The following is a 288,358-nucleotide window of genomic DNA, read 5'->3' as shown; positions in this document are numbered from 1 at the left end:
TAAATAACGTTTATTCTGAAGTAGCATATTCTCAAAGAAGAAACTTAGGAATAACTTCATTCTATTTGTAACCACAGATGAAAGGCGTTAATTTTCAGTACATTTCTATTTATCTCTCCTGATGCACTTGTTCTGTGGCAACGCAAAGGCTAGCCTTGGTGTACTTTCCAATATATTCGATGCCACGAAATTCTCACCGCACTTTTTATTTATTTATTTATTTGCACAATACTGCAGACCCTGATTTGGGTCCAGGCAGGGAGGGCAGAAAAATACATTCACTCAATACAAGAGCAGATGCATCGCAAAACAACACACCCAGCATGCATGCAAGGACAAGTCAAGAAAAAAATGTTCGATGTTGAGTTTACTATTTTTCAGGCCATGCCAGGTGCTCTTTTCGAAGCAAAGCAGCACTAAAAGGCGCAAAGGCCCCAAGACCACATGTTTAATTTCCATTCTAAGATGAAATACCGACTAGCTGCAGTCCTTGCCCTTTTGACTCTCCCTTTTTTTATCTAGGTTTTTTGCTTCTGGATTGTGTGGTAAGAAAGGCACAAAAGTAGAAAAAGTACGCAAGGTAGCTGGCTTCCCAACAAAACTCAGTACTGCAGAACGGCTCAAGTTTTAGCTATTGGCACGCTAAATGTAAAAATGAACTTCCTGGATGTAACCCTTAACTACTCATGCAAAATAATTAAAATGCTGATGAATCTATTACTTGCAGTCACACAGAATTTCCTTATGTAGATGGAACTATCAAGTTCCTTTGCTCCACATATGAGAGCAGGAACACCAAGTGCCACAACTATATGTCTGCAGGAGACCTCCTGCACGCTCCGCCGCATTCAAATCCTCACTTTCCCCAAACTTCATCATCTCGACTGGCTCCATGCGAACTTCGATCTGAATGAATTCTCATGAGGCGGTGGTATCCCTACAGTTCCGCACAGGACATGGACATGCACCAAGAAACCGCAACACTTAAATCCGCACCTAAACCTACGCCTCCAACTGCTGCAAGGCAGCAGTTGGAGGCGTAGGTTTAGGTGCGGATTTAAGTGTTGCGGTTTCTTGGTACAGCCACACCTAAACCTGCAGCAGTTGGAGGCGTATGTGACTAGCCCTGCACGGCACACCTAGACGTGGCTCCTACCCTGGGCTTCGACTGACCCCCTAGACCACTGCTTCCTGGACTGAGGACTGAATCCACCCAGCTCCTATCACCCCGTCGATTCAGAAATAAATGTTGACTCACTCAGGCCTAATCGGCGTCGCTGACCTAGGTACAGCCTATATAAAACTACGACATTTAGCCAAATGAATATTGCTTGAGTGATCCATGGAATAGGTAATCACAGAACAATACCCATGACTTTACATATTAAAGGTGGTCTTGTCTCAAGTGGGTTCTAGAGCGCTCATTCTCATGGAGTTCGAGATGACGATATTCACAGCCACCTTATTACAACTAAAGAGGCTGTAATGCAGGGAACTACCGTACCTGCCCAGTAAAGCTGCCGATGTATCTTGTGCGAGAGGAAAATCTCCAGGAACTCTCCGTGTGGTACTCTGTTCATTGTTACTTTGTTTTCAAGAGTTATATCTTTTCGTTATTAATTTACGCACACCTGGGCAGTGGCACTTGGGACATAGAGGGGTGAAAATGAGGATACCAGGAGACAAACTTCTTCAAACAAAGGGACGTCTTTACCGCTTGAACAGCCTTTCCTTTGCTTCTTCTTTTGAGTTAAAAGTGGTAGTAAACTTTACAGAATTGCTAAAAAAAATCAGCCATCCCTCAGGCAGGGTCTGGAACTCACAGTTGCATAAAAACAGTTATATCTATCTTGTCCATATTTTGCGAACGCTAGCAGATAAGTCTAATTCACTACTCAGAAGAGGCAAGTACTGTGCACAACGAGAGAAAAAGATTGCTAATTTATCGCGCTTTAGACATGATATTTACATAGATTTCCGGGTGACCCTGAATAGAATGATTTGTATTTAGAGCCAATATTTCCCACTTTGAGCCGTCTTGCAGCTTTAGATTCGTGTAGGTTTTATTCAACCGCACGGGTGGTATGGCTTATGTGATTTTAAAGAGCCGTATGTTGTGTTCTTGCCTGCTTTGCAGCTCTTTTGTGCTTCTGCTGGATAGATGCTATGGAAATCACTGTCTGCCTAATGTTGGAGAGAAATACAGTGTGTTGAGATCACAGTGCTTCAAAAATGTTTGATTCTACTGAACGTTCCTCGCCTAACCGCAGGGTGCGTTTTGCCGATGTACGAAATAGCCTGCTATATTTACTGTTACCGCGCGAAAGAAAATATGCAAATGAGAAAAGATAAAATAAATTCACTGGATGACATGTCCCTGAAAGAAGGCGCACGTAAATAATCGCTAAGGTAAAAAACACTGCAGACAGTGTCAGATGCTTAAAATGGTACATATTAAGTGCAAGGAGTCGGCATCATGCTGCGTAGCTTGTTTGAAAGAGACTCCAATGTTTTGTCCCGGCGGCACTGCCAACTTTCTGTCATTTAGAAGTAGCGAACGCAAGGCGAGCGCCTTTCGTCTAACGTCGCTAATGAGCCGCCGACGCAGCAGCCCCCCCTCTCTTTACCTCTTCGCTTTCCGCTCTCCCGTCATCTCCTATCTTCGCCCTTGCAGCGGCTACAGTAATCGGCAGCACGGCGTCCACTTCCCTTGCAGACAGGGTGCACGCTTACCCCGGTGTTTGTGTCTGCATGTAGTAGTACTACGCCGAGTTCCGTCGAAGCCAAGCCGCACGCAGTCGGCGCCCAAATGGAAGCCAGCGGAGTTCGCCGCCTTGAAATGCGTAAATGACGATGCGGCGGAGCGTCGTTACCCTTTGCAGGCGCGCCTTCCCTCCGCTCGCTGCCCGAGCGAATTTTAGGCGTTCGTTAGCGGCGCAATCTGCTTTGCGCTGTTTGGCCACGGAACAGCGGATGCGACCCTGGGCGTTCCGGCCCCGGAGGGAGTTTGGAAAGGGGACGCCGAATAGAGCGCCATCTGCTACACAGAGCGCAGCGTTTATGCCACATTAGTTTCGCATGCGCGACCGGCGTAAGCCGCGTATGCAACAAAAGTGGCTTGTGACGTTCCGCTTTTTGGAGAGCGGAGACGGAAGCCTGCAAGCGGAAGTTAGCGTTCTTGGGTGCGCGCTCATCCGTGGGCCGTGTGATGCCTGTCAGAAAAAACCTGACTGCAAGAGACATGGTGTGAGTGGAAAGTGACTTCAAACTTGTAGGTTTCCAGATAGGTACTTTGTTTTGCAAGGGCAGCAGTTACGTAATCATTCGTTATCTCCCAGCTTTCAGAAATCAGATAAATGATGTATCAGACTCCATTCCTCCACACATAGATATGACTATTTACAGCCGAAGGCGAATTCATGGTACCAATTAAGAAGTTCGCTGAGTGATTTCGCTGTGCCTTATACGGAAAAATGATGTGAATGTGTTTGCGTCAAGACGATTTTTACTGCGAATGCCAAATACTAATTTTTTTTAATGTCAAAGTTTTTATTTTAGCCACGTTAGAGACCCCTATTTAGAATACCAGCTACATTCGTTATCATAATTCGCGTTCTAAGTGGCTTGTGAGTCTCCTAATTAGCAACGCACTCAGAGTCCCAAACACGACTCCAGCAGCATCGTGCAATTTTTGGGCAGTTTTCAGCCCACTGCTTTCCTTTGTTTGGTCAACAATGCCAGAGATATGGTAAAAACTCCGAATGCCACGTCAGCGTAATGTATGTAGGCATTTTCACAAATAGTATAATTAAATACCTTAGGGACGGTCCTTTCTATAACGCTTGATAGACACGTGCCCATTATATTGTTTGATATTTAGCAATAGGCCCTAGGTTAAAAGCAATATTCATATGTTGCAGTTGCGTTCTATCCTATAACCGAAAATATTCCCAATTATACCGAGGAATCTCTATCTATGGCACTTTTTTCTTGGTTTAGAACATCCAGCAATAAAATGAGGACGATAAGGCTTCCGCTCGGTAAATGTCCTGAAAACTCTGAATCCCTTAGAAGTACTTGTATTTGGGCGTGTTGGTTCATAACTTTTCAGGAGGACACAGGGGCGCAATAAAAGACACGGACATAGAAGTAGACACGGACGAGCGCTCGTCCCTGTCGGAATCCCTTTTTGTAATCCTATTTTTTTCTGAAGCCCTTTTCGCCAAATTTCACTGCTAAAGTTTCCGCAAAAAGAGAATTTCTTTGAATGGAACATTACTGGTAGCGACTTAGAGTGCGGTAATTTTAGGCGTCAGGCAGTTCCTAGTAGTGCCATTTCAGTGCTGGCTTAGCGAAATCCAGGAAAATCTTCAAGTTCGTCCTTTGCAACATGCATTGAAAGAGCGCTCCTTACAATACCAAAGCTTCAGAATGGCTGAGTTCCTTGCACGACTTCACAAAGTGTGCTCTCCTGTGCAGAATGCTTTGAATGGAGAACACAGGGAATAAAAGGCTTGTTCTAGGCAGTCTGCGAGATTTTAATTCCAGACCAGGCGTCCTTTTGTTTACTTAAAAAAGGGATCCTCTAATGGGAGACGCTATAAGTGACTTGAAGGAAGGAGAGCTTTTAAAGGCGATAAAAAAGTTTACACCAATATTTCTAACAAGCAGTAATGACTCGCCAGATTTTGCCTGCGCCGTAAATCATAGGAGACAAAAGTTGGCGCGGACGAACGCCGGGATTGCCGATATCATAAAAGTAGAAAAAAGGAGCAGAAACTTTACATGCGACTCCTAACGCGCTTAATTCTAAAGATTTACACATATCCGCTTATTCGCTTAGTTAAAGCGTTTGGATTTCAAAGCATGCTATATCCTGCTTGTCTTGCTTATGCTTGGCTCCTCTTTTAGTTAACATTGCTGGTTTCTCTTTATAATGCTTTAAAACACTAAGGGCACATTCCTTTCCAGGAATAATCTAGCAGCAGACGCAGCTTAAATGCGACAAATGCTCAGCGTGCTCATGCATAGCTCATTAAACGGGATTCTGTCGTTAATCTCTACTTCATCTACCTCTCCATGCTGCCACCTTTGCACCTTACAATCTTTGTTTCGTGGCGCTGTTTTTATTTATTTATTTATTTATTTATTTATTTATTTATTTATTTATTTATTTATTTATTTATTTACCTACTTATGATCAGCCCAGTAGCGTCGGTTATTTCATCAGGGTCGGTGGGAAAGAACACGGTGCTTCGACCGAGGTTTTTTTTCCCCATGGAAGAGCACGCTGGAATAGTCAGGAAGGACATATCAGACTCGGCGAGTGCAGAAGGACGAAACTCGCAATGTAGTCGTCCAGAGTTCAGTTCTGTGTTCGAAGTTTTGATGGGTGATGCGGGTTAGTGGGGGAAACTTTTTATTCACTGAGAGTTTGCAGGCAAATATGGCCCTTTACATAAGTGGACTGCTTAGTTCAGGACCCCGCTGGACGAGGCCGCGGCTCGCGCCCGCTGGTCTAGAGCCCGTTGAGACTCCAACCCTGAGCAGTTGAGAAGGGCTGCCTCCCAAGCCTCTCGGGAAGCGGAAGGGTTTGGGGCAAGGGAAGGATTCTCCTGACAGGTCCAAAGCATGTGGAAGTTATCGGACGCTTCCCCACAATGGGGCAGCGCCCATCAATTTTGGGGTCAAAATGTTTTGCTATTGCAGGACACAACAAAGTGTAGGTCTGCAGGGGTCTCAGAGTTCGCTCATCGGCTTTACTCATGTCGAGAGGCGAGTGTGATGAGCATAATGACTTTGAATGTTGCAGTTTTCAGAACAACCAAAGTCAGAGTAGATTGATTGAAAGCGCACACAAGACGAGGACACAGATAAGAAGCGACAAGACACGAGCGCTCGTGCCTTGTCGCTTCTTTTCTGTGTCCTCGTCCTGAGTGCGCGGTTCGATCCTGCCATGCACCAACTAGCTCAACTCTCCGTACTTTGTCAGAGTAGCTCTCGCGGGAAGTCCCTCCCCTGAGTTCAGTACTTCATCGCCGCAACTGAATACGCTGAATACAGCACGTAAGTTGTCTTAAGTGCCCTCGGTAACTTTGTTCTTTTCAGTTCACCCAAAAATATTAATGGCAGCCACCATTCATTCCACAACTTTTGTCCTTTGGGCAGGTTTATGCAGATTTAACTTTTCCTCCGCACATATTCTTCCGATCTTTGTAACCTGCGATCTACAGAAAGGCAACCTTATCGGTTTCAGACACTCGACAGCGAGTTTGTCCAGGAGACTCTCACCGAAATTAGACACCGCAGCCGCCGCCTGAAGTGCTTGTGAAACCTGCCTAACACTCCAGCCACCTCTCAAAAGTGCACGCCGGTCGTTTTATGTCCTTGTCTGCCGTTCCAGCGTCAACTTGGGGCTCTCTCGTGCAACGTTGCTCACAACGCTTCACCTCCCAAGCGCATCCGTTTGAAGCGGCACTACACGCTCTCCTGCTAGAATGACGCAACTGCTCCGCTTATTATAACATTTCTGTTTATTTTTGTTGGCAATGGAGGTGTCACACTTTTTTTTCTTTCTACAAGCATAGAATCGGACGGATCAAGGCTCCTTCAGCGTCACTGTCGCGAGTGTCGCGAGCGCAGCCTTTGCTTCACGAAGAGGGGCTCGTGGGCGGCAAACGACCCGGGAGGTAGGGAGGCGAGCGGAAGACGTATCCGCTTTCTCCAGGCTGGCTCAGTCTGGGTGGGCCTCTTATTGTGATATGCGCCTGCCTTGCGCAGCCTAGCGGCGACGCGACGGTTTCTCCATCGCTCGCTCTTCCCTTTCTTTTTCTCCCCTCTCCTTGCTGCTAGTTTCTTCCCTTCGCGAAGCGTGGGCAACCAGGCGCGCCACTGCACGAGCGTCTCCCCAGTTCCGGCGAATAGAAAATGCGCCGCCCAAAAGCGAACGTGGAGTGTTTGATATCTCTATTTTCTATCCTAGACGGCTTCAAATAAGCCCTCAGGATTCGGTGGCTGTGAGGAGGTCGAAATAAACGTTGGCAATACAGAGAGACGCCACGCGCGGCTGTGGTGCGTGGGAGGCGAAAGAGCTGTTGCCGCTGGTGGGGAAGTAGCGGCAAAAGGAAGCGGCGTGTCGTCGGCGTGGACGTCGACGTCGCCTGGCGCTGCTGCTGCTGTGCTGGCGCAACGCCACAACGGTGGCGGCGGCGGCGGCCAAAGGGCACTCGTGTGCGCGCTGGTGGCTGCTGTCGGTGACAGGCCGCCGTCGTGCTCAAATTGGATCGTGAGGAGCCTCTGCCGCGACTCCACTGCGAGAGGGAGGAGGTGGAAAGTCAGCGACACGCGCCGGAAGATGTCATCCTCGGCGCCCGACGCCGTCGCGCCGTATCGCTTCAGTTGCCTGCCAGCCACGCGACGTTGGCGTTGGCAGCGCTGGCGAGCTCCCTTTCACTTCAGTGTGCGCAACGCGTCAACATCGCCTGTCTCTGTCTTCTTTCGGCACTTCTGTGCTGTTGTGTCGTGTTTTCTTGTAGCTGGAACAATGTGAAGCAAGGCTGACTGGCTGGGACACTGGTTATATGAGCTGAATCTCTTATTACTATAATTAGCTACGTCATACTCTCTTTAGTGATATAACGCAAGCTGCCTGATTAGAAATGTAAATAAATTGACGCGAGGCGCAATTATCTCTCTGAAAATAGGAAATGCAACCTCAACAAGTGCGTATAGAAATTGCCACATTACACTGCAGTCGCCATGCATAACGAGATGAGAAAACTACCTGCCTTGTCGCCTCATCATTAAGAAACCATGTCCTGGGGTGAAGTGTGGCTTCCTACAAGAGACGTACCACAAGAAGGAATATGGGAGGGAACACGGGAGCGCGTGGCCGTAGACTACTGTTGGAGAGAGGCGGCGACAATCGGCGGCAGTGTCGCATGCCCAGTAAGCATGGCGGGCTGTTCTTTCTTGCCACGTCCTTGGTGCCTCACATTCCCTTCAGCTGCCGGCGCAGCCATTTGAGAAAGGGCAGAAGCCAAATGCTCCCGTGTTTCCTCTCGTATTGCGTCTACCTGTACTTACGAAAGAAGAACCTTAGTCTTTCTCGTTAACGAGGACAACGCAGATCAAATTACTCAGACTCAAGAGCAAGCCGATCACAGGCTCCGGCCGCGCATGTTTTCCCGAGAACAAGCCTCATATTAATGTGTCTCTGTGAGGCTTTTACGGCTCTAAAGCTTCGTAAGAGGGAAAAGTTTATAATGTTACTTCTAGTTCATTGTCTTAATAGGGCCTCACCAGGCAAAGCGCCACTAACGTGAGTGAAGCGGTGAATGAGGCGACGACCACATTTGGCTCATACGGTATCGAAGTCGCTCACGGCTGCGCCTTGTTATTTTTGTTATCTTCACGAACCTGAGTCACGCGATGAGGCAGACGTCCGAAATACTTTGTATTTGACCACCTGGACAACGCTGAAATCAGATACAAATCCAGAGGGCCTGTAATAGAAGTTCATGCCTACGTCGGCTCATTAGTGCTCCCAGAAAACTGTGAACAGCGCATAATAGAATGCATGAGCTCCAGGATATACATGATTATGATAAAACCATTATTGAACAGATGAAGACATCGTATAAAGAACATCGTAGAAAGGAAAGATAAAAGACAATGGATGGCCTTACGCACCAGGCCAGAGAATATTAACGTACTCATTGAAATATCAGGAAATATGGTTGGATAGCAGAATGTCTTAGAACATCCACTGCTAGTATGTGTGAACAAGTTATAGTAGAAAAGACTGTATTAAATATAATGTCGCAGTTTTGTGCATTATAAAATTTCGCGGACTGATTGTTTATCAATTAGAGAGTAGTTCTGTGGTCTACGCTATGTGCTGTTCTCTAGTTGAGGTGCAATTTTCTTAGCAAAGTTGATGGCATTGTCAAAATCATTCTCCCCTCCGTTGCTTACGACATTCGTTCAGATAAAACTGTAAGGTTACTGTCGCTATTAGACATGCCTAACATTTGTCTAGTCTTTACTGAAACCGTTGTAATAAAATGCCACTCCTTGACACTCTTTCCCGACCCTTATTATCACGAAAACAGTTTTTATAGGCAAAAGTTTGGACTGGACGTATTGAACATGCCTGTGTCTATAAATCCTACCGTTTCCAAAGATGGAAACTAAATGTTTTCAGTTCTTTCGAGTGCTGTTACTCCCGACTTCATATTGTATCATAATATGTGTGGCTGTCCTACGATTATTTATTGTTTATTTCTTGCTGTTATAGGCTCGGCGTTGCATTGCTAATTTATTTTATTTATTTTTTATTAATACTCTCAGCGCTTAATGAGGCTTTTAGAGGAGTAGAAACGATAGGAAAAGTGTAAAAAGAAGTAATAAATCCTAAAGCACGTTTTAAAAAAACGAGAAACAGCACTTGCTGTCAGCAAGGCTTCGAGTGAAATGCAAAAACTGTGAGTACACAGTGAATCATAAGAAAAAGTGGTAGCGATTCACAGTAGTTAAATCGAGTAGACGGCGCAACCAGGTGTTCATTCTTCAATTGGAGAGGGAACTTAAACTCCGCCTTAAGGCTATGACGCGATAGCTTTAGTGGGTTAATGTCCATATGTGCAGAATTCGTCATTCTCTACAATCATAGATACAGCGACTCCTCATACCACTTACAGCGCAGTGGCGCAGAGGCGAAGCGATGTGGCACTCTACTTGTAGGTGGCTGTTCCTATCACAGCCACCGGTAGGGATTGTGCCACCAATGTTGCTCTTGCCGAGCAACCTCTCGCGACAAATCATTAATTTAAATGCCACCTGCCAGGGTTGGTTGTGATGACGCCATTAGCTTACGTCACCTATGTGGCGCGACACTTTCATCCTACTGGCTGCAGCTAGCACGACGCACCTGAAAACTTATCCAAGCTTACCTGCGTAACTCGGGTAATTGGGGTAAGCTCCGGTTAGTTCAAAGCACGAGACCAGATGACAAAATTTTTGCCCGGGGTTGGTCAGTCTGGAATAGTGCTGTACTGTACACACTGTACACAACATAAAGCACTGTACACAACAGGTGTACAGTGCTTTATGCACTAAATAATAGAACGAACACATTGTCAGGGTAGAACAAGAACGGTGCTTTTTATGAAGGCTTCGAACGAAGTGCACTGCAAAGAACCATTAGGTACAGAATTGCACTCATTAATTGCTCCTGGAAAAACTAATACTTCAAACAATCATTGCGATTTAAACCAACTGGAGTAAATATAACGTGACGATGCCGTTAGGTCTCGTTATACTAGGTTTCAAAGAAGTGAAATTTTTATATATTAAACTAATTACGCATAAATAATTATTGTATACTGTATAATTATATATGATTATTATTATTAGAATTATTATGTATATTAGTTATTGGGGCAGAAACGTCGTGGCTAACAAAAAGGGTTCAACTTAAGTTAACGACAACGCAGCGAGCTATGGAAACAGAAATGATAGGTGTAGCTTTATGAGATCGGAAGTGGGTGGAGTGGGTGAAGGAACAAACGCGAGTTGTCATCCTAGTCGAAATCAAGAGGAAAAAATGGGCTTGGGCGGGGCATGTAATGCGAAGGCAAGATAAGCGCTGGTCCTTAGGGGTAACGGAGTGGGTTCCAAGAGAAGGCAAGCGTAGCACGGGGCGGCAGAAAGTTAGGTGGGCGGATGAGATTAAGAAGTTTGCGGGGATACGGTGGCCGCAACTGGCGAAGGGCAGGGTTAGTTGGAGAGACATGGGAGAGGCCTTTGCCCTGCAGTGGGCATAGTCAGGCTGAAGATAACGATGAGGAGGTATAATTAGGTACAGATCTAATGTCAGAACACCACCTTGTGAACACAGACCTGAGGATGGAGGATGAGGAGGAAAAACTTATTGAAAAGAAATTGAGTTGTTCGAGCTTATAGGTGATGTCCTTCTTCCAGGTCTCCACTGGCTTGAGCTGTCCTGCGGGCCTAGTGGAGCAGTTTCCATTGGTCTTCCAGGATATCGTTGGTCAGTAGCGCCTCACACCACTCAAAAGACGTGTTTTCGGTCTGCATACTGTTCGGTTTGGTCCCACATCTTCCCAGCAAGAGCCAAGTTATACAGATCGGAAGGTGACGCATAATGTAGGAAGTATAAACCTGGAAGCAAATTGGTGCACCTTTTTCATTTCTGAACAAATATTTTTCATGTGCAGGTCCAAGATAAGCTTCGCGTATTCTGTCATTGGTCCAATCAATTTTTTTACGAAAGGTATTTTATTTCATGGGTTGCATGATATACGTACCGCCTAAGGCTCCATAGTGCCGTCCGAGCTTTTGAGCCCACAAAATCTACGCCACTTTTCAGACGAACATCGCGTGTAAATAAAATGCCCTATTAGTTATATTGTATCGCCTTTTCGATTACTAGATTATCTATTACAGAAAAAAATCAGTTATTTTTTCTTTGTTATTCACAAAAGGACCGCATTCATCGGGTTTAGGACCATTTGCCTTTCATCACACCATTCATCGCAGCCACCCCTAAACAACTCATCTAACCTGATGAAGTGTTTAGCGCACCCCCAAGGTCGAGAAGATTGGTGATAAGGCCGTGGTTGTGTGGCTGCAAATAAGTGTTTACTCCCTTATTACCATTCTCGCTTGCACGCTTACGTATCTCAGCCTCTCACTCGCCATTTATAATTTTATCGAACTTAATGTTTTCAGCGCCTAAATTTTACATCTGCACCTCAAGGAAGCTAATTTGTAAGTCTGAGTGGAATGAACGCATGCACACGCACGCACTCGCACGCACGCCCCCCACACACAAACACACACACACACACGCACACGCACGCACGCACGCACACACACACACACACACACGCGCGCGCGCGCGCACGCACGCACGCACGCACACACACATACACACGCACACGCACGCACGCACGCACACACGCACACACGCGCGCACACACATACACACACACACACGCTGTCGGCTTCCCTCGTAATGGGTGTAATAATTATTTCACATCAAAAAATCTCTGAAACGTGTAGCACAATTTGAGGAAAACCAGCGAATTCGAAATTTACAGTTTCCGTAAACTGCCTTAAAGCGTGAACGAAAACCTTTGAATGAACGCCCACGGCTAGTGCGCCTTAGGTGAGAAAGCAGTCTTCCTGTTAAGCACGGTAATAAAAACGTAAAAAAGCAGAAGAAAGAATTGTGATTTTTCTTCTACTTCTAGATTTTCTGGTTTCAAACAGCAAATTTTATTACTTACATCTAATAACATTTTCATTTGCTCTTTTGCCGCTTTGCTCCCTCTAATGCGAATGGTTAGGCCAAGACCAAAAGCACATCTTGTGATCCGACACACTACGAAAAGCCAACTAATGTCGCCGGACTACCAGAAGTAGACTCAAAAGGCTATAGCCAGTCGGCTCAGGTGTGAATAAACGTGGAGGGGTTGTCACGCTAAAGAAAGGGTACTTATGACGGGCGCATAACCGTTCTCTTTCTTGGCGCTGGCACCAGTGCACGTCGAGAAATATCACACTGATCGTGTCCTGTAGTAGTCTGATTGCTAAATGCAGCTAATTGCATTTGTTTAATGTACCATAATGGTTGTTTATTTTTATCACTTCGCCTTCCATTATGGCGAAAGCAGTGAGTTGGTTTGCGGTTTTCCGAATGTTTCACTTTATTTTCTAATCTAATTGATATGAATTAACTCGAGGTCTACAGCCTCCATTCAGCCATTTTAAGTGCACGCACTGTCTTCATGTCACCTAAGTACTTGTGAGTGCAGCGCAACTGCTCGTAAACTAACTGCTGCTCTCGGGGTGTGAAATCAGGTAGATGCTGCGCATGATTTGATAAGCTGGGCGAAATCAACGCCCGGCGTTTGAATGGTCAAAAAGCAGCCCGAAAGCCGCACATCACCCCATCCCTTCCCACACACACAACCACACTCAAAGCAGGGCACCTCTCGAGTAGTCAAAAAACGAAAGAAAAGTGGCCAGAGTAATGCGTCCCAGAAAAGGCAAGACGACAAAGTAGGTAGCTGTACGGTACGGACATCTTAGGTACTGCCGCCTACCAAAAGAGCACATATATGATCGCATCACACATGCCGTCCCGTTCTTCGACTTGCCAACGGATAACAATGTAACTGGTCCAATATAGTGATTTCTACTACAATGGATAAGGCTGCTTGAAATAAAATTGCTATTGTATGAAAAATATGAAAAGAAAATACGAATAGTGCTCTCAGTGTGAAAACACAGTGCATTTCGTAAAAATCTTTAGCTAGAAAAATTCCGCACTTGTCTTCGACCCGCATGGCCACGATGCTCCTGCCTCATTCGATTCATTAGGGAGCGCATGTAGATTCAGGCCTGCAGAATAGGAAGGCTCTAAAACGGACTAAATTTCGGGTCTCTTTACGTTGCACAGAAAAAAAAAATATTGGGACGTTTTCTAACCAATTCGGAGTGAGTCACCTAACGTACACGCAGCGGGGCGAGCTGCCTTATCCGAAGGCCTGCTTCTTTGCTAGGAGCCCTCCGAATGGAGTTCTTGCGTGCCCGACATCCCGACTGGTAACAGGTGAAAAATCTGCAGAAAGCACGCTATGATTTTCAGGCGGATAACTTATGCCTGCGCTCCCGCGGCTTTCGTTTTAATATAGCTTTGTTCAGTTTTGTTGGCTTGGGTCCACAAGAGCTCCTCAGACATGAAATCTCAGACAGGAGGAATGTTTGGAAACGAGCTTGAGGCAAATGAGATGGCAAGCGCATAACATCAAATATCAGGGCAGGAGGCAATGGAAGCTAGGAATCACTGCAGAGGTAACACAGATATAAGCAGACCTGCAGGAGCAAGCAGCAAATGGTTCGCGTTTTTGCCTGTGACCGAAAAATAATCAGAATGGAGAACATTTCAGGACTGAAAGAGTATCTCTCGGCGTTTCAGGGTGGTTGTTTCTGTGAGACACGAAAGCAGAGAGGAATGTCAACTGAATGCGAAGAGAACTGGGCTGACGTTGACCGGAATGAGTTACAAAGGGACCTCATCCCATACCAGTAGAGCTGACAGACTTCTAATGAAGCTTGCTAAAACATGCTCTTTGTCGAGTGTTGGAGCAATGTATCTTCCTTCGATGATACTTGATTCATAATTTCTCTAACCGAAGACATACCGATTATAATCACAACGGACCGCAATGAATTCGTGCCCTTTATCACTAAGCAAGAGCCAAAATGAGAGATTGCAGGTGACGCGAGCCTCATACGATATCAACCTCTCTACGCGACCCACTCTCTGCTGAGCGCACAAAACAGGTCAGGTTGTGGGTTTGGCTGATAACATTTGTAACAGTAATAAGCAGTGCTGGTCGAAAGAGATAACTTGCTGAATAAAACAGGCAGCCAGCTCCTCGGAACAAGAAACTGATAACCATGAACAAAACCATGCTAAAAACCTTCGCATGAAAAATGAAAACAATCATGGAAAACGCAAATAATTACTTTGACTAGTCGCCTTTACGGTTTAGAACAGGGAAAGAGCAGGTTTTTCTCCAGAGAAACAGAAGAAGAACAAAAACGCCCAATCATTATACTTTTCGTCCCGAGTTCCTTAACTTCAGTGCATGTAGCTTGAAGTATTCGCCACCATATTCTAAACCATGCAGTCACAAAAGAGATTTTGAGAAGTGCATTTATCATGCCCAGTACCGCGGATCACAATTAGAAATCCACGGTTATCTAGTCTGTGCAATATTTAGTTGTGAAAGTGTGTGCTTTCGAGCGCATCAAATGTTTTCTCTCTAATCGCTCACATTTTTCTTCTAAAATCAATAGAAATCATCATTTGCTGAAGCACCTGCACTTGTCTTGCAGTACGTAGATCTCAAACCATAATTGTTCCTAGCTTTTTTCTATGCCGCGTGTAACGCTGACTGATTTCCAATAGATTCTTTTTGTTTAGTGACAATTGTGATAACGCGATTAACACACTGAAAAGTCTTCTCAGTGCTACACTTAATTACGTTAACAAATGGCGGTTAGAATGAAACTTTAATATCTCTAAGTTGAAATGCTAACCTCATAACGCTATGCTTGGTCACGTACACTGCCTGAATGAAGTTGCACTCCAAGACATCGATTCATGGAAATACCTCTGTAGCAAAATCACAAACATTTAATTTCAACGCTTTTTACGGATACCACAGGGTGCTCCACGTAAATTAAGCTGGAATTTAAAAAAAAAGAATAAACCGCAACTAGATAAAATCACAACGAGATCTGCACAAAATCACGGCGCAGCTCGACGAAATAAATGGTATTCAGTTGGATTGGTTGCAAAATATTGCAAATAAAAATATCGAAGGACACCTTGAACTGCTCGTCATGTACACATTCCCTTCTTTTTTTTCTTCTGTCTTTATCATGGGTCAACCAAAGCTCCGTCTGAAATGGCTTTCAGTGGCGTGCCTGTCACTTATCGCAGATCCCAGTCCGGGCTTTCGAAGTTACGGACGAAGGTCCGGACTCACTTTGAAGACTATGCTTACAGCAGCGTCAGCTACGCATTCAGAAACTGTCTGTGCACCCGCTTCGTTCATTCAGAAGGAGTTTGGCAGCGCTACTCTTTTGTAGCGTAAGCGCAAAGTCAGGTGTTTTTGTTTTTCTTTTTTTTTTCAGAATTTGCGAGTTTTGTTTAAAGGCTTGAAAAAATGATCAGGTAGGAGAGACTTTGCCGCAAAAAATGAGTGCGTTGTGTTTTAACCTCCTCTACACCTTGGAGAAACTCACTGCGGCAAAAGGCAAATATTAAAAATTTCGATTAAGTAACTTTCGCAAAAGAATCAATCCAGCGCCATTAAAAAAAGAACTCTGAGGTGCACTACACGACAGGAACCAACATGTCGTTCGTTTCACCTAGCTAGAATACTCCGTTTTTGTTTAATCCTTGGCTCAAGATACGTGGAACACACCGTATTTTTGTCAAAGCTAACCGACTGTTAACTTTCAGCGCTGTTAATCTTGCGTCTTTGTCACTGCGCTGATACTGGAAAAACAATGTTATTTTTTTCCGTGAATTTCACAACACATTATAAAAACGTTAATGTAAGGAAGATGAAAGTTTTTGTGACGCCGCTCTGAATTGTAGCCTGCCAGAAATAGCGGAAGTAGATTTGGAGGAATGGCTTTGTAAAAATAACTAACTTTGCGTTACTTCCCTCTCTACTTCCTTCGTAGCAAGCTGGCTGAAATCAAGCTCCTACTACAGGGCACTTGCGATGTGTAGTCTCGCGCTGGCACGATAATAATATCGAGTTCTTTTCACAGTAAAATTAAACTGAAGCTTCCTTTCAATTAGTTTGAAAGACAGGAACAATTTTATGCGCTAATTCAGGTTATTCAAAATCTCAGGCCACCAAAAAGAAAACGCAGTCTACGTGAATATGATTGCCGAGGCCCATGTCGGCCTAATGCATTGCACAAGCTTCTCTTACCTAGGTTCACGTTCTTCCAAAAACAATAAAGTTTCAAGCATTTTTTTTCCTTCACGACGAACCGATAAGAATAGTTGCATCGTATCGCCCGCCTCCTTTGCAGCCATGGGCTCCTGGTCCACGAGCTTAACGCCTTTGCATCTGGAGTCCTGGTCGGCGCATTTCCAGTCGATCAAGCTCACGTGGGTGTCACTCTACTCGGCCAACTGGGGACACGTGTGTTTTGAATCAACACACATTCTACAGATTCCTCAAGCTGTGCAGTTTACGTTATAGAAAATCTTGTAGAATACTGTCCCCATAAAATTTAAATTAAAGGTAAAAGTATATGTTCTCTTTAAGCAGCGGCAAAAGTTTGCCTCGTCTGGGACTGAAACATCAACAAAGCGGGTGGCGCTCGTAGTGTTATATGAATGTTTTGCAATGAACAACGAAAGGAAGGATCCCTCCTGCAAAGCAGGGTTTTTTCCCTACTGAAAGCATGGCACACGTCCACCGACCATGTTCTTCTTCGCATGGAACATGCACGCTCTCATGTACCAGCGAGTCAAATGCTGATGCACATGCTTATGCAAAAAAAAGCGCTTTATTACCAATTATGACGACACTGCAGAAAGGGCTTCACGACCTCTACGCATCAAGCGTGCGTAACACTCGTATTCCACAAATCCATAGCGCACTGAAATGAAACCTAAAGTTTCCTTTTATACAGTATTTCATTGTAAGATGAAAAATGCTAAGAAAGTTGGAAAATTTCGATAGTGATGAAGGAGTTGATGTGATGAAGGAGATGAAGGAGTGCGGCGCACTGTATCTACCTACTCTAAAGACGCGCAAGAACGAAAATAAAGCATCATTGCATACGAATGGAGGTAAACGTCGCTATGAGGAAAGAAAAGTTGGATCAAAAGCGGTGTCTCAGGCGTCGTGCATTTCAGGGGATACATTGAAATACAAGCGAAGCGAAAGGAAGTAGGAAGAAAATAAATATATTGCCAAGCTTCAGACAGGATGATTTGGAAAAGCCCGCGAAGGTGTGATCGAGTTCGAACGCATCGATCAGTAGCAACCTAGGATACTGACCGCACCAGATGTGGCGACGGCAGAGGGTACGCAGGTCGCATGAGTTCGGTAGGCGCCGGCATGTAATCTACTGAACCGTATTGTCACCGATGGCGCAGTGGCAACCTGTTATTTGGCCGGCACGGAAAAGCAGCAGGGGCACATTTACGGTCGAGCGAAGAGGCGCTATGGGTAGACTCCGTTCCAAAGTACACGCTTGGATGGCACTGCTCCCTTACTTCTTTCTTTTTGCAGCAGATATGTCCTCGGTCGCCGGCAACGGCCGTAGGCTACGCCCTCATTGTGCCTATATGAATAGCGGCAATGACAAACGACGTGGCCTGCTCGTGTCGTTCAGTTTGACTTACAGCAATACCGGCAATGGTGGCGCGTGCGGTACTTCAAGCGTCCGTCACTGTCGAAGGGAACTACACGAAGCAGCTGTAGTTTTCTGCGGCCAAATGCTGGCTGTACAACTCCCCCCAATTTTCTGCCCCCTTTTCTTGCGCCTTTTTATGTTAGGCGCCGAAGTTTCGACTTCTGTTACTTTATTTTTGTCAGCTTTGGTTTGTTTTATTTGTGGGCCTTTTTCTTTTGTTGACGACACTCCTTGCGCTTGCTGGAATAGAAATTCGTTGAATAAATTGCGCGCTCATGCTCCCTTAAACGAAAACAGTACGTGTTAAGTCGGTTTTGTTTGGTTTAAGAGGGTTTAACGCCCCAAAGCGACTCAGGCTATCAGGGACGCCGTAGTGAAGGGCTCCGGAAATTTCGACCACCTGGAGCTCTTTAACGTGCACTGACATCGCACAGTACACGGGCCTCTAGAATTTCACCTCCATCGAAATTCGGCCACAGCGGCCGGGATCGAACCCGCGTCATTCGGGCCAGCAGCCGAGCGCCGTAACCACTGAGCCACCGCGGCAGGGGTTCGTGTTAAGTATTTCAGGGCTTCTTTAGACTTGCACCACAGGAAGCGGCAAGAAACGAAAGGCTTAGTGGGAGCCAACTGCTGAGAATGCGACTACCTCACAATCTTCTTCCACGTTGTTTTATCCTTCATATTAGCATTTTAAAACGTATATATCAAAAGCTCATGGATTATTGATAAATAACAAATAAAAGGGAGGTAACAAACTTTACTGATAGAGAGTTTGGGTTGTCTTCCCATCTCCTTGGTTATGACACTTTGTGCAGGGAGCATGAGCTTTTGCGATCCCGCTAACCCTTTGGACCAACCATTCGAGGTGGACAGTGAAGCCTCGCAGGAAGGGTGCCTCTCACACTTCCTTAATAACTTTGTACTTTGGATCCAACAGACATCACGCACTGCTACGTCTGCAATTTTGTTGTCTATTTAGCGCTTCTTTGTTTGCATTCCTGTGGTCTTACACTTAACATGCCCTCACTGCATAACCTTTTCCTTCAGTTCCAGCTTATAATGCATTCACTTCTGTAATACGATTTTGCGAAAGGCTTTCAGTAAGTTGTACCTACAGGACTTGCAAGTTTGTGAAAATTCGAAGAATTCGAAGCCCTTTTATTGTAATAAGTATCGTTTTGTTAATATTATTTTCACTGAAAGGCATCATTTTTTGATCCAGTTCCCATAAGCGTTGGAAACCAAGGCCACTTCCCCTTTCTTCCACTTAATGCTTTCCTCCTGTTGCTTTCCAACTCATCTAAACTTTCGATTCAAGCTGATTATGTGAAAAGCAAACAATTCCATAAACATGATAACCAGAACGTCCTTGTATGACATATCAACTGTGAAAGAAAAATGGCGTCACGCGGGAAAGCTCCAACGAGAATTATGATTGGCTGCATGCATTCTAGAGCACCTCGAAACCTATGAGCGTGCAATTAGTAAAAACTGAACTACAATGGCGGTACCATGCAAATGAGAGGAAACAGAGGCTAATTTAGAGGAGGACCGTGTCTTACATTTATGCTTCAAGTTCTTACCTGTTTTACAGCTTTGGCGATGTCTTTGATATTCTTAATTACTTCTAGGAGAGGAGCGTACTGGCACGCTTATTTTTCTAGTCTTGTTTCTAGACGGGTGGTAATTGTTTCCACTTTTTAGGAAACTGTCATCTACGACTCTTCTGACACAACAAGAGGGAAGATGAGTGACTAGTACATTTAGAAATAACTCCGGCGGCTTTTTTTCTGCTTTGGCTTGCACTTTCTGCCCTTGATCTGCCTGCACTCTCTTTCTCATCCGTCTAGTTCGTCGTCGCCTTCCTTTTTGTTCAGCAAACTGCTACTGCACACAAAGTGAGATTCCTGTCATACCTCGCGGGAGCCGTGAAATGACGGCAATGCTGGCTCTAAAGTGAAATGTACACAGGCTTTTAAAGGAGTATTCAGAATACAACAAAAAACAACATAGTCAGTTCAGATAACATCAGATAAAATAGAATGCTTTGCGACAGCATAAATAAAAAAGAAAATGGCGTACGAGCAGAATTTGAATTCCAAGCTCAGCGTGACGATGGGCAGAAAACCGCGACTACGCAGCGGTTGCTACTCCCACCATTGCCCTCTTTTGTATGTTCTTTTTTCGCATAACTATGTGCAATATAGCCATCTTTCACACAGTTATCGCAGATTTCCATTTCACAAGGGCGGCAATCCGCCAGGCAGTAACAAAGCCTGCAACTGCGCTGTCACCCTCGCACTCCCCCTGCTGGCAGAACTTTCTGTTTAAGGCGGATAGATGATATTTGCGGTTGCCTCCAGCTTTGTATCACTTCGCTGGAACTGAGCGCTTTGAATTAAAAGGCTATCGTGTACTCATACGTTGTATGTTCTTAAGAAATTACACAATGTTTAAGCTACGTTGCGTAAATCGCGGTACTCAGTGGCAGCGGTGCGGCAGTTGCAGCCTTTCTTTCAGGCTATCCCTTGCGTCCTCATTGCCACCCGCCACACACGTACCGTGAACGTCACGTAAAATGCTGACCGAATAATCCGAACGCGAATAAAAGAGAAATGTTAGATGGTGCAAAAAAAAAGAAAGATATCATCAGACTCAAAGAAAATGTTTACGCAGCAGACTACGCGCAATGGAAGTCGAAATCAGGTGCAATAATATGTAGTCCTCGTGAAATAAAATCATCGCATTCTCTCGTTGCCATTTAAATTGTTCTGCTTGGCTTTTATTTTACGCTGCGCAAGTACGTATGTTACCGCCGGGAATGTTCCTGCTGCCCAGTTCTTGGCGTTATATCAGTGCAAGTCCTTCACGTGACCACAAGAATCGAACAACCATAGGCCAAACTGCACGACAAACTAAGGGCCGTTTCACATGCATGCGATTCTCGCCTGCCACGCTGCGAATTCTGTCGGTCTGCGACTGGGGAGGGCCGCCGGTCTAGCCGCAGACGGCCGGCGACCAAGTTCCGTCCGGTTGGAATTCAGTCGCAGCGTCGGTGTGTTCGCTGTGCGACTGACGAACGGGCAGCGCCGAGACGTCACGTGACGTGACGTCACGTGGGATCTGTTGCCACGGCCACGGCCGGTCTCCAGGCGCGCGAGCGAGAGCGCACGCGCGTCGAGACAGGCCGCGGCAACAGCTCGCACGTGACGTCTCGGCGAGGGGTCACGTGGGAGCTGTTCCCGCGGTGTAAGCAAAACTGTTTATTCTAATCAAAACATACGAAATATTGCCTTGCATCTAAAAACACGCTGGTCATAACATCATCAACACATTCCGTGCAGCGTTTCTGTCGCGTTTAATCGTGGGTTGCCTATGCGAACATCGAGCAACCTTGCGTGTCCCTCCGACCGAACTCGCTGGGTACGCGTTGCATGTGAAAGCACTGTGCGAAAATGGCACTGCGGCATCACCAACTAGGCCGACTATTTTCGTTCCAGTCGCAGCATGTGAAACGGCCCTAACGCAGCAAACTATAGCCTCCTTTCGTAGTTTCCAAAACGTCATACCTTCTCTCACCTAGAAACTGCCACTGTCAGCTCCTCCTCCGTGCGAGACTGAGTGTAGAGGAAGCAGTTACGCCACCCGTGCGGGGACACACTCCGACCCCAGCTTTACTAACGTCATTTCCGGGCCACGCTGCAGAAGCGTATTCCGAGCAGCGCACCCACCACAGAAGCGGAAAATTGTTTACAGGGTTCGCGTGTGCTCCCAGCGGATGCCCTCCTAGAATTAGCTTCCTCTGAAAATAAGTTGCTGTTCGGTTGCCAAGGCGCCCAATAGGAAGCAAGTTAGTGTCCTCCGTTCATAATGATGCCATAATTTGTACTTTGGTGTTTACGCTTTGTTGTTAACTTTCTCACCAGAGCAGAAATCAGCAGGAATTCGAAATTACTTGCATTTTTTTGTTGTACTGGTTTTTATACTTTCGACCTTGTAGAGTACCGGCTGGATGAAGGATTTAGTCAGTCACATTTGTGGGAGGAGCAGAATAAGCATTGCCGTAACATGAGCATACGGACCACCTCTGATGCAATAAAATCCCGAATAACCGCTAACTTAGTCTGCCTTCTTGTGACTCCACAAGTTGGAAAAGTTGTCGCTTAGTTACGTAATAAACTAGAGCTCGATGATGTTTCCATTGCCATATGAACCCTACATAATGTGATGGTATCACCTTCCACCAATTCTCAGCTGTTTATTCACCGTATTTTTTTGCTACTAAAAAATTCTGCTTGGAGTCTCTTTCCGGCTTGCTTTGTAAGTATCGTCATGAAAATCTTAATTTCATCCCTAAACAGGGTTCACATTATAACAGCTAAATTATACAAAACATTTTGATGAACTGTTTTGTCAGGCCGCTTGGTTGTGGCCGCAAAGTGGTATTGTTTAACATTTTGATAAATTGTTTTGTCAGGCCGCTTGGTCGTGACCGCAAAGCGATATTGTTTCTTCCCATCTTTAATTCTTGCTAGGTAAGCATAGCGTCGCTTAAGCTAGGGTATAAAACACAGTTGATATCCTTCACAGGGCATTCTCAAAAAGGTTGCTGTCCTTCTAGCTCGCCCCTAAAGCGCGGGTTCTGGTGCCAGAAACCCACTTTCTCTCCAGGCGTGTTGCAGAGAAGCCTAGCCTAATAACGCGTCGGTCGGTTCGACAGCAGAGGTCTATTCATCTTCGCTTGGCTCACAGGCCTCTTGCCAAGACAGACAGGCGCGAAGGACGTTCAGCCTGTAATAACTATTGCCACGCTGCCAAAACCAAAAAGCTATGAGCTATGGTATTAATAATTCATGAGTCGAACTTATGAGTCTGGGATGCGTTTTCTTGCTTTTTTTGTTGGTTACTGGTATTTAGGGCAAAACATTCATTTTATTGTTTGCTTTTTCTGGCGCACAAGGTTCGCGGATGCGTTCACAACTTCGCAGCTCAAGATTTTTTGTTAAACTTTGACCTATTCACTCTGCGTTCACTGTATATTTCTCTAAAGATTACAATAATATGCCTCCCAGCTAACGTTTTTCGGTGAGCTGTTTTCTTGTCATTTTTATGATTGCGCAATTTCGAGAGAACACAAGAAAAGTGTTCATTACTCGCTGAGTTCAACAAAACAGGCAAAATGAAAATTTCATTGCCGCCCGAAACCTGACTGCTTTGTATAGCTTTCCTGTCAGTCTCGAGATATTTGGGATCACAGAAACGAAGACAATCATGATGAAAGTTCTTCTTTTATTTCATTAAGAGCGGCGAGCCATCATCGGAGGCATAATATTATGCCCGTGGAACTCACAGGAATTACACCGTGCCGGGTAGCAGTTGCCTAAAAATGAGAGCAATGTCTGCATCACTGTCCTATAGAGCTTTGCTTGATCTCTCTCTACACAACGAAGCATCGTAGTAACAGCTCAAGAAGAATAAACAAGCATTGACGCTAGTTCTTATTCATAAAATAACTTATTCGCTTGTTCATAAAATAACATAAAAGGGGAGCCTCGAAAACGCATATAATTTATTTCCATGAAAATTATAAGCAGCGGCTCCATTCGTGTTTTATTTCGGTGTTCTGCTTAACATATTGGATTTTAACTTTACTGCACGATGTAACAGCGCCGATGTGGATGTAGCGTCAAAGGTATGGCAACTCCGCATCTGCATTGCGTTTGGTTCCTATCGTACCCATCACGATCCAAGGCGCATGTGGGTCCGTGGTATTATGCAAGGGTGTCTCTGAGTGAACAGTGTAGCTGGGCTCGTTGTTCCATTTTTATTCTTTATTTAATTCTAGGGAATAAAAATTCTGTCGCTACTATGTGGAAGTACGTTAAGCACTTTATGAAACGACATAGCAGAATACAGCGCGCGGCCTGTCTGCTTGTGTCATCGCTTGTTCTCCTGTTATACGTGCAACCTTCGCCAAATACGGAATTCGATTTGGGAAAGAATTGACGCATTACGGAAGATATATTGATCATTCCATGTTGAGACTGGCGTGAAATCTTTCGTGAAATTAAATGTTCTTCCGACTTTAATGAGACGGCTACAGCTTCAAAACAGGATGTCGGGAAGTTCAGAAACACGAAGGAGACTGTTGTCATTTCGTTGACTCTTTTCACGACAAATTCAATGAAAATAAAGATTAGGTTGCGTGTTTTTTTTTCTCATGAATTAAAGAGTGCAGATTCTCGGTGCGCTCCATTAATACGCTAACATTACTAGCCCAATACATATTAGTAAGTCATGTGAAAGGAATGAAGCCATATCATATCAAAGAAGTTGTTCTAAGCTAACTCTGAGTACAGTTTCCAGAAAACTGGCCAATTTTCTGCTCCTCGTTCCCCGGCTATTCCTTGCAGTGTCACGAAAAAAGGCTTAAAAAGCCGCTTCTTCATGCAGGCGGAAACCCTCTCCATCCCCAGATTCCAAGCAAAATGGCCGGTGGTAGTGATTACCGTGTAATTGTGCGTTTTTTCATCAATATCTTCTTTTGAATATTAACGATCTACCAAAATCAAAATATCTCTAACGAATCTTAACTACATTAGTAGAGGGCCAAAATTAACTCCCGAAGGCATAAGGATTAAAACAGGTCCCACTCTAAGTAACAGATGAGGAAGAGAATTGGAATGCTGGAAAAAAAATCAAGTCGTTCCGAAAGCGTTGCTGCAGATGAAGTTATCCTCTTACGAAGACAAAAAGAGAAACTATTCGAGTCGGAGCGAAAGCTGACTTGCAAGAATTCCGATAACAGCGTACACTAAGCGGTCCTTCCGCAGAAAAATATCAGAAAATCAAACTGAGTGGACGGCTGCTGTCGATGCGAATTAGGAGCCGGGCTATGGCATTCAATGGCTGTTACTGCGGTTGCGAAAGTTTCATTTCTGATCTGCGCGGTACCAGATAAAGATTTCCGGATTCCTGCTTTCGTAAGCGTATTCCACTCTTTCCTCGCAAACAATAGACAATGATGGCGCTGTCAGGCGTCGAAAAAAAAATGCTTGTCATTAGTGGCGGAGGGTTCTGAATCGCGCAGGTACGTGTAATGAAGCGGCAAAGCACCTTTTACGCAGTAGTTCAAATCAACGAGCATGCGGTATGCTGTCTGAATTTTTGTGTGCTCTTGACATCGGTGGGCTCCTCGAAAGGGGCAGCATTCATGCGAGCGGGGCGTAATCTTTGCGAATAAGAACTAGAGGATCATTCTTCGTGAAAAATTGGCTAAAGATTCCTTAAGTGCGGAACTTAGCTCTTGCGTCTTCAGTAACCGGCTGAATATTCTCCTTACTCAGCTTTACTTCCATCATCGAATAGCGTTGTCCTTTTAACAGCTTAGCAAAACAGAATAGGGGCACAAGAATTTGTTTCAAGTAACTAGCGCGCATTTAGTGTAGACTTTTTGGCAGCATAGAAAGCTTTCGAATTACGAAGGCTTTTTCAAGTAGGTAAGTGAACTACAATGCAACGAAAAACAGCTGCTTGCATAGCATAACCTCCTAGGTTATGGTGCATATAAGGAGATAAAAAATGGGTGTTTTGAATCACTATTTTCACATCATTTTACTTTTGCGATTAGTACTGGTTTAATGCCATGCTATACGTTTGCTTACTTGTACAGTATTGAAGTTAATATAAGAGTATGAAAACGTCCAGCGTTAAGCTGCCTCCCTAAATTAAGAATAGGTGAAAAGGGCCGGAATAACTTACGACGGTCAAGTTGCACTTGGCATTAGTTGGCAAGAGTGAAAAACGATGCTACAGACATGGATATGTGGCTCACATTGCCATGTTTATTTGCCAGAAAAATTGTTTAGGCTTGAGTATATCGCACTCAAACTATAAAAATGTTACCCGATGGACGCCACAGCATTTTTTTAATTATTAATAAACATTATTAAGGGAGTATTTACTCAGCACCATCCGCACAACCGCAGCCGTAAGGCTACGCAGGAAAACCATATATCTTTAGGGATTATTCATAAAAACTGTCAACCAGCACTGTATCCAATTCGAGGTTTGATCAATTCGCTCTCTGCCTACCATATGCTAGCTGTCTCGGTTACCTCAGTTGGTAAAGCACCTGGTCGGATGAGGCAGTTCACGGGTTCGATCCTGGCACAAGAAAGAAGTTTCTTTAGCTAGAAATTTTATGCGTAAACTGCATAACTTTCTTTTGTAGCCGTATGGCTGCGTTTGGGTACATGCTAAAGGTAACTGCTTCCTTGATAGAAATGTATTTCACCCTGGGTGAATCCCATAAAACTATGACCAGGCACCTATGCCATTTAGAGTTGTTGATCATTTCGCTCTCGCCCAACATTACGCCAGTCGTTCCGTTTAGTTGAGTCGGATATTCACTGCTCCTGAAAGGCAATGGTCTCGGGTTCGAACCGTGGACCAGGACAAAAGATTCTTTAACAATAAAGTTTCCGAGGAAGCTGTGTAGCTCTGCTCTGTAATCGTGCAAGAATGCACGGTTATGAAGCAAGAATTAAAATAAAGAGGAACACATGTGCAGACTTGGAGGCGGCAATAATCAGACAGCACCTCAGACAGCACACAGCGTGCATAGGCTTTGCCTCAAAACGGGCATTATTATTATCCAGCGTTCCCACCAGGTGTATCTTCATCTCGATAAAAAATCTGAAGTTTCTAGCATGATGAGCGACTTACCAGTATTTATATTATTTCTGCGGAAACCTACTGCTAGCAGGGGAAATTCTCAATGCCTATAACTCCGCAACACCGAAGTTAAATCGGGCTGCTTTCGCAGTTAATTACGGCTTGCGTGAAGCGTTCATCAGAAGTAGGGCCTGCGTATCTGCCGGGAGCAGCAGAATGAGCTTATTTTTATACTACCTTAAGGTTTTGTAGTGCAACAGTGCAACAGCACGAGGCTACAGGAAGAGACCACACGTCCATTTTGGTTTGCACTGAACATGGTTGCTTACGTGTCGTCACCGTACAGTAGAGCAGTTTTATCACTAGTCATCTCTTAGTATTTTCAGTATTTTCAACCATGTTCAGTCGTCCCCAAACAGCAACAATTCGACAGAAAAAAGGCTTGCCCTAGCTAATTGTTGGGAATATCTTCTTTGAAAAGTAGTGTAATGATACTCTGTTCTTATATGCAAACAGTTCTTCTTCTCCTTAATTTCTAATTTCTCTAACTTTCCGACCCTAGCTTCCTAGATATTACCAAGTGAAGAAAAATTACCAAACAAAAGCTTTATAATCCGTGATTCCTAAGCTACGCCAAAGGCGTTTGCTAACTTTTTTGTGTCTTTTTACAACACTGCAGATCAAATTATTATAATAATCTGAGCACATGCCATTGCTCTTCGCATCACAGGGCGCCATTATTATGCCTTAAAGTGATAGCTGGTCGAAATTGTATTAAAAAATAAAGTTCTCGGAAGCTTGGCCTAATAAAACCTGACGATCGTTAGAAAAAGAAGCAATAATAATTTGAACTTTTCTTATCAGCAGTGGCTATAATAAGCGCATAAAAAGTGCCTCTTCATGCTATCTGCATCAGAAGCAATCTTGCACGTAATATGCCCTCGAGATGAGACAAGAGCCCCCAAGGAGCCTGAAAAAAGAACAAGTGGAAATTCCATACGCTTATTAGCAGCAGTTGCTAAGCTCTGTTTACGAGGCAGAAAAGTTGCGCACGCAGAGTGGAATGCAGAAAGAAGAGATGAGTAGCTGCTCAGGAAAAGGACACAGACATGCGCAAAGGTTCTTGAGCCAGTTTCACCTCGACCGGAAAACTTTCTTGGTTGCTAAGACAACCTGTAATCATTGTTCAAAAGCCTCTTCGAAACAGGTCGCGAAATGATAGGAAACGCTTGAATATATTTTTTTCATTTCCTTTTGTTCTTGTTGTTTGATTTGAAGAGGGCGCGTTCCAGGCATCACGTTGAGGAAACCCTCTTTGCTGGTCACTTATCGGGAGAAGTTCTGTGCCAAAGACGCCTGCGTAATGTGTCAGCACCACGGCCTGATTTTCAAATAAAGCCCAATACAATTGCGGAGCGATTGAGGAAAACAAAAAATACAATCGGAGAGACCAAGACAGGCGTTGAAGTTTTCAGACAACAGCAAATACTTCTGCGCTCAGAGCACCAAAGTACATCATGTTAAAACAAAATTGAAGCTAGGCGAGAAGCAACGCTGCGGCGACGCTGATTAATTTCGTTTAATTAACGAAGGTCGGAGCGCCGGCGGGAAAAGCGATCGCGTGAACCGCTTTCCTCGGTCTTTCCTGAGATCGCGAAAACAGCAGCGTCAGAGAAAATAAAACGTTGGTTGGAGAAAATATAGCGAGGCAAGAGAAGAGCTTCTGGGAAAGATCGTTCTCGGGTGAGGTGGGGGAGAGTGTGGGGTGGGGGGGGGGGGGGGGGGGGGGGTGCGAAGGCGAAAGGTTAAAAGAGACCGCAGCGCAGACCCAGGGAAATAGAAATAAGAAACGATCCAGGCTCAGCAGTGCCCGCCACAGCGACCGAGCTCAAGCGCAGCGCGGAGAAGTGGCCGGCCGGAAATCCAATGTGCAGAGGGGAAACACAAGAACGCATTAGCGACCCAGGCGTACGGTTATCGATTTCCCAATGGCGCTGGCCGGCAATAATTTCAACTGGACGGCGAGGCCCGAAACTGCTGAGGCGAAGACCGGCTCGCAGATCGCCGTCCACTGGTGTAAGCGGAATCGCAATGCATCGGTAACAAGTTTCATCCGCGCGGCCGGTCATCAAGGATCAAGAAACTAGAAAACTTTTCCCCTTGTTCTTCTTGTTTTGCCCTTTGAACCAGTGCAATTACGAATAGCGTGTCTCTGAGAGCAAATTACGGCCCCGCACAGGCGGAGCATAAATAGTACGCCGAAATCCAGCAAGAATAAAGAAAAGCGTTCCGCGCAAATGAGGTAAACCTCGTTTATTCCGGCGCTCACACGCTCCGCTGCCGCAATGCCCATTATTGTAACGCTAATCTCTGGTTCAGGCATGCGGATACGCGCAATAAAATTACACAAACAGCGGACAAATAACTGCACGTTGCCCACTGTTTGCCGTGATGACCGTCAGTTGAAACTATACCCGTATTCGTCTGGTACTTCCGCAGCATGTTGACATGATCGGTTGGAAAAGAGCAATTAATGTCTGGGTGCATTTGAACGCCACTTCGGCCTGCGCCTAAACGTTTGCTGCTGCTGCATTGTAACAGAAAAATGGTAATGGGGTTTAATTTCCCGAAGTTTAGGAGGGCTCAGCCTAAGTTTCGAATAGGTTGAGTTCTTCACCGGGCGCTGACATTGTGCAGCTCACTCACTTCTTGCATTTCGCCTGCATCGCAATTTGGCCACCGAAATCAGTATCAAAGTAGCGATGTTAAGATCAGCAGCCGAACGCAAAAGTCATTGAGCCACTCCGGAGAGTAAGCGCCTTCGGCCATTAGGTTTCTCTATTTGGCCGAGAGTTTTTCAGTTATGTGTTTTCTCATGTGTCCTTCACATCAGAGTGTAGCCTGCCGAAACTGAGCATATATTATGACCATATTAGATTGCAAGATGGTTGATCAGTCCGTAGCTCAGTCATTTCAGCGCACGCAAACCTGAAGACGAACTACGCTGCTGCTTGCGGTGACCTTTTTAGGTTTTTTTACAACCTTGATAAGCTTCTCAGTAGTTTGACAGAATTTAGTCTGAGTCTGCAAACCAAACAAAGAACAGTTGGAAGGACAATTTGGCTCCACCTCAGGGTCTAAAAATATAGCGTTAATGCCCATACATGGCTGTTTGATCGTGGTCTACTTTAGATTCATAGGTTCCTCGCAGTCTTTAGGCAGTGGTGCAGCCTTTATGCGATGCGACACTGCCCTGCGATGGCAGGTGCTGCTGTCGGCGGGGCTTGAAAGACCCAGGTTGCTATTCTCGACCAAACTCTCGCAACCTATCATTGATTTAACGGCCACCTCCCACGGTGGACAGTTTGCTCAAAATCCTGCGGCCAGGTTGCGATTGAGCCACAAGGTCACATGACCTGCGTGGGCCACCTAGATTGCTTCTCTGGGGATTTTTCGTGGATTTTTCTCTCGCGGTCAACAACGCTCAGACCGACGTTGACGAAGGCACGAACTTTCCTGCGGAACGTGTTTCCTAACAATATCGCGTTAATAAAAGCGAGGATCACGAAGAAAAAGTAATTAATGGCCGAGGTCTTGTAGCTAACCCAAAAGAAGGACATTTTTGAGGCTTTTGAAAAACAATTCTTCAGATTAAGCTTTGAAGAAAAGGTATCCAAGATTCGAAATAGGCTTCCGGCTCGGCTCAGCCAGTAGATAAAACAGTTCTTTGCTGGGGAGCTTCGCAGAAATAGGAAAACACGCAAAAAACATTTGTTTAACTTATTAAGCCAAGCAAACAGAACATAGACGCAATAGGATAGGCAGCGCCTTTAGCGATGCAGCCTTTTTATTATTGCGAATACTTTGCAATATAATCAAGCGAACTCAAAGCAAAACATTCATCCTGCACTTTTCATACCCAAGAACTATGGACAAAAGCATTTTTTTACAGGAAAAAAAATTGTGAACGCAATGTTCTCATATAGTCCAAGATTTCATAATAGCAATTTGTGTCTCCTCTTTTCTCTCAGTGTTCCATTGGGTTTTCGTTTGCCTTGTATCCGGCCTTTGTGATCTCTCTTCTTATAGCTGCTTAAATCCCACCCACCAATGTATATGATTTTTATAATGAATGCCTCCCAGTGCACACTACTTTATCATGTATTTCTTAATCTTTTCTTCGATACTGACTCTGCGATCATGTAGAATGCGTTACTGTCATTTGCTGCTGTCCTCCCCATCAGGTCTCCTAATGTGCCAGGGGCTAACACGAATTTATATGTGCTCCGCCCACAAGTATTGGATGCTTCCGCGCGTTTAGGTAATACCTGTACATCACTGTGAATAAAATTGTGTTGCTTTTTATTGTATGATATTGTGCTGCAGTAAGTAATTTGAGAGAATGTAGTAGATTTTATTATTTTCACCTCCATTTTTGAACATGAAGATGTACCGAATTGCGTAACTGCTATACTGAGCATGGTAAGCATGTGCGTTTATTTTAGGCGCAACTACTTACTGCAAGAAATTAATTTCACGCAAGAAGGACAAAATACGACAAGGTCCGCTTCTCTCACGTCTTTTACTCTTTCGTGCACATTCTCTTTCCTGCGCTATGAATTTCTTGGGAGTGTAGTAGTTCCAGAGCAATTCGGTTATTTTTCCCTGCTATTCTTCCTCTCAAGAACTCCAGGACGTCGCTTTTTGATTGGCGAAATAATAAAAAGAACTTTGTCTACACACCCCCAAACATCCTATCATCGCTAAAAGATGAAACAAGATTCGCATCTTTCTACGGTCTCAGCAATGTTCTGCGAAGCAGCTGGTTCACCCCTGCTTTTATAATAAAAAACTTTTGGTCTAAAAAAAAATCTGAGCAGAAAAAAAAACGGTTCTAATCCAACAAAATGTAAAATGGCACTGAATGGCGGCGCTGGTAGCTCGCGCCACAAAACTTCCCGAAGGAAGTACAAATATTTTCCAAAAAAACAGACACGCGTGAAGAGCCACCGGCTTCGATAATCACCGTCGAAGAAGACCACGCTCCAATTCCTCCTAGTCAGCTGCGCACGAGAACGGCGGAAGCTCGCGTATCGAATCGATCGCTGCTGCGCTGGTGTTGACAAGAAAAAAAAAGAGCAGCTCGAGTTACCGCATGGCATCATCCTTTGCTCGGAGGCCAGATGGGTTGAACAGGAGGAAGCGTCTTTTAATATCCCCGGGAGAAAATTTCCTGCCGTCGTCTGTTCTGCTGCAGCTATGCGTGCTTGGGAAGGAGAGCGGGGCACAGGAGCATTGAGGGTGACAACAAGAAAGAAATCAGACTGCAAAGACGTGTAAATCCCTTAGCAAAAGAAGACATGAAGACGACGCCGCCTGTTTGCCAACAACTACAGGCAGAAGAAGAAGGTGAAGCAAAGAACTGCGTTATATCACCTGTCTGGAAGAATGCGGAGATCTAGTTGCATAGAATGCCTGGTTGCTCGTTTCCAAACACAATCTCTTATGGAATGCCCGCTTCATTTATTGCCATATATGGTAAAATCACAGAACAGATTTCAGCGTGCCAGAGTAGTGCATGGGCCACCGCCACAATGGGCAATTCAGAAGCAAACTGGATTGTTCGTTCATCAGGCATTGGAAGACAGACTTTTGTTGTCAAAACTGATTCGTGAGCTACTCTCCAGCCAAGGCTACACTACTCACGACTCGTTGGGGCTCTCGCTGCTTGGTCTTGAGTGTGGTGCAGTGTTGGTAAGGGGTGTCTTTGAAGATGGTGGCTTGTTACCTACCTTTGCGCTCGATGTCCGGCTCGCTAGAACCTTCATCCGCGATACGGTGCTCGATAGCTGTAGACACGAACCACTCGCCTCCACAGAAAGGCACGGCGATCGCATATTGATTTCGCTATGGTGCTATGCGCTTATTTTTGCTAGCGCCTCCTTTACGCGTAGCAATTGCTATTTCTTTTTTCTTTTATACTCTACCGTCGAAGACCATGTCGCGGGGTACCAGAGAGTTTGCCTGATGGAGCAACAGAGTACCAGAGAGCTCGCCTGAGGGAGCACGCTAATCTTAACCACAGGAAGTTTGAAGGAATGGGTTTGGAGAAAAATTGTCTCCGAAACAACGTCTGATTGACACTCCTAAGTGAAACATTTTAATTCAACAGGATTAGATATCCGTTAACGAGAAAAGCTGGCGTCCGTCTGTCTGCGTCGTCAAAAAGCGAGTGGCCCGACTGCAACGGCGCAAAAGTCAAAACCTTCCCACCGGCTCGTGAAGAACCTGCCACCATGGCAGGCGGAATTCAAATTAATTAAAATACATTCAATGCAATTGCCACGTGCCCCCCAAGCCACTGCGCATCAGCTTGATCGATACATTGAGCCTTGCGGGAGCTCAGGTGAAGCAGCTTTGGTCTCAGAAGCCCCACCGATCACTGTGTTTCAAACAGCCATGTTCCGGGGCAGTGGCGGATTGCTTACCGACTGCTCCACCACGGCAATAATGGGATGAGGACTACCCATGATCTATGAACCTACGAATGTAACCAGGTGCTTGGGATGGAGACATCTTTAGTGCCATGGTATGGTGCTTTTAAATGTAGGCTTAGTTTTATTCTAGTTTGTCTTATTCACAAACCACTGATTTCAAGTTAAATGCTAGTTTGAAACTATCAACTTAGGTTGTCATCACACAGTCCGTCGGTTTCTCCGCAATAAAATTCTCTAATTGGTTCATAGAGTTCACCACAAGTTGTCCTGGCGAGACATGTTGATTAGTCGCGAGAGGTCACGTGAGTTTATGACATTATCACAACCTGCCCACTACGGCAGGTGCCAACCTCACCACCTAACCTGCCAACTGTTATGGCGGTCGGCTCCCAAAACTTGAAACTTGGCCCACACCCAAAAACGTCCAAAGACCCAAACATTTTAGTATTCCCACCTCAGAAAGTGAATTAGGACGGATTACGGGGTCTCATTAGCATAATCCCATTTGACAATCCTATGGAAGATAATGTAGCATTATAGAGGGTGATGACCCATGCATACCACATAAGGGCATTAAAACGGACCCCAGCCGAGGTTTTCGCGGGAAAATCACAATAAGAACGTTAGGCAATCTTTGCTGCCATCATAGCAGGCAAGTGAATTGCTATCGCTCTTTCTTATTTACGAGCGTAGTTGCGAAGGCCTTCTTGAATGCGTTCCTGTCGGCTAACAATAAGCCATTTGTCATCTCTAAGACATCCATCAAGTGACTCGGTCACCGCGGTTGCCGAACTCCATGTAAGCGGCAATGTAAATGTCTCAGGGGAACACACCTTTTCTCTTAAAACCATCAATTTAGCTAATTTATCTGTCGGTTTCTTTCCGAGTGCTTCTCCAGGCATCATGCACCACTCTGGGTTACTCTATCTGGAAGCCGCTTCTTCCTCGAGGTCCAGAGTACGTTTGTGTGTCGTGCATGGCGTATGGTCGATGGCTGCGCTCGCACAAAAGCATATACCAGAAGTTTTCAGTAAACAATGGCGAAACATTTGAACATCCAGAAAACATGGTGCAAGCGGAAGCCTGCGGAGCTACGCTTTCTTTCTCTTCGTTTCTACGTCGAACACCGATGCTCCGGTAACAAGCATTCGCCGGCAACGCAGCGCATCAGGTCCTGCTTAATACGGAGGGACCTGTAACACCTGCAGCAACCGCAACCCCACTGGCTTCGGACCTTGAATCCACCTATGCCTGCCCTTTTCCCTCTTGACTTGTGCTCTTTCTAGCTTGTTTCCTTGATACTTTCTCTACATCAGCCCATATTACTTCGACACTACAATAGCACGGAAGCTGTCTAAATTTTCGAAAGGCTTCTAAATGCAGGCTATGATCTGCAGCCAAAGTATCATAATAATAGCCGTAATATTCACAAGTGTTCGTGACAACAACGGAAAAAATATCCTATGATGGCCATGAGAATTTCAAGATCATGCTAACAGCTTGCAGTAAGAGACGTACATTGTGGCCAGACGATAAAATGCGTGGGGAGTTACCAGGGAAATAATTGTGTAGCCAGTACCTCAAATACAGAAATGAGGCACCATGACTATTATCGCTCAACGCTAATTTCCAGTTCACCTGCTCACTAGCTCCTTGGCTCCATTCCTTTCTCCAGAGTACGGCTTACAACTGCAAAACTACGTCGTCGAAAAGAAAGACAAGGACACATTTTCAGGCCAAGCTTATTTTTACTCCGGAAATATAGCTATAGAAACCCTAATTCCGACACGATATAAAAAACACCATGTATACTGCGAAACATGGAGTGCAAAGCACGGCCGAGGTACTGGCAGTGCATTACGTTCACCGCAACCGCTGTAGATTTCGTAGACTGTGAAACAGTTCATTGCTTTTTCTGAGTTTTTTTTTAACCATGTCGTGCCACTTTCTGGAATCGCGTTTCATATATCGGGCGGGGGAAATGGTGCACAGGCCGATCTTGCTCTACTCAAGCGGCAGCTATCACGCCGGAGCACTTCGACCACGGAGTCGCTTCCAGGAAAAGGAAAAAGGGGAAGAGGAGGGTCGCGGTCCCCAGCAGCCCTATCCCCAAGGGCTCGTTACTTGCAGAGCCAGTAAGGCGATCAGGGAGTCACTCTTGGGTTGCTCTTGCTTCAGTGCTTTTTTTTTCCGCTTTCTTGCTCTCCGCCAAGGGTTTCAAAGGGCTCCCTGCTTGCTCTTCCCGATTGTCGAGCAAGCTGGACAAAAAAAAAGCGAAAAAACTGGAAACATAAATTACTCTTCCTACACTGTTCCTCTGAAATTGATAACACACAGTGGACCGACCGGGACATGAAGTGGTGTGCTTGATTCCGGCAGCTCTAGCACAGCCAGCGGTGCGCTTAAATAGCGGCCATGTACTATCGTTGAGCAGTGCAGTAGTTGGAGAGAAAGAAAGGAAACGAGCTAGGACGTGTGCTTCTCCTGTGATTTTGAGTCGCAATCTTATTCCTTGCTATTTGGGCGGCTTTTAATATTTGTTGGTGAAGCTGGTGACGACAGGGCTGATAATGTGCTGGCCCAAAGATTTCCGCCCGAAAAGCGATGCCTAGGCAGGCGAAGTATCGTAGCAGGGTCATCAGTCACCCATTTTTAAAACTATGATTGGTGCTTTCTTTAGAAACCTCAAATAGGGTCAAAATGCAGCCCGGGAACTTAAAATTCATACCTGATTTTTTTTTTGTTATTAGTCTCCAATTTAGTTTCATACGTTTGTTCAGGCCCATAGCTGAAGCATTTTAGCAGCTTTCTCACTAGCCGCATCACACTCATCGTTGTGGCCATGGGTTTACTGGTGTTGCCTTAATTTAATTTGCTCTTTAGACATGTAAACTGTGTGGTCAGATTTCGCGATTTCTATCCAACAGTCAACGAGAAATAGCACTAAATCTAAAGGAAATATTTATTTTGAAATTAGAAGACTAAATGTGCATTTTGCTGAATATAACGCAAACAGTGCATACGTCCCGCTGCTTTCAAGAGCGTCTCCCTGATTACTCAAACAATAAAAACAATGTGGTGGCGATAAATGCCATTTTCGTGAGGGTAGCCTCGCGAAATTGTGGTATAGATCAAGACGTTCCATTCTACTCGATGTAGGGTTAGAGACATAATTTTCACGTAATACGACAGAGCCGAGGGCCAGGCCAGGCGAAATATTGTGCCCATTGTTAACAGGTGGGTAATCGGTGATACAGGGGGTTTGAATAAAAGCAAAACCATTTATGCATATGCTAAGTTGGTTCAGCATCAGTGTGGGAATAGCTGGAGTACAATCTAAAAAGGTTTCGAAAATAAACTATGCAAGTTGCTTTCACGAATTCTTATATTTCGTTTGATAAAAAGGAAAGTGGCAAATCAGCACTAACAAAAACGCATTGCTGTGACTTTGTTATACGGAAACTTCAGTACCTTAAAGGTGTTGTGAGCATTATTAGGGCGCAAAGAATTGCATTTGTTGCAGAACGGATTCAAGTAAGGTACCACTCAAATATAGACTGATGTAACGCCTTTCTTGTGATGAATTTAGTAGTTCGGGGCTGCATATTTCAATGCCATAGAGCGCGAAACAAGGGCTTTCCAAGCAGGTTCTTCTGCCACTGGTGAAAGCGATAGAAAATCATAAGTAGAATTCTCGAAGTCCTTCATTCGTTACTATAATTCATTGCAGGTTCTGGTACTTCAAAGAACAAATTTTGAAGCCACCAGTGCCAAGATTTATTTACTTCCCTATAACAACTCTGATATTGCACCGGCCACTGCAGATTCCACTACAGTGGCAACTAACAGGAAGAATAATAGCAAGTAGGCGTTTCACATGCCACTCCTCGGCACTGGAATTCACGGTCAAAAGGGGACCTGCGGTCTTATAGAAAGTGAAATGATATCAGGATATGAACGTACATTTCTTTAATACAATCTGTTGTCTCATACCTTGCGAACGACAGCTCACCGTTTCTAATTTATCATCTTTTTTGAGAGGCTATCGAATTTTGTTTAAGTATCCTCTTTCAAGAAAATGCGCACAGGCACACGAGTCTGCGATGAAGGCGGCTTTCATATAGCCTCTTCAACGTGCGGACAAAAAAAAAGAGGCAAGAAAAATATCTTTAGTTTCGGCGAACTTATACAAACCGCAGCGAGAAGGAAAATAAAGCGGGTAAAAGTGAGAAAAAATTACTTCCTCATAATGTAGACAACGTTTCCACAGGGTGGAGAGGCGCGGTCGATTTTCGATTTCGTGGTGATGGCAATGGAGGAGGCGATTACGGGAGATTATGAGCTGTCCTGGCTGCAGGTGGGCGCGTTTTAAGCGCAAAACAATGAGCACGGTGGCAAGAAAGCGCCCTGGAACGTACAGCAACAAAAACCAATTACTCCAGGATCGGAGCTACGGTGTTGCTTCTTAGACCGGAAAACGTGTTTTTCTTTCGTTCGTCTCCTTAGTTTGCGAGTCGGCGGGTAAGAAGGAGTGCGAATCAATACCAGACCAATAACTCGTGTGGACAAAGCTTTAGGAAGGAGCCTATTCGCTTGCACCTTGCACAGGGCTTCTTTCAAGAGGGTGAAATAATCTCGGCAAGAAAGAAATTCTCGTCTTTATTGCGATCTTTCGGTTATTGTCAAAATTACCGGCTTTGAAGAACTTGGGAAAGGATTTGGTCGTGATTATGACAGCAATGGTATCAGCGTGTAGTTAGTGTTGAGCCTGGAACCAAAGGAAGGGAATAATGACAGCGATTTTTATTGGCGGTGTGTTCCTACATACTTAAATCTTTGCCATGTGCCTACGCAAAGGCGGAGTTCACGTTTTACTTATTTAAACGAGCAATGCCAGAGCAAGAAAGTGTTCTATGAAAAGTGCTCTACACAATGAGAGGGATGCTAACCTAAATATCAATGAAATAATGCGCAGTTTATTCCTAAATTTTCGAAAACACATGAAGAGAGTAGAATGGAATCTTGCTTCCTTTCAACTCATTGATTTTATAAAATATTTATAAATGATTTTTAAAACATTTTATAACTGCCCAGACCAGTGGAACATTTTGTGCTGCTTTAAAAACGAAAATTTCTATGTGCTACCAGTATTTGTTCATATTTTAGCAATGCTCGACATCATAACAATTTTTTATGCCCAATGTACTTTTTACAACATTCGGGCATTTCATCATCGGTCGATTAACCTAACAGCAAAGTATTAGTGGATGGGGGGTGAGTACTGTTTGCTTCCTGCAATTCTTTAGTTTCTGCGACTACGATAATTAAAGAGACCGAAACTAGCTTATCCCCTAGCTCTATAAAAATGTATAAGAACAACATTGAAAACAGTATCATTTATACAGATTCCCTCACCGTAATTACATCACTACGTCGCCAAAAATGCAGCAAAGCCTTTAATAGGAGGCATAGTCCACGACGTAGTAGTGGCCAAAACACAAGGGCTTAAAATTAAATTCTGCTTGGTTGAAAGTCGCGTACTAATTGCGGTTGCCAGAGGGGTGGCGTAGGCGCCGCCGCCGCCTGTAATGCTAAAATACACAAAGTGAAAATGGCGCGTAACGATACTCTAAAGTTTGTACAAAGAAAACTAAGAGAAAATGCCAGGGAGCATGGGATAATGAACTAAATAACAAGTTACACCTAGTAAAGCCGGTTATAGAAGAATGGAATACATGCGGTCATTAAGAGGGCTTTATTGAAGTAATTTCATGTCGCCTTTAACACATGACTTCATTCTTGCAAAGAAAGACAAACCTGCATGCACACACTGCGGAGAGATGGTCACGCCAAACCACATAATGATATTCTGTGCAAAACTAAATCAATTTAGCAGAAAGCATTCATCACACTTTTATAAAGAACAGATCCTATTACACCCTTGTTTACTCCTGGAAGAAAATTCACTATTCAGAAGCTCTTCTCTGCTTCGTTCCGAAAAGATGGAAACGTCCTAAACCGGCTGTAGTGTTACAAAATAATCTTTCAACTTCGTCACAACAAACAGGTACATTAAAACTTGGGTTTGGCACATGATGGCCTTAACTGCCTATGTACCATAAACCGCAACGCAATATAACGCAGAAACTGGCTTATTCATGTAAAAAACTTGTTTTTCGGGAGTCGCAGAGAGTACCTTTCAACACTGACAAGTCCCCAAGAGAATATCTTTTGAGCCACTTCATCCGTACACGCTAAAAAATATGATGTCAGCCGCTGCAGTCCGCTGCATCCGCATAAAACATCTTCCGTGAGTCACTTCATTGAAAAGGTTTTGAAAAGGGGTTGAAAGACAATAAATATTTACACCGGTCCAGACGAGACGCTTTCGCTTAATTGAAAACTCAGCAAAGTTTATTGGAGGCTTGTATTTCCGGCAACCTGCAAGACAAAAGGAGAGAGAACATGTTCACCAATTGCCCTCGCTGCGCTTTTAAATTATTCATCGATTCCTCCTATCTAAGCGGAGCAACATCAAATACTTCAGAACACAGGCAGGTCAACTTCAATGACGCCTATTTTCAAAAACCTATTACTAAGCAAAATGTTATCCCACATACAGGATAAGTAAAAAAGATAGCAGTTAATGCTATCAAACAAATAAACAGAATCTGCTCTTTTGAAAAAAAAAAAAAGAGAAGAGATAGTAGGGCCTAAAAATAAGAACCCGCTTAGGGAGAGCAGCAGAGCACTTGGTGGAAAGAACAAAAGCATGCGTTGCAGCAACCAGACGAAAGTCACAAAAATAATCCGGGCTCTTTTGTTCAGAAGGCAGGGGCTGATTAATGACTTCAGTGTTTGAACATCGAACCCAAATTAACAGCAAAGAGTCGGCAACGTGGTGGCGTGCGGCACGGGTAGCGTCGGTGGTTTTCGAAGAATCCATGTTAGGGGTATTGGCAGTTGGTGGGGCAAGCTTTCTTTAGATGGTCAAGTCGCGTTATTATCCCTGTGAGGTGGAGGCAGGCGTTACAATTACTCTGTAAGCTCTAAATATTTTTTTCCGCTGTAAACTATTGATGTAAGCAGCACTAGAATACGAGAGGCGGAAAAAGAGGCACCCAGTTTTGGAGAAAGACACGAGAATATGTCATGCAAATTCGTGCTACAATGTAAGCCATTGATATTTATTCTTGAACAGATCAATTCATCCGATAAATAAAACGATAAGTAAAATACTCGCATTTGCCTGCCCAATGTTGCTCTATCGAAACGTAGCTTTTGCTACAGGAACTGAACAATACAGAGAGGCATAAAAGCCCTGCGAACACACCCGCGATCCCAGTTGCGCAAATATCATAGCTCGGCTGAGCAAGTTGTTCACCTTTTTTTTTTTGTTTCAGTGCTCTTGGGACACAGAGTTTACCGCGCTCACTACAGCTTCGGCCTTTGTGCCTGCTGCAGTGAGAGACCCTGCTTTCCATGGGGTACTCTGTGGAGTATGCAACAACTGGTCTCCAGGAACAGACACAAAAAACATGAGTGGAAACGAATAAACATGCCATAGATTCTAGCAGTAACAAAGCGAAAGGTATAACAACACTTTCTTCGTTGAGTGGTTGGAACAATGCGTCGTGCAAAAGTTTCATACCTTTTGTTCTTGAAGCATTTAGTGTCACTTTTGTGCGACGGCCCAATACAGCTTGTCACTATACTTGTACGTGTTGAAAAGACTCGGCCTTTACTATATCTTTCTGGTACGCAGGAAAGAAGGAATGCAAAAAAGGGATCGTGCAACAACACAGCGTTTTCACTTCGAGTTAGCTTCTTTTATCTCAGTTATTTGAGAAACAAGTAATTGAGGTGTGACTCTCAGTCTCATGCGTGGCGAGTGAGTGATTGAATTTGTTCCTTGTTCCGTCAGCGAGCAACATATCATTGAAAAACTGTTAACAGCTTTGCCAGTGTGCTTCGGTCGAGAAATCACTAAGAGATCAAAGAGAAACGTAGTCCCTAACACTTTCAATTACAATATTTTCCGGAGAAAGCACTTGGCTCATCTATCAGCATCATTCCTCTTCTTTGTAGCCAGCCTAGCGAACGAATGATGCAGGTGTATTTAGCGAAAGTGCCTCCCGCTATGAATTCGTTCTCAATGCACATCGAAGGCAAAAAGTTATCGATGATAAAGATTTGGGAATTAGTGCTTGGGGTATTTGGAGGGCTGTGGCATTGTATATCGGCTTTAGAGTCTGGTTCGTTTCGTCCCGTGACACCCTTAAACAAGCTGAAATTAAGGCGAAAGAAAACGCTACTCCACTGGCGATCCCCACTGACGGCAATCTACTCTGCTGTGGGTAGTAGCTGCGCTTAGTGTTATTTTCGCTTCTCATATATATGCAGATAGTTCCCTTCATCTGTCTCAAAATGTTACGACTCTATTGTTGCGAAAGCAACACTATGCGAGTCCTCGAGCCATTTTGTGGAGCTGAGGAAAGGCCATACTGCGCATGCGCGAGGAGCAGCGACGTCACACGGCGCACAGCTGGCGCGCCGTCGCCGTCGCTGCGAGGGTGACTCAGAGGTGCCGCCGCCGTGCTCTCCAGTTGCGCATGCGCAGTAGCGGCGCATAGCTAGCGTGCCGGGGCCGCCGCCATTGCTGCGCGCTCTCCATCGCCTCTCTCTCTCCTCGTTGCTTTCGCAATCCTCCGGGTTTAACCAGAGCTAAACCACTGCCAATTTTTTTGTTTAGGTTTTGTGTGCATTGTATATTATGCGGTGCTGTTTTACTAAATCTTTACCACTACAAAAAGCTCTGAAATTTCTGCTTTCCCTGCTTGTATTCTAGGGTGCAAATTAGATAACAGCACTTAGGTGTAGGATATTGTATAACCCATATCAGTGCGAAAAATGCTCGCTGTGAGTACTCCATTCTGCTACACAATGGCTTATCCATTTTATTATTTTAAGGCTTCTCTTAAATAAGCACAATAAAACAATATATAACGCACCATGAACAAAAACAAAACACCACATAAAGGTTCTTAGGTTGCCAGAACTGCGTTACGAAATCCGGGTCCCACCAGCGCAAGCAGCAATGACACCAAAAACGAATACAAGAGAGGCAAATATTCTGCATCTGCGGCCCTACTAACTTTCTTGAGATTTAGAAAAGGCGTCACGGACAGAAAAAATAAAGAGGGCGCGGTGACGGAGAACAAGAGGCAGTTTGCGGGGCCAAGGACGCAGTCGCTTTATGCAAAAGAGGAGGGTGGCCATGGCTCAAGGGTGAAAATTTGAGCCCCTTTTCATCAGCCGTGCTGCGCTAAGGGCCCGAGGCCATAAACACAGATAGCTCTGCATGTTAGGCAGGCGTGGAATAAACGATGAGAGCAGTGCTCGAGTCTGTGTGTGCTGCAGCAATATCATGTCTATACAAAAAAAAAGGACCGGTACAACGATAATAGAAAGAGAGAAGAGGGTGTAAGGGAAAGAAAACGTCAAGGGTGAGCGAGAGTGGACTACGTAGAGGGTGTGAGCTAAAGGCAGGCGATCAGGGCCAAGGCGGCAGCAATTTGTCTTGGTAAGGAGCCCCTACGCGTCGCCAAGCAGTAGAGTAGTGGGCCTCGCGTTGGCTGCCCGCTGGCGCCTTCTGATGGCCTGACGGAGACGGCGACGTCTTCATGAGGAGCTGGATTATCGGTGCTGGGTTGTTATTACCATCGTTTAACGCTGCGCATTAAACAGCGTCGTGCGGAGGGCGTTACGGTGCCCGGGCGAGAATAGAGGGGACACTTATGAGGGAACGACACTTAAGAGTGGCGCGCTAGGCCAGGGTAGCGTGCTCGCCACTTCTTTAGTTTTGGTATGGTTCTTTGTTTTGTTTTTGTTTTTTTAGAGATTAGTCTTTAAAAAGACAAAAATAAACAGCAGCTACTGCCACGCTTCTCATACGCTAGTTCCTAGGCTGTGCAGTACGGCACAAGAGCACAGAGTAAAAGGATCTCTGACCAACCTTAGATGACAGCAATAACATCCTTCCCTTCATATCTTAGTCGCGGGAGGTAATTGCACTTGTGCAATGGCTAGCGCTAGCAACGCAGCCCCACCGGAACGCAGCTTTGTCTTTCGCAAGTGACGATAAGGACTTTGCACCAGCCGAGTTAACGTAAAAAGCATTTAATGGGAGGATTTTTTTTTTTGCTGCATCTGTAGCATCCGCACGCACCGCAAGGTGTTTTGCGAATTCTTAATGTGCACTCATTCTTTTCGAGCCATCATTGGAGGTCGGCAAATTAGCCGAAAGCATCTGACAGCCCTCACGCCGACTGATTATTCTGCAATTGTGCTGCTTTCCCTCGCTGTGCCAAATGGGTTTTGGATCGCGCTGTTGAACTAAGCTTCTTGCGAAATATACTCATTAACAAAGAATAACTGTTTTCATGGTCATAACGGTGTAAATATAACATTTTCTGGGTAGCTTGAAAGCATATCTTTTTATTTTATGGCATTTGATGCGCCCCAATAACGTAGTCAAGCTTGAATTTCACGAATCCATTTTTTTAGGGCTGTTTATGCCCCCTGATTCTTCAGTTTTCTTCAGCTGAAGACAAGTTTTTTTTGTGTATATAATGCAGTTCTCTAATTTCTAAATGTTTAATAATAAAGAACTCACGTTCACCAGAGAAACAGTTTTTCTAAACTACTTAATGAACGCATCTTGCCGGTTTCGGAGATGTCTTTTCCGCAATAAATGCCGTCACACTCGTCTTATTCGTGTCCAATCTATTGCTTTCTCTACGGAGTAAATAAAGCCTGCTCCGTTTAACTCTAATACTAAAGAAGTGTGTCTGCCGGCGCTAATGACTAAGCAATCGGTGCAAAACAAACCCTGCCAGCCTGACCTTCCGTTTGCGCGCACTTTTAATGCAAACGAGCTATCCGTGTGACCGGAAACACAACGCTGCCCTCTGCACGGCGCTGGAAACGTGTATTTAGGCATGTGTGACCGGAAACACAACGCTGTCATCTGCACGGCGCTGGAAACGTGTATTTAGGCATTGTGAAGAAAAGCGCTGAAGAACCGAGGTCAGGTGTGCACCCTCTCGCACTCAATCCCCATGACTCCCGAGCACTTATTCCGGTGGTTGTTCTGACAGAACTGCGCCTTCCTTTTTGCTGATATACATTGTTGTCATTTGTCATAATTTCATCTGTGGACGTGCACCTACCGTAGCACAGCTGTCTCACTCTATGTGTGTTCTGCGTGCGGCAGTCGTTTCTTAATGATCATATGTTAATGACCTTTTTGTCGTTGAGTGGCGTCCGTTGTCTAGCCGGGACCGATCGCAAGACCATATCGTTAGCGTGGATCGGCCTGATCCTGATCGGCTAACGCTTCTACCAACCACACCACCGCTCGTAAACCTAATACAGGATCAGGTGACCACCAAGTGAACGCAGCCCGTGCGTCGCGCATAGTACGATCTTCGTTGTTATCCTCTGAAGCACGTGGTCGTAGGAAACCGCCAAACGCTTTGACAATCTGTGTGCGCAACTTTGTCGGAGTTGCGAGGGTCGTACAATATCGATTTTGAATTTTTAACCTCTCGCTGCGTATGATCCGCAGTATTGTTGGTTGCGCCAGCCATATGTAGTGAAGACTATATTCACCACCATACAGCAGATCAAGTCCGAGCATCCAATTTGAGGATTTCAGCGCACAATTGACCTGTGCATCTCATTAACCGAGGGAATAGCATGAATAGTATTAGGCAAGGGCAGTGCTTGACGACATGGTTCTCGTGGAAGGAGGCTGTGCGCTCTCTAAAGATTCATCACTTATTTGTGGAATTGGACAGTAAGGACGCAGCATTCCGAAGAACCGTCTCGACTGAGTAGTAGGCTTTAAAGCAGGCCGCATGTCAACTATGAAAGGGACCAGCCGTGGCAGGCCGCCGACTGTGATACCGGCTGCCAACATCGTGCGGGTGGAAGCCAGCGCTGCCAGTCTTCCATCCAGTATTACACGGTTCTTCGCGATGCTGCCTGCTCGCAATACACTGCTGCAAGTCGCTGTTGAACCTCCTGAGAGCTCACAACTTCCTTTCACAAGCATCATATTGTCCACCACTGCTCTTGGAGGTCACTATCGATGCTACCCGCTCGGATACGGATATGTGCAGAAAGATAGTGAGCTGACGACCAAAATATGGATGCCTCCGAGTCGTGCTGTCATCTGCCGGTGACTTACAGTCTTCACTTCTTAAAACAGACGCAATGACCTATACGGTGGAACTTGTGGCTTATAAGATACAAAAGTGCAAATCGATGTAATGGCTCTTGTAAAGCAGTTCTAAGCGAAGGTGTAGCAGCAGCGATTCAGAAGAAGGGAACTTGAACCCTCAATCAAGGTACAGTGAAAGAAAGAATTAAGGAAAGGGTGAAAAGGACACGATTATGACAATAAGTAAAGCATCAATAAAGCACTGCCGTTTTAAACTCACAGGATGAATACGATAAACGGCAAACGCCATCCGATACCGACGCACCCCGCCGAAGCCCAACGCCGGCGCCGCCAAGATCCATCGATCTTTGCCGAAATTGCCGAAGGTGAAGCGCAGTGCCGACGTCGACAAGATTCAGGTGTGAAAGCCGCTTCAATGCGTCTTTGCATAAAACGCATGCAAAAATCAAACTTCTACATTCTAACGTCCAAATCAGCCGCTACAGCTCCGCTTAAAGAACGCATTGTCGAAAACCGCAATCATGCTTCGAAATTTGATAAGGAGATTAAATGCGAGAACATGAAAATAATGCTATTTTGGGCACAATAAAATAACACCAGTGGTCAAAAATGATTCGGATACACCCCGTGTGCCTGTCCACTGTGTCTGCGTTGGTGCTTATGATACTTGTTACTTCTATTTTAACTATGCGGAGGAGGCCTGCACTGTGGTGAAGGCCTGCAATACATGCACAGAAATCAGAAATGCAATATTGGTTTGCGAAACATTTTCCGCTAACTCAGAGGCCAGTCTTAAATTACTTTTTGTTAATAAAGGTGTGATCTGGGAAGTTCACGAATGTGGGTATAATATTTTGGTATATCTTCTACAATTTCCGAAGATTGAAAGCTGAAAAGCATTTTGCCCCTCATCAAACGTGTCGCCGCTTTTTCACTTGTTATTCCTTCATACAAAATGCACTAATACAAATATTTTTAGGCCGTTAACATGTTAAAAAAATTCACTTACACCACTCCGCAGTACTGTCGAAAACAACTATTCCAAAAATAATGGAGGTCTCCGGACTCCCACCACTGGCTCTCTCAAGTACCCTGGAGAGGACTTTGTCTTCATCTCTGCAATTTTTTTCAGGTTCCTTTTTGGCAAAAAGCCCTTGTTCAAATCCCAACTACCTCATTCTTCTCTATTTAAAAAAAAATTAATTATTGAAGGCTTTTCTTTCTGTCTTCATCAGCGCGATCGGATTCTGTTCTTACGCTGAAGCAGTGTCTAACCTTAAATTCCACCCCTCAAGAAGAGCACTTCGACAAAATTTACGAAAAACAATAAAAATAGGAACAGGAAGTAAAGGCAAGAGAACACTTTGCTCTAACATAAGTCGAAAACAAAAAAAAAATTGTTCCTCGCATGTCGCACGTGCACACATTGCAGCAAGAGCGAAAGCGCTTCCATTACTGCAGACAGCGCCGACAATAGATAGCGTCAGGACTGGAGGCGGTTTCAATCGAGTAATTTCTTCTCGCCATTGTGCATCTGTCGCCGAGTTCATTACGTTCGTCTCGGTTCGTTTCACGTGCTCGCCTCTGTGCCAGCGGGCTCCTTTCTGGTTCTTCGGCGCCGCATATGGAGGAGAATTTGCTGAATAGCCACCGTCTCAGCTGTCGCTGCACGCTTCTTCTCCACCTCCTCAGTCCCCTTCCACTCAGCGTGCCCGGCAGCATCCGCGTCCAAAGAGATCTTTTTCTCTGTAGCTGGAGTGGTTCTGTCATCACGTGTATTCGAAGACGCTTCCCGCATAAGAGTGCGGAAGAAAAGAGGGGCTGCGACGACATCAGCAGCGCTTTCGTAAGCGCTGAGAACGCGTCGTTAGGCGTAGTATCGACAAAAAGCGAGAACAGGCCCAAGACAAGCATCATCGTCCATTGTGCGGCTGCTTTCGAACGACAAGGCGTATTCGTGGCGTGGATTCTGCACCCTCCAGCTAACACGAAAAGCGATGTTGAAGGAGTGCATTTTTTTTTTCTTGAATCAGCGTCTGTAGTGTGTATTCTGTCTTGTTTCACGGAGCTCTGCATTCGTTATGCTCATTTCATTATTTCAGTGTTTTCTTTCATTTCCAGTTATCTTTTGCTCATGTTAACTTTGTATATTGTGTCGCGTTCATTTACAGTAAATCTTTACTAGAAACTTACACACGCTATGTACATTTGTAATCTACTTACCATTGGCAAGGGTAGTAATCAATTTGGTTTAGAGATCCTTGTTGAATTACAGAGTTCTTAAATTCTCCGAAACAGGCTGTTACCAACTGCATTTTCCTATTCTCGGTGTTCTTTGGGTCGAAATAAATAATATTTCCTTCGTCAGGAGAGAGTCTCGCGGAAGAACAATTCCTGCTTTTGGCACTGTTTAGAAAGCTTGCTGTAACTTCCGCGGATTTTAGCTAAATAAGGCTGCTTTATAGCTTTGCAATTTCAACATTGATAACGCTTTTAAGGAGGACTACGTACAATAAGCATTTGTCGGCGGTCGAAAAGACCACTGTTTCATGCACGTAAAATAGACAAATCCTCCCTGGCAGCCTTTCAAACAAAGAATAAAAAGAGGATTACGAGTGTACTAGCCTTGTAAGTTAATTTTTATTTTCCCAAATTTAGCTGCGTGGCATGCACCCTTGAGCAGGCACGTCGTAGGTCTGAAGACAAAACCGCAGGTACGCGCAGTAATCGTGCCGCGAAGCAGAACAAATAAAAATGAAATTGCAGTGCGAAGTGGCCCAAGATAGCAAACGCAGTCACGGCACCGAAATTTCGCAGTTACCGGGGACGATATCGTAGTGAAAGGATGTAACGGAAGAGCATCATCGCAAGAGCGGGCGTTCTCGGAACATCGAAGGATACCAAATGCAATATAGGGACGTCAACTGCGCTGAGACCCGAAGCCACTTGCACCGGAGAAGGCAGGCCGGCAATAGTGCGCCGCGGATCCTGCGAATAGCGTTCGCATTTGCGGCGACCAAAGAAACAAGTGCGCGAAGTGGTGTTGGAGTTGTGGCGGCACGAAGTCGACGCGATCGAAGGACTCCGGTTGAGTACAAAGGAGAATGCAATGGCAGTGAAATTGCTGCGCTCCATTTTCATTGGCTAGCGCAGTGCGCAGTGGCGAACCTTTTAAAACTGTGCCGAAATGGCTTTGAAAAGAGGGTCTCGAACGGTGTTCGCACAGTTAATTTAGGAAGGCATATCGTGTATCATGCAGAAGATCGCCATTTTTTGCCCTCCACTGAGTCGTGTTCTTCCAGGTAAAACGTAACTGCTTTGTTAACGAACTGCAGGGCTTCGCCGTCATATTTCTATGTATTTAGTCTCTGTGTTCCCTAAGCGATAGGAAAAGCGCGAATGTTAGCACGCCCCGCAGCCAGCCATGTAGATCGCAAAGAGTAGTTAAGATGAGTCTGTTATACCAGTTTTTTAACTCAGACTTTAAATAAAAATAAAATTACAGGTTATGAGACGAAAGACAGCTTCTTCGTCACACTGGCACGAGCAACGACTGGCGTCAAAAAAAAAAAAAAAAGAGGCAAGTCGTTTCGTCTAATGTCGAATGCAACTCAAGAAAAAAGAGGCTAATTCCCTTCAATGGTTACACTCCAGCCAATGGCGTCGACCGATTCTCATGTTGTCGCTAATCCCCTTGAACCTGCTGCCCCAGCATCGCAAACGGTGGGAAATGAAAGGGGATTAAGCACTGTTTAGACGGATTAACGTCGGTGTCATGCTAATTGGCTCTCTCGACTGGCAGGAAGGCCTCGTTTTGTAGAGAATCTACCGCTTCATTCTTGAGCTGACTTTTCTAATTTAGATCATTAGATTCCAGAACGTGTATTTTAGCCACGGACCTGTCGCTGCCCCAACTATGATCTGTGAAGGAGAGCCCAAAAATCAGAAGGGCTTTATTTTCTTCTATCAGAATTGAAATAATGGCTGCTGTAATTAAAGAAAGCGTTTTTTACACCAAATTTATCTAAGGGTGGTTCATTTCAAACTACCAGATACGAAGACGCACTGCTGAAACAAACATTCATGCAAAACAAGAAAAACAACTTACACTGTCGGCTGTCATAACGCAAAGACACACCTCACCGATAATTGATAAAGCAGTGCGGAATTTAGCTTTTGAATTATTGTTAATGCGCGTGTACTTGCGAAATTTATCGTCCTCAGACTTCAGCAATAATCACAATCTTTTAAATTTATTAATGTATAACAGCCTTCGCTTTTAAAAAAAATTCTGTTTTCTACAATTTCAGCAGGAAAGGATCATTTTGTGCTAACTTCTCGACGTTCGCAACTTTTAACCGAATTTCTCTGTACTATTTGCTACAGACTTAAAGTTAAGCAACAAACTGCAGTCGGAGCTTTGTCGCCTGGAATTTATATTAGATGCATGTGTTTTTTTTTCATTTTGAAAGCTGCATTCTGCTAGCAGAACTGGCGTAATAAATTCTGGTCCCCATGACACGTCATAGCATATTAAATTTCACTCGAAAAGCATGCGTAGCCACATTCATTAGCATACATGATTCTGTTTCATGCACATCATGTCACTATCTATATTGCATCACAAAAATTGATTTTGCCCGCAGCCACTAACCGGATCCTGTTTGTTTCCAAAAAACCGACCATCACGCCTACACACAAGACGTCCGAAATTAAGACTTCCAGAAAGGTTTGAAGCAGGCCTGAAAAATTCGTCTCTTATCAAAAAATGTATGAGGCGTTTGCATTTGCCTTAGGACGCCGTTGCATTCGGCATGGCTTCGAATCTATAGGCAAATAGCGCCGCCGTTTTGTTGAATGGGGCGATTTTGCTCCTCAATCTCCTCAGGTCATTGTTCCCTGATCGAGAATAAAATTGTTAATACATCAGGGTTTATACTTTAGCGCAACGGTCATAACTCAGTAAACTGCTTCAGATCCTGAAGCGCTGCTCTCGAGATCGTCCTCTATCGAACAGTGCGAGCAACCTTTAGGCCCAAGAGACGAGAAAACAGTTAAATAAAAAGCTGCCTCCTCGTCTCTTGTGCTTGTCGACGTTCGCACTGTTCAATACAGGATGCTTGACTAACAAGCCCGCCAAAATGTTCTCACGAGATCAGAAAATCAGTAAATCTGTCATACAAAAACAAGTTCACTTAGCGTGATGTTCAAAAAAGATTCCTGCGCCAGGGCTCGCGGTTCTACAAACCTGCCTCGTTCACTCATCGGAGCTACGTGTTCCCTCGAACTCCTCGAAATATTTTTCACGGACAGCCTCTCTTGACTTCTCGAACCACTGGACTCCTAGCCCGATAAGAAACAAACGCCACGGGACCCGTTCTTTAGTGAACAATCTTTCATGGCTCGTACCATTACCAGCACTTAGCCTCCGCTCCCCGTTCATTCGCCTCCCCATTCTCTCTCTTCTTCGATGGCTTTTGTAATGTGCCAGCTCTTTCTTGCAAACCAAGCTATTTCCACTTCTGGTTGCGCAAGTTTTCACTCCGTTATCGTTGTCCTCCGAGCCTCTTATTTCAAACATTTTCTTTCGTTGTCTGCGTGTGGCGAAGGCGGGTTGAAGCACACATTAAAACCTCTTGGCCTCGTAAAAGCCATTGGCGACTCCAAGGCTTCCGGTGGTTCAGGAAACGGCTAGAGCGATAACGCTCGGTGAGGACCTTGCTCAAGATCTAGCGCCGGGGCTATAGGAAGCGGGCGAGAGAGAGAGTGAAGGCAGGCGGCGAAGGTGAAGAGGGAAGAGCTTGATGAAAGGGTGGAGTCGAGCGGAACAGGATAGGGAGAAGGACGCGAACGAAGGAAAAATAGAAAAAGGAAGAGGCCACATCGTCCGACTGAATCGCAAGGTACTTGGAAGCAAAGAGACTGTTTCGAAGATAGGAATATGTAAGAAAGAAACTGGCAAGACGAGACGGAATCGAGGTGAACAAGAAATCGAGAGTTTGCGGGTTGGAAAGGAGGAAAGAAGATAGAAAAAAGAAGCAACACTAAAAGCAAACACTCAAACCACAAGCGGCCTCCGGAAACTGCTGTCCAGCGGCTACGCTACGAGTGGATTAACGCAGCAGCAAAATGAGATTGACGTCCGAGTGAGTGCCTGTGAGATTGGAAATCGGAAATGAAGGGGGTGTCACGCGGCGTCCCCTTTTCCGAAGGAAGAAAAGGTACAAAAGGAAAAGTAAGAAAGTGTAGCGTAAAAGGGAAGACTGGATAGGCGTTTCACAGCAAGTTGCTGACCTTACAAAGCTTTGGGGAGCAGACGGCATGGGTGGGCTTTCTATGTTTGCACGATGAACGCATGGGAAAGAAAAATACGGCATAAAGGCACGAAAAGCATTGGTAGAGGCTTATCAGGTCAACTATAATAAAATCGACACAGTGTCTAAGAAGATGAGGAAACTGAAAGCCAACATAAAAGGATAATCCAAACTTTTGCATTAGCCCTTCCAAAAATTATCAATATCACCGAGGCTCACGAAAGTTATCAAAAAACACCATGCGAGGAAAATGTTTCTTAGCTTGAGCTGACATAAAAATGGTCGAGACTTTTCTGCTTAGGGTAACACCATATCGTGTAGTTGTTGGCGAGCTGACGAGGACCTGTTTTTTGTCAAACAGGAGCCGCAGACAGCTGGCGAGCTTAAGTTGCGGTTAAGGACATCATGCACTCTTGCACGTGCGACCTTCTCTAAAGCATTTTGTGCCTTCCACTAAAATTAGTTGCGTGGCATGCCGAAATCAGCGCTGGAATATCTAAAACCTTCGTTCGTTTGTGGCACACTAAATACGCGGCCATCTGGGAAATCGCCCTTGGAAATACGAGCCCTGTTGTCATTTATATCCGAGGCGCTAGAGGGTGCTTACGGCGCAGGGCGCCAGTTTGGTCCTTTACGTGTACACAACATTTTGTAACATTTTTTCTGAAGTTAAAGGTTTCTGACGATTGCGAGGTTTGTTTACTCGAAGCATAAAGTGCATGCTCCTAACCGTCAATTTTTTTTTCCTTTGCTATCCTGACACTGTCATATAGATTACAATCGGCAGCACAAAGATGGTCAATCTCACGTGAATAGAAATTGCGCAATGCGCACTCATTTTTTTTTTACACTGCACGCGTATCTGATCGCGTATCGTAAACCCGAGCTATAGCTGCATGGATCCTAAGCGACATCACAAAAAGATACCAGTTTTAAGTTCAGTGATGTAGGCGCAGTCTAAAGGGCGTCTTAATAGTGCACTTTCAAATAGAAGCACGTGTAAGCCTCTTCGCGAGCGCATAACAAGCACTGACTGAGATTTCTGGAATAAAGCATCGGTTAGGAGGGAATAAGCACTGGAATACTAAGTGGTGTGGGCTTGCACCTGCTGTTCTCTGTTTCACTACACTAAAAGTGCATCCAGTGCACATACCGCCAGAAAGCATCGGCTCGGAAAGAATAAGCACGCGCACCTTATGGGGCGTGGGACGACTCACTGAATGATAACAGCAGCATACCGGATCCGGATGTGGTTGGCACCAGTCGGCCGTTGTGTGGATGGCAGAACAGTAATCCATTGTTTAGAGGGCGAGAGGCGCTGTCCTTGGAGATTAAGCAGGTGGATTTCTGTGCTTCACAAGCACAGTCATCGGAAGAAAGCGCACAGCACTAACGTCACACACGTACTCTACACGTTGTGGCTTGCCGCCGCCGTAGACCACCAGAGAGGCACACTCAGCTAATATGATAGAAACTGCGCTTTTCTGGTCGCAAGCACCGAAGGAAGGCAGCAACACAGTAGAGCCATCTTCGTATTCTTGAATTTTAAGTTGCAGGCCGTCTCCGTAGATGGCTGGTGAGAAAAGCATACCTTGTAAGCCGGAGTAGCATTGTGGGCCTATTGCTCCAGCGAAGAATGCTGTTCTTGGAGCACAGAAAGCCCTAGAACCGCATAGTATCTACCGGACATCGTATTTGGCAGCGGTCATCGATCGCATCTAAAACGAAGAAAATCAGAATGTTGAGAGGCGCTAAAATAATAAAGGCGGATATATTTCATGCCTTGATTCTAAACCTCACATAGCAGACAAATACGCGTGGCACTAACTTAACGCACCGACTGGCGAGGCAGGGCACACACCGGAGGCTGAGAGTACGAAAGGGGGGGGGGGGGGGGGGGGGGTTATAGGATAAGCATTTGCTGCAGGAAGCATTTTTCAGACGCGGTGACACTGATGCGGCTGACCCTTGTAAAATTGCAGGGCATCTACCATAAGCATAACGAGTAAAATTACTGTTTATTCCAGTAATTTCCAAGAGCAAACTTCTATGCATCACAGATTAGGCTAGGGCTCAAACATATGCGCCATGTGGATATTGCCTAAACGGATGCGCAGTGAGGCATATGGTCTAATTTTTGCTTCATGCAGGTCCTGGTACACAAATCACCGCAATATTCGTGTAGGCGTCCCTCGTTTCAACGCCGCAGCACCTGAGCGACTAATTCTAAGTGCTGAAAACGCTCATCAAGATTTGCGCTGCAGATTCGGCCATTGTTGAAGCTATCGCACGGCATAGGTATAGGTCTTCTCATTAAGCTGGTAGCACAGTTTGAGCATTTATTTAATAATTAGGCCAGATTGTGCGGACAGGCACGATATTATTTGTTTTGTAGTTTTTCTCTTCGCGTATAATACCCGCAAGTCATTTTCACTTCAGTCAGGAAAAATTTTATATATATGTTTTCTGCAAATTGACACTTCTCTTTAATATTGGATGGACATATGCAATGGCACAATACTAGCTGAGTGAATGGGTGTTGGCTCGTATGAAGATGTCGAAAGAAAAACTACGTGAAAAACTACGTGTAAACGGCTCTAGAACTGCTGCCGCTAGTAAGGATCAATCAAAGAGACGAGACGCGACAGACAGGTCTATTCCTCCAGCCCACGTGGCGCTGACGATTCTTGAGCATGGTAGAACAGCTTGACTAGCAGGAAGCTTTACCAAGTTCAGAGTTTTCTTACGAGGTGTGAGATGGTCTTGACCTCCACTGCCGATGCCACTGCTCTGGACTGGCATGTGTATGGTGCATTGTGAACTGATGTGATTTTGAGGGTTTATATGAACTGCTTTGAGGACCTTCTGTCGAGGAAAACTGCTAGCAACAGATGCGCACTATAACAACCTTTTAGCTTATCTGTGCCAACTTGCCTCGATAAGCTAAGTATTACTTACTACTTACTACTACTACTTACTTACTACTACTTGCTTAAGTATTACTTTTTAAGTAAGTATTACTGAGTTTTATAACGCTAACTGCTTTCGCAGCCATGCGCCGAGAACTCAGCCATCTGCATTAAGATTGTAACGCTGACTTGGCCAAAGTCACTGTCATCGTTAGCTTCTTCTTTTCCCACATGCATGATGATCGATAAATTATGTTTCTTTTTTTCACAATATTACAGAGCTTCAACATAGAATTTTTCTCCACGGATCAAGGCGTCTGTTTCATGTTTGAACAGAATTGTGCGGAGATACGGTGGCGGCAGCTGGCAAACAACCGGTTTAATTGGAGTGACATTAGAGATCAGGCTTATCTTGTGACGGGCGTTTTAGATAGTGTTGCCTCGCATGACCTTCGCTTGAGATTTCCAAACGAGAGAAAGAAGGCACTTCAACCAGGCTGGACGCGCCCATACGTAGTCCAAGATTTTTTTCACATTTTTCTCTGAGATTTTAAAAGTAAAAAAGGTCAGTCAATGATTCTGATCACCTGTGGCGACTGCTTCGGGTCAAAACTAATTGCTTGCAGCAGGCTAAAACGTTTTTATTTTTTTGTGGCAAATTTTCACGGGATTTTCAGGTGACAACTGGGTAAAACTGAGGCAACGCTGTGCGTGCTAGCTAATGCAGTGTGCCAGCTATAATGAAGATACCAAAACGCGCCGCATTTGTGGTTGTAACTTAAGAATCTCTCCTGTAATATTTAGCATCACTTTGCTTCCTGGAATTATGGCGAAACCAAGAGCATTCTCTACAACCACCCAAACATTAAGCAAATAATTGGTTACTAATATAAATATGCGGCATTTTTCCCAGGAAAGACCATTCATATCACTAAATTAGTATGCGTGCTGGTCGGTGGCCCTCAGTTAATACAGGTATCTTTTTAAAAACAGCACTGGCGATTGGCCGTAGAATAATTATATATCCAGCACTCGTCTTCTCGTATGACGACCATGTAAGGCTGGAAAGAAATGTGGAGCAGTTCTCAGGAAACACGAAGGGTATGTGTAGGGTATTTTTGTTTTACTTCGACAAGATAAATTCAGCATCATAAACCAACATATGAGACAAAGTTTTCACGTATGTTACATCTGGACCTGCCCCTGAAAACATAGTCCATTCTAATTATCTGAGATCGTCCGGCAAGCCTTTCTTCAATGGTGTCTACCGTTCGATAACTACACTCAAACACTTTTGGCTGCGGAGTGCGTGTGCCGTTCAACCATTTCCCGGCTATTGAAAACACTCGATCACAACAAACATCTACGAACAGTTTCCTCCGGTTTTTAAATCTTTTGGGCGTCGTTATACAGACAACGACGCACTCGCATCGAACTGTGTCGGATCGTCAAGTTGTGCTGCGCCAGCAACAATTAAGGCCTCCGACAGCCACCTTTCTACGCTAAATGACGTCATCGAATGTTCGTCGTATCACAATAAAGTCTTCTCACGCGGGCCGTCGTAAGCAGTTCGTGACTGAAAGCCCCCCACAAGACTCACACGTTGAAAATGCACAGGAAAACGTGAGCGCACAGGCGACCGGTAGGCGTCTTATGCTTGACAACGTTCCGTCGGCCTTGAGTTTATTTCTCCCATAATGTGGCAGTTGGGCGAGGAATGGCGGAAAAGGAGGTTGTTTCCTTTTTGATTTCAGCACTCGTTACACTTGCTTGATTCAGGACTTCATGCGTCACAAACACATTTGCAACTTCCACGCGCACATACACACACTAGCACACACGCACACATAAGCACATCTTGCTGGTCTTGAAGTCCCAAGTCTTGATGGCGCCTTGGATGCCTTGAAGCAAATCCTTCGTTTTTATGGAGGGCGACACGGAGTAATAACGTGGACTTCACCTCGGCATATCCTTGCGCACATGCACACGGAGTGGTAATTCCACGTTGAATTGGTTACTATTAGCACCGAAACCCCTGAAATCAAAGCGAAATAAATTAGTGACAAGGCAAACACGAGTGGTGGGGCAGGAAAAACAGATGCTGGCACCGTGCGATGCACTAAGACAAAAAAGCAGTGCAGGAACCCGTAGATAAAAAATTGCCTGCATTTTGCAGTAAATAGAGCCGATAACGTGAGGCTAATCGATCAAAAACTTGATGGTAACTACTCTGGAAGAGTACAAATATGCGTACTGAAAGAAAAATATGTAAACTAAAACGAGTAAAAGAGAAGAAACTAACATCTATTGGTATTTTTTTAAGAAATTGTGAATGCTACATGGGGTTACAAAAAGAAAGCTTCAATTGGCTTAAGAATGCTGGATATGAAGCATGTTAATTACAGTGGTGACATATAAGCACCTCATACAAAAGAAATGTTTCCGATCAGCCTTCTCTTCAACTAAGGCATTGTGGCTTTAAATAAACGTTTTCATCATCATCATCGGGAGAGAAGGGCCCTCACAGCATTTTTTTTTAATTATTAGAAAAAAACTAACGCAGAACTAATCGTAAGAAAAAGCTTGCATTGCAATGTGAAAATAGCAAATTTAAAATTATGGTTAAAAAATTAGAAACACGTGCGTAAAAGGAACTACTAACATGACTTGAAAATAAACCTTGAGTGAACGCCTGACAATTACCACCTCTTGCGAAAAAAACAAATTCTAATTTCGACTAATTTTTCTCGCAATCACTATAGAATGCAATTTGAAGCCAATTTAAGCCTGCACATTAGCTGCATGCCACAAAACCTTCGATTTTTGTAATCATTAGCATGATTCGTAGGAGGTGAAATTGATGGAGCAAATAAAAACAAATAAAATCTAGACTGTTGCCTCAGTACTGTGAATGCCGTTATATTGGGCAGGGATCAAAAATCGTATTAGAACTATTTTTGAAAAAGGAATGAAATTAAACGTCAACCTCTGGCACTAAAAAATTAGAACTGGAGACTCAATAGATAATCTTCGAAACCTGCCACATTTGCGGTTGAGGACGCATAGAAGAAGGATCCCGTGCAGAAATTCAGGAAAGCAAAAGTATGTTTCTGAAAAAATTGCTCTTTCCTAATGACATTGGCGCAATTACTACTTCGGTATCATAATTTAGAACAATTTATTTTCCAGAATAATGCAAGGTCCAGTATCAAGCATTCATTTTTAATTTTCTCGGCCTCAGTATCTGAATAAGTACTTTTGATCAGCGAACACTTTAATACTTTAGTTTGTGATTAGTATCCCATACATGAGATTTAAATGACTTTATTAACGCCAGAAATCAGTAACCAAAACTAGCGCCACGGTAAATCGAGGTCTGCAGAAAATGACAACAAATACAACGGTATCTTAGGTTCACAACGCAGCACATAACTTTGAATCTCTCAAGCACTATTCGTGAAAGTTAGGCAAAAAAAGAGGAAGTTCGGTACGAGCAAGAGTGCCATTATTGCGTGGGCTGTGCGTGAAGTGGGTGCTTTGCGTGGGCGTGTAGTGAAGGCATTAATTTTGCTGTTGTCAGACTTGCTGTATACCTTTTTGAGCACTCTGCTGTTTTAGTTATAGTCGAGACTCTTTGTCGAGATTAGGTACGGGTAATGTCTCCAGCCGGATGAAGTGTCGGTGAACGGCGTACTGAAATCCAAACGAAGACTGTGTCAAATGCCAGTACATGTTATGGTGACAAAAAAAAAAGAGGAATTGTTGAGCAACATGTCCAAAAAAAAAAAAAAATTCGCCATCTTCTGCTACCGTTTTAAAGAAAAGGCATACGTCTACAGATATACATACTCTCATGTTGTTAAGCAGTGTATTTCCTTCAGGCACTCGTTGACGCAAAATGATGCCCGTGCGGAACACCCGGACCTAAGTATTCGAATGGTCTTGGCAAGGGATCGCATGCTTTCTATTTCTACGAAACAAACTGAGGGAAAATACGCATCCAGCAGAAGTTCTCACCTGGGCTCCCCAGATTTCCTTGACAAAAGTGCCAGTCTGCAATGATTTTTGAACTTTGCGGAAGAATTTCTTCTAATAACTTATAGGTTTATGCATCCTTAAAAAAAATGCATTCCTTTTCATGTCTTTCAGTTATATGCACAGGAAATGAACGCGCAGAGCAATATATGTGTGAATGGTAGGGGGGGATAAAGGGGCTATGACTACGTGCGTCCGTTTTTTTTTTCATTTTCAGATCAGTTAGATCAGTTAGTAGGTAGTAGGTTAGTGGAAAGATCAGCTTGTAGGTATTTTACAAAAGGAGCGAACCATCCACGTGCAAGCTTATAAAATCATTTAGTGGTGAACATCAAGGCTATGCCATTGTTAGACGAACGTCGATGAGTCAGTCTTTGCACGCATGAATTAAGAATTTAAAAGGGCCGTTCACAGCAATGTATACAGTATTCATGACATTTGCCATTTTCTGTGAGGCAATATAGCTGCATGAAAACTGATCCCAGGTACACCGATGGCTTCTGTTCACCCCTTCTAGCAAATTCTCAAACGTGAACGCAAATTCAGGTCTCTAAGTTAGGGTCTCTTTAAGGCCACAGCCAAGCGCTCACCGGCGGCAAAGGCATGTCGTAGAACTCTTCGACGATTTCAGTTCTGGTGTGGGACCGCCTTCCAAGCGTTCCGTCCGCTGTGTGCTGCCGCAGCCGTCCGGAAGACGTGCCGTAGGGACAGGGAGCGTAGAGTTGCTGTTGTTGCGGATGGGACAGATCCCCGTTTCGAGCAGGGGTCGGCAACGGCTCCTTCTGTTTATCCCAGGTGGCAAGTGCCATCTCCTCGCACTTGGACGCGGGCTTAAGCCTCGGCTCCGCTGGATATGCCAGAAAAAAAAGGGGAAAGCGTTGTTGCACTCTAGATGGCATAGTCATTCAGTGAGCGAAGAACTCTACGATGCTTGGGAGTCTAGTACAGAAGCTGCCGTTGAACACAATGGTTTAGGTTTATTGGGGTTTAATGTCCCGAAGCGACTCAGGTTATGAGGGATGCCGCAGTGAAAGGCTACGGAAATTTCGACCACCTGGGGTTATTTAACGTGCATTGACATGACACAGCACACGGGCCTCTTGAATTTTGCCTCCATCGAAATTCAGCCATCGCAGCCGGTATCAAACCCGTGTCTTGCGAATGAGCAGCCGAGCGCCGTCACTAATGAGCCATCACGGCTTTTTTTTCTTTATTATACTGAGCCAACGCGGCGAGGCGAATACAATGGATGAATCTCTGAACTTGTGTAGAACGCTATGGCCATGCATTTTTTGTTCCGTCAGTAGAGCGCTTTTCCACTTATATTGAGCAGTATACAAAGCAACAAAAACTGTCATTGAACTCTTTGAAACATTTCCATTGCATCCCGTCAGGCCTCCTCACTTTTCCTTATATCACTAGTGAATACCTAATACAATTAATCCAAATATTTATGCCGGCATCCAGTAAGTGGCATGAATAGCAGTGTTTTTTTTGTTACGTACATAATTCACAATTAAGAGAACCATAGCGGTGAAGCAAGATGCGCACCGTAAATTTCGGAGGCCGCCGCCTCGGCGCGTTCCCTCCTTCTCCGGCGTCCCAGCTCAACGCACGCAGCCACGACGATAACGATGAGCACCACCACGGAACACACGATGGAGGTTACCACAGCAAGCTTTCGGTGCATCTCCTGCTGAGACACCGCCCCGGTCGACGTCTCCGACATTCCTGGGATGGTGGGAACAGAAATGTGCTGACAGATGAGTTTTGGGGCAGCGTGTTATGAATGCAGGGTCTGCAATAACATTGCCGACACTTTGTTCTTACAATAATTTTGTCGACAAAAATCGCGGCATGCATTAGCTTTTGACTGCAAAGTGCATACAAATGGCTGTACCATTTTCTGATACACTTCCTGGATTAAAAAAAAAATACGAGGCAGCACCGCTTTGCCCTCAGTTGCCTGTATTTGACCGAATTTTCACCTTACCGGGGATTTGTGACACAGCTTTTCTATTCCCACAATTAAACTCCCCTTCTTTCGAAATTTTTGAACCAGCAAGTATGATCTCCGCTCACAAAAAACAAAAAAACTGGCAGTCGTCAATAAAGCATCAATGTCACACATTCCAGTCAAAATCGAACCTCTATTACTAACTGCAGTTCAAAATCATAGTTGCGAGAAGGCGCCCTACGTGTCGTTTGAATTTTTCTGCTTTCAAAAATCAATTCCTTTCAGCACAGAAATCGCAACAGAAAGTATGAAAATTAACATAAAAATACATGAGTTCTTCACTGCTCGTACAGAATGAAAGCCTCAATGCATCGTCTACAAGTTTCACGAGACAAATATACAAACTTCCAAATCCTTAACACGTATTCGATAACGGAGTTTTGCACTGGCCGCCATGTGGCCTCAAATGTAAGTTTTAATATTGACTCTGTAGAAGTAAGTGCGGTCCACTGAGTGAAAGTAATCAAGCAAGTAACGATATATCGCCGCTGCAAAGCACTCAGTTAAGCGCGAAAAGGTCGATGTGCGGTACCGCTTGCCAACAGCAGAAATGATTTTCTTTCTAAAGACATATGTAAATTCCCTCTTGTTCAGAATATACCTGTGAACACACACCTTTGCTGGCAGCAGGAGCCACATGCACGTCATAGAGGCGTTCGGTGTAGCCGGCCGAGTTCGCGGCGCCCAAGAGAAGCTTGTAGCGTCGCCCCCGCTCAAGATTGTTGAGTGCCACGACGTGACCTTTGGAGCCCTCCTTGGAGACGACGGTCCACTCGGTATCGTCCACGGCCCGGTACTTGACCACGTAGTGTCCTATGGGACACCCTCCGTCACCGAACGCCTCCAGGTCGAGCGGGACGTTCTCGCTATCCACCAACAGCGGCTGCTGGTGTGAAGGGGCCACTGGCACTGCAGCACGCAAGGCACGAGGTACCTTTTAGCAATTCTGCTGGTTTTGCCATCTTCTCGGTAGCCTTTGACCAGGCCCGCAGCAGCTTTTAATCTTTAAGCACTAATTGTACGCTCTACAGCGGCTTTTCATTTCCTTTCCGTGCGTGTTCATGAATTATAGAAGCTGCTGGAGTGTGGAGGTGTCTGGAAAGTGAATGGGGGCTGGAAAGTTGATGCGTTTGGATGGTGGTGAGTGGTGGCCTTCTGGAGGCTACCGACACTGCTTCTACCGAGAATTATAAATTCGCAGCGCTTGGGTGTGTCAATGGTAGGCACTTTCGTATTCAAATGCACCTGAATGTTACGCAAATTGAAATTTACACAATATGAATGCTTCGCAAAACACAAATTATGTGGATATAGAAAAGACACAAAAAGGAACACACACTTTGCTTGGGCTGCATGAAAAATTGTTTGTAAGATGGTGATAAAGGTATAGATTTTGCAGTTCCCATTTGAATTAAATAAAGATGCCAGGTACGACGCAAAAAGGTTATAGTTGCTTCACATTAGAACATCTGCTGCTGGTACATATGTCCTCCCATCTTTATGGAGGCTATCATTATCAATTGTTGTACTCAATATATACAGCACAACCCATTTATAACGGTCGCAGTTATAGCGAACACTGGCTTATTGCGAAAAAAGGCGATGCTACCATCAAGAAAAGTATTAGAGCAATAACGCTGCGTCTCAGTTACAAAGTGCGGCCATGACAGTACAACTCGGTTAGTGCGAACGAGAAGGCTCATTAAGGCACGCCCCGCTGTCGAAAAGCGCGCGCTTGCCACTAGCGTAGAGAGCGAAAAGTGTTTTTTGACTACTGTGACACCACCGACCTCCAACTAATACAACGTAGCAACATCAAAAGAGCAATAAAAAGTCGAAACTGAAAGCGCAGACCAAGCGCGCAAAGACGGGCTGCATTGTCAATTGGTGCCTACAAGTGGGCCGTTCAAAACCTGGGTAAAGAGTAGGCGGCCGGTGGTCAAGCAGCGGCAGCTATCCAAGAACTTTTACTGTCAGTCATATTGTATGCTTTCTGGACTAGACGGTTCTCCAACTTGTGCGTTGTTGCCGGGCGGAAGAAGGGCGCATAGAACAGGCAGTGCAATTGATACCTTTTGCGCGCCCGTGACTAGCACAGCTTCGTCGTTGCATTCGTAAAAATTTGTCGTGAACAGTAGACGGGGAGCCAACCGACCGCTGGTTGCCGTGAACGCTCATATTGCAGTTAGTAATGTTGGGCCCCAAAAGAAGCTCGGCGACAGACGTGACTTCGACGAGGAGCACGTGACCAATCCGGGGTGCTTCGAAAGCGCTGCTATAAGGCCTGTATGACAGACCACATCTGCATAACAGATGTTTTTATGATAGAAACGCCATTTTTGCCTGACTACATTTTTTCGCTGCAGTAGGGTAAGACTACTTACTGCGAGCCTCGGATAAACGAAAATAGCTGCCCGTGACCGTCAGGTTCATTATTATTGAGCCCAACTGAATGTAAAGCCAACAAAATCGCCTCATTTAATTAAAGACGGCCGGAGAAAAATTTAGGGCATCCTTGTTAGAATGAAATGGTTCAAAATAACCTAAGAACAATTAATGGTGAACCATCTGCTCTAAAATAATCATTGTCCAATTCATAGCTTAAGGTATCACTGCTAAGCCCCGCAGGCGTCTGCAAATGACCTGATATGTGAAGACCGCCTTGAGGTTTTGTTTCGTGAAAGCAAAGATCATTCTAGTTGAGCTGGCGAATCAAGCCACGCAAGCTGCCTGCATTCCTTTTCTGCAAGAAATGCGGTTACCAGATTTTTCACAGACCGCAGGAGATTTCGGCATGTCGCTGTACTCAATAAAGGCGCTCATTTTAAAATAACATATTCGAACTCAAACCACAGCTTACCCGACCCTTTGGTGTGAGCACTGATGATAGACGTCATTCTGGGCCTTGTCTCTCCGACTGCTTCGACGTACATTTCATACCGCGTCCCACAGCGCAAGTTGCTGAACGTGTAAGCAGTCGTACTTCCTGGAACTTTGTACGTTTCCCAGTCGCTGATGTTTGGCCGCAGGTAAAGCTTGTAGCCTGCAGGTACACATAAGCTAAAGAGCTGCCGCAGCACTGTGACAACGAATTGGTGCTAATACTACTAAAACAACTTCGTTATTAGAGTTATCAACAACCTGCTCGAATTCATGTAGAAAAAAGAACAGTCCTGCTCACCATGTCGTGACCCGATGACATCATGCCAAACAATGCGTATTTCCGTTGAGGATGTGTAGTTGACGGCCACACGGAAGAGGGAAGCCACATCTGCATCACCCAAACACACGACGTTGTGGAAACAAACCTTAAATGTACAGTTCATATACTCATAGTGGATTGCGGGACGTCAGCGAACACCCTGTGTCTCGGCCTGCTCGTCATTACAGAGTACAATGGGGCTAAAGGAACTACGCTCTTGATACATTGCGCTGAAACTGTTCCTTACCCCTCCAAGCGCAAATGATGAGCGATGAAACTTATTCGCTGTTCATTACGCGCTCCGTAGTTATTAAAATGCCGTAGCCTTGAAGTTTCTCTAAATTCACTTAAAGTGGTGTACAATTGTCTGTTTAAACAAGAAAAAGTGAATATTTGATCGTCCATGTCCTATACTTAAATGAAACTCTCCACAGCATGTTGCGGCGTATCAAGTTTCGTTCCACGGACTCATGTTTATCGCTGTGAATTTCCCTCGGTGCACAGTGATTTTTATACTACGGTATATACTCTGCCCGTAATTTTTATTATTGCTTAGAAAATGTATGTCACGCTCTTAGAAAACACACAAAAAAACGGTGTTAGTATTAAGCAATACATTTATTACGTCTATTCTGAGGCAACAAAACACGCTTTAATTTAAGGATACCACCTCTTCTCCACTTCTGTATAGTCTCATGATAGAGGGGGCGCATAAGAGCAACAATAGGGGCTGGATGTAATGCCAGTAAAGCGAAAATATCCTACAGCAGCCAAGTAAAACACAGGAAGGCTTACCAGATGTGGGCGTCTCTCCTATAGTCTCCTCTGACGTAGGTCCGGGGCCTTTTCCATTATACGCCTGTACGACGACTGTATACTTTGTGCCAGGACGGAGATCCTTTATGTCGCACTCCTGGCTCCTCCCGGTACGAGACTCGACCGTCTTGTACACAAAAGACTCGGAGCGCCCATCTGCCTCGGCCTTATAGCCCACATAATAGCCTGCTATCTTGCTTTCACCTGGTTGCACCTGCGGTTAGGCACCATCGCAGAACCATATGAGTGCTTCTTTTCTGCCGTAGACTTTCACAAACTATCGAAAAAACCGAGATTTGAATTGCTACGTTTTCAAGCATTCTCTTTACAAGAAGAACAAAAAAAAATAACTAACATCGTATCTACTGTCTTTGTTATAAACCAGGTAATCAGATTTGCGGCTGATTAATGTAGCTTGGCTCGCTCAGCTCGCTAAGACATCGAATATCTTGAAGATAATAGGGTCTATCATCATCATTTCTCCGACGCTTAGGACCATACTGTACAGCTTGAAAGCAAATCTCGTGGATCTTATCTTATGGACAGAACTTTACGTACTTATCCTTAATTGCCCGGACTTGAATACAATTTGTGACCAGTGCTTCAACAGTGCAGTCTAGGGCGCAACCCAATGGCGGCCTAATGACTCTAATTTCTGAAGAATGCACTACAATTGTTGCATTTTGCTTCGATGCAGTTGCGATCGCTGGTGTCGAAATTCGATCATCTCTTCAGCGAAATAGCTACTGTGTCACAATGGCGTGCAGGAAGTCTAAAAGTTCATCCTCTCTGTCGGTTTTGTCGACTTTAGTATCTGGACTCCGCAATAATTCGTCCTCATCATAAGTCCTCTGCAAGAACTAGGCTGTATATTCAATTGCGAGCGAGAATTAACGTGCACGTACGGTCATAGTAGACGAAGAAATAAATACGGCAGGCCAAAGTATGGGTATTGGAAAAAAATTGGGCGAAAACGAAATATTTACTACAAACTTTACGCATAATTATGAAAGACACGCACTAACTGAGTAATGTTATGTTTCGGTTTATATTGACAGCGGCGTGGTTGGGGGAAGCACATCAAAATGGGGGCTCACCTTCCATGTGACACGAAGACTGGTGGAGTTGAGAGGAATGACCTTAACGTCGACTGGCTTTGTAGATGGAGCTTGAAAAGGAAAGAAACGAAATAATAATTTTGATACGAATCATTTGCACATGTCTGTTCTTGAAGCAGCTGAAACATTTTAACACGGTAACGCCCACACCATAGCCACACTGATGAAGCTTTAAAGCTTACGTTAACCCTTCAAAAATAAAGTAAGGACAAAAGGAGCTATCTTGGCGCAAAGTATAGAATGGCATCGATTATGCCACGTAAGTTGTTTATGATCTTCACCACCTTTATTACCTTCTATACAATAGGCTGTGTATCGCGGTACTGCTTTGTCTTTTCAAACCATTAGTTTATGTCATTCTTTCTTTAAATATATAGGTTCAGAAAAAAACAACTGTTTGGGTCTTTCTTCTCACCGATATCTAAAATAATGAAAACTACATTTTCAAAGTCCTGAAAACTAAGTGAATGTACTACTGGTGACGGCTGTTCAGCACCTGCGGAGATTTTAGGAATTAAGCATGGAAAGATAAACTACCCTTTTTTGATGATAACGGGCGATTTACAACAACGTTAGTTTGTGAAAAAAACTAGAGAACCGTACCTAAATCGTAGTTGCCAGTTGTTATACCCATATTTCTATCTTAAGCTTTCTTTGACAAATAATTTCTCTTTTATTTATTAGGAAAGTGTTCGGCTCCGTTTGTATCGAGATGATTCAGGTACCCTTAGTTATGGCAAAAAAGAATGCTTCAAACCAAAAAATAGACACCGCCTAAAATAACACCTAGCTTTCTTGCATCTTCCATGGAATTCCCGTTTCGTTCTTTCAGGCTTAGGGAAATCATGCTTCGCCAACTGCCGCCTTACCTTCTGTGTCAGTAGTGAAGAACAGTGGTTCACTGGGACTTCCTGTCCCAATTCCATTTACGGCGACCACTTCAACCTTGTACGCCGAGTTGGGGCTCAAGCTGTCCAGAGTCATTTCCAGCTGGGTCCCCGGAATCGGTATCACACGCGAAGTGCCGTCTTCATCAAGCGAAAGAATAAGCATCAGGAGTGGGTCAAGGAGAGAGGAGAAGAACCTCTTGGAGCAGTATTAACAAATTTCCTAGCATGCAGATCCTTCGATTTTTTTTTTTCTGAGGAATCGTGCACAGCTATTTTACACGGGAGCGTGGGTCATGCGGTGCTGCGTGAACTGGAAAATATGCCAGTAATTATGTGAATTGGTGGTTTATTGCTGCAATACCATTTGAAACCAGCAAGGCGTTTCGATACCTTATCGATGCTTTGTTTATATAACCTGGAATACAATAAAATTGAGGAACGAAAAAATAAATGCGTGTTAGAGAGATTGAAAATCTTAAAACTGATGAGGAAATTGACTAGCAGCGCGCAAGTGTATAACTGATGCCATTTTGTATTCATCGCACTGATCGCTTAAAGGCCGATAATGGAATCGTGTTTAAATACGAACTAATTTTGAGGCAATTTGCAAGCTTTCTTTCAAGATGTTTGACTACCCCCCATTCTTCCGAGAAATTTAGACGCCGGAAAAATTCTCTTCTCTTTCGTTAAAGGGCCTCTCTCTCTCTCTCTCTCTTGATTATGTATTTATGAAAACCACCAACTCGCATCAACAAAGTCACACCACGTCTCCATATCACCTACACTCTCTATATCTAATCGCTACTCTAAACCTCATCACGCCATATCATCTTTGAGCGCCTGTGCGGTACAAGTACGGAAGTGATTCCATAGAAAGATGTCCGTAAGCCATACGTACCTCTTGATGAGTGAATCTTGAGGTCATACTGTGTTATCGGTGAGTTCCCGTCGAAAGGCACACTCCAACGAATTGAAACAGAGCGGCTAGCCAGATGACTCACGTGCACATTGGCCGGTGGAGCGGGTGGCTCTGTAACGTGCATGACAGTGCAGGATATTGAAGAATGGTGGTTTTTGGAATTGCGGGCTTTATGTCTTTATATTTGATTAGAAGGCAGCTAAATTACCTTGCACGAAATTAGGTTTAATAAATGCACCAGATATGAACAATGTTGCTTCCGAAAAGCTTGAAATCAGTAGCAGCCTAGCCTAATCCTATGCGCGAATAGTATTTATAATTTCAGAAAATAACCGGTTCTCTCTGTTCCTTGCTCCAGGGTATGTTTACTTTTTCGCAAGTTAGCAAGCGAGCCTATCACTAAGCTTTTCATTCAAGTTTCCAATTCATATCGACTTACTTAAGAGAAAACAGCGTGCGAAAGATAGGACCGAAAATAGAAGACACGCACATGCTCTGTGTGCGTGCCTACTATTCTCAATCCTGTCTTTTGCGCGTTGTTTTCGCTGATGCCGTGTACCAACTAACCTGGTAACTTTCCGTCATATCAACTTAGTCATCACCAACGCTACGCGACGCAGTTTACCCGATACCGTTTCGGCATATCGCCTTCTTATCTCAAGGCATTCGAATAAATATGGTACGGTACCCTTATTTTGATCAGGGAACGTAAGCAAGAAAGAACACTAGGAAGGAAAGCAAGAAAAATGGAAAGAAGAGAAATGACGAAGGGAAAAAGATAGTACGAAGAAGGAAACAAATAGATAAAGGACGAAAAAAATATAGACAGAGAAAGGCAGAAGAAAAGAAAGAAAGAAACAAAGAAGGGAAGAGAGAGAGGGGAAAAGAAAGAAAGAAAAAAAGGAAGAAAGAGAGGAAGAAGAAAGAATCAAAGAAAGTAGAGGCAGAGATTAAGAAAAAAAGAGAGAAAGAAAGAAGGAAAGAAAGAAAGAAAGAGAGAGAAAGAAAGAATGAAGGAAAGAAAGAACGAAGGGAAGAAAGGAAGGAAGAAAGAAGGAAAGAAAGAAAGAAAGGAAGGAAGAAAGAAGGAAAGAAATAAGGAAAGAAAGAAAGAAAGAAAAGAAAGAAAGGAAGAAAGGAAGAAAGAAAGAAAGAAGGAAGGAAAGAAAGAAAGAAAGAAAGAAGGAGAGAAAGAAAGGAAGAAAGAAAGAATGAAAGAGAGAAAGAAAGAAAGAGAGTAAGAAAGGAAGAAAGAAAGAAAGGGAGAAAGAATTAAAGAAAGAAAGAAAGAAAGAAAGAAAGAGAGAAAGAAGGAATGAAAGAAAGATAGATAGATAGAAAGACAGAAAGACAGAAAGATAGAAGGAAAGGAAGAAGGTAGGAAAGAAGGAAAGAAAGAAAGAAAGAAAGAAGGAAAGAAAGAAAGAAAGAAAGAAAGAAGGAAAGAAAGGAAGAAAGGAAGAAAGAAAGAAAGAAAGAAAGAAGGAAAGAAAGAAGGAAAGAAAGAAAGAAAGAAAGAAAGGAAGAAAGGAAGGAAGGAAGGAAGGAAGAGAGAAAGAAAGAAATGGTTCTCCATTGAGGCAGCCACACGGGCCAGCATGCTTTTGCAGCTAACGACTTGCCTTGGACGGTGAGCTTGATGAACATCTCGTCCTTCCCGTGACTGTTGGCAACCTTGCAAGCGTAGGTTCCCGTGTCGTTCGTCCTGACATCACGAAGCAGCAGCTGAGACGCCATTCCATCTTCTCGCTCGTGCTCGGTGGCCGTATATCTGCGCTTTGTTAAGGTGGATGGACGACAGACTCAGCGCTGACACAGAAACAACAAAAAAGAAGACACAGTTGGCAGCGCTAAACACATCTTGAAAAATTTAGCGCGACACACAAGGACAGAAAGAGTAGACGACACTCTTCCTGTCCTTGTGTGTCGCGCTAAATTTTTCAAGATGTATGTTAACCAACTCGCCCAATCTGCAGTATTGCTAAACACATAACGACATAAATTAAAGGAGAGAAGAAAAACTGGACGCTTAGACATTTCGTTTGGACATCAAGCATGCATTATTGAAGGCATGTATGAGCACCTCAGATCTGGAATACCCGTGGCATGCCCGTAACGCTCCCAGAGCAAAACAGATGATGAAACGTCTGAAGCTTACATAGCGTGTCAACTTTTTTATCATGCCAAACGTGCTGTGTTGTCTAATGCGGCCAAAAGTGTGGTTTTGAAACGTCTCATCGAGAAAGAACTCCGACAATCTAAACCAAAGTGTTTAGGAAAGTTAGTTACCAAAGTAACTGATAGATAACAATGCTAGTGAACCAACTATTTCAATTGCGCAGGTGTCGGAAACAGCCGGAACATTCAAAGTAAGAAGAAAACTTCAGTCGTGGTGGGAGTTTAAGGGGTGAAAGATATTAAAAGGTAATCGCAACACGACCTAAAACAAACTCTTTCCAGGAAGTGCGTTGACCTCCCGTATCAGAAGCATATATCCGGACTGCTCAATGCACGCTAACAAAGCTCGCACTGCAACGGGTGTCATATCTTACGACACGGGCTAACACAACCCCACTGCCGGACATTGGGCGGGCAGAAAGCTATTTGTAGAAAGTTGTGCGTGGGCTCGGACAGAGCGTCATCATCGATTACCGCCGGAGTCCCGCCTTTACAATCAACAGAGGAAACCACCATCATTCGCGTTATGTCCACATTGGTAAATCAATTATTTCCGAAGTGCTTTTATAGTTTCTCGTCTGCTCTGGGACATGTGGTAGAAGCGGTATTGAACATTCAACTCGTCGCTAAATATATCATGGCTGATAGCTTAGCTCTGACTAGGCCCCAAGACTTTAGCGGGATTCCCTTGTGTCTGTACGCGCCAGATAGTTAATCGCAGTGCTTTTCTATGGTCGGATACAACTTCAGAACTAAGCAGCGAATTCCCCTTAAAAAGAGGGCCTTCCAGCCAAATGCGTCCACCGATTTTGATGATGTCGAGGATAATCTTTTGTTAATTCTATGTCACCATACTATGAAAAAGTATTAATCGTGGATTGACCGAGATTGGCAGGAGGTAAAACAGAATCCCTACAGTCATGAAAATCTGTCGATTCCATTGGCTGGAGAGCGCTGTTCTAAAGTATTTGCCCTTCGTTCTTGAGTTGTAGCGAATTTTAGCGCACGCGAAAGAGTTGGATGTGCTATCGCAATGGTAATTCAATGCATTTATTTATTTTTTTAAGGCGCAAGCCTTTAATGGCTCATGCTCGCGGTGTTCGTCCGTGCGCTGGAATCCTACCAACTGTGGCCTCTCCTCCGCGCAGCAGCGCAACCTCCTCCCCGCCTTAGCAACCGGCGCGCCGGTTGGGGGCGCAGCTGTGCATAGCAACCGTGACGTCACACAGTAGCGGTAGAACGAGCGCGCGCGCGTCGGCGGTGGCAGCTGCACCTCCGCTTCTTCGCCGACGTCTCGTTGCAGTCGAGTGAGTGAGACGCATGGCTCCGAAGCGGCCCAGTGATTCCGCGCAAAGCGGCTCGGAGAAGCGACAGTGGGTTGACCACAAGGCTTTCGCCAAGCACTTTAGAATTTCCAAAGTGTCCGGTATTTTTTTTGTTTTTGGCTTTTTTGACTCGCCGCAAACGGTCGGAGGAGTCAAATAACGAGTGTAGTGCCTTTCAGGCACTCTCGTGGCGGCCTTGCTTTCACTTTTATTTTGTTTTCTAGGTTTCCGTGAATAAATAGATCCAGTCAGAGGCTACATAGCCGCAAATTAGGCCCACGGGAAATAAAAATGCGCGTAGTCTGTTGGCTGTTTTCCCATCACTAGGTGTCACTCCAGCGATGGCAGAGCGGCCTGGCTAAAGTTTGGTTGACTCCTCCTACCGTCTGCGGTGAGTTAAAAAAAAAAGGAGGAAGCTGGGACGTTTAATCGAATAAATTATAAATTATAGAAATTAATTTATAAATAAATTATAGAAATTGGATGAACAGGAGATTAATTCGAAATTTCTATGAGTGCTCGGAACGGGCAGATCCAGTTCCCGCGGTAAAAAGAGCGAGTTCAGGTTCCTCTTTAGTGCACCTTCAATGTTCTTGATCATATGAACACAAAACTGTAATGTTCGTAAAACATTTGGACAACCTGTTGAGAACTCAGATTATGAACCAAACACCTCTGCTTGTTGTCACCTAGAACACTGAACCAGATGTTTTCCACAGTTCTCTGTATAATTAGCAAAATAAATACAAAATTTAAAAACCCTTAAAACACGCACGAAGTGGGCTTCCTTTTTGGTGAAAATCTGTGACATTAAAAAAAAACTTTCTTTTCAGCACTACAGCTTTTTAACAGGCGAAAGGAAGGCAGCGAAATCTCTGAGTAATCAATTTTAACCCTTCACGTGCTTACTGTGGCTACGACTGCCAGAATCTAAAGGCGCCATGCCAACGCCTTCACCGCGATACCGTCAGAAACTCTCAGAACATGGGTTCTCGTCTTGAAAGTTCAATTTTATGTTTTATTTAGGAAGGTTTCAGAAGGTTCAGTGCGCAAAAAGCCTTATGAGTAAAGCTAGACCAGCAAACTTTGCGCCATTTGTCATTTCTCTTGACTGCGTACGAGTGTAAGTGTGAATTTTCGCTTATTTTTATACAATAAAGGTCCACTGATCAACTTATGCCGAAAAAAGCTACCGAATTTAAATTCAATGTACTGCGCCTAGCGGCAGGCTATACATATGAGCACTGTTTGTTTAATTCCTCCAACCTCGGACGACTATTTTTCTGATTCTTCTGGCTTACTATAGGGGAGACGCTCTGTATATATGCTGAAACGTATGCGTACTTTTTATTCAAGGAATAAGATAGAGTAACCTGAATTACAAAGTGACAAATTCTGTCAAGTCTCCCTTTGCTAGAATTCTTTTCTTCAATATTTGAGTGCAATCAGGCAAATGGCAGAACAGCTCAAGCTACGGGACACATAAGAGCCCTAATACGAGCAGCTCCTGCGTGATGTACGCACGGCGTGCTCAGCCAACGATGCTAAAACAATGCTAGCATTCCTGATATGTTCAAACACACACGATCCTTGCGTGAATGTTACGAATTTCGCACTCTTTAAAGACAGCGTTTAAAGTTCTGTCACCGTAAAATTACTCTTACTAACCCAAGGGAATGACATGAGAGCGCAAAACGGCAACACAGACGAGTAAGGGAACAAGACGACCGCTGCTCGTCCTGTTCTTTTACTCGTCCGGTGCTTTTACTTCATGATATGTCTTACCAGTGAGCACCCTTTGTTACGGGAGTGTCAGCCAGTGTTGCACCTTGTGATCGTGAACTTGCGCTCGTGCTGTTCCCTTACTCTTCCGTGTTGCCGTTTTGCGCTCTCATGTCTTTCCCGAGTACGCACCAACAAGCCCAGCTTCAAGTACTTCTTAACCCAAGGGAATCACCTCAGACACGGTGCGCCGTAAATTGTCACCCTGAGGCTCTTTACAGCGTCTACACTCCTTACATTTCTCAAAGAGGGCATCTATGTTCCAAGAAAAGTTTAATTACTAGTGTGTTGATTTAAATTAAGAGAAATAAATTATCGCTTTCGTTAATTTCGTGACGAAGGTGCTTTTACTTTATGATATGTCTCACTAGTGAACACCCTTTGTTACGGGAGTGTCAGCCAGTATTGCACCTAGTGATCTTGAACTTGCCTCTTCGATTAAAAAAATGGGAAATCATTTAACCAAATATGGTAATGCACTTAGTTAAAGCATGTAAAAGTTTGTCATCATATTATTGATACATCTGACAACTGCTTCAATTATAATAAGTATATAGGGTCACTGGCATACTCATTTTGCTACTATCTACGACACTTGCTTATGGCTACGCACCACTTCCCACGTGCCTAGAATGTGCACGATAGGTTCTTCAAAATATGAAAAAAAAGCCGTGATACAATTAGAAAATCTAGCCTTCAAGAAAAACCAGCAGAACATGCAGCAAGGCCACAAATCAACAGGCTATGATGTAATGGAAAGTGCGTTTTCAACGTCTCTGAGGCGATTTCATGGACCAAGAAAGAATGATACATAGCCAGGTGTATTAACACCATAAAACAGAAAAGTAACACTTTTAGCATAAATTAACAAAACATGACATTTGTACAAATACATCAACAATTATGAACACCAGAAGAATTAAGGTATAATGTTCAGCCGCACTGCCAATATACGTTACTTCATCATAAACAAATTGTTACCAGGCGTTAACGAAGTGATTATCTGCGCTCTTGAAGACGATGACGCTGAGAGTGAGCGTGCATGAGTGTTCTTTAAGCCTCAGGCAGCGCTATGATGGTATAGTTCGCAAATACAGCGATCAGCATTAGGCTTGAGCTGTCTCCCTTCCAGGCTCTACATTAATAAGCATATTTTAGTGTGGCTAAACAGAGTGTCTTTGAGAGAGCTTGAAACATTGCAGCCCTCCAGCTCCAGAGGAGTGGTTGCTTTGCATACCTAAGTGACTTGGTCTTTCATCACATCACCACTTGGTCATCAGCACATCGTCGAAACCACATTACGAGTGCACATGGGTGCTTCGGCTCTCATAGACGCGTAAGGAAATAGCTTTATTCAGTGGAAGCTGAACGAGCGTTAGCGTGACACAGAGCATACTCCAAACCATAATAATGCAACACAAGACTATCTGATTGCAGAAAAAAAATACTTCGCGAGGGCGCGCTTTTTAAATGCTTTTTTTTTAATTTCTGCAATTGTGTCATACCGAACAATTCTGGACAAAAGCATTTTTGAACAGGAAAAGGTCTGAGGGCAATTTTTTCATATATTGTAAGATTACACTATAGTAACCAATATATTCGTAGACCTCCTGTAGGCAGGCTTCGATTTTTTTTGCTAGTAACAATTTTGCTACATTCAAAAGCTTTCCCCATTAGTTTCTATAGCAGCCTTAGCTTCTCGATGTGAGCAATGGAAACACTACAGAAGATTTTGCTACACAACAGAAGAATGTCCATAACCTTCAATATTTCTTAACCAATACCTTACAATTTTTCAAAATTCAAAATTTTTTTTCACGGATATTGGACATGCGTTTCCCAAATAGCTACCATTTTCTCTTAATCCCGCTCTCGGCAGACGTTGTTTTTTGCGCGAGTGCAGATAACTTTCCGTCTTCTAAAGAAATAAAAGAACCCAGGCAACAGGCATTAAAAATCGCCCTGCGATCCCATGCCATCGCTTTGATCCGCGGTATACTATTCCGCACCAGCAAGGCGTCCATATCTCGCGTTCAGCCGTGCAAGCACACGGAGTGGAGACATCAACTGCTGCGGTTACCTCGGGTGCCTGTCCATGTCGACCAACACGTTGTCCCGATACCAGCTGATGGTCAGCGGTGGGTCACCGATGGAGTCGCACTGCAAGTGCACTTTGTCTCCCTTGCGTGAGGTCACCGACATTGAGCTGGTGATGAAAGTGGCAGGCACTGGCGGGGAGAAAGAAGAAGAGAGAAGCAATAAAAATGGACTCGCGGTTTTATTTGAGGCACACCAACTAAACATGGACCCGCGGTTACTACGCCTGAGCAAGCAAAGATTGAGCGACAGCAATTAGCAGCGCTAAATGCTCCGTTCGCCGCGGAAAAGGTGCTGGTTCATCGAGGCACCCAGAAACCGCGCTAGAGTAGCAAAGTCTGTGCGCATAACTTGAAAGGCGCAAGCCTTAGTTCGTGACGATGGGCACAGAGGAGTCCAAAAATCGATGCGGCGACGAACGCCGCTTCTCTCTGCCGCTTGCTTCTCCTTCGTGTTACGCCAACACCAACGCCACCAGCGCCGCTAAACGAAGAGAAGTGTCCTTGTCAGTTCTCGCTGCAAAACACGAAAAGCAATCTCTGTGCTGCCAGGGTAAATCGCTGAGGCTGTTCAAATTTTTTTTTCCGACGCAAGACACCTACAATCATCACTCCCTTTGGCACGGTGTTTACGACTGCACACAGACTTGTCGGAATTTTTTCGAAGCACCTAGCGTTGTTGTCGTGCAACCAGTGATGACAAAAGCTTTTACAATTCCTGCTGAATAGTACGGCATTCATTTTGTTGGCCTGAGGAAACAATTACTCCTCTAGAACGAGAAATAAGGATGGACGTCGTGAAGTTCGACACTGTACTTCGGATGTGCTGTCTGTTGCTGACATTTCTTCGGTGACATTGTGAAATGTTTTATTAGATGACAGCGTAGCTCAGTTGGCGCTGCTGCAGCAGCCAAGAATGATTAACAAAATATGCCTAATACTGTCTAAATATGTTGAGGCTGCTATGCCGCGAGCTTAGGAAAGTGTCTTGGCATTAATTCGAAATCCTTTCTTGCCTTTGATGTTCTTCTCCTGAAAGAAGCATTCTAAATGTACACAAAAAATATAATTTGAAAGGTTTAGATGCTGAGCCAGGCAGTTTTCTACAAAGCATTAATCTTTCTAACGCTAACACGACAGGACACAGAAAGAAAGACAAACGCATATTTGTCTTTCTATCTTTTTGTGTCCTGTCGTGTTTGAGCTAAAAAGATGAATAGTTCATTACGCACAAAATAGTTCAAACCTTTCTCTATAGTAGGTTATAATACGCGTCTGAAATGGTAAAACTTTGGCAATAGCCAATGTTCGCGATCATCAGTGCACGATAAGGTATGTACTTAAAATTTCGTAAATAAAATGCAAGATGGTTATGTCCAAAGCATAATCAACGCTGAAGCGTTGATTCCAGCGCTGGCTTTCACGCATACGCTTTTCAAGCAGCTTTTGAGCATCCTCTAAGCACTCACCAGAAACAGTTAGCTTCGCCTCGTGTGTCAGCTCAGGCCCAACGCCGTTGGTGGCTTGGCAGAGGTAGACGCCGGCGTCGGAAGCGTCTACGTGCTGGAGCACAAGTGACCCATTCTCCAGTACCTGCAGCTTGGCGTTACTTCGGATGGTGACGAACCCACTGGACACACCGCCTAGATAGGGCAAGAGGAGCAAAAAGGCATTGTTTCCTTAACTTCATTCAGATAAATCAGAATTAAAAAAACACCCTCAGCAATAAGTAAATTCAACGTAACTAAGTACTGACCAAGAGCTCAAGTAATGCTATACAATTTAAGAAGCAAAAACTTTAATCCCCTTCTTGGGTGCCAAATTTATTATCATTTCCTTGCTATCTCAATGTTAACTTCTTGCCTATTGTACCACGTCACTTTGTAAGCACAAAAACTAAGTCATATTTAACAAAATTTGAAACGGAAACAGTTACGAGAGGCAAAGTGAGCATAGAGCACACAAAGTGTCTTTACCTGTGGCCATCTTCCATCGAATCACGGGAGTCGGGAAGCCATCCGCTTGGCAGTCAAATCGCATGGTGCTTCCTTTGAGGGCGTTGGTGCTCGAAGGCGTGTACACCCATTTTGGAGCCACTGGACCATGCCACGAAAAGAAAATAAAGAAATAATAAAAGACAGTTCGCATGAAAGCCGCCAATACTACTGGGCCATCATCGCTTTCTCTGGAAAAAATATAGCGCCTTTTTGAACTAATTTTGTCTGGCTCTTCAGGTTAATACGCATCAATTTTAATTCACGACAGTCGGAATTCAAGTACTAAGCGAGTAGGCGGGAGGGCAGCTTCGGCAGCTCGTAACGGCTGTAAGAACTCCCTTTCCACAGCATGCTAGTATGATGGCGTGTCCAAAAATCATCGAGCAGATTCAGCAAGGATTATGTGAATCACGCTTGCTGGTTCAGTTGTGATTGATCGCTGATGTCAATTTTGAGCATTTTTTGTAAATGTGTGGCCTATCGCAAAGTTTGTCAACTAATAACCACAATTCACAATAGCACCGTAGAAAGAGAGAAAAAAAAACGCCTTCCTTGCTGTGTTTCATCCCTTCATGCCTGCATAGATCACTACAGCACGCACAAAAAAAATCGAAACACACCACATTAGCGTGATAACGAATGACTGACCGTTTCAATTTGCTGATCTTGTTCAGTGACAATAGAGAAGTGCGTGCTTAGTATTACCGCGACGTCAGCGGACCTTAATTGAAAGCGTCGACAATTAAACGGACGAAAATTAGCAGCATTCCCACATAAACGAAGCAGCCTGCCAGCACAATCTTCATTGATGCATTTGAAGGAAGGCCGCTCATACAGTGTAATGGTTGCTTCATTGAACGGCGAACTAAAATGTACTCGCTGTAAAGGAAGAAATTAAAATTAATGCAATGCAGTAAAGTAGCGGGCCTGTCCAGCTTTACGGGCTAGAAGCAACGGCACTTGACCACAGACCACTGACGGGTAACCAGTAGGGAGCACAGTTCTTACAAAAAATTTTCGTGTTTCCTCCGCGCTGCTCTTTCCAGACGAATATATTATTTGGCGTTCTCAATGTTTCTTCATTATGAAAGTGTCGCTACTGATAATTACGTTTTCAAGAAATCACTTGTATAGCTCCAGACAGATTCGCGTCTCGAAATAGGTCATTCTGACGGCAAACGACATTTAGTCATCAATCACATATCGTGCTCTTTATGAGTTTAACGGTGTTATGCCGTTTCTCAGTTACCGCCACTTACTCTTAAGGCATGGTCTATCAGACACGTTGACCAGATAGTCCACTGTACCGCTATCTCTATACGCGCTGCTAAGTACAGAACTTTCATTTTTCATGGTAATTTTTTCATCCTGTGCAGATTTTGTTTCTACATACTCTGAGAGATAGGTCAGTGCAGTCTTTTGGACTAAGTTTTGCAGCAAGGCAGAAGTTATGTGCCTCATGCGGATCAGTATATTTGCGGATCAGTACAATTAACTTAAATACTATTTTTTATTTTTGCCTTTATGATGCAAGAATACATTGCGAAATTTATGGCATTGAACAACTAAGATCAGCATTGTTTCTGAATTTTGTTAATTGACAGTGTGGTTGGAAATGTCGAATATCAAAAATACGCATTTTAAACCTTGATATGTTCGCTTTCTCCAACTACCTAATTAAAAGAATCTTTATCATGGAATACAGTAAGTGGTCATATATTTGATGCATAGTAATTGCGAGAAATGCCATTTTGTAAATATGCAATACGGCAAAGCTAGCACAGTGAGCTTTCAAATGCAGATTTTTGACTTTCGATATTCGAACCACAACGACAATTAAGAACATTTAAAAGCACAGCACACTTTCTATGTTGGTGGCCATTTATTCTGCAATGTAACCTTGCCGCCTAAATTAAAAATAAAAAGTGTTACTTTTTTGAGGTAATTAATTGCTTACTAATTCATTCATATGGGGCACATAACGTCCGCATTGCTGAGCAATCAAGCTCGACAGACCACACCGCTGTATCTCCAGAAGTTGTTGGAATAAAAATCTGCAGAAGTTAAAAAAAAATCTCCCTATTTACCCTTAGCCAATACCTATTACAGAGGGTAGCGACGAAGCAATTATTAGGCAATCATGCTCCGGTTAACTCGATTAGAAAAAAATAATAACGTCCCAAAGAAGTACTTTAAAAAGGGTTCGGTTCGCTACAAGTGTCTCAAGAGCCATCAGGCCATCGGTGCGTCATATTTTCGAGAGCAAAGTAATGAGCTCTCAATTCCTAAATACCCTTCATGGGTTCTTTATTAGGGTATTCTTAAGCGAAGGATAATTCGAGTCGCAAGAGCCATTTCTCACCCTGTACGACCAGCTGCGCTGAGGCGTTTGTGCGCGCGTACGGGTTGCTGGCGACGCAGGTGTAGGTGCCGTTGTGCTCCTCGGCGATGCTCTCGAAGTAGAGCACCGAGAGGAACTCGTTCATCAGCTGCGGCTTCACGTCCAGCAGGCCCGGCTGCAGGGGGTGGCCGTCCTTGAGCCACCAGAGCGACACCGGCCGGTCGCCCGAGGACACGAAGCAGTGGGCGCTGGCACGCTCGCCCTCGCGCACCGATGCCGGGAACGAGAAGGGTGCGATCGTCGGAGGAACTGCAGCGCCACAACGGAAGTAGAAGCGGAAGTTCAAGAGGTTGCCCCAGAATGCACTCTCATAGAAGGGCTTAGCGCGTACAGAAAACAAATAAACCAGTAATGGACTTCACCATTGTGAACACCAAAATAAAGAATGTCAGAACCATCTCTTTATGAGCCTCAGTTGCTTTTGCGCCATTAAAATCAATATAACTAACTAACTAACTAATCTTTTTATGACTTCCCAGTCAAACTCTGGATGCGAATCCGTGCCGATAAGAACTCAGAAAAAGACTAACAAAAAATAAAAACTGTGTGTTTCAACTGAAATGATGATTGGAACAGGACATGGACATTCAATATGAATTCATGCTTGTCCTCTGAAGTTCTCATGGCGCTTGAGAAAACATGAAATAGTTTCCGTGCATTTCAGTGCTGAGGAAACGAAACAGAACGCACAACTGGATGCTCTAATGCCAGTTTTGAGCGCACCATTTGAAACTTTAGAAATGACTGTGGCTTCAGTTTAAAACCTGAAGCATTGCTTTGGAGTCTGAATGTGGTACTATCGTTCCTAAAACATTGCACTACCGCAACTAGATATTAAAAGCTGCCGTCTCACCAGCAACGTGAAGGTTCACTTGAGCCTCTGCTGTACGGCCATCAGGACTCGTCGCAGAGCAGACGACGACACCGTCGTCTGTCTTGCGGTCGACATCGTGGATGGTCAAGCGCCCGTGGCTGTTCATTCGGTAACGCTGGCCGTCCACAAGTGTTCGATTCGCTGAAGAAAAAGGGTAGGCAGTGCTAGGTTCAGTACTTGTCGTCGTACAATCACTTTCATACACAACTCAGGTGCTAGCTGATTGTGTTCAACACATAAGCAATGATTTCTCGACAAATTACATGCACTCACTGCCTCACCTATTAACGGAGGAATTAGCAGCATTATAAATATACGACAAGATAGCAATATATACAGCTATAGGAGCAGGAAGTTAAGGTGGTAGTCCTGCCTTTTCTCACATAGACTACTTTGTATATTTCCTCCGGAAAAAAAAAAAAAACAGGGAACATAACAGCACGCTGTGCGAGCGAGATTATAAGCAAGCTTAATGGCACGCACTTTGGACCTTTGGAAATGACAAGTATGACGACACTCACCGAATGCGCCCTTGTACCAGATGAAGGAAGCGAAGGGGTGTCCCTTGACGGGGCAGGACAGGCTCAACGTCTCACCGGACAGGACGGTCAGGTTGCGCGCCGGCAGCGGCGTGGGCGGCCCCACCACGTTCAGCCACGCCGAGTGGGCAACACGGCCGGCCTCGTTCTCGGCTTGGCACGCGTACTCGCCGCCGTGCGTTACGTTGGCCGCCGTAAGGTTGACGAAGCTGTGCACCACGTGGTCTTCAGTGACGAAGTCGCCGCGAAGCACTCGGCGAGACGAAGGCACGGGGCCGCCGTCGAGTGTCCACGTCACGCGGGGCATTGGGTGGCCTCGGGCGGCACACTTCAGCGACACGAAGCTGCCTGGGTACGTGTTCTGCTCGCTAAAGGTGACCGTCAGCTCGGGCTTGGTGACTGCGTGCACGTAGAAAAAGTTAGAAGTGTATTGAGCCGCCTGAACGTTGGTACTTCTGTCACATGTCACCGCAAGGAATTAATGCATGTTTGGCCCCTAGGCACGTCAGATACAACATCGCTATAAATATCAGTTCATTAAAAATTCTAGCTTTATAGTCAAGCGCGCTCTTTGGGGCCTCAATAATAACGCTGTCATCCCTCAATTTCAAGCAGTAGCTATTCGACAAATTATAAGTTCTTGTTTAAACAAGAGCAAGAGAATCCGGTCAAGGCAGCCTAGCCGTTTGATTTGGCTTATTGGGGTTTAACGTCCCGAAGCGACTTAGGCTATGAGGGACGCCTTAGTGAAGGGCTCCGGAAATTTCGACCATCTGGGGTTCCTTAACAGCACACGGCCCTGTAGAATTTCGCCTCCGTCGAAATTCAACCACCGCGGTCAGGATTCAGCGCGCGTCTTTCGGGTCAGCAGTCGAGCGCCGTAACAACTGAACTACTACGGCTGCCCTAGCCGTTGCTATCTTGTTAACTTGAATGTTTTCGGAAAGTTTTGTTCCAAGGGGAAAATGATTCGTTTCGTTGGATATGAGCCATTCCATAGAAATGAAAGTTACATTCTAAATGTCAGTCTAAGATTACGAGCGGAAGAAATCGTCAACTGTTGGATTCGTGAGGGATATTAAGACTGTCAGCCATTTACGAGTCTTCAACGCCTTCTAATCTGGCAATGAGAATGAAAAAAAGTGAAGTTGGAACAAGCTCCCGGAAGCCATTATGGGTGCGCAAGCAAACTACTCCCAGAAGTTTAGTTCGAATATGAAATCTCCCTTTTTCACCTCTCCTGTATTCGGTAAGAGGTACGGCTTTCGCAACCTTTGACGCTACCTTTGACGCATCCACTTACCCATGAGGAGTACGAAGGCGGCGGCCTGCGCCGACTCCCTGGTGCCGTCCAGCAGGCATTGGTAGACCCCCTCCTGGCCGTCCTTGACCGATCCGAGCTGCAGCACAGAAGGACCTAGCAGTCGCACCCTGTCAGTCGCCGACGGCTGGACGGGCGCTAGGTTGCGGTACCAGCGCAGCTCACGAGCCAGCACGCCGGCGCCACCGCCCGTCGCGTTGCACGTCAGCGTCACGGAGGCGCCCAGGGGCACTCTTTGGAATCGTGGCTGAACGCTCACCAAGGGAGCACCTGCAGCACCGTGGAGCAGCGCGGGGAAGAGCTTATTCTTGATGTTCGGTGAAGAACTTTTGGGAAATTAGAAATCTGTGATTTTTCCTCACCACTCGCTTATTTTTGCTGATTCTGAAGATATTATTTAGATATGTGTAGCGAATCAAGATACAAGCTGAAAGTAAAAGGGCTCTAGTGGCGTCGAATTTTGATGCTAACTAAGTATTTTCAAAATGTCTATGTGGTTATTGTGTGTGGCTTGGCGTAATAACAAGATTCTCAAGAACGATTTGGTGAAGTGGCAACGGTAGTTCCCGTTGAAAAGGAGCGTAATCTCATTTTTATTATTTTCGATGTCCCGTTTAGACACATGCGTGATGCAGCTCAAACAATATTTTGAGCCGAACCTAAAACACTTGAGTGCAGTAGCTAATCCTTTTTTACACGAATGCCACGAAGGGAAATTCCTGAGAGGCTTCATTTGTAGTGCTATGAAAGCCGTCGCTACTGTGCTAAGAAAACTTGTAGAACGAGAATTGCTCTCGAATTTTGGCATTACATATAATATATAATGCGGAATTATACATTATTTAAAAAACAACGCACATTATGGAAGATCAATGGCGTAATTACAGCACTAAAGCAGCAGTGGCAGCACTTTCATGACCGTCAGAAAAGCTAGTAAATGGTACAGAAGTTACAAACTAACTGTAGGCTTTACAGACGTTTGGCTGAAGCTTTAGCCAGTGCATCAGTAGATGTGGATCTATTGTCGAAATGTGCGATTATTTTTGAGAACACCGACTCTTAATGGACTGCGGCAGTGGGCCCAGCTGGGCCTCCATTGTCCGCATTTCAACTGCAGATCCAACATCTGCACTAATGGTTGTGCCAATGCAAGGGAGTTCTTGGAAAACCTAGGCAGCAGGATGTCAAAACATGAGCCGTCACACTAACGAGAGACTGCAAAAACTTTCGCTCACATTCCAGGATAGAGCCTCCACAGCACAAAAAATTATAGAAGCGCAGTATGCCTTGAGCAAAAGATGCCATCTTGAAGTTTACGCTCAGTAGTAATCCGAGAGAGATCAAGAAAAAATTTGTGCGCCATGAAGGACTCGTCCGAGGTTCCATACGCATACTTTATTTCATTCCTTAGCGAATATAATCACAAAGCCGACTGTTTCCATCTCTTCCGACGTTACAGATGATCTTCTCAAGTTTGCAAGCAATCTTTTTATTTTACCGCAACGAAGTCTGAGCACGCCTCAACTGCCACTTCTTGACTGTTTAAGCCAGCAAGCGAAATACGATAACAATTGCGGAAGTAAAACAGAAATAGGAAAAAGACGTCGTGCCTATCTCGAAAGCAGCGCGAAAGCCCTTACTTTACTGGTAGCTTCGAATTCAACGACTTTTGGGCCGAAACAGCGCATCGTTTATCATGAAATGCTAGAGAGACAATGAAGTGACGGCGGACTACCTTTACTTCAAGCTGAGCTCTTCCGTATATCGATTGCTGTCTACAATAACATGTTGCTTTGATCCATAGATTCTAACTAAAACCTTGTCCACTCTCACAGTCTCAAGTTTTTACTGCTTATTGTGAAGAGCTTCAATATTTTTGAAAGCGGCCACTAATAGGGCGTCGCCTTTGCTTTTGAATTGAGGCCGAGAACGGCACCACAGGTCGCCTACTTATTGTAGGCTGCACGCTACAGCGACGTACGGTACTTCCATCTGAAGGCTGACAGCAATAGAATTGACTGCCATTATAACAGACACTTTGTTTGCCGCTCCGAACAAGGGACTTAGCGAGGCGACATGAAGAAAGAAGAAAACAAGAAAAAGAGGATGAAGAAGAAGAAGAAAAATGCCAATGGAAGGAATTTCTTTTTTTGTGTGTGCTTTTCCCTCATACAACGCTTTCAGTTCGGCGAGCAATTAAATTCAATATCAGGCTCTCCCTCCACTTTTTAAAGAGAGAAGTGCTATCAAATATTTGACATTTTGTTTCCCATAAAAAGAAAAAAAGAACACGAATACCGATCTTCTCTAGGCATCGTTCCCTTGAGAGCAACCCTCACGTGGATGCATTACAACCGTTTGCAGGTGGTTGAGGCTGATACCGAGCTTCGTGATTCCACATAATTTATATGTTTAGGAAACTAGAATCTGTATTAGTTGTCTTCGTATTGCGTCACCGTTTCGACAAAGAATCATATGGTACGAAAACACTAACTTTGATTGAACAAACCCACAGTAAGTGGACAAATAGACTGCGGGGAGTAACCACAAATATTCATCATTATTGTTTTGATTAGCATCTCAAAAACCATGCTCTAAAGCCGAGTCTTTTGTTTTGCCATGAGGCTATAGTTAAAGCAAACTGTTTAATGGAAGCTTTTGTATAGATTATGTTCTCATATGCAATGAAGGCCGTTCCTATGCACCTACATATCAGACTAATGTCACGCATCAATGCTCTAAGCATTGGTGGATGGTGTTATCTGGCTGACGTGACGGGGAACAGTGCAATCGGGTTGACAGAGGCAGGGCTTCCATCATAGGCACACGTGCGTCTGATAAGGCTTGCTGGCAGCAGCGCGGAGCGTTGGTCCTAGCGTTATTTCGGTTCGTATATCAGGATGCAAGTCAACAATATATCTCACGGCCTGTCTAATACCGAATGGAGAATGAGCCCACAGAGCGATGATGAAGTTCCGTGGCTGTCTTTCAAGAGTAGTAAAAAGAGCAGAATCTCGGGAACACTTTATAAAGGGGTGAGGCCAGGGCAGTACGGCAATGGTAAATAATAGTAGCACTAAAGATGCTCCCGCATTCTGCTAAAATGCAATGGTTACTAAAGATATTAATAGATTAGAAACCGAAAGCACACCGCACCCCATAAAATAAAGGGTTTTCATAAAGAGAAGCTTCTCGTACTACCTCTACGAGAAATTTGTACACTTTTCCTTGCATACATTTCAAGTTCTGATTTTTTCAGCTACAGCACTTCACAATCCGATCGCCGAACAAACCATGCCACATATCCTTCTCATCTTCGGCGCAAGCGCTCGTGAGTAGCCAGAAGTACGTCGGCCTAACATCAGTAGTGCTCGTTGTGTGTGCTCTTTACTTTTGTACCTTTTTTGATGAACTAACTGATACGATGGTCGCTGCCCTCATACAAATATACGCAAGCAGGGTAAGTCCCAACGGGAAAGCAAGGACAGGTGAGCCTGTAATGCTGCCCCGCGCATGCACACTCCACTGCCTTCAGGGTAGACAACAACGTCCTTAAGCACGTACGTTCACTCACCCCGCACGTTGAGCGTGACATAGACCCGATCCTCGCCATAAGTGTTGTTGACGAGGCACACGTAGCGGCCAGCGTCGTGCGCCCGCACGGGTCCCAGCGTCAGGGTGCCCCGCGAAGAGGAACCCTGAGGATGCATGCCGGAGGCGCCAGTCTGGGTCACGACGGCCAGCACGGGCCGCATATCGGCGCCCGTCTGCCGGAACCAGTGGTAGGCCGGCAGGGGCACGCCGCGCGCTGCGCAGCTCAGCGTCGCCGACTGGCCCTCCTCCACGGTCACCTCCTTCACCCACGATGTGACACGGGGGGCCTCGGACTTGCGCAGTGCTGCTGGGAAAACACGGACCGCACGTGCGGACAGTGGGAAATAAGACGTCGAACATCTTACCGCTATTTTGCTCTGTACACGCCGTCGAAATAAGTTTCTAGGAGCAGCGATGATAGGCAGGGTGTGAAAGGTCCGCTTTAGTGCCATTCGATATCTAGTGTTAAAGAAGGAAAGAGGTGGACTTAATCCAGATGGCTGAGAAATCACGTGACTTCGGTCTGAACAAGAGCCACCTTTCCTCCATGTATACCGGAGGCTCTCTACGCTGCAAAGTATTAATAAACAGCATCTTGAACTTAAAAGTGTACAACAAGCCCAAAACAAAAATAAAAACCAGTGGCGACCAGGGACCTCGTCGCAAGCATTAGAGGGATTTATTATTGCTTTGGCTGTCTTCGTTTGCTTTATAGGAGCGCTGAAAACATAGAAACGATGAGTAATTTAATCAGATTAGAGGGACGTGTCATTGATTTGCGATGTCACACCACGAGAAGCTTATACTTTAGTAGCAGGGCCGTTTCATGCAACTAGAAGAGCCTAAAACGAACGCAAGAGGAAGGTCATTCGCACGCTTCAAAACCAGGCAGGCTAAATGCAGTTCAACGAGACAAAACGCTGACTTGGAAACATGGTGTAGACTACTGTTTACATACTGCTTCCTAGCACTTTCAAGAGTAAAAGGTTGGACTTCTAGGTCGCATCTGCGCCGTATGGGAGGACTTGCTGGTATATATTTCCTGATTCTAGCGGTTTTCTTCATCGAAAAAAAATCGAAGGAAGGTAAGAAAACTGCTCCTCTTCAGGCGCCTGTTCAACAGGTTGAAAAGGAATAAATAAAAAAAAAATGCAGTAAGGCACCTGAGACAATGTAAAAAAAAATTATTTTCTATTGTCGGTCTTCACGCGTTACGAAAACTGAGGCCAGGTTTTCAGTGCAGGAATGTATGTGATCGCGACAGAATCTTTTGGGCAGGCTTCATTTCAGGACGACAGTTAAAAAAAAATCCGTCTTCTCGTCCTCACAGCCTTGTTAGAGAGAAGGGTATGTTCTCAAGTAAATGTTTGAACAGTAACCAAGCTCTGATCAGCATGGATTTCAGCACCTTCCTTTGTGCGCTTTACTTCCCGTAGAACGCATACTAACGCTGTATAATTAAATCGGAAGAAAGCACAGCGATGTTTCACTTCAGTTACTGAATGCTAATTCCAAAACATAGAACTCTGATGTTAATAAGAGCCCCGAAACGATTGCACAAAGAAAATTTCGTTCGCGAACCAACTGCACGTAACCTCTGAGCAGAGATTTTTCATAAACTGTTAAATTTTTTTTGACACTGCACCTGTTTCATGGCAGATTAGGCACTGATCAGTGCATACATAAAAATTAAATTGTTTGGCGGCCGCTCAAATAACTGGGTGTAATAATATTCCGCACGTTCTACAAGGACGCCTAGAGCACTCTAAAAAAACGAAAACAGGTATATTGGTTGAGTAGAAAGGAGATAACGATGGAGGTGATACTGCACCCCTAAAATAAACAGACGACGGAAAGCAGGGGATGTACTTCAGCAAAACATTCAGCTGACCCTTTTTGAGAACACAAGGTATAGAATTTATCGCTGCCACATTTTCAGAAATAGTACAATAACGAGGAACACACAAACGCAACCACAAAAGTCTTGGAACCAGCAGATATATATCTCCATATGTGTGCTCCATATGTGTGCCTACTACGGTTTCTAAACTTCATAAAAATAATTTACTGCATGTCCCAACTACTCATCTTAGGAATTTATTTCAGTCAAACCTAAGAATTGCTCAAGAAATTCAGGCGCCAAAAAAGAAAAAAATTAGCAAGCATCATTTTAAACAGAGCACAGTTGTTTTTCCACAAAAGACAAAACAACGCCGTGGTCTAACCGCCTTCTGTTTCTTTGCAGGGACTAATGACCGTTATCGCTACGCTCTGAATAGCCTCATTACGGCGTACGAACAATGCCTACATGCGTTCTATCTATATATACCTCCTCCCTGACGTCGCGGGTACATCTTTGCTTGCCTCCTGCGCTGCAGCAGCTGCCAGGCACCGGTGTAATTTAATTACGAGGCAGGGGAGGAAGGGGAGCAAAAGGACGAGAGCGGGCAGCGAACCACGCGAAAACCAATTAACGTGCGTGTCAAGCTGACGATGGCTGCGCGAAAAGTGCCAGAACGAGTGTTCTTACGAACGAGAGAACGTGTACCGATTGTCGAAAGCGACGACAGAAAAAAGCGTTGCGAAGCAAATACAAACACACAGAAGAACTGTCGCCCTGCGCAGCATCCGATTCTCACTCACAGCCGGGAGGGGAGAAAAGGAGAAAGAAAGAAGGGTCCAGGGAACGAGATGAGGATGAGGAAGAACGGCGGGGGACTCTTGAAAGAAAGGGGCTGGATAGAATGCGTGGCACTGAGCTCGCCCTCTCATTATGGAGCACTTTTATCGCGTTCGATAATCCGATGACACAAGAGGCGGCTAGCACGCAGATCGGTCCAGCTGGATTTCGACAGATACGACCGGGGCTCCGCTCGTATCTGTGCGTGCAATACCAGCATACGCGAGGAAATTATGGAAGTGGGCTTCGAACCGAACGGGATAAGGGATGGAGCAGCAAATGAATGAAAAAAAAAGAGCGGTGGGTTACTAGGTTAAAAAGAGAGAAAAAAATTGATATGGTCATTGCTAGGTACAGCCGTAGATAAAGCAGCGATTTGAAAATATCTCGCTTCGAGGAGGAAGAGGCAAATAAATGAGGAAGAGAAAATCTTTCCGCACCCGTTCGGCTAGCCAGCGAACCGTACGTAAAGGGAGGATGACCGCGTTACGGTCCATTGCAGTGCGGAAGCGGCTCTATGCGCCAAGGAATAAGGGTGAGGAGTTGAATGAAGAAAGAAGTCACCAGGGGTCATCGCGCGCGCTTTTTTCCGGCACGGAACAGTGAGCCGCAGAACGCTAGAGTTTTCGAAGGCGGCAGGAAAGGGTGTGAGAAAACAAGAGTTGAGGGAAAAGAGGAACACTGAACGCTACGAAGCAGTCACACAAGGAACCGGAAGGGGATGGGTGAATGTCATCTCCGTGTCGTTCGATTCGTTCAGCTTCGACTAGCCTTTTTCACAATGTTTTTGATTTTGCTTTTTGCAGTGTTTCCAGGGCACCGTAGCTGGGTTCAGTGGAAGAAAGGAGGACAGAGTGGCGCGAAAGGGAGAGTTGACAAAGCGCGGCCAACTCGAAACGATTTAGCGGGGACATACATGGGCCTCCGAGCCGGGAGAGTGTGGAGCGGGCGATGCGTGCAGGAGGAGAAGAAGGTGGTTTGAGTCGCGCTCAGAGGGAAGCGCCGATTTCGATCATTTTCACCGACAACAAATAAAGCGCGCGGCCAAACGCGGCTGCAAACACGGCGGAGAGAGAAAGTTGAGAGAGCAGTGATTGCTGAGTCCCCCGAAAACCTTTGCGGCCGAACGAGCACAGCGGGGCTATGGCGCCGATCGACGTTGTTCGAAGCGCGGGACAACGTCTCTAGGCGCGGTCGATGCGACGACGCTCGATCGGTGCGACGTCCCATAGATTTCTGCTCTCTTCTTTCGTTTTGAACGGTTCATAACATTTTTTTGGCGCATTTCTTTCTTTAGCCGGAGAAAGGTGCGCCGGTAGGTCGTTCGTCACTCCGGCCAACATGTCATCATCTACACCGCTCTTCCAATACTCCAGTTGGCAGAGGCTTTTTCAAGCAACGGCTGCCATCGGAGTCGATTCTTCGGCTCCTGTACACTAACTGGCCCTTATCGTCAACGGGGAAAGTTTCTTCCCCATCAGAGGCAACTCAATACGAATAATGTATAAAAATAAAATTCTTGCAATTTTTTCAGCACTGTTCTCAGTATTCATTGGAGCATCGAAGTATGCAGGAGGCAAAAGTCTCGCAATGAAGGTCTAAATATAGTGGCGCTGCAGAACATGACTGAAAATATCATGTAGGTATTATAACTTGTCTATGCTCTCTTTTAGTTTTCTTGCATTAAAGATTCAACTTCAAGAAAACTTCGGGACATTGCACTCTATTGCACTCTCATTTAGAACTAAAGGCGCGTGTTTGGGAAATTTGTAATTTCGGTAAGCCTACTTTAAATTCCAAGTAAGCGCTTCGCCTCTCCTGAGAGAGGGGGTCCCAGTGAGCTGCCTTGCTAACAATCAAGACTGGACATTGCTAAAAGGTTCGTAATCTCTCCTAATACCGAAGGAAACGACAATTTATTGCTCAAAAGTGCGTTAACACGTGCGCCCTTCCAGTACTTTAATCTCATTTGGAAACAATTAAAAATTATTTTTGCGAAGCTGTTTTCCAAATCATAGTGAGGACCTTTTTTTGCGTTAACACAATTTCACTGTGCTTATAGAGCATGTCAATCATTCGCGCTCACAAAAGACGTTAGTGACATAAGAAACAAGACGAAGCACTTACCTTGAAGGATGATCCTGGCAGGGCGAGTGTTTGCCTTGGTGGCGTTGGTGGTATGGTCCAGAACTTGACAGCGGTAAGAACGTTCTGCGTCTCGCTCGTCCACATCGTGGATGTACAGTTCCCCGCTCGGGTACAACGCGTACTTCCCTGCATCATGTGCAAGGAATTTTGGGTGATTTCGGGAAGTAGTGGTCCAAGGGCTTTAACGAAGTTCCTCTTTCTGTAACATTCTGCAGATCACGAAAATATGAGCCGTTCTACTGAGACGCAGCCACAACGATGATTTAGGGTTTAAAATGAAGTTGCTTTCGCCGCTGCTCGCACGAGGAGTGCAGAAATCAATACGTTGTCCACGACAACACCAGATGTCTTGGTCGAGCACTCACTAATGTTCATCGAGGCTCAACTAAGTGATAGGTTCTCCCAGAGTCACAAATAATGGTGATCGTGAAGGGTATGCACTTACGGTCAATATCTTATGCTCGCCGTTATAATGGTACCCTTCTGGTATTTAGCCTTAACGAGTAGATGAGCAAGATGCCGGGAAAGTACTTAGAGTTGCTCAGATGCAAAGGTATTGTTTCGACCATATTCTTGGTTTAATTCAGAGGGAGATTTGTCGAAATATAATAGTTACAAAGATAAGGAACAGGCTTTCTAAAAACTCTAGAGCATAGAGAGTTCGCTTCCTAGCTATGTAGTGCGGCTCCTGTAGCATTCGCGGAAGTTTCACCCAGCAGAGGGTACAGAACTAGCAATCTTCTCAGCATTAGGAGGTATGGAGTACTTGGGATGCATTACTATCAGCAGGCTGCAGCTCGAAATTAAACACTGGGGTCTAAACTTTTGCCAAAGGCCGTACATCTCTGTTGGAGGTGAAAGTGGAAAGCAAACATTATCCCCTCTGATCCCTAACTACTTTCACTTCTTCAGCTTGAGAATCATGTGCATTAGATCCAGTGACCATGGTACTTATATTCGCTTTTCTCCAACATCACGAAGGCTAAAGCATAAATACCGAGTTGTTCACTGCTTCTAGCTTTTAGAAAATTTGTGAACAAGTTTCCGTGTTACGTTCGAATTGAAGCATTTACCCGCCGCAGTGGCTCAGTGGTTACGGCGCTCGGCTGCGGACCAGAAAGACGCGGATTCGATCCCGGCCACGGCGGCCGAATTTCGATGAAGGCTAAATTCTAGAGGCTCGTGTACTGTGCGATGTCAGTGCACGTTAAAGAACCCCAGGCGGTCGAAATCTCCGGAGCCCTTCACTACGGCGTCCCTAATAGCCCGAGTCGCTTTGGGGCGTTAATCCCCCAATAAACCAAACCAAACAAACTGAAGCATTTGATTACTTCCAATCACACTTGAATGCTTAACACTAAAGGTTAACAAAATTAGTGAATTAAGTTTTTGTCTGGAGCAAAGGTCTACCCTCAGCTAAGCTTCTGCAAATTGCAGTAGTTGAAATGGAGCTAATGCCAGCTCTGCTTTTAGTACATCTGCAAAAATTCAAATGTCTTGATAACATCGCGTAGACTCGCCAGTTATTTTGCTGTTTCATCAGATTTTCCAGATCAGAAAGGTTTCTGGTTATGCACCTAAAAAACCGTGCGAGGAATGTTGCCATGCCAATAAGGCCGTTTTTTGGTTCTAAACAAGAGAAAATTGCGCTTTTTCCTACTTTACGTACCTGAGGGACACCTCGACGAAAACAATAATACTGCTACGTGACGGCAAGCCGATGAAGACAGGACTACACGACAAATGGCGATGGAATGATTTAATGGCTGCGTGCGCCTGCGCGAGCGCTCCGTGCCGCGCCACTGCCGGCTTTGTCGTCTTCTAGTACGTGACAGTACCCTGACCCACCCAGCGATTGTCCAGATCTCGCGAACAAGAAGAATGACAGTGAGGATGAAATGTAAGGCGCGATGATGGGCGTGACAGGAGGGATGAACAAAGAAGAGTAGAAGATGTAGGGCTTGCCATAACAATAAATTGAATGAGCAGATGATCGGATGAGCGCTGGCTTTAAGAGCTCCCGGCACAAAGGTCGCCAGGAGTCGACGGCCGAGGACCATGGGCGCACCAAATGGCATGGGCATGGCAGCTGCGTGCTCAGGTATCTCGAATCGGTCCGGTAGCTTAGGGTCTTGTCAGTAGGATCAGTTCATCGTGTCTCGTGGTAGGGGCGGGGAACGGGGCTGGGGTGAACGGCCAGGTGGGTTTCGGTCAGGCGGGGTGGGGCACGGCCACTGTAGACGCAGCACGTCGAAACTCCAGGACCAGCACGACGATGATTACCCTGCACCTCACACCAAATGTCAAGGCGGTGGCATGACACGGAACGCTCGCACTAGGCATGAAATCCTACCATAGGCATCTCTGTCAAGTACTCCTGTCTTCATCGTCTTGCCGTCATGCTGCCACCTAACATTCGGTGGAGGTGCCGGAAATTCATCGGCATCCTCGTCATGGAGCTTGTACATCCTGTGTCAGCCGTAGTCGTCGGCCGTGAGCCCTTGGAGTGTGTCGCCTGGCATGCCCCAGCCTTTCAGTCCCGAATTAACCTCGCCGCTGCTCCCATGCCCCGTCCCTCGTCCTGAATACCCGACGCGACGAACTGGAAGCGACGGCCTTACGGACCCGACCTACCGACCCCATCGACTCGAGACGCCGTTCACATTGGAAGACCCCATCCCCTCCCCTTACCGTTCGGCGGTTCCAAAGGCCTAGGTTGTCGGCTCCTGGCGACCAGCGGTTCGGAAGCTACGTGGACCAGGACTCATTCGCTCATCTCGTTTATCATGGCTGCCAGCTCTACTCCCCCTTGCGATCTCTCTTGTACCGTCATCTCAGGCCCATCACTGTTTCGCGCGTCTCTTTGTCAACGGTAGGGAAGATCACTCGGTGGCGCAGGTAGAGTGACGAAAAATATGAAGCTGGCGGTGGCGCCGGACGAAGTGCTCGCACTATACCAACGGCCATTAAATCATCTCGTGTTCATCGCTCATCCTGCCTCATTCTTCGGCTGGCCGCCACGTAACAACATCTCACAAAATACACACTGCATACTGCAAGAACAGCAGTCTAATAAACAAGGCACACTACTGCTGTTACAACTGGCCAAGAAAAAATAACGTCTTCAATCACACCCCTCTCCCCCCCCCCCCCCCCCAAAAAAAAAAAAAAAAAAACATCCCAGCGTTTAAGAAGTCTTGCTAGCAATTAAGGGCAAGACTGTAATGATCGTATGCACGAGAGCCTTTTTTGCGCGCGTGCCTTGCATAGTCCCTAACAGCAGCTGCGTAGTTCCCGCGCGTAGTTACAACGTCGACTGGCCAGAGTTTTTATTGTAGCCTCTCGCGGCTGCCATATTCCAGCAAGAGCCATTTTGACATCCTTTCAAGCAAAAAAGAATGCACATTGGCGTAGCAACTGTTTCCTGAGTTGCATGCAATTTGTTCTTTCTTTTATGATATACGAACCGATAATGTACCTTTGAAAAACGAGAACTTGCAAAACGTACATCATCACTAAACTCAAAATGTCGTGATATTCAGCAATGAAGGAAGCTTACAAATTTCTCTCGGGTAAGCTTTCCAGAAAAAAAATTACAAATAAAAGGACCTCGCAAAAGGTAACTTTGTCGGATAAACACTACGCGCGTAAAATTTATGCCGTCCCATCATCTATTTCATTTTTCAAGCCCTGTATTTCGCTTCCTTGGTACGAAAACATGGCCGGCCTTCGCGCTGTCTCGCCTTGCGCTTCTTCTCTTGTTAACCCGTCGAGGACACGGGCCTCTTTTTTTTTTCGCTTTTTCCACACGCCTGGCTCAATGCTTCGGCAGCTCATCCTTCAGCACATGGAGCGAGGTGTGAGAAAAGAACGTCCGATGGGAGGCTAATTTGTTTTTTCTTCCAACTTCCTTTGAAATATTTGCAACCCTTCATCGAAAGTCTGCTTTACTGCAGAGTTTTAAACACTTTATGTTTTGCTTCGTCCACTTTAACGCCCTTTCTTTTTAATTTTTCTTGGTTTTCCTGCTTATCTTCAAAGCCATGAGGTAAAAGCCCTGGAAAGAGGGCGCGCTGGCAACTTCAGTCCACACATCTGCAACGGACAGGCTGTTACTAGTAATTTCAATTTTGCAGAGCACAGCAGCAGATATTTTATTTCCTAGCTGAACACTTTCTTATCAGATTCATTCATTCGATGGAAACTTACTTTTAAAGTTGTTTTTTTAGTTTCTAGTTATCTCGGTTCTTGGTCGACGTGCAACACCAAATTATACGGTTTAGAGCGAGTTTGTCCTCACAAGTGACTAGCGCTCGGAATCAATTTGCGCAAAAATGAAGTACCGGGTGGTGAGAGTGAGCGAATGGTGCACCTTCTCGTCTTTGAGTGGCCTAATTGCTTTGTTTAAAAGGTTGCAGTCTTGCGCAATGTACTGCTGTACTTAATCTTTTCATCTTTCTATGTGTCTAGGCCGGAGCTTTCCTTGCTCTATTTATCTGCATTCACCAGAGTTGGACGTCAGCAAGAGAAGTTAACGTGTTCGCACTTTGTGAGGGCTGAAGAATGAGCAGTAAAGAAAAATATGAAAAAAGAAAACAAGAAAAAAGACAAGATACTTCTATATCTTGCGCTGCAAGTAAACTTTTCTGCTCTCTCGAACAACTATAGCTGTTGTAACAAATGAAATATAGCTGATTAATAAAAGAATGGAGCCCTTGGATTGCCATTCCAAGTTTCAACGCTGTAATCATTGCCGTAATGTCGCAGTTTAAGGACTTGAGTGTAATGAGAATGACTTTGTTAGTGAGAGATGAGTGTTTAATTTGAGCGCATTATTCTAGTATTAACCCCCTTGAGGCACAGCATTAAAACTAACTGGAAGAAAAAAAATGTCGCTTATAAGAAGCGCAATTGCGCTGACACCAGGAAAATGTTGCATAAAAAGATATCAATTCAGGCGTGGGAAGTGAACACATGAATCCGGGTAGTTTAAGGCATGGCGCTGCCTGTAATAATAGTTCTTCTTTTTTTATTCGAGCTGTTTGAAATAATAGTTCTGCTAGGTCCGGTCAATGTTAATTTTTCTGTTTTATTTTTTTTTTGAAGAGAAAGAGTGCTTTGAAGTGGCTGAAAAGTATTGATTTCTTTTTATTATCACTTACCGCGACAGGAAAGAGTCCAAAGAAGTATAATTGAGGCCATGAAAACAAAATGGAGTCGTATTACAGATATATGAGGACAAGGCAGAATTTGCATCAATAATCAACGAGGAGGGTTGCATTTTTTCTGTGCAATTATGGCGCTCTCTTAGCAAAACTCTGAAATTCTGAAAATTTTAACCCCGATGGATTTCATTACGTGCCTGCAGTATTTATGTGACGGCCCTTTCCAGAGGCCACAAGAAAAGAATCAATTGTTTCGACAGTTCTTTTTACGCGTAGAAGGTAGAATCAATGTTTTCAAGAAATGCTAAGCAAGGGCAACTTTCCAAATGACTGCTGAACCAAAGCAGCTCAATCTTGCTATTTTTGTGTTCGAATAAATAATGAGTGGAGCGGATGTGTACATGCAAAGGCCTTGACCTATTTCGCTGGCCGCTCTAAATAAGACGGTAGTAATTTTCAGAATCATATGAGCCGTTCTTTACGTATTCTTTTTTTCTTTTCTTGAGGCCAAAGCTCTTTCGCGGGTTTCCTGGCATGCCTTTCCTCAGTTCACGGAAAAAGTAATGCATACAATGAAAACGTTAAAAAGAAGCTAAAATGCAGGAACATGAAAAAAAAAGGTCCGACGATCAGATGTGTACGCATGACGCAGCCCGCTTTAAATTACAACACGCCTGCTGAGATAAACAAAAGGATGCTCGTACATGTGGTAGAAAGTAAAGGTAGCTGGCAATGGGGACTGCCTTCTCCGCTGGTGTGGTGCTGCAGCAATAGCGTAAATTTGTGAAGAACGACAGTTTTACGGACTCTTACCCAGCATTTACACGGTACCAGTAACACCAATCATTCAATGCAATGATGTTTTCTTTCTGCGTAGAAATATTGCGTACATTGACCGTGGACGTGTTCTGTTTCTACTCATCGCGACTGGCATTTCAGACTGGTCACGTCTTAAGTAAAACGGGCTCAAAATTCTTTTCTTTGCCACCGTTCCTAATGTGCTCATTAGGAACAGTGTAGAGTATTATTTGTAGAGTATTAAATTTGTAGAGTATTAAAGCGCGCATTGCGTCTGGTTTCTCTCTGTGCCCTTCCTTTCTTTGATCCCTCTCTCCTCCTATCTCTGTACTCAACAGCACAGGAAATATTTTGGTAGAAGTGCTTCACTAGCGACTATACTTTGTACAACTAACCGCTGTACTAGGGTCGATAAAAGTACAAAGTCCTCTTAATGAATATAGCACTGTATAAAGTGTTCGTCCACTCGCTATATGTCATATACGATGTGTCATATGTTTATCCATATCTGCATTGCTAACCAGAAAACTGTCAACCGGAAAAGGGTAGCTTTTTCTTTGCAACATTCAAGGTACAACCGACCATTGCGCATACGCTTACAAAACTACAATGAAAAAGTTACCGTATTTTATCCGAAACTGTAAAACCTGCCATTATGAATACGTTACGAGTGGGAAACCTTTTTTATATAGCGTTTCTGTTCATGAACTAGGTGAGCTCATCTGAAAACAACATACCTTGTGACTGGCTGTCACCAGTAATGAGGTATTTGTCGTCTCTTAGCCACGACAGCACACTGGTGTAGTCCTTGGCCGCAGGCGGCTGTATCTGGCACGTGAGCACGGCCGTGCTCCCCCTGGTGGCGAAGCCGTCGTGCACGTTCACTTCGTACTCTTGCTGGATAACTACGAAGGTACAAGATACACAAGAATGAACGTTGTGCAGGCCCACATATGTCAGTGCACGTCTGAAATTCCAGAATTCCAGGCTGCCGATATTTTTCTGCTACCGTGTACTACGAAGTCTCCCATAACCCACTTGTTACTTCGGCACGTCAAACATCCTAATAAGAAACCATATGAAAAGTAATCTTCTTGAGCACTTAAACGACTGGACAAGCAGGTGAGATTAAATCAATGGCCCACTTCAGCAACGCACAAACTGTGACGAGAGTACTTGCGAAATATCTAAAGGTTCACCTTAGCCTTCTACTTCACAATTTGCAATAGGAACCAGACAGCAGTGAAGACTAAAATCAACTCGTGCTACCTGTCTGCTTATTCAAATTAAAACAAAGGAGAAATGTATGAGCGCTGCAATTTTTGCCAAAGATGTGTGTTTAACCTCTAACTTTTAATTTCTCCGCCAGTATTTCCCTACACTGAGTTGCAAAACGCCTATAACAGTATAGCAAACACCTAGACTCTTGTACTGAAGTTTCTGGAAGGAAACACAGCATGATATTTTTCCGCTCCCCAATTTAATGCCATTTGGCGACAATGCACCGAGAAATAAACAAAGCTCGGTCGACAACAGAAGCCGCTGTCCGAAGAGAGGCGCTCAAAATCGCAGGGTCCTTGCTAGTTTTATCGCCGAGATTCCAAAAAGCTCTATGAAAGACGACACTTCTGACCTCAGGAAAGCAAGCTCAAGGAAAAGATTTCAAATAACTAAATGCAATAAACTTTAAAGTAGCAGAAATTGCAAACAAATAAAAAAACACTCGGAAAGCAAATATATATATATATATATATATATATATATATATATATATATATATATATATATATATATATATATATATATATATATATATATATATATATATATATATATATATATATATATATATATATATATATATATATATATATATATACATATATATATATGGACGCAGGGAGCTTCGCTGCTTCCTGTCGAGAACGCCAAGTTCGCTTTTATCTGGCTCCTGCATGCCCGTCTTTTGTTTCCTAGAGGCGTGCTCGAAAAGCTGCGAGCAGGGGTGAGCATACACTACAACAAAGTGGCAACTGGCATGCATGCTCTAGTTTTCCATTCGGCATTTCAGTCAGAACAAAGCATTCGCTGCTTTTGTGCGGGAATTGTGCGCATTCTTCTTAGCAAACCGCTCGGCTTCCTCGCGCCTAGGCATGGACCTCGTATAATGTTCCATTTATATTCCACGCCAGAAAATGTACACGCTCGCGCACGACAGCATAACCCACCACGAACATCCCGAGCTGTTGGAAATTCCTTTGTTCAAGCTATCTGGTGTTTTTGCCGCTTTTGGTAAGAGAGAGTTTTGCTTTGTGTTACATGCGGTACTTGGTGCTCTGCGTAAGGCGTCCACTTTGCTGGCGCGTCTTGTCGTGGTAATGCGGCAACAAACACAAGGTATCCCGTTTTAACTTTCTGTGATTGATTGTTGCAAGCTAGGGCAGATTGAACGAAGTCGTCTTTTTCTTAGAATTCCCATAACGATGGCTGGAGGTCGCAGTAAAGTCGTCACCCGGTCGCGTATCATATAACGTTCGCATGCGCAATCATTCATATACGCCAATCAGTGTAAAATATCTGGATGGAGTGCAAGGTATAACGTGAACCTTATATTTTTTTATTAACTTTGAAAGAAAGGCTTAGAAAAAATGAAAGGCTTAGAAAGGATTACGTACCTGCGTACCTTCACCGCTATTATCGCAATGAAACACTACTCAGATGTATATCAGCAGATACTACAGAGAAGTGTAACCGACAACCACTTCCAAAAAAAGGCACTCGTGCTCTCGGCGATGTCAGTCCAGGTTAAAGAAGGCCGGCGACAAAAATTTTTCAGCAGTCGGTCACAACAGCGTCTCTCTATGCCTTCCATCGGTCACGTTTTCGTTTTCCCCACGGCGCACTTCAAGTGTCGGCCAAGAAATCAGATAGCTTCTGCGTCTTGCCTTGCCTTAACCTTTAACTGATTGCTTAGTGATAATTCGTAGGGTTAGTATTTTTTATTGCCACCTTTTTGCATCTCCTCAATATTCTTTCGAAGCATATCTCAGGAAACCGAAAGGACTCTACAACTTCGCAGCCTGCAGATGACAAAAAAGTCTGCATACTTTTTTTCTATTTTCGCGCCTGACTTTTTTAGAGTATCGGGCTCAATCCGCTTTTTAAATCAGCCTCCGTCTGTTTCTTCACAATATTGGTAGGGTATCCACGGTTTAAAGGCAAGGAAAGGTGCTGTGACTGTATTACTTCAAGTGGACACCTGAGCCGAGCTACCAGAAAATGGATAAGCGGCTGTAAACGGGGATAGAGGAACAACAGTTAGTGTATGCCACGCACTGTCGTGATATTTTGAGTGGATGACGCGTACCTGTGCTTACGAATGTGGTGTCCACCTCAGCAGTTGCCTGCGCGCTACCTACGCCCACACTGACTTAATTGATACACAGACACCCTCCGAGTTCAAGCTATTTCTAGCCTCCTCTTGTGTCTTACGACGCACGCTTTCTAGCACCTCTCTACGCATCCTTTCTAAGCACTTGGTCCTCTTGCCTACAAATTCGGTAAACCGCAGGTGTTGTCAGCGGTGTCGCAAGAAAAAAACTGCAATTACGGAATACGAAAGTGGGGACTCATTTTCAGTGTGTTCCCTTGGTCTCACGCGTAATCAATAAAACAGGGCAGCATCTGGGTCTTGCGAGTACGCACATTTTGAGCGCACTCCTTATATCCAACTACAATGCTTACACTTGGTCATGCATGGGGACAGACAAGAAAAAACTCCTTCAAACTGAAGCTCTTATACAACATCCTACAAAAACAAGGCATCGCATATCTGACATCAACCTTCAGAGCGTTCTGTAAAGAAGCAAAGCTTTTCCAATAAAATACTTGAATTTTATGAACGTGTATTAGGTAGGCTAATGTGGAGCAATAAAGCTAGGTGATGCGCAATCGGCACACCTGAAAAGCGGACGTGGTTAGTGTTCTGCAGTGTGCAGATAAATTCAGAGCTCACGTTGACAAGCATTTCTGACTGGCAGAGGGCTCTTGAAGATACGCAGTTTATGGTGTCTAGTTTTAACGAAAAATATGTCAGTAAAATCATGCTACTGAAGCTTGTGGTAGCATTTTTCTTAAAGACTGCACGGCAGCTCTTAGCTACGAGAACATATTTATCAGTCCAAGACTAGACAGATAAAACGAAATTTCATGCGCTTACGCGCCTCGCAGACGCCTGTAACGAGGGGAGGGGAGGGACCGTGATAATTGCTTGCTACTTGGAATGCTGTTAAAACAATAACAGCATAAAACGCCTTCAAATCTGTAGAAACTAAAAGCCATAAGATGATACTTTTCGAATGTAAAACGCGACGACGGTGAAGTGGCCTTCAAGAAGCGGTTTGGTGCGTCGCAGAAAAATAAAACGAAAAAGGGCAAACACTTCAGCTTTTTTGCGCAATTATAACGACCACGACGCGTCGCAGTTTATGCAGCGTTATGGAGTGTCTAAGCTGTCGCCTGCATTAAGGTATCGATCGCGGACTCGGTTTTCGCTCGCGTTTAGCTTCTAAAATTTTGTTTAGATGATCGCAAAAAGAAAGGAAAAGGAAAAGAAAGCAGGAAGAAAAAGATATCATGATGAGAGGCTGACTCCAGAACTTGATGCGATAGCCATTACGCTTTATAGGCACCAAAGCTGGCGGACGAGGGCTGAGCAGAGCGGACGCCCGCGCGGCCTTTGATTATAAGTGTCCGCCTCACCGGAACGCGACGCGTTTGCTGGTGGGCGTACGTCTTCGTTAAGGTCCGCCCCACGCTAGACCGAAGTGCATGGAGCGCGATGGAAGTGGAAATTACGAGTTTGTTAATATTCATAACTTCCGCGCGTGCAAGTGGGGGCGCTGGGTACTTTTCTTTGACGCTCGAGCGAAGTAAGCCAGCTGAAAAATCAGGCCGGGCCCCGCAAATAAGAAGCACAGAATGGAACTAGAGTAAAATTTAAAAAGAATAAGTAGGCCTTCCGTGGTAGATGATACTGACTCGATTTTGTGTGAATACAATGATCAAGACTCCTTGCGAGAGACAGCGCAATCCGACAGTCTGCACGGATAGGTTAGCAGGGGAGTTTTGAAAACAAATTCAGCGCGAAGTTTTCGTTAAAGGGGCGGATGACAAGAAGAATAAACAGCTGATAAACGTGATGAAAGGTCTAATACATCATCAAAAAGGGAACTATGAAGGACATCAAGCGGCAGCACCGCCACATCATTTTTGCGAACATGTTTTTATTACAGGTGTTTTGGGAAGCCCGCTAGAAATTTAAAAAACAACCTTTTTGTAATAGCAATATGCCTTTGGCTGCATATTAATGCCAGTGTTGGCGGACACCAGGAAACGCGTGAATAGCTTCAAATATTAAGACGGGTAAACAAATTCCTAAAGTTAAAATAATTTGGGCGCCTGGTTGGAAGTAGAGGTTTGTAGCAGGCTTTTAATATTAGCCCGATAAGGTTTTAGAACTTCATGCACACGATCTCAGATGTTGATGTAGATGAACAAACAACGACTATTTCTCGCGCAAATCTAAAATCCAGCGGTTTCATTGAGCAGTCGGATACGTTCATCAAATCACGTCACTACATGGCACAGGTGCCACGTGATCTGCTCTACCACGACCGAGCTGCTTCCGCTACACTCGCCAAGGGTTGGCATAAAATTCCACCTGGCAACTGTGCCCCGGAATGGCGAAATTTGATGAACGTACTGAGTGCTTTTCGCGGGAGCGGGATTTTCGGATCGCGCGAGAAATAGTCAAGGCTTGTTCAGCCGGAGCACTGTAGGAAATTGCGTTTATGGAGTCCTAAAAACTGCTATGGCTATTAATATCCACCAGCTAAAAAACTGTAATTACCACCACGCATCCAACTAATTAAAAAGTAGCTATTACATCTTAGTTAACCAACTGACAAATGGATGCGATTATCCGGTCTTTTAGCAACAATGGTAATAAAATGCAGAAAAAAATAATTTTCTTTCGAAGGCCCATTTTTTAAACCAGTGGCGGGCTTCACTAAAACACCTGGTGAAAGTAAATGAACGTGATCAGTACGTTCACATTTCTTCAATAATCTTCTGGGCAAAGAGTTTATTTTTAACGCGAAAGTTCAGGCAGTTGCCATGCACGTTAAGCGTTTATTTATTTATTTATTTATTTATTTATTTATTTATTTATTTATTTATTTATTTATTTATTTATTTATTTATTTATTTATTTATTTATTTATTTATTTATTTATTTATTTATTTATTTATTTATTTATTTATTTATTTATTTCTCCATACTGTTGGCCAGAGGCTGTTACAGGGTGGCTACAAATCAAGATAAACCGGATAGTTGTGGAGCCTCACTCAAAAAGACACCACACACAGAAATGACAAAAGAAAACACACAACTGAAAACAAGAAGCAACAAACAAAAGAGATCAGAGCCTCATTAATTTTGCCACATCCGCTCGATAAAACAGGTGCACTACATCGCGGAACATTAGATTGTGATTAGACAACTTGTCATCTTTGAAGTAGCAGCTACGTATTTCTAGGTAAAATATAAAGTTTAGTTAGCTTGGCTTCAAATTTATTGACAGTCATTAAAATTAGTATTAAATAGCAGTGGGTTCCACTCCACTGTTGCTCTGGAGAAAAAAAAATGGCTGAAGCTTAGCTAAGGTTAAGCCTAGTCAGATGCGAAGCATATTGATGGCTAGGCTTGGTAATACATGGCTTTCCTTGGGTGAATACTTGGTCATTTTAATAGAACCACTAGAAGTGTAGCAAGGATTGACGTGGCAGCTATATACGGGATCATCGGTGAATTCAATGCAGAGTGTACAACCGCTGCCCCAGCACCGGCTGCAACAGCATTCTTGGCACCCGGAGAGCGAGGCAAGCTCAGCTTTATACCGCTGCTGTAGCGTCACGTGGTCAGCTGCAGCGCCTCTGATGTGGAGCCTCCATCGCCGCGGCCGACCACGCGAGCCGGCAGCCCATCTCTCCTCTGCTGTGACGTCATGTTGTCACGTGGTCAGCCGCCGCGCCTCTGATGTGGAGCCTCCACCGCCGCGGCCGACCGCACGAGCCGGCAGCCCATCTCTCCGCTGCTGTGACGTCATGTTGTCACGTGGTGTCACGTGGTCACGCTAAAGGTCAATGGTAGCTCCACCGCCGCGCTCGACGGGCTGTAGTGTAGCTCTAGTAATATGCTTCGAATAAAAACGAGCTAAAACGGGAATGCAAGTACAATATTGCTCTGTGACGTTCGGGAGATGTTCATTATTAACACGCAGACACATACGTATGTACAATGTGTACTATAGAGAAAGCATGGTTTATGTCACAGCTGCTGGGCACACTGCTCCGGCGTGCGAAGCGCCTATTTCAAAACATCAAAGAAAAGTCGTTCATTGATAGCTTTCAGCCCGTTATCAAGTTTAAAGAAACCAGGTCAAGTATAATGCAATGCATTCTCACACATACACACACAAAGCCCCTTTACAGAACGCAAGCTCGTATTGAGATAACGACCGTAAGGTACTATCTCAGTTATTTATAGTACAGAAAGCATGCCAGCTGCTGCCTGGACGGATGCCCGCCCGCGAGCTCCAGCAGATAAAAAAACCAAACGAATCGCAAATGCCTAAATGCAAGTGTCTAAGTCTCGTCTCAGAGCAGTGGGTTTTGCTTGTCTCTACAGCTTAACTGGAGTTCGGGCCTCATTGTAGTTCATCTACGTACCCTAGCAAGAATGCACTAACACTTCCAAGTGAAGCGACAGAGGATTCGATGGGTTTCGATGCGCGGTTTTCTAAATGTTTGATGTTGGATTAGCACGCCTCTGCCTGGCGAATATCTTAGCGCCTAAAGAGAGAAGAAACAGTTGGTCCTTGAGACGGTGAGGATATCTAAGAAGATACAAATGGAACAAGGAAAACTGGGTTGAAAATTAGGAGGAATGGGAAAACCATTGGGAGGAACCCAGAACGAGGCTTTACCTGGCGCCACGATGTCCTAGTACGGCTAATAGATGAAGACACGCATCACTTCTTGTTTGCACTGAGGCGTGCTCCATGTAATAGTAACGAATGCAGGGGCCCAATGGTGGAATCGTGTCGTTCTGCTACTCCCCTGCACGGCATCGAAAACTGGGGCTGTGGCAAATCTACTGAAGAAATACGGGAAGCTATGCCTCGAACATGCGTAAATTTGCTGTGAATCTAGTCCTGTATGCAGTGTGTCCTTTCCAATGCGGACATTTTATTATTTTTTTGCGTTCGGCAATTTCAGACAGCAAATTCAGGAACTGTGCATGCAGGAGGGAAAATAGTTGACTTCTGTGTGTGTATTGTTTTGTACTGTGTTTTGTTCCCGCGCTATAAAATTTGGCAGAATAATCAACAGGGCTGATTGCGTTATCATCCGGCTACTATGCAGTTCGAAAGTCTACAGCATGCTTTTGGAGGCTTGAAGTCTTTCATTTATTTCTAGAGAGAGAGCACGCATGCAAGCGGGTCTCGCGCTAAGGTAGGTGCACTGTGAGGAAGCCGTGCATTAGAGAGCAAAGTTTTGCTACTCATAATTTCAAGCCTGCGTATATGTACGCATCGGGATTTAAAAGCTGAATTCCGGTGACAGCGAACGCAAAGAAGAAATGTCATGCTTATCGAATGGGGACAAGTTGCCATCAGCCTGACAGGAAGGGCCGCGTTGGGGTGAAATATCTGCTCTGTATCGAATTTTCACCGGCATTACCCTAGTGCCTAAGCCTCAGTTGAATACCAAAGGACGTGCAAGATCGTCGCTGGTGACCGGAACCTACGGGCTGCCTTATTCTTACCTATGCGGACAGGGAGAATCCATATTTGGCCTACCGTCTTTCCAACTATGTTTGTCAAAGCCGGTTGTGTCAGGACAAAATCATCTGCCATACCAGGAAAAATGCCGGTTCTCCAGTGTACAGAAAAGTATCATTAAAAAAGATATAATGAAATGCAATTCCGCAGGGTGTGCCTGACTATAGGGAAAAAGTAAATTCGTATTTATTACTGACACCTGCCGCAGGGTTGTGGCCACTGACACCTGAGTTGTTACTGCTCCTTCTAGATATGCATGTGCTTACAGCTGGCAGCCATTTTTCTCTACTTGAAACCTCCTCAAGACTCTTTCACAACGCTAGCTGCACTACCGAAGGTAGGTCGTGCTCACCATGCATGGCGTTCGGATTAACTATCAAATGACAAATTCATGGCATGCCGCGTGTTCTTTGGATCGTAGCACGTGGCTAATGTGCGCCTCATCACTTAGTCAGTAGTTACTGTGGCAGAGAAGGTTGGTCGCCCAAAGCAGCACTCTGGGGATCTTCGCGAACGCCGCTGCAAGCGCGAGCCAAATTTACGTGAAGACCCGAAATTGCAACTTAGAAATTGACGAGCTTATAAAAACTCGTTGTGTGTAAAACTCCCGTCAAACTTCACCATTTTTTTTTCTGTAGTGTTCAAAAAGATTGCGTAATCGCGAAATAAGGACGGCGTTCAGGTTTCTTCGCAGTGCATAGAACGTGGTTGGGGATAAACGTTGGTGTTATTTGCGGGCATGGTGCATTTTCAATCCAAAAACGCTTGCTTCCAAGACACCAACCAACACTAGCACTATTCCCGCCCTCGCTGCACTCTTTAGCAGTGCACTGGGCGAGACACTGAAGGATACGGGCGGAAGCAGGGGAAACGTTTCTTATTCCATGGATGACGTCATCACCTGGCTTCTCCGCATAGCAGATGCCTCTGCGGCCGAGTGTAGACTTTGTGTTAGCTTCCATCTGCGATTACGCCAAAATTTTAAAGCCTGCCGAAAATATAAAGAATTTTGCTCGCTTTTCAAACGCGCCTTGTACATTCCGGCTCTTGAAGCCTACCGAATTTTCAGAAAACAGATTCAGCTTCCCTTTAAGCAGAGAGACGATTCTCCCACGCGAGCTCAGTATATGAAGCAATGGCGCTAGGATAAAAAACTCCGTGCTGGTGAAGTAGAAGCTATAAGACGAAATTCACACTTACCAAAATGATGTCACTCAAGGGTTCGAGCGGTCAATCCTATCGACATAACGAGTTTGGTTTTCGAAAAACTCTGAAGCTGCAACGAATTTCACTGGTTGGCGTATGCCATCCACGGCGTTCAATTTAGAACGCCAGTATGAAGTGCGTGTACCAAACAGCCAGGCCTGAAATTCGCAGCATCTTCAATGGTCGTGCGGGAATTTTCTTTCTCCTCCTTTCAGAGCGCACTGCGTAGTATTGATGACAACCATTTTCAAAGGATTCCAGAGCGAGAACTGAAAGCGGCACCCTTGGCTTTATCTGTTAGAATGAGACCACTCTTGTTGAAGTTTAAGCTCAATTGGCGTAATACAATACATACCAGTCAAATAAGGTTATTATTGGAGGACATGGCACCAGTGCACCTAGATCGTTTTTCGTGTGTTCCGGACACTTTTTATTCATCTAGTGCGATACATCCCAGAAGAATCCGAGTCTGACCGTCTGCTTTCGCTTCGCTTTGATTAGATTGTCTCTTGTCTTCATCTCTGTTCGATATAATTTAAAGTAGTCTGGTATATCTCAAGCATAATTCTGCCAACGTTCTTTGGTAAAAGAAACAGCCTGAACACAAGTTTTTTTATCCAATTATGCTTCCATGTTCGTATCTCCTTGCAGCCAGTCATTCATCATTGTTTGCACGCAAAAAAACAGATGGCTCGAGATGAGAATCAAGTGTCAACAAATTATTTGCGGTCTGCCTGGAAGAATATTTCTGATTTAGTTTTACCTTGAACACTTTTACAAATAGAACCTTAAGATTCCTTGCATACCAGCATGCTAAGGGACTAGCGGAAATTAAATCATTTTCGCGCTATTAATCCACACGAGTTAGGTTCTTTTTTACTTCGAAAAAACCTGAGAGGCTTTTCTGAGCAACAGCAACCAGGCACGACAATAAAAAAAAATCGCTCTGCTTCTCAGTGACCGTCACCCCTCCTTGCAAAACCACTCACACCGGAGTGTCGACAGCCCAGATAATGCCCTAGCTAGCCATGTTTCGTAAGAACGGCTTAAAAACGCTGACGGTCACGTTTTCTAACGATTTCTATATCGATTGACAACGGAAATTGCTCGCGGGTACCTTGTTGCCTCACTTCTGTGACGTGATCGAAGCCCGTGTGGCTTTATGTGTGTGCGTGTTATAATGGCTAGTAACATTTCTGCCAAATGTCCCAATACACCATGGTTGCATGGCCGAGCACTAGACTTTAAAAAATTTGAAGAGCTTAGAGGTCTGATCTAGGACAGACAAATAGAACAGTAGAAAAGAGCAGCCTAAAAATCGCATTATATCGGCATCTCGGCAAAGACATCTTCTGACTCCTATTGATTGCCAAATTTCAGCAAAATATTTGCTTTTCGCGCACATTTCTAGAGAAGGCGTTTTTGTGGCCCGAAGGCGTCGCGGCGCCTAGCAAAGCGCTTTAGGCTAACAATTTATTCCTTCAGAAAAGTGTGGTTTACACTGTCTGATCTTGCTGTGGTAATACTGAAGCGCCGAGTGTAGCAATTGGTACATTGCAAAACAGTCCTTTAAACTTAGAAAGAGCGAACAGTGTCCTTATCCAAGGCACGTAGGCAAAGAAAAAATGTGCCCCTTGTAAACTGTTTCAAAACGTTTTTAGGAAAAATAAAGAAAAAAGAGAGTAAAGATTTTTTCAGTAGGATTGTATGAAGAATGTAAACCTAAGTTTACAAAGAAGATTGAATTAGATATTTCTGAGAGACAAGTACCGGCTGTTGTGCGTCGCCACAATGGTGCATTTGTCAGGTACTATCAGGCCGTAATTAAAGGTGAACAGTGCCTATGAACAAAGCATAAAAATTTGCTTTTGTGCTTTCAGCTCTACTCTTTTACCTGCGTGATCAAAGTTTGTGTGTGATAAAGCCAGTGAGATGTACACACTAAAGCGAGTTGAAAAGAATGTGGTGCTGTAGAAGATAAAATATAGCTAAGGAGTGTTTGCGTTTCAGTTCCGAAAGTTAGTTTGAGTTGGCTACCTAAAAAAGATACCGAGGCACACGATACACCTTCAGAATTTCTTTAACCGACCCGACCAGCATTCGTAATCAGCAGACAGCAATGCAGGGCTTAGAGAAACGCAGCCTTAAGCTGGCTTGAAAGTCAGAGCGCTGAATATCGATTATCTGATTATTCACAAAAAAGACAGGCTAGTCCATGAAATCAGTTAAAAATTCATGATGCACTTTGCCAACTGCATACTCATTTTTTCGGCTAATCTCCAAACTATACTTTAGAGACCATGGTCCATAAATTTCGTGATTCTTTCGCAACCCTTATTGACGAATTTTTAACTCTTTTTTTATTACAACGTTAACTATTCTCGTACACTGTCTAAGTACAAACGTTTTTAAAAATACACTACCCACGTCTCTGGCCGTTAAAGCGGCTGCAGGGCCGCACCACGGCGCTGCTCTCTCCGTCAAGATTTCGCGGGGAGCATGTGCCGAATGACGATAAAGTTCGCTTTCTCTCGCAAGCGAACACGTAAAAGGCTTGGTAAATTCTATGTGTGGCGTTCGTCTGTTTTGCCGTTTAGAACCACTCCATCGTCGTTGACGCTAGCGTTAGCCGCGGTGGACAAATGTTCCGTTCCTTTATTATAAGATTGGGGGTTCTCTAGGGATCCAATTCGGGGACTCTTCTATGAATCTCTTCATCAAATATATTTAAGTACAAAGTTTTCTCACTCTTAGATATCCAAGTATGGTGACCACCTAGAGATATTACACATAATCCCCTCCCTTCCCGACTGCAACTCAACCGAAGAGGATGTGAACTCAGTGCGCAGGTGGTATTTGTCAAATAAGTTGAGATAGAATGAAAAACAGACTTTTATGGCATCGTTTACGTGCAAAACCTAACTTGCCGAGTGTTCTTAATCTCTTAATAATCAGGTCATTACGGGGGAATCTGCTGCTCGCTACTTAAACAGGGGTAGGAAAATGCGTTTATTTTCGATTTCAACTATATCAGCACACCTGAGACTGAAGGACACATGGTTTAAAAAAAATAATGGATCGCGCGCATGCCCGCCGCCCGACAGGCTGCGGCGATGGCCGAAAGTCTGTGGTACTTTGGAAATTAGCCTAAAGTAGCTAATTTATTGGCGTAAAGTAGCTGCTTTGTTATCGCCCATGGTCGTTGGAATCATTCAATATCAGGGGTAAAGTTTTTTTTTTCTGGTTACAGTTGCCGAGAGAACAGTGCAACGATTTAGTTGGTTTTTATCTGACCTTTACGGCGGGAATTTGCGGTGACGTCTCGGTTTGCTCAACACTGCTATATATGGAAGTTTCCTATGGCTAACTTAAGTGTGCACTTACATGCTAAGTTCTGTTTTTGCCTCATAATCTGAAGGAAGGTAAGAGCGGAAGTCTGAGCACGCGTGGCATGGTACGAAGTACTGCGTGCCATGGTGCCTTGTACCAGAGGCTTGTACGGCCGAGGCATGAGTATGCCCCTGTAGAATAAAACTCGATCGACCGCACTTCGCAAACCCTCGAAAGGGCAGAAAGGTTTTTGTGAGAACTACAATGTGTCGCGCGGTCTGCTTGTCTCTTCCCCGAGACGACTGCAGGGCTTCCTTACGTGTTTCAGCGCTGACCTACTTGGAGACTAGACGGCAGTCGTGGGACATTGTCTTCCTCTTCCAGTGTTTGTATAGATGCATTGACTGCATGGATTTAGCATGTTTGATGAAGTTACGGGTTTCTGCATGGCCAGTGCGACAAATCCGTGTGTTTGACGTGTCACTGTTCAAACTAAGTTCAAATGACGTACACGCATAATGCCATGTATCCATGTGCTCATGATATATTTCATCAAATTTTTGCTCTTTTAGGCGAAACTTCCTGTGTGCGCTAGGACTCAGACCTCTGAACTATAACTACTTGTATCATTCATTCTTATCATTAGCATCGTTTCCATTGCTTCTTTATTATTGTTTTTTAGTGTTTATTTCTTTCCACTGCTCTCAGTGCCACATTGTAAAAGGCCTGTGGCTGTTATTGGGCACCTCCTAAAAATATACTGGCAAATAAAGTAGCCTTGTTCCCGAGGACCCCGTTTTTGTGAAACAGGTGGTGATTGCCCCTCACACCAGATAATTGGCGTGCTTGACCTCTGTTCATCTTTTTATAACCTATAATCCTTTTCCCCAGTGCTGAATACCCGACCGGAACCTCTACTTTGTTATGCTAGCCGCCTTCCCTCGTACCACCTCTCTATCTCTCTCTCTCGGTTTAAGGCTGCGGGGATGCTCAGTGTGCCTCGCTCAGACGCGCCGGATGCAGAGACTTCACACAAAGGCTCCAGGGGTCGTGTTTCGGTTACTTCATGCCTGAAAGTAAGTTTTTTCAATCCCTATACAATATCCGCAATATTCATGTAAGGTTGCCCGTCTTCAGTCTAGAAGAGGCAGATATGAGTGGCTGGTTTGATAGGTACAATACTTATTAAAATGAACTGGAAAAACTAAATTTAGTACCGAAAGCTAAAAATTCGCTGTGGCTTAGCTTGGTTAAGCCCGGTAATTGCGAAAGCAATATCCGTACCTACGCCATGGTTCAGCTGGTAGTGTAGCTGGTGGTGGTGCTTGTGGTTAGACTTGTGGCGATGCATCTGTTATACAATCCAATCCAATGTAATCTAATGTAATGTAATCTATTCTAATCAATTCTAATCCAATCCAATGCAATCCAGTCCAGTACAATCCAGTCCAGTCAGGCCGCCGTTCATGTGCACCGCCGTCGCACACGGACGGCGCGAGATCGCGAAGCAATGTTAAGCCGCTGGTGGTTGGCACAGCTACTGCTTTCTAGTGACGTGAGTCGAGCCTAATCTCTTCAGCGCAACGCCACAATCGCGCTCCTAGCGGAGAGCGCAGGAGTTAGGCGCCGGTGGTGGCACCACCGCGGCTTGCGACGGCGCGAGTCGGTCGCCTTTCTCTTCGGCGTGACGTCACAAAGCACCTGTTGCGCTCCTAGCGGAGAGCGCAGGGGTGAGGCGCCGGTGGTGCCACCGCCGCGGCTTGCGACGGCGCGAGTCGGTCGCCCTTCTCTTCGGCGTGATGTCACATATGACGTCACACATAGGTCAACTAAAGGTCAATGGTGGCACCGCCGCGCCACGGCAAAGGCTGAAAGTGCAAGTAGTAAAGCTTTCGCTTTAAAAACGCACTGCTGTCACCATGTCTTACATACAGATAAGTAAAAAACAAATTGTCGACTGCCGCTTGCCGGGTCACTGAAGGGTTGATACCTAGAACAATATTAGATCACTGTACTGTGAAAATTGCTGAATAATTGTGCGCAGGTTAGCTGAGGACGTTGGAGCGGTATGCTTATTCTGGTTTCATGTGCAGAAGTTCTTCCTTGTGTAAATGTGCGAGGAAATGTTTGTCGCATACTTTTTGGATGGCCTTAACTATGCCGTCTTCTAACCTTTACTTTATAGGCCAGGACAAATGCCCCAACTTTTCTTGTTCGTTTGCAGCTCCAGCACTAAAACCACGAATCTCAGATTTCACCGATGTTTTTTTGTCCGAAGCATCTGATATAGCTGGTCATTAAGCCTGAAGCCAGGTTGCCCACAACCTGATGGAAATGTGGCCCACCTGCCACTGAGGGCAGGTGGCAACATTCCCACCAGGTTGTGGGCAACCTGGCTTCAGGCTTAATGGCCAGCTATTCAAAATATTCTATCACCACCAATTAGTTTCGAACCCCTGGTGGCGTGAGCAGATAAGGTTCGCTGGCCACTATGTTAGACCACTACATCATCGGCACTGCCGATCATGCCTCGTGTTTAGCAGCCACTCTTTTGCACTGTGCTTCGGATATCGATGGCTTCGTCAAAATCCATCCGTGCGCCATGGATCCAGAACAACCCGCTATTGCATTGCCCTCTTAATCTGAGCCCTAGACCGAAACCGAAACCTAGTGAAAATTGAAGTGCGATCTTGCGTGATTAGCATTTGGGCTAACAACGCTAAATATTTCGTCATTTTTTGTGCATGCAATGGTTTTAGCTCATTTCTAGAGAACCTCGGTTGAACGTCGTCCTGTAACCGCGGCAATCCGAGGGTAGACATGAGGTAGAACCAGCTGTTAACAGCGAAACGTTTTACGCCCGCAAGCTAACTGGCATGGCGCGAGTGCGGGAGCAGCGTGCGGCTTGAAAGGTTTTTATGGCGGCGAAGCCACCATTTTTCCGGCTACCGCTGCAGCGCGTAACCCAAGTGTTCTGATCGCTAGAAAGATGCGGCGGACACACAACATATGTGTCGAAGGAAGGGTCAGCTTTGGGCTGAATGTCAAACACACATGACGAATCTGTTAAATAATACTTAGCACCGCTATACAGCCAGCGCCTTCGCTTACTGTTGCGTGTTCTATTATGAACGCCATTACATGAATCGCGAATCAACAGAACTGAATCGAATGCGTCGAACACTCGGAATCACATGCGCCACCCTAATCCAATGTCTCGGCAAGGGAGCATTGTTAAAATGCACCAAGTGTTTCCGACAATGCCATTTCATGCTGTCACCCTTTGTCAACAACGACGTTGGCTACAATTTTTTTTTATGTACTGGTCAGGCGACTTTCTTTTTAACGCCACTTCACTTTTCGCGAGCACTCTTTAATTTTAGGAGCAGGACAGTGAAACGACCAATAAAGGGACGCTGAAAGTGAAAGACAGAAAGGAATTTTTTATCGGATTCATTGTTTTTCTGGCTTGTTTATTTCCGGCGCTAGCGAAATGAAAGTCAGCGCACGAAAAACAACGTACCAAGCGGCGGCGAGTTCATTGGAAAAATCCTGCGGCAAAACAGTGAACTTTCTAGATGGTGTAATGGCGCGGTACGCAGTGGTGGCTACTATTCCCAACCATCGATAGCCTCAAGCTGTGACCACATCTATTAGCCACATTCAAGTGCAAGCCCAGTTTAAAAACGCGCTCATAAAAGCAATACTGCGCGACAAGTCACGCAAATGAGAATGCGTAATCGCAGAGAGCGTGAACTGTAACTGTCTCTCGTGGAATTTGTTTGCAGTTTTAAGACGTTTGTGAACTAAAAAAAGTAACCTTGGCATCTATCGAAGGGTACACACTTTGTGGCTCCGATTTGAATCCAATGAAAATGCAAATAATTGAACATTTACGTTTCTGAATTGGGCAAAAGAACGCAGACCATGCGACAGCAGCCCTTGCGATATCACTAACAAAAGATACAGAAAACTCAATAAAAGGAAAAGTTTGAGCCGGAACTCTGAGTTGTGAAGACGAATGGAAGGAGACTAAAATTTTAACTACGGACTTCAAAAAGGCACCGATAAAAATTGATTGTGTATCTCAATAACGTGGTGCGTGTATTTGTTTTTATTCATCCAACTTTTCCAATCGCTTTGATGATGTTGCTGCTTCATTTTTTTGTGCTAGCTTGCGTTTCGCAGCTACATTTAGACGCGACTGCGGTGCTCCTCTTTAAAGAGGACATACGGAGAGGAATTCCATGAAACGACAAGCTGCACACCTGAGATTTTATTTCACCTGTGCGCCTCCAGGCAGCAATAAAAGGGCGCGGCGATGGCACCTCGAAACGGCAAGAGCAACGACTCCGCCCTGCCCTGCCTGGAGGGAAATGGCCCGGGGTGGAGCGCGCGCCGCTTGACGCCGTTTCCACTGTTATGCTTTGAACAAAAACGAGCCCCTCTTGCCGAATTGGGAAAAGCGTTTCCCAGCGCCCCCCGTAGGGTTCCCTCGAGGCCCACCCGGGGAGCCCGCGCGCCGGCCTGGTCATCTGTCTCCATTCTTGCCGCACGCGCCTCCCTTGAATGCTGTCGCTGCTTTTATCCTTGGAGGTTGACGATTCGTGCTGTGTAGGCAGCGTCGCTCCAAGTTTTTTCTTCTTTTTCTGACTTCCTTTGTTTTCAGAAGCCCACTCCGGAAACAATGTGCAAGCGAGTCAGCGACTACATTTCGTGCACGTTAAACATAAACAGGCCATCGCTCGCCGTGCTATAAACCAAGAGATTATCTGATCTTCACCTTCTCCTGCGAGGATTCTTCTTTTTATTACTTTTTTTTACGATGTGACTTATGGCTTACCTGTGGAATATATCATAGCTTGTATAGGATTCACGTGTACTGTACAAGCGCTGTGCATGTCATTTCTTTATGCATCGCACTGTCTTGTGGCTTGCAGTTTGTTCAATGAAAGATGAGAAGTTAACCATTAAAGCAAAATATAGCAGTAACATGGTGTGGACAGCAAGTTTAAAATAAAAAATTGTAGAGCTGCAAGTGTTTCAAAACAGCTGTTCTCAAGGAAAAAAGAGAAGCGCAATGGCTGACAAATTTTTATGACACTACAAGATCTCAGTTTGTGTATAAATGCCTGTAAAAAGACAAGCCTTTGTACTTGTAACGTGAGATTCGCAACGTAGACCATAAAACTAGGTTAGAGTCTTGAAACCTTAAGTACCGGACTGTGAAACACTCAGACTCACCGGGTAACGTATGGTTCTCCTGCTGGTCCTTGTCATCGTAATGACGCTTCTACGACCTCCTATACCTAAGGAACCTCGGTGTTAGGAACTGCGGAAACACGAAAGCTGCTCTTCTTTTTTTTTTTTTTTGAGCGCAGTCTCGACTGACTGCTTCTCACCATTTTGTGTTTTTATCCTAAGTAGGCGCGGTGGACTGCCTGTAGGTGCGCTAGAAATACGTCCCGCCTACCCATTCTCATTACGGCTGTGCTCTGGAGAACCCCGCTGTGTATCGTCGAGGGCGGTGGCCGTATTTCTGCCTTTTCTCCCACTTACAAGTGACCCCTCTTTATAACAGTTACCAAGGCCTAAGACGACAAGCTACAACGTGTCCGCTGCTCCTTTCCCCTTGGACTTCGAAAGAAACAGGAATAACAGTTTTCTTTTTTTGCGCGATAACTGCAACAGGCCGCCCCGAGAGCCCCATAAATGCGAATAATAGGCAACCTATTACTCATTCTAAGCCAAAGAGCGCTTGAAAGAAACCTTGCACCAAAGAAACTGTTAATAAAAAGGTTTCGACTAAACTGCCTTATTTCGAACCCCATAAACTGCATCAAAACTGGACGCAGACCGCACACCGAGTTTCAGAATAACTGGAAAAATAGAAGACAGACAAGCGGTACACAATCTTTTCGCCCGGTAATTAAACGTTTTCCCAGGAATACCTCACCTCAGTACTCGGGTGTCTATAAAGAAAGACATTATTGTTAAATATTGCGAATTCACATCATTGTTTACATTACTTTCTCAAAATGGCAATCTCTCAAAATGTATGACCCAGAGCTTACCCTTATAGAAGTTGCCTTATTGAGCCTTATTGAGCAATTATCGCGTAAGAATAAATTTTTCGAATAAAAATTGGTACACCATAATTATATGACTCGCTAAAAATTTTATGCGAAAAAATTTGTCTTTCAGCCGGCGATTCTGGAAACTTGATCGTACTGCTACTCCCGTGAATAACATAGCAGAAACTGGTTTTTTGCCGCAAGGTGTCTCTTCCTAACAGATGTATGCTGCCGCAAAGTCAACACCTATTTTGTTCTTGCACCACGCGAACATAAAAAATCCTTATGAGCGATTGTAATAGCTATATTCTCTCGGACTGACACATATTCTGGCTGAAACTTCTGCTTTAACTTCTGTGAGAAAAATGAACTTCATGTATCAGCACAAGTCACAAGTCACGTTTCAAGACACCGTAGATATATCTTCTTCAGGCACCTTTCCGGATATTTTATTCCATTTACTGTGCAATAATCACCGACATCAGCTAATAAATTGTGGAATATGTCTTCATTTTTCTGTACCAGATGGTGCATAGATGACACCCAAATTTACTTACTGCATGCTTGCTGCAAACTCCCAAATAGCGCTCTCAAAGAGGTCTTTTATTGAGAGTACATAACCTTCAGGTGTTTAGATTGATAATTTTGTATCAAGGGGGTGGATATGTATCTCGTGTAGTTTTGCGGCATTTCATTGCCCTATATTTTTATTTCTATTGCTACTTAGTCACTTCAGAGTGACGATGGGAGCTCTTTGTTGTAATAATTGGCCGTAACGTCGATTCTTTTAATCATAATTAGCGGCCCTGGTCCTATGTTTTTCCATGCTTCCGCAAAAGTTACTTGCTTCGTGAATTTTGAGTGTACGTTTGAGAAGCAATAGACGTAGCTTTTCTCTCTGATGTTAGAAAGATGTTACAAAAAAAGAAATATTCAGGACTTATATTTTTTTTTTCTAAAGAATTTGATTCAGTGTGTCGTAAGTATTCTAGGAAGGTTTGGTTTGGTTTCTTGGGGTTTAACGTCCCAAAGCAACTCAGGCTATGAGGGACGCCGTAGTGAAGGGCTCCGGAAATTTCGACCACCTGGGGTTCTTTAACGTGCACTGACATCGCACAGCACAAGGGCCTCTAGAATTTCGCCTTCATCGAAATTCAGCCTCCGCGGCCGGGATCGCACCCGCGTCTTTCGGGTCAGCAGCCGAGCGCCGTTACCACTGAGCCACCGCGGCGGGGTATTCTAGGAAGGGTCCATGAAGTTAGCACGTAAAAACCGCAAATTAATCGGAACCTCAACAGACGAAATCGCATGATATCTTAATCAGAAACACGGTCCACAAATTTCATTAGTAGTGTGTTAAAAACTAAACACAGAAATCATGATAAATACGTGATAAGTGTGCAGTATAAAGTTATTGAGCTATTTTCAGAAATCCATCAGAAATTTTGCGAGAGAGAGCATTTACTCTCCTTAATCTCTTTAATGAACGACACAGAAGCCACTAATCCAAAATAAACCGGTTATTTTTGAAGCAGAAGTTGAGGAATAACTCTGTTCACCCTAGTAGAGTACTCTGGGAAACTGCAGTATTAATGGCCGACTACTAACAGCTTTGGTATGAAACTACAGGAAGATAAAACCAGAGAGAGCAAAGTACAACCACTCTCTCCACCATTTCCTGTAAGCCACAGCCCCATAACGGCGCAACTTTGAAGTCTCACAGTCGCATTCCATAAAGCTCTTAAATGGCTCAGAACAAAATATAACTACGGTAGCCCCCGTTTCCCCTTTGTTTATTTTTTTCTTGAACAGAAACGAAGCTGTTCAGTCTTGCTCAAGCAGATGTGGCTGCCTGCTTCATTCCGGCAACCGCATTTGCCTGAGAGCGCGTGCACAGGCGAAAGCAGGAGGGCACAAGAATGCACAACCACCTAGCACGCGAGGCAGGAATTTAGCCCAAAGAAGAGACAGCACAACTTACTTCTCCTACCGCAAAACTCCGCGGAGGGTGTCTATTATTTCGCCCACACTTTTCCAGGAGCACTAAACACGGCGCTCGCTTAATGTTTCAGCCGGACAATTTTCAGGCGAGGCGCAGCGTTATTTCGGGAAGGTTGTCCGTCCGCACGCGAATAAACGACGTCTGAGAAGCACGTTTTGTACACTTCCCAACACCCTGCTCGTTCGAGTCGTCCGCCTGTTCCGGGTTCGGTTTGTGTATTTTTTTTTCGGCGCACGTGGGCTGAGCATGCAGAGAACTTCATCTTTCTCGCTCGCCAGTTGTGCTACTCTCTGTATATCTAACTTGCAATATATTTCAACTTGGCAGTCCATTCATCTTGCCGTTTTTACTTGTCCGTGTGCCGGAAATGCATTGGCCCAGTTTAAATTGCAGTAGTCGTAAGAATAAGAAAAAATTTTTGTAAACACCGCCAAAGAAGAATGCGTGATTTAGTGCGGTTTCCATTATGGACAGTCAGAGCAATTCCGTCCACTTTCCTCTCGTGCTCTCCAAACGTATTCGTTGGTTTGTATCTTTTGTGCAGTGTTATACTGCTGGTCTAGCGCGAGCCGCGATAATTTGAATATTCCTGTGGTAGGTGTTGAGCAATACCATGTAGGTGCGCGAAGAGGTCTAAAGAGTGAAACGATGTCTGTATCAAACTATATGCAAATTCTTATGGCATATACTCACGTTAGAGAGCAAATGCGATGCGATGGTTTCGACACCGACCCGCAGTAACATTTAATCAACTCTTTACGGCTGGCAGCTCTGCTCGTGACGAGGCCTACCAGGACTTAATCCCAGGTACAGGATAACAGAGGAAGATAAGAAATTCTCTCCAGGTGAAATGTTTTCTGTTTATATTCTAAAAATATAACAGCTATATATAGAATTATTTTACTGGCCAGTATATTCATAAGGAAGAGACGAGGCTTGGGCATGTTGGTATGACATACTTAAGGGAAATAAATAGCGCACAAGAGAAGACGGGACAAGCGAGGAGACACAGACAAGCGCTAACTTTCAACAGACGGTTTATTGCAAAATCGGGAGCATATATACACACGTCCAGATAGGCAACAAAGAACAGGATCGAAGATAACATCAACAAGACACACACCCCCTCGACAGACTTTGCAAGATCATCAGGGCTGAATGGCGAAGACAGGCTCGATTCTTCCGTGACTTGCTGCACGCAACCGCCTTCAGTGAAGGAGATTCAAGGGTAGGGCGCCATAGGTGGCGTGAGTATTCAAGCCTTCTTGTCCACTCCACTGAGGCCTACTGGCAACAGGCACTGGTCGCCCTTCGTCACCTGGTTCCCCCGAAGAAGACCAAGGAATCCAGTTACAAGATCCACACAATTGGTAAGGTGGATTTACCGGATGAAGTTAGCCGGACTTTGCGCTTTGGTCCCAAGTACGCTGTCGAGCCAAAGAAAGACGCTGCGGAACTACTGGCCTGTGTTCGTAAGGTGGCTAGGCGAGCGGACGCTGATGAGAAGGACGCTTGTGTGTCGCAAGGTGTCTGTGTGCTAGAGCGCTGTAAACTGGAGCGTCCTAAAGTTCGGTTTCAACGTTTGTCGACCCTCCTCAAAGACCACTCGTTATGTGTGCTCCCCGCCGACAAGGAAGGGGGTTTTGCTGTGCTTGGACACGATTTGTTTCGTGTTAAGGCGTCTGAGGCTGTACAGACTGTGTTCAAGCAGATGAAACGCGTACCGCTAACAAAGGTGAAGGCGCGGGCAAAAAAGCTCTGCGATAAGCTTAGCCTGACGAATGTCGTTAAGGGCATAGATAATAGCGACAAAGATACACTGGAGATGTTTTTCTCGGCTAAGACGCATAAGATAGAATGCCCATTTCGCGTCATTATCTCAGAGTCTGGTTCGTGGCAGAAGTGCGTTGCGGACTATCTGCAATCCAATTTGAAACTCCTCACTGTGATTGATCCTTTCCTAACCAAGGATTCCGCAGCCGTTATTGACTTCCTCAAAGCAAATGACCAGAAGAACATTGCAGCTTTTTCAGTAGACATAAAAGATTTGTTTTACTCGTTGCCCCATGAAGGGCTGCTGTCTTGCGTCGAGGATGCTATCGACAATAGCGGCGCTGTCGACTTTCAAAATGCTTGTGGCGTGAGCACGGATGGTTTTTTAGAGCTTTTATCTGTTTACCTTACTTCTACTTTTGTTACCTTTGACAACAACGTTTTCCTGCAAAAGCAAGGTGTTTGCATCGGATCCTGCATCGCACCGATTTTGAGTGACTTGTTTTTAGCTCGTTGTGACAAGGCTCTTTTTGAGCGTCTAACTGATCTAAAGATTTTAAAGATCTTTCGTTATGTGGATGACTTTTTAATTCTTTTTGACCTGTCTGTTTTTACTGACCCTCTTGTCGGACGTTCTAATCTTCTCGTTAGTAGTCACCCTATTGTCACGCGCATTTTAAATTCTTTTGTTGATTGTTTTTACCCGTTGACATTCACGTCTGAAATGCCTGATCATGACAGCATTAGGTTCTTAGACCTGCGGCTGCGGTTTCGAAAGGACCATGCCTGTTGGATATACGAGCCCAGAGCTAACAAGCCCCCTTTGCCGTACAGTTCAGCGCATTCTAAACTTGTCAAAAGAAATATCGTTCTTTCGTTCCTGTCCAATGCTCTTGACAAGTCATGCCGGCATACGTTCGAGGAGGGTTTAAACATGCAAGTTGCACGTTTGCAGGGCGTGGGCTATCCGACTCACGTGATAGCTTCGGTAGCTGAATGCTTGCATCGCAAAAGGAAGGAAGCTTCTCGCCTGAGTCATGAACAAAGAGCAGAGGACAGGAAAAAGAAAAAGGATAGAAGAGAGAAAGAAAAGTTGGCGGTGATACCTTACATGCATAAGGTATCACACAACCTCAAGAAGGTGGGTCAACGGTCTCATGTGAAGGTCGTGTTCACGGCTCCTGAGAGGCTGGGGAGATTGTGCAGAATGAGTTGCCCGATCAAAATGCGTAGACCCGACTGTAATATCAGACATAGGCAGTCCTACGTCCATTGTCGGCTGGGGGTAGTCTACAAGATCCCCTTGTCCTGCGGTAGATTCTACATCGGGCAAACGGGCAGATGCCTCAACGTACGCCTAAAAGAGCACGCGAAGAAAGTCAGAGGTGGTGTCGACGGGCATTTGGCTTTGCATTGTAAGACATGTGACTGCGACCCTCCTTGCCGTCCAATTTTTGAAGATACTGTGATCTTGTATCATCACCGCGACCAACTCACCAGGGAGATTGTTGAAGCGTCGAACATCGTGCGCTTTGGACCGGATTGTGTCAGCGAACCTTCCGTTAATTTGTCGAAAAAAGAGCTTGCATATCTGGCACGATAAGCAGATGGCTGTCGAGGGGGTGTGTGTCTTGTTGATGTTATCTTCGATCCTGTTCTTTGTTGCCTATCTGGACGTGTGTATATATGCTCCCGATTTTGCAATAAACCGTCTGTTGAAAGTTAGCGCTTGTCTGTGTCTCCTCGCTTGTCCCGTCTTCTCTTGTGCGCTATTTATTTCCCTTAAGTATTCATAAGGACTTTGCTAAAAACAGCGCTTCCTGTAGAATGACTTTTGTAGAATGACTTCCTGTAGAATGACTTCCTGTAGAATGACTTCCTGTAAAATTAAGAGCCAATGTTTCCAAAAAGACGTGGGTTGAAAGCGTGATATTGTCTCGAACGAATATGGTGCCGAAAGTTTTGATTAGTGCACCGGCGTTTGGGAAATTTCATTCAGCAGTTTGAAAACGACATTGTCCCGTGAGAGATTTAGCTTCGGAAATGAAACAATAGCTTCTCCACTTAATATCTCTTTCAAATACTTCGGAAGCATGCGCACCGCGTTTTTATCAAAACCCATATGGGAACCAAGCAGATGAAAACAAGTCTTCTTGTCGAACGTCGGCTAGCAGCATTTAATTCACAGCATTTAATTTGAGAGCCATTTATTTCTACGTTTACTTTTTGTATTTTGCATCTGAGCCTTGTATTTATTGCTGTATTTTGTGTTACAACTTGTATTTAACATTTTTCAATTTTGCTAAACCTGTTCTTTTTTGCATATATTATGTATTCGCCCCTCCTGCTTGGGCCTACTGTAGGCCTGCAGTATGTTCTAAATAAATAAATAAATAAACAACAAGGAACCTCCTTGACGGCTGTTAATTTTATTTGGAGTTTTCAGGAAGATCGTCTTCTACCCTTCATCTGTGTGGATAAACAGAAAGTTAAAAGAGACAGCCCGCGATTGCGTGAGGAAAATAATCGAATTAGGCGGAGAGACGTGAAAGTGGGCAATGAATGATGATGCCCAGAATCCGTGTTTGCGGTAGTACCCTGCATTTCCCTTTACTAGTAGCAAACGGCTTCTAACCGCAGCGGTGGCGTAGTGGTTGCGCGTCCGCCTTGCCTTCGGGAAGTGCGGTGTTAGATCCTGAGTGTCGCCGGGTACCCACCAGTGACACAATAGGTACGAACTTCCTCTGGCCCGATGCTCAGCTTATTCAGGGCGAAATGCTTGCGAAATGTGCATTTGACCCCACCTTGAGCAAACGAAAATACCTTGTGCCATGGCGCTCTTTCGCCGCAAACGCCCTTCCGTTTTATAAATTCACTATTATCACTAAACGGCTGCTTACAGAGTTGTTGGTCGTATTAAAAATGCAAATGGAACAAACAGGGGCGCAGCTGTCACCTGCATCTTGTGTGAATTTGCGGCCAAGGAACGCTTTAGAAGCGAACATGTAAGAATTAACCGCAAAAGTTACTCTTCTTACTTGAGGAAACATTTTCTTTTTAGGAATTTCGGGAATGCGGAAAAGAATGCATACAAAAAATGCTAATATTAATTTGTTTCAAGGCAGGATACAAACACATATCCCATAAATAATCCTTTGAAAGCCAAGAAGATATCTATATTGCAAGCACTACCTTCTTCTATCATATATAGATGCGCTTTTGAAACATGTGACCCAGGCGTTAAAAATATGAGTTTCAACAGATTTTTTTTTAATCTTTTCAGAAATGTCAAACATGCAATAATAGAAATTTGGTGGCCGCAGCTAGAAGGCCTCATCTCGAGTTCTATCAGCTTCCGAGTGACCAACAGCTCTCTCAGGGAACAACAGGTCTATTTCCACACATCTTTTCATAAAGCAGCTGTAATTAGAATTAAATCGGAAATAAAAAGCAGAGAATATCGAAAAAGGCATGAAAGAGAACTATCTTCGTAGAATGACCAGGGAAGAAATAAAAACTTGAGAGAAAATAAACAAAGAAAACGAAGTACAAGCTCATTAGAGGTGTTGCGTACATTAAGGTTGCGTTTTCCCGCCTTAATAAAACTATATGTGTTGAAAAATTGTCTTATCTTTACTTGTCGCTTAGCAGCTTTCATTTTACCCCGCCGCGGTGGCTCAGTGGTAACGGCTCTTGGCTGCTGACCGGAAAAACGCAGGTTCGATCCCGGCCGCGGCGGTCAATTTTCGATGAAGGCGAAATTCTAGAGGTCCGTGTGCTGTGCGATATCAGTGCACATTAAAGAACCGCAGGTGGTCAAAATTTCCGGTGCCCTTCACTACGGTGTATCTCATAGCCTGAGTTGCTTTGAGACAGTAAACCCTAATAAACCAAACTAAACCAAGCAGCTTTCATTTTGTGCTTTTCTTCGTTCGTTTTTACAGCCTTAGATTGTGCCCTTGTTTACGGAACACTGCATATTCTTGTCATTTACTAAACTATTCATCCTTGAATTGCGTTTAATTACTGCTAGCTGATATAATCGAAGGATTCGCCTGCGTTGGAACTAGCCAACACGGTTTGGCTTGATTGTCGAAGAAGCAAAAAGAAGATAAATCAACAACTGGAGGAAAACACTCGTTCGCTATATGTACTCCTGGCCCTCTGCTGGATATCCACAGAAATATAAACAGCTCTGCTGAGAGAAACGCCTCTTTTTGCCACCCTCACACTTACACAATTTCGTGTGGTAATGAACTTCTTAACGCTTCCCTAAAGAGAACCGTTGGCACTGTTTACGACATTACAACATAGCATTCTTGCTGACTGCAAAAGAGCACATCATAGTTTCTTTTCGCACGTCATTCAGGCAGCTCACTTCCCATTATCTCGTCTCTTCTTTCATTCAAGCTTTGTCTGGCGTGACTCTGTAGACTAGCACGGCGCTAGCTCCCTTCCAAGCCTCTGTGATTCAAGACTGCCGGCTGCTGCGGGCGGTACAAGTTTTTCACCGAGTCAGACCGATGGCGCATCAGCGATTCACATCGACCGTCCCAATGCAGGAGGATCAGCCTTTGAGCACCACAGGCAGGCCTCCTTTGAGAGCGTGTACGCGTACTGACCACGCTTTCCTTATCTCGTTACGTGTTGCCTGTCGGACTTTCCCGGCTCTCGAGGGCACAAGGATCTGAACGGCTTTGTCCCCAAGCACTGCACTAGCCTCCGAAGGAGGTTCTGGCCTCTCAGCCTCGCTCTGTTATCGGAGGCGTGTTGCCTAAGTACATTTTAGCGGAAGCCCGTACAGGCATTAAGATTAAGTCACAGCTTCTCGGGGTTTTGGAGTAAAGGAAAGAAGAACTGTGTTGTTAGAAAGGCTCTCCTTGAGCCCTGCAGACTGCCTCAGAGGAAGCGGTCTAACGATGAGCTGGTGCGCGCACCACACGTGAACAATTCGAGGAAGGAAACTCAGAAGCGCTCTCAATACTTCTAGGTTTCCCCATTTTTTTGGCCGCAAATTTTTGCGTCCTATATGGCTGTGACGCATAGGCAGCACTCGCGCATGACTCAAGACGGACCCATGAGTTCGGCAGTTTGTGGTGGCTACAGTGCGACATAACATTCGCCGTAAAATCTGCGCGACGCGCAAAGACTGAGAGTAGAGTTCACATTACGAGTGTTACCTGAAACGTCGGTGTTTTCGAAGCCATTGCTTCCTGGAAAGGAGGTAGACAAAGGAAATAGTATGACAGGGAAGCGTATGCCATTGTCACCATTTGCGCTAGTGCGGCGCCCTAATGAAGTAGAGTAGCACGTGGAAAACCTACAGGACTGACGACCACCAGTAGCCTGCTCTTAATCAGTGAATGAGCTTCGAGCTGCTGCAGCGCCTCTAAAAGCGCGCGTCATTTCTAACTCAACCGTTCTACGCACAATTAATATACCGATTCGTGTCAAGTGCGCCGCAGACACCATGAGCTGGTCGGTCAAATGTTTAGGGGCGCGTCCATCCGCCGTACTAATGACGAATGAGTAATGATCGGCAAGTACTACGCCGATTTTCGCCAGAAGCGGCAGGTGAACTGAAAGGTCATCAAAAGGGAATGACCTAGAGGTCACGCCAGTATATGGTTGTGAATGATACTTCCACGTCTCGGCCAATCCAAAGATATTTTTTCTGGTCTCCTTCACACAAAACATGGCCAAACCGTGTGACTTGTGCTGCATATTAGATGTGAAATCTTTGCTGCGGTGTTATTTGCTCACGCTGTATTGACGCGTTCGAATAAAATAAATGTAACTCATTTTTGAAGAACTTTGCGTAAGAGAAGCCTGGAAGCTCTACAACCGTCAGCGTCATGGCGAGCGATGTGCAGGGTAGAAATGGGGCTTGGCAAGTCGAAAGCAGCGTTGGTAGAGTTGCGAACTGCGTAATCGTCCTCTTATTGATGAAACTATGCAGTCAATATATAATTTGAGCTCTGCGAAGTAAAATAGAGCTGCAAAAAAGAGAGGGATCACGATTAGGAATTTTTATGTCCCAATGGCAGCTTGGATCAAGGAGCGCCATGACACGAGCTGTTTCTTCGTCGACACAAGGCGGGGCCAAAGACTCATTCCCACTGATTTCACCAGAGGTATTTCGAGCCCCAGGTCAGGAGAAAACTTGTACCCGCTGTATCACCGGTGGGCACCCGGTGTCACTGGGCATCGAACCCAGAACCTTTTGCATGTTAAGCTAATGTTAAACTACTAGGCCACTGCTTCGGTAGAAAAGAAAGTAGGCGATGTTTAATCTTCGGAGCACCAATACGCAGCCATGTTCTTGCGTTAGCGTGCCGCCAGACTGAAGTTGTTCGTGTAGAGCAGAAATTCGTTTACAAGAATATATTTGTAATGTCTCAGCAAGCCACTTGATGGCGTTAGGAGAATAAATCTTGCGAAGAAATCTTTAAATGTAGCCGTATTATTTATTCGCGAAATGCTTAAACTGCGCCGCCTGGTGGCGAGGACCTTAACCTCTTTTTCTTGTCTCGCCGTCTGAAAAAGATGTGAAGGAATATACTACTTCTGGAACGAGAAATCCAGTTCGTTAATCAATAAATTTGGCGGCGGTGATATTTACGAGACTAGTATGTCCCCAAATTTTAGGTGAAACCTCTTTCGATACTGTTAAGGTCAGTAAATTTATTGTGTCAAAATGCAAAGACTAAATAAAAGCGAGAAGCTAGATAAAAACGTTTGTAAATCTAGACTTAGCGGTTCATTCAGTGAAGGCATCAGCGCAAGCTGCTCTAGCTTGCATTTAGCGATATAGCACTGCATCCTGCCGTGCGTCCATATTAAGATTGTCCATGCCGACATCCTCGTCACAACCTACTCCTTCCAGGTTAGCCACCCTCTAGATTCTTCGTGTGGCAGTAAGCGTACCTCTATGCATCCTTCCGCTGTCGCTATAACCTTCAAAGCCACATAAGCTAGTCGTCATCTCCCACTGTCTCTCTCTCTCTCTTTCCTACACTCTTTTTTCAACAAAGATGTTTGAAACAACAACAATCCTGTCGTACTCTACACTTCTCTAAGCGCAGATAGGAGATTTCACCTCTCTCTACTATCTGCCTACCTTAGCAGAGAGCCTCCACATGCCACGGTTACCAGGTGGTAATTTAATTTACTTGTAACTGAATTGAATTACATCAACTGAAATAACCTTTTAGCGAAAAAAGGCTGCGCTAGAAATGCATTTTCTTTATATTGCAGTAATTTCATATTAATTTCGTATTTTTGTCAGTATGGTCAAATTCCAATACGAATGCTTTCCAAGTATGCTATGAGTAGCACTTTGAACATTGTTACAATTATGAAAAAATACAACTTTTGCGCGCTTAGTATATTTATTAAAGAATAAAAATATAGAAAATATACCTAAACACATTACAATAAAATAGGGAAAACAAGCAATAACTACATTAAAAATATATTGCCTTAAAGTTGTCAACAACAGAACTAATCACTAACCCGGCTACAAGCGATAAGCAAAGGAACCCGTCCCCGCAAAAACGCGGTGTCGTCTTCAATCAAGAAGTCTATAACAATGCAAGGTTACGGGACGCAACTTGAACGGGAAAGATGTTGCCACACAGCAAACACCGACAGAGAGTGACGTCAGCAAGCAGAAAGCGCTTTTACAAGGACTTTCTGTTTGCCCCCAAGAGACGGCGCGTTATCTTGCCCGGTGAGGCGTCTTCGGCACAAACACTTTGGGCTCCGAAATTGAAGCACCAATGCTGTACTAGGCGCGTTCGAAGCTGGGAGTGATATAGAACCGAACTGCTAACTGCAGCTTGCGTCATGGATCATTCAGGAATCGAACTGCCAACCAACAAATACATGGGCGTGTATGGGAGCCGGTCGGCCTTGAGAGTCGGCGTCCTTTCGCTGGCATGTTCGGTCCCGGAGCTGGCCAAGGCGCCCTTGCCGGTATATGCTATCACGTTCTCCACGCGTAATATAAATGAGTAGTTGTAGTCTTCGTTATAGAACTTACGATAAACGAAAGGACGCACAAAAAAGGGAGAGTTTTCACTGTTCCCCGAAGCGTGACTTCGAGCCATAGATAGTTCCACGGCAGCTTGATGTGTGCTGCAAATATGTTTACGCTCACTGCCTATTTGTTAGAATTGAAATACACTTTGGACAAATTAAATTTGTTTTTACGAAAGTACAGTTTTAATAGGTTGACAAGATTCCATAACTCCATACATATTTTTCGCATATTTGAAATGTGCTACAACCATTGTTTAGGTGAAGTATTTTTGACAAATTTTAGGAATGTATTTCGAATACCAAGCATGACATTTCAAGAACCTATTTCCTGCATATTTTAGTGCATTCATTATTACAAAATAAGTTTAAGTTACAATCTAAATATCGCGCCGTACATTCGAAACGCATTAGTTTTTGCTATGTGAAATTCTTATTAAATACATTAAAAAATTCAGTATGGAAGAAGTCTTATGGCCGACGCTATAGATTTTCTTGTAAAACGCAGGGCTATGTGACTAATCGAAAGCTGTAATAGCTTTCGGTGCAAAAAAAGAAAAATAATATTAGGTCGCTACTTCATTATCACCTGCCAGCGCTCATTAAGCATATCGTTCTTTGATATAACACTTCGTTTTTTTTTCTTGCACTGAGCCGCTTTATGCCAATTAGGAGCGTCTTGCGAGTGCCTTGTGTTTTATAATCGCCAAATTCATCATAAATTTTCCAAGGCGCTGTCGGGCACAACCTCAGCGTGCGCATGTCGAAAAGAAAAAGAAACGAAAAGAAAACCACCATTTTTCTACCCAGCGTATGACAGCCGGAGCCGGATTTTCCGTTCCGAGCGCTCGCGTGCTCTTCTTAGCCGCGGGCAAGGGCGTAATTGAAGCGAAAACAGCCGCCTAATTTTTGCTTTGGTATTCACGAGCCCAGCGGCTGGACGAGGCAGATACAAGAAGCCGACCGAACCACGAGCTTTCATTGGCGAATTGGAACGCGAGACATTTACATACCAAATTTGCGAAAGAATAATGCAGTAATATGAGAGAAAGGATGCTTTTTAAAGGTAACGAGGGTCTTATTTTTCTTGCTTCTCATTTTCAATTCTTTTTTCTACCTCTGTGTCTCATTACAGTCACTTTCCATGGTGTATTTGTCACCATGCGATTTTTTTTCTCTTTTTTCTCTCACGGCCGCCTAGTGCGAAACTTTGGCGATGAAAACGAAGTGCAAGAGGAGGATGGGGAAAGAAGAGGGATGTAGAGTGGGAGGCGGCTCTGCAAATGACTTCATTAGAGGAACACGCAGGAAATTCCGGCCTCGCCACCAGCCTGAGTGGTGTAGCTTTGAAGAAATAAAAACAACAAACCGATGAAAGACACGAAGCACGGCTTTCTTGCTTTCAACGATACAGCTTTGATCTTACTTTTAGGGCTAGCAAATCTCTGTTCTTTTTATCCGATATTTCGCAATGCTTTGCTATTCGTTCTGTTGTGACTCGTGCGCTTGAGGACGCCGAGAATTTTTTCTACTCATTGTCACCAGAACTTTATTGTTATAATTCATCCTCTCTCTCTTTTTTTTGTTATAGCACAGTTTCGTATGCTGGCACCAGATAGAGACAACAACATTCGTCTTACGTTTTTTTTTGTTTTTGCTGTTCGCAGCGAATTTTCCTTGCAAAACGTCTATGCCTACGGAGGCAACCATAAAAGTTCTTATTTTCCTGCCCCGCAAATAAATCTAGCTACTTCTTGGCTCTTCGTAAGCTTTGACAGTTCTTTTTCTGTGATGCTTCATAATAAACATTTGTCTTTTATGGAACGTTTACATTTTTTTTAAGGGCCGCAAGGCGCTCCCCTTAACTCATGCCGTTTTATATTAAAATCAGATCATGAGAAAAAAGCGAAAAAAAAATTGAATTTGGGAAAGAGATTTTGAATTTTTTTTTAAAATCCAAGCTCTTCTCGTGTAAAAAAATTTTTTCAACGGATTCTGTTTTGGCTCAGAATATGGCTTAGACATCGATGTCGCCCTTGGGTTAAGTGCCGCGATTGAGGTACAGGCAAAGTTTACTCATCCTTTTTTTCATTTGCAAATCGATGCTGCGCGCCGCGTTTCTCGTGAATTTTAATTCTCTGCAAATTAGAACTTATTAATAGGCTCCAGCTAAGCTTACATAGATGCTGACGAATATTTAAGAAATAAGAATGCTGTCAAGAGAAAGGTGCAGAAATACTGGTAGTCAGGGTGTATGTTGCGTGGAGACTGAGACCTGTATTACTTAATCCAGATTATTGAAGCACCATTGTGGGTTTACGTGGATATCAACCAAACTAATCTGCGTGAACTGCACTTCTTCAAAGCTATGTGAAAGGTAAATTCAAGAGTTGATCAAACAACACGGGATCTGTGCTAACAAGGACACCAAATAAAGAATTTTTAAGGTGGTAATGAATGCCCGCTAGGCACAGCAGCTGCATGCTCTTGCCGAATTGTGCTCGCGCGCCAGCTCGGAACTTCATTACGAGAGCCCTCGTTGAATGTGAACCATTGCAAAATGCTGAAAACGCGCTGCTGTCATCATTATTTATCTTGATTTCTGTTTTCTTTTTCTTACCATGAAGTTGGAAGTGCTTCGGTTCATCTCTCTGCTCTATCTCTTCAATCTGTTTCTCGGGAGAAATTTTCATATTATACTCAACGCAAATTAAAAACCGTTCAATATAGCATCCGCCTCAAAATTTATTGAAAATGAGCTCCGATGTCATGTTTATTAGCTATCGCAAAACTTTATAACTCGAGGCTTCTTACAAGCGGACGAATATTGCATTCCTGTGCTTCACTGAATTCAATTGTGTCAGGTATGGAGTGCATATCTCAATTCCCATTTCAGATTCAACTTTATCATTCATCCCTTCACATTCACAAACGGTTGATGGAGAAATCTTCGCTGCTTTAGATAGCTTGTGCGCCATCCTAGTAACAAGCCTAAAAGGCACTTATGCGATTAATACTCAGTACAGTAATAGGTGATAAATGCTCAAGTAAAGAATTTCGTGGAATTTTTTCTTAACGTGACAAGAGCAGAGGCTATTCCGTGGTCTTGAAATGCAAGAATAAATAATGCAAATGGCGGCTTTTTTTTTTTTTTAAAAGGAGACCAACAGCGCTGTGGGACACGCCCGAATGTTACAACAGATATGCGCCTATCGACTACGGGGGCTAAAGTGCTCACAGTTCTTTTTACTTCTTTGCGTTGGTGAGCAGCATTATAAAATCGACTTTAGAAATGCAGTTGCGTTGAGCCAGTGCCCTAGTATCACTTGACCGCCCGATGCGCTCAACTTTTATCGACGGGAAGAAATACGACGATCAAAGCGTAATTATCTCTTTATTTTTAGGTATGCGTTCACAATTACCTGTCGTAAAACAGGTAAACCGGTAAAACAGGTAAAAGAGGACAACCACCACTAGCACATCCATGTAAAAGAGACAGAGCATTATCTGCTATTGAGTGCAGAACAGCGCAGTCATTTTCTGTTGAAAAAACAATCAACTTGTTTCAAAGGCACTGAACTTGCAAAGGCCATTAAGTGCAACAAGAAAAGTTGCCCTCTGCTCAGAGACCACAGACGTTGACGGCATGTGCGCAAAGTAACGTCAATGACATTGTCCAGAGGGATTTATAAAAGCCGGTTCTTTACAACGCACAACTCATCTGTGCATACGCCTCGTTAAGACATCGCATAATGACCTTATGATGAGCCCATCTGGTACCATCCCCACAAGAAAATACGCCTTTCCTATACTGGCCCTCCCTATACTGGCATTCCTGTACTGGGCTCGAAATTGCCTTTATATACGGGTAAATGTGTTCGCGCGGTCATTTACCCTCCTAGTCGTATTTCTGGACACCCTTGTCAAGAAGAAAAGAGCACACTTGTAAACTTAGCAGCGCTTTACACCTTATAATAAATTTCTTTTGACAGTTATTGTTCTTTCGATCCAGCTGCGGCTGCCATAGATGCCTCAGCACTGATAGTTCGCAACACATGGTGCATGGCAAGAGGTAATTTTATAAAAAGCGCCTTAAGTGTGGTACGAAATCATGTTATAACGTGAGATCTTTATGTATGGTAGATTCCACAGTAACCTAAGCGCATTTGAAAGCAGTATTTATCACTTGAAGGATGCATGTCCAGTTTTCCTGGACACCCCGTCTAATTGAGAGGCATGAACGTATTAATGGCAATGGTTTAATCATCCGATGCGTAGCAGAACCTTCCTTTTAAGGTTTTTTCCCCTGCAATGGCACCGAGTAGTTAAGACTGCCATAGAAGATGAATGGGCTGCGTATTTGACAATAAGCAGCAGAAAATCGCAAGCGTCACGACGGGGGTATGAAATTGGGCACACAACGTAATTTCGATTGGTTTAGTAAATAAAGCACCAAGTCGTAAAATACAGCGCTACTTTTAGGATTAATTAGAAATTGAGCGTTTTTATTTTTCAATCTGGCGTCAAGAAGGACACTGGTTTTTCCTGCGCCTTTGCTGTGGACGCAATATAGATTAGAACAGGGCACAGATATCAAAAAATAGCTCACGGTGGCCACCACTGAACTGTGGAGGACAAGAGGTTGCGCTCTGATTCTAATAGGTAAATACGGTAATTAAGAAATTACCTACTTTAATGCATTACTCTTGGCTGAAACAACTTGCACAAGCGCCGAGTATGGGATGCATGCGAATGAAATTCTCTAACAGATCTAATATTCAAGCTAGGCAGACGTCGTAGTTATGTTGTGTCCAAAATAACTTGTTTTGTGCATGACTATTTTGCCTCCAAGTCCCAATGATTTGAAAGTTTGAAAAGTATTTATTCGAAGTGTGTCTCTACATGCACTTCAGGAAGGAGGCCAAAAGGCGTGGTGCCTGACGAGGGCCTTCCTCCCTGGGGGAAGCAAATTGCATTCAGCATATATACACACAAAATAAACAAATAAAATAAATGTAGTGGTCGCCATGACACTTGCTGGCATGTTAAAAGGAAAACAAAAAACTGTACAACAACGTTAATGTAGCTTCAAAGTTGTTCAGATGCGTGCTGTTGGGTTACAGGGAATTATAAAAAGGAAAAAATATATATAATCAGATTAACTGTTATGCTTCGTACATTAGTTTGTTTAGTTAGCCAGAGTAAGTCCGTCCGCTGACTTCGGGGTGTCCGAGGAATGCCACTATTATTACTTCGCTGAGAAATCAGGCCTCGGTTGGCGACTGGAGGCCGCTGTGCCTGGTCTCTCGTGCTGCCTGGGCTGGCCGCTGATTGATGGGAAAGCACCGAGGCGTGGCACAGGGACGCCATCTCGAGTGGCCCTTCCACCCTGTGTTCTTAACCCGACCGCAGTGGAGCGATCAATCTTGACAAGCAGTTTTGACGGGCTTGCTTCTCTTCCTTCTGAAGCAATTCTGGCACAGCTGCACTAGGAAGCCAGCCGGTGTTTTTCTGAGCCAATGAGCTCGCTTCTTATCGTAATAATAAGCCCGACATCAGGGATGATAATGGGCGGGGGAATAACGAACGAGTATTCTGTGTTATTTAATCTAATGGAAATTTTCGAAGTATGCAACTGGAAATAAAACAGAAAAATAATTTGCCTACAGTCAAATAAAAATATCTTAGGATTTGTAAATAAAAATAATAAATTATTCTTGATGCGCGTTGTGTAAGAGGTACTAAATTAGAGAAACGTTTTGCGGTTAGAGCCAAGAACAGAATAGCAGAGATTTGGTCACTGCTTAAGTGTGATAGATCTTGACCAAAAGATTTATTCGCAGCCAGGATATTTCGGATGTGTTAGAGGTACCAGATAAGTAATGTTATGTCTGGGGTGCTATGGGTTATGTATGGGGTGCTATGGGTCTGGAGTGCTATGGTGGTATGGGGGGTGCCCCAGCAATAACAGTTAATGGCAATGTAATTGATTTGGTCTGGTGCTTCTAAACTAAGCAGAAAAAACAAAATATTACCAGTAAAGCTTTTTAAAGCCCCCAAGAATAGAACTATTTGGTGTTTGTCAAAGTCAACGCTTAGTTTCAGTGAGCGCGTTGTTTGCGAGTTGGTTTCTATAGCTGAACCGAAAAATCAACCCACTTAGTTGCATCTGAAATGGCTACAGGAAGTTCTTGAACAAGGTGGTGGATGTATTCCATAAGTACAGCGCGACGAACGGGACATAGAAGAAAGGAACACGCAAGGACACAACACAGCGCTGGCTCTCGGCTGAAATCTTTGTTGGCCTACCAGCCGGATTATGTATCCAACTAACGGCCAGAAATAAAGATCATAGCACAAAAGTCATGCCCAGAAAACAAAAAGTATAAGAACATCACAGGCATGTGTCAACATTTGTAATCAAGGCATCATTTTTCTTCTTCTCACAATGATATAGAGGGTGCGCTAATACATGCATGCTTCCAGAATGCTTGCTATCTTCTTTCAATAATTTCCCTTGCCAGCGAGTCGGTGTTACTTCCTATTGTACAACGAGTGCACAGTGATAGGCACGAACGGTGACTCGCTGCAAGAGAAATTATAGAAGCACATGTGATGGCAAGGTTTCTGGAATAATGTATGCATTAGCGCTGCCTCTATAGCACTGTCAGAAAAAGAAAAAATGTTACCTTCATTGCGAACGTTCATACCTACCTGTGTCACTTGTATTTGTTTTTCTTATCACGACTTGTAAGCATTGCTTTCTATTTGTGGCCGCCAGTTGGGGGCATATTCCAGCTGTTCAGCCAATAAACATATCGGTTGTGAGTCAGCGCTATGTTTTGCCCGTGCGTATTCGTCCCTTCAAGATGCCTTTAGTCGCGCTGTAGGTATGGATTGGGAAATATGTATTTCGCTAGGTTAAGGATAACGATAACGGACTAGGTAAAAGTCAAGACAAGTCATTATTCCCTCCCTATCATTACCCCGGGCAGAGGAAGCACACGCATAGCATTTCAGTTTTAAACAAATCATGAACGGACATAACAAGCACTTTTTCCTACATGTTTTGTCATTGGGGACAAAGTTTTGGCCGCCCAAGCTTGACGTCATTACACCTTCCAGCTCTGAAATAAATGACACCCTAGATTTCGGAGACTTGCCTGTGAAGCAGTTAAGATTTTGCCCTGAAATGCAAGGTAAACTTTGCGCTTGCAACAAGTTCGACTTAGTGCTTCTAGATTAGGCGAAATGAGTTCTCTGCGTGCAGCAAAGATCTGACAAAAAAGAACGCGGAATAGCTAATTGCTTCAAAGTAAAAGACAAAACGAAGGGCACAAAAACATCGCACTCTAAAATCAGTGATTTGACAAGGATCGCATCGGGAGGTTCCGGAACCGTATCCGTAAAATGCAAGGGTAGTGAGCAATCGTTCTAACCTTCGATGTTTTTTACGCGTGCTGCACTATAATAGTAGCTTTCAGCCAGCCTCAAATATCACTCAACCTTCTTCCCTAAGACTTTTGGTCTACTTGGTTTCAATTACCGTATCGGGACAGGCACCACAGCGCAAGTAAACAGAGGTAATAATATGTATTGTTCCTGACCATACGCCCCAGTGAGTGTTATAAACTTGTTTTCTTGACAAAGCGTTGTCAGGAGTACTTTGAAAGCCATAAAACTTTTAGCACTCTTTTGTAAAAGTGTGTGCAATGTAAAAAAATATGCATGTTCTAGCCGCTAGACTAAAAATTACTGCGCCAGACATTATCCCTAAATGTGGACGCGTCAAGTACGGCAGTAGCCGGTAACCACTCCTTCCTCTGCAGAAACTGCGCGAAGCAAACGGTGTGAGGTAACCGTTGCCAGTCAAACGGCACATGGCTCATTTGAGAGGCTCCTGGATGGCTTTCAGGCTTAGCAGGCTAATGCATGGCTTTAGTTTTTCAATTATATGGCCTGCATGTTGTGTAAGCCCGCCTACTCTGCGCTGATGAACGAACAAGTTCTAAGACATTACAGACGAGCACGTGTCCATGCTTGATGTGAAACTTTACTAAACTACATTTGAAATATGGGTGCTACGCGTCAAACCTGCAGGTAACATCATAAAAAAAGTTGAGCTTCTGTGAAAGATGACCCTTTAATTACGCTAATTTGCAGGAAGAGGTTTGAAAACTCTATTATCTTATCCCCGCATCAACTACTCGTCATGCAGTCTGAAAGCAAGAACATATCTTAACCAGCATTAAGGAAGTAGATTTAGTAGATTCATTTTCAGAAGCAGGCTACAAAATCTGTCATCTCCCCAATACATGTCGTGAACATGAGCAAGCGACAAGCGTTTTTCGATAGTTTAGACAGTACTACGTTCCCATACCCGAAAATAGATCATTAAATGATTAGGGCGCGAACTTTATTCTAACTTCGTGAAAAAAAAACATAAAAGATTCAAATCACAAAGCCTTTGATTTTCGTGCTCTTCGTCTTCCCCAAGTTATATTATCCTCATCATCTACGAGAAGAAATTACGAGAAGGAGCAACTGAGAAAACGGGTTTCAGTGTGTTTCGGTCATTAGGCGAAAACATCGTGCGACAAGTTGCAGCAACCTACGCCATGCAGCTGCTCTGTTGATCGGAAAACAAAGCTTAATGAGCAGCTGCGCAAGATTTACAGATATATTACGTACGGTACACAATTGAATGCTATAAAACCAGAAGACATCATTAATTATTTCAGCTTATCGAATTTGAGGTGGCTATAACAATGTGTGATTTGGACAACAGATTATTACGGCATAACTTTAAAAGAAACGTGAATATAAGAAGAACACCATAGCCAAAGGAAAGATTTGCGATGCCACGAGCTTATACTAACTATCATAAAAGTATTTGAAAGTATTGTTTAACAGTTGTTTAACAGCTTACCTGAAGAGGTTTTGAATATCGGTAGAATATCGGAGCTTTTGAATAAGGTAGAAAAAGCAAAAGTCCTGTTAAAAACAATGGCGCTTTTACGAAGCGCTGTGCACTTTTTTTCTGTTTCACTTCTCTCATGCCCGGCATAATCGCCTATGTGCAAAGTGTTGCAAACGTCAGACGTGATGTCTGATGTTTGTGCTCATTTTTCTGCTTTTTATTTTTTTCACTCAATCCTTTGAGCATGACTGTATTTCAGCTAAGCAGAAAAGTAAATGTGCAGTTTAGGAATTGGTTGTTTTTAAGGTGAACTGTAGTTTTTGCCTGCGTATTACTTATTACAACTGCGGGTGAAGATTAGTAATACTTTTGTGATGTTTATTTTTGTGCTTATTTACATTTCTACGCATTTTTAACTCAGAAGCATGATTATGGGATCTATTTTTTGGATGTAAGCTTTCCGTCAACAGTATGCAGCTCACGAAGTTTGCTTTCGAGGCCTTCCGAGAGTCTAGTTATGCAAACTATTCGACTGTAATTTCTCGAACGATCAATGGCTTCGAGTCCTCAGTCTTTCAAAGCTTGTGTGTGCTAGATGTTCTAAAGAGCCCTGCTAAACAGCTTAGAAGCCAACCCCATGGGCTGTATACTATTGTTCTGACGGGGACTGTACTTGTTCGTGTCTTTTTTGTTTTCTGTTTTTCATTTTTATTCATTGCAGCTGAATTATGGATTAAACTTGCAATATTTGTTAGAGTTGCGTTTTCCGGTGGAGGGTATGCACTGCTTCCCACGGCGCAACCATAAGCAACGAAGTGTTTTTTTGCACTCCATTTGCAACATTCAAGCAAGAATGCCTGGTGGCTTGCAATACTTTCAAGCCTTGCGCAAGGCTCTACTTAACGGATCATGTTTCGTTTTGTTCTGCGGTCTTCCAGGGCAATGATTACACTCCTAACATGCGCTAAAAAGCTGAGCTCGGCGTAGCGCGCACAGGTAGTTTCGAAGAAGAGGGGCCCGAACCGAACCAGCTTTCCTCAAGCTTTTATGGTTCTCTGCTCTTCAGTCGAGGAGTGCAAATACTCACAGGTGAAGCCACGCACCTAGTTTGTTCTATTGAGGAAAAAAATATTTGTGGGTTGGCATTGTTCTTACGAGAAAAAAAGTGTTTTATAAGCATTTCATCTAAAATGCGTAAAATATTGCACACAAAATTTACGTGAAGCTTGGTTCAGGTATTTAATTCTACGTGCCTGAATGTTACACAAATTGTTCCATGAAACACGCAAAATGAGGCTGCATTTGAAAACGCGAGCATAATACTACCTATTTGTTACCAACAATGATGTGGTGACAATATTGCAAGGAAACATTTAATACCAGGTAGCTTGTCATTAAACGGCGTATCCTTTGAAATTAACTCTGGCTATTTTCCTCTTCAATCGATGTCTCCTTAACAACTAGGGTTAGAGAGGCAGCAGTGCCCTTTAAACATGCCAGCAAGATTTTATTGAGAAGGCGGTGGCCGTCTGAAGGAATCATTCCTTCTACAATATACTTAAAAAATATCGTTTATGGCAAGTGCAAGGCCAATTCCTTACCCCCCGTTAGTTCAAGAGTCCTCAAAACAGAGTAGTCATCACGCGACCATAATATATTCGACGGAGACAACGTTCGCAAGCTAAAATGTGTGCAAGCATTGAAAAAGTAGGAAGATTCGTATTAGCGGATCGGTGCGGCAGAAGGAAACAAAAAAAAAAGAATGAATGTTGGTGGACGTCGGAAGAAATAAAACAGGCAAGAAAACAGGTAAGAAAGTAAACAGGTAAGAAAAGACGCCATCAGCAATTTGACCGCATCAAGAGGAAGGAAATATCACTTGGTAGCTCTCAGAAAAAAAAAAAAAGCGCCGTTGGTTCAAAGTAGGCTTGGTGCTTCTGGATTAGTTTTCACTTTATTTTTGGCGGATTGCGCAATCAGGACACTTTTAAGAAGCACGATGTGAAGGCGTAGCTTAAAATATCCATTGAGGTACAGACAAAAATACATCCGCTTCCCATTTCCTGAGTGCAGCGGAAGTACGTGTGCGTGTTCCGTGCGAGTTGAAATCTCCCAGTGTTTATCCGTAAATCAAACACCGCCGCAAATGATGAGCTACAAATTCGGGGGAAAAGCAATGCAGTTTGTCGAGAGCACCGCGTAGAGCAATTTCTCTCGCAATGTCCTGCCTGGGCGGTACTTAAAGTGCGCGGTGATCTGCGAGTCAGTGTTTTGCGATTTTTAGTATGTTCTTCCGTCTTTAATGGTCTGCATTAGAGTTTGAAAGTGCCCCTACCACAACCCTCTCCAATCTGTCCATATGTTTATATATATTATTTTATTTCAGATTGCCACGATGTGAGCACGCGTTTGTTCATAAAATTTTTACTTTGTGGAGACCCGAAAGAATTTTTGTGATGTTGTTACATCACAATCTCCTCGACGTACGCCAAAGTACATGTGTATTCCCTCAAATGGGAATGGAGCGTAATGGCCGCCCGAGCAGGAGAGTGCCAGCCATTATTTTTCTTCCTGAGCACTTTGAGCACCAGTAAGTAACTTCGCTGCCACGTTCGTGATAAGAGCCTACGTGTTCCAAAGACTTCATCGCATTTTCGCAACTGGTCGCAGCCACTGCTCCAAATAAGACCGGAAGAGAAGGCCTTCATTGAAGGCTGTGATGTTCAGGCAGCATGAAAACGAAGTGCTTTGCTTCGTTAACAAAATTCTCAAGGCCACCTTCTCAAGCGACCCGAATTGCAAGTGAACTCACGGGCAACAAAAACCAAGAAATACAAGATTGAATCAAGAACACCATCGCTGTGCACAGGCATTCTTTCAAGTAAACCTAATGAAATGTATCCGTCCTTTCATCGCATTTATTAATAGAGTGAGTTCATCTGCAATATGCACTTATGTCGTCGGACAGGTAACCAAAGGGTACACTTTCTCTCAGGGCCCCTGTCAAGTGCTAGATCTCTGCAGTGTACTTACTGCTCAAAAAGCGAACACTTCTTCCTAATCTGCATCCCCTGTTTCAGGTCCTTCCAGATGGTTCTTTTTCTCCTTGGGCGGTGGGAGCAAATATGCTGATGCAGGACAATCAAGTTTCACGCTTCCCCTCGCCGCTGCGGACAGGCGTCAGCATGCAGTACATTGCGCGACTGTCAAGACACATTTTAATTCGGTGCTGCTAGTTGTACACTTTGAGTCGGCATCGGCGATGTAATATGTACGACATTAGAGGGATCTTCGCCGCTTCTTTCCGGCCTTAACAATGGATCCGGCCGCCTCTCGTCTTCGTGTGTGGCCACATACCGCGTACGTCACCTAAGATGTTCTGCGATTGTTCAAAATAAGATTGCTCATGTAGAAGAACACTTTTTCGACATTGCACCCTCAGCTGCGAACCGCATTGAAACACAGGTAAAACCAGCTACCTAGTACGCTTCTTAACTAAAAATTAGTTAACTTTCAACTATTACTGCTACTCTCCTAATTTATTGAAAGGCATGTAGCCCGCTTCAATTGGTATCTATATCAGTTTTTAGAACTTCTAAAACGCAGCTACCCTCGGTGCTGTGGCCCAACAACTTTTTTTTACACCACGCCAAAATATATGCCCTTTCGAGAAGCATGCAGGCAGACCGAACTGTTCACTGCTCGTAACTCGTCGAAATAGTCAAATTTCTTAGGACATAGCGCCGAAGGTAATGCGCTTTTGAAATTGTAGAAACTGATATGAATACTTACGGTAGGCTGCACGCTTTTCAGTGAATAAGGCACAAACAGTAAAAGTTAAAAAGTTAAGTATTCATATTACATAACCAACCTGCTAGTTAAAAAGCATTTCTTCTATTCTATGCGCTGCACAGCTTGCAATCCTAAGCCGAAAAAAAGCTTTCTTCTCATACAAAAAGCCTGTTTTTAAATACAGCAGAAATTAGGTGCAAAACCCGGTGTAATTGCGATCCACGATTCACCGAGCGCTTCTCTTGTATCGCGTTGGATACGCGCAGGTTTTTTATGTTTGGAGTGCAGTCGGTGGCTGTTCGTGCTAAAGTTGCATCACTCGCTGGAATTCAGGGCAAATGCCTCCCGCTGCGAAAGGTATGGGAGAGGCCCTTGCCCTGCAATGGCCCATACTAAGGCTCCTGCTGTTGCTGATGATGATGATGACTAGTTGGACAGCTGCCGATTGCGCAAACGGGCAGAACAAACTGATCACATGGAGAAATATGTGATCAATCAGATTGATGGTGATCGGTATGGGACATGTGGAGTATAATGTTCCGAAGGGACACATCGGCTTCTAGTGACGGCGTAGTGCAGGACACGTATTATTTAGGCCATCTGGGTTTCTTCAAGGTGCGAAACCGCAGACCACATAGACGTTTTTTTTCTAATTTTTAAAATCTAATTTCAAATCCAGCCAGCGAATATTGCTGTTCCCATGTGCAATCTGCTTCGCCGGTGTTCCTCAAATAAAACATGAAAATAAATACAGGCTCTAAACTAAGACGGCACAAGTGTTTATCATTCGAGGGGCAGAAAAATATTTCCCTATAGAAAATACAGACGCAGCGCCCGCAAAAATCCGCTCAGATATGTCAACAGCGGATTATTCAGGCCGTATTACCAATTTTCATTCACTTCCTTCGTAAACAGCGACCGAGCTGAATTTTCTTTGCTACCATACAGCGTCCCAATTTTAATATACGGTGCCCTTCGTTATAGGCAAATATATAGAAGCAATTACGACACGAACGTGAATAACACAATACTTAAATATATGATGGCTTGTTCATATAGTGGTCAGAACAAAAAAAATACAAAATGGTGATAAGAGACTGTGCCTCCTGTTTGAACTGGATTTCTCCATGAAGTAGGTCTCCACAGTTGTAAGTTTTGTGTCTACATTTTAACTCTAGTTTTCTCGAGTTTCTTTTCGCAACAACTCATCGGCAGACCACAGTCGCCAGCCCTTCATCAGGCGCTTCAATAAATGTCGTGAAAAAAAAAACGGCGAACTCAACAAAAATTAGTCTACAGGGAGTCCTGGTAGGCTGCCTTCATATATGCGTACCTAGAGGGTGCCGTACCTTTAACCGGACAGTTTCCCTATCACCGTCACGGCAAGGCTGGTCGCGCCGGCCATCGAGGGGACGTGATTCTCTTTAACGACAGAACCTTCCCTCCCATCTCATGCAGCCTTCTCGGTACCGGCCACGGGGCCGGGTTCATTAGGCCTTATCGCGAGGGCAGGTACGACCCTACCAGCCAGCATAGCATTAAGACGAGTCAGCAGAGCCCCATCTCGCCTGCTCCCTCCGCGCTAGTCGCTGGCGAAGCCCGGTCACTGCGGGCGCGTAAAAGCGGCCAGAGGGAGAGAACTACCCAATGGCCAATCGGGAATCGTTAGGCAGCCACCGGTCGCCGGGCGTGATGTGCGGAATAGCGTCCTGCCGTTCCATCCGATGTCCCTCATTTGGTCATTTTCTTTCGCCTTGATTGAGACACCGTAAAAGACACTTGCTCAGAGGTCTTTGCCATTTGTCGCCTTTCGATTTCGCTGCTTCTTGTCTTCAACGGGTTGGGCTCCTGCGTCCCTGTCGTAGAAGAAACCATGTTTTCAGGAAGGCGCGATGTGTGCCGTTGGACCGTATAACGTAACATTCGCACTGCGGAACGTCGCCGCGGTATGCAAGAACACGGCTGCACTGACTCGGTAACTTCGTCGACTGTGTTTTTTTCACACTGGATGTGGTTGCTTGAAGACAACAGGCAGAAAAATTCCTGCTGGCCCAGAAGGCGCTGGCGTAAGAAAATATTCAAGCCACCGTCTTCAGATCTTACCTTTCCATGACCGCCGCAATGTCTGCTAGCATAGCCCCATATGAAACTGACGCTAATAACGTGCTTTTCTCTCGAACCTTAGTAACGGCAGTTCGTGTGTAATGAACGCGTATGTAGGGCACATTTTGCGTTTCTGTGGTAGCCGGCCCATTGAGAGAAAAATGCGCTTTAAATGATTGATGGTAGTTGAGATTGATAAACATATTATTCGGCATAGTGCCGCAGGTGCAAAATATTGGCATGCATTGCTTAAATACGCGGGAAATTATTCATTCGAACACTTTACTGAAGCATCCGTTTGCTATAACGAAGCAAACGAAAGATATTGCATGGTAAACGCGTTCTGACCTAATAAGAGCCCTATAACCTTCTAATAGATGAAAATTTCTGCAAATTTTTAATAAACATAATTTGTAGGCAGCAATAAATATCAACGTAGGCTCAAGAAATTAAGGCGGTCATTTCTTCTAGCAGTAATGCAGCTTACCTGAGTTGCACCATGTCCATCTTGCAACGAAAAAAAAAACAATCTAAGAGCAGAAATGAATGCAAATCGCTTTTTTTCTTCAAACACGTTGCACTTTAACCGCATGCTGTATTTTTACTAATATATGTTTTACTGTGTCTTTCCTAATCTTAAAAAATTAAGTTTGTGAAACCATGTCGTTTGAAAGAGTTGAGGAAGGCGGAGCGCTTACAGTACGTCTTCAGTATGTCTTCTCTAATGCACAGCGTCGCTTTGAAGGAATAATGAAATAAAAACGGAAACAGGAATTCCGCACATCAGCTATTAGTGAATAATGAAAAAGAACACATTCACTGAGGCTACTTTTGGAGCTCGCCTACGCCATTCTACGCTGGCAGAGAATAGGCTACAGAACCTAACGCAGCACCGATTTATCTCCTGGTGGGTGATAACAACCTCCACTTTCTCTAAACCCGCCCATTTTGAATATGAACATCAGCCCTCCTCTCCTCTTCGGCCCACTGTCCAGCTCCGAGGTGTTTTGACTGGGCGTGGTGGGGTCGTCCGCCTTTACTCTCAGCTCTGAGATTTGAGCGCGCTCCGCTGTGTTGACCTCCCGCCGCTAAGCTCTCTGATCACACATTTTGTGAACAGGGTTCTCCGACTGAGAGGCGCTCTCTTGCATATTCATGACGTTCGCCCGCGGCTCCATACGTCCCATCAACGAAGCTCTGCCGGCACCGGGCGAGACACCAAGCCCAGGGCTCTCCTGAAGAAGAGCTGCATGCGAGTTGCTTTCGGTGGCAGTGATTTATGCTGCGTGAGCAGGCGTTGCACCATCGCAGTATGCGCAGATCACCTTCCCTTCGCTTTTTGCTCTAATTAAAGGCTGCTATTAGCGCCACCCTTCTCCAACGTGCTTAAAAGTGTTATCTGCTGGCACATAAGTACCACCATTGAAGGCGAGCTTTCTATTTAGAACATGAAATGCACCTGCCAATGAATAGCACACTACTATACCTATATTAAGCCTTTTCTTGATAAAGCTGGTCGTGGAAAATTCTAAACAATTATAAGAAATGATAGCAGTAGGTGTACTTCCAAAAATGGTATTTAACATTGGGGAACCGGCTTTAATAGAATGGCAAAAAGTGGATCGCTAGCAACAACCTGTTCTGCCACAAGAACAAGAAACAGCATTTACAGAGAGTACCCGGATATAATAAAGAAACATGAAAGTGACTGCCCTCATTTAAGTATGTACTGCCGATAAAATACCTTAGGCCTCTAAACATTAAAGAACAATAAACGATGTTTCTAAATCTTCAGTGAAGACAGACCAGGGTGTCGTCATTAAAGAGACTGGTAATTGTAGTCCGGTGAGATTGCGGTATAATTAAGAATGAGTGGGGACGAGTTACATTTCAGCGGAAATTACGAACCTTGTCGAGACAAGAATTATTGCCTACCGGGATTTTTCTGGAGAGCGCAGAGCGTTCTGTCTGTAGTAGAACGCTTTCTCGCACGACAAACCGCCGTTTGAAAGATTCATTGCGGCAGTGCCATAGATGGAGGTATCTGAGAAGGTCGATATACATGTATATAGTTACTTGCGCCGACCATTCATTTGTTCGATCATGTGTAAAACAATCGACTTACGTTTCGATTATTCGGGCATTATTAAGTTCAAGCTCGAGTACATCAGTGTTTGACTAAGGTCTCAATGCATGTATGCATGCCTTTGCTTCAACGTCATTATTCCCAAGCATGACGGGCACGCTGATTGGTGCAACAATAAATGAACCTTTCACTGATATTTGCGAGAGCACAGAGCAGTTATCCCTAGTTGAATGAACCTATAGTAGGATACACGAGGAGTGCGAAATATCGCCTAAGACTAAGCGAGCAAAAACTGCTACTTCCATTCGTCGAAATACACAACTATTCAGGGCAAAAGCATTTTAGAGCGAACAAATTTTATGAAAGCAACTTGTTTTTTTATATTCTGCAAGATTTCGCTATAACAATCAGCATATATCTGCAGATCTGGCGTCGACAATTGTCATTTTTGTTTTTGCTCTTAACGTTTTTGAAATAGTAAAAAGCGTTCCTCATTCCTTTTCTAAGGTCGTTTTAACTGCTGTATGCGAGGGATGCAAAAACTTTAAATGAGAGGTTTTGCGACATATCGGAAAAATTCATCCTTAACAACAATAATCCCACAGCAGTACCTAACAATTTTCTAATATTGCAATTTACTTTCCCAAAAATCTTAGACATGTTAAACGTAACTGAAGATGTTAGCTAATATGTTCATTCACGTTCTTCTTGATAATGCGTTCAGCAGTCTTCCCACTAACATCTGGTCTCAGAAAATGCAATTTGTGTTCTTTATCTTTGCGCTATGTCCTTGTGACATGAACATTAAAGGAACAAGTACTTTTTGCTTTCCAGCAGCACACACATCTCAGTAGTGCCTATCCAGCAACAAATAGGTGTGAGAGTGTGCAGGGCGCTCAAGGCGGATAGTGGTCGCTAATGAATGCTCATAAAAAAGAAAATGTGGCTTCAAAACTAGCCTGCCTGTGCTCAAACATCACAGTTTCTTTGAACCTGTTTGCAAGTGCCTTAGCTTGCTAGCGGATATTGTTATATAGTTGGGTCTACTGTCGAAAAAATTCAATTTTTAATCCTGGAGGTCCTTACGTTGTTTTTTTCAAGTGATGCAGCGGCAAGCAACGAACTTAATATTAGCTACAAAACAATTGTACTTATTTGATCTTGAAAATTTGTCTGCTCAAGCTAATGCTGAGAAGATCGCAAGCATAGACACACAGCAGCTGTTTCAATGCTGGTTGCACCAGAACGACAATAAATCAGACTGCTTCGAGAAAAGCCATAACAAGCCATGCCCAAAAGAAAAACACACAATGGTGCTGCTTCAATACGACCAAAAATCCCCCTATCGCAAGCTCTAGTGCGCTTTGCACCCTTTGTCTTTAAAAAAACGAGACTTTCGGACCATTGTTCTAGTAATAATTGTACAAAGACCTCCCCGTGGTTAATAGGATAGCGCTAAACTCGAAAGAATATTCGAAAGCGAACCTACTGTCGACGGCATTACGTATGCAAGCAAGCATCTAGAGACCAACACACCGAGATTTCCGCTCTTTTTCTTCTTCTTCATCCTCTTTATAACGGCACATACCCACGTCCTCGCCTTTCTCTTCAATTTCTTCTTCCACGCACGCTTCTTCCTTCTCACAACCAACAAAAAACGGGAGGCGTATTGAAGAGAGGGAAGATAGCTGAAAAAGAGAAGCTCCACGGTCCGACGAACGCAGCAAAAGACGAGACAACCATTCGATACAAAAGCATAAATGCAGGATGAATGAACCGAGCACCAAAAGACGAAACAAAAATGCTGCTATGCAGATTATCGTCTCCTCTCTTTCGCAAGCATCCTGTGGCGACCGGGCGTCGCGAAGGCAACGAAATCGACAAGTCGACAAGTTCATTTACATAACTCAGAGTCGGCGTCTCGTCCGAAGTCGGGGAACTCTATTCTCGCCTCGTTTTTTCCACTTGTTTTTCATCCGGTTCAGTTCTCGCTGTGCTGTACTGTTCCGCCTTGATTTAATTTCCACTTTCCTTCCTTTGAGGGCTTATTCCCCACTCTTTCTTTTTTTTTCGTGAGTTCACGACAGCCCCTAGTTTTTATTATTAGGTTTGCAGTTTTTTTTTCAATGAACGACATCCACGATAGCGAGAGAAACACGGTTGTCGCGTCACAGAAGAAAAAAATATATCGGAGTATCGAACAACATCGTTGGTTCGCTTAGGCAGCAAATCGATAAAAGAACGCAGCCTGGGAACGCCAGGCAAACACGTTTGGCTTCAGAAGAAGCTATAACAAAAGAAATAGGCGCCTGGGTTGAACGAAACTACAGGCCAGACATGTGCACAGGCAGTGGAGATATCAAGCACAAACAAAATCGTATTCCAGTACGATAGAGAGAAATAAAAGGGAGGAATAGAAAGGGAAGTCGCTGTTCGGAAGAGGAAACGAAAAGCCAGAAAAAAAAGTGTTTGCGGTGCAGAGCGAAAGCCAAAAGTGCGCGCTAGAGTACCCGCGCTTTCGGCCGGCCAAGACAACGACTTATCAATAGCAACGCTTCCTGGCCAGGCGCATGCATTAAACATTAGGCCTGCCGCTCGTGAAAGTACGTGATCTGCTGATACTTTAGTTTTGCTACTTTATGGTTTTATATTTTCTAGGAAGAGAGGCAACTTTATGACATGTTTCTTATTTTTTTTTTCAATTAGCTGTTTCTGGCGGGCACGCCTGGGTGAAGGAGTTTGCACGTTGATGTGCGTGGGTGGAGTGCGCAACATAAGAATGGAGTGGTTGGCGTTCTTTACTCTACGAACAGCTTCGGGACTGCAGGTAATGGGCGGGGGGAAGTTATGAGAAGACGAAAGGCACATTAAATATTGCACTAATGCTGGAAGGGACATCGAGCGGCACCTTGAGGGATAGGATTCTGAAGGCAAAAAAAGGAACCAAGTGCTGCCACATAATACGCGCGATGCGCAGCGAGCGTGCATGGCTACAGCCGACGCATGTTAGAGCCGTTTGAGTGCTTCGGAATGAAACTTTCAGAAAATACTTTAATCACCTGATTTCGGGTGAAGGGGGCAATTGCAGTTTAAAAGGATAAATTCGCGGAAGGCGGACGAAATTCCAAAGGTATTGAAGCGTGGGGAAAGTTTTTGATATTTATATCAATTCGATAGCTTTCTTGGCTTTTCATCTCAAACTCAAAATAAAGAATATGTGTATGTGTACGTATGTAAACTACAAAGCATAGAAAGCCCCGGAAGCGCTTTGCCTGCGAGAACCCGAGAGTTGACGCTTTTTCAAGGCTAGAAAGCGCTACGATATCGCCGAATCTCCACCGTTGCTTAATGGTTCAGAACATTTAAACAGCTCCTTGTCTTTGACAAGCAAGCGGTTGTGCTTTGTAAAACATGTTTTGTGCACCAGTCCTCGCAACATCCGCTAACACCTTCCTGATGTCACGATTAAGTTCACTCAGAGAACAGTGTTTTATTTACAGAAATTACTTGCTACGAATATTATTCGACCGAAAAAAGCTCGCAGCCAAAAGCTCACCTTAGAGCTCACGCGTTAAAAAGCTCGGCCATCACGATTTTGATGCGCGTGTGTTTGTCCTGCCAGTGTGGACCACTCCCCAGACACCAGGTGGCCGAATAACAGAAGATTGAAGCCATATTGCTATTGATGGATTATTCTGGAGAACAGCCATCTAACTCGTCCGAGAATGTATCGTGCGGGTCTACGGGTTTTGCACAGCATTTCATGCCAACGCCTTCTCGCAGCGATAAAATAATAACAAGGAAGACTTTTTTTACCGATAATGATGCAAAACATCACCATTGAGAACTTCAGTAAGCAAATTGCCCTCTAAGAGAGGCGCCCTTTGTTTAGGGCTCTTTCCGTGGCTGCCGTCAGCCGGGTCCAGTCTGCCTACTTGCGCTGGTCATCCAGGTCCGAGCTGAAGAGCCCGGCTTCTCATCGGATGGAGGTATGGGTGGATGTGTGTGGCAAGGGTCTGTCGGGTTGAGTCAGCATACTCAGGTTGTGTGGTGTAGGGAACGTTTGGTTTGATGCATGGGGATTTAACGTCCCGAAGCGACTCAGGCTATGAGGGAAGCTGTAGTTAAGGGCTCCAGAAATTTCGACCACCTGGAGTTCTTTAACATGCACTGACATCGCACAGCACGCCGGCTTCTGGAATTTCGGCTCCATCAAAATTCCACCGCTGTGGTAGAGATCGAACCGACTTCTTTAGGGTCAGCAGCCGAGTGACATATCAACTGAGCCACCACGGCGTTGGAGTATGGCAGATTTTTGTTGAAACACAGCCATATATTAGGGAAGTTCATGAAAGAATGTTTCTCTAGGAAGCTAAAATGAGCATATTTAATTTATTAACGCTATAGCTTTAAGCCTCCCGTTCCGCAGAATATTTGCTGTTGACGTTGTTAGCGAAAACGCAGATGATTCACCTGCCATCTACCTCACGTGACCTTACGACGTCATCGCGACCTGCTCACCTTAGCATTTGGCAACCTGCCCAACGGATTGCAATTAAACAACCCACCTTGGCTAGTGGCAGTTAACTTAGTGATTGGTCGCGATTGGTTGCTCAGGAAGAGCAACATATCTCTCACAATCCCCACCGGTGGTTGTGTGGGAAGCAACCACCTGCTGGAGCAGTGCAGCATCGCTTAAACACTACCCCATTGCGTCAGGAGTAGTATGAGGACTGTCCGCGGTCCATGAATGCAAAGTGGAGGACGACAATGGCTGCGAAGCGATACGCAGAGAGGACCCCGGACCAATTAAGGGACTCATTAACGCAGTCGCGTCATAGTCTTAATGCTCTGCTTGAGTGAGTGTCCCCGCAGGTGTTTAGCTTTTAGCGGTCGCCAGAAGATGGCATCATCCAGCTTGAGTCGTTTCTGTAGTGATGGATATCTCTGCCTGCCTAGTCGTAGCTGTTGGAGCAGACTTGCATACTGGTCCGGTGCCTGTTCCGGCGAGGGACGGCGGTCCATGACGATTCCAGGTGGCCGAATGGCTCTCCCGCCAATGCCCGCACGTGCACGCTGATTCCCAGGAAGCGACTCACGGCCAAAGCTGCATACCAGTACGACTTCGGGCGACCTCGCGGCGTAGCGTCTGAGTATGTTGGCCGCGTACGTACGGGGATAAGAAGTCTATGCAGGTGTTTAGACGTGCAGACGTGCAGCTGTGCAGCTTTTACGTGCAGACGTGCAGCTGTGACACCATATGTGATGACAGTCGGGGACTAGACACAATGGCTAAAGATGACGGGTAGAATCTTAGTCGGCGTCACTGTCTGTCGTCGCTCATTGGCTTTGGCTTTCGGCTGCTGATCCCAAATTCAACGTTACTATGCCGGCGCCCCAGCCGCATTTCGATGAAGGCGAAACACAAGACGACAGTTAGCTGCGCGGTTTCAGAGCTCGGCATAGAACCACAAGTGTCTGCAAAATCCAGAGCCCTCCACTATGTTGTCCCTCGTAGCTCAGGGTTCACTTCGGAACGTTAAACCCCACAATCTATAAGTTACAGTGCTTAGACGGCGTTCGCACGTCTATTGGATTAGTACTGCCGGTTAGCGCAGGGAGTCTGCAAGACAAGACCGCAGCAGTGTCCACAACACGGAAAAGTGAGCTAACATTTTTCAGGACCAGGTGAGCAAGGCTTGTAGCTCCTTGCCCCTGAATACCGCAGTAACGTATATAAAATACCTTTCTAAGAAAAACACAAATGCAGAGGAAAGAAAAGGCTACAAGGGACTCATACCTACATTTCCATTCCGTTTTGCAGTTTGAAGGTGTACTCGATTATCAGCACGCTTCTGCAGCTGCACGCTGCTTTGGTTATTTGTGCTCCCAGATTTCGTACAAAAAAATATCCGGCGCCAGAACTTCTCCGCGACGAATTGTCTTGCCTTATCTTCTTAATTTGATTTTTGTGAGCGAAAACCAGAGTTTTGCATGTTGTCTTAGGAAAAAAATTCAATGCAAAAACGTTGCAATTTACACAATATGCGCCTATTTTACATTATGTTTACCACATCCCTTCTTCCACCCGTGTCTTCCTAATAAATCATCACTTTCACTACTGTCGCTAAATTGCTTCCTTTGGAATGTATTACAGAAGACGGCCGGAGAACCCATTTTAGAGTTGCTCAAGCAACGTAGATTCTGATCCCTGTGGTTATGTGATTTTCCGTCGAAATTCTGCTCTTTTGAGGATGAGAAGTTTAAGCCTTCTCGAGAGGGGAGGGGGTAGTTCTTTTAAACAATGCTTGTTAAAAACTTCCCCAGACATGGAATAACTCTTGAGAAAGGCTCTGGCTATCACTGGAAGAAGAAAAACAATAAGGAAGTACAGCGATGATTTCTTTAGCTTGACATAATGAAAACAAGAGAAAAACAACGATGCAGAAATAAGTCACGAATAATGACAAGATCTGGGAGGGCACTTCGCCTCATCGTGCGCCTTCTCTCGACACCTGTTGGGTAGTAAAGAATGCAATGTGGGACCACTGAACATTGAGAGGGCAGTGGTGGCGCTTGAAATATCAATTTGTGCCCGCTTCCAGCTCTGCTTAAGAAGCGCACGGTACGTTACTCTGAACGTGAGGCTACGCAAAGCTATTATTCATGTACGCCATCCATGCGAGATATCGACTTTCGTAAGCAGAGCAAAGCTTACTGAGTAGGTGCAAAAAGTAGCTTCACTGCTACTTCCCCGTTAATCCTGCACAGAATGGCGAATCGCGAGAACAGACAATGAACTATTTATGCGCCTTGTGACGAATGCGTTCTGCTAAGCGCAAAAACCACCGCAAAACGCTACTGTTTAAACGCTTGGGCTCAAAACTGCAAATCCTGAATTGTGATTTTAACTTCATCGCAATTATTACATTTTCTCCTTATCGGCTTACTGTAGCTATCAGCCCATATTTACGAATAAAGAATTTGCCTTGGTTGAGAATCTCGCTCTACGGCTTCGATGTATAAAGTCCGCGTCCAGTGTTTTCAAGTAAAAATATTTTTCTAGTGCCCTAAGAACACTTTATTGTCCTCCGGAATCCGTAGAACGAAGGAATGGCTCAGCCTTCTACCGAGCAGCATCGCGAGGTTCTGTACTTCCGGAGGTTCTTGGATCTTCTTGGCATTGCCGACACTTGCGCCAGCCCTCCAATCAAACCAGGGTCGTTCATTACGCTTAAGTGACATCACATACATAGCATTAAATGTAAGTACGCGGCACACTGAATTCCGTCCAATTCGCGGGAATATTCGAAACATACTTTGCGTTTGTCGCCGCCAAAATCAGTCCTTGCTTTATTGGTCTTTTTTTTTAATCCGTCCTTTCAGAAACCGCATGACTCGGCTGCTGCAAAACCCTGTGGCTAACGTAGCCACCTTTTGAAGCCTTCGGTCCTCTGCTTTTATCGCAGAAGGGGTGGGATTTCCAGGTGCCAGAAGGCGCATTTGTAACGCGTCGGCGGCATTCGTCACTCCCCTACGTTTACGCTATTTCAGCTGTTCTTCTTCGTTACCCTTGTTTCCTTTTCAATTTCTTTGAGTCCACTAATTCACAGCAACCTGCAGCTAGAGTTAATATTCACATACTTTGATTTATTGCGCGAATGCTGCCACCTTTTTTTTCTCTTAAAGTCCAGTCCTTTGGAGCATGCCGCGAGGTTAAAGATACTGGACTGAAAGCCCTGGACTAATATTACCGACTTACCTCACTATCTGTATCTAAAATTGCTCTTCTTTTTTTTTGGTTTGAACAATGCGCTCTTTAGCTCATTTATATTCAGGCCTTAGGGCAGCAGATCTCGTGAGGGAAGCTCAATATTCTTTGCTTCCAAGTGCACTCATTGTCGACTTTTTTTTTTCGTTTTCAGAAGCAACACGCTACTTTAATCACATTTGCATGTTTATGCACACTACGACCAGGGGTACTTGGCCTTCTCATTGCCTCGTAAAAGGGCACGTGTGTGAAGGATTGGCCGATACGACAGCCGTATTTAGAAAGCTAGTTACTAGTAATGTTGCGATTCCTTCTGAGAAACACCGAGTTGCTATTTGTGATAAAAGTCATGCACATTTCAAAACCATAAAGAAAGGCTAGGAATCAAAATTTGTATGAAATCAAGCAACTGTTTTAGACATGCCATTGGGTAACAGCGAAGGTTGCAGGAGCAAGAAGGGGAAATGATTACAAATGTGGTCTTAGATGTTCTTAAAATCTCGAAGCATTAGCGGAAAAAGTACTCTTCGCGTGAAGCCAGAAATAACCCGAAAACAATGCTTTGCCATAACCCTCATCATGTGCGCTACTGAGGAAGCCATGTTCTCACAAACAGCGGAAAAGGACCAAAAGCTGTACTTGAGGCGATGCGCTTGACGTTCATTAAAGACACCGAGAAAAAATTGAAGTTCGTCTGTATCGGTAAGACACGGCGGTCCAATTACAAATTTGCAACTGTCATTGAAAACGGAGCAATATTAAGCGATTAAAGAATAAAAAAAAAAACGAAATTCATATGTCGCTATCATTGACCGATTTCCCAAGTGAAATGCGTGCGTAGAGATCTGTTTCTGGGCTCGGTTTGTAGATTCTATGCGGCATCACCATTTATTCTGAAACGACAAAGACACGTCGTTTTCGGCAAAGACGCGACAAGGAAAACATTTAAATACAATATTCTCGCCGATAGATGTCTCTTATGATGCCTGACAAATGTCAACATTACAAGAGAGGGCAAGGGAATCATTCTTCACTGAGAACAATAAGTGGATGGACTTTTCCTCAGTGTTCCTTTCAAAGTAGTGCTGCTACCGAATCATTAGCATCGTTCTTCAGGAGCCTCTAGAGCCTTAACGCTTTGGAAGGTCCGATGTAGTGGTTATCTTTCGTTTTGCCAAATGACTTGACTGTCACAGTGTTATTGAAATCAAACAAATTAGCGCGCTGAAGACCATTCTTATAACATTCTAGGAGGATGTTTTCGCTTAAATTATGTCTTCCAGCTCTATAGCTCAGATCTGAGTTTTACCACCAATAGTTGCGCCGGATGCCAGCCTAAACGTCGCCTTTCAACGGCCTGAACTTCCAAGCTTAGAGCATATGATGCCGCAAATATTTTCGAAGTATACGCTGAACACATAAAAATCATTGCTTGAGCTATTCTTTTATATCAGCAATTGAGAATTCCAACAAAATGATAGAAGCTTTTTTTACATCTATTTGAAAAAAGGTTAATTGGGCGGTAGAGGAAGCAAGAGAGGTGCAGTCATTGATTCTAAGCTGCAAGGCTGAATTAATATAGAAACTAGCACTAACGAAGACTTATTTCCGTCTGGTTCATCATAAACAGAAGGAAAATTGCGTGAATCACGGGGTAAGATAGAAACGACGCACACAGAGCTGTGTCTCTGAATCTTTTCTCACCTCATGTTTTGCGCAGTTTTGTTTGTCGTAAATGTCAGAACCATGCGAGGAAACATCACTGTTGAGCATGTGGGCTTTACATGATGAAATTTACTACGTTTATCGAAGTTCTCACTATTGCTTCACAATGGCTTCGGTGTAGAAATATTTACAGAAGAAATATATCCGGGCAGTATTAAGACATGAAATGAACTCATGGGCAAGGAAGATATTTTTCATTGCCGATAAAATCCGTGGAAAGCAAAAGTATTTCACCATAAGGAATAACCATGTTTTGATTATCCATGAACAGCGTTGCAACTACGTATTGCTGTAATGTTGCTGTTGCAGTGCATTCTTGAAAGTGAATTTCAATATAAAGCAGCGAGGCTTCACCTACTCAACGTAGGTACAGATACATAGGCATAGACACCCACAAAAACCAGCGCCAATACACTAAACAAGCGGAGCCTGCGCGTGGCACTCAAGATGGTGCGCCGAGAAATCCGTCTCATGAAATGAAATTAAATGGTATTTTTTCCTTATTCTCCCAGAACCTGAAAGAGGCGACAAGTTTGCGTCGGTTGTTGTCAACAAAACCTCCGTAAGATTTGCTTATACGTACCTACAATCCTTATCGGGCAAAAGAGGGCTTCGGGAGAGAGCTGGAATAAATGAAATCTATTCCACGGGCAGGCTTTCCGTCTTCTATTTTTTGTTGAATTGTGTTTTCTTGGTGTGAAATGTGCGCGCTTCAATTCTTGAACGGTAAATTCATGTAAGAGGCAGCTTATATACACAATAAAAGAAGCAGAAAAGCTTTGGGCGCTGTTCAATGGCGCTTGCAATTCAGAGCGCCCGAAATGCACGAGGGAATTGAATTCTCAGCGCATCCACTTGCCGCCTCATCTGGCATTCCCGGATAGACGAGGAGAATAGAAAGTGCACCAGCCTTGCATAACAACGCGTTTAATTTGTATAGGTCCAGGCCGGATGTTGAACAAAAAGCAGCCCCAGAGAAAATTTCGAAAGCACGCACTTGTGAAACATCGTATTATGCAGCCGTGACGCTTTCGAACTGCTAGCCCGAGTAGTAAAGCTAAGCGTATCAACCACACCTTCGCATTCCGGGCCGATTTACAATGTGATCAAATGAAGGACATGAAGCAAATGCAAAAGCTGAGTTCTGACATCTGAAAACAGGCCAGATCCCATTTTTCGTTAAATATGGCGCTGAAGAGCAGTTTTGCTTTTTCAGGTATTGGTTATGGACTGGCTCTCTAAGCGCTTAATAAAGGTGGAGCAAATCAGCAATCCAGGAAATGAATTACAAGTGAGCCGAGAACTTCGTTCCAGAGTTCATTGCATTTAGCATTCCGAGATGATGTGTCATTTTATCTCGCAACGAAAGACTACGGTTATAACAATGCTAGCTATGCTTTTACACATGCATACTGACAGTTCGGTACAGGTGCCACGAAGTAAAGATGACAATTGTACTTTCGTTTGTCCAGAATATATGTGAGTAACAAAAGGCTAAAACGCAAAAAGATAATTCAAATACACCCTGACAAAGGAATAAACAGAGATGAGGTTCTAACTACCCGAAAAAAAATGGAAAAGATTCACTTAAAAGCATACCTTCTGATTAGATAAATTTCTTACAGCACCTTGCCCACTCAGTCATTGACTAAGCGTGGACAGCGGCAGACTCATATGTCGCCACTCATATGGCGAATGAATGGCTTCACTGAGCCACTCTTTCACTTTTGTATCTGCTCGCAAATTCTCTAACTTACTCAGCTTCTTGCTAAGCTTCTCTCTTTCCCATTGACCGATTCACCGGCGCGGAGACAGGACTGCAAAAGGGGTGCGGAAGACGGCGTCCACAAGCGAACTCTGCTGACGCTGAGAGGCAGAGAGGAGAGCTTTGATTTCCGCCCACTGATGCCTAAACTTCGCGGTAATTAGCGGGTACGGCCAAGCGACGACGACGCCACCTCCTCAGCCCCCGGCTAGAAGCGCATCGAGCCTCTCGCCAACTCCTGACGACTCAATGAATGATCGCGTACCGCCCCTTTCGGGCAGTCAACTCTTGCGAGCAGCGGAGCTCAGCCATCCCGTCTTCCTGTCACCAGTGCCCCGCACTACGTGTCGCGCTCATCTCTGCACCCCGAGTTTCAGAAGGAGAGAGGGCTACATGAAGCTTTCAGAATGGAAAAGCGTACCGCGAGTGCGCGCTTTTATATTTTATTATTTTTGGCGGTGTATTGTCCTGCTACACAGTCTCCCGCTTTCCCTTACTTCCCCTTATCTTTGGTAAATACGTCACTAGACGACGGGGTTTCATTCGCGGCTAACCCCACCATCTAGTAGCCATACTGACGGCGTGCAAAGCGTCGGATGTCAAAGGGAACGTGCGTACACAGCGGCTGCTCCGCATTGTCACGCAAAGTTGTCCGCTATTAGGAGATGGGCACGCCAGGCGCTGTCAGTGCAAGCTGCTTTCTAAAGCGTAATTTTAGCCCGATGCGGGGCTGCTGGCTTCCGTTTAAGCGCTTTCGCGGCGCGAGGGCTACGAGCGGCCTCTCTTGCCACACCCGCGTGCACTCTCGCTTCCGTCAGTTGTGGAAACTGGAGTGTAGCAGCTCATTAGTGAGAACAGTTGACTGTTTCAAGAAGTTTTAAAAGTGGAGCTTTGAAGTACGAGGGACAAGTGTAAAGATTTTGAGAGGTCTTGCCTATGCTTTCTTGTAGGTGTGCGGAGGGAGAGTGTAAAAACTGAATGAAGAAGGAAATCTTGACGGTACCATGTAAATTCTTCACACTTATAGTTTTCGGTTACGTTGACTGTACCAGAACACCTCACTGCATTATTCGTTTAATTTTTAACAGTAGTACCTTCTTCGAACCCAGTGCTCCAAGCAGCGCAATGGAGAAGGATGCGCTTTCAAATTAGTGGAAAGTGGGCCCCGAAGATGGACCGGACGTTTTCCATTCTTTCGCGCAAAATGAACCGCAACATCAACACCGCGAATGCAAAGAAAGTGGCTGCGGAAAGTCGCTTCCGAAAGTAGCCTCGCAATGGCGACCACCCACTCAAGCGGATGTTTCGTCAATTCGTGTCACCTTTTCTATGTCGGTCTCCCTCTCATTGTTTGTCTAGTCAAGAAGGTTAAATACATCAATACCAATGCCCCTATTTTTCTTGTACAAGCCTCAAAGAGCCCATTTCAACGCTCGTAATTATTAATTACCTTATGTCATACATACTATGAATTCTAATCTAAGGATTACGAGAGCCCTTTTTTATATGACGTAGCTACGGTGGTGCATTCTGGTTTCAAGAGTTGTCAACTACGGGCACAGTTATTTTGGATACAATCCTTTCCTTTTGGTTTCGAGAATGAAAGAAGTGAGAGCGTGAGCAGTGGCGGGATAAGGGCACCTGTTTTTTTTTTTAGAGAATATCTTGATGACGTACTGTTATCCGGCATTATATATGAGTCTCTGTAATCTCGCATTTCGTATATTCATTTTTGTATATGGTAATGTTAATAAAATTGCATGGCACTTTTATTTATTGCTTGAGATTTCTCTTAATACAAAATTATATAAAGTTATATTATAGGCAGTTCAAACGATTAACGAACTTTGAATGAAATTTTAATAGTCTGCACATTGTTTAATGAAATACATGGAGCAGGGCCAAAATCATAAAAGTTTAATGTGTTTGTGTTCCAGATCTCTATCGGAAAAGTAGTAGCAATAAAAAGATACAAACTTGTCACCGCATTACTGGTCAAACTCAATCGGAAAACAAGTAGTAAAAGATATAAAACTCACCGTACTCCGACTTCAACTCAAACCTAACTAAAAGGTAAACATCAAACCAACGTGCTGCATGCTCAAACAAATAAAAAAGCCAAGTGCAAAAAAGAGTGATGAGAGCGCAAACTAAAACTGCCGTCCGAGTTCCCTCAGCGAACACCGAAGCCGTCGAGTCTTATCAAACGATGCGTGCCTCCAGGAGTGATCGAAAGAATTCGGAAAGACTTTCGCCCAGAAATTGAATTTAAAAGATCGTCTTGGACGGCTCCCTGCCCCGTGCACAAAAAAAAAAAGAGAGGAATGGAAACCAATAGCCGGTACCCCCTGCTTGCTCGAGATGAGCTTGAGACCAAGACACAGCCAAAAAGTCAAAGAAGGAACAAAATAAAAAGAGTGGAGGATATTTCCAATGCAAAGCAAGAAAGGAAGACAACGCTTTGAAGTCAAGTTTTCTGGAGTGGAACTCTACTATGATTAGGGAAATGAAATACACAGGGCTCTAAGCTAAACCAGAAAAAGAGAGCAGGCGTTCGCGCGTTTTTCTCCTTACAACAACCGAACCCGATAAGTTAAAGAATGTGCTTTACAGTTGAAGCAGGACTCATGCCACATTGACTTTGTCCAGTATTTTGTAACCGGACTGACCAAGAAAGGAAAAAGAAAACTTACAAAATATCTGAGGAACACGGACGAAAGAAATATCTAGCCTACAGAAGATACATAGAGGAATGGAAGTGTTACCCCTGCTGAGCTTCTCAAACACGAGAAATCTTGCTTTGCGCGAAGTTATCTGAAGCGGCGAAGCCACTTCTTCACAGAAATGCGCAAGCGATGTTCCCTCGCCGTAGGTACAAGGAAGGCGTTAAACATTTCAGTTGTGTTACCATACTACTACGAACAAAGCTCATTTACGGTAATGCAGAGACCGCTCAAGGAAAAGCGTCCTGGCAAACTTCTTGGTTGGTACGGGCAAGACAGGCGTAGCAAAATGACCGGTTACTGCACACTTCATTTTTCTTATTGTTTTCGTAAGATGGAGAGAGCTTGGTGCATCGTTGCTGGAATTTAGTGTCGTAAGCGTGCATGAAAAACACGATTCAAGTTCTCGAAAGTGAAGGTAAAATATGACTGAGGCAAAAAAACAAAAAAGAACGCTTTTCGCGCTGCTACAGCGGCCAGGATTTAAAACTAGTTTTCTTCAAGACCTGTAGCATTCGTGCTGCGGTCAGGACGCTTAATTTTTTTATGTTGAACAATTGGGAAAGAACGATTAGTGAAGGTACGCACCCCAATATTGAATAAACGTGAAGCTTTGGGCCAGTTGGTGTATGGTTGACAGACTTCAAAATTAGCCATCCGTGCGTATTTCTGCGCTCGTGGATGCGTTCACTTAACGATTTTTTGCCAATGTAGAACAGTTACGCAATCGTAAAAGCGTGGAAAATTTCGTTTCTCTTACGACATCGTTGCCTTTACGGGAGGCAGGGAGGAGGGGGGGGGGGGGGGGTCAGGTACGAGAAACGGTTCGCAGTTGTAAGAGCAAATGCACCATAAAACGTTAATTAGGCTCTTTTGGCACGAGCCTGACTTGAGTGACTCGGTTAGAGTGAGTGCTGAATATAACCGGTAACTCTAGCCAGCCGCAAAAGAATTGGCAGTTAAGATTAGAGACAAGGCTGAGGAACACTGTCGTGCGGCATGATTTACTGTTGACCGTGAGTTGCACCACGTCGAAAATGGAGTCCCAAAGACTCAGTAAGTTATACCCAAAGACAAATGAATGAGCCCTCTGAACTTATCTGACAGCGACAGTGAGCGAGAACAGTTCACCGACTCTGTTTAGGCAAGCCGCCTTCAACCAAAAAACGGCGATAATACGAACTGTTCAAGGTGTGGACCTACTGCAAATACTGAAAACTATGAATAACAGGGTTAGCCGCCGCGGTGGCTCAGTGGTTATGGTGCTCGGCTGCTGACCCGAAAGACGCGGGTTTGATCCCGGCCGAGGCAGTTGAATTTCTATGGAGGCGAAATTCGAGAGGTCCGTGTACTGTGCGATGTCAGTGCACGTTAAAGAACCCCAGGTGGTAGAAACTTTCAGAGCCCTTCACTACGGCGTCTCTAATAGCCTGAGTCGCTTTGGGACGTTAAACCCCACAAACTAAACTAAACTAACCTAAACTAAACTTAATAACAGGGCTGTGAAAGGAAAAGACCAATTCTGCAAGTGCATCGAGTGAAGGCGGCGAGTGTGGAGTACTTGTCTACAGCATAAAATGAAACCGTATGATTTAAAATAAGAGCTGGGTTTCATGGCTTCGACAGCGCTGGAACACCACCCATGTTCTCTATGCAGAAACTTCATTCACTTGAACAGACAAGTGTTTTTCCGACAAACAGACCGAGTACATGACAAAAAATAAAGCGGTCATGCTTAAGATTACCCCTCGCGTTATGTTGGTGCTGAAATTTAACACGTCATCGAGCAAAACGCGACCTTCGACGACATAAGCTAGGATATCTATCGATATACAAAAAGAAGAAAGAAAATGTCGTGAATATGCACATGTGCTGATATAGGAACGGATACATGGCGGATAGTCAGCAAGACAGACAACTAACTAGAGGGACATAAACAACGCGATAACATCAAGTTCTACACTTTTAATCAAACCGAAGGCAGTTTTGAAAAGCAGATATCATTTCTGAGTAATGCCTGAGAAAACGTCTGCGTTTGGAAGAAATGAGTTTTGTTCTAATTAGCAATTTTGTTTGTTTTTCACGGTACTTCATGGACAAAATTATGAAACAACTTTTCTCGGAGTTGTTTTACGAGCCCACATTGTCTCACTTTTCTCAAATTGACGGATTCCTCATGCTGCTGCAGAAAAGGACAGGTCGAATTTGGTTATTTTGGGCGTCAGTCACTGAAGCGCCGGTTACGGCACCGAAAGTTGCTGGAATGAATGAGAAAGAATAGCCTGCCGTAAGTGCGGCTATTGCGCTAGAAAAAATCACTCACAAAATCAAAGTACAAAAAAGAAGGATTCTGAAGCTTGTGTGCTCGAGTACTTTAATGGAATCTACCAGCCAGTGACACATGCACCCAGAAAAATAGACGCTACCGCAAGGTATGCGTTGCGGCAGAATCCATCCTCAACCCTTACTGCCGCCGCCAGCTTTCTTTCTTTAGTCCCATGGCAACGACTCTTCCATTACAAAAAGAGCACGGCCACCAGCATCGCTCCGAATGTCGAGCAAGCATAAGGTGTCCCAATTTTAACAACGCTATTCCCGCGCCTGTCTGCAAGGCGCGCGCACCACTCTTTCGCCCGCAGCGAAATGCCTAGCCCCGAGCACGGCTGCGAGGTTGCGATCAATAGTCACCTCCATTGTGACGGAGAGTAAAAGAAAAAGAAAACAAAAATTCTGAGAAAATAAAAACTACGCCCAGGATCCGAGCGAAGCATTTTCAGAAACGTGTCTTAACGAGCGCCAAGTGTGTTCCGCTTCGCACTCTGGCTGCATACGCGCTTTCCTTGCGAAGCAAGCGCTCCTGCTTCTCAGGCTTCGTTCGCTACACACCGCTGGTGGTAGCTTCGAGGTGCGCATTAGGACGCCGTTCGCACGAACTCGCGTACGCCTACCACCTCCTCCCGTTCGCTGCAAATAGAAAAAAAAATGGCAACAACCGAAAGAAAGAGAAAACATATAAAGACGCCGCTCCCAGAGGAAGCGGTGTTTTCAAGAATGCTCTTGTATTATACAAAGAACACGCGGGCATCGGAGAAAAGCACCGCCGAGAGGAGGAGACAGATGATGCATTTTCTAGTTGTTCTATTCGTTCTTCTCCTTATATTTCTCTCGCTCCGACTTCACGTTGTGGGCGTTTATTGCTTATCTGCCATTCTTTTACTCTCTTTCTCGAAAGCGGGGGAGGAAGATGTGGTAACTACAAACGACGTCCCGGCGCAAGACGCCCAGGGAACAATATCGCAATCTGCGCCGCCGAGTGCTCGCGGGGAGTTTCCCCTCCTAGCGTTGCTTCTTATCCAGCCGCAAACCGGCTCGTCTCCTCGAGGAAATGCACAAAATACAAAGTATCGCGTGTCGCGTAAATAAGCAACAAAGAAAGCCAAAAGCAGAGGCAAGGCGAGGAAGCAGGCAGGCTAGAGTTGCTTCGGAGGCGACGACTATCTACCCGGAATACACAATGAGCGAACGGCGTGCTAAGCCTCGGGAAGAAGCATGTCCCTCTACGAGAGTGAGTAACTATGATACAAAAATGCACACGCATATAATGCACTCATAAGACGGAGAAAAAAAGTGCGGCAGCGAAGCCCCTCACGCAGGCCCTCTATCTTACCCTTCTACGGCGAAAAACTAAAACTCAGGCACGTGCAAGATTTCGCGGTGGATGGGAAAAATATTTAAAGAAACCTAACAGACAAGCAAGACACCCTGCGGGCTATGCAATGTATTTATGCGGTGCGATGCAGCAGTAAAGAGCGACAAAAATAGCGCGCATGGGAGAATTCTATAATAAGCAGTAAGGTAAATGAAAGAGACGAAACAAGAGGAAAGACGTGGGCTTCGGCGTGGCAGCTGGACAAATGAAAGGCCTCGTAATTCTGCGCACATTGTACGTAAGTTGCCGCAAGGCACCGAAGCGCACCACGGAGATGGTGAGAAAAGAAGGTACTCCGTGCAGGTCGACGCGATGAAGAACATAGCAAGCAGTAAGAATGGCATTTAACGGATACAACAGAAGCTGGATTACGAACATATTTTCTTCTTTGCGCAAAACGAGGCCTCCTGTAAAATTCAGCCGGAAAGAAATGAGAAATGTGCGTAAAGCTGCAGCCAGACAAAGATAATAACCAAGAGGAAAAAATTAAAGACAGGAATCACTGAGTGCAGCACGTTCAGTGTGGAATTGGATGTAGTGTGTATGCATGAAAATCTGGAAGAAGGTTTGTGCAAAGATTTCAATAAGTTATATATCACGCGTAGGTATTCTGGTAGTTCCCGAGCGGCACTCCTTTTGCTTTTATTTGCTTTTCAAAGAAAGGATTATCTTTACATTCATACGAAATACATACGGGTTCAGTACTCTAGCCTTTATAGACAACGGGTAGCTACAGCGATGATTTGTTCTGCGGTAGAAATAATGATAAGCTCTTTTTCGCGCACTGCAACTCCCACCATATCGACCACTTTCACAAGGCGGAAACTAGCTGACGTCATTGAGTGCAATCAGCAGAGGTAACTCTCCTGAAGTAAAGAAGAATAAATAAACGGCAAAGAAACTTCGCTGGGAAGTTGCGTTTTTCAGAACCTGGTAAGCAATGTGGTTATAGTGAGGGGTCTCAATTATTCTCTACGAAAACTTGATAAGACAAGAGTGCTTCATTTCCCTTAAATCAACGTTGTCCCACTTCATACATTAATGCATGAAACTAAATGTTGACATTTGTACTCACTTTTGAATATTTCAATACTAATAAGCAGTTTATGCGTTCCATTTCCTAGTGTTGTTAGGTAAAGGATTATAAACACGGCGTGTAATACTGCTGGTAGACAGGGAAACTCGTTGGACCTTGATGGAAAGTACAGCAGGCGCTCCGCACGTGGTCTTTAGCTGTCCTAGAACTTTTTGAAAAGTATTCTCATGGGGTCGAAACGCTTTCAGATCTGCAAAGTAAGAGACTGATCCCGGAAGAAGAGCCTTGCGAAAAGCATTAAAGAAAGTGGCTGGGTTTTTTGCGAGAGATCGTGCAGAAGCTGCTCATTTTATTGAACTAAAAGCACGCATAAAACACGACTGTGTAACAATTAAGCCCTGTTATTCTGGGGCACTCCAAGAGCACGGTATTAACCCCGCAGGTCAAAGAGGATCAGGAGCATTTCGTCGACCTGAAAATGACAAAGCAAAGCAGCAGCCACAGAAGCGCTCTCGTCGCAAGCGGCCGAGGTGAGCCTCAAGAGGAATAGGCGCGGCCATTTGTGGAGGATTTCCTCTGCGATAATCCGGATTATCCGCTGAGAGGCTAACCAGGGGAAGTCTTTGCAGCCTGCTTCTATATACATGCAAACACAAGCCACATAATAGGGCTCCGGATTAATTCCTCATTAGTTTGCTTTGGTAACAGCCACAATTGCATATTTGCCTAGCTTACTAGCAAGAAATGTTTTGGAACATTAACAATGCGTGCAGGACAACTTACCAAGGGTATATACGTACTCTCTTGCACTGAGTTTAATAAGAATCTTGCCAGGAATCTTTGCGCCTTTACTGTCGGGCAGTGCACACAATGTCCGTTGGTATTCAAACAGGTGTGTGCTATGGCTTACAACTTCTTGCTGTGGAATGGAGGCTTGCACTAAGAGATGACGGATTCCACGAAGAGTGTATGTAGCCTTTTCCGGTCAAGAGGCAACTGCATACGCGTGGGCATCGTCGCCTCGCGCTCTACATTCCGCTTTGGGAGAAGCAGTGCATCTTTGCATTTTCCAGACATCATTTACTTTTGTTGACTAGTGGAAATAGTGTTTTATGATTTTTTGTATCAACACTTTGCGGCAGTTCAGTGAGGATTGAGCATGTATTTTTGATGCGGTATTTACTGGGCATTGTTATAAAGCGTTAATCGGTGCGCCATTTAATAGAATCACCACAGCCAGTCTTCTAGTCAACGATCAACTGCTACGAACAGTGCATCAAATAACCCTTAACCTTAGAGGAGAAAAACATTCAGGAATGGTTTAGAGTAACTTGTTTCTTCCACGTCGCTCATTTCTAAATGAGTGGAAAAATACCATCTCACGCCTCTATCATGCATTTTCCAAACACGAAACATGCGAAAAATTACAGAACGCTTACATTCACCGTGTGGGTTAAAAACCCACTTTTTAACCGTGTATGCTTGCTAATCGACAGTCATGATCGTCAGTCACGGCTTCATTGCTCGCCAAAAATTTTGCTGTTCAGTGTTGAAATGTATGTATTCAAGCGCCACCATAGATATTGCTGCCCTTTCTTTCTAGTCCAGTGACTTAACATACCCGCACCTTTATCCGGCATTCTTCATATAACCATGCTGAAACTGCGGAGGAGCTACAACATGAATACCACACACCCGTTGAATTCATCAGAACCGTTCTCACAAGCTTTCGATGTTGATGCAGCACTGGAGAAGTGCCAGTCGAAATCATTTCATATAATAGTTCACAGCCGTGCTCCTTAGTACTTCTCCATGCAGCCCTAGCTGGCAGCCTAGTGTGCGTAAATGGTCTGTGCTTTGAAAACGAGTGCTGATTTCGAGTCATTCCTGCCCGCTAAGGCAGCTTTTCTGTACAAGAAAAACGCAAAATTGCCCGTGTGTTGTGCGATGACAGCGCACTATAATGGACGTCAGGTGGTCTAAACTGATCCGGAGCTTTCCACTTTTTGTGTCCCTCATAGCCCACGTGTCGCCTCAAAATTTAAAACCACGCAATTCACCATTCATTTTTAAAGCACTCAAGGGCGCAAAAATTTATGCTTTGCATAAACTCACCTTTGAGAGCGCATATCAAAGAACTTACTTATACAATGTTTTATTTTCAATTAGTTGCAGGAAATAGTATTAATTGCACATTTGCGCCGCCAAACCTCATAGGCGCTTTAAGAGACACTACAGTATTCACTACGCTGTTTCTCAAAGCGCGCATAATATCTTCAGGTAACAGATTAATCTCAAATACCTGATGTTCTATACGAGCATAGAAACCTCAATTTAAAAACTTTTACAACCGTATATCGGTGGCTGACGAGGTGAGAAGCTTAATGTGAACACTCTAGATTGGAGTGCAAAAAGAAGAAATTGAAATCTTGTGCTTTCAAACATTCTTGACCTAACTTACACATTTTCCATCTTTCCATATTCACGAACCGCGGAGCAGTTTCTGCCTGCGGCAACTGCCTCCAAACCTGTTGTGCATCTCTTCTGTTCTAAAAATTGCATTTACCTTCAAGACTAGTCCTATTAAGACATGGAAGGCCCCTTAGAAATTCAACTGTTTTACCTCCAAGTCATAGCTCGATTGAGCGTTTCATCATGTTGAGAATATCTGAGGAGAAGGATTTGCTTGCATTAAGCTGTCAGAACGCAGAAAAGTTCCACCGATATGAAACCACCCATCAGATTAACTTTCTCCTTCCAAAACTCCTTGTGAAGGTGATCTTGCTTCCCTAATACATTTGTTATATATTGCGAGAAGATAGTATTTAAATATTCAATATGGCACACTGTCCGCGTGTATAATTTGATGCGCTGTACATGCGATTACGTTCACGGGTTTCAAGCGCGCTGTGAATTAAAACTCAACAAGTTTTCGAGCAGTACATATTCTGGGTCTAGAACCCGAGCCGTCTGAAGTACCGTGCACTTCAGGAAAGAATTCTTCCTTTTCTTCCCAACGAAGCGGATACGATCCTATACATACCGGTACAATTTCACCCTCAGGAACTGCAGAAGACAAAGTACATTTTGGAAGCTGATACAGCGTATAGGCTTACCTGCTCGCACCCTCACGGCGCGGCTGGCCATCTTCCCCAGGGCATTGCTGAGCACGCAGCGGTAGGTGGTGGAGTGCACGTGGGCTCGGAACTCGGAGGCCCCGAACGCCGGGAAGAGCAGCGTCGAGCCATCTGCGCTGGTGTGTCGCAGGCCGGGGACTTCGGACAGGGCGGCTGGAGTGGACAGCAGCGCAGTATTACCACCACCCGTCCATGACGAAGAGGAGCCGTTCAACTCGTCACCGTGGATCCACCATAGCGAAGGCGAGGGTGATCCGTGTCCCCGGCACCTTAGCGAACCGCCCAGAGTGTTGAGGAAGTGGAACCGCTCCGGAGGTTCTTCTTCAAATCCGAGGGACGGTGACGCTGCGCCTGCGGTGAGTGAGAAGCGTGTGGGAAGATTGTAAGCCTAAGTGCTTCATGTCTGCTCAGAATCACACTGTCCACACCATACCACGCGCTTCCACTCTAAGGCAATATTTCCTTACTGACTGCTGTTTCCACAATATCAGTGGAAGCACTTATATTGATGAGAAGTAGTTTTTATTTTTACCTTACTGGTGTGTGCGAGTGCACTGCGCACTTTTATTCTTCCTTTGCCTCCTATCTTCATTTCTTTCTTCCTCCCACCCCCACAACCGGTTTCATATGCGTGGGTTCTAAACGGGGTGTCTGAGAAACAGACGGTAACTTCCACGTCCGAAAAACATCATTTAACGCAATAATGTTGAAGGTCCCGTAACGCAGAAAATTCGGTGTCGGTGGCATCGGTATTGGGAGCAAAAAATCACGGGAATGGCTCTGGAAGGTGGAGCCCAGAGAGCAACCCACAAGGCATGTGGGCCACCTGGGTCCCATGACCTTGCGCCGTCCTTGCAATCTGCCCAACGCATATTGACGAAACTGCGCACCGTGTCACGTGGCAGTTAAATTAATGATTGGTCCCCTGGAAAGACCAACCTGGGGCGCACAAGGCCCACCGCTGGGAGCACCTACCATCGCAGAGACATCGCTTAACATCTGCAACACTGCGCTAGGAGTGGTATGAGGACTCGCCGGGATAAAGGAATGTGAAGTTTACAACGTCTAATTCTGAATATATGGGCGTTAACTAATAAAGATATCGCGTCCTACATTTAGACAAAACTAGGCAAATATCTGCTAATAATCTACATTCCTTTTTGTAAGTATTTTCTTCACTACCATTGTCACTAAGAGCAAGAGAACCCCACCCTCTACCACTCAAAATGCTGTGGGCGATTGCCTGCTTACACTCACAAGTTTTGACTCTACGGACACATTCAAAAAATCCTTGCTCAGTCCTTTCCTCAGAACCGAGCATGACATCACCCCGTATCTTCACCAGCTAACATCTATCGCTCATTTACTCCGATTTCTAGGTGGAAAATCATGGGGCTCGTCGGTCCAGTCAATGCTGGAGTTGTACAGAGCTCTATTTGTCGGATGCTTGCGGTACAGTACACCCCCAAGCAGCACATGACAGTGGTCCAATGTAGGAATTGAGTTGGCAAACAACGGTCCTATGAAGGCCCCGCGTTGCCAATGTTCTCCCCGCCTTGGCTCAGCCATTTTCAAAAGTTGGCAGTATTGGACCAGTTTCTCCGGCGTTTTCCCCGCCTTGGCTCAGCCATTTTTAGAAGTTGGCAGTATTGGACCAGTTTCTCGGGCGTTTTCCCTCTCTTGGCTCAGCCATTTTTATAAGTTGGCAGTATTGGTCCAGTTTCTCGGGCGTTTTCCCCGCCTTGGCTAAGCCATTTCTAGAAGTTGGCAGTATTGGTCCAGTTTCTCGGACGTTTTCCCTGCGTTGGCTCAGCCATATTTCGAAGCTGGCAGTATCTCACCAGTTCTACAATCGCTTCCTGCAATAGGCAGCTCGACCTCGTGTCGTAGGCAGCGCGACGCTGCCTACGACATTGAGAGCAGTCTAGGAGCGGAAAAAAAGGGTGGGTTAGATAAACAAAAATGAAAAGTCTTGATCCCCGTTCCCAAGTCGCGAAGCTATGTTGGAAAGCTTTTTCTGAAATATGGAGATTAATCGGGCATTATCCCTCCTGTAGCTTGAAGAAGAATTAGTTGGGCGAGAACGAAGGCTCTCTAAGAAGAGCTCCGCGTTTACATAAATACCGCAGTAGCGCATCGTAATTCCCAGTGGCGGGGCTAGTTGGTGATTTTCTTTTCCCGAAATTTCCTCGGGGAGGGGAGACGCCATGCTCGCATGTAAGAATACGCCACGCGGAAGTAGGGGGGGGGGCAGCCGGTCACAACTTGAGCGTGGTCTGCTTTGTTTTCCTTCCGAGAGGGTATTGTGTAGGCGCCCAGGGCGGAAGAGGGGGCCCCGAAACTAGGGTGTCTCGATGTGTGGGAGGGGAGAGCGGAGAGAAGCGCACGCACATCTAGGCGCCCTACGAGCACCTGTTTCTATTCACCCCAGCACAGGACTTGCACTTGCCGATCTGCGCCCTGCCTGTGGGATTAATGCATTTTCCTGGCGCATTTTCCCTGTTTACGTGAGTGGGATGCACGAGAAAGTTGACATGATGCGCTGCTCTCGCGTTTATGTAAACGGAGCTTATCAGCCGTCCTAGTGTTATGCGCTTTTCTTACAGTTGCACTGTAAAAACTAGCCGTCACTTTGACGGTCACCCTTTGGTCAATTTCGACGGGTCCTCGGTGTATTCCGAAAAGACTGTTCCTTCGGCGTGAATCAGGGGGAGAGGGCAGAGCAACGAGGAGCACAAAAAAATAAACAAAATTTTCGGCCTTCTGATTAGCTCTTCTTCGTAAACGTCATACGACCGATGACCTATCGCGATGCGGTCGCGTTTGGCGCCGCACGGACTGCGCGTGCGATTTTCCAGTCTCCCCGGAGCCTTCGAACGGAGTGGACCTGCGTCGCTCGCTTCTCTGTTCCTTGCTGCCTCGTTTTCGCTGCCAGTCTCGCCCTAGCAGTCAACGCGGTCGGTCGCGCGCGGCGCTCGCTCCGTCGAGTTCGTGCGCGCCTCGAGGCAGCGGCGTGTGCCGCTGGCCCTTGCGGCCCTCCGCCATCCTGTGCCTACCGTGATCGTGTGTGCCCTGTGCGCTGTAGCCCTGTGTTTTGGATTACCGCTCCTAACCAAGTGTTCCTCGGCCCTTCCACCATACCAACTACCTGGTGTGGTTATCCTCGTGCCTGTTCAGGAGCCTGGACCGACAGCCGCATAAGTAAGTTTTTGCCACTTTTCTTAGGCCTTTCGCCGCCCGCCCACGTGGTTCGCGTCTCCTGATTTCGCCTTTTTCCGATCTCACTCACTTTAAATCTAGTCTTCCCTCACTATTTTCTCTTTTCCTTCCAAATCTTCCTACTCTTCGCGCGCTCACTGTGTTTTCTAGCGCTCGCATTTCTTCTCATCGTCCTTCTCTTTTCCACTATCCCTTTGTCCGACCAGTAGCCCTATTCCTTCCACCCTCGTGTCCTAAGCCTTTTTTTCCTTGCCGTTCCGCGTGGGACTCACCACGTCACTTAAACTTTCTTAAGTCATTTACTTCAACACCAGTCTTTTCTATTTATTTCCACTCTTCCTTCCAAGTCTTTCTACTCTTCTTCTCGTGTTCACTTGTTTTTTACTCGTGTTCCCTGACCACCTCCCTCGTGTCCTAAGCCTTTTCTCGCCCACCCAAGTGGGACTCACCTGTCCCTTGAGCTTTCCTAACTCACTTACTTCAACACTAGTCCTTTTCTCCTTATTTTCTCTTTTTCTTCCAAATCTTTCTACTCTTTCTCGCGTATTTGGTCGTGTCTTTTACACCCGAGGGCAAACATTTCCTCGTTCTTCTGCCTATCCTTGACCCTCCCTTTGTCCCACCCCTAGCCCTATTTCTTCTACAATCCTGATGCAATAAGGGAACAAGACAGTACACCTTTTGAACTAAAGTGTAAAATTTTTCCGCAAGGTGCGATATATCACAGCGGTGGACTGTCGTCGCAACTTGACAAAGCCCATGCCTTGCAAGCGACATTAAAGAGTTAGTCAGGTTAAAATTCATTGTTGTGCATGACAGTTGAAGCGCAACACAGTTCATAAATGGAAGTTGGACAGATGCGTTATCTCCCTTTTATAGAAAAGAGAACTATGTTTTGATTTCATTTACAAGTATTTAATGATGGCAACAAATTCTAGCTTTAGTAAATAGTTTTTCATGTTCCCTTTATTCAACATGCTTTCACAGTTTTATTTTAATTGTTTGGAAAGCTTATTGGAGCTGAAAATGCCCTTCGAACCTGTGGTGTGTAATAGAAGCTGCAGTCACTTGCCTTCTATTTATGGGCATCTATGATGCCACTTAGCAGGTGCAAGGTGGTCAATCGCAACGACAAGTCAGTGTCAATGGATTGAGGCCCCTCTAGTGATTCTTTACTTCATTGTTTAGTTGTGTCCACGTTTTGTATGTTGCCTTGATTATGAGGCACGTAATAATATATCTGTTTACTATATTTTTTACCTGATGTCCTTCCTGACTCAGGTGCTCAGCTACTGATTCCAAGTGAGGGGTCAAACACCATCCATAGTAGCTGCATTGCTCTGGAGGCTAAATGCAAAGAAGCACGTGTGCTAAGCGATGTCGGTGCATCTTAAATTAAGAACTCTAGGCGGCCAAAATTAATCAGGAGCCCTTCAGTACAGCCTTTCTCATTGGCCATATCCTGGAATTTATTTTGTTACAATTTTCTAAAATGATGGCCATGATTTTTGTGTGCTTGGAAATAATGTCTATTTTCTTTGTTCACTTTTCCTGTGCAGATGCCATTTGCGACAAACTGCATTTGACGCATCAGAGGCACAAGGTTTTATTTGCAGCTGGCTGCCCGGTTCATGTGATGGAAGGAAGAGACGCCTTGCCGAAGTCTTCTCCCCCCTCCAACCAAGCACGCCACCTGCGATTGCGGGGACAGCCCCCTGCATTGTGCTCGCATGTGTGCCTCCCAATCCCCTGGCCTCTTCCACTTCCTGAGGGCCCTCCCTCCCTACAGCCCCTGCCACCACCCATCCCACAGCCCCTGGCACCACCCTTCCCGGCCCCTAACGATTAATTCTATTTGGACTTTTTCATAAAATAAATGTTTTCATGAATACTTTGCTTGTCTCATTTTATGAATATTTGCATGGTTGCTTACGAGTGAACATTTGCATTAATGTTGGCCACTGAAGATAAAAATTAACATAGGCTTTACTGGCGAGTCATAAATAGAAAAGGGCAGTGGCATGCCAATCTTTAAGCCACTGATGTGACAGGTTGTATGCACTGTCATGAATGGAAAAGCCTGTGCTTAGTCTGCATTGACAGTGCCAAATGGCTGAACGTAACAATCTTGGCATCAACAGTGGGTTATTTCAGTACATATTGGTAGGGCCAGAATGGCTATCCATGGGACTAATATTGGCATGAACAATGGGACATCAATGGAATAGCTGATGTTCAGTACATAGTGGTAGTACCAGCATGGTTGAACATTGGACTGATACTTGCAGGACCAATGAAGTTTGAGTGGAAAGGCCAGTGATATGCCCATGCTGGCAGTGCCACAATGGCTGAACAATGGGACAATCTTGGTATGAAGTATGGGCCAAGGTTGGAAAATGTAGTAATGTGCTCCTATGCCAATGCCAGCCCAATATTGATGCCACTGTATTCCAACAATGAGCCATTGTTGGTAAAATCTTGGCGTGCTGCCTGGGCCTGTACTCTCAAACACGTGCAAAACTAACATGCGTGCCCTCCAGTCAGTGCAGGGTCAGGCCCTTCGCACATGCCTAGGTCTCCCTCGGAGCGCATCAACACTGGGTAGCATTGCACTCGCCAAAGACCACCCGATCTCGACTTATATTGTCCTAGACTGCTTGCGAATGCACATACGTCATTTCTCAAGGATTCCACAGCATAACCTTGCGCCTCTGCCACTGCAGAGACCACATTCTGCATATGCAAAGGTGATAACGACGCAACAGTCGTGTATCCCACAACAGTTCACCCCGGCAGCACTACCTCCCTCTCCTGTGTGGTGTATGCGGCTCCCATGTGTGCGCCTTGCTATTACGGGGATAGCGAAGAAGTCAAATTTATCTACGCCAGCCATTAAGCAACTGACACTGTCCATGCTCCACTTCGAATATTCGGACCGTACTCACGTCTATACGGATGGATCAGTAACCTCTACTAGTTCTGCTTGCGCTGTGGTCGTTCCTGCGCGACAGACTCAAATTCACCAACAAATTTCGCATCGGACTACCTCTACTGGAGCAGAGTTGGCCGCACTTCTTGCGGTGGTACAGTATATCTCACAACAATCACCTCAAAAATGGGCTGTTTTCTGTGATTCAAAAGCTGCCATACAATGTCTTCAATCTTCCTTGAGACATAGCGACCATGAGCAACTTACAGCGGAGATACGATATCTGCACCACCAGGCAATCGAACAAGATCATGAAATCATCTTCCAGTGGGTACCAGGCCATAGCGGTATTGTTGGTAACGCCTTAGCTTACGATGCTGCCCGATCGGCTCACGATACAACCAACACTGTCCGCATACCATTGACAAGAGCTGACGCAGCAAGGCACCTTCAACTACTCGCCCAAAACCTGACTGTAACGTCGTGGTATGCCCCTGGAGGTTGGACACCCCGCTCGCATCACTTCAACCTCTTGCTCCAACATCATATACCATTCGGCCTCCCCCGCAGTGATACTACGCTGTTGTGCCGCCTGTGGCTGGGAGTGGCGTTCACAAATGCCTATTCCCATCTCATCGCAATGACTGACTCTCCTGCGTGTGACCAGTGCGGTTGGGACGAAACGATCAGCCACCTCCTCTGTGACTGCCCTCGTTTTGAGCGAGAGCGCGGATTCCTAAGTGCTTCTCTGCTCCGCTTGGATTCGGGTCCTTTAACAGAGTCTAACGTTCTGGGGCCTTGGACACAACCTTCCAGACAACGGAAAGCGGTGAAAGCGCTCCTGAATTTCTTAAGGGACTCGGGGTTGCATTCCCGCCTATAATCTTTAAGTTTTCAGTGCGCGCCCTCTGTCCCTGTGACATAGTGGTAGCTGGACACTTAGAACACTCATTTCCTTGCCGCTCTTTTTCCTTTTTTCTCCTTTGTTCCCCTCCCCAAGTGTAGGGTAGCCAACTGGGCATCGCCTGGTTAACCTCCCTGCCTTTCCGTCCTTTTCTCTCTCTCTCTCTCTCTTCCTATCTTACCTATGCGTTTCTACACTCCTCAGAAAGCTTATCCAACCATAAACATGCTACCGACATTTAAATGTGAAATTGACTATGGGAAACGTGCACTGGAGACGCCTGGTCAAACAGTTGCTGCACCGAATCCACGGCAGCCCCCGTCGAATGTGTTGGACGCAAGGAAGGATATCATTTTATGCCGCGATGAGCTGTCGGCTCTCGTGCCTCAGTTGAGTTGTAGTTATGGGTGCGGTACACGCTCCACAGGCACAACGCGGTCGACTAATGACTCATATTTGTAGACTAATAGCTCATATTTGTGCGCAGCAGCGCAAAGAGGTTCTTACCGCGCTTTGTAGCCGGAGAGTTTATTCGCGTTCTCTCTCCGATGTCACTCGGCCCACAAGTCGCAGCCGTACGTGCATCGTGTTTGACATCAATATTAAGCAAACCTTTCGAATCATTCCTTGTCCTTTCCAATTTAGCGATTTCTGCGCGGTTGTGGAAATAATGTGAAACTTGACGGCATGCTCTTGATCTACCGTGCTACTTATTTTTCCGTTGAGAAGGCGCTTCTGGCGATGACGCTGCTAAAGGAGTCACTGTTCTATTGGTTTGCTGATGTGATGAGGAAAAGTGGGGAATATTTCGGAAAAAGAATGTTAAAAAGGGATATCCAATTTAAGGTTAAACAGGATGGAACAAAGTGGAGACGAAGAGAACTTGAGGAGTTAGAGATTCGATGGAAAAAGCCTTCAGCGGAGACAGTGCAGGAGATGAAGAAATATAGTTAAATCATTAGAAACAGCAACCACACATAGGAAAGTGGCAGGAGCTCAAAGAGAACGAAGAAAAAGACGGGTGTCTAGGTGATGGCGTTATAATGCCCTTAGTGCGAGAGAATAGCTTCTTCGCATAGTATGCAGTTGTTATAAACAGCCAAATATATCACATAACGCAATTCTTTTTTGTAACTTTTCAGATATAGAGAACGACCCAAGCTCTCGGTACTCACGCTCAAAGCCCGCCATTCCTCCTGTATAATCAAGCACAACATCACAACTCATAACCCTGAACTGTAGGAGCATTAGGATTCCAGTGTTCCCGCGACTTCCTGTTTGTTGAAAATCGGCGCCGCAAAAAAAAAAAAAATCTCAGGCAATATTATTGCGAAATAAGTCAAAATGTATCGTCATCTGGCTTATAAACAATTACACAAAGTAGAAAATCTCTTTGAGCAGCGCCGGCGCTTGTTGTATATTTAAAGGGGACGTTTTTCAGGCGGCCCGCGCTTCGCCGGCTTTCCGAGAGGATGAGTTAATATCTCTTCAAAAATTGGAACGTCCTTCATAAATTTTAGGACTTAAATGTTTCACATTCTGTAACCCGGTGTAGCCTAAACTTTTAAAGAATTGCTTTCTGACCAATCAATTTTCAGGCACACGCACTACTGCGTCTGAAACGCAAGCCGCGATTCGCAGATGGGATGCTTCACGGCTGCTTTAATTGACATGCACAATGGAGGCTTCACCTAATAATCTGCCGTTAAAGGGAAACTGCATAGGTTTTAGAAATCAACGAGCTTAAGAGGGTCGAATGTGTGAAACCTGCAGGTAAAGCATGCGAAGTCTTTTTGGGCTAGCACTTGAAATAGTGAATTAATCGCCGATTAAAATCCGGACGCCATTCAAGCTTCTCCGCAGCGCACAACGCCAAGTGGGGGGGCGCATGATGACGTCATCGAAGGTATGGGTACATTTCCAACGCACAAACGCGTGCTTTGAAGGAAAAAAACCAACGCCACCGAAGGCGAACCCTGCCGAGAGTTGTTTGGCAGCGTCTAATGCGTCAGAGCAGGGTGTGGCTGACGACAGCGGTAATTTGAAATCATACCTTCCATGACGTCACGCTGAGTTTCCCTGCACTTCTCCGGTGCATTGAGGAGAAGCGCAAAATTCAATCGTCGATTACGTCACTATTTTAAATGCTAGTGAAAAAACACTTGGCATGCTTTACCTACAGCATATATAGATCTGTATCCTTGAATATCGCGAAATTCTCAAAAAAGTGCTGCAGTTGCCCTTTAATGACGTCCTAAAGCAACAACGGAAGCTCTGTCTCTACACATTTTCTGAATTCCTTTCTGAACCTCCGCCACTGTATCCCTGTTCTGTTAGCATCTGTCGTAAAGACTGAATGTATTCCGCAGTACCATTTGTATCCATTACAAACTCTGCCGAAGCTGACTTAAGATATAGCGTGCTGTTTGCCATATCTTGTTTCTCACTTCTCACTTTTCAAATACTATTTCATTGTTCTTTTTTTCACTTAAGAATATAAATTTTAAAAATGTATATTATATGAAAATTACGTAAATATAGTCGCACAAGATTGTAGTTCAGATAGCAGTTAGAGGAATCGTAAAATATTGGTAACACGAGATGGTCTTGAATGCTAAAGCTGGTTCCTGTTCACTGACGCACAGAAAGCTTTGCCAAACAGGGTGATGGCTGACGTCAATTTTGTACGCTCGTTGTAGAGATATATGCGTAATTTTTTTCAAGCACTTCACCCGCAAGAGCCGAGCACCAGAACCAAGGAAAGCTTGTTATCTTTTGAAAAACTGGGAAGAACCGGCTGCACGGACGTTCGCACATGATTTAGTGAACGGAAATAGAGGCATTTCATTCGTGTTTTAACATTACTTTCTTTCAAACTACTTGCAGCGAGGGTACGGTTTACCTGTTGGATCATGTTCTTCTCAGAACAATCTAGATTGGATACATAATTTAATGCAATAACTTGTGGTATGAACGCAGAGCATCAAAGGAGGCGTCAGAAGGCAATCTGACACGCGAGAGGCGCTGTTAAAGGTGCACTGACGAGGAATCTGAACTTGTCTTTTTGCCGCGGGAACTCGACCTACACGTTCCGAGCTTTCTTAGAAACTGCAATTTATTGCCCCGTGTGGCCGATTTCCGTAATTAAATCGAATTAACGTCCGGCTCCAGCCTTTTTTTTTTAATTCTCCCTCGTACGGTGGGCGGAGTGGACCAACGCGTGGAGTGCCTTTCACCCAGCCCCGTGGCGGCTTGCCGCTCAGCCATCGGCGGAGTAATATGTAGTAGTCCGTAGCAGCAAATAGTCCGCGCGTATTTTTAATTCTGCGGGCTTGTTTTGCGGCTATATTATCTGCGAATGAAACTATTTATTCATGGAAACCTAAGAAACAAAATAAAGTGAAAGCAAAGCCTCCACGGAGCTGGCTGAAAGGCACTTCACACGTTGGTCGACTCGCCCACCGTACGAGGGAGAAATAAAAAAAAGGCTGGAACTGGACGTTAATTCAATTTAATTACGGAAATCGGCCACACAGGGCAATAAGTCGCAGTTTCTAAGAATGCTAGGAACGTGTAGATCGAGTTCCCGCGGCAAAAAGACAAGTTCAGAATCCTCTCCAGTGCACCTTTAAGATCGCAGAAACTTGAGTACTCTCGTAAGAAGAAAGCAAAGCTGGTCAAGTTCACAAGATAGATAGAAGTAGAGTGCATGTTAGTGTCCTGCGAGAAGTCGCATCTTTATGTCTTGTGAACAAAAGCCAAAATAAGCTTTGAAAGCACAGGACCGAAATTAGGAGAACCAATAATTTCAGGTAGAAACGTGCCAAGAGCAACATAGAAGGAGATCTGTCTTTCATAAGGGCAGACGCGAAATAGGAGGACACAATGAGAAGGGCAAACAATGACGTGTTGCTCGTACAAAAAGAGGAATGAGCGGGCAGCAGACGCGATGAAAGCGGCCGAAATATGAGACGCGTAATGCAGAAAGGCAGCTATGCATAAGGGAAGCTCTCAGGCAGAAAGCTTCGCAAAAAATAGCGAAGAGCAACGCACACAGACGCACTTAATCTTAGAAAAAAAATTAAAAGATTAAAATGCATTACGCTGCACACCATTGTTGGCATAGAAAAGAAACAGAACTCGGAGTCATACTTTTGATTTGTTTATTTTTCTGCAAGGAAGAATCGAAATATAAAGCCCTTAGCTGGCAGGCTTGCAGCAGAACCGTGCTCCAGAGAGCAGGCAAAACGCAGAAGCAAACAAATCTCAGGACGCTGGTCTTCTTTCAGTACTGGACATTCAAAGAGAAGGAATGAATGAGAGCGCCCCATGTCTGAAAGGAACACAACGTCGTCAGAAGCGGGTAAGGATAGAAGACATACAGTCCCATCTCCAGTTTGTGCGGCTATTTCATCAAGGCAGCAATTTTCGCTGCAGAAAGAAGGTTATGAAAGCTTGTGTCGCGCGGTGTAAGCCCGGTTACTCTGCACGGAAACAGCGCACCAGTTACAAATGCATGGACCTGGATAACCCCAAAATTTTATTGCAGGAGGAGAAATCAGCGTAAGTGACAAAAAGTCGGTAGGAGCTGAAGTACAGGAATTGCCCGCTTGGTCGGCCCATTACATAAACGTATTTTGAGCTGAAAACGACCTATAATGACGACGGCGATGTATGACGATGTAAACAATGTATAATGACGATATATAATCGTGCGTTCAGCGCCAATTATTTTTGATAACGGTCGAGAATGTTGTTCGTAAACAGATATGTGCAACTCAGGTACATTTGTTGCAAGGGGACTGTATGAAAGGTCTAACCGGAAGGCGAAATTGATGTGTAGGGGCTTCACGTTCATTTTATAACATGAGTGTCATAGAGCGGTTCGTGAATTTGACACATTTTGCGAGTGCACTGGGAACGCTTCTCCTTGTTTAACTTGCGGTCGCAAAGAATGAACTTCATACGCGCACGACCTGATTATTATGGTGCCATTTTTTAGGTGAATTATTTTAAAATAAATTCCTTCACCGCCATGAAATATAATGCCTGCCCAAATATACCTCTACATTTGGAAATTTTTATAGCCATTCACTTGGTCAGACTACAGAAATTTCAGGGCTGAAGAAATCACTTGATGAAAATGAGCATCTGCGAAAGACGAATGAAGCATTGCAAGAGCGATGTGACTGGCTAACAACTCAGACTAAAATCTGCGAGGCACGCTTGGTGCAATGTGAACAATATTCAAGAAATGCTAACATAGAAATCAAAGGTATACCCGTTGAACCGGAGGAGGATCTAGCGGAAATCATGGGAAAAATCGGTAACGTTATTGGCGAAGAAATCTCGGCCTCAGACCTTGATGCATGCCATCGCGTTCCTGTGTATGGAAACCCTTCTGCATTTAACGTTGTTGCCCAGTTCGTCCTCCGCAAAAAACGCGATGCAGTCCTTCTAAAAGCGAGAAGCAATAAGAACCTTTCCTGCAAAGAACTTGGGTTCAAGGACAAGACACAGGTGTATATAAATGAGCATTTATGCCCTGATCGCAAGCGTTTGCTAGCACTGGCAATCACAAAGAAAAGTGAGGCAGGCTGGAAATTTGTCTGGGTCCGTGGAGGTCAAATCTACGCACGGAAAATGGAAAAGAGCAAAGTGCTAAATATTATGACCACTGAGGACGTGAACAAAATGACCTAAGTCAGTGCACTAAATCGATGGCTCCTCTTGAAAATGGAGAGTTATCATTTGCTTGCTCCGGTAGCTTTAAACAAGGTTGCCGAGGAACCAAGTCTGAAGATTTTCCATTTGAATTGCCGATCGGTGAACAACAAGAACGATGAAATACAGTCACTTTTCGACTCTTTTAAATTTTCCTTTGAAGTCGTAATGTTCACAGAAACCTGGTATCATGACGAATCGAACTATTTAATTTTAGAGGGCTACACGCATTTTGCCCTCAATAGATCTGACCGCAAAGGTGGTGGCGTTTCAATCCAAGTTTTGAATACTCGCGCAGTTACAGAGGTAAAACAGTTCACTTTATCTACTGCTGACTATGAAATGCAAACTGTTGAGCATGATCGCGAAGTTTACACTGTTTTATATCGCCCCCCAGACGGTAGTTTCGAGAAATGCCTTGATATGCTTGAAAGCCTTTTTGATTATGTGTCTACCAATCGACAATCACTGGTTTTAGCGGGTGACGTGAACGTTGACATGCAAAGCATCTCGACCAGACAAACAGAAATTATGTCCCTTTTTGATGCTTACGGACTTTCAAACCTTATCAATACTCCCACTCGCATAACCTGCTCTACATCTTCCTCTCTAGATATCATCGTTACTAACTCGGAAATTTCTAATGCAAAGGCTGGCACACTTCTATCAGACGTAAGTGACCACATTCCAACTTTCGCTTTCATTCCTGCTGCAAGGTCCAATTCTGCCCGACAAAAAGTTTGCAATAGCTATCAGCGCATAGATATGATAACCCTGGAACGCTTCTGAACGGATATGTGTGCAGCTAGGTGGGATGATGTGATGCGCTCAAAGGATGCGAATGACGCATACAGCATCCTGGTTAAGAAACTAAAGGCTGTGTACGATAAACGCTTCTTGGTTGATCGTCCTCGCAAACAAAAAGCTAAAAAGCCGTGGTTAACGCAAGACCTACTGCGCAAAATAAAGGTTAAAGAAAAGCTGTTTGCACAGTTTATTAAATCCCGCGACCCGTCAAAGCTAGAGAAATACAAGAAATACCGCAATTCTCTTAACCGAGAGCTGAAATCCGCGAAGTTCAATTACTACAACAGCACTTTCTCATCCATGTCTGGTAAAAATGTGAGTGCGAAATGGTTCCAACTAAACAAACTCTTAAACCGAAATCCCAAATCTCCTGTTACCTCAGTAATGAAAGACGGCATCGTTATTACCGGAGACGATCTCTCAAATGCATTTAATGAACATTTTTCGAGTATCACAAAAACCCTACTTTCTTCCACCGCACCGAATCCCGGCTACGCTTTGCAAACACCAATTGTTGCCGAGTCTATATTCCTTTTCCCCACAACTGAAACTGAAGTCGTAACAGTTTTTAGCAACCTAAAATGTAGCAGTGCAGAGGACAAAGATGGATTCCGCATAAAACCTTTTAAGTTTATTATTGACTTACTTGCTGTACCGTTAACTCACATTTACAACATTGCTCTCGCTACAGGGATCTTTCCGACAGAAATGCAAGTCGCAAAAGTTATTGCCATTCATAAAGGAGGCGACACAGAATTATCAAATTACCGGCCGATCTCGATCCTGCCTGTGTTATCAAAGGGTTTAGAAAAAATTATGTGTTCCAGAATAACTAAATTTTTAGATAAGCATGGTGTCCTATCTGACCAACAGTTTGGCTTTAGGCCTAAAAAATCGACAGAGACAGCTTTGATTAAACAAAAAGAACTAATAGTTGAAGCCTTTGAGAAGAAATGCCTGGTCCTTGGCATTTATGTCGATTTTTCAAAAGCCTTCGACTTGCTCAACCATAATCTGCTGCTGCAAAAACTGGAACACTACGGAATTAGGGGAGTCACTTTGTCTCTGCTCAAATCATACTTAGCTCATCGCAGACAAATGGTTTCTCATAATAACAAGTTATCTAGCCTTGAGCCACTTCTCTCTGGTGTTCCCCAGGGCAGCATAATGGGGCCCTTACTTTTTCTTGTTTACATTAATGACATCTTTTCTACCCCTACCGTTGACCTCGTGGGCTTTGCTGATGATATTACAGCACTGTTGTCGGGCAGCACAGAAGCCGAATTATTTTCGCGAGCAAATAAGTTTCTGGAATATCTTCACGAGTGGTCAAGAAATAATCATCTAAAAGTTAATTCTGAAAAAACGAAGGCCGTCTTATACCGAACAAGAAACAAAACTGTTCACACCAATTTCACCCTATCATTAGGAGGCAAAACAATTGCAATCGTGAAAAACATAAAATGCTTAGGAGTTATCTTCTCAGAGTGTCTCACCTGGGACGAACAGGTCAATCATGTTCGGAAAAAACTGAATCGCTTCAACGGTCTTATTTGCCAACATAGGGACACACTTCCGTCTCGAGTAAAGGTCCTCATTTATCAAGCATTCTTTCTCCCATCACTGACTTACTGTCTCACAGTTTGGGGAACGACGACCCAGCACAACATATCCAAACTAATAACAGTACAAAAGCGGGCAATTAGACTCATAGCAAACGTATCGAGGCAGACCCACACACATCCATACTTCATTAAATTTGGCATTCTAAAGTTCACTTCTTTGTTTCCTTTCAGATTGCTATCAATGTACAAAACTGCGGTTTTTACTAACAATGAAACCACTCTCTCACTTCTAAAAATGTCTCGCTATTCAACCGTCTACGATACCCGCTCTCATTTTCCTTGGTCACTGCCTCTTTGTCGGACCAAATACGGTATGCAATCTTTATCTTTTATTCTGTCGAAATACCTAAACATTTTAGAAAATAACAACATATCGCTAAAATGCATCACGGTAAAGAGCTTAAAAACCATTTTGTATCTTTTTGAAGACATTTAATTACAACTTGTTCCGAACTGTGATTAAAGCTGTAACACGTGTGAATTCTGCTGTTGTACACCTGGTTGATGTGATGCTTTTGGTTTTTTGAGTATTTATGACGCTTTTTGTTGTGATTGTGATACTAATGTTTAAGTGCCACTGTAGATATTATATTCATGTTGATACTTTATTTATTGTTTTCGAGTGCCTCACCTGTAGCTGTCTTGTAAACTAACAACTGAGGCAATACGTTGTCTCAGCAGTGTGGGCGCAGGGTGCCTCTCAAGCTGCATTCAAGCAGCTTTTTTCCCTGCGTCCTCTCTCTCCCAGTAATACTTGTACTTGTACCACTGTAATACTTGTAATACTTGCAATACTGTAATACTGTAAGTAATACTTGTACCACTGAGAGCGAGAAATAAACTTCAACTTCAACTTCAAAATACGACACATTGACGAAAAACGGTGATATAGCTAGGCGCTTCTTTCCTTAGTTCACCGTCTCTTAGCGCCTAACAATTTACTTATTAAAGAATAGTTGGTTTAAAGATGTGGTTTGCTTCAAGTTCTTCCTTGAATTTATTGCCATTCCGAAAACTTAGTCGTTCCGTCTGTTTTCTGAAAGGAGGGAAAAAAACAACAACAACCCATACGTGCATAAGTGATGTAGAATGCGACACACAGTACGGCTCCTTAAAACCAGTAAACTTTGCTCGTTCGTGCTGCAGTATGAACGGCATTTGTAGGCATTTTCAACATGGTCGAACGCGAGCGACCGAATTCTGACTTTACAGTCAAAAGGGGAATATCGATATGCATTTGTTGGTAGCCATTGCATGCTGTGATGATTACAGCTGCCAGAAGAGTGATTTTTAAAGTATTCTTATCCTATATGGGTATATGGCATTTTACACGAAGTTATATAGATTAAAAAAAAAAAGATTTAAAAGTGATCATAGAAACTTCAAAAGGGATTTATTGGAAGCTCAAACTAAGTGGGTATTATATAACAGTAATATAATATCTTGTCATATAATATGCTTTCAGCCTACAATTACGATCCCTGTGCGAGCCCATTTATTTCCCAATTTACTTACGTCCCAAGCCATATCAGGACTCAACATATTTTAGCTTGAACAATGCAGCCGTACCTTTGTCATACTGTCTGTGTTCAGTATAGCCGAGACCGAAGATAAAGGATTTCATGCCAACGTTACAACTGGAGGGGGGGGAGGGGGGGGGGGGGGGGGCAGGGATAGCGTGGCAAGTGTAAAGCAGGAAAACTAGAAAAGTCTTAGTGCGCCGTGAAAAGAATGACGGGAATGAAAAGGAGAGAGAGGAGAGGATATAGGACGAATGTGCTCATGTCGTGAAAAAGCGCATTCTGAGCATGAGCATCAAGCTTTGCAGAAAAACACACTGAATTCAGTGGAGAGGAACTTGACGTGATTTAAAAAAGGAGCCACGCGAAACATTTTCAACTAGATGCTGGGACCTCCCGAAGAAATAAGAACGCCTAAATAAGCGCGTAGTACTATCCATTATAACTTCAACTATTTCGCTGACCCGTCATTGCTATTCAAATATTCTGAACTTAAGAAGATTACGAAAAGGAAGTGAACTAAGGGCAAGCTGGACGTCAGATTTTGATTTCGTATAGGCCATGAAGAATTCAGTGAGAACAATGTGCTCTTCACGCGAGATTTAGGCGACGCAGCGCTCTTAAATCTCTTAGAAGAAGCAGAGAGTCGCTGATTTTAAATCACTTTACTAAAAAGCAATTTTCATCCTTCGGATCTATCTTGTGGAAGGAATGTTTGTGCAGGTGGAGTTTCCGCTTTGCCTTCAGCAATTACTTTCGATTAGAAGGCTTACGTATACAGACAGCAAAGTGAAAGCGCAAAAGGTAATAGAAAAATTCACTGCAGATGCTATCTCAAACAATCCAGCAGCTTCTAGATGGTTACAGGAAGTGTGTGATCTCATCAGCCTATAAAAACTTTTTGTGGGTTGTTCAGAATTTTCAGACTGATTTGAGATGAGGCCGCCGTTTATCTCAAGTAGAAGTTAATTAAAAAGATGCGCAGTGACAGTGCATTTTCCTGATTTTCAAAAGTACATTCCATGATGAAAGTTGTGGCATTATATTTTCTTCCATTATTCAGACACATTGAAGCGGCAACACAAGCGAAGCGCTCACTATGTTCTGAAATTCCTTAAAGGAAACAGCGGCTTAAATGCAAGACTTAGAGCATACGTGCTCAAAAAAAAAAACACGAAACCAGAACTGAAAACCCACAACCTACTGTCGATGATGACGACAGACGACGACCTTGGTTTTGGTAATCGTCCTGTGTTCTTCCCACTTTTGTGCCCGTCTTTTCTGTTGCTTCCCTTAAAACCGTATTCACCAAAGGTGGGAACTGTGATACTCTAGCTCAGGGGTTCTCAAACTTTTTTGCTTGGAGGAACCCCAAAAGCCTTCAATAAGTTCCAGGGAACCCCCCCCCCCCCCCAGGCTTTCACTTACCAGCAATGTTGTCGAGTGCATTTTTGCAAAGGGAAAGTTGCAGAGGTTAAATGTTTATTGCACAGATTAATACAAATACTAATGTGATGTGTGATGGGTGGTACTGCTTCCCTTTTAAGAGCAAGTCAAATCGTGGCTCAGTAGCACTCAGAGCCAGTCTCATATCAGCTGCCGGGTCAGGGCCGGTGAGGGTTCTCGCGTAACACAAGAAGACAGCCCGCGGAACCCCTGTGTTCCGCGGAACCCAGTTTGAGAACCCCTGCTCTAGCTCAATAATACTCTTCATACGTTACCTTTGAGCAGTACGCACTCTGTCTGCTGTCATAACGCCAGTTATTTGAGTGATGCTGTGTTGACATTTATGATATATAGGCAAATAAGGCCATCGTGAGGCAAACTCAACGTTAGCGTCTTTGCTTTGCAGGAAAGAACTTAAAGATTTAGTTCCTCAGATCTTCTTCCTCTAAAACCAGGTAGCTAAAATAAATTAAGTTAAAATATCTCTGACGCAGATAGGATTGAAACTAGAGTTGTGGTTTTTATATCAGAATGAATTGGCTTGTTTAGAGGGCTGAAACCACAGAGCTTGGCCTCCAAATTCTAAATAGTCAATACACCAGAAGGACGCTATGGTTATTATAAGAAATAACAAGTAATGCAACCCAAACACATCACGACTGTGAGCAAAAAATCTGATTCAGTAATCAACATCTTATATGCTCAGCTCAAAATACAAGGGCGGATTTGGGAACTTGAGCTCAGCGGACTCGAAATGAGCTCGAAAAGGAACAAGCTGAATTGGATTCCTCGACAAATTCCCCAGTAGAGTGTTTCCGATATCTCAGACCACGAGTGGTAAGAAATTTTGTCTTTTTCCGGCATCAAGGATATGCTCGCTATATTTTGATGTAAATATACCTCGCAATACGCCCAAGAATAAATAATTATTGCAATATTTATGCCTTTGAGTTTTCTGAGTTTCGCAACAAAAAAACGTTCAGTATACATGTTGACAAATGAATTTCTGCATTTTTTAAGACTCCATATTGCATTGATATTTCAGCATCTTGATGTGCGTCTATATCGCAGCTTAAATTAAAGTATATAAAACACTTTGCACTGTTCAAAGCTTTTGTCTTGGAAGAGGAAGTGCTTGATTTTTAACCTAATTAGGATCCTACCGAACAGTGGGATGGTACTGTATTTGGATTCATATGCACCGCCGGAGCGGCAAATACTTTTTACTCTAAATGACCTTTCAGCTGATACAGTTAAACTGGGCAGAACAAAAATGCTTTGATAAATGTAGAGTTAATGGCGCGATTGATTTACGCATTTATTTGCCGTGGTGATGTTTGGAAGCTGGAAAAATATAAAATTCCTCCTCGGACAGAAAACAGCAAAACACAACTAGCTCAAAAAAAGCTTCTTTATTGATTATCAATCGGCTCTCCCAGTCGAATAGACAACATAGGAGCTGTTCTTTATAGACTCCATATTTTAATTTGTGCATTATCTGGAGAATGGACGACCTTGGGCATACTGGACAATCATCAACTGAACGCCTTACCCATAGGTACTCGGTTGTCGATTCTGTCAGCCGAGTCATTTAGCCGCATCGACCCAGGGATATCTGTAACCTTGCTCTCGATTGCCATCGACATTCAGCTAAAAACATATCCTTGTCCGTCCGTTATTAGCCTGAACCCAATGCACACAAAGACGACTATGGTGTCGGGAAATATAGAATGAGAAAATTGGTGCACGGCTGAGTGCAGTACTGTGTAAGAACGTAGCAAAGTGGAACGAGGGCGACACCACACGGCTGAGTGGCATCGATGTAACGTAGGAAAATAAATACATATCATGCACTCAATAATATCAGTGTGTGGCGGCCGAGTTAAGCGCACCTCAAGAAGCGTGGCGGGGTCCATAAAGGTAACCGCGAAGGCACTTAAATATTCCACTTCATAGTTTGCAGAGCGATACACAAAAAAGGAAGAGTGCTCATACGTCGTATCTCGTCGGCATCCATACCATGGTCGTTGTAGAAGAAAATCTTGGTGCTCGATGGTGCCTTCATTCGCCTAGAGCTGACGGCACGTGGAGGCAATTACGGTCACGAAGGATATTTGCCCTGATATCATAGTCTACAGTATATAGTGTTTGCGCAAGCAATCTTCTGAAGCTACAAAGACATGAGCTTTTTTTATCATGTCTGGTAATCGCGAATCGCGCCGTCCCCAACATGTACAGCCTACGTGTTCGATTCCTTGACTCAGCGAAAGTAACCAAAATTAGGACTTTAATCATTTGTCTTCTATGTAGACGCGAGCTTCGTTAAATTTTTCGAGTGCTTACTTTTTGGCGTATCTAACATTCATGATCACTCATCTATGCTACACACGACTGATGAGTATATTGGTTAATGGTTTGGTACCTGCGAGCAGCACGTTACACTATCAGGCACATCCTTCTGGAAGACAGTTAATTGATTTCGATCATCCGGGCTTTTTAACGATATAAAAGATCAGGTAAAATATTGCGTTTTTCATTATTTCTACAACAAATGCTAATTAATTAGCCATTTTATTTATTCATTGAATGACTGACTGATTTCACTGTGAATTCGCTAGAGAAATGCGCGTGGTTGGCCACGAGACACTCATGACTGAGGGCTCTTATCGGTTTCTATTGCCCGGTGTGCTTTGGCCCCCAGCAAAATCTCAGCAAACGAATGTGTCAGTGCGAAAACATTACTAGTTCCATTAAGAGAAAAGCCAGAAGCGTGTGTGTATTCATAGATTGTGGAGAAAATCCAGCGATGACAAGTAAAATAGCGGAACACCATGAAGAGGCTGTATGACGTACAAAGCAAGCCGAACACTGTTGATTATAGTAATATATATGTCGTTGATCTCTGTATATGCCCCATAAGCTAACCTCGATGTGACGCCGCTTTTCCCGACATTCCTAGCGAAATTGTGACGCAACGTTTGTTATACAGTGTTCCGGCTGGCGTCACACTATTTGTTGCATATTGCGTACATGAGCTAGTCAAGTTGGAGGCTAGCTCACGACAGAGGCTCGAACCGACGACATATCCCCTCAACTGTATGCCTTCCAGGGCATTGGTATCAAAATTGTGTTGCCCACCGGGCGGTAGCATAAGCGTGGTATCATATCCACAGTGTGCCATTTGTTGTCATAGGCGCGACTGACAACGTCGGTATTGCGTGAGGCAAATTAATAATTCATAGAGTTTGTAAAAGGTACGCATAGTCATGCATCGCAGTAATAGTCACGACTCGAAGTCATTCTGCAAAGTAGCATGAACAAGCTCTTCAATGCTGCCTCATTCTTCCACGTAAGAAGTCTTAAGTGTCTCTGCCCAATTTTTCTATTTCATCTACATCAAAATCCGTAGCCATGGCATGGTGCATCAGCCGTAGCCATGGCCGCATGCACCACCGTCAGCTAAACAAATGAGCCCATACGTGAATTTCCAACGAGGGGTATTCCCTCCTTGACCAGAAGCCAAAAAATATTAGGCTTCATGAGTTCCAAGGGACTATTTCGAGTAACTTCCCTGACTCTATAAGTCTGCAGCCAGAGGTCACAATACGCGACCACACTAAATGTGGTTTAACTTCCAAAGTGCTCACGAGACCAGTATAGCGTAAATGTCTTCACACGGTACTCTGAAAGCGGAAAAAAAAGAAAAGGCTGCTCGTATCATGAGTGACGGTGAGTACTATTAAGTGCTTTCGCACTATGTAATACACAACATTCTTCATTTATGTTATTCTGTTGATATTGATGCCCAAGCTGGAGGTGACTATTGTTTCCTCGTTGTTGTGTACTAATATTCCAGGTGTCCTCGCTATATATAACCAAATTTTTAACGATACCCAGGGCTGTCAGCAGGTGACAGCGACTGAGGTGCTATTGAGAGCCGTGCGGCATACCCTATAGAATTATGGGGGGTTTTTAAAAGCATATCTCTTTTTTTTTTCTAATACTTGCCATGCGGCATAAAAAGTGACTGTCGTTAAGCTAAAGCAGGGCGAGGAGGCTGTTCGCTTTCAGAAACCTGAGCAGGATCCTGCTCTTGGCTTTGTCTATTAGACACATTAAAAATTTTCTTCCCTTGAAGACGCAAGTCCAACTTCCATTAATTGTCGTCTTGTTGAGTCCAGCGTTTCTGTGCACTCCACAATATAAGGCAAAGATCCACCTCAGTGGCCTGTGTATATGCACTGTAAATTGCACATTCCTAGAGCCTCAACTTCTCGTCACCTAAACGGCCTATCCGCACAAGCCCTTATTCTTCTAAGCTATACCTCCTACAATGTCGTTACGTTGTGAGGGTGGGTTTAGTGCGCAGGAGAATTAGAAAAAGTGTACTGCTTATAGAAGACGACAGGATAAAACATCGGAGCATGGGTCAAAACATAGGCTAGTGGGCGAGGCATCCGTATTGGGACACGGCGTGTAAGGGCATCTGCTTTCCAGTGGTCGACATTCTGAGCATCTTCGTGAGTCCAATATACCTGCATGAGTTTCATTATTTTCATATTCAGAGTATGTATGTCCTGAGTGATGCTTAGTGTCCGTCACTCTCTTAAGTTGTTTAATAGCCGTTAAGAATTTTGTGCAGATTTGGGCTTCTTTTATAGACGCTATATTATTTAAACACTCCATCACATCACAAATACCGTAGAGCTCCATCACAGGCAGGTCAAGGTGTTCCGAGACGTATTACTGATATGTGATTACCTCAAAGTGTAGGGCTAGTTGTCGACGTTCTTTCTCCCTTTTCTATGGCCCATGTGTCTGTATAAGCAATGCACGTTCCTGGCCTTATAACAACCACTGTTCGAGTCGTGGGCTATGCTTACGATGGAGCTTGCTCGTCTTGTTTGTAATTATGGCAGTGTATGCACCCGGAAAAGGGTCTATAATTTTCGGTGGCTGTGCTGTCACCTCACTGTATGGAGCTGCAAGGTGCCTAAGGTACAGTCTTTGCTAAAAGTAACCAGGCTACCCAGTTTGCTTCTCAGTCGTATATTAAAGCTATTATGCCAGCCCTCACGCTCTAAATCTCTGTATGATAAGAAGAACCTCTCTCCTCACCGTCAAAGAACTGTTGGTCTTTAGGGAAGCCGTGAGGGCTCTGGTATACGAATGAGGAGCAAACCATGCAGCCTGGTTATTTTTGGCAAAGACTGTACTTTCTCTATCGACATCTTGTTTCCTTTCGCTGCTCAATAAGTTCAGAAAATCTGCTCAACTGCCTATATTCCAGCAAAATATGGGCATGAGTTTTGGCAAAGCTATGATCGTGTGCATTGCGTTCGTATTCATTTAATCTAGCGCCGCCCATTGTCTTTGCCAGTCGATGGTACTGAGCATCGTAGACCATCCTGGGTTGAAATACTTGACGTACACGGCGTCTGGCTGTTTCAGTCCTGGCCCCTCCACCCCTAGTTGAGGTGCACTTGATCAAGGGCAGTGTAGTAACTACTGCTTTCGTTGTCCTGGAGCCACTGTCTTCATCTGCCTGATTTAAGCATTTCTAGTCCAAGCACGTCAGCTCGTACAGATCTTCTAATGTGTGGTTGCCAATATTGAGCGTTGATCTTGTAGTTTTAGTTCTCGGTCTTAATTTATAGTCAGCCACGTGAATGAAGCTAGTCTTTTGTGGTGACCATTACAGGCCCGCTTCCCGGGTATACTCCTCTAGTGTGATCAAGACTTCTTTTAAATCAAGGCTCTCCATCTCAATACGTTTATAAGCGGGCCATATTGTGACATACTGTGCGCAAATCCTGAACTGTACATGTAGAATTTCTCCTTATTTCGAAGCCAGCGATGGAAGCTATATAAAATAATAAATTAGTTAACACTGAGCCTCGTGGCACTCCACCATCTGAAATGTAGTTACCGATTTGTTCTCCCTTAAGCCGTATAGAGAATTCTCTGTCAGTAAGCAAGTTGTGTGCAACTTTGGTAGTTTAACGAAAATTTCACACCACCTGTTTGAGGAGAGGAAACTACCTTACTTAGTTACTTATTAAGGTTTAAGTTGCTCTTTTTTTTTTAATGCTCCCTCTTGGCAAAATGTGTCAGTTCGTAACTTGTATACCGTGTTTTAAAAGATAAAATTCAAAGGTCCATTTTTTTTCTGCTCTGGTTTTAAAACGCTGTATATTTAGCTGGGACAGCTGGTAAGGGAGGATATAAAATTGTTTCCAGCACAGATTACTAAAACTAAAGAGGACACTTAAGACCTCCTTGAGGGAATGGCATGATAGCGTTACTGGGTTAATTTCCAAGAAAAGATGTATAGTCTTGTTATTAGAATATAGTCCTAAGAAAAAAATATAAAACTGCAAGTTTAGCAGAAACACGACAAAAATTTTATACGCAGTTTCACAGAGCGGAAAACAAGTCTGAAGGGAACAAGGAATAACCAACTCCTTAGTAGGGTAGAAGACAAAGGAAAAGTGCGACACAAGTTGTACTCCGCCCCCTTCCTGATCTCTTACCTCATCGCAAAGAAAGCCTCAATACACAGTTTCTCAATATTGTTGAGAGGGAAAGCAGAAAGCACTTGCGTGGAAAGGCGCTGGATTGCAAAAACATTAGGTTTCGTATTTGGCTTGGCTTTTGTTGGGCTTGAAACGTGTATTCATCTTTAACTTTAACAATACGACTCTTCTAGCGCCAAACCTCGAAGAAATCTGAGGATGAGTAGCGCTTGCGGCCGAGGACAGCGAAAGAAAAAAACACACACACACAACTGCGCTGACTGCACAGACAGCGCTATCGTCGTCTGGAAGCGCTGCGTATAGCATGATGTCTGAAAACCAGCTAGCCCAGAAACTTACCCTCCTCGAATAAATGTTAAACTTTTTCTACGAACCTAAGAAATGTGTTAAATTTATTGATGTGGTAGGGCCACTATAAAAAAAATGCCCAGGCTTAGTTTGGTTAAGCCAAAAATGCGTTGCATATTGCGCGGTCTTTATGCGCCAGGTATTGCTTGGCGGCACTCGATTTTCTCAGCAGCTTTTCCTCCGTGACGTATGGATGGATGGATGGATGGATATTAGCGCCCCCTTTGAAACGGGGCGGTGACATGACGTGACGTGACGTCACCAAACCACGTGACGTGACGTCACGTGGTTTAGTGGCTGCCCGGCCGCGCCCAAGGGCTGAACTGAGTGATTGAAATATGCTACGCATAAAAATTTCCTTCGCGCACAGAGCAGAGCCCTCCGGCTGCCGATTCGAAGGTGGATCCTACGGTGTCGGCGAAATGCTAGAGAAACAAAATAGGAAACCTCGTCTTCCCAGCATTCCCGCAGTGGATGAAGTGCTCTTTACGAAACTGGCATAGACGGTGGCGCGAGCTTTTTCTCTAGGGAACATCCAGAAACCCTATAGCCTCACGACATCAAAAGGAAAAGGTAGGCTGGCACTTTGGCGTACAGCACCTTATCTCCTACAGAGATTGCAGGAAAAGTGGCATTTGGCAAAAAATGCCACCATTATCTGCGTGAAGCTTCGGTGAGTAAAGTCTACAACCTCCGGACTCAACAATCACCAGCCACTTACCTTTTGTCTGAAACATTGCCCGCCCACCATTACTTCAGCCCTCCTTCACCCACCAGAGTAGTCATCCACCATCACCAGACTCTACCCTCCAGATGTAGTACACACCACCAAACCGCCTGGCTCTTCCCTCGACAAGGCGTTCACCCACTAGAAGTCCACACAGCTTCCGCTTAGAGTACAAGCATCAAAGTAATGATCGAGGGTAAATCCAACTTCAGCATTCTCCCCTCAGCCTTCATGGACGTCAATGTAATTTTTTTATACGTTAAGCCCCGCAAAAATTTTAATCTTTCTGAAAGATATGGAGAAGTTTGATAAAAAAAAAAGAAGTCGGAATGAGCTGTCAAGCACGTCGAAGTTTACGTTTTCTGCAAGGAAGGCGACAGTAAAGAAATTTTTTGGGGCCGTTCGATTATGTTCTCACTTGACAGTGTTTTAACATACACCCCAAAGATTGCAGAGATCTCATAAGGAGCAACATGTCATCTTGTTCAGTTGAGCACTACTGGTGTAGTGATTGTTTGCCTGATCTAAACAACACTTTGTTTAGATAGTACACACACTCAAGCACGGAAATCTTCCAAACATACAATATTATCCAGCTCGAAGACTGCATATTGATTTATAACAATCTGAATAAAAGCAAGATATTTTTCTGATCTTTTATTGCATGACATGCGGTAGTCTATAGAAGCGTTACATATCGCCAAGCACGGTGAGACATAAGTCAACCGACAATAACATGTGCAAGAATATTGTTTCTTATAGGTTCTATATTATATGTCCTGCACTGTGGCCTTTAGTTTAGAGCATATCTTTCGGCCGGTTCTATGTTTTCCCGGAAGGCGTGTCCTGTCTTCTCATTATTTTTGAAGTAGTATACTAGCGACATCTTCTAAGTATTTTCAGTCCCTGTGCATAGCTGAGTGACGAAAATAAAAGCCTTCAGCTGCTCAGGTAAATCAGTTAGAAGATAACTCCAATGACGGCAGTTCGGTTTCCGGTATGCCACGTCTCAAAAAGTGCTTGCGCTTTTGCGCAAGACGTTAAATAAAGCAGAGGAGCAGGAATGGGGAGCTCTTATAAACAGCGCTGCACATTCTACCCTCAGGTTTTGCTAAGCAGTGGAAAAATTCGCAAGGAAAGCAAAAATATTCTATAACACTAACGCGCAGCACATAATGTATTTGCCAAGCACTTACGCCACGCCGTTGACTTGTCAACAAAGTTCCCCGCATGCTAGGTGTGCCAGCCACGCGACGACTTATGCAAATGTTGCTTGTCACAGCAGGTGCGCCACTGCCCGGGCCCTCTCCACTCGGGCCCGGGCTGACATTGACCAGGGCGAGAAATGCTCTCAAAGAGCAGCGTCCTCCTTTCCCGGCCCTTTCTGCACGTCCTCCAAACACGGCTTTTTACTTCTCGCCACGTCATCAGGAACAACTTTCGTGATTCGCCCCGCTCTGTCGCTGTTTGTTATCTATCTTTTGGTGACACGGTGCGAATGCATGCAGCTGGTATGCGGAGCCCGGAATAGACGCAAAATGGAACTAAGCAAACTAAGCATGGCATACGGTGGAAGCGAAAATCAACCTAAAAAGTATATGCCGATAGAGGCTGCAGACGCGAACGGGGTTTCAGGTTAGAAGTTAGGACCGACGCCAAGAAGTGTGCTTGGCAAAAACAAACAAAACTAAAACAGCGCGCCAGTGAGTAGCAGTGGTTGGGATGGAGGGGGATATATTGACATTGCGCTTCGCGTGCCTCTCGATAATTTTCGGCGCGGACAGCAGCGGAGAGGCGACGGCGGCTGCAGGTAAACAGGCCTGCCCGGGGCCTGCCTTTGCTCGCAGAATGGTGGGCCGACGAACAAGCTCGCCACAGCGTTAGCTTATAACGTGCACCGAGACGACCCACTACAACGGTGTGCGTGCAGAAGAGTAAGCGAGAAAGGGCCTGGAAAGATGGCGGCGGCAGCGGTGCGTTACATAGGGAGAGGGAAGAGTCGGCTCTCTGCTCGCCGTAGCGCAGCCGAGAGGCCTGATGAGAGACGCTGTTAGGAGTGCTGTCGTGTTTGTCTGCCACTCTGAGAGGAGGGCTGCGATTTAGGTACATCGTGAAAGGTGCATTAGGATCCTTTCACTGCGGCTCCCCGCCCTTCTCCTTCTTCTTCCTCCTCAAACCACCACTGGGATGTTGTTGGGGACGGCGTTCGTGTACCAATCAAACAGAGTCTGTAGCGGAAAGATGAAGATGGGACGCCCGTTAGAGCCACTGGCTCGCGGCCGGGTAACGCGTTCGGTCAATACGCCCCGGGCGGCTTGGGGAACCTCCAAACCGCGAGCCGTCGGGAGCCGAGCCAATGTGCTTCTTTGGGAAGCACTGCTCCTCCTAACTTACAAGCCATGCTGCTTTGAAAGGCCGTGGTCCTTGGCTGTGTTTTTTTAATCACGGACAGCAGTCACATTTAAACAAGCACAAATAGAAGGACTTTCGGGCCGAAGGTACCCGGCTGTTTACTATTTGTCTGACTGACGTGAAATAAACGACAGGCAGTGCGCGCTGAAAATAGGTTTCATAAAACGCACCTCCTGAGAGGCAGAAGCGAAACGCTAAATTTGTCGATTCTCAAGACAACCTACATCCCGTAAACGCTATTGGTTACGTGAGAAGCAAGCCTAAAAAAAAGTCGTCGGCTTCAAAGTGCTTCCGATTGACTACTGCAGCATGTTCGCAAACAACCGCGGCATGGAAGCAGTTTCAGCCTGTCGAAAACTTGATTAATTGACTCGTTCACAATAAATGGGTGTTAGGATTTGTCGCTCCTGTGCATGTAATGGCCTGGCAAATACAGAAAATTCTGAAGAGATAGAAAGCGCCCTATTGATTAGTGGGGTTAATGCGGCTGAAGGACACACGAGAGAAATATAGGAAAACTGACTTCAACCTACGTATGAATAAATTTTCTTTTTTTTTCAGCTGCTTTCAAAATATTGTGATAAAGATGTGCATGACATCATTTCCCGTTCACAAATAATGTAAATGAGAACTAGGTTGCTCGCAATCACTAATAAGATGCTTGCACTAAACAACTATAGTTGGAAGTACAGCATCGTCTAGTCTGAAGGGTGCACTGCATCACTTCCGGCTGTGTAATAAAGACAATGAAAACCTGCCGCCACCCTATTTTTTTTTCATTTTATACCTTTGCTGCGATAAAAGAGGAGAAAAATATGGCGGCTTGACGGCCCATTCATCACATCGTTTTAGGTGGGCCTCGAGGCGGCGATTAAAAGCACGTCGCTGTAACTTTTTTGCCCGTTCGCTCACGCCGGGATGCTCCGTCATCTGCTCTCACGTGCGTGAGCACTGCTGTATTTTTTGTTACTTCTTTCATTCTCTCCTCTTCCGCTATTTCGGACTAACATTCGAGGCGGCTAAGTTGCTGCGCCGTACTCTCACTGAGCTCGATTTTACGACTTAAATAAGTGAGCACAAAAACTGTACTTTAAGAGCCAAAGCGCGAAAAGTATGCACGTTTCAGTTTATATTTAGGGACGCTACAATGCTGACGTTAAAAAAAGGCGTGTCAGTAAATGAATTTGCCTCACATGAACAGAAAGTGTCATATTGTCTTTCTGATATTGCCCCTCACACAAGAATCCCTCGTGTTTCTTCAGTCGAGCAGGGTTCCCGCTCTGCACTCGAGGCAAGTTTCTCACTTGTGACAAAACGCAATAGTTGAGACAAATCGAAGCAACAAGAAACGGCGCTTTAGAATCTGTTACAGGAAGAACTGTCCTCCTGCTTGGATGGCACGTGACATGCGTTGTGTAGATGGGGTCGGAACAACAGTCGTGGAAGCTTGCAATCCAACCAGTATTGAGCAAGACGAAATAGGTAAAGAAATTGGAACCACCACATAATGCAGGGGTGAAAAAATCTAGGTTCACATGATGTGGACTGGAGAACTGTGTGGACATATCTGATTCGTTAGCAACAGATGTCGGCGGGCTAGTTGGCTTCTCTTTTGTAAAGCCATAAAAAATTGCTCTAAATGACGACGCACTGATCTGCCTGATTCGATTGTATTTCCCTCTGATCTAAGCTCACGAACATTATTTTGCAAGCTGTAGTGACTATTTGCTGACAATATAAAATTCAATGACATGGGCCTGATGGACCACGTATGCCTATAGTACACATTCAGGAATATCACTGGAACGAAGGTCTTGTATACCGCAAGGTCAACATCTACGTCTAAAGTGGTCTAATCCACTCAGTTCTTTTCTTCTGCCGCTGTGCTGGCAATCTCGGTCTTTTTCTATTCATTCTTTTCTTTAATTCTTCTGGGTAGCGCATTGAAAAACACCGGTTTGAGCCAAACATAACCGCTAATAATGAGCCAACGTTTCGACAAGGGGACTTGTCTTCGTCTTCGCCCAGACGAAGACAAGTCCCCTTGTCGAAACGTTGGCTCAAGCAAAATGAGGTTTTCTCCTCCCTTGTTCATTTTGTGATCGCTAAGGACCATCTACCACACCCTCTCTCTACCATGGACGCTAATAATGAATGTATTTAGCATGACAAAGAAAGATAGTTTGGGGGTACTATGATAAATGCGCACAAATCCTCTACGGTATGGCTCTCTTCGTGCGAGCAACCTCCCCTGTAACAACTAGCACACACGTAATAAAATAAAACATATTCAGTCCCTAAAACGATCTAGTTTCTCACTTCTCGGGAGAACGTTCGCGGACACAGCACTCACATTTAGTCCTTTTAATCGAGCAACTTAATGACGAGGCAGCTAAAAGTGAAAACTTCGTTCATACCCGAACAATAAAACTCCAGCTGCGCCCCGCCAAACTTGCTGTTCCCCGTCATCAGGAAAAGACAGAGAAGGGGAAGTTAGAAAGTGAGCTCAGCAACTCCAGTCATAGTTTGAGCGAAGCACATAAACTCCAAAATCCCCCTCTGGAAGGAACCATCTGTAAGTGCCGCGCGACCACGTTTTCCGCGACGGCTTGACGCCGTTTTGTCGTCGGTTGCAGCCGCAGCCGCTTATGCATGCCGACGCGACCAGTCGCCAGCAACCCCCGAGGGACGCGGGCGGCTGCGCTGGCGCGCAGCTACGTGACTTAACCTCGTTAGTGGTCCGGCCATTTGCGGGCAATCCGGGGTCGTGCGCTCGGCGTACGTGTCAAAGCTGCGTGCCACACCAGACTGCGGCCCACACACGCGCGCGCACAAGCTCATGCATAGGGAGAGAAGCAGAAAGAGTGAAGGAAAAGAGCGGCACGCATGGGAAACAAGACGACGTGAGCCCACATTTGAAGCGCGCGTGCCATCTGCGGTTACCATGGTTCCCTGCGCCCGAAGCGGCAGCCGCGGTTCCTTTCCTACCGTTCCCTCTACCTCCTTCGTTGTGGTTTCCCTCATCTCAGCAATAGCACGCTGACGCGGACTCTCTATGGCATGGGGGGAAAGGCGCTGCTAATTTCGGTCGCCTCGCTATCTGTTGATGATGGTGCTAGTAGGCCCTTTGTTGACTTTTTTTTTGCAGGCCAAATTGGTTTAAAAACGGCGGCACGCTTTCAAGTCGCGTTAAGTTTTCTGCGAGTTGTAGCTTTCATTACTTCGGCGTGCTGAAACTTTAGCAGCCAGGGTTGAATACGCTGAAAAAAAGCCGGTTTTGACAGAAATTTTCATGTGAGTGTACCAATGTTGCTTGCGTGCTCTTGAGGCACATCTAATATTGTGACGTGTCCTCTACAGTGGATCTATGAAACCTAGGATGAAAATAATGGCGAGCTAAAACGAACACAAAACGAATGTGCACGTTGTCCGAAATAAAATACGGGTCTATGTCGCCGAGACGTTTTAGTTGAATAACATCGTCTATCAGTGCATGCGCGTTGCAAAATACAAAAAACTGTAAGTTATAGCAAATGCGCTTGTGAGTGGTACCTATGAGCTCTCCACATCAAAGCAAGAAAAATAATTTTACCTGTTAATATATGGTATTAATTCCAGATGCAGGAGAGCGTAACGCGAAGTAGCAGGTGTATTCAAAGTTTCACAGTTTCAGATAGGTGTTCAACAAGTTAGACCTGAGCATTATTGATCGCGGATATCTGCTTTTTGTGCTTTTATCCAGTGCCATTTGAAGGACACTTCGTACTTGGAAATGCATGCTGCTTCTTAAAAACAGCGTGCAGCACAATCTAGGCATTATGACAATGCCTAGATAGTATTAGCTTGGCACTCAGCAGCTTTCAGCATACATAACTGATGCAAGTAAATAGAATGAGGGAAGCAAAAGCACGAACCTAACCGGAGCTGTAGAACAAGCCGACCTCCTTGCTCCTTATCCAAACAGCTCTCCAGAACTCACCCCAAAAACTTCTCTACACGCTGTCTCATAAGCATTTCTTCCTTTAAGAGCGTTAGCTGTCATTAACCTATTGCTCAATTTTGCACCGTCGTTCTCGTTGTCATCGGTGTCAGCGTCAGCTCATAGCCGGACTCCACAGTGCCACCTTCCGCTTTGCCATCTACCGCCTGCCTCGGTTGTGAGATGGCAAAGTGGGGAGAGTGAAATCCCCTCTTCCCGGAGATGTTTGAGAAAGAAAGGGAGAAAGGATGGGAGGCAAAGGGTGGCATAGTGGCTTTGGAGGTACGCCTCAGCATCGGAGAGTCGTTGTTTCCAAACCCACCAAAACCCACCAACGAAACCCACTGCAATGTATCTTTGCCACTTTGGGCAAGTCCGGATTCAACTCCGGATGTGTGACTTTCCGAGACAAAATAGAACATGCCTGTGAAGAATTCTTTCCTGTCGTATCCCAAATAACGCTCAAACATTGGCGTCACACAGCAGTAAGCGTCGTGCGATTTTTTTCAGCAATCAACAGAGACCCCGGCTTCTTTCCACGTCTTCGCAGAGGCGATTTCTGGAAGCAGGACGGTTATCGAGAAAATTGCGAGTGGTGCATGCGTTGGCCCCAAAACTCCCAAAAGAATAAATGCATATTCAAGAGTGTAATTTTTTTGAATACGAAGGCGACTGTGGGATGCCTCTACCACTGCTCCTATGAGCACACGGCTTGTGAAAAATTCACAGAAAGATATATTAACGACTTGCTGTTGCTTATTCCAACAAAAAGTGTTGTAAGGAGATCGTCTTACTTAAACTTTGACCTTATTTTCCTTGTCGTCTAGATGTGCTCATCTTGGCTTTATTTTGCGATATCATTAAAACGTTTTCGGGAAGAATATGTAAGGTTGGTTATAAAATTCGCCTAAAATGTGATTCGGCTCAGTACAGCTGACGCCAGCATAACGGGTATATAAAAGGCTGCACTCAACTTTCCTAGTTTACATGCAACTTGCAGCATAGCCGGACACTCATATGTACGCAGTGACGGCAGTGTACCACCGCTTCTCCTCCCTCTTCACTGCCTTAGTTACAGCCGAAAACCCAGCAGCCGCGGAAACCGCTGCCTTGTCCATTCCCATTCGGCATTACAAATCCCAATCTCGAAACATTCGTGTGATCACTGGCCTGCAACACGCTTGTGGAATCTTCCTTCGAGGCCGAGTTTCCGAACACTTCACCCGACTAATGGGCACTGCACCGCTCACAATGCTCCACTAAACCACCTGAACCCAGGGCCACGAGGGACTGGAGGGAAACGATGTGCCACTTGCTCCAGCCGGAGGCATCATCATCTTAGTGAGGCAACCCCCCATACCCACTTTTACCACGCTACCCTCCATGTACAAAAAGCGTTTTGAGTTTAACCGTCGTCAACGCAGAAAGTTCCTCCAACATCAGGGGTAATTAAACGCCCTAGACACCGTCTTCTGGCACAGGTATAGACGAACATCCTTCGAAACCTCCATAGACTACACATCACATGCCCCATGTGATACGGCGACCCATCACATGTCCTTCAGAACTTGAAATGAAATGCCCCTGATGCCATGCCAGCCCAACACTCTTTCACACTTCGTGGGGATGTGGGGCCAAATAAAGTAATCAGCAGACGCAGAGGACGTCTTTTGAGCGGTGGAAGGCCATCATCCGACAAGTTCGCAGGGCACCTAATCCCAGTGGTTCTCTAGAATAAGGACCCCGCCGATAAGCTCAAATAACTCCTTGTTTAAATAAATTTTCCTTAATCCTAATCCTCTGCGTAGAAAGAAAACACGCTTTCTTCTACATACTTGCGCACCGCTGCCGCAAACGGTTTGGCGTCGATGGAGATGCACGTGCTCTTGTTCCAGTGATGAAGTATACCCACATCACTGTGGAAAGTAACTACGAAGTTTCTCAGAAAGCTGTATAGCTTTCCATTGCAGCCGTATGGCTGCGCTCGGGTGGATGCCAATGAGTAATTACTCCCTTCTTACAAATTATACTCCACCTTGGGGGATTCACCTAAAAATTTGATCAAATGAGGAAAGTATTTAAATATATTGCGCGCGTCGGCCAAAAACGGACTCTTGATAGTCAACGCCCATTAAGACACTGCTTCCCATTTCAGCCTTTGCATCGATTAATACGACCACACACCAGTCTAGCCAAGGTAGTTAGAACTGCGCGGATGAATTCTTTCTAAAGTATGACGTTTATTTCGATTCGATCGTTTTTCTTTTCATGTAGCTTTATTTATGGGTTTACGAAATACAAACGATGCCATGTATTTCCTTTATTTTAGTGGCATTAATTACTAAGTAAAGAAATAAATATATTACCGAATGGATTAAAAAGACAATCGACAATGAATAGGAACATCCAATAGGAGACTAGCACTGCGACATTCGCCTTTTCTTGTTTTCAACCTTCAAACATGCTCATTTAGTGCTTTCGAGAAGCACTTTGAATTTCCATAAATACGGCTTTAATGTTTTCTGCGTAAGACGTACGGTTTGGAAACCGTGAGCTGTCTATGCTTCATCACTTGTAAACGACAAGAATTTCTTTTGCGCTTGTCTTCAGCTTGAGGATGTCAAATGTTCAGAAGATATCCCATCCATCTACTCTGTTGCTTTCCAAATGTTTCGGTAATCTGGGAATGGCGTGTATATCGTCTCAGTTTCAGCATTAGTTTATATACTTATCTTGCCATCGAGAACAGGCAGGGTAGAGGAAAACAGCACATCAATAGGATCCGGAACGTCCTGATGTCCAGCTCCGGGGTCGTGAATGGCCGTGCGATACAATAAAAGAGTGCGACGGTTACAATTAATCATAAAAACAAAAAAGAACACGTAAAAACAAAAAAAGAACAAAAGAAAACCTTTAGGCACCGGGTTTTAACATCAGGAAAAGCGAAGTAGTGCTGAAATGCCTGAAAAAATAATCTTGGTTGCCGATTCATAAAACACGCAACTGCTGACGGCGACTGCATACATTAAGAAAGCTAAAATAGTAACGCAGACTGCGGAAAGTTTTTCCTGGTAGAAGGTAATTATCGAGTGGTTTTAGTGAAACCTCGAATAAAAGCAATTGATCGCTGAGTTCCTTTTTAGAGAAGTAATCATCTTGGGCTAGCAGTTTCGTGCTCGTTCATTATTAAGGGTAGTCGGTGCATCGAAGAAACATTACGTCCACATCTGTAGTGCATAAGCTCTCGTGCTATTACTTCGTTACCAGAGATTTTCTTGCCACCAATGTTAGAAAACACGAAACGACTGCGTACTCGTGCGGTTGATTGAGTGCTGCAGTGAACATTACAATCGCGAAACACGCCATTGAGCTGCATGCACCTGCAGGTACCATCTTCAAAAGCGCTCCATTGACAAACGGGATTGATTACTTCAGTGCCTTAAGCGCGCTGTATTTTCGCCACGCTAGATTCGCCATTCATTTTATTAGAAGCAGTGTACCATCTGAAAAGATTTACCAAAGAACAGGCCCATTTACTAAAGTAGTGCAAAGCACAAGGATTCATCCAAGTGCATGTGGGAACTTTGCCACGTGATGCTTTCGCTATCAAGCGACTCCAAAAAGTTGCTTTATAAGGTGCCGTACTTTACAAGCAGGTCGCGGCAAGAAAGGGATCAACGGATTTTGGCCTCTGGGCTAGAAAGCAGCCGTTACGTCCGCTATATGACACCTTGAAGCACAAAGTGGCATTATTTCAAACAGATGAACGCCAGGAGATGAATAGGCACAGGCGTGGTCGCGCTACGCAGGTTCTTCCACAATATCTACTGGCGGAAAAGCTTCTGGACACGGCCATTATGATTAGCAGCCCGGTTTTTTTGCAGTGGTTACCCCTTCTGATCAGCGTGAAAACTTGGAATACTTGGGAAGGCTGAAATGAGCAGATGATGACTGGCGGCTCTCCAGGTTTCGTGCAGCAGGCTTCATCCAGTGACCTTTTCATAGTGGCGGCAAGCTAGTCACCTTGTCTTAACTTTTACCATCCAGTTACGCTCATCGTGATGTCTTGCATTTCACCGGCTGTTAAATTCTTCGTAGTTTGCGACCGGGACAATCACTCGACGACCTCGGGCCGACTAATGAACTAGGAGAAGACGAAGCGGGCGGGGCCTCATGGGAAGCGCTCGGGCGTAGCGCTCGCGCTAGGCCAGCAGCTGTTGAATCATCTCAGAGCAATTTTTATTCATGTCTCATCCTTCAGCTTGCTCCACGTAACCATGCTTTTTGTAAGCCAGAAGAATACATTTTCGATTCTTCTGGCCACTGATGCCAGCATTCATTAAGATTTTAGAGGCGATATTTTAAAAACGAACTAAAAACTTCACCGAAGGCTGCGAATACCACTTCATGCCTATTCTTAAAACAAAAACTGATATAGCGTGTAAAGGATGCTTATTATTAAAATGAATGTTGTTGATCACCTCATTTTTGACACGAGAGAATTCTCAATACCTTTATTAATATGAAAAATTTATGCATGTTCATTTTTGTTTCCCCGAACAACACTTTCAAACCTTTCAACACTTTCAGCTTTCAAACCGAAAGTGAATCATATAAAGAAGGACGTCTTTGCATCTCTAAGCAGACCGAATTGCGCATGTTCATCAGACAAACTAAACGGCCCATTATAAAAACTTCTTGGAACGCCATAGACGGGAAATAGAGTTGGTAAATCCAAGGATATATTTTCATTTTCCTTGAGAATGCGTGAGTCTTTCCTTTTAGTGTTTTTATTTCTAATTTCCTTACATTTAGTGTGCGAGCCCCAACATGCAAACAAAATAAAAACAACAGCGTATAAACGATAAGCTAACGCGCTCACCAAGGGAGCGACGGCTGCAGGTGGCGCGGCGCGCCGTCAGCACAGCGATGATGCGTTCGAAGCTGACATTTTGTACCCCGAAGAAGCTAATGATTAATTACTATATCGATCTTTTCGCCGGTGAACGAGCTGTCGTCAACAATTGCGCCATGACTGATTTCGCTCCAGCCGCTCATAGGAAGCAGTATCGGCGGCCGAGCAGCCGAAGACTTCGACAAGTAAATTCCGGTGCACTAAGTGCATCGCAGTAACCCGCAAGGCGACTTTATTTACCGTATCATTGCCTGGAGAATGAAGTGGTTCGTCAGAAAATTCCTTGGCGATAAGACAAGCAACCGTGCATTAATGAAACCTTTCATTTGCTACAGTGGAAAAACGGGCTAGTCGGTCTTGGAGCAGGGCAGAATGGTGGGCCTGTTGGCATGGCATGTCAAGGGAGAAAACCTGCCAAAAAAAGACAAAAACACAAGGAGAGAACGACACAGGACAACGTCTGGACTAACAACTAAGTTTTTCATTGAGTACAGACCGCCAGGTAATCACCACGCATGCGTCAAGGCAACCACTCAGACATGATCACTCAGATAATCAAATTCTTTTCTTGTCAACGCTATCGATGGTGAACTAACGCAAGCATCACCATGTTTGGCAATCTAGAAGGCCTCAAAGATTTCACGAGCCTTCCGTGTTTTTCCGTAGCCCAGAATGGTGACATCTGCGAAACGTGGGGAGCATTTGCCGAGACATCTGACGGAACATTTGACGGGTCTTGGAGCGCAGAATGCATTTTTTCAGCGCAAAAAACACAGGACGAAGAAAGGAGAACTGCAAAATGAACAGCATTCGTCCTTCGTGTTCTGCTTTCTTCGTCCTGTGTTTTTTTGCGCGCAAAAAGTACATTCTTTCATTTGCATTTAATCAAGTTTCATTTATCTTTGGTGTGGCGGCCAATGTGCTGGCCACAGCATGTGCTCTTCACCACCTCACATGGACTACAGGGGTAGAAATATTGGCGCTGAAAGAGCAGTACGAATATACGCATCTAATATGTTCTCTTTATGCACTTAACTTTCCGGCATGCGAACCGAATTCCTAATTAGGCATCTTGTAGTGGCTGAGTGAATAAGCATACTGGTGAAGGTCTGTGAGTGGAGGGGGTCGGGGGAAGGCTGCGTCGCAGGACGACAAAAGACCTGTTTGCAGGGGGAATGTAAAAACGTATCTAGGTAATGAGTGAAGCGTTGAAAGCAACAGTGTTGTTGAACTAGTCCAGGAGCGCTATTCAAGCTTCACTTTCACTTTCAAAAATTTCTTCAGAAGTTTATTAACTGTTCATCGATTTTTGACATTATTCTGTACATTTTCTTTAGAGAAATCAGAGTAGTCTACAGTCTGTAGACTATCTGTAGATTTATGACCATGCGCTTATAGGATACTTTGGTCTATAGACGACATACGGGCTATGAATTGAAAGATGGTAATATGATTATAAAGGCCATGAGCAGAAGCTTATATAAAGTCTATATACAATTTTTATAAGGATTATCATGGCAGATGTTGCAGACGTGATGCTAGTAACGAAGAAATTCCAGCCTTTCCGCAACCCTCTAGCCCGCCTATTTTTCCATTGCTTTTAGACATTTCCCACGGAGCATAGACGCGGTAAACACTTGTGAATGTATTTTATTGGGCAGTACAGAGAAACCTGAGCCCTTTTTTTCCTTGGCTAGAGGGCATGGAGATTGAAACTGGTTATTTTTTTCTGCGTTAAGAGTGCGGTTACAGAATAAAAACTCGCTCGCCACTACACGTCGCCAAAGGTATTTTCCCCATTATAACAAGGCAGGGGAACAGTGCGAAATTATTTGCATATTATTTCAAATACAGTGCATATTGTTTCACTGGTAACCATAGCGATTCTACTGGCGATCGATCCCCAAGATACAAGCGACTTTTTTTAGCGGTAGTGAGGCAACCGACGTATACCTGCAGCCGCACGCAGTGTTCTACCTTGTTGCGTGCTTCTATTGCGTAATATCTTGCGAAATTAGCTACACGACCTCTGTGCTCGCGAAGGTAGGTTTAAAGCAATGGTCGTCAGGCCGGCCAGGAACATTTCCCTCGGCGACTATTACAGATTTTTCGCGGTCACGAGTAAGGAGTGATTGCAAAACGACAGGGTATTTTCCTCTTTCACATTACATCCCAAGACATCAAAATCTCATACGGGCTACCGTATATTTGTGCCGAGCGTCAGTCGATCCCACCGTCAGAACTGGTGTCGCGATGAGATGGTTTGCGAGAAGCATGCAAGATTTCCATACTGCCACTCTTATCCGTCATCGCCGATGAGATTTTCTATGAGAAGAAAGCAAAATAAGTGAAATCAACATTGACTAACGCTCATTGCCTCTGTAAGACCAAATCTCGTCTCTTTCGCAATTGGCCTTTCACCGATTTATTCCTCCTGTTGAGTAATAAGGAGCGGTTGTGACATGACAGCTGAAGAATCACAGCATGCACTGGTTATTACATGGCCTGGACGCCGAGGAAAATATTGCAGACATGACTTGAAGCGGAGACGACCAACAGCGAGCTATTTTGATAGATCAGCTACTCCTATCTTGCAACCTCGCGCTGACTCATCGAACAGTGGACTAACCTACATGCTCACGACGATGATTTTGCTGCAGCGAGCAGTGACAGTTTTTTTACGTTCAATGAAAATGAAAGCTTTTTGTAGGAAAAGCAACAGCGTGGCACCGTTGGCCATTTGCGGACAGTGTCCCCTCACATTGTTCACTCCAGCCTAGAAACAAGATTTTTGATGAAAGGTTCCCCAAAGTGCAGCTATATGCGCCCCATTTTGGGCTGTGGAGCGGAAATTTCCTGCCATCTGAAAAAATAAACAAGTTATGTGTTATTCCCCTGCAGGTGGTCATTAGAAGAAAACTCATGAGACAAACCGCTCGCAAGAGGGAAACCTGCGACCGGTATTTTCAGTCTTTTGAGATATAGATCATTCGCCACTTAGCTGCCAAAGGCTTTCGCCATGGCCTTAATAGCAGTCCATTGTTCAAAACTCTGTGGCCGTCTTTGCAGTAAGAATGCTTTTCGTTTGGCCGTGATTCGTGAGAGTCATGGTGGTCTGAAAGCTCCGGCTGCCGTGGTGCGTTTCGCCGACCCCCATCACTTCTAGGCCTGGAGGATGATGAAAATTCCAGAAGTTTCTTTTGGTTTTGTTTATGCATACTTAACGCAGCAAAGTAAATCATCCCCATGCAAAGCCAAATAGCTGTACTTATTAATTTAATCATGGGCTTAGACTATTTCTTATATCTTTCAAATAGAGTTCATACTCGAGTCTTAAAAAACCGGCGCTACACTAAGTAGCATATAAGCAAGGCACATTATTTACTTCATGCGCTGTGACCGGTTCCGGCAAACAGCGATCCTTGAGTGCAGGCTCTTTCAAGGTGCTGTGTAAAATTGTCGTTGCTTTGAACGACACACTCAGGGCTTCAGAAAATGTTTTCAAGTTCAACGCCTTTAGCAATAGCTTTAAAGAAAAAATAGAATTATTATTCGGCTTCCGAAAAATTATCTAATAAAATGAAATAAATAAAAATATCGTTGAAAATAGCGTGATAGAGAGGTCTTTAGGCTTTGTTTCAGTAAAGTTTGATTATTAAAATCTGTAAATTTCAGAGCTGTCTATATACTGACTTTAGTTAGCGTGAGTATGATCACCGTTGCGCTTTGCTTAGGAAGAAAGCTAGCATTAAAAAACAGTTACTTTTGATGTACTGGCGCTAAAATGATATTGCTTGGAGTCAAATAAAGCCATGTGTTCGCTTATGAACATGATAACTGATAGCTTCAGCGTTCATACGATGAAGAAACGTGAACTGAGTTTGCAGTGATCCCCCTTTTGACGCTAAAGGGTTCAGGCTAAACCGAATTAATACCATATTATTGCAGCGGCAACAAATACGGGCCGATGCCGAATGAAAGGAAAACTGTATCCAACGAACTGTATGCGCCTCATTGAAGAACTTTCATTGAGCACCATTTGGCACAGGGACGATCTTTATCAAGAATTAAAGACAACCGTCTAAATTACTGGTTTCGTTCCCAAAGGAGAATTACAGGAAACTCACAGCTGTCTTTAAATCTTTAAATAATTAATTATTAGCTCGAGGCAACTGTTCCTATCCACCTTCAAGGCAGAACCTATTGCTCGTGCATCGACCGGACAAGTGGCCGCCGCGGTGGCTGAGTGGTTATGGTGCTTGGCTGCTGACCCGAAAGACGCGGGCTCGATCCCGCGGCCTCGGCGGTCGAGTTTTGATGGAGGCGAAATTCTAGAGGCCCGTGTACTGTGCGATGTCAGTGCAGGTTAAAGAACCCCAGGTGGTCGAAATTTCCGGAGCCCTTTACTACGGCGTCTCTCATAGCCTGAGGTGCTTTGGGACGTTAAACACCATAAACCAAACCAAACCAAACCGATCGGACAAGTGAGTTTTCTGTTCACCCTTCCGCCCCTAATCAGGAGCACTTTTGTGGTCGACTGTGGAAGGCTATTCAGATCGTCCTCGTCCGGCATAAAAAGCATGCGTCACTAGTTGCTGCCACAAATGCATAAGTGTTTTTAGCGCGGATCGTAGTGAATACGACATCACACAAGTACCGCGCCGCTGCACGGCTAATGCGGAGTTCGCCACTTACTACTCTTCTGCGATGACGTCATACCAGCTGGAGTGGAGCGACGGACTACTGTCGTCCATTACGGGAAACAGCTCTATACCAGCTTTTCGCTGCAAAACACAGTCAGGAATCGAATTTTCTAGCTGAGACATTATCTGGGCTGCGTAGCATTACACCACTCGCTTACTGCACCATGTATGTGTGCGTGTTGAGGCATCGGTTTACATCCCTACATCGTGACACAGTGAACCCGTGTTGTGAAAATGCCGAATTTCAAATCTTTTCTTCTTGCGCCTAGCCAACTCCACATCGGTCGTTTTCACAGCATTCAGAGCTCCGCGTCTGATTCTACAACAACGGCCGAGAGCCATATCTCGCTTGCCTTAGAGTATTTATTCATTCATTCCTTCTACTTGCACCGACAAATGCGGCATATAACAATCGAAATCCCAGCCCCTAAAATACGCGAAGCGCTTTAAAAAGGTGATTAGAATTGTAGATTCCTCCGAAATCGAGTTCTTTTTTTTAACCGAACGAACACTAAACGCTCGTCGTTTCTATAGACGTCCACTGTTTAAAACATAAATGGTTCTCGAAAGTGCGTTATCATTGACATCACGACACCGACACCTTTGACATGTGCAGTTTACCTGCACCTTAAATCCTGCAGCAAAACCTAGTCAATTACATGCGTCTAGTTATACAAAAAAAAATGCGGCGTGTTCAATCGAAGCGCCATCGGCCACAAGGTTTAGTGACGCCAACTAGGAGCCGCCCGAATTGCAGATAACGAATGTGTTTTCTCTAGCCCTTTTTGCTTTTCCTGCGTAGCCACAGGCAGTTTCATTTGCATACGCATCTCGTAGCAACCCCTTTCTCATTGCAGCATATAAACTCTCTCTCATTTGACTAGAGCGGTCTTTTAGTGGTTGCAGACCTTCTCTTCGCCGCTCATCACATTTCTTTTCTGTCTGTCGGCAACGCTAGTTTAGGTGCAACCATCCGATGGCTCTCGCAAACTAGTGCTGGAGCACTCGACGGCAATGATTGAGTTAGTCTAGGCTCCCAATTTCCCGTCTATACGCGCTACTGCTCGTGTCCCTCTGCTGAGCCGAAAGCTGTAAAAACCTGCCGATGTCACGCCACGCATACATGTCACGAGAAGCCTGCGCTGCGTTTCTTTTCTTCGGAGGGGGGGGAGGGGGAGGGGGGGGTGCTTGTCCACGTGCGATCCATTGGATTGCTTTCATTCTGCTGCCTCAGCGTCTGTCTCTCAGTTTACTTTTATTGCGGCATGTGTCTCTGCACTGAGCAACAGCAGCACCGATAGACGCAAGTGGACTGGTGACGAAACGTTTGCGGATTGGGAGTGGCCCAACCTGTTCGCTCTCCAGAGACGTACCAGGTCAATCCCATTTGTGTCGGACCGAAAGATGTCTTGCTTGCGGTTGGTGGTGGGGACAGCTTAGTAAATGCAGGATAACGAATTAAACAGGGTGCAGCTTAGTACATTAAAGGTACCCATGGTGGATGATAAGGTAAGGTGCAAAAGCCCTCAGGCTTAGGAAAAACTGAAATACATTGGGAAATTTTGTTAGTCTGCTTGCCGCTAATATTAAACAAAGGGGCTTTTTTTGTTAATGTAAACCTAACGTGATAAATAACGGACGCAGCATCGTTTGGAGCGCACTTTTTCGGCGAAATGTTAAAGATGTTTCGCACACAAGTTACACAAGTCACAGAACCTTGCTTCAATTTGGCCCTCTCAGATTAGTGGTATGCGTGGTAACTGAAGCAGTTGCGATGAATACTTCCGAGCTTGTCTGAGTTGCTGAGGTCCGTCGCCCATGTTAGGACTGGTCCAAAATGTCACTGACCGCTCTTATTGAGTCCGTAATGATGGGAGGTTCAAATGCGCACTCAGGACAAGCTTAGCCTGTGTCGATACTGTTACGTGGCGGGAAGCCGAAGAACTAGACATGATGACAGACGGCGATGATATGATTTAATGGCTCCCGGCCTAGCACGAGCGCTCCTGCCCTCGCCACTGCCCGCTCTTCATCGCATTCTAGTCGGCTGGTTGGTTGGTTTATGGGGTTTGACGTCCCAAAGCGACTAAGGCTATGAGAGACGCTGTAGTGGAGGGCTCCGGAAATTTCAACTACCTGGGACTCTTATCCGTCACATGACTCGGGGCAAAGAGCGATCGTCCCGATCGGGGGAACTAGAAGAATGGCAGGGACGATGAAACGCAGAACTCGACGATGGGCGTGGCAGAAAGGATGAACAGAGAGGAGAATACGAAGGGCTTGCCGTCGCGATGAAAGAGGTGAGCAGATGATGAGCGGATGAAGCCAGGTCCACGAAGACTGAGAAGCCATCGATCTCCGGAAGTCAACGCCGAGGCCCGTGGACGCACCCAACCGCAGGGGCTGGGGTACTGTGTTCTCTAGTGTGGGTGATTGGTCCGTGGGTTCTCTGGTCAGTGGCGACGGTCTCAGTTAAGTGGGGTCGTAGGGCATTGTGTCTTCTCGGTACTCACTTGTGAGCGGTCAGTGCGGTCTCAGATGCGGGTCGGTTGTCGTCATGTCGTCGTGTCTTCTGGTCGGGGCTTGGGGCGAGCGGAGGAGGGTGGCGGCGTCGGGAACTATCTGGCAAGCTGGTGAGGCGCCGGAAGTTGCGACGCCACGACCAGTCCACAGTAGACCTCGGTGCACTCGGTGCACAGCGGATCCTAAGCTCCGGGACCGGAATGATGAAAGTACCCGCACCTCACACAAAATGTTACGTGACGGCAAGCCGAAGAACTAGGCATGATGATAGATGTCGATGATATGATCTAATGGCTGCGGGCCTAGCAAGAGCGCTCCTGTCCACGCCACTGCCCGTTTAATCGTCTAGTCCGTCACAATATGATACCATGTTCTAACTACAAAAAAGATAATTTCACTAGAAAAGCGGTTTTGTAAGCTAGAAGAAGAAAAAAAAAACGTAATACAGTGTCGGAAAAAGTTTTTGAGAAGAGCAAACTGAAAGACGTGAGAGCAGGGGCTCTTTCCTGTCAATTCCCTGTGCACCTCTAAAAAAAATACCGCTAAATTACTCATCTGGAAACAATGATTCACCGACTGTCCCATAAGCATGCTTTATAAAGACTGTGAAGACGAAGGCGACCCATCCTACAAGACAAATAAATGCCAAAATAATGTCGCAAGTTAAGTGCATTGACCCAGTTTATGAATATTGGATCCCAGAATCTAGACTACACAGCCGTTCGCTTTGAAACGGTGGTCACGAAGTCCCTTCCGGCGTAGACGGCACGAGATTGAATCGAAAGGCGCGGACATTTTCAAATAAATTTTTCTCAGCATTAAATCCCTCCTTTGAGACTGTACAAAAATATTCATATCGAAAAAAAGCCATAGGATATATTTCTACAGGGAACAATGTTTACTTTCATGATTGCACTGCTTTACATAGTATCTCCTAAACAGAGCGTGTCAGCGCTGCGCACGCTCGCAATGCGGGATGTAATTGCACACTCTGGTACTCTCTCCTCGTTCTAGTCGCGTGTTGCGCTCTTTGACAGCGGAAGCTTTACTAAGTTAGCGGCACCGATTTCGCTGTGTTTGCATGGGTGACCTTGAACAGGAAGATCGGAGCTGCGTAAGTAAACATGTGACGTACCACATTACACAGCTGCAGCCGCGCAGAAGGGCGTATAACTGGCTCCGTGGGTCAGTGGACGCCTCACTCGCGCTTTGAGGTACGTGGGGTGGTGAGAGAGAGAGAGAGATGTGGGCTGCATGCATTGCGGCAGACACACGCGGTACTGAAGCAGTAGGTCGCAGCGTGACTTCACGCCTGTTATGCATGCGAGACTTTCACTTGCCAAGTCAGGTTTAGCTGAGCTAAGCCGCAGAAATGTTTTTTCGGCATATCTGCAGTGGTAACCAGATGGAACTGGGAGGATGCACGACTGCAATGGTGTACGGCGAATTTGCTTTTCGCCCCTTCGCGTCCCGAACGCCGCATTTCACACTCAGGCGTGTAAGGCGCCTTTCTGGAAGTGTGGGCCACATACCTGCCGCTGCAAAGTTTGATGAGAGTTTAAATTTTATTCCGACGCTCATAATGAACAGCAGTTTGCTGGTGGTTGTAAACTTAGGGCAAAATGAATTGCCGAGGCGTTGTATATGAATGTGCAGTTGTGAAAAGGTTTGTGATGAATTTGGTACTTCTGTTATAGCTCATAAAGAAACAAAAGCTCAGCGGACTTTTCTTTGCAATAAAATAGGAAGCTGCTCTATAAATCTTGCATCCTATGATTGCGCCATTCTCCTCAACGTACGACCTTCAAATTTATTTTGTTGTGAAGTCGTTAGTCGCCTTTTTTTTCACACGCTGTAAGATCGTGAACAAATAGTACCACGTTATGTCATTTGAGTCTGCATCACTTTCTCAAAGTGACAGCCTATGAGAAATGCAGAGTTCGGTGAGACGCAATCTGGTTTAGTGAGGGTGCATTGCAGGTTAGCCTTTTTCTAGCTCCCTACCAAGGAGTGAGTTCGAAGAAGTGCGCTTGAGTAATAGCGGAAAGCTAGAATCTTATATATTACTTGACATCGGTTCAGTCATCCTGGCATGATAAGTGGGTGTATCGTGACAATTCGTACGCTGCGCATACTTTTTCGCAATATGCACTTGAATAAAATGGCACATACACAACGCGAAACGGCAGAACATACAGCATTCTTTCTAAGAACGCATTCTATTCGATCTTAGTCTGCGTAACGTATATGAACACATAAAAATGCATTCTATGCTTTAAGTACATGCAAGCTATTTCAAGTGCCAATGCCCTCCAGTAAAAAAAGAAACGTTCATCTCCAATGTGCCTTATCGACAGCAAGCGATCTTTATTTGCTTGATTCTTTGTACTGAAGTCGCGAGCTCTGACGTAAGACGCTGCACCCCGGACGGTTTTCATACACTGTAAAGGAGGAAGGTCGAAAGCTCACGCTGCATCTACAGAGCCGCACGTCGCTCTATGGATAGCATCATTGATCGCGAAGAGACGAATCTTACGCGGCGACGCCTTCGCACAAATGATATTGCGCAAGTTAATAATACACAGTCACCATGTTTTTGCGCAAGTTAACTGGCGCAGTGCACTGGCCTTTTCATTGTTTCGCAACCTGCCTAAATATGGCAGTGTCTCATTTCAGCTGCACTTGAAGAAATTCAGAGGAGCTTTGGTGGCATTTGCAACTACCAGGCTGCTCTTTGCGAACGAATACAAGGTGATTGTTTTTATCTTTTACAGGTATTTGTTTTAAAAACTTTTCATAACTGCGGGAAGTACATCGGCGGCCTCTATTTAGCTGGATTTTACAGCAACGTGGTCGATACATGCAGGGTTGGTCCAAAGTTCTCAGACCACAGGGTCTATTTTTCATCGGGATATCGTAGCACTTAAGAAGCCGAGAAAGCTATCAAGGTTCTCAGATGTTAGAACGATACTTCTTCTACAAATTGCAAGTATTTTGACCGTCGAGGGTGTCGTGGCTGCCTGACTATAGTGCTCATAAGCATACCTTGTGGCTTGGAAACTTTTGGCCAGCCCTCTACCTCATACGCAATAATAATAAGGAACAAAGAGGGAAATGTCATTAGCAATATAGATAAAATAGTTCTGATAACAGAAGAGTTCTACATAAATCTATACAGTAGCCAATACAATCTGAACATTAATGACGGAGGCAGTTGCGCACAGCAATAGGACATGCCGCCAGTAGGGAAAGAGGAAGTAAAGAAAGTCATAGGAGAAACGTGAGGGTGGAAAACAGCTGGTGAGGATCAGGCAAGAGCAAATTTGTTGAAGGACGCAGGGGATATTGTGCTAGAAAAACTAGCCACCCTGTGTATGCAATGCCTTGTGACCTCTAATGTAACAGAATCATGGGAGAACGTTAGCATTATCTTAATTTATAAGAAAGTAGATATCAAGGACTTCAAAAATTACAGACCGATCAGCTTACTGTCCGTTGCGGACAAGGCATTTACTAAGGTAATCGCTAATAGAGTCATGGCTACTCTAGACTTTAATGAACCAAATGATAAGAGATAAATTAATAATTAACCTAAATGAACTAATAAACTTTTTATGTTTTAGTGTTAGGGGCAAGTTATATTGCGAAATTGATTGCCGTGGACATCGAAGGTGAATCCTGTTTTTAAAGTTTCTGAATGTGTAATGTGGCTCGAAATATCGAACGTCAAAAATACGCATTTGAAAGCTCCTTGAGGTGGCTGTCCTGGATTACATTATTTTAAAACGTTGTTTGCGCACGCGCAATCATCGCCGAAATGAGTGTAACTTCTTCTACGTCACCAAATACACCAACTGCGCCTATATTTGATGCATAATAAGTTCTACTGACGGCATTTTATACACACAATTCAATAAAGCGCAGTCAACAAGCTTTCAAATGCGTATTTTGGACGTTCCATATTTCGAGCTGACTTGGCGGATATAAAATTTAAAAAGAGAGGTCACCTTTTTGTTTGCGGTCATGAATTTGCCAATATTAGCGTGCTCCCTAAAATAAAAAAAATCTAGAAGTTAATTTCTTCTTTTAATGATCAGTCGTCTAATTATTGATTCACATGTCACAAAGTAAACTATGTAATGTTTAAAACAAATCACCATGTCTATTCCGAGGAGAACTGTGACGAAAGAAGAAAACAGTACGACCATACTTTTCGTCTAAAATAATCTTTTCCCTTGAGGAACACAGCAGCTAGCATGCATTCAACACTATAGTAAAGCGTAACCGCTATGTTGTGCACTAGAAGATCTCAAGGACTGCACTGTTAAAATGTCAAATGATAATTTACAACCTTTTTGCACAGGAAGCTTCGTGTGCCTGTTCCATTCTTCAGCGCCTGTATACTGCGTAGTGATTGCGATGAAAGAAAATACAACGGAAGAAAATAATCCGATGCCAGGTGGTTTATCTGGTAACTAAAGGAAAATGCACTTTCCAACCGTTTTATTACTTCAAGTTTCCTTGACCTATATCGAGAAATTTACAGTGTGGCAATTAGGGACAGGGGCAATCATGAAATCCCTATATCTTACTACAATCATGAGTTCTTTGGCAATTATTCTTACTCTGCTTTCTTGCGACTGCATCTGTCTTGCCTGTACCTAACTATGGTCTAAAATATGTCTATAAATACATAAAAAAACAGTAGTGCCTCATTTCGCTGAAGCCTATTGATGCAGAAATGCAGTTTGGCGATGCCTTGCGCGAAAATCTGCAACATTTTGAGAACCGTCGCGCTTAGTACTAATACTGAGCGAAGCTGCGTTATCTTCTATGGTCAAGCGAAACGCCTGCAGATGGCGAACAGCGTTTCCCATGCTAAAGATGGCATGCTGGGCTGGCGCCATCTACGCAGAATCACCTGTGAATAGCGCCACTACAAAAAAACTTTTTTTATGTTCTTGTGGAGTTTTGAATTACTTAACTCGCTTGACAACTTATGGTCTTTTCTTTTAACTGCAGTTGAGCATCGACATGGAAAGCACAGGGATATTACAGCTTAAGCAAAAAACGTAGAGCACCATGTCTGGAGCTACCTCAGTCGCTGAGAAGGCGCCGTAGTATACATGTTCAAGCTATCCTGGTCGGCAGCTGAGACTTACCGGCCGCTCCATGCTTTCGAGCGTTTGCGGATAAATAAAAATGTTTGGCGACTTTGCTGTGCCTTCCGTGATCAAAAGTAATGCCATTCCGCAAATTTCCGATAAAGATTGCAGAGCCCGTGCTTAGAAAGTTCTGCGACGACACACGTCACCCACCACTGCATGTGTTCCAGGCCCGAAGCCACTCCTTAGAACAGCAGGCCGGTCAAGTGCAGTAAGGCAGCACAATGCTCTTGTTAAGCAGGGACGCACGAAACACTGGAGAATTTGGGACGTACTTCAGTCTAGCTCAATGAAGGGATGAGGAGCGTCGTTGGTTAGCAATCCATGCTACTTGACGAAGGCCATGGCAAATAGGGTCGAATGAACGAGCTTGCTTCTTGTACAGGGCTCTGGCGATGACATCCAGCGAGGTGAAGCCAGAACAACGGCTTCACGTGAGTAAATAGACGCCCGTTCTCTAAAAATTATTGATGACTAAACGCGCTCAGAGATTTCTGAATCAAACGCCAGGTTGCTTCCTAGCCCTAAGTGCAAGCGCAATTGTGATCATGTGGACAAGTTTTCTTCTCTTGGTAGACTGAAGCGCACTGCTTATGTTGTTCTGGAACATTTCATTATGCTCGGAATAAACCAGCGTAGCGTTGCTCTTTTGTGTTTGTAGTGTGTCTAGTCGGGCGGGTTCACGCTCGTACCCCAATTAACTACAAGGATAAGACTTCTTTGTTTTTTTGGCTGTGCAACATTCTATAGCCTTGTCATCTGCCCATTGCATAGGGAATGGTGAACTCCAAGTTTAGGCACGGCTGGAATGATGGTGTAGGATCCACCAGCGATGAACCGATAAGACCGCACAAAATCGCCATACAGCTACCCGTAATCGGAAGCTGCGAGGTGTGGTATGAAATTATATTTCTTCATTAATAAATAAATAGGTAAAGGCTACAACAATGCTATGTCCAAGATGTTCTAGTAGGCAGGTGGAGGCTTTCGAAGGAGTTAGTTCTTCAAGTCACCTGTAAATGTCCCACCTTCCCAAAGGAAAGTGAGAAATAGCGCTAACAAACGCGCCATTAGCATCCCCCTGAATCAGCATTACTGAAGGTAGTGTTGATCTTAGCACAGGGACAATATTTTCGGGAGAGTGGCGCTGAAATGTGAACTGTGCAACAGTGTGGAGTAAAGCTGAAAGCATTGCAGCGCCATCACTTCAGAACGAGCAAAGACGACGAAGCTACGCGAATGCGAGGGGGAAGGGGGGGGGGCTGCCCAACCACGCAATGCCGCCATTTAATACCCACCCCATCCCAACCCTGCCCAGCATTACCTTCAAGAAACTCATTACACCATGCATCCAATCAACTTTAACCTCCAGAAGCGCCACCCAACACCAACCCGCTTACCTCTACCATCCACAAGGCATACACCCAGCAGGAACCCAAGCAGCAGCGGAACAAAAGGGTGACAGTGAAATTGAGCCCATCACCAGCAACCACACCAGCCAACTCCACCTCTCCAGTCAGGGAGTGCCCGCACACCTACAGCCTTTCTATTTCTATCGGCGTACATCGATCTTCACTTTCGAGAAAACTTCTGTCACGTAAAACCAATAAAGTAGAAGCATTGAAGTAATTATTGAAGGTCCTACTTCTTCTCATGTAATACAGTACCCGTCCTGGGCAGTACTTACTTAAATACTTTATCGTAATCCGTGGATGCCATCTTAAGGCTTCGCGACACCTTTGACTCCAGCACCCTTTTCTTCATTCTCTTAGTGAAACCTTACAAGATGTACACCCCCCGTCAAAAGTATACAGCCCAAGGAGTTTGATTGTGAGGCCTGCAGCATGGCTCTTTATGCATCGTCAGCAACCGTGATCTCTCGAAAGAGAAAAGGCATTAAGTCCTCAATCCTCCTATGGTTTGGAGTGCATGATGCGCCAGGGAGCCACGCTGAACAGCTTCGAAGCAAACCCCTTGGGCTGTATACTTTTGACGGGGGCTGTACATAGCGACTCTTCGCCCACTATATGCAATCCATTGTGAATTTTTTAATTTACTCAGGCTCAGGCTGAGGCTCAGTGAAGGACTCCAGAATTTTGTGCCACCTGGGGTTCTTTAACTTGCACTGAAAACACACAGCACACGGGCCTCGAAAAATTTCTCTTCCATCGAAATTTGACCGCCGCGGCACGAATTGAACCCGCGTCTTCCGGGTCAGCAGCCGAGCGCCATAACCTCTGGGCCACCACGGCGGCTTCGCTTGTCAATGTCCGCCATCATGAAGGCTTCCTATAGGTATAGGTAGAAATGCTATTACACCTATGAATCCGCAAATTACATGTGCACACGCATACCTCATTAATAGTGAATGGCATCATGAGGACTTCTGGCCTCAAAGAATTCATCAAACACGTAGCACCCACTGAGGTGGCAGACCTTGGCATAGCCTGATGAAATCCTGCAGTGCCGCCTTTGAAATCACACCGCTTCATATTTGATCATGAAGTAAATCGTGGAGATTACATTGCCCGTGAAGAAGCACCAGAAATAGCAATCTGCTTAGAGTAAAACCAAAAAAGGAGAAGCATTGAAGTAATTATTGAAGGTCCTATTTCTTCTGATATGATACAGTACCTGGCCTGGGCAGGTTCTTCTGCGTCTTTAAAGCGAGAGGGTTACGGCTCCCGTTGTGCAGAAAATCGCGTTGACGTCGGCGTTGTGTGAAAAAAAAATCGCCGAACTATATGGGTAGGCTACCTACTTCGCGCGACCTTGTAGCGTCATTACAACCTGCGCATGTGATTGCCAGCAACTTGACCACTGTGTCAGGTGGCGGTTAAATTAGCGATTGGTAGCGAGAGGTTGCTAGGGAAGAGCGACCTGAGTGCCACAAGCCCGACCTGCAGCAGCACCCGCTATCTCATGGCAGTGGCGCGTCGCATAACAGCTGCACCACTGCGCCAGGAGTGGTATGAGGAGTCTGAGCGATCTATTAATGTAAAGTCGAAAACATCGAGTTCCTCACTGATGTTCATTAATCCAATATGGCCACCGTGTTAAACTCTTAAGGCGGAGCTTAAATGTTCTCTTCAATTATTCCAGCACTCTTTCGCTATAGTGCTCGACACGCTAGGAATTCTAAGTGAATTATACGTTGCCCGAACAAGAAGACGTGCAGTTGATCCAGGCAGGGTAGCCGATTGTAGTCAACTTTTTTCGGGCAGCTGTTTCCCCAATGGCAGACCCTACCGTATTGTCTGGAGCAGCTTGAATCCCGCAACTGCAAGGAAGAGCTATATAAACGGTTTCACTGCAAAGAAGCCTTAAATTTATGTGCCCCAGTAGGAGCTTGTTTACTGTCTCAATCCTTCCACAACCCTGTTGCAGAAGCACTGATGCTCGCCGTCGTGCCCAGACTGATGTCTTGCTTCTGCCTTCTTATCATCCTTTACTCCTTTCGAATTAGGTCAATCTTCCGTCATAACAACACGCACATACATTTTTTCTGCGGATCTCAGACCGTACCGTATCTCTTTCCTGCCTATCTGTTCTACAACACGAGCCCCAAGCTTCGTACACCTAAAAACATAACACTAAAAAATTTTAGTCCACACGCTTTCGCTTTAGGAAATAAGTGCCATATTACTCAGTCTCTCTCTCTCGCACACACACAAAAAAGTAGCCGTCATGGAGGCGGCGGCTTCGTCTTTGACACAGACGAGAAGCTGCAGTAACTCTTTAACCAGAGAAGTAAAGCTAGGCGAAAAAGGAAGAATAAACTAGGTGTACCAGAGAACTGCGGAAGTTTTGGGTGCGCGAGCAACGAAGAAGAAACACGAGACAAGAACCAGGAGAGCCCTCCGGAAAGGACAGATCGTCAGCGAAGGGCAGAAAAGGGGGAGCGAGTGCCTTTGAAGATGAAGGAGGGGGCTTCTTTTACAACCGCTTCGGGCGGCGCCGTCGTCGTCTAATTTCGGCGAGAGTCTTTTCGACCGGCGCGCCGCCAAGCGCCTGAAATCGATACGTCGCTTTCCTGGAAATTGGAGGTTACGAACGGCTGAACGGATGAGAAAGCGAATGAGAGAGAAAAAAAATAAGGAGCCAGCGTACCGCGAAGCAACGCTCGACGGGGTTATATCTTTGTGCGGCTTGTTGGAAGTAAGGACGCAGGAATAGTATATATATATTCTTTGTAAAAACTGCAGTCAGTGGAAGTAAGAAAAAACATTGCAAAGAAAGCGAAAATTCGCAGTGAAAAAAGAGCGAGAGTGTTAAAGGAAAATAGGTGGTCCCTACAAGAAGGATGCCATCGACGCGGGCAGCCCACAGAAGGCAGCACTGCCTGTAATATAAGAAAACAAGCTTGTCCTCGGAAACCTCGCCATTGCTACTGCGGAGAACCAGAAAATCTGCACTGTACATACGTCCGTAGCAGTTGAAAGCACGTACACTACTTACCTTTAAAGGGACACTGAGGAGAGCACTATTAATATATTTTTTATAGCAAAATCCGATAGTTCGGCATGTCATGGCTTTGTTGCCACTTGGCCGGCAGCGAAAAATGCATTTATTTCTAAGAAATTTGGATTCGACGTTGAAAAGGTTTTTCCCGCCGCTGTGATTCAAACTTGGGATTCGGCTATGACGACAGAGGACTAAGTGACGTGAAACATGACGTGATGCAGACTCTGTGATTTCTGGTGCCAGCAGTGCGGCCTAGCAGCAGCCGAAAAGAAAGCTACCGCCGGCCGCACGTTGAAGGCATCTATCGGCTATTGCGGCCGTCGCTACAGTCGCTTCGCTTACGTTTGCCCCGGCGTTTTGCGAGCGTTGCGATGGATCTCGTTCTCGAAGTCGTCAACGAAGTTCTCGCAAATAGACACCTTTAGCATACCGTGTACCTTGATACCGCTAGCGGAATACCGGGAGCCCGCCTAACGCCGGCGAGCAGGCGCTGATTGGTCCCGATGCTTCAGGCGAGCGCGTAGCTGCCCGGCACGTGGCGCCATCTGGCGACGTCAAGGAGATTTGCGCATGCATTGGCTGCGCCTCAGTGATTTGTGCTTCTCGTGTCCTAGCGTTGCTAGAACCATTGGTTCCAGCAACACTGTTTTGTTATATGACGTCATGACGCTTGTACTTGCGAGTTTGGCCTGTGGCGGCGATACCTGTATTTTGGTTCTTGCTCTTTTCTACGTTACAAGAGCTTTGTTGTCAGTATGAGTGGCGTTTTTGTAATCAGGAGCTGGTATTCTGTCGATACAAGCCAACTTCAATTTCTCCTCAGTGTCCCTTTAACTACTAGCTCTGGGGCGCAGTTCTTATCTACGAGTGAGGTGAAGAGAAAGTCTTGGATAAGCAGTAGACAAGGAGGAGGCATAGTTTAATGACTGCTGAAGATGTTTGCTCAGTACTATACATGGCAGATTAATGTAGATTAGGTTGAAAAAATTATAACTAAAGCATACGCGCACCAAACGCTCGCGCACTCGCACTCACACATAGCACATAGGGCTGCTTAATTAGTGGCTGTTGCATGTTAATTTATGGAGAGTGGACGTGCGAAGATTTTTCTCTTGTAAGATGTTACACGATTTCTCTAGGCTCGAGACATTTTGTTTGCAAAAGGCAAAAAGAAATCAACCTAATGTTTGAGCCTGAAAAAAACTCTGTTTAGTACATCATTAATAAGTAAACGATGTGGATGGAGGGAAGCGGGCGATGGTTTTATGGGCAAGAGGGAATTTTTTTCTTAAGGTTTCTTGCTTCTATGTTGGTACGCTTTATTGTTAGCACGCATTTTCCGCTAATGATTAAAGCGGATATCGAACATGAGGTTGAGAGTGCGAAAATTGTAGTGCTCTGTGATTTTTAAAAAGTACAAAACTTACGGTGCGCTGTGGGCGGAGCCTCTAAAAGAACACGGTTTTTGAAGTTCAAGTTAAAGTTGATTTATTTACTCAGTAATGAGAGGGAACATCGAGAGAAAAAAGCTCCATTGAGCTTGACAGGTTCTCGAGCCCCAAATAGCAAACTAGACTGAAAGTTTGCTTCAAAACTAGACAGAAGAAGGAGAACTAGAAAGTTTTTCGCTTCCAGATTCTTGCAGCTTACACAGCACGTTTAAAATTGTACATAGCGATGCGTCTTCTTGTGAAGTCCGCTTTCTTCTCTGCGGTCAGCAGAAGGGGGTTGCGATTCGGCATGGAAGTTTTATCACGAGAACATTTACCGCGTGCAGTCTTGGCAAGTATTGCGCACTTGCCACGCTGGAAGGCGCCCTTCCTTGTGACCGCGCTTTAACTATCAAGCCTTTCACATTCTCTTTGTCACCTGCTGTTTCGAACCATCGTTTTAATATTTTCAAGGGGCTGAATTCTCCTGGCGCCCAGCATTCATCTGCTTACATGTTCGTCACGTAAATATACCTAAAAAACTGAGGCTCATAGAGCGAAGCTACGAAGAACCATTCCACTCGGTGTGATTAGCAGGCCGCTGGGCATTGAAAAGTTAGCTATTCGCCAATGTTTGGAGAGACCATATAATGACGTCCAGTGTCCTACAAACACAAAAGCGGCTATTGAATGGCGGTGAATGCGAGCCAAACGTAGCATGAAACGCTCGCTTCGTTTTCTGTCTACTTTTTATGCTGACCACAGGTGTGGAAGTCCTCACGCGGCAGAAATTATACACAGGGGTACCTCCTGACCTCCTCATTACCGTGCATATAAGGGCATAATTAAAAAAGGAATATCACATGTTTGAGCAAACAAACTGTAATTGCGATGTGATATGAGCATGTTCTCATTCTGCTGCTAAAGTTACCTACAAAATACGCACTACTGGAAACCGTGGTCGAACTGGCGCTTAGGGATTGTGAATTAAGAGTTCCTATCACAGAAACGCTCGCATATTTTTTCCGCGCGAGCCGTAATTAGCGCAGGCGGGCTGAGATGAAGGCTTTCAGAGCATTAAGAGTAGATTTGGAGTCGTCATTTGGTAACCAGGCTTAGACAGTTTCGGCCACTTTAACCATTCATTTCCGGATTACCTATGGCATTTATGAACAAAAGATAACATCGACTCTTTGTTTGTTGCATGGAGCACCTTTGGACAACAACTGTGGTCGCTTCATCATGCCTTTTATTTTATATGGGCATGGCACAAGAGGTTGGAGCCTGTAAGCGGCCCAGGATACAGTTGCATAAGGAAAGAAATGACACTAAAACTGAAAACATAACACCGAAACTGAAAACAAAGTTACAATACATATACAGAACACACAACAGAGAAACCACTGTGTACCGGCGATACATGCTATCAATAAACAAAAAGAAACATTCCGCGATGAGCACTTATAATCAACACGAATGTAAAGTAACCAACAAAGAGCAGAAAGGAAGGAACGCAATAAACAAGGACGTTAACACATGACGGTGCAATCATCGAAATGAATCAGCGGCGCTTTTTTTCAAAGCAACCTAACATCGATGCATATAATTGTATGCGGTATCTAAAAAAGAAAGTATCCAAAGATATGATATATGAAGAAACAAAGGCATTGCCTGTGGTACTGTGGTGCCAGTGCCGGCGAAACACAGCAAGCCAGTCGTTCAAATCACTTAATTCTTTTACATAAGTTATACTGGTTACATATGAAGGAAGCATTCACCGAGCGAATAAAGCATAGAAAAAAATATTATTTTAACTTGTGTTGCTAATCAAAGGCAAATAATAATGATATTTATTTATTGTGGACGGAAGCTCAGCTATTATGGTGCTTTGTTGCTGACCCGAAAGACATGAGCTATGAGTACAATCTCGGCCGTGGTGGTCACTGTGTGATGCAGGAAAAATGTAACAGGCGCATGAACCGCTAAACACTACGTTAAACGCTCTACACACGCCTACTTTACAGCGATAAGATAGTTGACTGGAAATTAGAAGAAATAACATCCTCATGCTAACGGTAGGAGTCCCCATCTTGCGAATTTTTGTACGCTGCCGTACCAAATGAGCTATGCTGACAGCTGCCCATTCTTCTACTTTCACGGGTATTTATGATGCATGTAACCTTGAAAGTGTTCACCAGAGCCACCTTTGTTTATAGGGGCGGATATCGTACGTCTTGTTTTTTGTTTTTTTTTGCTTAAGTGGCACGCAGAACGTGATCAGACGGTGAGGGTAGAAAGTATGCGAGAACCCTTTTATGGCACCTAAGGCCTCTAGTACCAGGGCCTCTAGTGGTTAAGCTGTTCAACAGACAAGGCTAAATTAAAATTCAGTTGTCGTTAGTTTGGATTCATTCGTCTGCATGTGGTTGTTTCTTATTCGACATTATAATCAATTATCTTTTAACCGCAAAGTAATTACACTATTAATTTCCACCGATGAACACCACCAGTTAGCAGGAAACATTTCCCTATGATTGCTAGGCTTTAGAGACTGCTGCCTTCCTTCATATGAATATCATAACGAGCCTCTCAATCTCTAGCCTTGTCTCCTTATTACGGTTTGCTGTTTTGCTACTGCACGTAGTAACCAGATCATAAGCGGGTAGTTGTTGCTAGCTACTACTGATAGCCATATGCGCTTTTAGAAATTTAACAACGCCGTTCTGCTCGGCGCTGCCGGACAAGATTCTGGCCCTCTCTGCCCGGCAAACCGAAACCGTGCCGTGGAAGACCGCGTCCAGCCATGCCATTAAAAACAAGCAGTTCGGCAGCGCACGTGACTCAAACGGGCTGCTGCGCACTCAACAGCCCTTCCAGGTCAGGCGTGGCACGGAGGAGACGTGACATGTGAGATACCGAGTGACGCACGCTTATGAGTGTGGTTGTGCGCGGTACTCGCAGGGAGCCCTCATTAGAACAGTTTTAAAATTCTGAAATCTCATTGCCTTTTACTAATTATCATGTACTAATCTCTAATTAACCTGAAGCGCGTAACTATAGTCGTTGAAAAGTTAACTTTTTGAATGTAATTGATCACCTGTGTAGTAACTACCAGTTCTCTGTGCTGCCGTCCCCTATTACTCACACGACTGTGATGGCAAAACATCGTAATCTCTCACAAAGGTTATTTTTAAATGTTAGAGAACACCGTCGCCGACAAATCATTCAGAACAAGGAAAAGCTTACCTCTATGCTTGTAACTAACGTGTGCCACCTTCGGCAAATAACCACGCCTAGGCACCCCAGGTCGAAATGCAATCATACTTCTTTTGTTTGGAAAATCCATTACATTGTGGAGCACTCCATCCTTTGTCACCGCCTTATCGTGTGCGTGTTTTACGGCGACAGGTGTCACTGCCATCTATTTCGGCGTTGACTGTCGTCGTTGCCAGAGTTTCGACAGAACTCAGTGTGCTCGCAGCCACTTACGCATACAAGCGCAGACTCTTTTGGCACTCCGACTGATGTGCGAACTGGAAAAGCTGGAATGTATTTGTTTATGTGCCGCAAACGGCTAGCATGGAAGAGTAGATAGCACGCATAGAGCAATGTGAGTGGCCTGTTAGCCTTGCTTGACGAGAGCCATTCCCACTGAGGCTGCCAGACACCAACGCTTCACAACTGTTCACCGCTCTGGGAGCCGAAAAAAAAGACGACATCCGGCACGCCTGCAAAGCACTTCGGGATTCGTTAGCACCACGGCAAACAAAGGAACCCCGCTATGCCTATTCTGGCAACGAAAGCTCAGCTTGGTTGCTGCCAATGACAAACACAGCCATCAACGTCGTCATTTCACAGACGCCTGTGCAAATTGCCGTCCAGGAGAAGAGAATTCCAATCGCTGTCTTTATGTGCAGGTGGCGTCAGCCGTTAGGTAGTACGAGACCACTCACTGTAGTATTCCTTGTCACCGCTAGCGCGTCGGCTAGACCACGAGGCACAGACTGCTATTGAGCTGTTGTTTCTCATGACTTCTCTCTCCTAAAACAGGGCGTCATTATTTTTCCCGTCAACCGTTAGTCTCTGACAGGCGCGCCAAGCCTTCGCTAGCTGCTGTGCTTTAGCTAAAGAAGGTGTTCCACCAGTCGAGGAGAGCCCTGACAAAGTCGTAAATCCAAGGGGCGCCGTTTCGATTTTTCGACTTGCGCGTGAAAATGTAGCACGGGCTTAGTTTCTGTGACTTTCGAGTGTGTTAAAGCGGTGCGTTCGTCACTAAAGTGTAGAACTTAGTGCGTAATGAAGGAGACATTGATGGTACTCGAAAAGAAGGCAATTGTATCTTTGCCTAAAATATGTTTCGGGCATAACAGTGTCTCGGCCAGTAGAACTGTAATAACGTCCATACTCAGATACTTAAAATATTCTTTGATGTCACCAGAAGAGGAAAGACTAAATCCTTGTTTTTACTGTCAGCCCAATGCATGCTAGTTAAGGTGGTTGAAAAAAAGTGTCGCGTTTACCTTTCCCTTCCTTATTGTAACTGCCAATTTATGAAGAGATACAACATTTTGACTGCGGCAGCGTCCGTATTCAAAGCTGCTTTTACTCTCACAGTTGCGTTTCTGCACATTTTTTTTTATTTGGGGTCTAATCGCAGCAGTTTGCCCCGAGCGGCAATGACGCCTAAAATGAGCGCTTCGCAATTACAGGTTTTACCAACTGAAGTTATATCCTGATTTCCAAAATGAGCTCATGGTATCTCTGAATTTTTCATGGCGAAAGGAGGACTTAAACACAATAAGAGTGAACCGGAAGTAAACATCCGCTTAACAATACATGTTCAGTGCCACTGAAGCTTATATTCGAGCCGTAGCTATTCTGTTTCACCGTATTTAAGGTAAATAGTAACTGTAAATAGGCCTTCTGTATTGTAGAGAAATGTGGCGGCCACCTAGCGCATGAACCTTTGATGACGATTTCCTCTCTATTTCATTTCAAGGCTGCTCACAGGCTTCATGTTCGATGCACGGTGATGGGAAAATAGGTCTTAGTTTTGAATAGCCCTTGCTCATTTCACATCGCAGCAACTTCGACGTTGTAGATAAATCTCCTAAACATTCATTTTTGTTTGGTTAATAAACGATCGAACCTCAGCTGCGGTATTTTTCATTAAAAAGTGGATGAAAACGGCATACATGTACAGGATGATACACAAGTCAGAAAATGTACGCATTCAGTAATTTCAATAATAGGCACAGCCGCGCAATATTATCTTCACGGGAATGCACAGAAAGTGGATAAAACAGGGAACAGAGCGAGAACTCCATTGGTCGCAATTATGGCCCACCATTTGCGCTTTCGCATCAGTGTAGAAGTTAAACAGTACACACTTAACTAAAGCGCCACCTTTTGGTCACAAATGCAAGCTTTTTGTCAAATGAAATATTTTTTTTGCTAATAAAAAATTTCTCACGTTTAACTGAGCAGTTTTGTGAGAACCATCCTGCGCCTTTCTATGTAGTTATCAAAGTATAGAATATTTGCTTTTTCTGTTATTTTGAATTACGCTGTATAGTTTAAGGATAACAAATATAGATTTTAAGGCATTAATTCGAAACGGTAAGTATCGCACACTATCCGTACAAGTCTAAACGTAATCTTAAAGCGAAAATCGTGTTTTCTTTAACTCTCGAGTGAATGCTTCATGCTTGAGGATAGGGTACACAGGTATATGTCAGGGAAATCATTCCACGGACTACAACTTCATAAGTAATTGCCACTTCGTTCGTCTAGAAAAAGAAATGACAGTGGTGCGCAAGGAGTCTGAAATCCTACACGAGTGCACCCAAATAACGAGATGTTCCGCAATCTCGCCGAGTTCCGTGTTCCAGCCGCAACCCCTTCCAATGGAGTTTTCGCGTGCCTAGCATTCTTACTGACAGCAAGGGCCAAAATCCGCGGAATGCACGTGACGCTTCCCAGCCGTGTGATAGATGCCCGCAACCTCCACGGCTCTCACCTATCCCCGCACACCTTCTCTCTGCCATCGCTTTTCCTTTCGAGAGCGTTGCAGGGCACGAAAGATTAGAAGGGAAGATAGGTAGGGAAGCGCGGAAAACAAGCAGAGCAGGCGGAGAAAGCGAATCACGGAACGCGAGAGGTCGTCGAGGTCTGGAATCATTATGGAAGAAGGAGAACAAGCATAAGAAGAGCTGGGAGCTTGGAGCCAGACGGGTGGTATCGGGAAAGAGATGGGCATTAATCAAAGCGCCCCCAGAACCGAAATTGGAATCGGAGAGCTCGCTCAGGAAAGGAGGATTTGCCTTCGGCTCTCCCCTCCCGTTTACCTCATTGCTTTCAGAGCGCAAACAAGAAAGACGTGCGAAAGGCGAACAGAAATAGTCTCAGTTGGTTATTCCTGAAACAGGAGAACCAAAAACTAATCAAGTCATCAAATGTTGTGGTAGCTCTTTGTATCTCCGCTTGTTGAGGTTCACCGCTATCACTTACGAGTGGTGAATAAGATTTTTGTTCCCTGCGCCAGGTCAGTAACGACATTAGGGCCTCTGAAGCCAAGACTGGCAGCACATACCCTAAGGGTCGTGAGATAATAAAGCCCCGCTACTCCAATCATAACAGAGGCTGCCCACTAATTAGGACCCTGTGGCTACGGGGTCGTTATAAGATGACAGACAAATCAGCAAGCGAAAGGATTGCTTACCGACTTAACCGGGGGGTGCTCTTACAACTGTGGCCGAATGACCTTTTCGTAATCATTGTGATTGGCAGGAAAAAAATGTCTCGTGGTCGCCCTCGAGCAGCATTTCTTTGACGGTGGCAGGTAGACACGACGTGAATATACAAATAAGCGTCCATCACAGGAAAACGAAAAGACAGAGAGGAGTTTTTTTTTTGCTTTTGGAGAACTTACCGCACTCTCGTGAAGCAGGGGCGTGAAATAGGAAATGTATTTGTGGGCGCGGGAAAAGCGCTTAGTTTTATGACTGCGTTACTACTAATATGAAGCATATTCGATCAATTCGGGATAAGAAAGCATATGATTATTCTTTTTCCCTAATATCAACTCATATTAAAAAGCACGCGATGGCCGGTGTATTAGGCTCTTTTGTTTGTTAACTTATGGTTTTATAATTCAGACAGTACTGTCCCCACTAGTACTGAAGCCTTACTTTGATGAGGACTAGGCTTCGGACAATACAGCGGAAAAAAAACGAAAGCCATCCTACTTCTAATTTTACACATTTTGAAATAAGAAAAAGTACGAAAAAAAAACAGATTATTCATTTCATACCCAAAATTTTCTTACTAGCCCAGCGCGCATGCATTCAGGGTCTCAGTTGCATGCAACCAACTATATGCGGCACTGATGTGATTTGCAGTTCGTTTGGCATCTGCGTCAGCAGCTGATCAAACGCATTTTTGGCTGAGTGCTTTTCAACCATTCTTTGCCTCCAATTATCAGGCTTCGGGGCGACTTATCGACAAAGGGATCTGATAATTAAGGATGGTTTCCAAATGGTTAAACTCAGTCGGTAAGGAACACTTCATTCGTTTAGGCCGTTGCGATCGTTCGGTGCTTGGTAGCTACAGCTGCAATCTTTTAGGCACTCTTCTGGCTCGCGAGTAGCTAAAAATATTAGGCCCCTGCTATCACTGCTGAATTAGAGCCCTCTCTTCTGCGACAGGAAATTATTTGGCAGTGTGAATGGTGCGGCGAGGGCGCCCTATGGCAGAGCGTCAAGTGCATTTTGGTTGAGAGAGCTTTCAGAGAGCTCACTAATCTGTGGCGTTTGCAGCGGTGTTTGGCAGGCTAAGAGCTGCGTTACATCTAAACAACTGCACTTTTAGAGAACACTTCGATGCCCAGAAGAATAACGGGTACTTCTTCAAAACAAGAAAAAAAAAGCTTACTTTTTCAATGCAATACCGAGAGCCCATAAAGAAAAAGCAAGCCCCTCATGCATTTACCAGTTTTGCAGATGTATGACAGGCGTCAAAATACAGGAAAAGATTAATGCTACCCTCATTATTTGTTCTTGTCTTTCCCGTTGGAATTCAAATGTTTTGTAGTGTCGAAGAATTCTCTCTAGATAAAAAAAACAAAAACAAATGGTGAGAAAGAAGCATGCGAGCCGTCGGCTCCCTCTTGTTTTCTTGCGTTTTTTTTTGCTCTTTTTTTAAGGTGACCTTCTTTTCTTCGTTAAGTTGCGAAGTCAAAAAATGCCGTATGGTATCTAGAAGAGTACGATCAAAAAGAAAATCACTTTCGGCTCAACGCGTGTTCAAAAGACAAACATCCGACAGCATATTTGCAGAAACGTCTTCACGCAGTGTGCAAATGGCTCGCGGTTCGCTTTTCCCTAAAAGAGGTCCTTTATGAAAACACGCCATTGAAAGCGCGCGTTTTCGTAAATGCGTTCCTCGCAGGATGGACCTGCGCTCAACTGCTAGGGCGTGCGTGTGGCTGGAAGGAAAGACAACAAAGGAAAGAGAGGCATGACTCGCCGTAAGTGCCTCATTGTTCCGAGAATACCTGACCTATCTCGCCGCCAGCGTAAGCTCTCACGCTGTTTTCCACCACTCAGTTTGCAGTGCCTCGCCACCGAGTTTGTTTAGAGTGCCTAGTGTTTGCTGACCTCATCGCTTGCCCAAACAGACAGCTGACCACTTCTCCGACCTGCTCTACTCGTTAACAAGAGAGCACAGCACACACAATCTGCTCTGGCGGCTCCCTTCCAACCTGTGTTTGCCCACTAGCGACCAGGGCAACTTAATTAGCCCACAGTGGGAGCATTTCTAAGGATTACTCGCGGCTGACTGTAAATAGCACTTCAACTTTGAAACGCCTGCTAATATACTCGAAATCTGCCGGTTGTCGCCGGGTATTCGGCGGTAAATAAATACCCATTACAGCTGAACGGAGAAAAGATGCAACACGAGGTACACCGACTACCTCGCTACGCACTAAAAACAAATTGTTCAGAAGGTCTTAGCAGTTAGGCCGGCTAACCCTGGCTAGATTTTGTAAAGTACCGGGTCATGAACCGTTGATCTGTCAATTTCAGTTAGGAAAACAAATTTTTTTTATTATTATTAGGGTAGGTGCATCTGCGTGTCAGAGACTGCACAGACAGGAATCTCTAAACGTTTTTATTAAGCCTATTGAAAATGACTATATACGATTTATACACATTTCGTGGAAATTTCTAGCACACCTTTCAGCACCATAAAGATCAAGGCGCGAATTTGTTTTTATATAGTCGACATCCTTCCGGCCATGCAGACAGCTGTGACAGGAAAGACAATATGTTGACTCGCTAGGTCGAGTAAGAGAATTATTTTCAGGCACCAATTCAATAATACGCTTGAGCGACTCCCGACGCCAATATCTCTGCCGGCTGTGATTCCTGACCCCACGTGAGAAGATGAACTCACGTGTAGTACTGTGTGGTGATCGAATTAGGTGGTCGTTGTGAGACATAGAGCTAATGACGCTAGAAATTCTTCTTTCCTCCCATCCTCGAGGCTTTGTTCATGATATTGCAATCAATGCTCTTCTACCAAAGTCCTTTCCCAGCTCATGCTTTATGATAAAAGCGATTCACAGCTTACTTCTAAAGAAGCGTACCGCAACACCATTGAACATGTTGCTGTGAATTTATGTTAAAGCATCTACGAAACTGAAGACCGCAATTATGACCAAAGCTCACAGGTAATAGAGACTTCCCAGAACTATAAATTCATATTTAGAAAATTATGATAGAGGAACTCTTCCCGCCTTCCGAACCTGTGTGGTTCACTACAGAAACAACTTCAGAAAAGCAGCTATTTGTGACGAATTTAAAAGCTAGGAAAGAGATAACATGCTGACAGGTTCTCGCATAAAATGTATGCCATCAAATAAAATTTTGTAAAGTTTTCTTCTTCTTAATGCATTTCGCTGTATTAAAGTCGCATTTTGTACCGTTACAGCACGTGAAGGGCGGAACTAGCTATGGAATAAATGAAGCGATAAGCGATAAATGCACCTCTTTGAACTCATTAGAGAGAAAACATGTCCCTCTTATCGAACAAAAAGTAACAAGGTCAACGTTGCAAACAGTAAAGATTGCCTCAGCTCGTAAACACACCGCAGTAAATGCGCGTTCTTTCATAGAAAGCCCGAGAGTGCATGCCCACCACCACCCCACCCCTTACATGTCAAGCTCTGGAATCCATTATTGGGATTTGGCCGAGAGAGCGTCGCAGCCACCGCCACATAAAGCGCACTCACGCAAGCATGCACTCTATGAGAGCAGCTGCGCATGACAGGCAGCGGAAAGTTACACAAAAGAGCCAACCGTCGAAGTATGCCATAGAAACCGGCCAAGGAACGCGGTCTAGATGCGATACAGCGACGCTGTACATGTATCCGCTGCACAGAGCCGAGAAAGAAGAGCGTCGCGACGTCGAATGGAAATCGAACTGTTGTACGGGGACAAAAGGAGTGCGATGCAGCAGCGGCAGCATGCGGCTTTCGGCCTTTCGAAGGACATACCGGGCGACAAGGGGAAGGAGGATAAAGGGTGAAGGGAATGGAGGCATCGTAGGGGCTGTGGAGACGTGGGTTTCGTGGGAGAGACGCTTTTCAGAGCCGAAGGTGTCAGTCAATGGTGGCTGAGAACGCGGGACCCACCAGAGGGGTCCCAACGAGGACAAAAGGCAGTGCACTCGAACACGGTGGTCAGCGTCGGCAAGTAATCCGGTGGAAGCGTTGGCTGCGGAGGCTAGGCAGGAGCGAGTCGGTTCGGTGGTACAGAAAAAGCAACTGGGATACGGTCACGCACGTGCCCACGCGCGGAAATGTGATGGGGACACTGGGGCTTTTGTAATGCTCGTCCCAATAACGACGTTGTTTTCTTTCGTACTTATCGCATTTTTTGTTCCTTTCGCGCTGCTGCTTTTGCTGGCCGTCCTGTGCAGAGGCCAACACTCTGCTTATTTGTATAGCTGTAACGAGGCAGACGCCGACGACGCGACTTTGTTCTGGCACCTGATCTGGTGTTCAAGGACAACGGCAATTGTCCCCAAATGCCTCATGTGTTTTAGTCTAATGCGGGCCAGAACAAATGGAGGGGAGTTTAGAGCTGGCCGTGCGGTGATGTGGCAACTTTTCCTCTTGCGTATTTAGCTTCTCCGTTTCTTTTTTTTTATGACCTTGTATGAATTGCTTCGAGTCCAAGGTTGTGGCCGTTGGTTCATGATGTCCTAAGTTCTGCAGCTCAGAAATGTAGGAACTAAAGAAACGCAAAATATAAAGCAATTCAGGGTCTACAAAAGATATAAAAATCAGCTTTAAACGACAACTACACGTCTCCAGTAATTATGTTCATTTACGGTGCGTATCAACACAGAGGTATCCTCCATCCTCTTACCGCCATCCTCTCATTTTTCCAACAAATGTTACCGCTAATAACGCAAAAAATGTTCAACTTTACTTCTTCGAAGAACTGTGGAGCATTAGTTAAGCGAGTACGGATCGTTGGTATCCCTTGAAGCGCAATACAATAAGTGACGCCATCAGGTAGTCAGGCTCTAATATCCTTCTAAGAAACTGTTCTTTTCGCGTCACTGGATGCTATTGACACTGGCATAAACATAGAGTTAACAGGTGCTCGTGCCTGGAGATGAAGTAGCCATTTCTATTCCGCCTACAGAATATTTGAGTTGGAGAGTTTTCAAGGTTTCGAATTTATTTTACCAGTAGCTCCATCCGCTTTGAACCACTAGCGTCATTTCCGCCATGTCCCAGAAGAGCTGCTTGTGCCCCATCTTCAACTGTCCTGAATTATAACTTTTTGAACTTTGCAATACTCTCTGTTAATGTCGGTAAATCTGCATTGATAGACGCCAGGTTCTTATCCCGTACCCATTTTTCAAACATTCGTTCGCTTGGCCACACACGCAGCGTAATCCTTGATTTACCGAAGGACATTTTTGAGCATTTCAAAGATTCGTGAATTGTTACGTTTACTAATCTTCCCTTTTCAGTCAAAACAATACGAGACGTTAACGGCGTTAAACTGCTGCTCTGCAGAATAGAGAAATTTTTGAAGTGGCTTAAAGGAACACTCGTATTCAAGTAAGAAAGGAAGACTTTTTGCAAGATAACCAGGCAGACCACTGGAGAATGTTTTCTTGTCTTGTCCTCTCTTGTCATCTCTCTTGTCTTACAATGAAGTCTAGCTCAAATCAATGTACTGCAGTCTCTAAGCGGTAAACGAATAAAAGAAAATTGTGAAAATAGCCTCAATCAGCACTTCGAAGTTGGGAGTGTGGCACGATCAGTACGTAAATGTATGCTCGGCGTAACTAACAGCCTCAGCGCGCAAATAAATGCGAGAGGCTAGTCTTTCTCAAGGTCGTGGTATATTCCGCAGTCTAGGAAGCCTGCTGATTTGTCTGCTGCGTTTTGAACGCTGCTGCGAATGAGCTGTATTTTCTGTCAGAGGTAGACAGGAGCCTATTGAGATTTTATTGCTTACTTTCCGTGCACCGTCTCGTCTGTACATAAGTGGTAAGAGAAAATAAATTTCGCTGTTTTTTCGGCTTCACCACTTCTCCTACGAAGGTATAGTGGTGCATTTTTTACAATATTTGACTACAAAAGGCAGCGCCTCTAAAAGAAAAAATAAATGACAAAGCGGCACTAATTACTGAAGTGCTATTTTAAATTGCCAAAAATTTAGATGTTTATATATGGAACGAGTCTGCTCAAAATCTTTTGTTTGCTGCATATTTAGCGCTGAACTGGTATTTATGGGAAAATACATACGTTACGAGCTCTAGTAACAACAAAGAGGTCCAGTGTTGATCTGATTGTCAGTTAGAATTTTATGAAGGTGAATGGAACACTTGATGCACGCACGAATGAAGCCAGTGTAATTATGTGAGCCTGATGTGCTTGGGTCACATACTCCTTCGAGTGGACACTCTGGCAAGATGTGTTCGTTTGGGGCGGGGGGGGGGGGGGGGGATTATTCTGCTAGATGTTGAATTATCTTCTCTTTGAGGGTTGCGCTGTTATTTTCTATTTTCCTGTGGTTTATTACTCCAGCGCCCGGGCAGGATTAAAAAACGCCTACTACATATTAATGTCATACCTATGTGGGTTAGTACAAATCATATTACCGAAAACCAAACATTCTGGTATACAATCTCCGGCCATGTCGGGAATAACTTAGAGGCTGGAGCAAAAGGTGGCACATTCTCTCCAAGCAGAACATCCAAACTTAAATACCTGGCGTTTAAGAACCGGCTGGGCTCCTTGATCAGGGGCGTCAACGGCTAATTAGGTTTGCTGCACTGAAGTGACGAAAAGGAGCACGAGGGGAAGGAGGTAAAACGGGAAGCTTTGAAGTGGAGTTTGTAGGGGCCGTAGATTTGAAACCTACGGCGGAGGTTTTGAATTGAAAAGCCACAAGCTTTTGTGTCGACTTGGCTGCGAAATGTCGAGTTCAGTTGATAACTTTAAAAGTTGTGTTTAGTAACAATCTGTTTGGTTTGGTTTGGTTTTGTGGGGTTTAACGTCCCAAAGCGACTAAGGCTATGAGAGACGCCGTATTGAAGGGCTCCGGAAATTTCGACCTCCTGGGGTTCTTTAACGTGCTTTGACATCGCACAGTACACGGGCCTCTAGAATTTCTCCTCCAAAGAAATTCTAACCGCCGCGGCCGGGATCAAACCCGCGTCTTTTGGGTCAGCAGCCGAGCACCATAGCCACTGAGCCACCGCGGCGGCTAGTAACAATCTGTCGGCGTGCACTATGAATTACTGAAACAACATAAAACAGCAAGAAAATTTCTTTTGCAAGAATCTTAACAAGCTTTTTTTGGGAGAATGACAGAACCAGGAATATCGTAATGCTGGCGTATAACCATGGGCAAAGACGAAATTTTTATTAAAGAACGAAATTTTCGAGGTAGCGTTGCAACTTTTCTTTGTACACGTAAGGCTGTCGGTGAATACTGGCATGTGCTGGAATATACACTACAACATATTAAAAGTAGTGAATTTTCCTGAATGTTTAGATGAGGAGTGAGAGATGCGCTACAAGCGATAAAGAGAACTCAATGCCAGCGTCACCCTATTCTTAATGGAGAGTAAGACGAGGGAGGGATATTATGTTTTCAATTCCTAATCGTCCGTGGACAGAATACTCAGATATTAGCAAGTGTGTTTTAACGCTCTTCTGGCCAGCGGTGTCACTCTGACTCTAACAGCAAATAACCGTTTGCCGTGCTTATCTCCCTGACCTTGGGTTCTTCAGGGTGGTATTAATTTCCGCTTCCTCAGTGCCAGGACCTCCGTTTTCGCTTCCGACACCGGAAGGGAGCCCGGCCAAGTGTCTGCTGCACCCAGCATCCTTCCGCATTCGGGCTAGTGCTTCCCTTTCTCGCTACAGCTGATATCTCTCGCGCTCTTGGCCCTTTCCCTTTTTCCCAGCTTGCGGGTTCATCCGTGCCTTCCTAGCGCTGAAGTAAATCGCTTTCGCAGACTAAGCGGCCTTTCCTGGGACGCAGTGCCGAAATCACGAGGCAGCGGTAGTGGCGGTTGTAAAACGAAGGTATATTACTTCGCAGTGCGGTTGACAAGCCTATTTACTACCCTGCCGAAGCTAATAAAGGCAATAGCCGGGACCTCCCGCCGGGCATGCGTTGAAAGTAGGAGCAAAGGATAGTTTTACAGTCTGGTAGGATATATCAAGTTAATCACTGTTTCGAACTTTTGCTCGGTCTATTGCATTTTTGTATTTTTGATCTACCCTTGCCTTTGCATTTTGTGCCTTCTATTTTCTCAGCTAAGAAGAAACTGCCTGATATTTTATTTTCTGCCTTGGGCAAATCGTCACGATAGCCTTTAGTGGTTTTTCCCCTAAAGGCAAACTACCACATGCCACCTGTCTTTCACTTCTTCGGGGGGGGGGGGGGGGGGGGGGGGGGTAGCATGAAAACGTGGTTGTTTTCTTGGCGCGAACATTAACAATCTTCTGCTACTGTGGTGTATTGAGCGATTTTTTTTCACAGAACGAAAACAAGGATAAGTTAGCGTGCAGTAATTTAATCGTTTCTTGGTCAATTCTGATGCTTTAGAACCGTCGCAGGAAAAATACGGCCTAGCGCATTTATTTGTGGAGCCTTTTTTAGTATTCAGATTTTTGCGGTGCCAACTACAAGGGTGTCCATTTCCCTAAATCACGGATGTTGTATTTTGACAATAATATCGAGTTCATATACATACTTTAGTTGATATTCTATAGAGTGCCCTGTAAAACAAAGGACAGGCCTCCTCTTTCCGCCTTTTTTTTTCAGGTCTAACTACAGCATGTGCGTTTTTTTTTTATGAGGAGACTCTGAGTTTCGCAAGAACATTTTTCTTCCCCATTTTCGTGCCGTTATAGTTCCTATTTACATGAAATATTATTATGTCCAAAAAATACACCCGTAATGACTTCACTCAATCTGTTCCAGCACTTGCTGCAGCGCCTCATTTAGAAATAGCTTTGTTTACGAAAACAAATTCACAGAGCTAAAGAAAGTGCCTTGTGTTCTGCAATCGAGAGGGTTTCGGCCGAAGTGCGTAATGTGCCGTTTTCCAATTCCTAATAATGTGGACAAATTGCCCCTTCGAATTAATATCGCTCCACATTCGGGTTCCAAGTCGCCACTGCCATAAATTTTTACTCGCAATCAATATTACCTTCCCCTATATTCTGGTCGTTTACGTAACCTTGCCCAGCGAGACGCTCCACTAGGCTTGCCTTCTCGCGTGGTTGCCTTAGAAGGCCCAACTGCTTCCGCGCTCGTCATCCATGCAGTAAGAACTCAACGGCCCTACAAGCCACGTTGCAGCGTCAGCGCCATCTTCTTCACTCGCTCACAAAGCCCACGGTGCGCTGGTGCCAAGTAATAACGCGCCGGTCAGCTTTGACAGCCGCAGCCCATTCATCTTTGGAGACCTCGCGCACTACCCAGCTGCACACCCGGGCGCCAAGGGCTTTCAGACTCTAATAACGGCCGGCGGACGAAACGAAAGCGAGAAGTTTTCTGCTGTCGGATTAATAATTCATGAAAGTAACACTCGGGTCTCCAGTATTTTTACCCTGGTGCTCGCTAGAAAAGGCAGCATCACTTTCTTTCTCGAGCCTATTTTACGGATGTGGTCATATCTTCTGAGTTTGTGAATTCACCGTAAATTTTGTCTGTCTCCGTCGCAGCTCACTATATACTTCGAGAAATTCGCTCCTATAACTCAGTTGCTTGCGGCCATTTCGCCTTTCTATCTTTTCCGATATTTCGCTTCTTTTCATCCATTAAAATAATGTTCCAGGAGGTCATTTGTGTGAAAAGGAAGGAACTCGATGTGATTTCCTACGCTGTAAAGTATTGGAAGTTTGGGAACTTCTTATGCCGCCCAATATGAGATGGTGCGGAATCTGGAATGCGGTGAGGTGGATGAGCAGTTTGTCTTTTTTTTCATATTCATAACTACGCGCCATCATTGTAGGCCAATTGTTAAGCTAACTTGGCCGAATGCAAAAATTAGCACGTAGGGGGCTCTTCGAACAAATATAAAGGACAGCTAGATTACTGGGCCGGTCACCATGAAGCTCTATCAGCGGCCCGATTTGGAGCAGTACTGCCGCTACAAAAGCCGTAACGACTACCACATTTGCCCTCGGGGGCTTCAAAATGACGACCCCTGCCAAGAGACCCCTAGCTAGTTTTACATATAGTATATATCGCATGTGGGCCGAAAAACAAATAAATATAGAAAGAATGTATAGACAAGTAAATGTTGACGCAAAGAAACAGAAGCAGTTTCATGCATTCCACATGCACAGATTATACGATTGAACGCTCCAGCATGAATGCTTCAGGAATATAAGCTTGAACGTCCGTGCTTGTTCAATAGGAGGAATAGATTCCGATAAACTTCGGCTTCAGTAAGGCACTGCATATTACTGGCATCCACCAAGATTACCGAAGAAGCTAGCTTTAATATAGATGTACACAATGATAGTACGAATATCTTCGGGAATCCATATGGCTTGAAGAAAGAAGTCGTGGGGATGACCCCAATCATGCATACGTGGTTGTACAGTGAGTGCGCTAAGTGTTCATGCTTTCAGTATTTCTGTAAATCCCCAGTCATTTAGTGTGCAAATGGCTCTCCGTGCTCGTTTACTTCTTTGTGACAAGCCATCAATATTTTTTTCACCTCACAAGTGTTTATGAGTTATGTAAGTAAGCTCTGCGTGCTAGTGAATTCAGGGAGGCACAAGTAAATTGCCCTTAATGAGGCAACTGCTCTCTGATCTCTCTCTACTTTCCTTGCGTCTCACTACTCAAATCTTTCAAGCAAAGAATAATGCGTACTGCGGATTGTAATGCATGCAAGTGTGCGCCTGGTTCTTCAAAAACACTGTCTTCCGCGTTGTGCGATACGCTTTGACTAAGAACGTTTCTCAAATGAAGAGATGTTATGATGCTGCGTAGCAAAAGTAAACTGCAAGTATAAGATAAATGTGTGCTAGATCATGATAAGAGGCGTGGACCAGCAAATGCAAGAACACGACCGTAGTGTATGCAAATACGAATGCATGCATGCGGATGATTACATGCAGATACGTGCATCCGCTTTTAGGCAGATACCAGGAAACACACCTCATGTTTATTTGACTTGAGTGTGATGTACACGCGCCTTCTTCATTCTTCTCAAGCGCGTGGTCTTCCTGCACCATCTCTAATCTCCACTGCAACATTCGTACTTCGATGCAGTCTCCTAGCGCGTCTAGCGACCTTCTTTCTTATTTCCGAAATTTTTATGCCAGCCAAAAGCTGCATGCTTTCAGCTGCGTTTTATAATTCGGTGGCCACTTTTGATGCTACAACCCAGGTATGCAACTCAAAATAAAGGAGCAGAGAACTAACAGGAGTGTTGCACCTGGCGAAGCGCTTATTACTTCAGTTTTTTTTACTTCTGAGGCTCTTGGTAAAAAAACCTTAAGGCTAAGGAGCACTCAAAACGCTATGGCATCAGGTCAAAAAGAGTGTGATCTCGAATACTAGGAGCAGGTAAGCCTAGACCGAAAAAGATTGAAATAAAAAATTAATGACGCCTTTGGGAGGAGGAAAGTTTTTTGCAGAGTCAGTAAAACGTACCTGCTTTAGTGTAGTGCCAGAGGCCTGGAGAAGCTTGATTAAATGACGACCTTTTCTCTGTTCTGATCGTTTTTCACTTATTAGATTTTTCTGACCGTTAGTAAGGCTCTCATTTTACATTTGTTTTTATGTTTGAGCGCGGCGCTCCACATTCGCACACACAAAAAAATGGTTTAAGAGGGGACGCAGCGATAATAATTGTTGTCGGCACGTTGATTTTAAGCTGGCAGCTATAGTTGTTGAGAAATTAACACCTTTCATTAGTTATCAACTTGCTGTTAAATGCACATCAAAAAGTCCACAAGTTTTCCTGTCAGCATATTGAAGAGGTTCTCTCCGATGAAGCGAAAATAATTTTTTTAGATACCTCATCCTGATGAAACTAGTTCAATTTATGCATTCATACTAGCATGAAATAATTTCTTACGAAAGTAAATCCCAAAATCACGTATATAAAAAAACGTACAGAAAAGAAAATTTTGAGCGCCTGAGAACGCCTTTAAACGTCTTAGAACTCTTGCGCGCAAAACTGAATGACTGTACTGCCAGTCATTGCAGAATCCAGTACCAATGAGTGATAGGAGCTGGAGTTGAAGTGACAGATGAGAGAGCCGAACATTCAACGATATGTTGCAATTATTCTGGCAAACACAGCATCAAATAATCAAAATCCGCCTCATTACATATCAACGCGCTGGCTCGGCAGATATCGGCAGATATACATATTAACGCCATAGCTCTGCCGTTCTTGCTCTTGAACTAATGGTCGTCACAGGATCAGCGATGCAGAAGGGAGTCAGTTGAGGTGCCATCTTGAATTTTGTTTTCTATATTGTGCGAACTGAGAGCGCCAAACACGGTACAGAATTATCCGTATATCTCGGGGGATCTTAGTCGGCGTCACACAAGCGTCGCGCTGTATCATGATATGAACGTTACAGGCTCAAAAGAAAGGATGCGTAAACGACTAAGCCAATGGAGGCACTTTGTATATAACACCGTACTGAGGCAGGTGATTTCAAGTCTACATTATGCTTTTATTTCGTCGCCACGTTGATTTCCGTTTTTTCTCAGAGAAGAGTGGCTGTACGGTCATTGATAGCTTTACTAGCTCCAGTTCACTATGATACCAAGATGGCGGTGCTTCTTTGTCGGAAATCCGCGGCATCCGCGACATACCGAGAACAGTTGGCGCCATTCTCTCACAATTCTCGGCGACCACCTATTAAAGAACGTTATTTTCTGTACTTACAATATTCACATTGCTATACTCACTCCTCATGAGGCAGACAAAGAGCAGAAGACGTAAAAAAAATTTTAAGCCAGAAATTTTGCTAATTCGGCCATTTTGTTTGCCGCGCCCTCAACTGAAAGCAGCTCTGTGTTCGGAGTGACTAGGTTGGGAAAAACAGAGACATGTGATACATTTTTCGTCTATCGAAGAGGGGTACAAAACGCTAGGAAACAAAATTTGGGGACTTTGAGAACGATCAAGTTTACTACACCTTGATAAGCTGGTATCCGTAAACATCACCCATTAAGTAACTCAGGAGACGAATTGTTAAGTATCATATACAGCGTAAACAAGCAAATCAGAACAATTGGTCTACAATTTAAGCAAGAAGAAATTCATAGTAACGCTTGTAATCTAGGAAGGACACAACCGTTTGCGAGACGGTGGAGCATTGGAAGCGATGAGGGAAGACATCTACTCAGAGCAGATATATTTACGCTATCGCTTTCTACGAGGATGAACTAGCAATAAGAATATGAATGGGATGAAGCGCATTTGGGAAATACTCTCAGGGCATGTATTGTAGCTATTAGGATGTCTCAAAAGAGAGTAGGCAACAGTTATATATTCCCGTTAAACGCCTAAGGAACCGAAACTTGGAGGCTGACAAAGACATAATGTTAAGTTTAGGAAAGCGCAGTGATCTATGAAAGGGCAAATGATAGGAGCTGCGTTAAAATATAACAAGGCAACAAAGTGGGTCAGAGAACGAACGCATGTTATTGACATCCTACTTGAAATCAACAAAAAGAAATGCTTATGGGCAGAGCATAACATGCGAAGACAAGATGCCGGATTGTGCCGGACGGAACATGCGGGACGGAAAATTCCGGGAGGAAGTTGGCGGAAAACAAAATAGATATCAAGTGACGGGAAGCGCAGCGAGCAGCATTAAGCAGTGCTCGCGAAAAAGATTAAGAAGTTTGCAGAAGTTTACAAATTTACAGGTGACCACAGCGACACCACACCTCGTTAGTTGGGTACATCGTAGACCTCCTTGCCCTGGAGAGGATGAAGTTATTATGGTGATGATTCTGGTAACGATCCGCGACGAGAGATTTTCGAACAGAGGGCACTTCATTTTTATTTTTGTACTTTTCAACTCAAAATCAATGTGAAGTAGAGGATCTTATAGTTAGCACAGCTGATTATAGTTATAGGATGTTACCAGCTAATAAAAACGAGGGAAATCTAATTATGTGTTCAGAATTAGCACATCATAAGTGTTCATATCAATTTACTCCAATCGAGTCTGCCCAAATGACCATATCAGTGGTACGGAGTGCAGAAAACGTATAAGCTAAACAATAACTAGAATTTCAAATCACACACGATGGGCATCTTCATTCGGACAAAAATGCTGGAGGTGCACTTAAGTCTCCGTACATGCGGAAATACGAAAGCTGTGTGCGGTTCGTCATCTGCATCATCTGCTGGTCCAGCGCCGTACATTGCGAGGGTGGTTTTCAGTGGGTGCCGCAAGAATGCGCTACGATGGCACGCCAAGCACGGAGGAAATTTACCGGAAACTGAGGGAATTTGGTACTCGCTTGATTGCGACATCGTTAATTAACATGCTCATAATTACTGATGTGGGCCTTAGTACATATCTCGAAGATACGTTTTTGAGCACTGTGCATTCACTATACGCGCCTTTATTCACCTTCAAACGAAGGAGTGCCTTGACGGAGCGTTAGGAGCCGGTCGCGAGTGGCAGCATCCCCATCTCGCACGCCGACGGCCCCAGTTCGATTCTCACGTAGACCCCAATTTTCTTTTTTTATGATTACCAGTTTGAGCGGACACCTTTGCGGAGAGCCTCGGTTTACAACTTCCGTCCACGCCACTCATGAGCCCAGAAAGGATTTCGCCTTAATTTTTGAGTGGTAGAAACTTGAGCAGCCAGTAATTAAGCGCAGAAAGCTCTTAAAAGGATTCCCCCCAGACATATGCATCTTCTTCCTATGGACCATTTCATGAGAGAAAAAATGGCACCTGAACTTTCACTTAACGCAGCAGCAAGCGAAAGTGATAGCTACATTGCACAACATCTGAGTCCCTATCACTGCGCACCCATTTGTATCCCCACCTGTCCTGCATGATTAGGGGTGGCACACTTTCGGCAGCACCCGCTATGTTGCCCACATCTTTCATGCAGTTTAAACCACATGCGGAATATTTTCTCTGGGAAGCTAGGGAACAATGAGTGTGAGGGCATGCTCCGGAACCGACTGTATTTGGCGCGCAAAATACATAAGCTTTTCGGTGGTTGCAAAGATCAAAGCGCACAGCTAACGTCTGAATGAATTAATGCGCAGAGTAGATATCTGAAGGCGCCGCTGCTGTCATTTTGAAAACGTTTTCGAACTTCTTGGCGCGCTCTAAAGCGGAATGTATTGCGGCTTCTAGGAGAGGTACGCACATAGTGCCTTAGCTACAAGGTGAAGCAAGCATAACGACAGCGTTGGCAATAGAAGTGAATGCATTTCTAATAGTAGCACAATGTTGTTGATCGAGACGACAACATGCCTCTCCATTGAATCCGCTGGTTCCTGTAGGGTCGTGTGGTGAGGGCATTAGCAGGGCAGGTTTGTAGCGCACGGAAACGGCAGGCAAAAAGACGCAAATAAGGTGCTATTTCAAATCATCTGCAAAACCCCAGCTTAATGGAGTAAGCGACGAACACTTAGGAAAGAGGCCATGCTTGTTTTTGCTTGCTTTCAGTTGTCATATTTTTCTCCCAGTAATTTTTTTTGCATCGCAATGAAATCACCTTTTCTGGTAAACTTTTGCAGACAAGTATGCTTTCAAGCCACCTTCATCGGAGTGTTTTAGTTTTCTACTCCTGGGAAAGCGGCTGCAGGCTGTTAAATAGCTAGAATAAGTTGTTGTTGTTGGAATACGAGGAATACGTCGTTTTCACGATGCCATAATCATTTTGTACAGTTGAGTAGCCTAGGCTATTTAAGCGTTGCCTACTTTCAAAGTTTAATGCGTTAGATAATGCGAATTTGCTTGCAGCTGCTGTCCAGTTTCTACATATCTTGCTTCCTGCAGCGCATCCTTCAATTCTCTGGTAAACACTTTTTTGTCAAAATTCAAACCTCTTTTTTTTTGGAACTGATACGAATATCATGCTACTTAGCGCGAGGAACGTACGAACACCGGCAGGGAGTTAAGTTGGGCATATTGCAAGCACGTTATAAGTGCTTAAGTTACACTTAAGCAATACTGTCTGAAAGGATTTAAATTACGAAACTCTGTACGTACATATCACCAAAGCCAGAGTACACAGGGCTTGAGTCAAGAACGTCAATAGTAGCCGCAACAGGAGATTTAATCACACGTCCTTCAGCGTGACTGTGGATAATATTTTTCTCCTTGAAACTCAAGAAATACCTTCAGCCCGCACTGCACCGCAGAAAGTGCCTTGACATCAGGTGAATAGAGAAATAGAGAGAACGACTCATGGGGTGACGTCGTTCCTGGATCGAAGGGCGACAAGCTCTGCCATTGCACTTTCTAAAGCGAAGTTGCGATGTCAATTTTCTCTGGCTACTTTACTTCTTGTTTCGGGGCTTCTGCTGCAAGACCAGGTATATGTCGAAGACAGAGGAGAACTCCGTGCCGCTGTCGACACCACTATTAAAGAGGGGTTTGAAGACTCGACACGGGAGGGAGGGGAAGTTCTGAGACTCAGGGCTGAATGACATGCGCAACACAGTTCGATTTTGGCCGCTATATTGCTATCGGTGTAAGCTGAAAAAAAATATATTGAAGTTCGCGGCCTTCTCCACGCGTGGAGGTGACATTCCACAGGTGCTTCGTGTCGGCCAGCTAATGATCCGCACCAGGACCCCTGCGCATTACGCCATGGAGCCCAGAGTTAATGTCCCGAGAAGAAAGATAGAGACAATAAAGAATTATAACACAGAACCACTTCCTCTGAGTGAGGTTAGCAGCTGGGCACCTATGCAAGGATGGTGAACTGATTCACAAATATCAATGCTTTAGCATATGGAAGAGTTGATCACTGGTGAGAAAGGAGAAACACAATCGACTCTGTTAAGTCTCTCGACGCTACCTTTACTCTTTTTCTGCAGAAAAATTTTAGCGGGAATTTCTTTCATTTCTGCATTATATATAATTTTAAATACTTTTTGTATAGGCAGTGCTCTTTCTAGCAGCCTATTTTATAAAATAGTAGGATTTATATTTTTACCGGCACTTTCATGGAGGTAAAAAAATGAACACCCAACATGAATAGTAAGCAGAGCGCTTCATTCCATAATTTTTGTTGCCTGATGTATATGTACCTAAGTGCTTTCTTAGCCGTTAAACAGCGCAAAATGTTTCTCGCTCTAAGCGCTCTTTATCATCAACAATAAACTTAGGGGTTTTATAGTTTAGGGTTGTTCTACCTAGCTGGCGCACATTGCGACTTTTTATCACACAGTCGAAGGCTGAGTTGCGACGAGAGCTGATTTTGCGACATTTACATACAAAGTCACGAACATTAAATTTTTCAGCTCGTTTACTTAGCGGAATTTTCAAGTGCACACTTTTAAGCCACCAGTGCAAAGTAGACGTGAACGATGTCCATGTTATACAGCTCACACAGCCTTTCTTTACGATGAGCTATAAACACAAGAAACAGGCAGCCTGCACGCCCCGTGTGCTATTTCAAACCTCCTCACGCGCTTGCAATGTTTTTAATCCATCTGTTAACATTTCTGAATCATCAAATTTTCGTTTTTGAAGTAGCTTTCCGGGAATCCGAATGTTGCCTGTAAAGCGTGCTTTGCCTTAGTAAGAGTAATGTGTAGGAGCAGAACGCTTTACCATTTATGAGTAAAGGGCGCGAAAGGCTTTCTCGCATGGATGAGGAGGCCGGGGTGACTCAGACAGTCTAGTTTCAGTGCCATTGGTGTAGTATGCCGTAATCTAAAATTTCATTTAGTCTTCCAGGCCGTAGGCATATTACAATTAGGGTAATCCAATACCTTTAGGCGCGTTTTGCCGTGCAATCTACGGGCGCCTAAAAAAGTGTCCACTTAGAGACTGTGGTATTGATTCGATGGATATTTCGATGTCATTTCTCATCTCTGGGTGAGGGTGAGCACTATGGGAGAATTTGTGTCACTTCTTGAGTTCATGCGCACGAACATGGCTAGCTATAATCCCATAAACCAAAGCAAAACTAAAACTTATGTTCATGTGGACATGACATGTGGACATGTTGAATGGGCATGAGAATCTCAGCCATGAGGCCGACCAGAAAAAGAAGTTTAGGCTACGAATTGTGAAGACGTTCTCGTACCAGCGAAATAAAACCTTTACCAGATAGGAAATATGTTATTATTTTTATTTCACTGAATGCAGGCTTAGAGGAAACGTTATTTTTTTTCAAAAAAGGGACGGTTGAACGTATATACAATGCCGTAGAACGCAGAGAAACATTCTAAACCTAGGAGCCGGTGAAATCCCGGCTTATTTTGAGGTCTCATTTTGTCTTAAGGTACATTAAAATGGCAGACGTCAGGTAGTATTTAATGGTTCCTGAGTTCCATTACAGCGAACAAGAGGGAATATGGCGTATTAGCTTATTTCGCACAAACAGAAGACGAAGGTGGGCCGTTCTATGTTGTAAAAATTACAAGGTGTTTTCACAGCGAGAGAAGGGGGACAAAAAGGAAAACAACAACTCTATGCTCTTAAACATAAACGGCGAAGACGTTTAAAATATCTGCAAGCCACTAGTGAGGAAGGAAGATGTGTAGCTGGGCTATTTGTTTTTGCAGTGGGGCGGTTTCTTGTCGCGTGTTCATCCCTACACTCTTCCCACTTCAACCTCAGGGGTGAGGCTACTTTCCTATCTAGTGTTTTTTTTTCTATTATTTCACGACAGTTTGGTCCCGTAACTTCGTTTTCGTGATTTAAATATTCATCCCAAAAAGTCGATTCAGAGTACGAGCTCCAGTACTGCCACAAAAGGCGATCAGAATACTAAAAGAAAGGCAAAAGCAAGCATCTCGTAAGGTGCCCAGTGCCCTAAATAAATTAAGAAGGAAAAGGCCAAGGAAGGTGGTTGATTCAGAGAAATAAAAAGCTCAGGAGGAAAGTGGTAGCCCGTCCCACCGTACGTCACGCAGTGGCATGGTGCGGTGGTCTTTGCAAGGTGGTCTTTGCAAGGCAGACACTTGGCTCCCTGTCGGGTAGAAAACCTCCACTCCTAGAACCGGCGACCAAAGAGCCGCCAAGAGAGAAGGGACAAGAGGAAGGACGAGAGAATGAGAACACTGGGGGCCGGCAGCAGCTTGCGGTGACGCCTTAATACGCAGAGCGGCACCTGAACCGTGCCAAGTTCTGCGACACGCTTCGCTCGAGACTCTCGCGACCAGCTCTCTTCTCGGCTTCCGAACTCTCGCTGTCACGCTAAGTCTCCCCGATCCCGCCGCTTCCGCCCTCTTGCCTACAGTTCCCTTTCCTTTCAACCAACTTCTCTTTATTTTTCTTCCATCACTGTAGTCAGGTCCTCGTGCGCCACAGCTCTTGTGTTGAACCAGCCAGCGTTCATTGGAAGCAGCCCTTGTGTTTTCCTGTGAGTCTTAAGGCAATAGACACTAACGTTAAGTGCTTCATCAAGAACCCCTTCTGCCACGAAACACGCAAAGCCTTGATCTCACCACAATGATATCCATTAAGGAGCCTTCCTTGCAACAATGGTTCGAAGAACGAAAGATTGGGGATGTGATTTTGAAGTTCCTTAAAATGGCGTCTCCGTTTTGCCGATTTTCAAAATCAAGCACTTGTTTTAGGTAACGAAACGCATGGGCACTCCTCTAGCCTTAAACAAATCTAAGAGAAGAATGCGAGGACACCGAACTAGAAAGGAATTATTAAACTAGAGAACACAAAACATTATCAGTTTAGAATTTTAGCGGCAGACGAACCGCAGCTTTTTCGTCTAACAGCTACAGTACTGTGACAAACACACCTGATAATTTTAAATTTCACAAAACTCACCGACTAATTGTTTCAGCAATACAATACCATCACGCACATTGCACATATCGAGAACAAGGTTTTCTGCTTGATGCATCTGTCTAACTCTTGGCTTATTTAAAATTCCGTTAAGAAGTGCCGAAAAACTTTTTTCAATACTAATAACTAACAGTGGTTATTTTATCCACCGTCTGGCGTCACATTATGTATTGGCGTTTGCCAGTATCAATATGCCGCTGAATTCCAGTTAAAATATACCTAACAACTATTGTAAGAAATTGTCTCCTTCTCCTCACACGTCGCCGCAGATTCTCAGGAGGTCGTTTTGTAGAAATAGAGGTCTGTGGTACTTTTTATTAAGGCTATAGGGCTGAACGCCCCATACGCACAAAATCCGGCGTCGGCGTTGTAAGTGTTTGAGCGATAAATATGGTTATGTAAGATGGCCCAGGCAGCCACCCCAGTAGACGCAACCTAAGAGGGCTACCTAGGTCACGTGACCCTGTGGGGTCATCGCAACCTACTCACCGGATTATGAATACACTAACCAGGCTGGCAGTTAAATTATTGGTTTATCGCGACAGGTTGCTAGACGAGCCACTAGGGTCGCTCATGACCTACCGGTGGCAGCGCCTGCCATCGCAGGGTAGTGACGCATCCCTTAAACGCCGCACCATTGTGCAAGGAGTTGTATTTGGACTCCCAGGGACACACGAATGTAAAGTTGAGAAAGGCAATTCAGCATATATCTGCATTTTCCCATTAAGCCTATTGAGTCATTCTCAGGGTGGAGCTTGAGTGTCGCCTCCAATTTTTGAGTTAACCGCTCCTTAAGTCATACGTAAAAAATTCGCATTGACCTCCTCGGCTATGAGTATGCTATGGTGGAAGTAGAGTTTAGGTTCAGTATCTGCTTCTTAGACTCAGTTGCGGTGGAAGAAAAGAAGGTCGATTTTTTTATAATTTTCAGACTACTAGAACTTTTTGGAAGAAATGGCTTGAGTGGTCGTTTTTGATACAACCCGGTAAAAAAAGGATGTTCTTTCAGCAATATTGAATTTAATACGAAATGACCGCATTTTCATTCCGCTTCAGCTCTACACACCACAACCAATGATATGAGGTAGGGTACGTTTAAATTCCAAGTCTGCAATTTAGTTCTAGGCTCAGCCACATTTTTATATTTTGGTCCTCTATAAAAGATCTTAAAAGTGTCTCGAGTAACTTAAGATATTGAATTCAGTTCTTTCTCAGAGACAAAACTTTTCTAAGAGCTACTGATATGTCTCTAGTCAGATTACCTGTGCCGCCCGCAGTGGTGCCATAAACGAGATAGGCCATCACTTATTGCTGTTCACAACTCTCCTATTTACTGTGGTTAGTATAGGCGCTGTTTTTTGAAAGTAACGTGTCATGGCTATGTCAGCTGATATGCTTCACAGAGTGCGTAATTTCACAAAAATGTCAGCAAGAACAACAACGCCAATTTTTTTTTATTCTTTCAAGTGTTCGTATTAGCTGCGCAAACTTACGGTAACTACAATTTACAATAAAAGCATCAAGATGTTCCCTGCACTAAGGCAATATGGTTCATGTTCTACCGCGCTGATATCCAAAAAACTCTGCAGGTCTCACATTGATTCACTCAATACGCATGTGATTTTTCTTCTCCAAGTCTTCGCTTTCAGGGATGCAACAGAACACCAGAATCTCACTGTTTGTATCTGATGCGTGCATGCGTGTAATCTCGCATTGTGATAAATAAACAACCCTAAGAACAGCCAAACGGCCATTAAATAATAAACTTGCAGACCATCATCGACAGCAGCTGGAGGCCAAAGATCTGTTTGTACTTTCTCATCGATAGCGGACGCCTGCAACATGAAACATAGAGACAAGATAGCAACTAAGCTAAAGAAATTTAGACAAGCAGGCAATTTTGGAAGCAGTTTCAGCTCAGGAAGCTAACTTTCGGTTTACAGCCCAGGAGAGGCGAAAAAGTTTTGATGGGTATTCAATAAACTTGTGACAGGAATGGGAGGGAATGGTCAGCTACCATAGTATACACCATTCAAAGACATGATTTATACGACGATACTTGGAGGAGAGGCTAAAAGATGTCTCGAACAAAGGGCATACCCCAACTTTCGGTCATGGAGAAAACACAATGTAAGGCACTGGAATATATCATCAAACCTAAATAAATGAGGAAAGATTATGGAAAGTTTAGGAGGCAGGCGACCGGGTTATATAGGGCGCGTGCTGAGGTTAGCAAAGTGCTTCACGCGTGAAATCAGCCACAAGCTAGGCAAGGAGAAACTTCGCTGCGTTGCTGAATATTACTAATTAGGAAGGCTAAGTTTCTGACGGCGTAAGCATTCTTGTAGACTGGTTCCCATTTACATTCGCTGATGAACGAGTGGGAAATAAAATAATAGAATTAGAGGAGGTAGCGATTTGAAGAAGGAAATGCTGCAGTGAAAGATGGCTCCCACAAAGAATTGAATTATAAAGAGAAAGTAGTTCTCAGTCAGTCCGGGAAACAAACCTTTGGAGTACTGGACAGACTAACTCGAAACCGCCGTTCACCGCTGGCAGTGAGCTGAAACGCTACGCTAAACGTCGCTCTTAGGGAATCCAATATAATGCTGGAAAGCAGAACAAAGCCTTAGAGACCTTGGTAAATGGCCATCGATCCGGGAATACCGCTGGCTGGAAATAATTTCAGCCCGACAGAGGGAGGTCGAAAGCTGTTGCCGTGGGGACAGGTCCGCAGATTGCTGCCGCCCTGTGTAAGTGGAACCACAATGCTTTCGTAACAAGTTCCTCTCGAGCGGGCGGCAATCAAGAAGAAAGATTCTTTAATGGCAGATTCGTTCGCTTTTTATATTCTTTGCATAATACCAATAAGGATTTCTCGAAGCGGAGAGAAAATCACGATGAGGCAAACGTTTCTAGAGATATGGCTGAGATATGGCACCATAGAGAACTGAAAGATAAAATGACGCCGGTAATTAAAGTGTTAAAGTCCTACCGCCGGTAACCGCCATGGTGGCTCAGTGGTTATGGCGCTCGGCTGCTGGCCAGATAGGCGCGGGTTCGATCCTTGCTGTGGAGGTCGAATTTCGATGGAGGCAAAAGTCTGAAGGCCGGTGTGTCTGAAGGCCGATGTCAGTGCGCGTTAAAGAACCAGAGGTGGTCGAAATTTCTGGATGCCTTCACTACGTCGTCTCTCATAGCCCGAGTCGCTCTGGGACGTTAAACCCCCATAAACTCATTCTCCCTTTATTCTGAAAGACGAACTCAATGGCATTGACGTTGAAATTTTTGCGGCCTGTGTTTTGCTTGCTGACACACGTATTCTTGATAAAAAGCACATCTAAAAAGGTAATAGCAGACGTCGATCGTGCACTGCGCATACTGAATAATGGACATGAGTGAAGAGTCCGCAGGCATATCAGTAAACGGCTGTCTCAAAATTGTTTTATCAAAAACAAATTATTTCTCGCAATAAACAACAGTCGAAGGCCGCAGCGTGACAACTTCGTAATTTGAGCGACATTGTTTGCCTAGTTTTACATTCTTGTCTCTCTGATGAATCGGCCGCAAGTAAACGCATGCGAACAAGTCAACATTTTGTTGGTAGCCTTAAGAACAACGCAGGGAGCATTTTTCCAGTCTTCATATTAAGATATGCTCCATGGCGGTTTTTGATGATTTTTTAAACATTGCGAAAGGACAGAAAAGGAAATTCAGAACATTTATTTAATGCAACTCTTCTACATGTTTAAGCCAAAATTCTCTCCTTTACCTTCCACGTCCGATAGAAGTTGAGATTACCATACCGCACGGATAGTCAATATAGCTACTTCGGTTGATTAATTTTTGCAGCATTTTTCCTCTTGACGTGTAAATTTTATGACATATCTGAGCATAAGCTGCAATTGCATAGCAGCGTTACTCGGAAGGCTTTGGATTTTCTTTTTGGCATTTATTCTTTCGAGTTTTTTTTAATGCCATTTATACAGGTCACATTAAGAACACTTCACTATTTGCGTTGATGACATGACTGCTGCACTAAGGAAGGCAATAATTTGAAAGTTGAAAGTTTAAAAACTTGAAAGTTTAAAAGCAGCCTGCTGCCATATCTTCTTTAAAAATTTATTAGGCCTTGGAGGCTGTGGTAGGCTTTCTCTGGTTGATCAAAACAAACAAGAAAATAAGACGAAAGCAGGTCAAAATAAACTTCAAGGTTTTATTCAACGGCAGCTCATTATTGCTCTTTGAAGATGAATCTCACTTTACTAGAAGAACGAGGTTCCTGTTGGGCACTGTGGAAGAATCCATTCAACCCAAGATAGCTTCTTTTGACGTGCTGAAAATAAAAAAAAAAACTCGACGGGTTGGCCGCGCCATGCTATGTCAGTATGTTCCAAGAGCTTCGTATAAGAATTCTCAAAAACGTAGAGCGTTAAAAGAAGAAAACAAAAAGTGGCTTAAGGTTTTGGCGAAGGCAAACGCGCTTGAAGCTCCAGAGGCCCCGATAATCACGGCTGAGGGAGCGTACGCTCTAATTCCTCCCTGTCAGCCTCGCGGGACGACGTCGGCTGCTGCCGCTGCCAATCGCGTCCGCTGCGCTCGGGTTGACAAGAAAAGAAGGGGTCTCACGTTACGCCCCAGATCCTTATAAGCGTGGCTAGAAAGGCTGAAATAAAGAAGAGAAGCGTCTTTCAATGCCTCATCGAAGAACATCCCCTGCCGTCGTCAGTTCCGGAGCAGCTATACGTGCGTGCAAGGGGTGCAGAACCCCTGGGTATTGCGCTAGACTGCCTCGGGGGAAATGCGGGATGAACACCATCGGCGAAAGACTTGTGGCGAAAGGAAGTAAGAGGGGTGAAAGCGACTGTTCCTTAGAATGCCCAGATTTAAAGGAAGTCACGCGCAAGAAAAAAGCTACTAAATATAGTCGCTTCGACTTATGCGCGCGCATAGGCTGGAGCGTTAGAGGTTGCGGTAGAAGGCAGTGCTAAGGGAAAAGAAAAGAGTCTTCGATTTCACCGCGACGGTTTCTTCTTCAGGCAGCAGGGGTGGTCGGTGATATACCGGGCGGCCCCGCGGGCGCTTTTCTCAAAAGGAATCTCAGGGAGTGAAAGCTCGTCGTTCTCTGTCATAGGGCGCTCGGTTTCGAGAGGGGTATACGGAGCAGGCCAATAGCTTCCATGGCGTGCGCGTCCATTTCAGCTCGGTTCCCGCGGACTTGGGAAACAGGGACAGCATGAGCACCTGCCGCGGCTACAGGACTCAGAATTCCTTTTACTTTTATGAAAGAAAAACAAAATTGGGCGTGAAAGGAGAGGCATCATTCATATTTTCAGCCACCAGTTCATTTTCTTTCCATCTCGGAGCAAAACAGCGCGAGGAGTTGCAGTTAGCTAATGCCAACTCGGCCTTCTATATCTCGCGACAGATTTAGGTTGCAAAAGAAGATGGTTGCTGATGTGGTCGCCAAAAAGTAAACAAGGAACGCAGCATTGTGAGTGGACAAGACGCATGGTGCTAAACATCATGCGTAGAGCGAGTGCATGAAATTTTTCTTTCTAAAATGCTTGATGCGACTACAAACAGGTTACAGATCTGTAAAAAAATCTATACGTTCGAAATAAAATGCCCGCGCCACTGTTGTAAATATATTTGTTTCAGTATGACAGCGATCGTTGTTCCTTTTATGGCATGGGACTTGTCCAAAGGAAATGACATCCGTGCGAAAAGAACGTAGGAGCAGATACATTGTTAGTATAAGCGCAAACAATTTCCTCCTAAGCCTTTCACGCGAAAAAAAAAAAAACTAGACATGAATGTCATATGATGTGAAGTAAATGCTCCTAGAAGGCTCACAATGTAGGCATTTGTAACCGAGACAAGTGTGACTTGCCCTTGCAAAAAATTTAAACCCTGCACGAGGTACTCTGTATTCTTTCCAATTGAGGAGATGAACAAAAAAAGAAACCTAAGAGACATGATTCCAATTGTAACTTCGACACCCTTGATTTATTGTTTTGAATATTTATTCAGAAAGCACACAGAGTGAACTAGGTAAGGGGAGCCTCAGCGTGCCTTTCCAGTGTTTCGACAAGAAGACTTCTCTACGTCTGGCCAAGACAGCTCTTCTTTTTTAAGCGCTGCCATGCACCCTGACGCTGCACCCTCCGTTGTTAACTTTGAATTGGTAAGGAAGTCATCTACCTGCGCAACCTTTACTATGGACTCTTTCTCCGCCGGTTAGCCACGTAGGAGATCGTGTTAAAACGATCCCGTTTTTAACTTATTCTCCGAATCTGCAAGATGATATAATATTGAAAACTTCGCTTTTCTTGATCGCAGTAAAACACGACTCCTCAAACGACGCCAAAAGTGCGCACTCGCCTCTCGCATGCGAGCAAACTTAATTTACTGGGAGAAATGGAACACAATTCGCACGAAACAAAGACCACACTCCAAGAGACAGAACGAAGGTTTGCAGCACGTTAAGACAAGCAAAGGCCTATGACAAGACCACCGCCCTTGCCGTGCTTATAAATTTTTCTTCTCTAGTGCGCCAAGCTTTCTTCTTAAGGCACACAGAAAAGATAAAACACCCCAGCACAGCAGAACCAAAGTATTTTGAAACAATTTGATTGTTTTCTTCGTCAACGGCCCTTTGCCACGGCCTCGCGGCTCATTTCATGTATCAACGAAGAGAAACTACGCAGTGGCCGATCTGGTTCCAGTCAAGCGGCAGCCATCGAGCCACAGCCTTGCAATCGCCGAGTGCACTCAAAGAGGAAACGGTTGGACGCGAAGGGAGCGGTGGCAAAGCGCTTTAGCCCCAAGGGCTCGTTACTCCCATAACCAGTGGGGCGACCAGGCTTGCTGTTCGTTCCTTGCCACCGGACACTTTTTCTAGCCGTTGTGTTCCTTCCTTCCAAGCACCCATGAGGCAGTCGGCTGACACTCTTTGCGCTCGCAGAAGCAAGCTCGACAAAGGAAGCGAGAAACAGCGCTCATAAATTAGGGTTGCCGTTGCGCTCCTCCGAAATTGATAACGCACAGCGGACCGGGAAACGGACTGGTGAACGCGATTCCGGCAGCCTTAGCGCGACACACAAACATGCATCCCCCCTTCCTTCACGTAATCCGAGCTCGTACGTTACTTCGGGTCAGCGCTTTGCTGTCGCTCTGGAACAAAGAGTCGAGTACAAGGGATGCGAGCGTGCTTCGCTTTGTAGTGATGCAATCCTCGTCGGTTTTCTTCCTGCGCGGAAAGTTATGTTTAAAAGAAATGTCGCACTCGAATATTTTGTTGCTGCTGAATCACGGAGCCTTGTATTTAAGGGGACGAATTGTGTACCTTTGTGCCCGTTATCGTGGCACGCTTTTTGATAGACGAATGTAGTAAATCTTAATTTCTTTTATTTTTAGGTCCTTGATCTTTCCACTGACCAGCCTTTTTCACAAGGCGATGTTGTAGATAGTTGAAAGGCGAATATTTTGGGAGCATCAGCATTTCACAAGCCCGCCTTATAATTTAGTGCCTCCGCCTGCCAGTGTTTGTAATAACTGCTGCTTTGCACACCGTTTAGGTAAATTTGTAGCTCTGAGCACATGGTCCTCTCTACTTCTCACGTCAGTTTATATTTGTCACGAAAAGTTCGAATTTGCTTGTGTTATTTCTTTCTGTGGGCTTCGGTGCTGTAAATAAACGTGCTGTGGTCCTTGATTTTACCCAAATGCTTTGACCTGAAAGCTTATAATATCAGGAAAGCAATATAAAAACACAAAGATTAAGTTGTACTCAACTAAAAGACATACCAAGAAAGGTATGCTAAATTCTGATCGGTAATTAAGCCAGGCTACTTTTCAAGTGCGAACGCCGGAAAGAAAGAGTTGAGCATTGGTAATTTCCGCTCCTGCTTACTGCAGGCGGTTTCAGTTTATAATGTTATAAATAAACTTCTAAGCAGGTGCTTCTGCGCTGTGTTGACTCATGTTTACTTCATGGTCATAATATCTTCGCGTTCATGCATAAATTTAACCTAATGTTCACTGTATGGATGAAACATTTCTGAAATCAATTTGTTTTGAAAATGGTCACACGCCGGACAGCTATCGCTACAATCTTGAAATTCTAGGTTCGAGGGTGCGTGTTTAATGCGGGACAATACGCTTAAGGTGCACTGAAGAATAATCTGAACTCGCCTTTTTGCCGCGGGAACTCGATCTACACGTTCCTAGCATTCTTAGAAATTTAGATTTATTGCCTGGTGTGGCCGATTTCCCAAATAAATTGGATTAACGTCCACCTGCCGCCCTTTATTTTTTTAAATTGCCCGCATACGGTGGGAAGAGTCGACCAACGCATGGAGTGCCTTGCAGGCAGTCGCGTGGCGACCTTGCTTTCGCTTTTATTTTGTTTCTTTTATGTTTTCGTGAATAAATAGGTCTAGTCAGAGAATACATAGTTGCAAATTAGGCCCACGCAAATTAAAATACGCGTGTACTCTTTGCTTTCGCCGATCACTAAGTATCCCTCCGCCGAATGGCAGAGCGGCAAGCCGCCACGAGACTGGGTGAAAGGTTGGTCGACTCCTCCCACCTTCCGCGAGGAATGCAAACAAAAAAAGGCGGGAGCCCGACGTTAATCCGATTTAAACTAGAGAAATCGGCCGCACAGGGCAATAATTCGAAGTTTTCAAGAACGCTCCTAACGTGTAGATCCAGTTCCAGCGCTAAAAATACGAGTTAAGATTCCACTTCAGTGCACCTTTAACGGGTGAAATGGAAATTAGGTGTTTGATATTTTTGGAAGATGATCAGCTCTGTTAATAAATTTTAAGCCTGGTGCCCAGCACAGAATGCGTACATTGAATAGTACCCATGTCTCAGTGCAGTGATAAAAAAGCTACGAAACTTCAACGCCTTGAAAATTTACTTTTTCAGACTTGTCACCCGACTAGAAACGTAGCTGCACAAAAAGCATGTAGCAATTTCTGTTGTGGAATGAATTTTATCATTTTATCTACGCAGTATTGCAGCCCTTTAAGCTTCAGGAAGAGCTTAACACTGACACCAATATAACACTCACACCACTTTAATTTGCCCTGGAAAGTTGCGCAGAGACAGTTTGTAGAATTTTGTACACAATTTTTGTTGAGAAAGAAAAATAAAATATTTTTAAAAACTGAGAACAAAATAATTTCAAAGTTTTATAAAAAATTTTGAACCTAATTGCAATACTGCTTTAAAGGTTTACTGGAAAATCTTCCCTTTCTAACAGTGCAAAGCTTGCCGAAAACGGAGCTGTTGCTATCAGGCAAGGGTGGTTCCCTGTTCTTCACGTGTGTTATAGTAAGTCCGTAATGAAGAAGCGCAAAAGTACCATGGACTCCATCGACTTTCTACAATAAATGGCGGCAGCAGAATGCAGCAGACGTTTTACAATTAAGTTTTGGTCAAATATTTGCTGCTGGACCATTAAGTGTCGCTCAATACGCATCGCCAGCCTTCAAAATTTCATTAAGGTGACAGGAACTCTTACCCAAGCTCTATGTAGTTTATGAGTTCCCTCAGTGCTACGAAAGCCTCTCTAAATCTCAAAAACAGGTCCACTCAGGCTGTACGTTTTTTTTTTTTACTCAGGCTGCATATCACTGAATCAGACAACTGAAGCTGTACGTTTTTTTTTTTTTTTACATGCAGGTACACGCAGTGGCGAACGGTGGCGGCTATGCGTTTCGGCTTAGGCGTACGGGAGACATAGTGCTAGCAACGCGCGCAGCTAGAGCAGCGTGCTTCCCCGGCTACGGATCTGGTTACGAGGAACAGCGGCAACGCCGCGAAACGCAGGAACGGGCGCCAAAGAGCTGAACTCTAAAAGCAAATTTCGTCGATGTTTTTCTTCGTGAAGCACTTCGCATGTGGCCCACCTGCCCTTCGTGGGAGGGATGTCTCACCAGCGCACCGGGCTGTCACCGGGACGTGCCAGCATATTTTTATAGCCAATAGCAAAACGCTCTATGGTCACGAGTCGGTTTCGAACCCACAGCGATACGAACAGACCAGCTTCGCTGGCCACTGCATTAGACCACTATGTCGGGCCACCGCCAAACATCCAACGTGTTTAACTACCAGGCTCTAGCGCTGTGCTTTGCATGTCGTCGTCTTCGTCAACTTCCTACCGTGCGCATTGGGTGTAGAACATACCGCTATCGCTATGGCTTCCGAAACCGACTCTCGAACGGGAACCGAAACTGAAGTGAAAACGAAAGAGCGAGCACACTTAATTCATATTGGGACTAAGCAGGCTATATTGCCCGTAATTTTTTTTCCCCTGAAGAAATAATTTCTTTTTGAACTATTCCAAACCTGGTTTTCTTCATACTGATTTTGGCTCTTTTTGTTCACATTAATATTAACACGAACGTTAACTTCAAAAGCATTAATTCCTCCGTTTGGTACTAATCAAGTACAACTTGATTTTATTGTTTTTTTTTACTTTGCGCTGCTGTTTTCTTTATATGATAATTTTACGCGAATTCTGGACACGAGGTTACTCTGACGGTTTTATAATCAATGGATTTCTCCTGTAACAACATCAGACAAAATTAGAACTAGAAACACTCGAAGAATAAATCTGTGTACGGCAGACGTGTGTTCGCAGGCGCCAATTACGGTGGTACTAATAGTCCTGGGTTGCAAATCACTTACCGTAAATAACACGATAGTCTGCACAGAAAAATAGTTTTATTTTCGCAATTTGAATTGCGCCCCATTTGCTGCGCTGTTTTATTCAACACTGTTAGTTTCGTTACTGACACCAAAACTAGCATTTTTGGCGCAGTTTTTTGTGATGAGAGAATAAAAGCCGTGAATTAACGTAGATGCTGTGAAGAGAATTTTATTGGACCGCTGTCTGAAAAGGGACAACCGTCCCACGGTTGTACAAAGTTACAGTGCGGCGACTGATGTCGCCCGATACACAATGATACAGAACGGCGACTATTGTCGCCCTAATATGCGACCTTAATACGCGCCCGACTTGTGTGTCGATTTGCGAGTGTAAAAATTGTTTGTATATTGCTACACTATGCTTGAGGCCACTGCTTTGATGTTTCTTCTTTATTGTTGCAATAAAACAAATGCTCACAGGACGAGTGATAGCTGAACACCAGAGAGATCACATAGTATAGTGCGCTTATATTATTGAATTTCTACCTACCGTGATCAGAGCAGTGTCTGCGAGGCTAATCACGCTAAAAAAAAAGGCACTGGTTGGATGTGGAGTTATGAAAAGAGAAAGAAAAGCATAATGCGAACGCGTGAGCAAAAAAAAAAACAAGATCAGAAAAGCAGCTTTGCTACACTTGTGGGAGGGTGGAGAAGAAAAGAGCAAGATAGGAGCGGTCGATTTTCGATTTCGTGGAGACGGCTATCCACTGGGCGATCACTGGAGATTATGAGTTGCCGCGGGGCGTAGGTGGGCGTCCTCCTTAGCCAAAAAACAATGACTACTGCGTGGAAAGTTCTCCCGGAGCGTCCAACCACAAAAAGCAATTACGCACTCAGCAGCTCAGGTGCCATTTCCTCCAGGTTCAACTTTGTCTATTTGTTTATTTTTTTTTCCTTCTAACACTGGCATGTAATAAGGAGTGTAAACCGGAGCCATACAAAAAGGCAGTAAAAGGCGGGCACGGTAGAAGACTGACGTCATTTTTTTTTTGTTCTTCTGGCTTTCAGGAAAAGAAGCTTTGATAAAAGCAGCCATCGAATAAAATTGACCTTGATGTCGACCACAGCGCGATTAGCGATTGATCTTCGCAGCCCATCGAACGCAGGAATTACATGAAGACAAGAGATACATGCCTGTAGGGTGGTTTATTGCGTTAATTGAAAGCAACGAACATTTCTTAGTGTACTCTTGGAGTTCTTAACGTCAGAAGAATTGAAACACATGAATTAGAAGCCTAAAAATTATTCAAAATAATTGATACCTAAGAAGTCTCTGGTGAACAACTAAAAATCCGAATGGCGCCAATTTAAGTATAGTTAAGAAGTCGGTAGCTCTTAATTTTCACGCTAACATCGCGCCTAAAGGTTTCGTGATTTCAAACAATATTGAAAAGTCTGCTTACAACAAGGTGTGTACAGTGGCTTGTTTTCATAGGATTGATAAAAACAGGTTTTCTGCTTACTGGGATGTATAATTTTTATTTATTGCATGAGTCAAAGCTTAAATAAGGAAAGTACCAATTTGATATGCTGCGTCACTGCCCTAAATGACAAAACCTGCATCATGCCTTTTCAATTACACAGCTTTATAACAGACGGTAGTTGCTGGATCCGATTGCTTTTGTTAAAAGGCTATTTTCGCCCCAGAAGCCCTGTCGGAATGCCCTACACGCGAAAATCCCTAAAGTATAAAATCTAAAGCAAGAGTACTTTATACAGAAGCTAAGCAAGTTATCGCATAACACAGATTAAAACCGAAACCAAGACAGCGCAAGTACCTGTACTGAAACAGGTAAAAATACTGCATTACAGTTGCCGCTAACAGGCGGCCCATGATGTACGCTGGTACAATCATAGCTGCAATTGGCAGATTAGACGAAAAGCTTGGTTGTAGTTTACTGGCAGTATGTTTCAGAAGCAAAATAAAAAAAAATAAAACCGGAAAAGAAGCCTCCTGTACATAAAGCAAGAAAAAATAGGAGACTATCAAAGAAAATGTCAACATCCAAGATATTGACTAGTTCGCCTACGTCCCGTCTGAAAATGAGTATCAATAAGCAAAAGAAGCTTTGCTTAGAGATATGTGAACTTGCATTACGCCAGTCATCCTACGATAAGTGCTTTCATATAAATACGACAACAATTCTGCCTGTGCACTGCAGAGAAAAATATATGGCGCCGCTGTAATTAAAAGCTTCGAAAACTTTCAAAGCATGCAGCTAAGAATGTTCAAGTACAGCATACTGCAAGAACAAGACAGCCATATTCACGACCAAAAGGAGCACGCGAAAGCTCGTTATGGAAGAATAATGGCACGTAAGGATCATAAGAAGAAACCCGCCCATCATCAAGAAAAGTAAAGGACGGAGAAGGAGAATATATTGAACGAAAGCTAAAGCACACAGATGCAGCAATACCGAAGAAACGAGCTGCCAGAAGAACTCATCTCTTCTGAAAGCAGCCGCTGAATAATGACTGGAGAGGTCGCTCATCGAATCCAATTAATAAGGGAGTCCAGACAACGTGGGCGCGGATGGAGGGACGGAGGAGTGGTTTTCAAAGACCCCGTGGGAGGGCATCGATAGGCGAAGAGTTCAGTTTCCTGCAGACGCCGGATCATCAGCGCCCCGGGAAGCACGACAGTCATTAACATCACTTTCTCGGTTGTCGGATATGTTTCGGCGCTTTGAACGTGTGCTGAAGAAAGCGCTATGAGGGCTAAGGAGAAGGAGATCCGGTACTTCCTGAAAGGAGACGACGGTCGAAATCGTGAATTTTTTCGATGCGCTGTACGTGCATGATGCACATTATTGTATTGGTAGTGATATTTGTTTGCGTGGCATGATACTTTGAGCTCGTTTCTGTACAGGACTAACACTTAAGTAGCGCAGAGTTATCAGGTATACAGCAGCGCTAAGACAACACAAACTGTTTTAACTCGATAGCTTGAAAGGTCCTCTTCGGCGGTAAACCTTTGATCGGCTTCGTTGTGAGCGGAAAATCTCGATGGGCCGACAGGGCTGTGAAGAAGCAAAACAGTTTCAGTGAAATGTAAAACGGTGGTCAGTCGGAATCGAGCCGCTGCGCTTTGGTTCGGGAGCCGGGCACTTCACAACTACACTATTGTGGAGCATTTCTTTATTGCGATGAATGGAGGCCTTGTAAGAGCACCTCACAGCACACAGTAGGCGGATAATATTGCAGGCACGCTAAGTTATTTAGGGTTAATTACTAAAGTCGCCAATTACTGTAAACAATAAAGAGTAATGAAGTAATATGTGATGACAGCAAGCGTGTGGATGTCTGCGAAAGGGTGTGCCAGGGGGCTTCCAAGTGGCCGTAGCGACCCTTTAATGCTATCACCTTATACGTTTAAGGACAACTCAACCGCCCCCAAGTTTTTTAGTGGTTAACGGCTAATATTCATGATTCTTTTTTTCCACAAGAACACGCAGCGCACAGAGGCAACATTGCGCGGTGCAAAGAGATTTGTAAAATCCTTCCACAGAGTAGCGGCGCACCGCATCTGCAGGTAAACGATTCCAGTCGTCAATGATACGAAAAAAATGACAAAATGACTTTTGGAGGGGTAAGGTTGAACTACATAGTTGCCTTTCCGAGAAGACAGATAATGGCGCGAATGAAGATACGAAGACACAGAGATTCCAGTTTTAGTCTGGTAGATAAATAAAAATGTGTCAGGTCTAGATTTTTTCGGGTTTCTCAAAGCTACGTGCAGCCTAGGCCTTCATTTGACGCAGTGGAACTATGAAATCGATCGTACTTTGCCAGGAGGAACGTCGAAATAAGAGGCTGAATTCTCTCCAGGTCATCAGTGTGAACACGGTGAACCGGATCCCTCACAGGACTGGCGTACTCAAGAAGAGGCCTGCCTTGAGCAAGATATGCGGGCTCTATTACATTCTTACTTATGTTCTTTATATTACGTCGCAAGAAGTGCAGAGATCGTCGAGCCCTATTTAATTCACTGTTAACCTAGCCTGACCGTCACCGACTTCAGAAAAAAGCACTCCCTTAGAATTTGTAATCAGATTGTAATTTCAGAAACTCTCTGTGCATTGAATATTGATAAGTTAATTTCCATAAGTCAATTTGCTTACATACACACACTTTTTCAAGTTCACAGAAATGCGGTTCTGAACGCCCCATTGTTCAGCACGCTTCAGGTTATTAACAAACTGTGTCTGATCCGGTTCACCTGACGCTTTTGTGCCCAGAACGCAATCATCGGCAAATAACGCAATGTTAGAAGTGTTATTATATAAATAAAATGTAAGTTTCCCGAGGATTGAACCTTGAGTCGCTATAACAGAGGCCAGATCTGAGTTCAAGCCTTTTATTGCTACTGATTGTTTTAGTTATTGTATACAGCCGTCAATCCATGCGGAGACTGTAGTGTCAATACTAAGTTCTTTCAGTTTCTGCATCAATATACGATAGGAGATAGTGTCAAAAACTCTCCAGAAGTCAAGAAAAATGCAATCAATTTTGCCAGTTTGATCGAGTTTGGAAGCTATGTCATTATAGAATTCAATCACCTGCGTTGTACAGATCCTTTTACAAACCCATGTCGATGAATATTAAGAATCCTACAGAGAGAATGTGTTTCTTTAATTCAGAAAATAATATATCTTCAAGGATTTCACAGTAACCGAAATTGGCCTATATATACATTGAGACATTAGATTTAGATCTTTTTTTTTTAAAAATAGCCACTGCATTTGCGGTTTTGCAATCATAACATAGCTTACCTTCTGAAAGCCGGCCGAGGTAGTTGAATTTTGATGGAGGCGAAATTCTAGAGGCCCGCGTGCTGTGCGATGCCAGTGCACGTTAAAGAACCCCAGGTGGTCAAAATTTCCGGAGCCGTTCACTACGGCGTCCCTCATAACCTGAGTCGCTTTGGGAGGTTAAACCCCCATAAACCATCAACCAATTATTTAAAACTCTCGGCGACATGCCATCAGAACCGCAGGCTTTTATTCATCAATGTTTTCGAGCAATTTAGCTGTATCGCTAAGGGAGAGCTCACCCTGATCTATGTTAAAAGGATGCACTTTTTCAGGCTGCATTGGAGGGCTGTCATAAGAGAGGAACACAAAGAGAAAGAAGAAAGGTCCGCAGCCTTGCCATAATTATCGGTTAGAACCCGACCTTCTTTTCCGAGAGCGGGGAATACTAGACCAACACTTACAATCTATCCAGGCATTCCACGCTGTTGCAAAGCAACACTATGCTCGACATTGTCCGCCGAATAATGCAAATTTCGTATGATCGGATTGCTTATTCAGACAATCTTTTTTACACAGGTGTGGATATTAAATTATCTGATGTGCGAAGTTTGATCTTGCACCACTCAAGTTCCTGTCTTCTATCGTTGCAAACGCTCAGTGCGGCGAAAAGCAAAAGTGGCGCACTGTAAGCATCAGTACTCACTGAACCAACAAATCTGTAGTTCACCGTATACGAGATCCAATGGGACGGAGCCCAGCACTCCGATGCTATAGCTTGGACATGTTACTCAAGAAACGAGTAAAAATCCGTGTTTTAGGATGCAATAACGCCTCACAGACTGAGTGTGATTTGAGAACAGCTGGAGAAATATAAAGAAGAAATGAATGAGGATGTGTTTTCTTACAGCAAGAAAAAGATAAAAGTCATGGAAAAATTGTTCTTTAGTGGTCCAAATTTAGTGTGGTATACACTATTCTGCGTTTGTGTTCTCACCAAGATATTGCTTATTTCCTACCTTTCAGTTCTTCGGCGAAAATTGAAGAATTGATGTGAAAAAGGAGCCTGAAATGTCATCCGTACCTGCGCTTTGCCTTTATCTTTTGTCTCAGTTACCCCAGGTGGTCGAAATTTCCGGAGATCTTCACAAAGGCGTCTCTCACAGCCTGAGTAGCTTTGAGACGTTAAAACCCATAAACTAACTAACTAAACCAATTAACATCTATAAATGGTTCGTCTTTTAACGTCTTCAATCGTAATAAAAGTCATAAAAGACAATAAGCTGTTTTGAATGAAAACTTTCAATTTTTCTACGCGCTCAGCAAAAATGTTTGCTTGCAAAAAAGGCCACAACACATATGAAGAAGACAAGAACCAGAAAGAGAAAAATAAGAATAAGAAATTCCTCTTCCGGGGGCCGGCCAACTTTTCTTAAAGCTTCTAAAGACCATAATCGGCGCCAACGACAACAAAAAAAAAGAAAGAAGAAGACTGTGATAACGACGAGCAAGACAAGTTGGCCTGGCCACGGAAGGGGGCATCAGGCGTCATATGCAAAAGAAGCAGCGGACCACCACTGTTCATGGGCGAAAGTTTTCGCCCCTCCGCACGGCTGCGCTATAGTTCCCGCCCTTATTCCCCCGCCCATAAACAAAGAGCTGTATGCACAGAAGGAGGAGGGAATAAAGGCCAAGCACAATGCTCGCGAGGAGTGCGTGAGGAGCGCGCGAGGAATACCGTCGTTCATAGGGAAGAGGGCGCGGGAACAAGACAACCGGGAACAGCGAGGGAATTGAAGGGAGAGGGGGAAAGGAGGAGAGCGAGGAAAGCGGCCGCCGAAAGAAGGGCGAGCGATCAGGGCCACGGCGGGGGCAATTTGTCTTGGTAAGGAGCCCCTACGCGCCGCCAAGCAGCAGCATCGTCTCGGGTCCCGCGCCGGCCCGCCAGGCGGCGCCGCCTTATGATGGCCAGGCGGGGACGACGTCTTCACGAGGAGCCGGATTATCGGCACTGTGTTATTACCGTCGTTTAACGCCGTGCAATAACGAGCGTCACCATGGGGCTGTTACGCTACGGGGCCATGTGGAGGAGGGTGCACGTAGGGCTCGGGTTTATTTCCCTTCGCCTCTTTCCAACCACCTCTGGTGCTCCACTCTCTCCGTCTTTTTGCGTTTTTTTCTAGTACTTGCCATTATACAACCATTGCTATCTTAATTATTTTTTTTTCGGACAAGAATATGGGGTAAGGCAGTGCTTATGCGACTCGTGCGGCGCGTCTTGGGTTGGAAACGTGAAGCTGAGCATTGCCACGAAGTGTGCGACTAAGGAAGATTTGTTTTCGCGTCCCGGCTGTCGACGAGAACTGAGTCCTTTCCGTTCCTAGGCACGAACGCGCAGAGCGGGTCTGGGGTGGTAATTTCTCGTGAGAAATGGCTCGCGTTGCTAATGCAGTCGCACCACAGAATAGCTTTCAGCGTTGCTCGTGCATGTGATATGGAAGCGTTTGCGAAATTACGGCAGCACCGCTCCAAGGCTTTCGAGTGTTATAGGGTCAAGCAAAATTTGTCGCAACCGAGTAGTTGTTACAAGAGGACTTAGGCAGGGATATCATTCTCTGGCGTTGGGGTCCTTTCCCGAGTAATGGCCGAACCTTGGGCAATAATTTGTATTGTCTGCCTACCAATCTCAGGTCATTATTTGTCGAAAGAATAGCCCAGTTCTCAACACGTTGCTTTAATATGTGTTCACGCTCGATTTTATCGACAATATATACCTTTATTATTGGGTAATGGTAGCTTACATTAGATAAGAAATTTCTATTAAGGTGCAACTGTGCAAAGGGAGAAAATGCAGCCGGTAACTGAAACCAAATTATCTTATGCTTCGACAGAAACCTCTCCTGCTGTGAAGATAAGAGAGGCCCCTTACAGAGCCAAATGATTTATGATGTCATGTACAATAATCCAATAACTTGGTAGCATGAGGTAAAAGTAATCAACAACGAGAACTGATAGAAAAACTTAAAGAACAAAATGTATTTTCTGTTCTGAGTACAACCTCTGGGTAGACGGGGCGTCAAGAAAAAAAGTCATGGAGTTTCCGTTTCTTGGAAGTAAAAGAAATTTCACTTCTTGATAAGTTACCAAGAATGTTACCATGAAGTGAATGAGTTGAGCTCTGGGAACGAAAATGTCTTCGCAGAAATAGAACTTATCCAGCGCCATGAATGGTATGCAGAGGACTGTATTAATTCGGTTGTGATCAACCTCACTGCACATTTAGTTCGATTTTTCCAGTACGAATTTCTTTGCATTTCAGCGTACTGTATAATGTTTCTTAGCGCTTATAAATCGTCCTTTATTATTCCTTCTCGGGCTTTAGCATATATATTTTGAGGAAGCTATTATGTCAGATTTTATTCTTCATACCAAACACGATATGTAATGCTAAGATTACTTGCGATCTTGGGAAAAGCCCAGGTGTTCGAAAAGGAAATGAAAATTACTTAATCAATCATTCATCACTGACGAAATGCTTGCCACAACTTTTCTTCCTAAAATTTAGGACTTGTCTCTTTTTCCCCAAAGGCGCCTAATCTTCTTTTGTTCAATGGAGAATGTTAGGAAAAAACTTGAATTGAATGGCGAAAATCTTCTTAGAAACGACATCACTATGGCTGCCGAACTGAAGCGATGGTCGAGTAAGCCGCATCCAATAACAAAGCGAGGGGCAAGTTAAAGCTTAATCCGCGGTGGCGGCCATGCAACCCATTTCACCGGAATGGAGTCTTCTCGTTGCCGGACGCATGTTACGCTCAGTAACGAAAGTAATTTTCAAGCACGTTATCTCAGATCCATTTCAAAGACAATGCCGGCCTCACTCGACGCGTCTGCGAGCTCACTTTTCTACAAGCCTGCCTTTTACCTAGTTTGCAATCTCGCTGAGCCTCATGCCGCCGTTCTCTAGGCGGCGTTGACGACTGGGGTTTAGGCGCGGTCGTTTTAGGGCACCATTGTAAAGAGGAGACAAGCGTTCTCTGTCTCCATGAGTCTAACACCACGTCTTGCCCGGAGTCATTTCACAAGAGATAGGGACTGAAATGAGGCTGGGCTTGCCGTCATTGTGACGTGCCCTTTTGTTTTTCTGCACTATGCCGTGGCTTTAAAAAAAGGGAGGACAGGAATAAACGAGAGGATTTTCTAAAGGGGCCGCGAATTTGAATCCTCTCTTGCTGAGAACGTTCGTTATCTGTCAGACTCCCACAATCATGAAGAAATTGGATAGCAGAGGCCTTTCTGGCAAGAGACCCTTTTCTTGAGTCAGCTGGCACGGTTCTCCCGGAGAGGACTGGTGTGTCTATTCGAAGAGAGGAATTTAGACAGAACAAGATCCGCAGTCTAGCACAGGCCTTGACAGGATTTCGGGCTATGATGCAAGAAAAGTTCATTGAATAAATCGATTTGAATTTCAGCTTCAGCCTCTTTCTTTCTTAAGATATAGAGACAAAGCAGGCACAAACAAAACCATGGGTTTCTTCCAAATGCAAACCACGCAAATGGTCGCGTTACTTGTATGTCTTTCTTGAACTATCCGTTAATTTTCAGACCCCGAAAAATTTTACTTGAAAATTGAAATAAAGAAAACTCTAGTAGATTTATTGAATGCAAGCTAGATACGCAGGCATATCTTGCTCGTTCGTTTCAACCGTCCTTATACCTGCGAAATCAGACACCGGCCGTCTTAAACATGCCTGACATGTTTTGTTCCATTCCCGGGGAGGTTTCCTGACCGCTAGGTGCTTCAGCCTAGCTGTCAGCTTTAGTGTACTTCAGCCGTCCTCATTGCGTTGGCTTAGCCTTGCAAACAAGCGTAAACTTCAAAATCAACGTTAACATCAAAACTGCTACAATGATTTCGGCACTACTATAAAAGGACCAATAAAGTTGACATTTTTTTATTGTGTATTAACAGAATTTAATGAAATGTGAACGGCAAATGCACTTGGTTCGATATTCCGTCTTTTTCTATCGAACTTCAATATATTGACTAAAACTAAACTCTAATGAACAAGAAAAGTCGCAGCAATTACCAGCTAGACAAGACAGGAACATTTTCGCGCCAAAACGCATATACTCACAGCAGTGGTCTTCTCGCAGAAACGACAGCGCTTGCATTAGGCAAGATAGCGCCAACAATGGATCGCGTCGGGAGTGGGGCGGTTTCAATCGAGTAATTTCTCCTACCCATTGTGCGGCTGTCGCCGAGTTCATTACGTTTGTCCCAGCGCGTTCCTTTCGGCCGCTGATGCTTCCGCTCTTTCCTCTGTCGCCGCATATGCCGCTGCGTTTGCTCAATAGCGGTCACCGCAGCTGTCGCCACTCGCTCGTTCACTGTCTCGCCGCTCCTCGTATAGGGACGAACACCCACGGAGATCTTGTTCTCCGGCGGCTCGAGTGGTTGTGCCATCAAGCGAATTCGAGGGCGCTGTCCTCGTGAGTAGAGAGCGACACGACGCATCCGTAAGCGCTCCGCGAACGCGTCGTTAGGCCGGTCGTCATTGAAAAGCGAAAGCTGGCCGGAGACCGCCGTCTTCGCCGTCGTCACCGCCGTCTATTGTGCAGCCTTTCTGAGCGACGAGGCGTTTATTACCCTGAGCAGTCCTGCCGCTTTAAGGCAAACATAAGGCGTATTTTCCAGCACCTCCTTTCAATATATGTTTTTTCGCTTCTTCAGTTTTTCGTAAATACAGTGAAGTATTTCTAGCCCTCAGATCTGAATATTAGCCATGCTTGTTTTCTTTTCCTGATTTGAATTGTTGCGGTCTTTTCTGCTTAAAATATTCCAGTTGTGTTCAGTTTAGTGATGTCAAATATTTACAAATGCTTATATTTGCGGTATTTAAAGACGCTCTGTACGTATAGCAGGGCCTTTAGTAAGCACACACTGCCCAGATGTTGAATTTCAAGCTTTACAAATACTGTAGTTGGAGTCGGAACATCATTGGGGTCGGAACAAAGCCTGTAAAATTCCATTACCTATTTCAGCCCTGATTACCAATTTTGTCTGCATTAGAGAGCAAACTTAAAAAAAAAAAACACGTGGTGTTCAAAATTGCCGAGCAGGAAGCTTTGGTGTACTGGTAGCGCATGAGAGTAAATAGAATTTATTCAATGTAGTGCACGGGCATTCCAGAATTCTTAGATTGCAAGACTTCTGTTTCTATGTTTGATGCCTAAGCACATTATATTCCAAAATGCACCCGCAGAAAACAGCCCAGAAAGGACGACAGTTCATTACTAGCCGTGACACTGTGAAAGCTTTGATACAGATAGCGGACTAATGCAGCAACGCAAGCTAGTCTTCGGGACAGCCACTTCAGTGTCCTCGGGTCAACGGACTGACGCAAGTGGCGATGAAAAAATTGTTTTGTTGCGAAAGCAACACTACGCAAGTCGCCGAGCCATTTCGCGGAGCTGACGAAAGGCCATTCTGCGCATGCGCGAGGAGCAGTGACGTCAAGCGGCACACAGCTGGCGCGCCGCCGCCGTCGCTGCGCGGGTCACTCAGAGGTGCCGCCGTGCGCTCACCAGTTGCGCATGCGCAGTAGCGGCGCATAGCTTGCGTGCTGGGTCCGTCACCGCTGCCGCGCACTCTCAATCGCCTTCTCTCTCTCCTCGCTGCTTTCGCAATCCTCCAGATTTAACCAGAGCTAAACCACTGCCAATTTTTTTTTATTTCCCCTTTCTTGTGTAAGCTATTCAGCCGACAAAAATTGGGAAATTAAGGGCTTATTATGGCATACTTATGAGGGATGCCAAAAGTCACCTAAACAAAGGAAAGCATAGAGGAATGTATTTACCTTCCATTGTATTTGTAGTGTTAAATGATAGGAGATCAATAGCGTAATTACTTAATTCCAGAAAGATAACTGATTAGAAATAAGATGAAAAATAGCGACATGCCGCCGGTGAGATCTAGCTAGCGGACAAGGGAGGACGCGCCACTCTTAGGGCCAGCCACTACAGCCTCCTCGAGTAGACGGACAGCCGCAGGTGTGCGGGGAAGATTTTTATTGTTTTTGAAGGCCTTTTTCTTGTAGCAGCGATTCAGATGAATGAGATAGAGAAATGACGGTGTGGTTATGACGTACGCATGAAGGAAGCCGACAGCCACCAAAACCAAGCACTGGATACGATTATGTTTCTATCTTCTGTTGCTTGCGGCATTATTCATTGGCAGACAAATAGCCTAATAAGTCTTTGCAGTGAGATAATTGATTAGGAAACGGAAGCAAAAGCAACCACAGACGTCGGCGGGATCCGAACCCACCGGCCGCTCGTGGCTGTTTCCTCTTCTATTTCTAATTAATTTTATTCCTCCCAAAACATCATTACCCTACTTCAAATAAAAAAAAAAGATACCCACATTTCTTTATACTTTCCTTAGTATCGGTGACTGTTTTATTCCTACATTTAACTTTCTTTAAAGCGTCTTGTTGCAAGATTTCTCTTTGTCCTTTATAAACTCTTTCAATGCTAAAATTTCTTCATCTGCTTTGATATTTGATGTGTAGTTGCTCTGTATCACCTCTCTGCTCTGCAAACGTTATTGCTTAGTGTACCTTCCTTTTTCCGACGCTTTCTATGCCTTGCGACCGGCGGTACCCCCCCTTGTCATTTGGTAGTTGGGTTCACGCTGAATTTGTCACTTGAGATCGAGGACGTTTCCTGTGAGGCCAGAAAAATCCCCCCTGCACTCTCTAAGTGTGCATGGGAGCACACACTATTTGTGTGCATGTGACGATTGGTTGTTCGCAGCAACGAACCGTGGCGAGGCTGATATAATGGTTTCACTGTTGTTGTCTACTTTTACCTCTTCGTCATGAGTGACGCCACTGTCTCGATACATATCGGGCGCCCATTGCTGTTCACGTCGGCCTGTCCTAATCGTTTGCAGGTTATTCTTTTGATAACCCTTGCTCTTCGGCACTGGCGTTGCACACTGCTTATTAAGCGCGAAAGCTGACAGCAGCCGAACAAGACAGGAGCTGACGTTATCGAGTATCGCACAATCTGCTGCAGCTGCTGTAAAAGTTTACACCGCATAGGAACCGCCCGCGCAAATGTTTCTTATTTCTCCCGTTTGTCCTTATTTCAGAAAACCGAGTTTTTCAAATTCTTGCTGACAGTAAATGGCTTGAGCTGCGATTGATTAAAATGATCTTCTTTAAACAAGAAAGAGTAAGCAAGCGTGATCACGTTTTGAGTGGGTGCCCGGGTAATTCCATCTATTAAAAAATCAAAGGACGCTTAGGGCTGCCACCGCATTCTCTATCGCCTTCTAACCTCCATCTTCCACGAAAAAGAAGCGGGACATGGTCGTTGCGCAAAGTGCGGTCGCCCCATCTACTCCGGCCGCTGTGCCTTTGCCGCTGATAAGGAAACAATGCCGCGGGAACTGCCCTTTCGTGACCAATGTCTGGTGGGTCATGCCATTATCTGCACTTATTTTGGGCGCCCTTCGCCGCCGTCAGTACTTTTTCCAGTGATCGCGTCCAGGGCTCGTTTCCAATGCACTGCATCCTTTTCTGAAAACGCCGCCACTCCTAGTTCCGTTCCGTGAGTTTTCATTTTCTTATTTGTCAGAAATCACCTATATTATTTATTTTCAAGCTCCTTTTGTTTTCTCATGAGAGCCGAAGGCAAGCTGATGTGCGCAATAAAGCCATTCGGCCTCATAAACGCCACTGGCGGCATCAGGGTTTCCGGAGGTACGGGAAATGGCTCGCGCGATAACACTTGGTGAGCGTCTTGCTCCAGACAACGGGCATCGTTGCTAGGAAGTGGCTGTGGGGAGGAGGGGAGAGAGTCGAAGATAAAGGATGCAAAGAGGAAGGGGCATTGAGGAAAGGAACGGAATCAACCGGAACTGGATGCAGAGAGATGTAGAAAGTGCACAGAGAGAGAGAGAGAAGGAAGCAGCAGCTACGCCTGAACGAAGAGCCGGACAAGGGGCAACGGCACTATCCGTTTGTAAAAAGGAAGGCCAAAGAATGAAACAGAGCGACACAGTCGGGGTGAAAAGGAAGTTGGGGGCGTCAGCGGTCGGCGAGCGAGAGAAGGAGACACGCAAGGGAGGGAAAACGACGGAAACAATCGGAGACTTTCGGGGCGTGTTCTACACCACTGGTCAGCCGTTTCGATGGCAGAGCGGGGCAGCCGGCCAGCGGAGGGAAGGCGGAAGGCGTTTCGCCGGATGCCCCTGTGCAAGAAGGACAAGGGGGAAAGAAGAGGTCTAGCTGCCCGGTGCGCCTTTCCTTCCCATCGTTCGCTCGTTTCCTTCCCCGAGCGGCGTGAAAGAGATTGACACCAGAGCGAGGCGGCCGCGAGAATGGAAGTCGGAAATGAAGCAAGGAAATGAAGGGGCGTTGCGAGCTGCGTAGCCCGTTCCGGGGGTGGCGGAAAGGGTAAGCGGGAAAGAGACGGCAAGAAGCGTTTCGAAGGCTGTGCCAAGTCTGAGCGCGACAAGAAGGGCCGACAATGTGCTTCAGTTGCCGCGAACGACTCGGAACGGCCGCCATGGCAATGAAATAAAAATGACCGCCGGACGGCGGCAGCACACGCACTATGGTTAGGCCTTCCTACTTTCAGGTAAGGAGAAAACGCACAAAAACGCATCGTTACCCTGACGTGTGCAAGTTAACAACGAGGGCACCAATGTTACAATTCTGTATAGGATCATATACACACAGACAGATGGGAAATTTTTTGTCCCATCGGTCTGCATGTTGTGGTTTTATAAAAACTCCAGAGCGACCAAGATACCAAATTTATGCGCTGCGTCTACGGCATATTCGACGAACCTCTCTCTCATATTGTAAATTTCCCATTTAAATTTTGGGACGTGCAATAGAACATGTCACATTGCAGCGTCCAATGCCCTACTGCTCTGCCTGGGGAGTGCTTTTGTGCTTGTTTTGTACGTCTCTGAAATGGTTTTCTTTAGAACTTGCACGAATCATTACAGGGTGTATAGGTCACGGAACCTACGAAGCATGTATTATTTTTCAATCTGGTAATGTCGCTTTCGTATAACGATGGCAAGTTGGCAATGCATCTTGTTTTATGAAATATAAACCAATGGGGTGGAAATTGGAGAAATAGCATGCTACTCGATGCTACATCGGGTATACAAAAGAAGCTGTGAAGGAAAGAATGACGAAATATAACGCAACGAATGATGGCTGTAATATTCCGCGGAGAGCATGCAAATAGCAAAAAATTCATTACGTCCCTTCTCAACGTTCTTCCTGACATGCTATAAGCACATGTTATCTGAACATGTTATCTAAACAAGCGCAAACAACCAGCTATCCACATTGGCCAATCCGTTCAAATACGTTTCCGCGAGCAAGCAATTGTATTGCCTCATTCAGGTACTTCATTTTTCATTCGCCTCTCAGTAGGGCAACGCCTTATCGCTTCCTTATTCAGCTGGCAACATGTACGCGCGGTTGTCCAATCGAAATCTGGCTCAGTAGCTGCAATTATGTGCTCTAAGAGCATCTATCGAACGAACGCCGAAATGTGCAACTAGGTCAAGGATAAAATGCAATAACGTCCCAGGATATTGGCCCTTGCGATACCAATGGTAATGAAAACAGGGGTAAATGACGCATGCGTGGCAGCACGGCGAAGGAAACGGAGTAATGATGCAGAACAAACAAATTGCGAAAATCATTCATGGCCGACATGTTTTCCCCAAATACCGCTCTCCTTGCTTCAAATGACCTCTGAATGGCCTCTAGTATTCAAGCCCTGCTGCTGAAGCTATCAGGGGAGTTTTCATCGATTTAATGCTCTTGTCAAAGATTGTTGAGAAGGTGAGTAATGTATATTTTCAAAGTCTCTTGCAGGTACAGTCGCGAGCAAAAAATATTGGCACATATCACTGCCGATCAGAATTGGGATATCTCACCACGCGGCGGTGCGGTTCGCAGACCTGCCTGACGGGCCGTTTCCATCTTTGCAGCCAAGGGGGGGGGGGACGGCAGGAAGTAAGCTTTATCAAGCGTGCACCGCCCGAGCGTTGAAGTGCCGACCCTACGTGACTGTACATGCGGCATTTATTCTGGCTCGGTTATCATGAGCAAAGATGGCTTGTTTTTATTACTGTTTTTTTTTTTCATGTCCGCGACTGTCTGTCAAAAGGAACTCGCGGGAACAACAGATAATAGCGCTGATTTAGGCAGTAACTTTGCTGGTCCGTGGCAGTCCGCTCTCCCCTAATACTGTAGAATGGGAACGGCCCGACATTCTCGTTATCAGCCTCTTTGCCAGCCGTAGTGCCACGCGTTGTCATTCCGGCGCTCTGGTGTTCCGTCATGTGTGCTAATCTTTTTTACCCGCGACTGTACTAAGTAAATTATCGCTCTTAACATATATACAGACAACACATGTGCAGGCGAACATGTAAGAAATTGTTATAAAAATCATCCGCCATTTAAGAGCTGCGATGCTCTACTAAATTCTATATATATATCTATTAAACCGCATCCCTACTTTAACGCTCTTTGTTAAAAGTAACAATTATAGCAAGCATAACAATTAAAGTGCGTAAAAGAAGAGGGACTCCTGCAGCAACGAGTGCAGTCATCTGATCTTATTTCCTTCGAAGGTGTTTACGTCTACTCTGATCAAACTCACGTTGAATTTGATACACGCAGATGAATTTTAGCGTAACTACGAAATCAGCAGTCTGAACAATTTAGTTCACGTTTGGTTGAAGGCACGAGTTGCTTATTAACTTGCCAGTTAGCTGTTTCTTTCGCATTTATACTTTTCTCGGAAAGGAATTCAGGCACTCCATGTTTGTTTTATATAAAAATGAAACTTATGCTAACCTCATGCGACTATTCCTTGTCGCGTGAGTCAAATCATAATCCTTGCTTCTTAATTACCTAAAAGAGCAGTACTCATGAAAACCTACCGAATGTTAGGACATATTCTCCCTTATCTTATCTAACTGCATGATGCAGTCCAGGAACGAGGTTAAGTAAGACCGTTCCAACAGCGAATATTTCGAAGAAAAACGTGTGCAGTCAAAAAAGACGTTGCGCTTACAACGCTGCTTGCCAAAGCTCTCCATTCGACTCATCGCGATACATCTCCATGACTACCTCCACAGTAATACTGCCTTAGAAGAGGCACGCTATCTATGGGGGTGGATCGCGAGCCCCAACTTACCAAGGGAGGACGCCAACAACTGAAGGAGCGACTGCCACTAAATAGCTTTCTACGCAGGGGCAGCAAAAAACATGGACTCAAAAAGAAAATAAACAGATGGAAGTAGGAAATGTGCACGTCCTGCTTGTTTCATAAGCAACGCCTTAATGCATTTGCAATGCTTTAAGCCAACTGCGAGGAGCATGGATGCGTGCGGAAAGAACATCAGCATTCAAAGAAACAGAAGACTTTCGTGTATCGTGACAGCAGAGCACAAAAGATAAACAAATACAAAATACATGAAGATTACTTTCCCCTTGCATCGTTACGACGTCTTTTCCATCGCTTGAATACCGCGGCGACAGAAAAAAAAGGGTCCCGGGGGAACCAGCCGCGTCGAGATGAGAGGATTACTCATTGGGGAGATGTATGAGGAAACAAAGCGCCTTGCGTTACGTAGCGTTATGCTCGCTGAAACGGAAACGAGAACAGGAGCCTCCCACGAATGCGGAGCGCAAGCTTCTTGTGTAACCAGGCGGCTATACTGTACTTTGCTGCCGACATTTCCTTCCTAGGCACAAAGTTTTCGCAATAATTAGCCACGCATTATGAGCTGCAGTTCTGGTACTTGATCTACAATCATTCTTGCTTCTTACTATACACTTCCATATCATGTTAATGTTCAAACTATCAAGCTGTAAATGTTGAGTGTATGACTGAGGATTAATCGGAACTAAACATCAGCCTGCTATTTCGCGTTTTAAATAGAGAGGTATGAGAAACCGAAAATGACACTTTCTTATACTCAGTGAAGTAGGTGAGTTTCCACGCTGAGTTTTCATGGCGGTGAAGATATAGAAAGAACGTCGCTAAGTTTGGTGTTTACAAAGTAGAACTCGCTGAATTGAGGGGTGCTGTAATGCATACTCTATTTTGGGTGGCACAATAGTAAGATTTTTCTTTTGTACAGAAAAAATTCCGGCAACGAAAGGTGATAAAACAAAAGTTTATAGGGAAGTCTCTATGCGGACGTATTCTATGGTAAAAAGATACACAAAGCAAAATCAAATTTCTGTAAATCAGAGATAAAATTCTCGAAATATATATTTATAGGAATTGTAAAATTTTTTAAAGCAGTTGCGAAATTCGTGGAAGGCAAGCTTCGTGATGGTTGTTCTCTATTTTCCCTGGAAATCAGCAACGCGAATTCATGATGGCAAAGACTGCTTTTTGTTACCGCTACCCACAAAGCTCCTAAGCTAATCCACATTCCTTATTTTCTTGGAAGACATCTTGCATTTAGTAGGACATTAACCTTCCTTTGCTTATGTGACTGTTAGAAAATTTGGTAGAATTGGTTGGGCTTTGTTGTAGTGTATTTCTAAAACGTGGAAACTAATACATGGTGCTACCGACTTGTCGCAATGAGTGGTTTGACAGCTTATATTTGAAAAGTTGTGTTTAAATAAAGAAGTTTTCATAATTCTCAAACTCTGGGATTTAAAACTAGAACACAAGCTACCTTAGCAAACCTGCTATAATATATATAATTTATTCGAGTGATGGAAAGACCTTTCCACGTTCATAATATGATGTATGCTAATGTACCATGCATTATACTTAACAAACGATGAATGGACAGCAGCAATACAGAATTTAAAAGAAAATCTCTGCTATTCTATATAACAAGGATTTATTTTGGCCTTTGTTTTAGGAGCTTTCCTCAGGAAACGATATCGCCGCTCATTTTACATCACAACCTTCCATAGCATGTTAGGGAGACACGATTTTATTACAGAAATAAAAATATGACGTATGCGCGCTAAAAAGCTCTTTAGGTCGAACAAAAAAATCATGCCTCTGACTTGAAACCCTGAAGAATATGCGTTGCATTAAATTACAATTTTTAGGGTCATGGTTCTGTAAATGCTTACTGCAAGAATCAGGTACTGTACAACTTTTTTTTTTTAAATGTCTGGCTTATGTTTATGTGTCCGTTAGAGTGGCAAGATTTCAGATTTATTCTTCACAGCAGTAAGTTAAACACAAGCCAGCCATCTTGTCGATGGCGGGTGTTTAAAGATACGCTCTGTTCCCGCAAGCAAAACAGAAGCCACGCAGATTTTGAAAGCCATGGCGGATCGCTTTATGCAAAGATGCCTTTTAGCAAAGTGCCCGTCGAATGCCGTCGCTTAAAAGCAAGCATTCACGCTTTTTAAACAGATAAAATTGAAGAAAATGTCTGCTTAATGTTTAGCGATAAAGAATTTTTTTTTTAGAAAGCTTCTCCACTGCTCAGAAGCTAGCAATCATTAAGCATGCTTTTTTGTTGCAAGATTATGTTTTGCCGAAATATATTCCGGTAGCGCCTCGTCGTTCCTAGAATGCAGCACTTCTCTGCTCCACACACAATCGTGGGTTCATCTTGCGACAGAAGCGAAGAATTTTTATCGATGCAAATTCAGGATACACTATTATGAGTTAGGTTGGACATAGCTCAGAGACCATGGGCTATGGAAGAATTAGACAACGTTTTTCACGTATTCATACCCTATAGAGGCAAGCGATACTAAAACTTTTAATAATCATGACTTACTGACGGCACAATATGAGTTCCGTAAGGGTTTGTGTTTTACAACACAAGTTCTTCGAGATTATTATGTACTGGAATTTGGTCTTGACAATGACAGGTAAATCGACTACGTTTTCTTAAATTTTATCATAGCTTTTGATACCGTTTCACACCCCTTGCTCTTAAGCGAAATGGCAGCCCTAAACATTCAACGCATTGTTATTGCTTCGGTCGAAAAACTATCTACCGGCTCGCCTAGAGAGTGCGGTTTTAAAAAGCGATAAATTGAGTTTCCGAAATGTCCCATCAGATGCCATGTAAGTTTTAGTGAAGGTTTTTTTTTCTTTTCAATACGTAAAATTTTTTTTTGCCTAGGAATTAGCTTCATTACACCGTGGTTGGCCGATATCTTCGGGCTATAGATGAAAACTGGAAATGGTGGCGAATTTTCTAAATTACAAAGTTATTCGCCATGAGCTCTTGAATGGTGATCGAAATAAATGAAACGCTAAACTAAAAAGAAGTGCTCATGTTTTTTTTAAGCCTAAATGTAGACAAGTTTATCACTCTGGATGTCATCAGCAAGAACACAGGGACGCAGAAACTGCGCGTAAAAAAAAAGTTGATTTAACATTTTCAGTCGTTATTCATGGAATTCTAAATAATGACAGACACCTGACCCACGCAAGTGGTTGAACTAGCGGGTTATTTAATATACAACTGAATGATACTCGAACAAGCCAGCATCATATGGGGCATCTGGCAAATGAAACTGAGCAATAAACGTTAAAAACTTTAGAACGGAGCAGCAAGCTTCACCTTATGTTTGTATTTGAGAACAGAATATTGCAATAAAATGAAAATTGAAATAGGATGAGAAACTTTTTCGTCGCTCCGAAGAAAACACGTCTATCAAATACTTCATGAGAAAACAAAATTAACTAGAAAATATGCTTTCATAGGCCAAAGTGTCATTCTTCCCATAGTGTTTGCTCCGTCAAGATTTTGTTATATAGTGCTGTAACTAGTGTCCATGCCTGCTGCTTTCTTTTATGCGCCATTGGAGACTGAAATCACCACACAGTAGAGCAAGTGGTCAGCATCAATGAAAGTCTCCTTTTTTTTGTACATTGGGACCCACTTGCTGCAGCACCTTGAGTATAAGGAAATAATCATTAAACAAAAAACATAAAAAAGCATCCAAGGACATTTTAGACACTCGAAGACATAAGGTTGTATATTATCTTACTCCTACTGCACCAAGAATGAGATTTTTGCGACTATTTTGGCTTTGCGCAAACACCTTGAAGAACCTACAAAGCAACACAGTTCGCCACGAAGCGCAAGCCGTCGTTGATAATGTGTGCGCCTCTCTTCCTACTCGTTTCATACCAAGGATGCCATCGCCTTTGTGTTTGAAGAGAATAATGTGCTTTTTGTGCAAAAAAATGCTCCTCACAATGCTCAGCTATCGTGTTATCTCACAAACGATACACTGGTTTTGATACCTTCAGGGAAGTACTTCGTAGGTGCTAATTGCTAAAGCGGGAAATGATTTTCCCTGCGCCTGTTGCAATTTCCAGGGAAGAGCAAATTCAAGCTATACCTTTAAAATGCTTATCGAACACATGTTTGCAACGTGTTTACTACGTAATAATCACGACCTCTGTCTATTTATGGGTGTCAGTGCTCTGTGCGCAAACGAACTTTCTAACTTTATAGATGCGTACGCGGTCTGCTTATATTAACGTGATGGCGTTAAAGGCTCCGTTACGCACAAAATCCGGCCTCGGCGTTGTGAGCTATAAATGAGTTAGCGTTGGGTGACTCAGCCAGCCACTCCCGGAGAAGCAACATAGCCAGGCAACCTAGGTCACGTGACCTTGTGGTGTGTCCTCAACCTGCCCGCCGGATTGTGAGAAAACTAATCACACTAATAGGTGGCAGTTAAATTAATGGTTGATCCCGAAAGGTTGCTAAAGAGCAACCTGGGTCTCACAAGACCCGCCAGTAGCAGTATCTGCCATCACTGGGCAGTGGAGCATTGGTTAACCGCTGCAACATTGCGCAAGGAGTAGTGTGAGGACTCCCAGAGACACTTGACTGTAAACTTGAGAGTAGCCAATTCCGCATATATTGGCATTACGTCATTAAAGCTATTGCATCATATCCCTAAGGCAGAGCTTCAGTGTTCCCTCAAAAGTTTTTTTAAAGATGTCTGTCTCCTCCATAGGCTCCAGTAAAAATAACTGTGTTGAAACCACTGAGATTCGTTTTCCTTTTTAAAAGCTCACTACTCTGAAAAAAAAAAAATGGTCGGCACAAAAACTCATTTTTTTAAATTCCAGGGCATGCGGATCACATCAGAATGACAACGAAAAATTGAAAATATTGTTTTCAATATCGTTCCAATTAGTTTATTCTAAACAGCCAATCTTTTTCTTTACAGACTTTTTTTTTCAGATGAAACCTGACAAATTTCTTCCTCGACTGGAAGAACGAAAAACTGGGAAAGCGCCAATTACCTCTTATATATAAGAAGAGTCTTAAGAAGAGTCTTTTGCGATACCACGTAAACTAGAAATCAGAATACTCAAATTTTGCTCAGAAACCCGAAATTATGGAAGATTGAAATGCATGACCCGAAATGAGGAAAGCTTGATTTAAATCAGGGTTCTAAGCTTCGTTGCTGAGGTAACTTTCGTCAAAAACAGGTACGAAGCCTGTTTTTTACCGCAAGACTGTTAAGTACAGTATTCTTCGTATAAATTAATACACAAAAAACAATGAACTGGAATGCTTAAGAAAATATTAGAAAACGATGCTCAAGAAAATTAGTTGATAATGATTACGATATCCAAAGTCCTCAGTTAGCAGCTATTATACGCCGCAGACAACCAGATGACCGTCCGCTAAAGGAGCCAAATTATCTCTGAACTAAATAACGCATCAAACACACACGCCCTTCTTTTTCCTGAATTTAAAGAAGCCAAATGACCTTGTTGATTCCGACAGAGACGGATGACAAGAAATTGACTTGATCGCTATCGTTAATGCTCCATTATAAGTGCCCACCAGCATAGTTATGGTGACAGCAAATCAATTACGGGAGAAACACTTCAGGCCTGCTGATCATACACAACCGGCGTTCTAATGCCCGCCTCATCGTGACGCTCTGTTCGCAGCAATGAGGCATCACAACGGTAATAATGATGCTATTGTGATGTCCGCTGCGCTATGATTCGGATCGTTTCCTCCACCGAGCAAGACATGTGGCGCCATCTGTTCGTTGTAACATTTACCAGCCAGTCTTCAGTAATGGCAATGGCGCCGAGCACGGATACCTATTGCGGAGGTTTTCTTGTAAAGTTGTTGTCCATTTCATTAGACTGTTAAAAAAGATTTCGTAAGAATGATAATATTGTTATATTTGAAAACATGGTTAGATAGAAGTTGAGGAAATTTGTTTTGCGGATATAGATACATTAGATAGTTGTCTAATTTGATATCAGGTAAGCTATTCAAAGTCGCGAGGTCGCTCTGAAGCTAAGGGCGCCTATTCCTGCACATAAGCTTTCGCAGAATTTTAGAGAAAGAGCGTCACGCTAGGATGAAACCTACGCTTTATTTTTTACTTTCCGGGCGTGTGTCGGCGCTCTAGAGACAGCGTGAGCACCTTCCGCACAGATAAAGAGTGTGCACTATTGAATGTCCTTCCATTCTGAATTACACTAAACTGTATTGATTCACACAGGAGTTTGTTGAAACCTGAAAGCACTTTCGTTCAATGCGCTTCCTCTCGAGGTTCCATTGCGTTATTGCATATCTCTCAAATTACGTACTGTAATTTTCCTTTTACAGAGTACATGGTTGCTTGCTTATTGATGCCTTAGAGGAGTAATATCCCTGCCAGCTGTCTTCCCCTTCTTTCTCTTTCTTGCAGTGGTTGTGCAGTTAAGTAGTTAAAAAATTATACCTAGGGCTGTTCGCGATAAGTGTTCAAGCCGAAGCCCTCGTGATCCAGGAGGTAACCTCCAATAAAGCGGTGCAATTTAAGTAACTTGTGGTTTCAGTAGCTCTTACCCAGTCTCCGAAATGTATTTCTGTCTTTGTAGGCCTGCCCGTATACTTTACATTTGAAGTTTCCTAATCTTGAAACTTTCAGTTGTAGTCCACTATATCACCTTTTAACAAAGCGAGTTTGATTATTTTCTTTCCAGACCGAAGTGTTCCGACAAAACAATCTTTAGGTAGTGTCTTTTTACGCCTTCCTGCCTTCCATGTAGCTCTATAAGAGTTCGTTCACTTTTGCAGAGCCGTGAGAGCAATATTGGCACCAAGTTGGGGCTTTATAGCGCAGCACTCGCTTATCCTATAATACACATATTATGATAGCTAAACGTTTCACTGAATTGAGATTCAAGTACTGTATGACTTTCACTCACACACAAACATGACGTGTGAAAGACTAAATGTTAGCGCGAGGGGCCCCTTGACATTTTATGTATAGGCACCAGGCCGTTCAGTAGCTCGAAAGCTTTTCGCTACAGTAAAGACGGCAAGTCAGCTCATCATTGGTAAGGACAGAAACCGCAGGAATGCTCTCTTACCGTGTTGTCCATGGACTCTTGAGGCGAGAACAGAGAGCAACACTGCCCATAGTCCGAAGCACTTTAGCAACATCCGCAGTACAAAAGTTGGATGCATTGGACAGTGTATGCAAGCGACCGCTTCGGTTGCGCGCTTTCTACCGGCACAACTGGGACTTCCTGCTCAGCTGACCACGCAAGATTCCTGGAGGTTCAGCAAGTAGGCAAATGTCGAGAGCTAGCGGCAGTCGTCCGCACAACGTCACTTGGTGCCCACAGTCACGATCAGGTTGACTACATTCTCACACACACTCACAAACTTTCGCGTCGACTTGTGCCGTTAGACACTTACTACCTGCGTTCACGGCCGCGTTTCAGCGCAGGAGGTCCGTCTCTGGCTCATAACGTTCATCTTAGAAGACACATAAAGTCGATCGAGCGACCGTATCACGACCGCCAATCGCCTGGGCGCCAGAAAACAATCCCAACTGAGAGCACGTGCTGTCTTGAAGCGTGTCACCAAACAATCGCCGAAACCCTACGGTCCTCGCAGTGCCGAAAATCGCAGCTCAAAACGAAGCCAAAAGCAGTCTCCGGGCGCTCCGTTCACGCAAAACCAGATAGAGCAGCACTGCCCTGAGCTCTAGCGGTTCAGACGCACGAAGTAACTGGCTATGAAGCAAGCGTCGCGATGGCAATTTCACCGAGGATCCCCATCGCACCGGGCCACGCTCGCGACTGAACGCCGTGGAGCCTCTGAGCTGAGCGCGAGAGCCTTCGACCCGCGCGCGCGCTCTCCGACAGCCACTGGGGAGGGAGCGAAGGGCGCATGCGCTCCGCTGCTCTCCTCCTTCCCCTTCCTCCCTTTTTTCCCAACCGGCTCATTTTCATTTTTTTCTTTTGGCGTTCCTCTCGGTGCAATATTTTCTTTCCTGCTGTCCAAAAAGGAGCGATGAAACTGAAGTAAGGAAGTATGGCGGAACAAGCTATCCCTATCCTCCTCCCTCACTCTCTCTTGTGTAGATACTCTTTCTTTCGGGGATCCTTTTTTTTTCCCCGAGCGCAGCTCCCTTTTGAGATCTCTGTCCTCCGCGCTGGACGGCCGCTCGTTACATCGAGGCAGGCTGCTTCAACTTTGCTCTCTTGTGTCTCTACGTCTTCCAAGATCGCTTCTTTTAGATCGGTTTGCCGACGCCCGCGCACTTCTCATCAGTGGCGGAGACTTATGGGTTTTGAAGCCAGCTAGGTTGAGGGCGAAGACTTTCAGGTCATTCAAAACTTCTCGCTTTGCATTGTAGCAGGTTTTAGGGCAGTCCCAAACTATACAGTTTATTCGATTTCTGACGTGTGCTTGACGTGGTTTCTCTCGCAGCTCGCTAAGCAACTGCCATGTCGAGCTCGAAGAGGAAAGAAAGCTCAGGTTTCGTGCGCCAATAACTGGGCCATATCGATACGGTCAGTTAACATGTGAGCTATTACTTTAAACGGAAGTGAAGCAAGCAGACCACATCGCGTCCAAGTTCTGCTTATGTCAGGTAGTTCTCGTTTTGGAGAGTTGTCCACTCGGCACAGTTTCTGTAAAGGCCGCAGAATTGAGCAGGAACTAGGAGAAATGGCAATCGCGTGCGTGATAGACTTCAAACCGCACAGCAAATACCAACACAAGATAAGCACTTCCATGTCAACGGATCGACAGTCTTTGGCAAAATTGTGATCCCCTAACCGCCTACATCGACACAGTGCACAACTAGTCGTGAACACACTGCGACCGCTCGGAATCTCGTCTTTTGGCTTGTCTACATCCCGGTACACGTAATGGGCGGTTTCATGCGCATGCCTCGAGAAATATCACACCGAGGCCCATGCAAGAGTGATCAATCCATACCGTGATGGAAATTCATAAGAAAAGACGGCTTATCCGCATGCTTTTCTAGAAAACTGACGCCTGTCACCAACCCATCTCAAACTTCCTTGGAGGGAAGCTATTACTATCTAGTAGCCACAAGGCAACTCTTTCCCGCTCTCAGCAGAACAGAATTCCATTCAATCGGAATAATAAACCACAGAAATTCTTTATGTGATGCCATCCTAACCCTCCAAACATATTATATCATGCCATGTGGCAGCGTATGAACCTCTCAGGTAGCGCACATCTGGAGCCCCTCCAAGGCGGAGCGGCTGTCCAATCTCTGTATAGCATCTAAACTCGCACGCTTGGTCGCTCCATCACTCACTAGCTCGCTCACTTGCACTCATTCACTCGCTCATTCATTCACTCACTCATTTTCAAACTTTGACGCCCCGGATTGCAACCCAAGTCTGTTAAGGGCACAGGGTAAGGTAAAATGAGAAAAAAATTGCTTTTTTTTTTCTTTTGCAATTTGAGAAGTTCAGTTCATTCTACACATGTTCCATGAGCGCATTTTCCTCAGAAAAACATATTTCGGGCTGAAAAACGCTTTTTCCGAAACCAAGTAGTCAGCGGCCACGCCACCTTTTCTGATACGGTGCACATTTATCGCCAATTTTTTCAACCAAAAAGTCCGCCACCTGATTTCAAAGCTTGTCTGAAATCAGCTACGTATAAAAAATTGTTTGGCACCTATTGTTCAGCTGTCTTTTTTAGCCAAGACAATCCTGAGACGGTGCGCACGTTTTTTGCACGTTTCTGCATCCTTCATGCAGCTGCGTCCGAGTGCTTTCCCTTCCGATGAGTATTGTACTTTGTGCCGGTGTTGATTGTTGTTGATAAGTTGAGATGCCGAGGGCAAAGAAGGCCTTCGTCAGGCGTGAATTTCACGGCAACCATTACACTCATCGTGAAAAAGCAAAAGGATGTCCGCGACCTAATGAGACGCTGAACGCCCAAGCTTTCAAGATTTTCTGTGTGGTTTGAGGAAGAGGATGTGCTACAGAGCGGCACCGAATATGCCGTAATGGACATAGACGGCATTTGTGCCGCAATTACACAGAGCTGTGTGTAGACAGTGCGGTGGAAGTGTTGAGCGCATCGAAATTGTGACAAAGTGCGCTTGTTTTTTAGGTTTCAGACCCTAAGGATGGTAGCACTGGACGCACTTATTTCATTTAATGATAGTAGCATCGCCCGGGACAATGTTTTGAAGGCGTGTGGATTGAACCCAGGGCGCAACCCCATGAAGTGGATGAGGGAAGCTGACCACAAGCGTATGTACTTTGCGCACCGAGCAACATGACAGCTCAAAAAAGAGGCCCGGCAAGCAAAGCAACAAGCCCAAAAGCGAAACATTGACTGCGGCAGTGACTACGAAGCAGGGGGCTATTAAACATATTACTATTAATGTGCTTGTGCTAGTAAAAAATTGTTTTTCACATCTTTTTTCACTTTAGGCTCAATTATCTCAGAACTGTGTTTTTTCTTACAAAGGTACCATTATTTCCAATGTATTTCAAGACAGACAGCTGATTTTCTTTTGAAACTATCTACATAAGTGTTGGCAACTACTGAACTAGAATTAACAAATTTCACTCAGGAGTTTTTCCGTTATGAATTCTCAAATGCCCTAAGAAAGCCGAAATTTATGCACTACACGTAGAAATTTCATTAAAAATCAAATTTTTTACACATTTCAATTATTCTAGTTCAGTAAAAAGTGTACAAAAATTGGAACAAATTGATATATATATTATAAGGGTACTCCTATTAGTTGGTGAGAAACATGTACCTGAACATGGCCTAAAATGCATGGGTAGTATAGGGCTTACCCTGTGCCCTTAAGCCCACTAACACTTGCGCGCGGCGGTGAGTGCTGGCTATATACCGTGTTCTGCAACTTTATCGGCACAGGTTTGAAAAATTCTCCCGCCACAACCGTTGGCTCGTTTGTGGTGAAACTGCGCACAAAGCTTCCTTATTGTTGTCCGTTTTAAGGCATAGTAAGTATAAAAGTGGTACTTACTAGGGTTGGTCACGCGAGATGCGAAACAAGAAGCACCCGTGTTGAGATCGAGCCGCCGTCATCGAATTTCTGCCGAAAGATACTTGTGGCGTCATCTGGCATCGCTGAAGGAAAGCGCCGCGAAAGCAGACGGCAGAAATATACCTAGTAAGTACCACTTTTATACTTACTATGCCTTAAAACGGACAACAATAAGGAAGCTTTGTGCGCAGTTTGACCACAAACGAGCCAACGGTTGTGGCGGGAGAATTTTTCAAACCTGTGCCGATAAAGTTGCAGAACACGGTATACGTTCTAATCCGTGTTACCCCATCCTGACCCCCTACCTACCCTTTTATGCCTTCTCAGGCGATTTTACCGAGGTGTATAATCAGTGACAAACAGACGCCGCGCTTTTTCCTTTTATGCTCTCTTTTTCCTCTTCTTTCGCACTATCTTCTTTGCAGCCTTTCCTTACAGATTGCTGGTGGAATAAAAGAAACTACGAAAATAAAGAGGCTTAGCAGCTACAAGCTGAAAGAGCGGGAAGCTGTTCCGCATTTTTTTTTCCTGTTGATATTTGCAAGGACTTTTAAAAATGACAGGGCAGTTGCGAAAACAAAAACTTCTGTCGCTAACTATAATCGCTCATTTTATATATCTGCTTCTAGCCATAGTTGCATTTACTTTTTTTGGAACTACATTCAGTGTAAGCCGCACTCCTAGTGTGGCGTGGTGAACGTCGCACTTAAAATATTTTTCTCTGTATCTACTGAGGAAATTCTTTCTAGCCAGAACAGCAGACCTGCTATGTCGGGGTGATTTTCTTGAAAATAAATCAGCTGTCGTCTGCATTAAGCTAATTACGCATGCGCTACAATATTGAAATATTGTTGGCATTGTGTTCTTGTCGGCCTGCAATTAGTGAAGGACCTGTGTCTGTTGAATGTTCGCATGTGGGAAACATTCAAAAATACAAACAATAATGCGCACTGCTCACTGAAACGA

General features: G+C 44.5%; 2 protein-coding genes across 3 annotated transcripts; one reads left to right on the top strand and one right to left on the bottom strand.

Annotated features, from left to right (window-relative positions):
• Positions 1–55,762: 55,762 nt before the first annotated feature.
• On the bottom strand, positions 55,763–284,175 carry LOC149371475 (cell adhesion molecule Dscam2-like). Of its 2 annotated transcripts, XM_089585183.1 has the most exons (24): positions 283,455–284,175; positions 166,613–166,984; positions 97,273–97,440; positions 90,552–90,698; positions 85,725–86,048; positions 82,133–82,420; positions 80,812–81,228; positions 80,270–80,431; positions 79,378–79,665; positions 76,995–77,114; positions 76,488–76,661; positions 75,003–75,150; positions 69,260–69,408; positions 67,617–67,748; positions 66,698–66,856; positions 65,808–65,878; positions 64,690–64,924; positions 63,874–63,963; positions 63,553–63,735; positions 61,308–61,601; positions 60,227–60,406; positions 59,266–59,522; positions 58,234–58,333; positions 55,763–56,675 (listed from the first exon to the last, which is right to left on the bottom strand). In XM_089585183.1, exons 1-23 carry the CDS (start codon positions 283,549–283,551, stop codon positions 58,259–58,261), a joined length of 4,530 nt encoding a protein of 1,509 aa, XP_089441309.1. In that variant the 5' UTR covers positions 283,552–284,175; the 3' UTR covers positions 55,763–56,675; positions 58,234–58,258. The 2 variants fall into 2 exon arrangements, with proteins under 2 accessions (XP_089441309.1, XP_089441310.1); XM_089585184.1 differs by lacking the exon at positions 58,234–58,333.
• On the top strand, positions 168,883–171,743 carry LOC149371476 (uncharacterized). Its single transcript, XM_089585182.1, has 2 exons — positions 168,883–169,834; positions 171,412–171,743. Exons 1-2 carry the CDS (start codon positions 169,432–169,434, stop codon positions 171,699–171,701), a joined length of 693 nt encoding a protein of 230 aa, XP_089441308.1. The 5' UTR covers positions 168,883–169,431; the 3' UTR covers positions 171,702–171,743.
• Positions 284,176–288,358: the final 4,183 nt, after the last annotated feature.

The sequence above is a fragment of the Amblyomma mixtum genome, chromosome 1 (genome assembly GCF_055824585.1).
Source record: "Amblyomma mixtum isolate Tamu chromosome 1, ASM5582458v1, whole genome shotgun sequence".
NCBI lineage: Eukaryota > Metazoa > Arthropoda > Arachnida > Ixodida > Ixodidae > Amblyomma > Amblyomma mixtum.
The sequence above is the reverse complement of the archived record's forward strand: the minus strand, read 5'-3'. Positions and strand labels throughout refer to the sequence as shown.

Excerpts from the sequence above, each read along its gene's own strand:
- LOC149371475 (XM_089585183.1), bottom strand. The coding sequence starts at position 283,551 with ATGCATCCAACTTTTGTACTGCGGATGTTGCTAAAGTGCTTCGGACTA. Across the intron at positions 79,666-80,269 it reads AGTGAACCTTCACGTTGCTG|TTCCTCCGACGATCGCACCC; the intron begins GTGAGACGGCAG and ends GTGGCGCTGCAG. Across the intron at positions 67,749-69,259 it reads CATCAAGCTCACCGTCCAAG|AGCCACCCGCTCCACCGGCC; the intron begins GCAAGTCGTTAG and ends TGCACGTTACAG.
- LOC149371476 (XM_089585182.1), top strand. The coding sequence starts at position 169,432 with ATGACCTATCGCGATGCGGTCGCGTTTGGCGCCGCACGGACTGCGCGT. Across the intron at positions 169,835-171,411 it reads CTGGACCGACAGCCGCATAA|ATGCCATTTGCGACAAACTG; the intron begins GTAAGTTTTTGC and ends TTTCCTGTGCAG.